Genomic DNA, 239,541 nt, shown 5'->3' on the forward strand with positions numbered 1-239,541 from the left:
AGTCTGATTTTTCATAATGTGATCCTTATGATAATTTTTAGTAATAATGATGTTTTGATTGATGTGACATTTTTATTTTTGTCATGTACCACAAAACTAACAAAATTAATGTGATATAAAAAAACAAAGTAAAATTATGAGGTTTTTTATTCCTCAATTATAATACTAAATTCAAAAAAGAAGATGAGCCTATATTGTGTAATAGAGAAACTTTAAAGGATTAATGTAAATTTTTTTAAACCTAAAGCACCAAACTCAAACCTAAATTGCAAACAAGAGACCAAGATTTTATTTAAACAAAAAATCAGATGTTGTCATAAGTTTTCATAATTTTTATTTTTATTTCTTATGTAAATTATTTAAATTTTAGTATTACTTGTTCAGTCTAAATCATTCACATATGTAAAAAAATTATAGAGATAGTAACATTTATTTCATCATCAGGAATAGACACATGTGCTTTTTTTAAAATATAAGTAAAAAAAACCAAATTTTTATATGGACTAGAATCAAATTTTGACCGAGGGATAAAAATTATATTTTATCTATTTCAAAAATAGTGTTTTTTTTACAATTCTATTAAAATATTTCTTGAATGTTGCAACAATAATATTCTGAAATGATTTTTTAATTAATGTCCTAACGATTTTTAAATAATTAAAAAATAAAAAGTTTTTTAAAAGTATAGTATTTAATGTATTAAAAAAATTAAGAGAATGTATTAATAAAAAACATTTTAAAAATTATAATACGTATACTAAGTATATTTGTTAGTATTATTTATTCTTAAATTTAATTATTTATCACATAAGAAAATATTTCTAAACTTTATTTTTAAAAATTATTTATTAGATTCCTATCTACCTTATGAAAATAATTTTATGATAAACATGAATAAAAAATATTCCTAAGAAACAATAATAAAAAATGAAATGCTCCTTTTTTAAGTTGTCTCTCATCAAATCACACATTATTATTATATATGATAATCCTAAAAATCACACCAAAGTTTATTTTTAATTAATTGATCATATAAAATCTTACACTGACCGTGTATATTCATCAAACTCAAACGATATTTCCTGTAAATGTTTTTTGCAATATATGTCAAACAATGAGAAATTAATATTTCTAACTTCGTATGCCTGGACAGCTTGTTGCACTTCCTAATTGCAACTATTTTTTCCTCTGTTACAACACTACTCGGAAAAGATAGACTTGAATGAAATGCTACTAGATTTCGGTTGAAAAGTCACAGAAAAAAAAATTTATTTTATATTGAAAATTGCAAAGTCATGGTGGTAGCACTATAATATTGCAGTACCAAATTGATCCCTGCAAATTAAATATCGGACAATACATGCTATATCAAATTACAAGGGTTCTCCCCTGGGGAACTACATTTACTTTCATCGAACATAACTATACACATGAACTCCACTGAACCTTTTTTTTTTACGTACAACCACGGAGCCAACGTGACAGGATTTAACTTGACGTGTTAAAGGCAGATATTATAGTACTAACGGTGACTAAGCCAGTGTGGAATATTAGCTGAGGGACTGTCTAGTGGCCAAAGCACTGCACTTGACAAAAACAAATAATTACGTAAAGGCATAACATACATACAAACATGGAAGAGAATTAAGTAATATCCTTTTTAACCCCAAAATGATTGAAATGGAGAATGATTCCTATTCCTATTCCGTCCTTTAAGTTTCATCCCTGGTCATCCTAGATTTTCCTTTTAGATCCACTCATTTAAGTATATCTGGTTTTTTATTATTAAGGAATTTGCATCTCTGCATTCCACATCTGAATTCGTGATTTTCCAGTCTGCATGCCACATTTTAGGACTATTCTGTCTGTCGTACATTTGCTTAACATTCCATGTCAATGCCATGAAGCAAAGTTCAGCAAATGCAATGAAATTTACCTTTCAACCTCCCAAGATATTCAAAAATTCAAATCACAAATTCCAAATGCACTCCTAATCATCAAACCTATGACGAAAATTGATAGAATAGGTCTAGAGAGGCCAAAATAGGTGACTTAAATATTAAATGATTTAAATATTATCTTTTTAATATTATTCGATTTTATTTTAAATTCTCTAAAATTAGATGAGGATACTTGTCCAGTTGTTACTGACAACCATTTTAGGTTATACATTGTATCCCTCATGTTGTGGAAGTGATGAAGAACAAACAAGAACAACAGCAGGAGATGCAACAGAATAGAAATGTCATACACACAGAATTGTGCAACAAGGTGAAAGAGAAGAAAAGAGAGAAAGAACATACAGATTTACGTGATTCACCTTTGATCAAGGCTACATCCACGGGAGGGAAAACAGAAAGCTTTTTATTACAGATGCAGTACACAAGTGGAAGCTTATATTCTGAAAAAATACAGGGCATCCTTACCTTATATAAACAAAGGACAAAACAGAAAAATAATAGAATAAACTTTCATATGGATTTTGGTCACAACCCAAAAATTCACCACCTTGAACCAACATCCATATAAAACACAAATTGCACCCTCCAAACACACATGATCTTAACCCCAACAATCAACATTGAGCAAGCTTAAGCAGTGATCAAACTTGCTCTTTAGAACTAGCTTTGTGAACATATCAGCAGGATTAATGTGCAGAGTGCTAATCTTATGAACTTTGATTCTTCTTTCTGACCGAATGAAGTGATATCTAACATCTATATGTTTGGTTCTATCATGATGAACCTGATCCTTGGCCAAGCATATAGCACTAAGGCTATCACAGTAGATGTTAGCATATTCTTGATTAATTCCGAGATCATTTATCAGACCTCTCAGCCAAATTCCTTCCTTTGCAACTTCAGTAAGAGTCATATATTCAGCCTCAGTAGTTGAGAGGGCAACAGAAGGTTGAAGTGTTGCCTTCCAACTCACCAAGTAGCCACCAAGGGTGTAAGCATACCCTGTTAGAGACCTTCTCTTGACCAGATCAACAGCAAAATCTGTATCAGAATAGCCAGTGAGGCAGCAATCTGAGTGAGATCCATAGATCAAACCTATATCTACAGTCCCTTTAAGATATCTGAAAATTCTCTTCACAGCCTTCCAATGTTCCTTCTGAGGTTGGTTTAAGAACCCACTAATCATGCTAACAGCATAAGCAAGGTCAGGTCTGGTGCAGACCATGACATACATGAGACTGTCAACAGTACTTGAGTATGGAACCTTTGACATATAGTCCTGATCAGCCTGAGCTTGAACCTTTATCACAGCAGACAACTTCTCTTTTTCTGAAAGGGGAGTGCTGATAGGTTTAGAATCAGCCATTCCAAACCTTACAAGTATCTTCTGAATGTAGTCCTTTTGAGACAAAAATAGCCTTTTCTGAGTTCTATCCCTATAGATCTCCATTCCTAAAATTTTCTTTGCAGCCCCTAGATCTTTCATATCAAATTCACCATTTAGGAGGATCTTCAGATTTTGTATATCACACATGCTTTTTGTTGCAATAAGCATGTCATCTACATAGAGTAGAAGATAGATCATTGATCCACCCTCCACCTTGTTGTGATAAACACAGCAATCATAGAGACTTCTCTTGAATCCTTGGCTGGTAATAAAGCTGTCAAACCTCATGTACCATTGCCTTGGAGATTGTTTTAATCCATACAGGGACCTTTACAGTTGACAAGCATACCTTTCTTTTCCTTGAACTTCAAACCCTTCAGGCTGTTTCATTAGAATATTTTCTTCTAATCTTCCATGGAGAAAAGCAGTCTTGACATCAAGTTGTTCAAGTTCTAGATCTTGGTTTGCCACAATAGCAAGCAAAACCCTGATGGATGTATGTCTAACCACAGGTGAAAATATTTCGTTGAAATCTACTCCTTTTTTCTGGCTGAATCCCTTGGCAACTAACCTAGCCTTGTATCTTATCCCTTCCTTTTCTGAAAGACCAGGTTTCCTCTTGAATATCCACTTGCAACCTACCACATGTCTTCCTTTAGGTAGTTCAACAAGTTTCCAGGTCTGATTCTTATACAAAGATTCCATTTTCTCTTTCATAGCTAACAACCAATTTTCAGCTTCAGGATGATTAATAGCTTCTTGGTAAGTGGCTAGTTCATTTGAATCTATTTCTTCAGCTGCATGTAATGCATAGGCAGCCATGTCTTCAAAACCATATCTTTCAGGAGGTTTAGTGACCCTTTTTGGTCTTTGATTGATTCTAGAATTGAGTTGTGGAGGATCAGGTTTAGCAGCCAAATAAGACTCATTTGCACTGGAATCTTCTGATTTCTCACCTTCTTGAAGAACCACAGGAGATGTTTCGGAATGACCCCCTTTTTCTGAGTCTTTGGTTATAGATTCTACATCCTTTTCTTGAGGAGAGTGTCAGCTCTGTGTTCCAGCAATTGGAACCTCAAGCTTGGGATGAAACATATGTAATTCATCAAAAATTACATCTCTGCTGAGAAGAACTTTCTTTTCTGAGGGTGACCAGATCCTATAGCCTTTCACCCCATCACCATAACCCATGAACAGACCCTTTCTTGATCGAGGTGCCAGTTTTCCTTCATTGACATGATAATAAGCATTGCAACCAAATACTCTTAGGTTTGAGTAGTTTGTTGTTTTGCCATTCTAGATTTCAATAGGAGTTTTAAGTCCTATAACAGTAGAGGTGTTCTATTGATAAGAAAACAAGTTGTATTGATAGCTTTTCCCCAAAAACTTCTGTTGAGACCAGCATTAGACAATAGACATCTTGTTCTTTCCAAGAGTGTTCTGTTTAATTGTTCAGCAACTCCATTTTGCTGAGGAGTGTTCCTAACAGTAAACTGTCTAGCAATCCCTTCATCTCTACAGAATTTGTTAAATTCTGTTGAGTAAAACTCCAAGCCATTATCAGTTCTGAGTCTTTTAACTTTCCTTTCAATTTGTTTTTCAATCAGTGCTTTCCATTCTTTGAAGCATTTGAAAGCTTGACTCTTCTGACTCATGATGTTGATCCATGTCATTCTTGAGTAGTCATCAATTATGGACAAAAAATACCTTCCACCACCTAGAGAAGGTACTCTTGCAGGCCCCCAACGGTCAGCATGAATGTAATCAAGAGTTCTTTTGGTGGTGTGAATTGCTTTAGAAAATTTAATCCTATGTTGCTTGCCGAAAACACAGTGCTCACAGAATTTTAGTTCATCTAGTTTCTGATTTCCCTACACCTGCTATTTTTGAAGTATCATCATACCTTTTTCACTCATATGACCTAGCCTCATGTGCCACAATTGAGTTAAGTTAGGTATGCTCTTATTGGATCTCGAAGCAACATCTACTAGACCATCCTCAACACATGTTGTACCTCGAACTATATAGATATTACCCCTCTTTATACCCTTCATCACCATTGTAGAGCCTTTCTGAATTTTCATAACCCCATTTTTAGTGCTGCATTTGAACCCCTTTCCATCCATAATACCTATAGAGATTAGGTTCTTCTTCAACTCTGGAACATGCCTAACTTCAGTGAGTGTTCGGATAATTCCATCATGCATCTTGATTTTTATTATGCCAATTCTAACTGTCTTGCATGAGACATCATTTCCCATGAAGACATTTCCACCCGATTTCTCTTCATAGGTGTCAAATCAGGTTTTGTTAGGACACATATGAAAGGAACAACCAGAGTCTAATATCCACTGATTTTCAGAATGTTGGTGATGATCAGCAACTGAGAGAACAAGCTCATTTTCAGATGTGGAACCTTCCTTGGCAACAGCAGCAGATGGTTTGCCCTTTTTCTTAGGACAATCTTTCTTCCAATGACCTGGCTCCTTGCAGTAGTTACAAATATCCTTTGGATTGACATGAGTCTTCTTCTTTCCTTTAAACACCTTTTTCTTGATGTTCTTGATGGAGTTAGAGACCACCAGACCAGATCCATTTGATTCTTCAGAATTTCCAGGTGCTTTAGATCAAAGTTCCCTTGAGTATAAGCTGGATTTCACCTCCTCCATGGTGACACATTCCTTTCCAACACTAAGAGAATTGACAAAGCTCTCATATGATGGTGGTAGAGAGGCTAACAGAATCATGGCAACATCTTCATCCTTTATCTTAACATCTATATCTCTTAATTCCATCAAAATAGAATTTAATTCATCAAGATGATCCTTAAGAGATGTACCTTCTTTCATGTGTAAACCAAATAGACGTCTCTTCAAGAAGAGCTTGTGCAGATTGACTTAGTGATATACAGCTTTTCCAGCTTGAGCCATAAGCCACTTGCAGTTTCTTCATTTGCAACTTCATATAAAACTTCATCAGACAAGGAAAGCAAGATTAGTGAGTGAGCCTTTTCTTCTTGTTCTGCAAGTTCTTCAGTCTTTGAAACAGAGGCCTTTTCTTTTGATTCAAAAGCCACTTCTTTCTTCACAGATGCAAAAGCAACAGGAGCCCAAACACGTTGTTCCTTCAACAAAGCATGCTTCTTGATGCGCCACAGATTGAAGCTGTTCTTTCCATTGAATTTCTCAATCCTGATTGTGTTTCACATGATTTCTTGAGTGTTATTGATCACAATGAAGCAGTGGAAGAACCAGAAACAAGACTCCCATAGCTTGATCTTTGTATTCAGACAAGAATCTTGAATTCCCTTGATCGCAACTTGAGCTCTTGATACCAGTTTGTTGTGGAAGTGATGAAGAACAAACAAGAACAGCAGCAGGAGATGCAACAGAATAGAAATGTCATACACACATAATTGTGCAGCAAGGTGAAAGAGAAGAAAAAAGAGAAAGAACACACAGATTTACATGGTTCACCTTTGATCAAGGCTACATCCACGGGAGGGAAAACATAAAGCTTTTAATTACAGATGCAATACACAAGTGGAAGCTTATATTCTGAAAAAATACAGGGCATCCTTACCTTATATAAGCAGAGGACAAAACAGAAAAATAATAGAATAAACTTTCATATGGATTTTGGTCACAACCCAACACCTCATTTGGCTGAGTATCAATGAAGAAATATTTGAGTCTTTATTTTATTAGCTCTGTAACTTTTCAATAGTTTTAGTGGTAGATTGATAGGAGTAGAGTAGTAGCTCTTTTAAGCCTATAAAAAATCTAGTTGAATCTTCCTGTCTTGTTGCAACTGACATCTTTGTAAGCATCTGACTATTCTACATATTCCATTGACACTTCATGTTTAAACAAAACCCTGATATAATAAGGTGTCTATGTCCATGCGTAGTAGCATATTATCTTTCCTATATTGTTTTAATTCAAAATAAGAAATAGATATGAATTAAAATGCACATTGTATATTTGAAAAAAGATTTGTGCTCCTGGAAGACAAAACAATTTATTAAAAAGGGATACAAATAAGTCATTGGAAAAAAGGAATAGAACCTGCATGTTAGACTGATACTCTCTGGGTCTATAATGCCAACTGGATAGGTTCTTTCATAGATATTCCTCACAACAGGAACATGATTGAATCTGCGCTTCTTCATTATCATTTGAGCATAATGAAGTTCCGTATCAGGTGTAGCTGTCCATGACACACTGCATATTTCTCCATTTAAAAGGAAAAATTCAGAAACTAAAAGCTCCTATAAGAGGAAGGAAGAACAAAATGATCAGATTTGTGAAGCCGCAACAAAGTAGTTTAGTTCAGCTGTTGTCACCAAATATCTACAAATGAAACACAATAAATAGAAAAGAGGGGGGAGGGGGGATATAATATCTTCAAGCAATTCATCTACAAGGCACTTTTTAAACTCAGACTTGCGCATCCCAGGTTACATTACAAATATAGAGAACCTACATTTGTGTAATAATTGCTGGTTTTCAAACAATGATTGGTTAAATGTGTTGTATTACCGAACATGTATTATGATAAGTGTCTACCAACTCCAATTGATGGTATAAAATTGCTAGCTCATAATTAAGATACAATTTCAATAGCATATCCATAATCTATTATCTTAGGATTTATAGATTCACATCCAATTAATACTAAACTTGGATTCTTGTACCTTATGTTTTGTGCTTCTTTGCTTTTGCAAATTTACCATACTCTTGAATGTCTCTAAGCGTCAAAAAACCGATTAAAGTATCATCAGTATCAACAATTACTACACAAGATTGTTTCTCTGCAAGCATGAGATCTATTACTTCTATAAGTGGTGTACACATTGAAACCACCACATATCTCATCTTCATGGCTTCCGAAACAAATGTTCTCCTTACAAAATATGTTGTCTCAATATTATCATCCTCTACACGAAGTGAACTTTCCACTTGACACAAATTACTCAAATATGACACATCTTCAGCAAAGGTATTACCAGCAGATGACTCAATTGAACTACGAGAAGATATTTCTGGAAGTAAAGCAAAATTTGAGTTTTCTAACTCAATTTTTTTTGCCCCTCTGTCATCTCTTTTTGTTTATACAGATGAAATCCATGACAACAAGCCTACTGCTCCAAGAAGTGGTAGAACAAACCGATATTCATGTATCAATTCAAACAGAAGCAAAACTGCAGTAATTCGTACTTGACAAACTCCTGTAAGAGTCGCTACCATTCCAACCTGCAAAAGGAACTTCAATATAGTTGCACTGTTCAGGACCAACAAAATAAAATACACGTGTCATCCTACATGACACTAAGAGATACATGTCCACCCTCCACGTCAATCCTGCTACAAAAGTGTAGGCACTTGGCCCTTAGCAACCAGACTCCTTAACAAATAAGTTATCTCCAACTTACTAATATTCAAATGTATTTGAATATCTTATCTACTAACATGTAATTAATTATCTATAAGCTCACACATTATCTACAAGGAACGATTATCTTCTACCTTTTATCTATAAGCAAATGTTTATATTTAACATTATTTGTAAGCTCTCGGCTATTATTTACAAGCCGAAAATTATCTGAAAAGGCTACAACAATCTCTACAAACAAGGACCATCAACCATGCTTAACTAACATAAATACAGGTTTCATTGAACCCCTCTACATGATCTCATCACACACTCAACACACGAGTAACAAGCCTATGCCCTTCTTTCTCTCTTGCTCACTCAAGCTTTACTTAAGCATATACTTGCTTTACTTTCCTCACTCAAATTCTTACTTTAGCGACAGAGTTCTTTGTTTTGCAGGTTCCCCTTCTTGTCAAAGAAACCCATCCATGCCGACGAGTGAAGTTTGGAACCCTACTCAATCACGTTCACCCTGACGTGTCATGGTTCTAGATTTTGGTAAGAATATTTGGCGCCTACCGTGGGGCTGCGGTAAAACATACCCCGACGCCTTTCTGACATAGGCCTATGTTGTGTCTTTCCTACATCCCTCAAAGGGGCAGTATTGACCTGGTACGGTAGACTTTTGCCTAGGTCCATAGACAGTTTTGACACCTTCGTCGAACGATTCAGTGCGAAGTATGCCACCAACATGTTTCACCGCATAACCTTGATCACCTTGGACATTCTGCCACAAGCAGACGACGAGTTCCTCAGAAAATTCATGGACAAATTTGGGCGCACGACCATCTAGATCGAAAATCTTAATCCCGAGCTAGTGTTGCATTCCATGCTCCTCGTCTTACACTCCAACAAGTTTGCAGAAAGTTTGTACAAAAATCCACTCGGTAGCATGGACGAGCTGCACGAGTGAGCCAAGGGTTACATATAGATGGAAGAAATGTCCAAATTCTGGAAAGAAGTCCGTCAAGCCGAACACAAGCACGAAAAGTGCAAAGCAAACTCCAAGGCCGACTTGCACAAGTCAAACAAGAGGCCCAATTCAGACAAGCGCTAACCTCTCCCCAAAGAGCCTAGGTACAAGCGTTATACACCCTTGACGACTAATCACACCATGATTCTAGAGGAAGCTTTCAACTTGAAGATACATGTTAACTCATTAACAAGTGCATCAAATTGTCTTAAATAGTAAAGTACTCGGAAGTTCGAGTATCAAATCCATAGGGACTTTGTTTATACTTAGATTAGTGCAAACTCAATTTACAAGTAAGAGATAAGAAATTTAAATGTAAAATTTAAAGAAATTAAGAGATAAGAAATTTAAAATAGAAGATTAGGAGATAAGATAAAAATTTAAAGAGATAAGATGTTAAAGTAAAAGATGAGAAATGTAGAAGATAAAGATAATGATACTTAAAGATAAATTCTGAATTTGAAATATGTTAAAGCCTAGCATGCCTAACTACCCTTGATGCAATATTAATATTTTTCCAATTTCCACTCACATCTACTAAGACACTTAACCCTGGTCCCTCATGATGAAGAGCCTAATTTATATATTTTCTCTCTCAAATCCATTTGCAAAGATAGAATAGTAAATTGCATGTGTTGGATCAAGTGGCCTCAGAATAATTAAGAAGGGGAAGTTGAATTAATTATTAATGAACCTTTACTAATTAAAAATCTATCCTTCTTAATGTTACTAAATTCAATTAGGCTTTTACTACAATGTTAAGAAAGTAAAGAACAAAAATATAAACTTAACCAAAAGTAAAAGCGATAATTAAAGTGCACAGCGGAAATTAAAGAGTGTAGGGAAGAAGAAAACAAACACAAGAATTTATACTAGTTCGGCAACAACCTGTGCCTACATCCAGTCCCCAAGCACCCTGCGGTCCTTGAGATTTCTTTTCAACCTTGTAAAATCCTTTACAAGCAAAGATCCACAAGGGATGTACCCTCCCTTGCTCTCTTTGTAACAACCAAGTGGATGTATCCTCCACTTGAACTGATCCACAAGAGATGTACCCTCTCTTGTTCTCAGTCACAACAACCCAAGTAGATGTACCCTCTACTAGTACCACAAAGGATGTACCCTCCAATGTGTTAAGACAAAATTCTCAGGCGGTTAGTCCTTTGAAACTTTGTGAAGGGGATATAAAAGATATCTTAGGCGGTTAGTCCTTTGAAATCTTTTGTATAAGGGAAAGGGAAGAATCAAAAGAATTCTCAGACTGTGTCATTTTGAATTCTTTGAAAAGGGAGAAGGGAGACACCAAAGAATTCAGGCGGTTAGTCCTTTGTTCTTTTGGAAAAGGGAGAAGAGAGACACAAAAAGAATTCAGGCGGTTAGTCCTTGGCGAATTCTTTTTGGCAAAGGGAGAAGAGAATGAAAAAGATGAATAACACACTTTTGTTTTCTGTGAAAGAACAAATTTTGGAAACCAGGAAACTCTGAAAGCTTTTGGTAAAGGAAGAAGAAGAAGAATATCAAAAGGTTATCAAAAAGTTGTATGTAAAGGTTGTCAAAAGTTATTGAAATGCAAATCAAGGTCTTGCTTTTATAGAATCTTCATGTCTGGTCAAGAAAATCATTGGAAGAGTTATGACCTCTAGAAAAACCTGAAAACCATTGGAAGAGTTACATCTCTTGATTTTTATTCAAAACTTATCACTGGTAATCGATTACCAAAACCATGTAATCGATTACACAAACCTTTTTATGAAAGGATGTGACTCTTCACAATTGAATTTGAATTTCAATGTTCAGATACACTGGTAATCGATTACCAATATATTGTAATCGATTACACCATTTTAAAATCAATTGGAACGTTGCAAATTTAGTTAAGAACTTTTGAAATCAAACTTTGCCATTGATAATCGATTACTAGAGAGTAAAAACTCTGGTAACTTAGAAAATTTTGAGAAAAACTCTTTTGAAAAACAAAATTGTGCTATGTTTGTTTTTTGAAAAATCTTTTCAATACTTCCCTTGTGAAGTCTTCTTGATTTCTTCTCTTGAATCTTGAAATCAAACTTCTCTTGATTCTTGAATCTTCTTGATTTCTTCTCATGAATCTTGAAATTAATCTTGATCTTTGAACTTGTTGACTCAATCTTGAAATCATTCTCTTGGGCTTTTTGTCATCATCTTTGTCATCATCAAAACTACTTGAATCAACTTGATTCATCATCATGAAGCTTGCTTCTACAACATGAAGTATGAAGATGTATGCAGAGGCAAAACAAAGTCATTTTATCCTTAGTAATGAATTGTTTAGATGTCCTTTCCCAATTCTTTAGAAATGACCATTTCCCGATGTATAACCCCTAAAACAAATGCATGAATGATTAGGCCATACAATAACAATAAAGCACATGAAAGAAACAATAAAATTTGGCATTGCATCATTAAATAGATAGTAAGGAAAGATTACATTATAAGGGAATTTGGCCGCTAGGCTCCCAACAATGGGGTTATAGCCTCTCATTGTCATAAGAAGCTTTACACTTTAGGGGTTGATGTGGATAGAAAAAGAGGGATGGATAGAGGAGGAGAAGGGGATATGGACATAGAAAGAGGGTTTTCCTTATTAGAGATATTCATGTATTCATTAGAGAGCTCTGAGTCTCAGTGTGTGTCAGTGTGTCAATGTGTATTTCTCCTTTGCTTCCTACTTCTTGTATAGCCCTAAGGTAGCTTAATTTTCACGCGACCTCGCGCTTAGTGTGAGCTTTCGTGCTAAGTGCACCTTGGGCTTCTTCGTAGGCCTTCTTCGTGCAAAGCGTAAGTTGGCCGCTAAGCGAGCAGATGTGTTGGGCCTGTTTTGCGCGCTAAGCGAGCTATCCCAATCTTCAACTTTTTCTTCAAATTTTTGCATCAATTTTCCTCCAAAGCACTTAAAATTTTCTTCTTTTGAATCCTGTTGGTAAAAAATTGTAATGATATTAATTTATTCATTATTTCATTAAAAAATGTTATAATAAAGAAATTGTAATCATTCTCAGTCAAAATTGACTATCAAATTAACTCAAATTTTGTAGTTACCAATACCCATCCGACTACCCCAGACGAAACCTCCCAACTCGGGGTCAGACACAACCAAATACTACAGATATCACCACGGTATTGGTCATAACACTAGAGACTCTTAATCCCTAAAGGACAAGATAAAAAAACTTATACAGGCTGGGTACTTAGCCTAGTTTGTTAAGAGACCAGACAATTACCAAGCAGAGCAAGATCCATATGACATCAAGAGGAGCAACATAGGAATCAGGAAGCAAACAGAAGAAGAACAAAACATCGAGGCAGACAAAGACGCCAACAACAACAACATGAGCGACCACCTCCAGAACAGGAACCCACATAGCAAATCAAAGGTATAATCAACACCATTGTGGGCGGATTTTCCTATGGGGAACGGTTCAATGTTAACTCATTGGCAAATACACCAATTTGTTTCAAGTAGTAAAGTACTCAAAAGTCTGAGTGTCGAATCCACAAGGACTTTGTTTGTACTTGAGTTGGTGTATACCAAATTTACAAGTAAGAGATAAGGAATTATAAATAGAAAGAAGGAATTGGAAAATATAAAGCAATACAAATAAACAAGATTAAATGTAAATGATAATTTCAGAATTTAAACATGTTAGGGCCTAACATGCCTAACTACCCTTGATGCAATATTAATGTGTTTCCCTATTTAATGCTATTTTAATTTCCATTCACATCTATTAAGATACTCAACTCTAATTCCTCACGATGAAGATCCTATTTTTCAAGATTGGTGCTAGTGCTCCTTGAGACACGTGGTGCCATTGTCAAATCACCGTCGTTGACGATGAAGGGGCAAACTAGTTGAAGAGAGACTCATAAACATGATATAATTAAAAAATGAAGTTAGCATTGACATTATTGAGGTTGCATGGTTTGTGAATTGCATGAATTTGAAGTTTGTAATCAAACAAGCTTTGAAGATGTTATTGTTGAGTTAACTTGTGGATTTTCTCCCCTAAGAAATCTAGTTAGACATTAATTTTTTTTTCTTTCTAAACAAAATAAGTTATTTTCTCCCCAAGCTCCTCAGTTGGAAACACATATGCAACGTCTTAATAATAATGTTAGTATTTTTTTGGTATAACAAATATAGAGGTGTTGGTGTTTTTTGAAAAGCACACTCCGCAAGCATGATTCTTGAAATGTATTCCAAATTACTTGTTCCAGAATACAACAAATATATTCTGGGTAACCAATCCAAAATATTGTTGGGCATTTTCTGGATTTAGGATTCCAAAATTATAGTTTCATAATTTTGAATTACTTAACTCTAAACATTGTTGGTCTGCTTCCGAATTTGGAATTCTGCAGTGGTGACAGCACAAGGCCTGGGTCGTAGTGGTGCAAGGCAGAAGAGGGTGAGCAAGGGGAGAATGGTAAATTGAAGATATTAAAAATTTTGGGGTTCAGGAAGTAAAAAATGCGGTGCAGGAAGCAATTGCAAAAAGTAAATATTTTTAAGTTGGTCCAACCCGTTTGACTTCTCAAAATTATTGACCTCTCTTGCACCCGGTTCAGCTGTCCATGGATACTTATGCTTAATAGACGAACAATCTTCTGCTTCGTAGTAAGCTTCTGAGAGGTAAATGAAAATGGATTTTCGCAAATTCAGCGTCAAACGTCAGTGTTTACCGTGGCAGCTCCAACTCGTCATCTCTATTCTTCTGGTAATATACTTTTTTGTTTATTACTAATCTGATGGCCTCTCACTATAAACTTTCTTTGAATTGATTCCATTAATCCCAGATTACAAGTTTCTGCGATCTTGTTGATATTCTCATTTTTTAATTCCTATACTTTATATTGAAAGTAATTTTGATGGGCTGCGAGGGGGAACTGGTGAGAATAGAATGCAACTCCCTAAGGTTTCCTCTAATACATTTGAGAATGGAGTGTCTTAAATTTTTATCTTACCTTTTGCTTCTAAGTAGTATGCAAGGAGTCAGATTCCATGGGTCTTTTATAAGGTCTAGAAACATGTGTTAGACATAATCCATCATCCTGGTAGATGCGCAAACTTTTTAGATCTTTTGAACTTGGAATGTGCTTATTCTCTCTCGGGTAAAGAAAAGTGGTAGTAAGAATGTTTTACTGTAATGTCCCCGAATTTGGTGTGATATCTTGACAAACTTCTGAGTGGTACTCTTCTACTTCCACTATCCGCAGAATTAAGCACCAACAAGTCAGATAATACTCTCCCATAGCCTCCATCCAGAACCGGAGCAACCTTTAGGTACTGCAATGGAAATCCTCCTTCTGATGCCGAAATATTATGATTCCAACAGATGCTTTTCCCATGTTATACCTCACTAATTAATCTATTGTGCGTTATTGTGTCAGTGTGTCATGCTGCAGCCTTGGGCTGCAAAAAATTTCTCTTGCGTCACATTTTCAGTTCATAGTAATGGGCCCCATGTGTAACAGGCTGAAAATCCCTTTGTTAAACTCTGTTGTTCTAGTGTGTGTATTTGGGGGGACCAAAATCACCAGCTTGCCCCCCTCTCTTTGAACAAAAAAGGTTCATAATTAAACCAAGTTTTCATACTTCAATCGCACTTAAGTTCTTTGGATGAAGTGCCCACTTTTTTCTGGCATCTTCCAGCAAAGCCATGATTTCTGCAGCCTTTTGTGTTCTGTGCTCTCTCCCTCTGACAGTTCTCTGTTCTGATCTATCTACATGTCCCTTTTGTTCTCTATTCCAATGACATTTCCAGTGTGGCACAGGGTTTTTGCCCAACTTTGTGATAGTGCTCTGTTCTCTGTTTTAGACACTCCTGGCCTTTTTTCTTTCTCTGATCTTGGTTTTCATTTTGATTATTTATAATTTTATTAAGAACAAGTCTTCAATTTTGGATATATATATATTTTTAGCATATATCTGGTCTAAATTGTAAAATTATTTAATTTGTATATCTGCTAGCCTACTACAGTGTTTTTGGGGCTAGCTGCAATGCACCACTATCCAGGATTGATACCTATGATGTCTCATTTGCATTGCACAAAAAAGTTTACCTTCTCCTTCAGAACACCTCAAGAAAGTTGCAGATTAATAATCCAAACCCTTTTCATCCTCAAAAAGTGGACATCAACCAAAAAGACATGCCTCCCTACCCAGAAAACAGAGTTGAGATAGATCCTCATCCTCTTTCTGCAACTTTTAAACCAAAACTGATAGCCTTAATCCTCATGCATAAAAGACAAAGCATTTAATTTAACTGCAATGCCAATCAACTTAATATTGCCCATGTTTGATTGGTCACAAGGAATCAAAATGGCCTCGAAGAGAGGATAATTGGGCAGGGACATTTTGTAAAGCATTGGAGGAAGAAAAAATGAGTGGGATGAGAGGATGAGGCTGGGTACTTTTACAACAAAGAAAAAGTTGAGAACAAAGGTACTGAGGCTGCGGGGGGGGGGGGGGGGGGGGTTCTTAGGGGAAGATGTGCAGCATTCTAGAGGAGCTGCTGGCAAAGTCCTCCTGTTCAAGAGCAGGTTACTGTGCCAACATTTGAGCCCAAAATAGAGGGAGAATACCGGTGCTGGGTTGTTGGTAGTTGGGTCTTTGGTGGCTTCTGCTTTGGAGGGTATGGTTGCTGGCTGGATGGTGGGCAGCAGGTGGCGATAGCAGCTTTTAGGGTCATTTGAGCCAATTTTTATGCACCAGAACATGAAACCCTACAGAAGGGGGGCTTATCTTTGGCTGAAAAAAAAATTAAGAATAAGAAATATCATATATGGGAAATAATTTATTCACAGAGGAGTATACAAACACACACATATATGTATGTACATACACTATTGAAATTCACTTGCTTATAGGCTGTTAAGCCCTACATATCCATGTTTTTTACTTTTTTATGGTCTATGGGTATGTGGCATTGTTATATCCTTTGTCAATAGGTCAAGGACAAGAGTGATATTGACACTGTTGAACAAGTGACTTCAATAACTTAAGGGGGGGAGGGGGGGAATGGGTGAATTAAGTCTTAAAATTTTTTCAACTAACAAGTTTTAATCCCCTTTTTAAATGATATGTGATAGATTTAGAATGTAGAAGAAAAAACATCAATCAATTCTACAATGTTTTTTAAACGTGCAAGACAAAACAAGTTGCAATAAAATAAACGAGATAAGGTAAGAGAGAATTGCAAACTCGATTTATACTGGTTCGGCCACTTCCTGTGCTTACATTCAGTCCTCAAGTAACCAACTTGATATTTTTCATTATCCTTGTAAATCTTTTACAGTCTTTGAACACACCTTGGGATCTCTCACCCTTATGTTCAAGTTTATCAAATTTATTAAGTTCTTATCTTAGATTTTCTTGGTCTTGTTCTTTGACTTGATTCAATCTGTGTTCATCAAGTAAACTATTGGCATCATCAAAACCTGCATGATATACATTCACAGGCACCAAAATTGGGAAATGAAGAAAATGTACTATATAAATAAAACCAATAAGGTTTACCATTATAAAATGATTTAACCTTTAAATTAACTACTTAATCAACTAGCATAAAGCTCATGTACTAAAATCGTAAAATAATCGTGATCATGTATGATATTGATGGCTGTACGTTATTTTTGCAGCCTTTTAATGGATGCTGATTGATGTCTAACAATTAAAATTAACATTTTTAATATTTGTAATAATGATACATTTCTGTTGGCTTTATTGTGATGGATTATTTAGATTGCTATTTACATTTGTTAGGCCCTTCTACATGTTGATTATTTCATTTTTCTTTCCTTTGTAATTGCTATTGCTTGTTGCCTCTTTCCATCCCTTTGATAATTTTGTTATTTGTGTTAATAAAGACATTCATTACATCAATGCTTATTGTGATTTTTATCAGTTCTTAGCAGTTAGTTCACTTGGATCACCTATTGAAACTCGCAAAAGTGGCAGATCATCTGTATTCTCACTTTTTAATCTCAAAGAAAAGAGTCGATTTTGGAGTGAGGATGTTATACACAATGGTATGTCTACATCTTGTTCAATGAATGAAAACATCATTTTTCACTCTCCTGTAAGGGTTTATTTTGATTCTCTAAATAGTTAATTTGTTGTTTTTTCAGATTTTGATGATTTAAAGTTTTCAAGCCATGGAAAACTAAGTGCATTTAATTATACCAATGCAGGTATACATGCATTCTTTGAAATTCTTCACAAATTAACTTTGTTTCTTTGAAGTATTTTAGAACATGAGGTTAAGCCTAACTCAGTCCCACAAAATCTGCTTGTAAGGTGATCTTAGAAGGGTTTGATTAGGACTAAACTCACATTCTAAGATTCTAAGATGGTATCAGAGCATATTCAAGATTAATCCAAAGGGCCACACACCAAGCCCAATAAGTGCTGGGCGTGAGGGGGTGTATTGAGAGAAACCCAAGTCCCACATCAGCTAAAAATAAAGTCAAGATAGAGTATATACGTGAGGTGCAACCCTTACCGTATAAGCTAGATTTTGGGGTTGAATTAGGCCTAAACTCACATTCTTAAGAATCTAAGAGGCGAGAATTTCCCCCACTTGTATACTCTAGTCAATGTGGTACTTGAGTTTTTTTCATAATACTCCTTGGAGTAATATTCTCTCCCACTTGTATACTCTAGTCAATGTGGTACTTGAATTTTTTTCATATACTCCTTGGAGCAATCTATGACGTATTTCTATTGAGATATGTAAATACCTTTCTTGGAGTGGGACACTTCAATTCCCAAAAAATATTTCAGTCTCCCAAGAGTTTGTATCTCAAAGTCCTTTGCTAGATGTTGACTCAAAATTTGTTCCAATCATCAACAATAATAGTAATACCACATACACTAACAAAATAATCGCTCTCTCAGGGTTGAGTGGTTGATGAATAATGAGTGAATAATATATAATAATAATAATAATAATAATAATAAATATTCAATAACAGAAAATATATAATATAGTACTATATACTAATTTAAAGCATGTTATTAATTAAATATTAAAAACTAAATATTGAATATTTTCCTTGTTTGAACAATAATTATAAATTTAAAAATCATGTAAGTTTTTATAACTTTAAAAATTACTTCAAACATAATTAAAAATAATAAATTTGTATAATTTAGTTAAATTAAATTTTTTTTGTAATTTGTAAAAACTAAATTAAAGAGTTGCTTTTTAGAAAATTATATGTAATTTTATTGAAACAATAATTGTCATTTGAACATAATTTATATCTTATCCTATAAATATTTGGTCCGTAGATCAACAACATAACATCGAGGGGAAGAGAGAGATGAGAGAGAAACACCCAGAGAGAGAGACACCCAGAGAGAGAGCGTCACCCAAAGAGAGACAAACACCCAGAGAGAGACCCAAACACTGTGAGAGAGAGATATGTAGTGAGAGAATCCAAAACTGGGAGAGAGTGGAATATAGGGAGAGAGCCAATCCCTGAGAGTGTGCACGAAGAGGTGAAGGAGTCTGAGTGGACGACCGTGAGTCATAGGAAGCCTCGGAACTTCCCACCACGTCGTCATGGCAGGAGTGGGAAACGCGAGGAAGACCACCCTCAACGAAGGAACTGGAGAGATAGAACAGACATTACTTCATTTTACTTCACTCGTTTTCATGATGAGGTAACTGAAACGGAGTTGTGGACCCATTTCCGTAAGTGGGGAGACGTAAAAGAGATTTTCATTCCTAAGAGGAGAAACAGAGAAGGGAGGAGGTACGGTTTTGTACGCTACAAAGGGATCTCTGATAAAAGAAGAATTGAAAAGGAACTGGACAGTAGCATTGTAAAGGGCCTTAAGCTCCATGTTAACGCTCCGAAATATGGAAGAGGACAGACGATGTTGGAACAGTACAAGATCGTTCCTGCGAAGAAGGGGAAGGGAGTGGATGTTTATGGCCAAAAAGAAGAAGCACCGCTCAGGACAACGGGGAACAAGGTACTTCGGAAGACATATGCAGAAGCAGTGGCCGTATCGTCTGACAGAAACACACCTGGGACAACTGCAGATGTTAAGCTGGTTAGCTATGGGGGACCACAACCTCAGATAACCTTGAAGATATCGGAGGGAGATATACGGCGATACGAAAATACGTGGGTGGGAAGAATGAAGCAGTTGGAAATCTTCGAGCGTTTAGAAGACGAGGTTTTATGGAAACTGGGACCAGGTGTGTCGCCCAAATACTTGGGTGATGACATGGTCCTTCTTCTCGGTCTCTCCGACACGTGAGCAGCGGAGATCATGGCGGAAGAAATCGAACAAGGTTCATCCTTGTTTTACTCGTTGACGAAATGGAAATCGCAGCTACATACCGGAAACAGGCTAATATGGCTCCGATGCTGGGGTATCCCATTAGTCGCGTGGTCGATAGATAACATCCGTAAGATGGTGGCGGTGGTAGGTGACCTGGTGGAGGTAGACGACGACGTCGAACACATGCAGAGACTCGACCGTGCCCGAGTCTTGGTTAGAACTCCTCGACCACCGCTAATACAACAGGTAGTAGAAGTTCATGCCGGAGGAGAAACTTACCGCGTTCACTTGGTGGAAGAAAACGGCGGCGACGGGCTGAGTAATAGGCGTCGCGAGAGGAGTACTTGGGAGTCTTCGGAGGAGATTTTATCGGACGCCGACGATATTGTCAGTGTCCGATCTTGGAGAGACACGGCGGCGCCGTCATCACCGGACGGTAACCGCGAAGGCGATAGGCGCGAACTGCACTCTACCCTTTTACCCACTGGTCTCGACATAGCTGTTGACCCAGTGGGTAAAGACCACCATGCAAGGGCCCTCTGTCCAGTTCAGATGTTGAAAAGAACACCGGACCTAAAGAGGAAAGGATTTGAATCCATCTCTAGTCAACACATACCATACCTGCCAGTTGACGAGGAAGAGGAAATTCCCAGTACAGAGATATGGGTCAACTTAGATGAGAAAAGAGAGCTTGAGGCCAGCTCAGCAGTAGGAGCTTCTGAAAATGTCCATTTTGAGCATGTGTTAAAGCTTGGTAGAAATGTTAATAACTTTAATAGCTCCAACGGTCTAATAGCCCCAGAGACCTCACCAGCTCACAACCCAAAATTTATTGGGCCTGAAACCAGCTTGGATTTTCCCTCATATACCTCCCCCGATGCCCAAAATAACACCTTTGCTAATTCTAAAGTGCAACAGCAGGAGCTAAGTAATACTTTGCAAGTGTACAGAAGAAAAAAATTGGGCAGAAAGAAAGAAGCCCAACTGGAGGTTATGGAAGACTTGGATAAAGAATTTGCAGACACGGAGAAACCTTTCAATTCTGAAAAACAGTGGGAACTTATAAACCAAATGGGGCTGACTTATGAGGGCAATATTCATCAGATCAAAGGGGTGTTGGCTGATATGGAGTACAGAGATAAAACAAAGGCAGCTGAGAAGGGAGTAAACTCTACTGATAATGATAATTCTGTCATATAATTGCAGAGGTTTGGGCAGGGGGATCAAATGGGCTGCTATTAAAAAGCTCAATCTAAAATACAGGGTGGACCTTGTGTGCATCCAGGAAACTAAGAAGGAATGCTTCAACAAGCTTACTTGCTAGAGCATATGGGGGGACTCTAATGTCTCATGGGATAGTGTTCCCTCAGTTCACACTTCTGGGGGATTACTTTGCTTATGGGATAATTCTGTTTTTGAAGTAGATAGCAGGGCGAAAGGCAGCAACTTCCTAATGCTTGCAGGTAGATGGATAAAAGATGATCAGAAGATATACATTGTTAATATATATGCCCCTTGTGACCTTCAGGGGAAGAGAACCTTGTGGGAAGAGTTGAGGCAACTAAGAATCTCTCATACTGATGGTCTTTGGTGTTTCCTTGGGGACTTCAACAGCATTAGAAGCCAGGAGGAAAGAATAGGCACATCTCAAAGCATGGGAAATAGCTCTGATATCTCTGAATTCAATAACAGGATTTCTGATATGGAATTGCAGGAGATTAAATCTTATGGTAGCAGATTTACTTGGTTCAGACCCAATGGATCTGTGAAGAGCAGATTAGATAGATGTTTGGTCTCAGAACAGTGGCTGTCCCATTGGCCGGATTCCTCTCAACATGTACTTCCAAGGGACTATTCAGACCACTGCCCAATAATTTTGAAAACAGATATGGTGGATTGGGGCCCTAAGCCCTTTAGGGTGCTGGATTGGTGGCTCAAAAATAAAGAATATCAAACTTTGGTGAAGGAATTATGGACCAGAGATCAGCAGGCTGGTTGGGGGGGATTTGTGCTTAAAAATAAGCTGAGGAACTTAAAATCCAGCTTAAAGCAGTGGAGCAGAGAGCATGGGGATGTCAAATTTAAGAAAATACAGCAGCTGAGACAGCAGTTAAATGATATTGATAATATCGCTTGTGATAGAAGCTTGACTGAGGCTGAACTTATGTCTAAGAAATCTATTCAATATGACCTGTGGATGGCTTCAAATGCATACGAATCCATCTTAAGGCAGAAATCCAGGGCTAAGTGGTTCAAGGAAGGAGACAGTAACACAGCCTTTTTCCACAAGACAGTCAATTTCAGAAGACATCATAATACCATCCATGGAATTTTCAGTGAAGGAGTTTGGGTCCAGCAACCTAAACTGGTCAAGGATGAAGCTGTCAAATTTTTTGTTAGAAGATTCTCTGAGGAAAATTTTTGCAGACCTACTTTGGATGGGGTTCACTTCAATAGAATCACTCACAGCCAAAGAGAGGAGCTGACTGCTTCTTTTTCAGATCAAGAACTTCAAGCTGCTGTTTGGAGCTGTGGAGGAGATAAATCTCCTGGACCGGATGGATTTAACTTTAATTTTATCAAGGAGTTTTGGGGGGTGATAAAACCAGAATTTAGGAGATTCGTGGATGAATTCCATGTGCACGGTAGCTTCCTTAAAGGCAGTAACGCCTCTTTTCTGGCCTTAATTCCAAAATCAAATCAACCTCAGACTTTCAACGACCACAGACCGATATCCCTTATAGGATGCATGTATAAAATAATAGCCAAACTATTGGCAAATAGAATGAGGTTGGTGGTGCCTAGCCTTATTGATGAAAGACAATCAGCTTTCATAAAGGATAGACATATCCTTCATGGAACCTTGATTCTTAATGAGGTTGTGGAGGAAGCTAAAAGATGTAAGAAGCCAGCTTTGATTTTTAAGGTAGACTTCGAGAAAGCGTATGATTCTGTTTCATGGTCTTTCCTGGATTATATGTTGGATAGGATGGGGTTCAATTCTACATGGAGAAAATGGATCAAGGCCTGTTTACAATCTGCCACTATATCAATCCTAATAAATGGCAGCCCCACAAAGGAGTTTGCTCCCACTAGAGGTTTGAGACAAGGGGATCCCCTAGCCCCCTTGCTCTTCAACATAGTGGCTGAAGGCTTAACTGGAATGATGAGGGTTGCAATAGAGAAGAATCTGTACACAAGTTTTTAGGTAGGGAAGCAAAATGAGCAGGTTAATATTCTGCAATATGCCGACGATACAGTTTTTGTGGGGCAGGCTTCATGGGATAATGTTATTGCTTTGAAGTCTATGCTGAGGGGTTTTGAATTGGCATCTGGATTGAAGATTAACTTTGCAAAAAGTCAAGTCGGGATCTTTGGAGCTGAGGTCAACTGGATTCATGAGGCAGCAGAATTTTTGAACTGTAGGCATATGGAGATTCCTTTCTATTATCTGGGCATTCCCATTGGGGCAAAGTCCACCAGCAGCTTGGTGTGGGAACCGCTGATCAGGAAATATGAAGATAAATTGTCTAAATGGAACCAGAAAATTTTATCCATGGCTGGAAAGGTTACTCTCATCAATTCTGTTCTCACTGCCCTCCCTATTTATACCTTATCTTTTTTCAAGCTTCCTCGAAGAATAGCTCTCAAGCTTGTCTCCTTGCAAAGGAACTTCCTATGGGGGGGTGTTCAAGGGCATAAAAATGGGAAGTAGTGTGTCTCTCTAAGGAGGATGGGGGTCTAGGAATCAAAGATATTTCTAAATTCAATACAGCTCTGATGGGTAGATGGATATGGGCTTTATCTTCTAATCATAATCAGCTGTGGGTTAGAATCTTATTGTCTAAATATGGTGGTTGGTCAGATCTTAGCAGTGGGAGGGATAAATCTTGGCAGTCTCATTGGTGGAGGGACCTCCGAAAGTTATATCAACAGCCTGAGTTCAGTATTATCCAGCAGCAGATGGTTTGGAGGGTGGGAAGAGGGGAAAAAATAAAATTCTGGAAAGATAATTGGTTGGGGGAAGATTATAATCTTGAACAGCAATTCAATCAGCTATTCCTGATTAATGAGCAGCAGAACAATACCATATCCAGCATGGGAATCTTTTCCCAAGGCAAGTGGTGTTGGGACTTGAAGTGGAGAAGAAATTTATTTGACTACGAGCAGCATACAGCTGTCACATTCATGGAAGCAATTACTGGTATTCAAATCCAGCCTCATATGCAGGATATTCGAGTTTGGAAAGCTGATCCCAGTGGCATTTATTCTACTAAGTCTGCTTACAGACTTTTGAAGACCAGCACCCCAATTATGGAGGCCAACATCTTGAAGATTGTATGGAATCTGAATGTACCCCCAAGGACTGCGATTTTCTCTTGGAGACTTATCCTAGATAGGCTGCCCACTAGAGGAAATCTCCTTCGTAGAAACGTGCAGATGCAGGACACTTCTTGCCCTCTGTGTGGGAATGCTCAAGAGGAGGTGGATCACTTGTTCTTCAATTGTGAAATGACCTTAGGGCTGTGGTGGGAATCTATGAGCTGGAATCAGATGGTTGGCCCCATTGCATCATCTCCAGCAGCACACTTTATTCAATTCTGTGAGGGCTTCGCTGTAGGGCAAAATCAATCTTGTCGATATGGATGGTGGGTAGCTCTGACTAACTCTATATGGAAGCATAGAAATCAGTTGGTTTTCGAGGGTAATCACTTTCTACCATCTAAAGTGATGGAGGATGCTTTATTCCTCAACTGGTCATGGTTAAAGACCAGAGAGAAACACTTCAGCATTTCTTTCAACCAATGGTCTTCTAATCTTGTGGCTTATTTTAGTTGATTTAAGATATGGGCTGGGTTATTATATATCTGTATTGGGATGGATATTTTATCCTTTGTAGTGGATTTTTGGGGGGCTTGTTTTGGTTGGGAGGCGACACTCTTAGTGTCTTGTCCTTATGTGTAATTCATCAGTACTTCTGGTACTGATCTGATATTATTAATTATTAATAATATATATCTATGTTTGCCTTCCAAAAAAAAAAATATTTGGTCCGTGTCAAACATAGGACAGAATAACACGACAATGTTATCTAGCGACTAGTGTTCACCAAACATTGGACATGATTAAAACTTACTATGCTCTCATCCTATCATGTTGTTATCCTGTTCACATATCCCTTTATAATTTGACCGCTAAATAGGCTCTAACTAAATTTTAGGGCAAGGATTGGCTAAAGCTTGTGCAGTTTATTTTGAAAATATAGCATCTATAGTTTTCTTAAAATAATTTTTTTATATTTCAGGTAACATTGCTAACTATCTAAAGCTTCAGGAAGTTGATTCCATCCACCTTCCAGTTCCTATGAATTTTATATTTATAGGATTTGAAGGGAAGGGCAGCCATGGTACATAGTTGAAAACTAACTTATCTTGTCTATGGTTATTTTGTTTTATTGGTATAGTGGATTCTATAGTGCTTTTCGTGTCTTTCAGAATTCAAGCTTCTTCCAGAAGAAATTGAGCGTTGGTTTACAAAAATTGATCATGTCTTTGAACACACTCGGATTCGACATGAAGAAGTTCTAATTCCATTTTACAAAACCAACATGGATAAAATGCGATGGCACCACCTTCCTGTCGTTAGTCACATAAATTACAAGTAACACTTTCTATCCTAACTCCCCCAAAAAACACCAGTAACTCTTTCATTTTCTTTTCTGAAATGGATATCAGTTTTAAGTTTCAACACAACCTTTGACAGATAAAGGTGTTTGTGGAGAAACACAGACTGATTTGGCATCAAATTTGAGTATTTTCATCATAAATCCTTGAGCCAAATGTAAGGATGGAAGTGAAAATTGGCTAAACTGAATTTTGAAACCCAAAGCTTACACTTGCTTCTTTCTCAGAAGAGAACTAGCATGGCCTTCAATGGCTTCATTCATAGTCTCGTGGCCATGATACATGAATTTAAAACTAAACCTTCTCATCTGATCAGTTTGATTGTGATTTTATCTTTCACTTAATTTAGCATTTTATTTTTATTAATAAAAGAATATATTTGGAGAATGAAGAGAAGTGTATAGAAGGAGCATGAGAAATTCTTCTGAATCAACTTAAACAAACATAATTTGAATATTGGCTCTGAAGTATTTTCCAACCCCTGTTAATAACACTTCTATATGTTTTTCTTTGAGCCCTCTTGATTGGAGGCATATGATGTGGTGACTCCAATGCAAATCTAATATAAACTTTTTCCTCGTTTATTCTTGGAATTTCTTTTCTGTGAGAAAAAGTTGCACTATCTTTGTTTCTCTGACAGTGGACATTCTTGTGCAGTTTTTCTGTTCATGCTATTGAAATGGGAGAGAAGGTTACTTCCATAATTGAGCATGCCATAAATGTGTTTGGCCGCAAGGATGATCCAGTTGGGAGCCGGTAAATTAAATTAAATTTTTTCTTCAATTAGATTACATATTATTTGAACCATTATGAGTTCTCTTTGAACATCTGTGTTCTTTCCTTTTCCTTATATGATAGGTAAAGTGCATAAATAGATGCACAAGTTAGAGTTCATGTGTGTAGGATATCTAAGAGGTAGACCACCTAACAGAAGAACTGATAATCAAAGAAAGAGTAAATAGAAACTAAAACAAGTGATTGCTCATTTCATTTGAATGCTGCAAAATTTAGACCAGTAGAGAAGGGGTTAAAATTTCTCGCTTGTTTATTGATTGCCTCCAGTGCTAAATTTCTTAGATTTCGCTTCCACCATATAGTTTACAGAACAATAGTTACCTAATTTGCTCACCAATCCTATGAACTATATTCAATGCCGTGTGTCCTAGATTTTGGTATTCTGGCATATTCCGGTTTGCTGCAATGCCCAAAATGGATAACCAAATGTGGCACACTAATGAGAGCAATGGAATAGATGAAAGGTAGCTCTGATACTGGAAAATTGTTGACTCCCTCTATTACTTGAAATGGAGATGAAGTGCATGTGCTACCTAGTGACGAAAGCATTGCCAAAAAACTAATTCTTTTTAATCAGCAAAAATAGTATTATATTATATATTAAACAGTACAAGTTGTACTGAAGGGGTTACACAGTGGCCAGTTTGAGTAGGACTATGGTGTCCTAATACATAGTTTACAACATGAATTAAAAAACCATAGTTCTGACATTATACTTATCTCACAGTTACCCCCACTTATATAATTATCCCACCCTAATCACATAAAGGCCTCCTTCATGTTGCTGCACCAGTGATGAAATGGCATGTCAAAACCTTTATCCAGATTTTTTAGCCAAGTAGATAAATATAGCATCCTCCAAAGTTGAAGAACTATGGAAGTTAAAAATCCCACCCAAAGTTGCTGTTTTCACATGGAGACTATTTAGAGATAGGTTGCCAACTAAGTCAAATTTGACAAGGAGAAACGTGACAATCAATAATACATCTTGCCCATTCTGCAGGAGGGTTGAGGAGGACGCAGCACATTTGTTTCTCCACCGTCATAAAATCCTGCCTTTGTAGTGGGAATCTATGGCGTGGGTGAACATTCTAGGGGTCAGTCCGCAGTACCCAAGGCAGCACTTCTCCCAACATGCTGCAGTTATGGCTAAAGGAATCCGACAAAATAGATGGAAGTGTTGGTGGCTGGCCCTTACATGGGCTGTGTGGCAGCAGAGGAATAAGATAATTTTCTCACAGGAAAATTTTGATGGCAACAAAATACTGGAGGATGCCATTCTACTCCTATGGACCTGGCTGAGAACTTTTGAGGAGAATTTTGTGATCCCTTTCAATCACTGGTCGTCAAACTTACCATCAGCTTTTATTCAGTAGAAGGGTAGTCCAGATAGATAGATTTATTAGTAGCAAGATTGAAGAATGATGAGAGAGAGAGAGAAACACGTTAGAGAGAGAGAGAAAGAGAGTCAGGGGGAGAGACAGGCACTCTGTAGAGGAAGAGCGCCTGAGAGAGGGAGAGCACGTCTTTTAGAGAGACAGAGGGGTTCCCTGAGAAATCGAGAGCCTGCAAGAGACCGTTCTTATGACAACAACAGTATACACAGACGCAGCAGGGAGAGGGGGAGAGATAGAGATAGGCGATACGTGGAATATCTCCCACGTTGTCGGAGCATCTCCAGAAAGACGCGACAAGACGAAACATACGGAAGCTCGAAGGGGGGGAACCAGGAACATAATAGACAGGATGCTGAACCTGATCAGGAAGTATGGACCAAGGTGACAAGAAGGAGGGAAGCAAAGGCAGCAAAGAAGAACTATACCCAGAACAGATCTTTACATAACCTATCGGCAAACCACCCCAGCTGGAGAGACAAGGAGGATATTACATCCTTTTACTTCACTAATTTCACAGACAACGTTAATGAAGTGAGGCTCTGGGGGAAGTTTAAGAGTTGGGGAGATGTGCGTGAAGTTTTCATTGCCAAACGTCGTAACAAGGAGGGAAGAAGGTTCGGCTTCGTGAGGTTCAAGGACGTTTCGGACGTAAAGCTTTTGGAGACGCACCTGGACAATATCTTCATTGATGACCATAAGCTGTTCGTTAACCTTCCCAGGTTCACAAGGCTAGCGTCGAATGCTCATACGCATACAAAAGTAGATAAAAAGGAAAAGCAAAGTAAAGAAGCTGTCAAGGATTCTCAGGCCACTAATAGACCTCGGGTGAGATCATATGTGGAAGTGGTGGTTCAGAAAGGAGGCTTAGGAGGAACAACGACAGCTGTAGATGGCATTCCAACAATTACCATCGTACCTAATAAAGGTCGGGAAGTCTGGTGTGAAGGGGCTTGGGTTGGTAGGTTGAAGAAACCGATGCAGGCGGAGAAGATGGAGGACTACATATCGTGGGAGCTGGGATATAGCATCAGCGCTAGATCCCTCGGAGACGACATAGTACTAATTACTGGTCTTTCAGCGGATAAGGCCCAACAGCTTATCAACTCAGAGACGAATGGTGGCAATACCCTCTTTTATTCCCTCGAGAGGTGGCGTCCGGGGTACAGGGTATCTAATCGGATCGTGTGGCTTCAAGTATGGGGTTTCCCGATTGAAGCATGGGAAGTGGACCATATGAAGCAGGTCGTCTCAACCATCGGAGACGTGATCGAGGTCGATGAAGACACTGAGGACAGGAGAAGACTGGATCGTGCACGACTGCTAGTACGAACTCCCCTGCCGCCGGCGATAATCAAGGAAACAATCGTTCGTTGTGGTGAAGAAGATCACAGAGTGTGGTTGGTGGAGGAGGTAGGTGACGGCGGGGACATGCGGAGAACCAGATCATCCATGTCCGGCGAGTGGACGGAGGAGGTCACGTCGGAGGAGGAGGGTGTTGCGGAGGAAGACGACGACGGTGACACCGCATTTTCCTTCTCGCCGGAGCTGGCAGTAACCAACAACAACTTCTTCTTGAACCACCAGTCAAAAGTTTTACCCAGCGGTCCGTGTGGCCAAACTCGGGATCGGTCTGAACCAGTGGGCAAGAGTCCAAATCCTGATAGTTGCAGACTTAACGCAGGCGGCGCAGCAAGGCACTCTCAGGGCCCTACTTTGACAAAGGTTGACCAGGGGTATGTGTGTGCAGAGGAGATGCAGGGAAATCTTTCCCCAGTGGTCATAACCTCGGAACCTGAGTTAGACGTGCTTCGAAAGTCTGAGGAAGACCAAAATGGAAAAGTTTCAAATTCTGAAGAACCTATAGGTCAGCAGTGTATTACCCATGGGGATTATAAGACATGTGCAACGGATAGGGGAGACTTTTATGACACAGGTCACATACAGGGTCAAAAAAATGTTGGGCCAAGTTCCACTTCGGGCCTAATAACGAATCTGGAGGAGTGCATAAAGAAAAAACATTTAACTATGACCCAGACTGCTAGCAGGAACATGGACGGATTTCCTAAAGTTTATGCTAGGCAGCGGAACGGCCCATTAAAGGGCTGCCTTCTTAAGCCTGTAGCTGAAGAAAATACACTGGACATGGAGGACAAGGCTGCTCCCGACCCAAAGGACTCTCTCACTAAAGGTCCTCTCGGCAGGAACAGGGGAGAGATGAAGGGGGAGGCGGAGGAGGTTAATAGTGTTGATGGGAATCCCTTGGAAGACCTTGAAGATGCCAATCAGCAGTGGACCCTTGCGAAATCCCTGGGTCTTCAGCATGCATCAGATCAGGAAGGCATTCACAGCTTCAAGAACATGGAGACTCGGGATAGGAAAGAGGCATTACAGCTGGGAAACAGGAGTATCCATAAATGAATATTATATCCTATAATATTAGAGGGCTAGGTAGAGGCCTCAAATGGTCTTCTATCAGGAGTTTGGTAGGGAAGTTTCATGTTGATCTCTTGTGCCTTCAAGAAACCAAGAAAGACTGTTTAGACAAAGCCTCGTGTCAATTTCTTTGGGGCCAAAGTGATCTGGAGTGGGAATGGCAGCCTGCCATTAATGCTGCTGGGGGTTTACTATGTATATGGGATAATAATAAATTTCAGGTTGATTTTCGATGCTCAGATAAAGATTATATTATGTTGGGTGGAGTTTGGCTGCCTCAAATGCAAAGAGTAGTAGTTGTTAACCTCTATGCCCCTTGTGATACTGCTGGGAAGAGGCAGCTATGGCAGACCCTTAGTAATAGAAAAGCTCAGTCTCTTGATTCCTGTTGGTGTTTGGTTGGAGACTTCAATTGCATCAGATACCCTTCAGAAAGACAAGGGATTAACAATAGTAATCCAGACTCTCAAATCATAGAAGAATTCAATGAATGGCTTGCGGATATGGAGGTGGAGGACATCCCCTGTATGGGTAAACCTTTTACTTGGGTTAGGCCTAATGGAACTTGCAAAAGTAAACTGGACAGGATTATGGTTTCGGATGGCTGGATGGATCTATGGCCTGATAGTTCTCAATTCAACCTTGAGAGAAATTTTTCTGACCACTGCCCTATTCTCCTTCAATCCAAAATTATTGATTGGGGCCCAAAGCCTTTTAAGGTCTTTGACGGTTGGCTAAAGATCAAGGAATTCCAGCAAGTAGTGAAAGATTGTTGGCTCGGTTATCAGCCCTTGGGGTGGGGGGGTTTTGTTTTAAAAACCAAGCTCAAGAACCTCAAACAGAGGTTGAAAAGATGGAGTAAGGAGAATTCAGCAGACATTAATATCCAAATTAAGAAGCTGCAACAGAGTTTGAATGAGATGGAGAACTCTATGCCCTCTCAGCCCTCGGAGAACCAAATCAAGCAGCTGAAGGACCTTCAATCACAGCTTTGGGAAAAGGCTAGCCTCCTGGAGTCTATCTTGAGACAGAAAGCTAGAAGTAGATGGGTTAAAGAGGGGGATTGCAATAGCTCTTATTTTCACAAATTAATAAATTTCAGTAGGAGGAGAAATGCGATTAGGGGACTATACATTGATGATGCTTGGGTTGAAGATCCTTCCCTGGTCAAGGCAGAGGTTTTGCAGCACTTCCGAAATAGATTTCATGAACTGCAGCAGCAAAGACCTAACCTTGATGGAGTTCACTTCAATGCTTTATCTGATCTTCAAAGGGATAGCATGGTTGAGCCTTTTAATGAAGAGGAGATCACTTGTGCTGTGTGGAGTTGTGGCAATGATAAAAGCCCTGGGCCTGATGGGCTTAACTTCAGATTTATTAAGCACTTTTGGAAGGAGCTTAAATCTGATTTCCTGAGATTTTTTGATGAATTCTTCGTTAATGCCACCTTCCCCAAAGGCAGCAACTCCTCCTTTATTGCACTTATCCCTAAAGTGAAAGACCCTCAACAAATCAATGATTTCAGACCTATATCCCTTATAGGCTGCTCTTATAAAATTGTTGCCAAAGTGTTGGCTAACAGGCTGAGAAAAGTTATGCCTCATCTTGTAGATGAAAGGCAGACAGCATTTATTCAGGGAAGACAATTACTTCATGGTGTCCTGGTGGCTAATGAAGTGATTGAGGAGGCTAGAAGATCCAAGCAGCCGTGTATGGTGTTTAAGGTGGACTTTGAGAAGGCCTATGATTCTGTATCTTGGCAATTTCTCATTTATATGCTGAAGAGATTGGGGTTTCATGAGAGATGGATTAGGTGGATAAGGGCCTGCATCAATTCGGCTTCCATTTCGATCCTTGTTAATGGCAGCCCAACTTCAGAATTTACCCCTCAAAGAGGATTGAGACAAGGTGACCCTTTGGCACCTTTCCTCTTTAATTTAGTGGCTGAGGGATTGACAGGGCTGATGAGAGAAGCTGTTTCTCAAAACTTGTTCAAAAGTTATCTGGTGGGGAAGAACAAAGTGCCTGTAAATGTTCTTCAATACGCTGATGACACTGTGTTCTTTGGAGAAGCTTCTATGGAAAATGTCAGAGTAGTGAAGACCATTCTTAGAAGCTTTGAGATGGTTTCTGGGTTAAGGATCAACTTCTCTAAGAGCCAGTTTGGGGCTGTTGGCCAATCTGCGGTTTGGTGCAACTCTGCTGCTACCTACCTCAATTGTGCTTTATTGCAGCTCCCCTTCTGCTATCTGGGAATTCCAGTGGGAGCTAATCCTAGAAGGAGGGCAGTTTGGGATCCTGTCATAAGGAAGTTCGAGGCTAAACTGAGCAAGTGGAATCAGAGACATATTTCTATGGCTGGAAGGATCACACTCATCAATGCTGTCCTAACAGCATTACCTCTTTTCTTCTTGTCTTTTTTCAGGGCCCCATCAGCTATAATTCATAGGATTTCTACCATCCAAAGACAATTCCTTTGGGGGGGAAAACCAGATGGAAGGAAGATTGCTTGGATGTCTTGGCGCCAGTGCTGCACTCCTAAGCATATGGGAGGATTGGGGATCAGAGATATCCAAAGTCTTAACAAGGCTTTGCTGTTCAAATGGAAGTGGATGATGTTCCACCAACCAGACCAGCTTTGGACTAGAATCCTGAACTCTAAGTATAATGGCTGGAGGGGATTAGAGCATGGTCCTAGAAAGCAGTATTTCTCTACTTGGTGGGCTGACTTAAGGGCCATCTTTCAACATCAGAATGTGATCAATGCTGATAATCAAATTAGGTGGAAGCTGGGGAGAGGCGACAAATTCCTGTTTTGGGAGGATCCTTGGGGAGATGAAGGAGTTCCTCTCAAGGATCAATTCCCTGAATTATTCTCTATTTCTTCTCAAAGGGATTTAACAGTGGCAGAGGTGGGATCTTGGACTGAGAATGGGTGGGTCTGGAATATGGTTTGGAGAAGACACTTGTTTGATAATGAGGTGCAGATAGCCTCTAAATTCATTGATCACATCCATCAAATCAGATTAATTAACAATCTCCAGGATACCTGGATTTGGAGAGCTGAATCCACTGGGGTCTTAACATCTAAATCTGGTTATCAAGTTATTAAAGCTGACAGGGATGATGAAGGTCAGTACCTGGGTTTCAAGACACTCTGGGAGATTAAACTTCCTCCTAAAGCCCTCTCCTTTGGTTGGAGGTTACTATGGGATAGACTTCCTACGAAGGACAATTTGATTAAGAGGCAGATTCAGGTGGATAATAATTTATGCCCATTCTGTCATAGTCAACCTGAAACTGCTTCCCACTTATTCTTCACTTGTGGCAAAATTATGCCTATATGGTGGGAATTCCTATCTTGGATAAAGGAAGAAAAGGTGTTTCACTGCAGACCTTTGGACAATTTTCTTCAGCACTTCTCCTCAGCAGTTTCAAAGGATGCTAACAGAAGAAGGACAATGTGGTGGATAGCAGTTACAACCTCAATTTGGAGGCTCAGAAATGATATAATTTTCCAGAATCAAACCTTTGATATCACTAGACTGACAGATAACACTCTGTTTCTCTTATGGACCTGGCTGAGGGGTTGGGAAAGGAAATTCCAGATTCCTTATTATAGCTGGTCTTCAAATATGTCTATAGCTTTTAGTTAAAGCTTCTGTTAGTAGGGGTCTCTTCTGTGTAGGGTGATGTATCTCCTGAATTATCAGGACCCTTTTATGTAATCTGTAGTACCTCTGGTACTTGGTTTCATATATAATATATTATCTTCGCCTTCCAAAAAAAAAAAATGTATTCTTATCCAGTCTCTGGTTCCTATAGAGACTGCATATAGTCTGATTTGGGAACCAGGAGACTGATGGCTTTTGCTTCTGTGTAACCCAGTACCTCTGGTACTTTTATTAATATATTTATCTTTGCTGATAAAAAAAAAAAAAAATAGCATGCTCCAACAGCTTACTATCATTAAAATTTTCCTCTTCAAAAACAATCTTATTCCAATGCTGGATGATGCACTTCTCCTACTATGGTCATGGCTGAAGGCCATGGAGAAAGATTTTACACTACACTACAATTAGTGGTCCTCTCTGCTGAGAGAAACCTTTGGGTAAATAGGAAAGGAGGGTAGTTGCTAGGATTCTCTGTAGTAGACGCACGTCTGGTGTAATCCTAGGATTGGGCCTAGCTGGTCCTAAATATGAACCTTACGAAAGTATTAGGGACCAGCTGTGTATACCTTCAACATATGTATTTTCAGTACCCCTGGTACTCTGCATATAATATAATTATCTACTTTTGCTGAGCTAAAAAAAATCTTATTCCGATGCTGCCAAATACTCCAAGTCAAGGAAATCCACCAGCATTTCCATTTTTGAAAGTTGTTACCATTTTCTTTCCCAACCACATGCTGGAGGAAGTGCATTCTCGGGTTCTGTGGAAGTGGTGCTGAGATGTTTGTCCACGATGATGATTCCCACCAAAGCGGGATGATTTTGTTGCAACTAAAGAAGAGATGTGCTGCATCCTCTTCTTTATTTTTGCAGAATGGGCATGTGGGATCATGTATATCCACATTCCTCCTGCGTAGGTTGATTTTAGTTGGTAATCTGTCCCTAATTAGTCTCCAAGTGAAGAAAGCGACTTTACTAGGAACCTTGACCTTTGACAGCTCTGTAAAAGCACCATCCTGATTTTCATTAGTTTGATCTGACATGAGCAACCTATACCCATTCCCGGTTGTGTATACACCCGATGCATCTTCCTTCCAAATCCACTTATCTTCTCAATCCGGGTGAATGCTGGTGCCTTCTAAATCTTCTAAGAACCTTAACCGTATCCATCTCGCCATCAAAGAGTTCGCGTCTCCATTTGAAGTCCCATTCCCATCCTTCATCTATGAAACTGCCCATTTGCTGAATTTTTTTTTTGATCAGCAAAGTTAATTGTATTGATATGAAATAGAGTAGCAGAGGTACTAATTACAAAGAGTATTGAGTATTATATGTAGTGCAGAAGTAGTCAAATAGGATCTACTTGTGTGGTGTACATCTATTGCTGTTCTGTGTGTACTACCCTCTGCAAAAGCAAAAAACCTTGTCTAATATTGCTTGACCACTGATTAAAGTGGATTGTGAAATCCTTCTCAAAATGTCTAAGCCCAGTCCAGACTATAAAAATAGCATCTTCAAAAAGCCGATTAGCATCAAATTTTGCATTTGCAAACAGAATTCTATTTCTGAGCTTCCAGATACTACAAGTTATAACTGAATACTGCTATTTCTGAGCTTCCAGATGTAGCATCAGTCCAATTTTGCATTTGCAAACAGAATCCTTAATCAGTTGACAGTTATAACTGAATCTCAGCGGTATAAATACTGCTCTTGTAAGAGATTTCAGTGGCTTTGTATTTTCTTCTTCCTTCAATACTACAAGTCCTGATTCTCTCTATATCTTCTCTACATCCATTCCTTTCAATCTACCATCTATTATCTTTAGTTCAATTTCAATAGTTAAAAATAATCTTATATCACAATTTAAATTATTTATCATAAATTCAAAATATTTATTTTTATTATGAATTTTAATTATAATAAAATTTATATATTAAAGATATTTATTTAATATAAATTTTAATCATATAAAGATTAACATTTACCCTGTGCAATGCACAGCTAAAATACTATACACACACTGCTTATTAAAGTGCATACCCATTAACTAATTTGCTCAAATTCTTTTTCCCCATTATAATTTGTTTATATTTACATCTTATCAATAAAATAATTATGCCCCTTTAATTCAAAATCAATTCTTAATTGAAAATTGCTTTGCCCTTTTTTTTGTCTTTTTATTTTATTATTAAATTTTTAAATGCTTTCTTTATATTTACTATTATATTAAGGAGGATCAGTTACTATTCGTGTAAGTCAAAACCTTTCTTAGACATTCAATGAAATTTTACTTAATAACTATTTTATAAAACCCACCCATTGTTGAATAGAAAGTCCCTATCATATAAATTATATGTATAAAATTTTACATCAATCTTTAACTATTTAGTATTTCATTGTGATGAACTCAAATGGTATCAAGGAAATGGAAACAGAACAGAATGAAGAATCAGGTCAAGAAAGTAATCCAAGAACTCTTATTCAGTAGAATGAGGTTAATGAGACCACATGAGTACAAGTGTATCCCTAGGGTGACTTCAAGAGCACCCTCCTCTCCTAACTAACTATTGATTGTGTCCAAACTCCTAACTGATTCCCCTGTTATTTCTATTTATAGGTAGTCTATTTACATTCTTCAATTAGTTTCCTCTATTCATTAACCGCCCCCCCCCCCCCCCCCCCCTTCTTCACATATACCCATTTTACTATCGTAAGCCTATCACATTGATGTGCATCAAAATTGATGTTATATCTATATTTGAAATATATAAACGTAAGGATTGTTTAGTTATATTCTTATTGTTAAACTTTTGCAAGATTTGACACTATAATTTAGGCAATGGATAGTTTTAATTTCACTGTTGAATCTATAAACTTATCCTCATTCACTATGAGTTAACAAATAATGCAGATTTTTTTTATTTTTTTATTTTATTTATTTATTTTTTTGCAGATTGACTGATTTGTGAGTACCTGTTAATTTGCTACACACATAATTTGATTAAATATAAGTTTTTGATAATTCAATTAGCAAATTAGAACATAAGAAAGAAGTCAACACTTAGGATATGCTATCCTTTTGAGTGAGATGCTTCATTCCTTTTCTCATATGGTCATACCACATATGTAAGCCTCCTGTGGTACTAGTAACTATGCATCAAACAACTTGGTACTCTGAAGGCAATCCAATAACTGAGCTAGTTGATCAAAACATGAAACTGGATAGTATTAGGGTATATATGTAAATAACCAGTTATTCAACTGGAATCAGTTAGTGAATCTGTTACATTGCTTAGTGTAGGTACTAACTGTTAACAGTTAGTTACAGCTGTACTGAGAGCCTATATAAACTCAATCTGTAACCCTTTCTCATTTGAGCAATGAATAAACATTAGACTCCATTCTTATCTCTCTAAATTCTCTCTCAATTTTTCTCACTCTCAGAAACTCTATTATGGTATTGTGAGCCCTAGGTTTCTTCATCCATGGCCAATTCCAATTCCCTCCCTTTCGCACCCCAATCCTTTCCAAACTTCATTGCTGAAAAGCTTGATGATTCGAACTACCTTCACTGGAAACAGCAAATCGAGCCAGTGATTAAGTCTCACAAGCTTCAATAATTTGTTGTGAACCCTTCGATTCCTCCTCGTTTTCTCTCCGGTGAAAGATCATGACGTCGGAAATGTAAATCTAGCTTATGAGGCGTGGGAAGTTCAAGATTAGATGCTACCTACCTGGCTTCAATCGATGCTTTTGAGTCGATCTTATCTCATGTCCTTGGATCGATCCACTCGTATCAGGTGTGGGATAAGATTCATAAACATTTCTTCACTCAAATGAAAGCTTGTGCTTGTCAACTTCAAACAGACTTGCACACCACTTCTCTAGAAGGCAAAACCATGTGCAAGTTCTTGAGCCAGATCAAGAACATCGCTGATGAGCTCGCCAGTGCTGGAAGTCCAATTCAGCATGAAGAATATGTTGATTCGATTTGGGAAGGACTGCCACAAGACTATGCTATTGTATTCTCTGTTATTGAAAGCAAGTTCGAGACTCCTCCAGTCACGGAGGTCAAAGTGTTGTTACTCGCACATGAGTCGTGATCCAATCGATTTAGCAAGAGATCGTTCTCTCCCTCAGTGAATTGCACTCAATCATGTGCGAACCCTAATTCTTCAAATTCGCATGATCATAGTGCTTACATGTGTGGAATTGCTGGTCATAGTAGCTACTCTGATCACGATGGCGGCCACCATGGTGGTGGTTCTAGTTGAGGTCATGGTGGCCGGTTTGCTAATTTTCAGTCATAGATCTGTCTCAAATATGGCCATACTTCTAATATCTGTTATTACAGATCTGACACCACCTATCAGCCTCATGAATCTCTGGTGTTGTATGATCCTGCTACACTGCAACCTGTGCAGTATAGTAGCTCACAGTCAGGCTAACTCGAAGCCTAATACTTGGGTTAATCCAGCAAACACCAAGAGTCAGAATCAACCTGCTTCTACTCAAGCTACTCCTAGTGCAATATGCTAGCTAACTCGTTTGCTCAGGACAATGCTAATTCAACCTGGATCCCAGACTCGGGAACTTCATTCCATGTGACTGGAGAACCACAAAATATTCATCAGCTTGGTCACTTTGATGGACCAGATAAGATTTATATTGGTAATAGTGATGGTTTAAAAATTCTTGGTTCTGGTCTTCTTCTTTAAGTCCCCTACTAATCCTAGTTTTCCTCTTTATCTTCATAACTTGTTACATGTTCCATCAATAACTAACTAATTGATTCCAGTTGAATAACTGGTTATTTACATATATACCCTAATAGTTTTTTAGTTATAGGTATACCTTGATCAAGTGGATAGTCTTTAAAGCTTGTAAAGGGGTTTTCATTCTAATTGTTCTGTTTTTCCACTCTACATGGTTAGGCAGGGGTTGGCCTAATTTACTTTGAGCTTCTTTTCTCTTTAAAAGGAGAAACTAGGATAAACATAATTTTAAGAAAAACAAAATTTAAAAATGCAGCTTTTTTTTAATTAAGAATTTGGACTATATGATGGAGCGAATGGGATTCTGCCTCAAATGGAGGAGATGGATTAAGGCTTGCAACCAATCAGCTACTATTTCCATTCTTATAAATGGCAGTCCCTCAAAAGAATTTGCTCCAACAAGGGGCTTGAGGCAAGGGGACCCTTTAGCCCCGTTACTCTTTAACATTGTGGCTGAGGGTTTGAATGGTATGATGAGGACAGCTCTGAACAAAGGCCTTTACAGCAGCTACCTGGTAGGGAAGCAGAAGGTCCCAATAAATATTCTGCAATATGCGGATGATACCATTTTTGTGGGAGAAGCTACTTGGGACAACGTAATTGCTATGAAGACAATGCTTAGAGGATTTGAATTGGCATCAGGGCTGAAGATTAACTTCTCCAAAAGCAGTGTTGGAATTTTCGGGGCTCACTCCAATTGGGTTCAAGAGGCAGCTCGGTTCCTTAATTGCAGAACCATGGAGACCCCTTTTCTGTACCTGGGGATTCCTTTAGGGGCTAAGCATTCTAGCTGGATGGTGTGGGAACCTCTCATCAAAAAATTTGAATCAAAGCTGTCCAAGTGGAATCAGAGATTTTTATCTATGGCTGGGAAGGTCTCTTTGATTAATTCTGTCCTCACTGCTCTTCCTATATATCTCTTGTCTTTTTTCAAAATTCCCCATAAGGTGGCCCGAAGAGTGATTTCCTTGCAAAGGAACTTTCTATGGGGGGGGGGGGGGGGGATTCTGAACATAAGAAAATAGCGTGGGTAAATTGGAACAATATATGCCTCCCCAAGGAGTTTGGAGGCCTTGGGATCAAGGATATTAATAGATTCAATGCAGCCTTGTTGGGAAGATGGATTTGGGATTTATCTTCTAACCAAGATCAGCTTTGGGTTCGAACTTTATCATCCAAATACGGGGGCTGGACAGATCTAATTAATGGCAGAGACAGGCCTTGGCATTCTCAATGGTGGAAGGACCTCAGAAAGCTAGTTAAGCAGCCTGAATTTAGCCCTATTATCCAGCACATGGAGTGGAAGGTAGGGGACGGGAGTTTAATTAATTTCTGGAAGGACAAATGGTTGGGGACTGGTTCTAACCTGGATCAGCAGTTTAATCAGATGTTCCTCATCAGCAGACAGCAGAATAGTAAGATTTGCGATATGGGTAGCTTATCCCATGGTACATGGCGCTGGGATTTAAAATGGAGAAGAAACCTCTTTGATCATGAACATGCAGAAGCTGTGACATTCATGGAGCTGATCAGTAATGTCCAGATCCAACCTCATGTGAAGGATTCCTTGCGTTGGTCAGCAGATCCTTCGGGCATCTACTCTTCTAAGTCAGCCTACAGACTGCTAATCTCTGTTAACAGAGATATTCCTCAACCAAATATCTACAACTTGTTTTGGAGACTTAACATCCCCCCAAGAGCTGCAGTTTTCGCTTGGAGAATTTTAAAAAACAGGTTACCCACTAGATACAATCTTTTAAAAAGAAATGTATCCGTTCCAGATCAAACATGCCCTTTATGTAGATCTCATCAAGAGGAGGCTGGTCACCTGTTTTTTCATTGTAAAGTCACTACTGTATTATGGTGGGAATATATGAGTTGGATTAAGATGGCTGGTCCCTTAGCAGCATCCCCAGCAGATCATTTCATTCAATTCTGTGATGGTTTTGGAACTGCCATTAACCAAACTCGCCGGCGTTGTTGGTGGATTGCTTTAACTTCCACAATATGGCAGCATAGGAATTCTTTGGTCTTCCAAGGCAAGAGTTTCGATCCTCCAAAAGTGATGGAAGATTCCCTATTCCTGTTGTGGTCTTGGCTAAAAACCAGAGACAGGCACTTTAGTGACTCCTTTAACTACTGGTCGTCCAATATAGTGCGATACTTTGGCTAACTGAATTTCTTCTGTTATGTATGGGAAAGGTGTATCTGAGTTTCTCAGTTTTGTTTTTTGGGCTTTTTATTTTCCTATGTTCTCAGATGTATCAACCACCAGCAGTACCTCTGGTGCTGCTATGTTTCTTTGAAATTATATATATATAATATTTTGTGGCCCTTCAAAAAAAAAAAGAACACTTTGAAAAAATATCCTTTTAAAAAGCTAGTTTCAAGAGCAAAACCCATCTATTCCTCCTTTTTCTTCTTTATTTCAAATCTCAAGATCTAAGAACACACTACCTAAGAAATTTTAACTTGAAAGTAACTTTCAAGCTTAAAGAAGAATATAATTACCAAATAACTTTAAAATTAAGGCTCTTACTTTTAACTTGAAGGGTTCAACGGTAAAGTTGCACCTTGGTGGTTGGTTGGTCATGAGTTTAAATCCAAAACAGCCTTTTTGCATACGAAAAGGTAAGACAGCGTACAATGATCCCATACCTTCGCATAGCGAGGAGCAAAGCACTGGGATACATTAGATTAGATAGACTTCTAACTTCAGCTTCAAAGTAGCTTCGAAGCTCCAAAGAAGTCGAACCTAATCCTACCTTAGGAACATAAAGTGGCTTCTTTTGCTTTCTGTTTTGAATTTCTTGCTTTCTCTTATTCTCCCAAATTCTTCTTTGCAGGGACAATAACAGTGGTGGTTGGCAAGTAGATGTGGACATGTTAGACGGTCTTTTGTCTAGCCTGGTTGAATACCTTCAACTTGAAAATGCATATAATATTTTTATATTAAATCCCAAGCGTGATGAGAAGAAACCTAAATATGGATATCGGTAAGTATTTGTAAAATGTTGTCATTTATTATAAAATCCAAGAATGTCACCTCTTATGGAATCATGGATATGTACACAGTTCAAACTGATGAGTTTGAGTAAATTCTTGTAGACCTAAATTCAAGTCCCAAAGTAGTTGTCTCTTTACTGTATGAGGGAGGGAAATCAGTTATGGAGAGAGAAAACAAATTTGATCTGATTAAAGGGAATGTTTCTCATAAAGGAATTCACATTTTTGGATTATAGTTTGCAGTTATTGCTTGGGGTATAGGATGCCATTGCTTAGATAGGGAGCTTTTGCTCTTATGTTTCCTATATTTTCTATACTCAATTTCATATAATGCAAACTATACATATTTTTGTTAAAATCAATTTTGTGCTTTTGTTCAAAGGCTTTGGGAGAATATGGTTAGTGCATGCAAACTAGAATGGCATTACAAATGTATGGTGCCATCAATGCTTGTGTAGGTGCTGTTGAGTCCTCTCTCAAAAATTAGGAAATATTGCTGCACATTCAGGATTAATTGGCAAGGCCACATAACTCAATGTTGAAGGAGCATATGGCTCAATTCATTGATCATTCAGCTAAGTTGAGTTCCTTGATGACTAACAAGTAGGGTCTTCACAGCATGTCCATTGCGGAAATGCACATCAAGATGGTAGAAAAAATGCAATGCCTACAATTTTCATTGAAATCACTATTCACTAGGTCAAGAACTAGGGGAAACACCATTCTTGTGATCAATGAATATGTATGATTCACTGGAATCTATGTAACATCTCACTGCAAAGAATGTTGAGTTGTCAACCTTCTACATTGATGATATCAGTATACACATTTCCTATCATAGAGCATTGCTAGTCTCACATCTGTCCGGTTACTTTTCATTGAAATAATTGAGTTTGATTGGGACTTTATTATAGCAAATTATGCCAAAACCATTTCTTCATTTCACACATTCATTCAAAACAACTTTTCTTATTTTGTCCCAAATGTCACGTGTAAACAAATGGTGTTTATGTATTTGAACCTGTGATGTTGGTTTGCTTGTTTTTCTTAATTCTTTGGATCTTTTATTTTTTGTTTGAAATGGAGGGTCTATTCACTATGTTCTTCATTCAGACCCAGTTTCTTTTGTTGGAGTCAGATACTCAGACTTACAGGGGTGTGTTTGAACCTGTGATCTTGGCTTACTTGATTTTTTATTTCTCATTCAATAAATTTTCTTCTTTTATCCATAGAAAGAATCTCCACTGTGTGAAGCAACATGTGTCTGTTTATACAATGCAAACAAATATAGGAAATAGTTTTATTTGTTGTTTTGTTCTCTTTTTATGAGGATTACTGATCCTCCAGCTTACTATTCTCTTGTTAAAATGAAAGCGAAAGTCCATTAATAATTATATAAAAATGTTTGGGATATCATAATAAGTATGAATATTTTATAATTTTAATTGTGCCAGAAATAGTTTTGCTTTTTCTTCCTTATCTGAGACAATTTTATACATACTTTGAATCATATTTGTTTTATATTATATATATATATTATTATAAATTATAAAATATATGATAGAAACCTGATATCTTATTAGAAAGAATAAGGGATTTCTGCAATGCTGCCCTAAATACAAGGCCTAACTTGCAGAACTTTTATTGTCTGCATCTCCCATTGCCCAAATGCCCCAAATCTCTTGCAAATGACAATCAAAATAATTTGCTATCTGTGGTCAAGTGCAAGAGGAAGTGGGTCACCTATTTTTTAATTGCCAAAGGACACTGCCCCTGTGGTGGGAATCCATGACATGGGTACAGGCTGTAGGACCTCTCCCAATTATCCCAGCAACTCATTTAGCACAATTTTGTGAAGGATTTGGAGCTAATATAAATCATAGCAGATGGTGTGGGTGGTGGGTGGCTCTAACTAGTACTATCTGGCAACATAGGAATACCCTCATCTTTCAAGGAAAACAATTTGATTCCTCAAAAGTCATGGAAGAGGCTATGTTTTTAGCTTGGTCTTGGCTAAAAGCTAGGGAAAAAGGCTTCAACACTAGCTTTAATCACTGGTCATCTAATATAAAGGATTACTTTGGTTAATCTATGTGGATATGGCTTTATTGATGGGTTAGTTTGGGTTTTATTTTTGGGAGGCAGCACCAGAGGTGCTTTGTATTATCTTATCATTCAGTACCACTTGTACTGTTATGTTTATCTCAATAATATATTATACATTATGCCTTCCAAAAAAAAAAAAAAATTGCTATCTTAACTGATGGGTATCTATCAAAATGATCTGTTTTGGCCATGCTTTTGTAACTGTGTCGTGCTTCTCTTATTTATTTGCAAAATATTTCAGGAGAGGTTTATCTGAGCCCGAAATAAACTTGCTAAAGGAGGTACAGAAAACTGTCATTTATCTTTAAAAAGTACACTATTATTGTGATTTGGTTGTTTCATTGGTAAAATGTATCATACTATGCTGGGCATTCTTCTGCTGAGTTTATGGAATAATTGCTTGCAAAAACTAATTGCTAAATATTTCTCTCTGCTCTATCAATGACTTCAGTGCCAAAACTAACAGCTGCCATATCATGCAGAATAAGAGTTTGCAAATGAAGCTTCTTCAGCCAGAAGGCATTCCTGAAAATATTCTCGGTATGGTAGAAATATACAAGTTCAACTATACAATATCTTGACAGTGTAGAAAACCAACTGATTTTCCATCATCTATCTTGAAAATTAACACCACAAATGCCTCTTCCATAACAGCAATGCTTTTTCAAATTTTTATTACTTCTGATCTACTTCCACAGTTGATGTTTGAAGTTCCTCTTCATTTCTTCTTTCTTTTACTCAGCACCCCTCATAAAGTACTTAATATTTTTCTACAGCTCTTACTAAGATTCAACGACCGTTGTATTTAAAGCATCCAATGATGAAATTTTCATGGACAAGAACCGAGGACACTGATATTGTAAGTATTTCATTTCCTTGTATGGTGAATGCTTAGATGTTCATTAATGTTTATTTTGTTTATGTGCTCTTGAAATCTCTAACATGATTAGATGAGCTTTTTTTTCCAGCAAAGATAAGATATATATATATATATATATGAAAGTACCAGAGGTACTAAAATACAAATTAGGAAATGTCCAGTCAATTGGTTCCAAATCAGACTTGAAACAGTCTAGATAAGAACCAAAAGCTAGTTACATATTAGTCTATAGGCTACTGAGATACTATATCTACTGCCCTCTCCTCATTACAAAGCCTTCACTAAGGTTACTCGTCCATTGATTAAAATGGATTACAAAATCTTTCTCCATATTTCTGAGCCATGTCCAAAGTAAGAATATTGCATCATCCATCAATTTGTACCAAATCCATTTGGTACACCTTTAGCATTAGTTTCTACTTCTACTTATTTTGCACTTCATTTACCTACAAAACTAGCTATTAATCCTCTTAAAGTCCTACTTTATTGATCTCTAGTGTATGCGAAATTGGCTATTAGTGTCCACCAATTTATATTTTAATATCACAGAACCATAGTCCCTTTGTTCTCTCTAATGATATATTTCTTTGGCAATTGTTAAATATACCTCCTTTAATTGATTTTCTTATTAAATTTAGTTAAATACTCCCATCTCATTTCCCCTCCCCTTTACCATCGCACCTTTCTCAGATCTCACTCTTAAATGGAACAAAAACTATTAAGATAGAAAATAGAAATAGGTTTCAAAAACATGAGAATGGATTCTTGATAAAAATTAATACTTTTTGATAAGGAAAATATTTTATTAAGATGATCTGAAATTCAGCTCAAATTATGCGGAGTTTTTTTTTTTTTTTGGTCAGCAAAGATAAATATATATATATATATATATATATATATATATATATATATATATATATATATATCCAAGTACCAGAGGTACAATGATTACATAGAGATCCAGTCAATTGGTTCCATAAATCAGACTAACAACAGTCTCGATGGGAACTAAAAGCTGGGTAGTAACAGTGTGATATAGCTACCAGTAACCTATGGCTTCTACTCTCGGCTAATAAACAAAAGCAGCTCTAAGATTAGATGACCAGTGATTATAATGAATTACAAAATCTTCCTCATTTGGACTTGGCTAAGGGGTTTTGAAAAAGATTTCACAATCCACTTTAACCAATGGTCAAGTAGTATTAGTCAAGGTTTTTTGTATCAGTAGAGGCTAGAACAGTTTGCAGTGCAACACATGTAAATTTCAATTAGATCCTTACTTTGGTTCTCCTTTAGACTAGGTTTGTCTGATTGTGGAACCAGCAGTAAGGTATACTTATATGTGTATATCAGTACCTCTGGTACTTCATTTTATATAAATACAATATTAACTTTGCCGATAAAAAAAAAAGAAAACAAAATCTTTCTCAAAATTTCTAAGCCATGTCCAAAGTAAGAATGTGGCATCCTCCATCAATTTATTGCCATTGAAAGTCTCATTAGAGAAAATGATCTTGTTCCACAGCTGCCATACAGACCATGTAAAGGCCAACCACCAACACCTCCATCTATTAACACGAATTCCCTCAGCCACAGCAGACACATGTTGTGAGAAATGTTGCCTTGGGTTCTGTGGAAAGGCACCAAGAATGTTCACCCAAGACATAGATTCCCACCATATAGGGAGAATTTTGCTGCAGTGAAGGAATAAGTGTGCTTCATCCTCCTCTATGCTCCTACAAAATGGGCATCTTGAGTCATTAATTTCCACCTATCGCCTTCGCAAGTTTGATTTAGTTGGCAGTCTATCTCTAAGTAATCTCCATGCAAAAACTGAAACTTTGGTTGGAATTCTTAGCTTCCATAGTTCTTCGAAAACTTCAGCATCATTCCCCTCTATTAAGTCTCCCCTCAACACATCATAGGCACTTTTTGCTGAATATTGGCCACTTGGGTCTGGTTTCCAAGCCCAATCATCCCTTCTATTAGGTTGAATTTGGCTGCCTTCCACATCATTTAGGAAGCTAGCAGCCATAGTAATCTCACTGTCAAACTAGTGCCTCCTCCATTTGAAGTCCCACTCCCATCCTGTATCTTTATGAGCTCCCATCTGCTGAATGAGCTAATTCTGTTGGCAGGAATTGAGGTATAGCCTAGGGTATTTTGCTAACAATGTTGCCTCACCATCAATCCACCTATCCTCCCATAACTTAATTCTATCACCACACCCCACCCTCCACACCATTTCATTATGAAAAGCATTTTCTTGTTGCGGATGGTGAAGAGCCATTTTTAGATCTCTCCACCATATGGAATCATTAGTATCTCATGATGCTTCATCTAGGCTCCTCCATCCACCATACTTTGACACCAATACCTAGCCCATAATTCTTGATGATGTTGGAATAGACTCCATTTTCATTTGCCAAGCAGTGCAAGGTTGAAGCTGTTGATGTCCTTGATTCCCAGACCCCCTTTTTCTTTTGGGAGACAGATTGTCTCCCATTTGATCCAAGCAATCTTGTTTTGGTCAGGTCCACCACCCCAAAGAAATCTGCGCTGTATGCACTCCAGCCTGTCCACCACCCTTCTAGGAATCTTGAAAAATGAGAAGAAATAAATGGAAATAGAAGTTAAGATTGACTGTATAAAAGTAACTCTCCCCCCAAAAGATATGTATCTCTGTTTTCATTTTGCTAATTTCCTCTCACACTTATGGATGATAGGATCCCACAACTGACACCGCCAAATTATGCGGAGTTAAGTTTCCGAAAGTTAGGACAGTGCAACAAGAGAGAATGTACAACCCTTTTCCTTTAGTTCCTTACAGGAATCCACCCCTGCTAAGATTGTCTAAAACAAGGTCAGATACATAATCCCACCCAGCACATGATGCCCCGCCCACCAATCATGAAACAAAGTCATGATTTTTCTACTTCTCATCTTTTAATGTCCGTTTCATTTTTTTTATGAAACAAGGTCAGGTAAATAATCCCACCCAGCACATGATGCCCCACCCACCAATCATTAAACAAAGTCTTGATTTTTCTACTTCTCAGCTTTTAATATCCATTTCACCTGCAATCTAAAAGCCTCCAAATTGCCATATATACTTGCATTGTATCCAATTTCCTTTCAAAAATACTTTATACTGTAAAAGTAATTTTAATAATAAAAAAATAAGAAAAGGAGGTATATTTAATAATTATGGGAGGCATGTTTAACAATTGTCTGTTTCTTTTTTTTTTTTCATTTTGTATAAGTCTTGCTAGAAGCCAAAGAGAAACTAGCTAGCAGCATTTCCATCGTAGTTGTCCTGCTCAGTGCTCATTTACATTTTGGGTCTGGTTTCTTTTCTGGATTTTATGGTGTAGGCAGTGTACATTTTTATGAAATGTTTGCTGTTTTGCTACAACTACAAAATGCAGATAGAGTGGTATAATATTTGGCTTGATGCACTAGATAATTTTGGGAGGTTGTATCAAGGGAGAGACACAGCTGAGATCATTGAGGTCAAAGCTTTACAGGTATATACTCATCAGATAAATCTCCGCTCTCCACATAAAAGAAAGTAGGTTTAATTACAAAAAAATTCCCTACATTTTTTCCTTAAACATGATAACTTCCCTGTTTATGTTTAGTTACTAAAAGGGAAGGATCAAGATCTGAAGCTCCATCTGGAAAAAGTATTAAAATCTGGAGACTACAGTGGTTTTCAAGCAGAATGTCTCACGGACACATGGATAGGAAAGGACAGGTTCAATTTCTCTTGCTTCACACAATGCTAAATTTTCAGGCATACACATCTCTTTCTGTTTACATTCGTTAGTCTTTTGTACCAGATGGGCATTTATTGATTTAAGTGCAGGCCCCTTTTCATGGGGACCTGCTGTTGGAGGAGAAGGTGTGCGTACAGAAGCAAGTTTACCAAGTGTGGAAAAAACAATTGGTTCAGCTTCAGGTAGTAACGATGTGTTAGATTGTGTGCATGTAATGTATCCAGCTGTAAATCATACTAGTCATACTCACAGTTAAAGCCCCAAGGATTGCAGCTAACTACTCATATATAAAAGAAAATGTATAAGAATATATATACAAATATTGCAGTCTCATATATGTATAATCCAAAAGATTCAGAAATAAAAGATGCAGCACTTGTTAAAAATAAAAACACAACATCACTCATTCAAAAATGAACACTGGCGATGACAATATTTCTCCTGGAATTATAAAATTACATATTTTATAAGGCTTCACTCTAAACAAGTTATAAACTGTTACTAAAATTGGAAGTTACTTGTCCAGTGCCCATCACTTTACCTCAAGCTGCTACAAGTACCATCTTAAGTATATGACTTACTGGATTCCAATTGATTAAAATTCCAGAAAGGACCTTTGGGGAAAACCCTTTCTGTGAATGTGAGTGATTTGGAGTGGCATTTTAAATCATCTCTCTTATCTGTAAAGGATAAAGGCTGTACTGCATCATACAATGTGCAGTACGAATATGCAGCTGTCAGAAACTTGTAGTTACTATTTACTACACAGGGTTACTTTTTTAACATACCCTCTCAAGCTGGTGCATGTAAATAATATGCACTAAGTTTCTTATGTTTTAGCTAAATAGATAGATTCTACACGAGGCACAAGTCTACTTTATCTTTTTTTGAAAGACTTATGTTTAATATAGGAGACTGGTAACAAGTGCCTTTTGGTTAAGGAATCAAAAGTGGAAAGTTTTTTGATAAGTGTTACCAACACACCCCACCATAATTTCCAATGTATTCCCACCACTATTTCCAATTAAAAAAATATATTTATTGATTCCTTAATCAGTACCCTTAAAACACTTGCCAACAAGACCCTTTAATATTATTTTTTTTATCAGCAAAATAAATGTATTATATATATATATATATATATATAAATGAAGCAGTACCAGAGGTACTAATACAAAAGGGATATACAATCCTTATATCTAGACGCCAGAAATGAATGGTATTCTAGATATGAGGAGAACATCTAGTTTCTTCTATTTGTATCACCCACTTCATAAACAAAACCCTGTCTAATATTGCTTGACCATTGATTTAGATGGGTTGTGAAGTCTTTCTCAAAATGTCTAAGCCAAGTCCAGGTCAAGAAAATAGCTTCTTCAAACAATCGATTAGCATCAAATTCTGCATTTGAGAACAGCATTCTATTTCTGAATATAATTGTGAAGAATAGCAAGATATGTTGGTCCAAGTAGAAAGGTTCAAATCCCTTGAGCAAGTGGTATAGGATTCAATCCCAAGATTCATGTGTATGTAAAAAAAAAACTGTTGAAAGTGGGTCTGGTTTAGCGCCTAACCATATTCTGAGATATTAGTCTTACCTTCTAGGTGGGGCGTATACTCTGGGAAGGTAAAAAAATATATTAGATAGATATATAGATGGTTTCACACTCATCCCTATAAAGCTTAATGTTTTTTCCCGATACACCCCCTCACACCTAACACTATTGGGCTTGATGTGTGGATAATATGGTAGGTTGTTTAATTAAGGCTGTAAAACCATCTTAAGATTAGATTTGGGGCCTAACTCAACCTTTTAAAACCAGCTTATAAGATGAGGGGTACCTAAGCTTTATAGCCTTGGGTTTTTTCCGAATAGTGATGAAGAAAAGGAAAAATGTAGGCAAGCTCTTTGATATAGTACATTGTCTTGTAAAGTTGAAACTTTAATCTTATTCAGTTCATTGTGCATAGCTTAACTATTGATGCCATGTTATATTTCTGGCTATTTTGATCCTTTTTCTTTGCTGATTGCAGAAATTTCAGAAGAAGAAGCTGAAGACCGATTGCAAGATGCTATTCAGGAGAAATTTGCTGTATTTGGTGATGTATGTGTCATATGTTGGCTCTAGCTATAGATTGCATATTCCATATTGCATTTGATTCTTCTAAGAAAAAGGTTTCAAAGTCTTGTAGCAAATTGTCAATGCATGTTATAATCCTACCTCCGACACTGTCAATACCGAAAACAAAAGAAAAAAAAGGTAAATTTTGTTTTTCAACTGAAATGATTGAGGATGACAAACAAGTTGTGATAGAATTAAGGAACATTTCTTTGCTAGTTTTATCTCAAGGTGACAGGATTTTTTATGTAGTGTTGTTAGACTTTGATATTATTGGAATGTTAATTAGGATGTTGAGAGGAATTTAGGCATCCAACATGTTTAAGAAATGCCCCTCCTTCCTCTCATTTTTCTATTGGAATCTCAAAGTGCATCAATTGTTACTTTCAATGTTGCAGAAAGAACATCAGGCCATTGATATTCTTTTAGCTGAGATTGATATATATGAGCTTTTTGCTTTTAAACATTGCAAAGGAAGGAAAGTCAAGCTTGCTCTTTGTGAAGGTAATCTCATTTTGTATCTTTTAGGCTTTATTTTTCCAAATTGAACTTTAAATTTGACTAATTCCCTTTTTCATTTCAGTAAAAAAATTGTTTCCTTAAATTTCTCATAAAATCTTGCTTTTTGGACGTATGGACTAGCAAATGACAAAATAGAACACAGGATATGAACTGACACTAGGATGCAACAAACTTTGAATGTTATAGGGCACAACACGGCTTGGAAATAATATGTGGTTAATATTCTTTAAACTAATATAAACACATAAATCTTAAAGGTATATTTAAGACATAAACAAAAAGTCAAAATAATAGTATAATAATGATTTCTACATAATGAGCTCGTGTTTAAATTATAAGCATTTCTAATTAGGGAAGCTAGTGTAGTTGTTCTTTATATCCTCAGCCTATGGCTTTCTTTTTGTATCTCTGTAGTACCTCTGGTACTATCCTTATTTAATATCTAATATATGATACTTTTGGCCGTTCAAAAAAAAATAAGCATTTCTAATAGTCATCGATGTTTTACGAGATTCATTAACCACTGTATACACTATCCTACTTATATTAGTATAATAATTCAACAATAGTTAAAATTATAGTATAGAGCTTAGGAGTATATCACAGATGTTCAAGAAATATCTAACATGATGTGTGACACCAGTATCGTAATCATTTGAAATATCTAAACTTTCCTGCTAGTGAGATGTTCTGGTGAAGCTTATATTTTCATACACAGTTCTCTTTTTTTCCCCTAACTATCAAACCTTGTAGGTTTCACTGCTCGGTATTTCAGTAGGTTAACTAGGCTTAAAATCGACATGATGTTATTGTAGTCTCTCATCCATCTTGTAACGTATGATAATTTCAGAACTCGATGAGAGGATGCGGGATTTGAGAAATGAGCTTCAGTCATTTGAAGGTGAAGAATATGATGAAAGCCATAAGAAAAAGGCCATAGAGGCTTTGAAACGGATGGAGAGCTGGAATCTATTCAGTGACACATATGAGGTCTGCCAGTTGATTTTTGTTAATTTAGTAGATTACTATAATGATATGTAGGCCCACTATTTCTTTTGTAGTTTTAAAATTCTGGTTAGACTTGGACCTCAGTATTGGCTTCATTCATGGATTTGCCCGTGCAGGAGTTCCAAAATTACACAGTTGCGCGTGATTCTTTTCTTGCACATCTAGGTGCAACACTGTGGGGATCTATGAGACATATTGTGTCACCTTCAGTTGCTGATGGTGCCTTTCATTATTATGAGAAGATATCCTTTCAGTTGTTTTTCATGACGCAGGAGGTAGGATGTGTGTTCGACCATTTGAAAAGGATTGTGACAGTGGAATACTGATGTTGCCCTTATAATAATTTTTGCAGAAAGTTAGGCACATTAAACAGCTTCCTGTGGATATGAAGGCTATAATGGATGGGTTTTCCTCATTGATGGTTCCTTCTCAGAAACCAATGTTCAGTCCTCACGTGTACGCAGTCATGAATTTTTAATTCTACTCTTTCCTTAGCCAACCTATAACTAGGCATTTGGTTGGTGATTAATTAGAATACAATGCTATGTGATTGATTTATCATGTTCCTTTAAAACTGTGCATTCTTCCTAGTTTTCTACTTACATAACTTATGGTTTTAGGTTGCCTTTGTCAGAGGATCCTGCCTTAGCAATGGCCTTTGCAGTTGCACGACGAGCAGCTGCTGTGCCTTTACTACTTATCAATGGAACCTACCGAAAGACAGTTCGTACATATCTTGATTCTTCTATTCTGCAGTATCAATTGCAAAGGCTGAATAAACATGGTTCTCTTAAAGGTCTTTCTTATATCCTTAAATCCTCATGTTTTAGAAGGCCAATTGTGTGTACATGGAAAAACAAGAATATGTTGGGGAATCCTTTTGAAATTGAAAAAAGAAAAGGTGGAAATGTATTTTGTCCATTGATTTGTGCATATGCTGCTCACTCTATTTTCATCCATCCCACATTTTTATTCCAAGCAAATTTGTTGGAATTTTATTTTGAAATCTTCATTCAATTAAATAAATACTTAAGTCAGAGAATTAGAGATGTGTTTAGAATGTCCTTTGCAAACAGTCTAGAAGATGCTTGATGCTGAAAAGCAAGTATGACATACCTTATTTGGGATGAATGTAGCATCAGTCCTAAACATGGTAGTTGAATCAGGATACAAATCATGTATCAGAAAACCTATTTTCTGAATCATGAATCAAATCAAATTATGTATCAGATAACCTATTTTACAGAACCGAGTCACCCATGACCCAACCCGGTTTGGAATCATGACCTGCTAGGCCAAAATCATTTGATTCATCATCAAATTGTGATTCCTGCGATTCAAGACCGATTCCTTGGATTCCTGCACAAAAACTGAGTCTTCAAGCAATTTGTATCGTCAACTTGCTGATCCGTATTATATAGTACAATACGTATTGTACCATGTATTTCATACAAAGCATGTACTGTGCGATACTTACTACATTGGTTCTAAATATTCCATTAGTTTGCTTGTGTCTTCAACTCTTGGAGATTCAAGTTCACTTGTGTTTGCTTCACCAAGTGAACAAAAGTCTGTGATGTGGACTATATTTATAATGAATTGGGGGTTGTGGGTTTGTGCAGCTACTATTGAATATTTATTGGCGTTTGGTTTATAGTATCTAGGGCGTAGTAACATGCATAACATATGTGTGAAATATTAGAGACTGTTGAATATTAGAATATTTTGATGAAATTGCTTGGATTACGAAGCACTCAACTGCTTACCTATATATAATAATTTATAGGGAGATTACATTTAGCAGCAATAAATAAATGTACAATATAACCTACTAGAATAATGATAAGCCACTAAGACCATTCATCTTTTCTATGTCTATTCAGCTTCCCTAGACTTTAATTTCCTAGAAATCATAGGAATGTTAACAGTTTCAAATACGGACTGGAATCGCCTCGCCAGAAATAGTGGATTGAAGCCACGACAGAAGGGGCTGATCCTGTTGCTCCCAAAGCAAAAACTCAAACGAAGTAACACTAGCATCACGATTGGCAATGGTGACGTATCAGGGTGGAATCTGCGGTTCAGTGAGAAGATGAAAAAGACGACGCCCTTTGAGAACAAGTTTAACCTGTTGACACCAAAGGAGATAATTGGAATTGTTAAGCTTCTGTGAGATGGAGTACAAAAACTCCTTGGCAGTGATAACCGTCGAAGAACCTAGCAGAGAGCCATCATTCCTTGGCAGAGGAGGGGGAGGAGGAGGAGCAGAAGTGGAAGCAGAAGCCATGAAGATTGAAACAGAGCTCTATGATACCATATAGAAATCTCTGAGAGAAAAAAAAAAATATCACTAACAAAATTGAAATGAAGTGAAATATTATTCAACCCAATGAGAAAAGGTTACACCTCAGTTTATATAGGCAGTTACACAGAGATAACTGTCAACTAACTCTAACTGTCAACTAACTCTAACTGTCAACTGACTCTAGTCAGTTAACTACAGCAATACAATAGACTGAAGTTAATTCTATACGTAGAAGCTTAAGAAGGGAAAAACAGTCTATCGAGTAAATATACTCCTATACAGGTTGACGATGCTGCCAACAGCAATCGTCCCTTATAATGGAGCCTTTCATGTTCCAGGGTGTATTGGGGTGGGAATTAGGATCCTTTTTCAATTCCTCCATGATTTTTGCTAATGCAGGATCAACCCTCCTTTCCTCTTCAATGACTCACATATCTTGCCAATAGTGCCTCAAAACTAACTGCAATGCCTTTTCCTTAATCTGCCTTGAGAGTGCGTCTGCCACTCTCTTTGAAGCTCCAACTTTATGCACATCTCAAAGTCACATCCAAGAAGCTTGGCCAACCAATGTTGTTGAGTTTTTGTAGTTACCCTTAGCTCCAATAGGGGTCTAAAAATCTTTTGGTCAGTGAATCTCTGCCCCAAGAGATAAGGCGTCCAATGTTGAATGGCTAAGACCTATGCCATCAACTCTTTCTTGTATATTGATTTAGTGAGGGACGTGTTGGCCAAGGCTTTACTTAAGAAAGCTATAGGCTGTTTGTCTTGTGTCAGCACTACCCCTATCCCCTTTCTCGAAACATCACACTCAATAGAGAAAGGTTTACCAAAATGAGGCGTGACCAAAACAAGGGTTGTTGTCACAGCTTTCTGCAGTAGCTTAAATGCCTCAATATTGTATTCGTTTCACAAAGTTATAAGATTGGTTTGATGGTTGAAGGGAGAATGGAGGAGGGAGAGGTCGTAGGATCGAATCCCTCTGACTAACAACTAACAATAGCCGATAAAAAAAAAAATTCATCATTCTATACAAAATTACCCTGTTTCAACAGATTAATGCGGGGGAGAAACATCTTCCCATAACTGCATATAAAGTGCCTATAATATTAATATCCCGTAAGGCTTCCTTGATAGACTTTGGGAGAGGCCACTGCAATATAGCTTCAATCTTTTGAGGGTCCATAGAAACTCTTGCTTTGGATACTATGTGCACCAAGTAGCTCATCTCTGTTTTTCCAAAACTGCATTTCTTTCTATTGGCAAAGAGGTGATGCTGTCTCATGGTGCCTAAGATTTGCCTCAAGTGTTGAATATGCATTTCTCAGGACTTGTTATAAACCTATATACTGTCAAAAAATATCAATACACGTCTTAAACAGGGCCTTAATGTGGTGTTCATGGCACATTGGAAGGTTGCCAGGGTGTTTGTCAATCCGAATGGAATGACCAAAAACTGTGTCATTGGTGGGTTCAGAAAGCTGTCTTGAGGATATCTAACTCATGTATCCTTATCTGATTGTATTTGTCAACCTTGGAGAAGTTGCAATCCCATTTAACTCGTCTAGGAGCTCCTCAATCACTAGAATAGGAAACTTATCTGGGATTGTAGCTTTGTTGAGAGTCCGATTGTCCACACGGAACCTCCAACTTCCATCCTTTTTCTTCACTAAAATTACTAGTCTTGAATATGGCTTGTTGCTAGGTCTAATAATTCATGTACATAACAGGCGAGTTTTTTAAACTCAATAAAATTAATTTAAAATAAGCGCTTTTTTAATAAGCATGTAGAATTTACTTCTTAAAATAAGTAGAAAACTAATTATTTTTAAGTTGTGTAGTCAATAGTAGTCATAGCAACCACTTTCGTACTGAAGCAAAGCAAAGCAGCCCCTAGCCGCGACAGAGACCTCTGTTGCGGGGTGGATTGAAGTAGCAATTGTCGTGTCCGCAATTGCTCCGGAGCAGGATGATGCTATTGCGGGCTCTGTAGCGGTTTCACAACCTCGACTTGGATTTCGAAAGAAAACTCAAAATACCCTTATGCTGCCATCGTGTCGAATAGTCGTTGACTTCCCTTGTGCCGTTGTCACTCCCTTATGCTGTCATCGACCTCCCTCTTCCATTTGAGTGTGGTGATTTTCAGTTTTTCTCTTTAACAATGATGGTTGAGCAAACAAAACATGGGTAAATGGATCGGGTCCTTAGGGTTTTAACCTTTTCGGGTGTCTTTTACCTCTTTTCTAATATATTGGGCCTTGGGCCTCAAGTCCACCATTTATTTGCTATTTATTTACCTCTTTCACCTGCTTCTCGATCTCATTTTTCTGCAAGTGGGGGTAGCGATGTGGCCTAATGTTTATTGATTCCACCCCCACCTTGATTGGAATCTTGTGGCCCACCTCCCTATATGGTGGTAGTCATGTAGGTTCAGCAAAAACCTGAGTAAATTCTTCTAACAGACTGTATAGCTCTTCATCCTGTTCGGTTAAGATTTCCACATGCCTTTGTTCCTTTTCCACTATCCATAATATAGACATTGCCTCCACTTTGTTTTCTACCAATCTCATCAAGGTTTTGGCCGAAATTGTAGACTTAACCAAGCTGGGATCCCCTTGTATTCTAATATTCTGACCTTGGTGCATAAAAGCCATGCTCAAAGACCTCCAATTTATTTTTACCTCCCCTAGAGTGGCCAACCAAGCTATTCCCAATATCACGTCAACTCCTCCTAAATCAAACAAAAAAAATTCTGTAGATAGCACACAGTCTCCAATTTGTACCTTTAACTCTTTGCAGTGCCCCCTTGTCAGCTTTTGATTACCACCACCCAATCTCACTTGATACGGTTGAGTGGGTTCCCGCGACAACTCCTAACTCGACTAAATTGCTGGAGATGAAGTAGAGGCTGGTTCCACTTTCAATGAGGATTGTTGGAAAAAATCCAAGTCCCACATTGGCTAGAGATAAGACCAAGGTAGAATATGTAAATAGAAGATAACCCTCACCTTACGAGCTAGCTTTTTGGGTTGAGGTAAACCCACATTCTAAGATAGTATCAAAGCCTATTCTAGATCCATTAAACAAGCCACCACCATATTATCCATGCACCAAACCCAAAAGTGTTGGCCATGAGGGGGTGTGGTCAATACTCGGCTAAAAGTGCTTATAATGTGCTGCGGGGGAGACATCAGAGGAGATCCAGGATGGAGCTTTTGAGGAACTGTGGAAACTCAAGGTTCCAACTAAAATCTCAGCATTTGCATGGAGGCTACTCAAAGATAGACTACCGACAAAAGCAAACTTGAGAAGGCGACAAATTGAGTTAGATGATAGCACCTGCCCTTTCTGCAGAAGCATGGAGGAGAGCGCAGGTCACTTGTTTTTCCACTGCAGCAAAATTCTTCCCGTATGATGGGAATCGTTGTCTTGGGTGAATATTGTAGGTGTTTTCCCGCATAACCCAAAACAACATTTCCTCCAACATATATTTGGAGTGACTGATGGAATAAGGGCTAACAGGTGGAAGTGGTGGTGGCTAGCATTGACATGGACCATTTGGAAGCAAAGAATTAACATTATCTTTTCCAATGATACCTTTAATGCCAACAAAATGTTGGATGATGCAGTTTTCTTACTTTGGACATGACTCAGAAATTTGGAGAAGGATTTGGTCACTCATTACAATCATTGGTCTAGCAATCTTAGCACAGGGTTTATTAAGTAGCTGAGGATAGGAAATTAGACTAACATTCCACATTAGTCTCATCTATGTATCCAGAAATTGGTTCCTAGCAAGACTACATTAAGTCTGACTTGGAACCAATTGTTTGGTTTTTAACTTGTATCTTTTGGTACCTCTGGTACTCAATTAATATACATGTTAATCTTTGCTGATAAAAAAAAAAATGAGGGGGTGTATTGGAAAAAATTCAAGTTTCATATTGGCTAGAGATAAGGCAAAGATAGAATTTAGAAATGAGGGACAACCCTCACCCCATGAGCTAGCTTTTGGGGTTGAGTTAGGTCCAAGTCCACATTCTAAGAATGATCAACACCTTTCTATCCTGAACCACTCTTTGGACATTGATGACCAAGACCAAAAGCTCCCCCCCCATCAGTAGCATCTACTTTCATCTCTTATTTTCAAATATTATAGATAAGGGAGTTTCCTTGTACCTTTGTTTCTTGGTCAAGGATTCATGCTCTCTATTGGTCTTGTTGTTGAGGACGTGGATTGGTTCCTGCCTACCCCTTGTGCAATTTGGCCTACTCCATTGGTAGCTTAGGCATTATTGGTCCTCCCACTGGGCCCACTTGGGACACAATTCTCATGCCTAACAGGCTGCCTATTGTTGTTGAACATAGTTGATGACATGAGTTCTTTTCTTTTCTTTTCACTTGCGTTTTGAAATAATTTAAAAAAAAATCCTTTTTATTGCTTGATATTCTGGGAATTGACAAATATAATAATATTTATGATCGGTGCAGGAAGGCATGTGCATTCCAGGTCTGTGCTAGAGGTTCCAGTCTTTTGGTTCATTTACAGTGAACCACTTTTACTCGATAAATATTTTCAGGCAAAAGCACTGTCTGACATGATTATTGTCGTTCAGTCAGAGCCCTCGTCCTGGGAAAGCCATCTACATTGTAATGGGCATTCACTTCTGCTGAACTTGAGGTGAGGTTCAGAAACCTACCTTCCAACTTTTTAAAATGGCTTATTCATTGATCTTGCAAAGCAGAGTTTTTTTTTAATTCTTTTGGGGAAATTTGTTGAGGAAGAGGTGAACTTCTATATGAATTTATGTTGTCTCAAGTCATATTGTGCTACAATATTATTTAAGAAAGGCTTAAATATGTTCTTGGTTCCTGCAATATAGTCATATTGTGCTTTTTGTCTCTAAAAAAATTTTGCTTGTCGTTTGGCCCCTGTAACATTCCTGTTTTTTTTTTTTTGGTTTTTGGTTTTATATAACAAGGACCAAAACCAAAAGGAATTTTATAGGGACCAAAAGTCAAGCAAAAATTTTTTAGGGACCAATAGCAAAATTTGACTATATTTCAAGAATCCATATTTACACCTTTAAGAAATAATTGTGCTGAAGTTGGTCATGAATAATTAAAATTTTATTTTATGTTGAACAATTGATAGTACCTTTATTTATTGTACAAAAATCCACTCATCAGTTCTTTCATGATTTCAATTTTTATCTGGACAATAAATAAAGGCAGCCTATAAAAGCTGCAGTCGCTGCTACTGCTGAGCATCTTGCTGGTTTGCTTCCCCTTCATCTTGTCTATGGACAGGCCCATGAGACTGCAATTGAGGTAAATTTTATGTCCAATAATTGGACTCCAATCTATTTCTATGATGTTTATAGTGTTTTAGGTCTAATTCAATCCCGATACCTTTCGTTTGTTGAGGTTCAGTTCTTGTGCATTGACTGTATGGGCATAGGTGACTGCTTTGGGTATACCTATGCCCTTAAAATGCAAAAATTCAGTTAATTTTTACCATACCCCACCCTGCAACTCTCCCCCATCCCCCAAAATAAAAATTAAAAAGTGGCGTATGTATGGCAAATGGATCTGCAGGAATCTAAACCACTTTTCCAATTTATTCTGGTCACAGATGCTTAATGCCTTTATCAACAATATACATATTCATTTAGAGATTAGCATGTTTGCACTTTGCATACTGTGTGTCCCAGGTTCCTAGAACAGTCAATTTCTATATGCTAAATGTAACTTCATTATGTTGAACCACCATGTCTTAAAATTTATCTCTGAACATGGCAGGACTGGTTATGGTCAGTAGGATGCAACCCTTTTTCCATTACATCACAAGGATGGCACCTTTCACAGTTCCAGTCTGATTCAATTGCTCGAAGTTATGTCATCACTACCCTTGAAGAATCAATACAACTGGTTAATTCTGCCATTCATCTTCTGCTAATGGAACGAACTAGTATCCTTGTTGTGCATCATTGCAGCCATTTAATTCAAAGGCATCAATGAATTCATTATCGAAATGTGCCTTATCCTCTATTTCTGTAATCTCTTATTTTTCCTCTCTAAAGAGTTATTCCTTTATCAACATATGAATAAAAAAATTAAGACAAAAATGAGATATTACATGAGAGAAAGTAAAGTGGGTACTATTTCCTAGGCAAAGAGTAAATGAGTTCTACTTCTCAAATACTAATCCTTATGAAAACTAAATGCATTTGACATGTGATGTATGAACTCTTCAATGTGTGATACTTGAACTGAACGTCATTCTAACTCTTGCCTTCAAGCTAAAACTTGCTGAGCTTCGAGCTTCTTACAAATAAATCCTAGTCTAGCTAATATGGGATCCACTAAACTCAGTTGAAAAGACATGGGGCTTGACAAGGCCAGAAAAGATCACTGAATACTAACGGTAGGTGGAGATTGGCAGCCGGAGATTCAGATGGGGATTTTATGCAGTTGGAGATAAAAAACAGTTTATTGTAAAGTAGCTGGAGGTGGCAGCAGGAAAAGGTCTCCAAAAGAGCTACTGGAAAGATCTCTGAAAAGTAGTTAGAAAGTTGGCTTGACACTATTACCGGTGAGGTGAGGTTAGAAAGATTGCTAGAAAGTTGGCTGAAACTGTCACTGGCAATGAGAAGGTCACCAGATAAAATCAACAGTAGAGGTGCCACACAGGTAAAAGGTGGAAGCAAGACTTTTTGCATAAAATCTAGTCACTAGAGATAAGAAATGAAAAAAGAACTACCAAAATTAGAGCGAGGAAAATAAAAGCTTCCAGAAAATCAACAGTTCTATGTTTTTAGGACGTATCAGTGGAACTGTGACAGGGTCAGGTCAGTTTATGGGTTCTACTTTTGATACCATGTTGAGTTTAGAGTTAGTTAAAGAGAGAAATAGAGAAAGGGAGATGGGACGAAATAGCTTGATTATGATTGATGTTGCTTTGGTACCTTGTTGAATTTAGAGTGAGATAAATTTACAATTAGTTTTGAACATTTGTCTAAAACCTTGAGCTAATAGGATGATTGGTGGTTAACTTTCAATCATTATATGAAAGCTTTCTGTGATCAAGTGGTTATGGGTTCAACCCTTGTTACTTTCTTTACTCTTCAATGTGGTTTTTGGAAAAGACAAAATGGTAGAAACCGCCCATTCACCCATAAGTCAATTAGTGTTAGATTTTAGAGAGAGAATTTTGGAAAACTGAATCTGTTGTGAAGTTGTGAAATGTCTTCAACCCACTGATCAGCAGTTGCAATAGCCTATTTATTCTAGCTCTCTGACACTGATTAGCTGTCAACTTACTATGGTTAGTTGAGCTTACAGCTGACACAAAACAGTAAGATATAACTACAGCTGTACAAAGAGAAAAAAACTCTTAACCGAGTAAGCCTACTCTAATAATAAGCATGCCAACTAATTCTGGTTGAATAGCATTTTCCTTCGTGTGATAGCTGAATCTTTTAGATTGATTGGTTTGTTAGCAAGTAATGTTTGTGGTTGCTCGCTGCTCAATATTATCACAATGTGTGACAAAATTGCAAATGGTGGCACTCTGACATGTGGACTGGTATTGGGAGAGCACTTGTCAATGCTTAATATGCAAAGTATGAGGAGGGGAAAATATTTTAAGTATATTGAAGAATTAAATGAGTATTTCATATATTCAATGTGCCATGTGCGTAGATTTCCTTATCCATTGCATTTACCTTGAGCAAGAAAAAATATTGAAGCTGATATTTTTGAATTAAACAATGTAAACCCAAACCTGACATTTGATTTTCAGGAGTGTTGTAGGGCCTTTGTTTTCCTTGAAACACAAGATGAGTTATCTGTTTATGAATTCTTAACAAAAAAAAAGCTGAAAAAACATTTAGGATCTTCCAGTCTCAGGAGCACGAGCTTGTTAACAAGTACAATTATGTTGTTAGCCTTTGGAAAAGGGTGGGTGCCAATTATTAGTAGCTTCTATTAGATTTACAATCTTTTCCTTTAACAATTTCATTAATGTGTTATGAATGTCATATTTTCAGGTATCAACTGTCACGGGAGAATTGCGCTACAGTGATGCATTGAGGCTACTAAACACCTTGGAGGATGCATCCAAAAGGTTGGGCACTATTCTGCAATAAGCATTTTTACTGAAAAAAACATAATTATAAAACAGTAATGAGAGAAGATGTGTGCATTCAAAAGAAAGCAAAATAAATAAATAATAAAACCATAACAACAAAGAAAAGAACATTATCTATGCAATGCTCTAACCAATCTTTCTGCTTGCCTAGCTGAGAAATCCCTCGAATAGAGATCTCTACATCACCTGACCAACCAAACATTCACTAATAATACAAAAGGGCCCTTGCCACAAATATCTAGAGCGTTTGGACTGTAGAATGTATAAATGTGAATAAAGTGAATTAGGAAGAAGCACACTTCAAATGTTAGGATACAAAAGGAGGTTTTTGGATGGCTAGCTTCCTGCAATAAGTCATAAGTCATCCTTATTAGTCCTATTTAGCAGGGGTTTAAATAGCATGTTTCATCACCAAATGCAACTGCTACAACTGCATCATGCCACAGTTGCAGACCACGTCATTCTACAACGACAATTCATAACCTTGCTATTAAGTACAACATTCCAAATTGAAGACTACAAAACAAACCTTAGAAGGGGCCTTGGAATATGAAGGTCTTGTCAAGTTGTTCCTCTTTGAGATACTATTGCGCAGAAGATTACGAAAAAGGCTAGATAGTTGAAAGGGAACTTTTTCCTCTTTTACATCATATTTTCCTCATAGTTGTACTTTATAAAGAAAGCTATTCAAACTAAAGGAATTAATCTATAACTCTCTAACCAATTTTTCTCTCTTAGCCTACGCTAGCTTAAGAGGATGTGTTGGACAGATGAAGATTAGCAGTCTTTATTACACTAATTTGTCTTCTCTTGCTCTTGTTCCTTGTTCCTTTTTTACTCATTTCTATATAATGGGAAAACGATTACCCTGATTCCTGAGGATGGAAATAGGCCAGAGGCTCAACTATTTCTAATTTTCTTTGTTGTTCATCATTGGTTAGAAGCTAATCTGTGTTTTCATGTAGGACTCTTCGGTCAAGAGACTGCTCTTATTTACTTTCCTTTCTCTTTTCTTCATTTTCGACTTCAAACACTATTTAAATTAATATTTTTCTGAAAATTTGGTTGGTTTTTTTTCTGACACAATCTTTCTTGCAGGTTTGTTGATCAAGTTAATGTGACTCATGCCCTTCTCCATCCAATTAACTGCACAAGAGAGAGAAAAATACATATGGTGTTTGATATGACGACAATTCCTGCTTTCTTGATTGTTCTAGGGTGCCTTTATATGGTATTGAGGCCAAGGCGACCAAAACCCAAGATTAATTGAGGCTTCAAGCTGCCTAGATGAATTTTAATTTAAGGATTATTCAAGGGTTTTCAATGTTGGAAAGTTCAAGTTTGGTGGTAAGGATTTACAATCATTTTTATGATAGACGTACATAATCTTGTAGGATTTTAAGGTTTTGTTGGTTATGGATAGTTCCCCAGCAAATTTAGTCTATACATATTTTTTTAATGCGTCAATTTTTTCCTATGTGCAAATTGTGCTTTAAAAAGCATGTAATTTGTTAATTTCTATCAGCACGTTATTCTCATATATGTGTGTTTTTGAAAAATTAGAAGGAATGTGAAAGCTGTTAGAAATAATCTAAAGAGAAGTCAATATAATTTTATTTTTTTTATAGAAAAGTCAATATTTTTTTTTTATAAGTTATACTAATTATCCCTGTGGTTTCATAAAATTACACAAAGTCTCCTACCCTTTCTATTATTACACTAACCTTAATTGTTTGAAAAAATATTACATGACTGCCTCTATTAAGGGAAGTTACTATAAATGTTTAAAAAGTATGAGGAGTTTACGTAATTTCAAGAAACCTTAGCGTGATTAGTGCAATTTAATCATGTTTTTATTTGTGATGAATTTTAATTATAATATAATTTATATATTTAAATTGTATATTGATTCTAAAGTTTAAGTAATTATATAAAAAAAATTACATTTTTATCTGAATGATAAGTTTGTTAATTTTTTTAATAATTATTTTAAAAGTCATATTGATTATTATTTTTTTATTGATGGTCAGTGTAACACATTTTACATTAACATATACATAGAAGTTAAGTTCTTATATAAAATACATAGATTAAATGAAAATATATATGTATATATATACAAGTTTTTTATCCTTTCAATTGAAGCTATTATGTAATTATTATAAAAATATGTAAACTTATTTTATATTTTTTATCAATATTTTATATAATAATTTATAATTGAATGAGTTGTATTGACATATATACTATTCATTGATTTATTCAAAATATCAGTTTTACATTTTAGACATTATAGACGAATACATTAAAAAAAATATTATACATGGTAAAACTTGTTTATTAACTAGCTAAAGCTGATAAGTTATAGTTGAAGTTTATAAGATAGCAAAAAAAAATGAAAGTTTATGAACTTGTCAATTTAATTAAAATTATAATTTTAAAACTCGGATCAGATCACCTAGTTCAATCAGAAATTAGATATATGTCTGGTTCATTTAACTTCATGGATTAGATATTCATCTAAACTGGTCAAAATCAGTAAAATAGACTTTAAATCGGTTAAATCCGGTTCATTTGATTGTTGTCTAACCGGTTTTTTATCCTTTGTCACTCACTTTTTCCCATCGATTCTACAACTTTTGGGTGGTCCCCATAGGCCCTATCCTTTACCATGGTCTAGTTATCTAGCCATTCAAGGGGTCCCTTGAGTTGATCCTATGAAGGTAGTGTGATTTTATCGAAGTTAGACAAATATGGGTAATGACTTATCTCTGTAAGGTTTGCATGGCCTTAGATCTATAGGATTCCACTCGCTCATCTAGTTTATATGTCCATTCTCGTTGGACACCACGAATACACCCAACACTAGGTTGAGAGCCCACCAAATGCTCTTAACTTACATGCCTATCCATATGCATATGACATGTATATGCAAACCAAACATGTTTTACGACTCCATTCCCATTCATAACATATACTTAGGAATCCATCTAGCAATTCCATAAGCTCAACAACACCATGATAATTGTACAAAATAAAATCATAGATCAAACCGCGCATTATGAATATACATCACTCTTCATTTCCTACTATACGTCTATGACCTTAATGACTTATAAACATGATAATTAGAGCTATACTAACACAATTAAGTTTATTCTTGTCTCATTTGAAATATAAGAAGATTATCTTCAACTTTACCCCAATACCTAGTTTTGAATTATATTGTGTCTAAAATTACAGTCTATATCAAGACTTTACTTATTACTGACAAGTTGACCTTTATTCACTAATTTGATCATTTCTAGAGTTATACGCAATATTTTTAAGTAAGATCGAAGTCATTAGTTAGCTAACATTCAGGTCTACAACTTTCATGAGGATCACTTTTCCTAACTCGGTCATCTAAGTCACCTACAGAATCTTTCAATTCGCTAAGCGAGTTCTGCTCACCCAGCGAGTAAAACTCTTTTTTCTCTCTCTTAGAATTATCTCGAGGCAGTGAGGTTTGTTCGCCCAACGAGACGGTAGAATTCTACGATTCACGATTTTGCCTCAAAATAGAACATCCCAACCCCCAAATCCGTACCAAACCAAATTTTGATCAATTCAACATATATATTCGTCATTCAACAACCAAAAGTCACAAAATAAACATCAAAACTCAGCACCCACAATAATTTTCACATTAAAAGTTTCTCTTACCTAAATAGGACCTTAGGTTTTCAACCTTTTGAAGAAGGATGAAGCAAAGAGGAACTTAGTGAATTTCTAAGTGAACTTCCTCCACTTGTGATCTCTAACAGGGTAGTAGACCTTAAGCCAACATCAAAACAACTTCAAGCTAGGTTTTACCACCAAATTCATTCAAGAGCTCATGCAAGAAAAATAGGAATTGAGCTTAAGAAAAATAAGAGAAGAAGGAATTATTGTTTACCAATGAAATCAAGAAATGAACTAAGGAACCAAGATGTCTTTGGATAGTTTCATCATGTAAGCTCTCAAGAAAAAGAGATTTTGAGCACAAACTGGGGAATGGAGAGAAAACGTGGAAGGGGTTGAAATTTTACAAGCTTAGAAATGGATTTGTGTATCCAACAAATTTCTAATTGATTACTTGATTTCTTCTATTTTCACTCTTCATCAACATATTTTTGTGATAAGATATTTGGACCCAACAATATCTAAGTCTATTAAAACTCATAGACCACTCAAGCAATCATATAAATATAAAGTCAACTACTACATCAATAACAAAATAACAGTCAAATTTTCATCTTACAAAATAAAATAAATTGAATGTTTGATAACATCAAAGAATAAAGTAAATAAGCATGATATTATAATATGCAACTTTCAAGCTAAATTTATTTTAAAACTAATCATATTTTAAAATTAATTTTAAATTTTTTTAAAGTTAAAACTAAAAACTAATTATTATTTTTAAAATTTTCGAAATTCAACCCTAAAAATTACCGAGACCTAAAATAGTTGACTTTGGACATTTTGAGTTTCCAATTCCTTCTTCTTCGATCTACGGGAAACTTCCGGAAGACCAATTATTAATTGCATCCCGCTGTCCATTGTTTTGTCAGTTGAAGGGCTTTTGTTTCTATTCCCCTGCGGTTGGCTGCTGACGAATCTCTTATCTGCGTCCTTAAATGTGAGTTCATTTTTGTTTTAATTTGATGGTGCAACTTAAAATTTTGTTTTCTTTGAAATTGAAAATCTGTTATTTGCTGGGAGAAGTAGTAAAATGGAGTCTGGAGCCCTAGTGTCGTCCGAGAAAGAAGGGCAGCAAGGAGCCTCGTATACGTACTGGGTTAGGAAAATAACGGAAGATGCAGCGCCTTTGCCTGTGCCTCGTAAGCTCAACCCAGAAGATGTTCCCCCTTGTCATTCTCAATCTCAATCTCGGTCTGCCACGCTTGGCTCAGCTTGGAATCGCGTAAGTATGACCTTACTTGTTGCTCCCTCTCTTTTGAAAAGAAAAATCAGTGATTTGGAATCGCGTATGTATTTTTTCTAATATACCCATTAATAACAATTTTGGTTATTTTATTCCTGGGAATCTAATTATATCCCTTGAAACAAACACCACCCAAAGGCTAAAGGGCTGTTGTTTTTTTCTTGTATCAACGAATCTGAATGGTGCAAAATTAATACAGGCTGGGACATGGGAGGAGAAAAGTCTAAACAATTGGGCAACTCCGAGAATTAAGGTTTGTATCTCATATCCATTTTGTCTTTTTTCTTCTTCCCTTTATGTTTGTCTTTGTGTATCTATGTCTATGTTGTGAATCTTGTATGTGATTGTGTTCAACTATTAGATTAGTAGAGTAGAATTACTCTTTTTTTATTATTATTTCGCACAGTTAGCAATTATAGTTAACTCAACTAATCTTGGGTTAGTTGACAGTTGTAATGGCAGCTGTGTACAGCTGTCCTGACTCTAGTATAAAACTAGAGTTATAACTGTTTTTCATTTGGGTTGAAGTTATCAACTTCTTCAATTTCTGTTCAGAGTTTTCTCTCTTTCGTTTATACAAAGCTTTTATCAACTATCTTAGAAAATGTCTGATTTCATCTCGCAATCTTACATAAAATGTCATTAACTTGTTGCAGCTAATCATATTTAATTTGTTTGTTTCTTGAAGCTGTGGTTAGTTATTCCTTGCATTTTTTTCAGGAGTTGCTTATCTCATTAGGCTCCATACAGTTCTCCTTTGGCAGAGCAGAAGTAGAAGATGTAACAAAATGTGTTGGCGATGTGAGTGTATTATATTTATATGATTTACTTTTAACTTTGTCTATTCCTGTATTACAGGACATTCACATATAAAGCTTTGGGTCAGTTTGGTGGCCCCTTTGAAAATAAGAGTGAAAAATTATGGGATGAATTGTATATGAAAACATTATCTTTGAAGCTTTTATCCCCAATTTTACTAGCATCCAAACAGACTACTAGAGCTTCCAATTTAAGTCTTGGATTGGATGATTTAATTTTTTTTAATAGAATTTTCTTATCCAATGATTGAATGTATGTTTATATTGCCATTCATCTATTTTTTAATGTTAATGATGCGCTTCAAATTGGTGGAGTCTAGAGAATCAAGTTTTCTTTCAGCTAAATTTTTTCAAGGTACTAGTTAGGTTCAGCTTTATAGGAAAATGTTGTAAGTCTCACATTGGTTGCATTTATAATTATTGTTACTCGTGTAGATTATGAGTTACCGAAGCTTTAGCTTTAGTTTGGACAAAATTATTTAGTTTTGTATATTTTAATGTTGTGCACAGTTTCTATCATTCAGAAATAGTATCAAAGCTCTTGATCTGGGAGACATTGCTTCTGCAAATCACTGTTGGACAGCTGCCTCCGTTGCTTTTTTTTTTTCCTTTTCCTTTTTGCACTTTCATATTGCTCAATTCTCTTTGTGGAAATCAAGGTCACCACTGCTTTTATGATTGGAGATATCATTAAGCAAACCACCATCCAATGTTAGGCCAAACCACTTGCAACCTATCTCTGGCAACCTGCTTATGCATTGGTGAACCCCTGCATGTATCAGTATACACCCCCCCCCCCCCCTCTTCTGACTGCCTGGGGCAGTGTGTCTGGCCACTATTCATCCCACTGCCAGTCCCAGTTGTCTCATCTCTGACTCCTCTACCAGTTTCTGTCCTCAGACTCACCTTGTACAATTGGTACCAACCTGCTAGCCATCCTTCTAAGCATAACCATTTTACTATCTGACTCGGTCTCTACCACCTTGTCTAATACAATCAACCATGACTCAACCACCACCGAATGTACCTTGCTGGAAATGAGACTTTTACTTATTGGGAATTGCTGTGTTAAAGTTTAGGATATATGAATGTTCAGATTTGTGCATAGTACGTATCTTGAGTACTTAGGGAATTGCATTTATAAATATATGGCTAATTTGATCTCTATTCAATTTAGTACCTTTATTTTTAAAAAGATCAATTTGGTCCCATAATTTTCAAAACTGATGCAATGTTATCCTTTGCGTTAGCTCTATGACGGAAGTGTCCTACACGACAACTACATGTCTTTTTTTATTGTGTCACGTACACAATAGTGTCGTTTCTCACAATTGGAAAGAAAAGGAAACATTGCATCAATTTTGAAAATTGTGGGATCAAATTGAACTAGTTAACAATAGAGGGACCAAATTGAACCAATTAAATAAATAAAAAGACCAAATTATTAATTTAGCCACTTTTAGTCATGATGAGGGATTAATAATGCTTTGTTATTGTTTAATGTAAGCACTAAAAACAAATAAAATTTAAATGGGGACCAAAACTTACAAATCATCAGATTTTAAAGACCAAAAATATATTTAAACTTTCATTTTTAATGTGCTCTTCCTTTTTACTTACCAAAGTTATATATATATATATATATATATATATATATATGAACTTCTTCAATAACAAATTTTAATAATTTGCGCTCTCCCCCTATTTGTGGTGAGTTACATACTTGATACATGTGATTCACTTGAGTTTATATTTCAAAGAAGAAACAAAAGGAAAGGAAAATTTTGAATATTGTTGCCCAAAATAGTTATATATATTTACGATGGACTAATATTTCTTGATTGTACATTTCTTAGGCATTCATGGTGATAGTTCGGAACAAGAAACGTGTTGGTTACACATATGAGTTGAGCTTAAAAGTCAAAGGTGAGGTACTATCAACCATTCTTTTTAACGATTTCAATCTAGCTGTTCTTTATTCTTTTTTATTTGTTTCAATCTAATTACTTTATAAGCCATGCTGATTTGCAAAGGGATGTAGGGGAATGGATCATACAAGGAGAGAAGAAGTTCGTTGGGGGTCATATAGATGTCCCAGAATTCTCATTTGGTGAACTAGATGAATTGCAGGTACCTCTTAATGTTGATTTTGATTTAAACACTTTTGAGCTACTAAAAAATTGAGAAGGGTCATAAGCTGTTTGGAAAAGTGCATGGTCAGAAGAGTTGACTTTAATTATCCACAATTGAGGAAGTAGAGACAATGCTATAAAAATGTGTAGGAATTTGATGGATGCGCCCTTACTCTCCTTCACAGTATTAGTAAAATAATGTGCATATGTACCATCTTCCACTAGTTTTTGTTAAATTTCATCTTAAAACTAATTGGCATTAAGTGAAGTTGTTCAAGAGATATATTCGCATCCCAAGAATTAAGGCAGGGGATGTGAGACCTTCCAGCACCCGTGTTCCACAGATGCCTGTCAGAACAGGCTAACTTATCAGAATAGGCAATTTACCAAGATGGATTATAGGCTTTGATACCATGTTAGCTTTCATCTTAAAACCAATTGGTGTTAAGTAAAATTGATCAACAAATACCCCAAGAATTGAGGCTAGCAATGTGGTACCTTCCAACAGTTTTGTGGGAAGCTCCACAATCGACCAATACCACAACCTTTCTGCCTGCTATGGATCTTCAAACCTTAAATGATTTCTTTGTATCCTCTTTGATTAATTGGCCTTTCCTACTCTCATTTCTTTCCCAACCTCCCCTAAAACCATTACTTAGTATTGTTTATTCTTACAAACATGACCTAGACCATACTTTTTCACTTTGTGTGCTGTTAGAAAATTTTGATATAGCCCAATCATGTTTGATCAATTTAGCTGACCTCACCTTGTACAATAAAGTGCGATTGTCATTTGTTTGTGTGATTATCTTGTTGCTGTATACAATACAGCAAGCCTAGGATCTTGACTTGGCTGGAATAGCTGATCAATACCTAAAGCTTGAGCTAAGAACCAGTTTTGCATATGAAGGGCATTTACTCATACGGGCAGCTGGAAGTGTTGGATTTGTGCTTCCTGTGATAAATTATATGATGCATATTTTGTTCTTTTTAGCTACTAGTCAGTTATTTCTAATTTTCTATTTTCTTCATACCTGACTGCTCTTAGACATCATTAGCAGTTTATACCGTCACAATCAAAGTGGTATTAATCTTGCAGTTTTCCTGAGAACCCATCCAACCATGTACTAATCCCACAACCATATCTCACCAATTGACCCTTTCAAACACATTATCTTAATTTTAAACCCCTTAAAATCCATAATCTGCCTAATACAAGACAACTTTAAGTCTTACTTCTGGAACACTTACCCTTTTGATGTCCTACGTCACTGTTCTTGATTTAAGATGTAATTTTTAAACCCACGTGCATAAGCATTTACCTTTTTTTCTTCGGAAGAGTCATTGCAATGCTGACTGCTCTCAGTAAATGTAGAATATCTGCTCTTGTTTAAGCATTGGGTTTGCGGGTGTTCCTTGATCCTGGGAATGGATTCTCTACTGGTTGCATTGCTCCTCACTAGAAAAGTGGTGAGCATCTATAAAAGGCACTTTGCCCTAGTTAGTGGATGTCCAAAGTGGAAGGAATACCCCATCTACTATCTAGTATGTGTATGTGGCTATGTGCTGCCTCTGCTTACGTGTGTCCTCTCTTTGTACGGCTACGTGGGTGAGAACACACTCATTTTCTTAGTACAATTGTTAATACCCATATAACTAGTTTTGGCATTATAGGCTTAGGCACGGTAATGCGTGTGCTTCTAGGAAGTATATGTTGTGGGACCCGCAGCGAGAGACCTATAACCTATTGGTTTGCATATATAAACCTCGCTGCTTCGATTAAATGACTAGCTATTTGCTTATATGGTTTGTTTGCTTCTTCCGGCAAAAAAATTTCAACAGGTTGAAGTGAGACTGAGTGAAGCAAGGGATATCTTGCATCAAGACAAGACACAGATTTGCAACGACTTGAAGCTATTTTTACAGCCTGTTCGGGAAAAGTTGCTTCAATTTGAACAGGAACTCAAAGATAGATAGATAGAAAGAGGTAGTTTTCGTATTTGTGACAAAAACCATGCAGTTTTTGTAATTTGAGTCGGTACTTGTATTTCTAGTACAATCTCTTCCCGAAATAAAGTTATGTTAATGTCTGGACCAAAACTACAAATATGGAAGTTCTCTTGGGTAAATTCGAACATGAGGCCTAAGCATTTCAATCATCATACATTAAATTAAATTAAATATAATATATGGCGTGGTTTTGCTCCTGAATCTCAATTCACTGAACTATTTTCTCTGTTTTCCGCGTCCCGCTGAGATCAATTTTGAATGATATAGAGTTGATACGACACGTATCACTTTTCCAGTTGAATGTTTTTTCTCATGATTAAATATTTGAAACGCTGTTAATCTTGATTTCACTTTGTTTTTCATGTGTTGTGCTTACTTGTAAATGTAATTGGAATTCTAGTCTGTAAATCTCACTTAAAAGCAATTTAGGTTCCTCAACAAAAATTAATCATTAGGAAAAAAATTGATAAGTATTTTACACCAATAAAATAATTACTAAATTATTTTAGGGTTTCTATTAGTGCTATTTCACTTAACACGTAATGTAGTGTCTCATAAAATTGTCCAATGAGAACAACTCTGTAGCCTCCATAGTAAAACTCCTCATTTAGGTACCAAATAAGTTAAACCTATCATAGGCTTAGTCACGTCATAAACCCAAATAACAAATTTCTAGTAACATAATTTTTTTCATAAAATAATAATAATAAAGAAAACGACTAAACATTACCTTTTTAAGTTTTTTCCATGACTAAAAGTTTATAAATTAAAAATGTTTTTATTAGTATTACTTATATTTATTATAAATTTTAAGGGAATCTAGTTCAATTGGTTGAATAAGAATAAGTGAGTTATTATAAATTCTTTGATATTGTATTTGAGTTTCACATATGAAAAAATATTCATTAATAACAATGAACTATATATTTTTAAGACTATTTAAAAATATTAAAAATAATTACTAAGAATATAAATAATTTTATAAATATATGTATGCATAATATATAAATGATTTTCCAAAATTTTGGGGGGCCCCTCAACTATAACTAAGTTTTTCCCCTGTTCATGAATTTATCCATTGATTGTTTCATTAACTAAAAAGTTTCCTTTGCAGAGATATATTTGAATAAATATTTTTAATAGATTTTTTTTTCTATAATTAGATTGGAATAATCCTTGATAAAAAAAAAAGATAACACAACATATTAATGTGTTTGAGAAGGTATTTCAAGTTAATTTTTAATTTTTTTACTAGCTAAAAAGCTTATTTGACTATTTGATAAATGAATTTTTGAGTAGTTTTTAACATTTTTTAAAATGTTAACTTTTAATTTTTTTATATTTATTTCCTTTTTTTTCCTTGAACATTTATCATATTTTCTTTTTAATATTTTCTATTTAAGATAAAATTTTATTATTTTTACTCCGTTTTTAACATATGATAGGATTTCTCATTTTTACCTTTTTATTATATAAGATATTGATAGTAGTATATAATAAGTTTATGTATTTTGTTGGATATTTTATAAATAAAAATTTACAAATGTTTAAAACTAATTTAATACAAATTACAAAATACTGCAAAACATATCTTTGTCAAGAAAATCAAATTAAAATTTGTATAAAAGCATTGCATAAATATGTTCGTTTATGCAATTTTATATTTTTAAGAACAAATATTTTTTTCTAATACTTATGATTTAATAAAATAACTTTTAAGTTTTCAGTTAACTTTTCAATTTTCAATTAGTTTTTTAACTAATTTTATTAAACTTGATGTAAGTATGATCTTCACGATCTTTGATTTAATTGTTAATTTTACCCCCAAAGCATAAATTTGGCAACCTTTCATACTTGTAATAAAATTTTATCTTCCTTTGATTTGTTTGTTATAGTGCCCCCCTTTTTTTTTTAATTTAATGCTTTCTTTACATCAATAATGATTCTCAAATCTCAACCAAATGAACTCATTAGTGTAAAGCTCATTTTAGGTAAACCTTTTGAAAAAGTTCCTTGTGTAGCATGACCAAAATATATATTCATGTTAAAGAAAGGCCTAAACCCTGACCGAGAAAGCACATTTTCTTAGGACAATTTCATACAATTGTTGTTCACATTAAATTTGTTTTAACACTACAAGGTCTTGTAAGAACTTCACATGATGATGTCATTAATCTCTTTCTTGTTTTTTAAAGTTGAATAAAAACGTGTTTTTGCCTAAATCTTTGACCTTTACTTCTTTCTTTATCCTCCATGCTTAACTGATTGTGTGTTTTAAAGTATTGGTATTAAATGGAGAATCTATCCATAATTTTCTTACCAAGTATAAAGTCGGTGGAAAATCACGAGAGATTGTAACATCACAAATGATGACAGTTTTTTCAACTTCACAGGTCATTAATGATATTTTTTTTCCTCAAATGCATGGTAGATTTCTTATGTACACGAAGTAAGGAGGGAGAGAAAGAATGGTGAACTAGAAGGCACTAGTTTACAAATAATTAGGAGATAACATCTCAAAGGTGGGGCAAGCAAAAACTAAATAAGTTGTATAGGAGGCATTTACTTCATAAATTATTTATGATAAATGCTAGCAACCTCACACATTTTTTTAACATTTATTTTTTTATTGGCTGAAATTTTTAAAAAATTATAAGTCTTAAATCTTATTTAATAATCATTTCTCATGAATTTATAATTTCAAATATATTTAAATTAATTATAGTTTATTTAGAGGAATGTGTTACTAGCCATCCTCATTATTTATTTATTTTAAAGAATATGAGATTGAAAAATTTTATATCCACATTTGTTATAAGGTAATAAAAATATTTATTTTGGATATATCAAACATTTTTCTAAACTATTGGGGAATATCATTCTCGTGTTATGTTTTTGAGGAAAATTATATCTAAAATTAAAGAAATAATCTATGAAACAAACGATCTTTCAAATTCCTAGAAGAACATTGGGAGGTTTTTAATTTTTCATATTTTTTCCTGTTTAATGCTCATGATATCACTAAATATAATTATGTAAGAACCACTAGGTCCACCTTGTGGTAGAAGGTTGAATAATTTCACAAAGTTTTAATCTTGTTGTCTCCATCGTTAAAAAAAATAATTATATAATATATTGAGAAAAGAAATATCAGAAAGTTTTTTATTTTTGACATATATCTGGTAGTTAAAAAATATAATCTCCGTTATTGTTTTCTGAATTGATCTTAACGATTCTTACCTTTATCTCTTCAAGATAAAGTTCATAAGTTCAACTCCCTAGATAACTCAGTTCATTTTTTCTCGTTTATATTTCATAGCTTTAAACAAGTAAAGAGAAAATTTCATTTCTTTTTTATTATTTTGTTACGTAGATAAAAAACATAAACCTAAAAAATATTTTCTATTTGTTTTTTAGTTTTATTAAAGACTAAAAAATATGATTTTATTTTCACTTTATTTTTAATTTAAAAATATAAAGAATATAGTAAAAATATTTGAGTTAAAATTTTATACAACAAATATTTTTTGGATTCATTTGACTCTTATTCATATATAATTGAAAAATTACGCGCTTTTTAATAGTTAATATCGTTTTGTTAATATTTATAAAAGCATTGAATAACTAAAAATAAATTGTTTTTTGTTTTTTCCTCCTACAAATTATTTGGTACTTAAAAATTATATTTTATACATAATATGATAAGTGAATAAGAATTGAAAAGAGAAGAGAGAGAGAGAGATGGGACCATTTATCATAGAACGTGGCGGAACAATAGCCATGCCCAAGAATGTGCTGGGGACGTATAAGAGAGGCAAAAAGGCGTGACATGAGGAATGGAATGGATAATATGAATTGAAGAGGCCGAACTGTGCAGAAGCAGAATGTGCATTCACTCGGGGAACTGAAAAATGTGGGTATATATTCATGATCTTGATGAGCTCTTCAATTGTTTTATGCGACAACTTAATCCTCTTTAATCAGAAGCTGCTTTTGAAGTCTTTCGTCTCGCGTGGTTCATCCAACTTTGTGATTCAGTTAAGCAGCAAAACGAGGCGTCTTAACGGGTTCATTTCAAAAGCGGAAAAGCATAGTGGCCATTCAAGGAAAAGCAGTTGGTGGCAGAAATTCTTTTTCGAAGATGATGGGAATTGGCTTGGTTTGAGAGACGATGATATGGTAGAGGCTGAGGCTGAGGCTGAGGGCGAGGGTGAGAGCACACAAGAGTTATCTGAGGGCGACAAGTTTGAGGCATGGAAGCAGAGAGCTGAAGCAATTGTGGAGCTAAGGGAAGCCCAAGAAGATGGGAGGAACCAAGCCTATAGGAAATGGGAAGACTGGCTTTTGGATGGGGATGGGACTAATGGGGAGGATAACACTTCTTCTTGGGAGCAGGAGATGAGGGACTATAGGGAGAATGTGCGAGCTGATTCCGGTGATGTTCCCGCGGAAAAGGGGATCGTAGAGTCCGCTAGGTATTTGATTTTCGGAAGGGAAGATGATGACATGCTTTATGAAGACCGTGTTTTCCAGTACGCCTCATCAAATTCGGTTAGTGCTTTTCATTAATGCTTGTCATTTATGTAATCGTTTTACTTCTCAAGCAAAACCCTCATTTAGCTCATAGCTTAGCCCTTTACTTAATATATTCTTTAATCGGTAACTCAATTCCATGTACCAAACAGGCTAAATTTTTGGCAGTGTTGATTATTGTACCTTGGGCAATGGACTTTCTGGTTCATGACTATATACTTATGCCATTTTTAGACAGGTATTTATTGGTTCATGACTCCTACCAAACAGGCTAAATCTTATGTTTTTCTTCTAAATATATGGAATTTTTTTCTATTGGCTAAATTTTATTCTGTTTTGCTAAATTGCTTCAAGATTTGTGCACAAACAGATTACAGATATGCCTGTGAGTTTGTGCTTCTCTCTGCATGCTGTTGGTAGGAGTGTGATGTGTTAGGAGGACAAGACGAATGGAATGGATATATGATTGGAATGTCTTGCCCATTATTTAGAACTATGGTGGGCTAGGCCAATATTTTAGTACATGGAATGAGGCAGAGTACTGAAGTGGTGAGATCAATCTGAGATGTGATAGGTTGCCCATGGCCATGCTATGGAAACGCAGCGTGCAAAGGACTATCATTTGTCACTGAATCAGCCACCAAGTAGGAACCTATAAATACAGTTTGAGAAAAGAAGAGGCCAAGATATTATATATAGTTAATCTTGTAATTCAGTGCCAAAAAATATAGCATCAACAGAAATTAGTGGTTTTCCAGAATATAATTATTTCTTTTTAAACATTGTGCGATTGAATGAAAAAGCATTTTGACTCGCAGAGTAGCACGTGATGTAGTATTGATCCTACCATTATTTGTTCTCAAATAGTCAAATGTATTTGTGTTAAAGATCAATTTTCCCAATAGCCCCAGTTATAAGGTGGATGCTCAATAATAGTTTTATATCTATAGCATGATCATTTTGGCCTTCACACTAGAGGCCTTTGGGCTTGAATCTCTGCACAAGCCCACTTTCCCTTGCACTGAAGTTTAATTTAATTATGAAGAAGGGGGTCAAGGATCACACTCATGACCACCTTGTCAGAGAGGCTTTGAAAGAAAGCTGTGATTTTCATCTTTTTCTTCTTTGCTTTCTTTGATATTGAGTAAAAGTTTTTCAGATTATTCATCTTTTACTTGTGTGTTAATTTTAACTTCTTGAATTGAAAATTATCTTGTAACCATTAAAACCTTTTGCTATTGATAGATATGTGAAGACTGTACCACTTGCAGCACAAATGCTTGATGTGAGAAGATATCAAAAACTTCAAATAATTGAGGAATTAAGAACTGAGAGGGGACGATTTGAGCTTGAGGTTGAGATTGGTAAATCTCCACCTCTTTCTGATGATGAGGTTTGGTGGGAATTAAGGCATAAAGCGTAAGATCAACCCTTCTTTCTTTTGCCTGATCGTCTTGAATGGTGCTCTTTCTTTTCTTTTTCTTGTGTTGGTTACTATAGCTGTATTCATAATATGAGCATTAAAAGAACATTGGATTCACAAGGAAAGTCCACAATCCCATCATGAGAAAGAGTGCACTGTAACTGCCTGTCATTTAATATGCCCCTCACTAATCTTATAAAATCTGCTCACCATTCTTTGCCTGAATTCTGCCTTTTAAAGTGCTTGTGAACTGATGGAAGCTTTGAGCAAAAGGAAAATTAATTTAGTCCTTGTTGATTTGTTGTTTTGCTGTTTAGCAAGAGTCATTTTTTTAAGATGTCCTTTTATTGTTGTATATTCATTTTCCTTTTTGCCATTTTACTTGTTGCAACAACAGATTAGAGTTGAGAGAAGAGTGGAGACTGGAAAATCGCAGAGCATTTGCCAACATATGGTCAGATACAGTTTACGGGATCTCTTTATTTATTATTTTATACTTCAATAAGAGTAAAGTAAGTTTACCATTTTCTTTCTGTTAGATGTTTTGATGCATTAACAGTTTTGTTGGACTTGTTATCTATCATAATGTAAAATTTTGTTGTTTGTATGTTCACTCATGAGTCCTATTTATAATCATTAGGGTATAACAGAATCAGTCATAAATAAGAATAAATCAAATCTCTAAAATTGTCGTAACCCCAACCCTAATTTCTAGTAATAGCTATTTACATGTTTAGCTTGTGTTCAGTATGCTATCTAACACCTTCTCAAGCTGGAAGCCTGGAACATATGAGTCAAGCTTCCTACAAATGAAGTCATGACTTCTGAGGGACTTGGTGGTTATGTCAGTCAACTGGTCACCAGAGTTGACAAAATCAGTTGTGGTTTCCCCTAAAAGCACCATATCTCTTACAAAGTGATAATCTATCTGTGTCTGGTTTGTTCATGGACGGATTTGATGCAATGTGGATTCAAGTACTTGGGGAGGACAATGACTTAGGTAGTTTGATGAGGATGGCTGAGAGGATGATCACAGGGAACCTCTTGTTCAATTTTAGATAATTTATCTTGATTTTGATCTTGAGGACATGCTGAAAGTTGAGGCAGGGAATGATGATGTGGACCACAAATTACCATATCACTTTATTTAAATCTTGAATTATTTCAGTTTTTTGTGTTTCTTAATATTTCCTTATTTTAACAAGATATGCATATCATAATCCCTGATTTCATATTGTTAGTATTAGTATTTTTTATTAGGATAATTCATAATTGTTATGATTATATTAATTAGGGATCTCTTTATTTTTCATTTTATTAATTAGGATAATTGTTAGATAGGGATCTTTTTTTTTTTTATTTCATCAATTAGGATAATTGTTAAATATGATCCTCTTAATTAAGGATATATCTGTAAGCCTTTTTAAAAGGAAACCCTGATTGGAACATTATCAATGAAAAATCATTTTTAGAAAAACTTGTGTTAGTTAGGAGAAGCTTTGCCAAGGACGAGTCTGCTTCTTGCTTTCAGTATAGGTTGCAAGAAGGAGTCTTATGTGTCTAGGCACATTACTCAATCCCATGCGAAGATTCATAACACAGGTTGACAAGTATTTGAGATATGAAAATCACAAGGACTAGAAGAAGAGTTACCTTTAGTGATTACTTTCTGGTCGGGCGACTGGAGTTGTGTCTGGACTAGATTGAGTTTTTTCTCCTTTGTCATACCAATGTTTAGTTCACTAGCCTTGGTTTTCACTGGTTTTGGTGCTGATATAGAAGGTACTGATTCTTGGGAACAAGGAGACAAAAAGAATCATGTGGAGTTTCTTAATGGTTCTCCCCCTGAAGCTAAGAGCAAGTGAAAGACTCATTTGCACAAACCTCCAATTTACTGTGATGTTGTTTATGAATGTCGACAAAGCCAACACATCCAAAGATTCGAGATTTAAGACTCTGCATAATAGGGTTAGAAGGAAAATATGAGGTCATGAGTTGAACAGGACTGACATTACCTGGAACATGAGATGGTAGTTGATTAATCAAATTAGTTGTCAGAACTGTTTCTCCATAGTATGAGTTTGGGACAGCCATATGGAACAATAGGGCTTGGTCTACTTCAAATAAGTTGTGATTTTTTCATTCAACAACCCTATTTTTTTGAGGATATCAATGTATGTAAACCCATGAAAGATATCATGGTCTTTAGTGAATTTTGAGAGATTTTGATTGGCATACTCTGTCCCATTGTTAGAATGCAAAATGTTTAACATATTTTCCAAATTGTGTTTATACAACAACAACAACAACAACGCCTTATCCCACTAGGTGAGGTCGGCTACATGGATCAACTTCCGCCATAATGTTCTATCAAGTACCATACTTCTATCCAAATCATTAAGTTCGAGATCCTTCTTGATAACCTCTCTTATAGTCTTTTTGGGTCTTCCTCTGCCTCGAATTGTTTGCCTTCTCTCCATCTGGTCTACTCTCCTCACTACAGAGTCTACCGGTCTTCTCTCTACATGCCCAAACCACCTAAGTCTATTTTCCACCATCTTCTCTACAATAGGCGCTACTCCAACCCTCTCTCTAATAGTTCCGTTTCTAATTTTATCCTGTCGAGTCTTACCACACATCCACCGCAACATCCTCATCTCCGCTACGCCTACTTTAGTCTCATGTTGGCTCTTGACCGCCCAACATTCTGTTCCGTACAAAATCGCCGGTCTTACCGCAGTCCGATAAAACTTTCCCTTTAGCTTGATCGGTACCTTTGCATCACATAACACCCCCGATGCTTTTCTCCATTTCATCCATCCTGCTTGAATGCGATGATTCACATCCCCTTCAATTTCTCCATCATTCTGTATTACAGTCCCAAGATATTTAAACCGTGTGACTTGAGGGATAATATGGTCTCCTATTTTCACCTCTGAGTTAGATACCCTCCTACTTTTGTTGAACTTACATTCCATATACTCCGATTTGCTTCTGCTTAGGCGAAAGCCATGTGTTTCTAGAGCTCGTCTCCAAGTTTCCAACCTCTCATTCAACTCCTCCCTCGACTCTCCAAGGAGGACTATGTCATCTGCAAAAAGCATGCATCTCGACGCTATCTCTTGGATTTGTTCCGTGAGGACATCTAGAATTAAGGTAAAAAGGTAGGGGCTAAGGGTTGACCCTTGATGCAAACCAATTGTGATGGGAAAATCGTCTGACTCTCCACCCTGTATCCAAATTGTGTTTATACCATCCGATAAAATTGCATGAACAATTGTGGTACCTCCAATTTATTTTTCATCAAGAACAACCAAGTTACTTGAGTACAATTATTGATAAATGAGACTAATCATCTTGTGCCAGAAACATTAGAAACAGGGACTAGGCCGCAAACAACGGAATGAATAAGGGAAAATGGCTCAACACTTTTATTGGAGCTAGGAGAAAAAGTTACTTAATGGTGTTTGTCTAACGCACAAATTTCACTATTAAAGGATTCAACAGACTCTTGCAAATAAAGAGATGGGAATATAGACTAGAGAATGGAGAATGCCAAAGACGCTTGTGTTGTAACCAGACTTGAGAGATAGGAGAGTTGGAACCAGACTGACGATGAGAAGGTAGCACCTTCTGATTAGGACCCTTTTTTAGTCTCTTCAGTTCTTTTATTGATAAGATAGTATAACCCTCCCTATTCCTTGGCAACTCTAATTGTCTTTCTTGTGGCAAGATCCTAAAAGACACAATGAGAAAGAAATGTCACAGCACAATTTTGGTCTTTAGTAAGCTTGTGAATAGAGATCAAGCTATTCATAAGTTTAGGGACATGAAGCACATTATTCAATTGTAAGGAAGAGAAAAGTTCGATAGTTCCACACCCCACGGATGGACAATGGGTCCACTGGTTATGCACACATTCAGGTTTCCTAATTAGGCTCTAAATACCATGTTGAGATAGAGCAATATAAGAAACCATAGGAAAGAATCCACCTGTCTAACTTATGCTGAATAGTATCATTTACAGAATGAGACATAAATACAGTCATAAATACAAGGATCCTAATTATCCTAATTTCTTTAATTACATAAGGATAAACCCTATCACGCTATTTTCATTCATTCTAACAGGCTCCTAGAATGAACTTTGGCCCAAAATTGAATGTGGCTAGAATATGCCCAAGAAGGATAGTCATTCATTTGCTTCTTGGTCATCATTTATTTAGCTAGCAACCATTAATTTGTCCGACATGAACTAACCTATTATGAATTCACAATTAAAAATGGGGGGCCATACATTTGTCACCTTGAACGACACTTTGTACAAAAAAGTATAACCAAATATCTAGGGGGTAAAGATAACTATTATAATTAGGTGTGCTGATCGAAGCAGGGAGAATTTGTTTCCATCTTGATAAACCCTTTTTGAAATTCAAATCTTCCTCTAAGGCCAAGTCTTTCTTTTGGAATGTGGCTCTTATTTCAATAAATGCTAATGACATAGAGTAGGTTTGTAGGCGATGTTATGCTTCTCTTAATATGTGATGATTGTTCAGAATTGGTTGCTGATTTATTCTTACATTACATTGCTTGTTTTTTTAATGGAATATATTGTTCAGTCTTCTTGGTGAATTTGGAAGTGCCATAGACCTAATTATAGTGGCTAGCTTTAAAGGTTTGGTAGAAAAGAGGATGCTAAATATTTATAGCAACGTGCATTTTGTGCTACTATTTGGTGCATCTGATTGAAGCATAACACTCATCTTTAAGGAGGGTTCTTTAGCATAGCAGTTGATTCAGGCTATGTTTAGGCAGTTGCAGTTTTAATACTTTCAATTCCTATTTTTTTAAAAATTTGATTGTTGATATTTGGCTATTTGCTAATATTTTATATTGTGCTTTAATCTGAAATATACATACATATTTAATATCTTTTGATTTGTTTCTTTGCTCCTGTTGTGCAGGTAGCTTTGCTCAAATTTACAGGTTATAAAATTATCAATAACATTTCAGATACTGGGAAGGCTTTTCTAATTATACTGATCACAGATATATTCTTAGGGTAATTTCCTTTTGCAACTCGTAATTGCCTTCCATTTTTTGAATCTTTGTTTCTAATGAATTATTGATTTTCTCATGGTATCACATGTACCATGTATTAATTAATGCATTCAAAAGAAGTATCATAGCATTAGAAAAAGTAGCTAAACTATCAACAAGAGAGAAAAACATTTCGTATGCATTAAGCCATTAAGAAATGGAATATTTTGTGTTAATAATGGGATGCTTTTCAGGTATCATTCTGAATCTGGTTGGCAAACTTTGCTAGAGATAATTGTTGAGCACTATGGACTTGAAGTTGATCAGTCTGCTATAACTATTTTTATCTGTCTGATCCCAGTTGTCATCGATGCATGCGTGAAACTTTGGGTATGTTATTTTCTTTAATGACTGCCAAATGCTACTGATTCCATGTCCATTTTCACTTCATGTACTTGTTTGTGTTAGAATTAGAAATACAAGGTCATCCGTTGGTCTCTACCTAATAACTTAAACTTTCATATGGAATTCACCATCATTGTCCTGCACTCAGACCTGCAACTGCCGCTTCTATGCAATAACCCTTATTGTTTATTTATTTAGTTGAACAATAACATTAATAGGAATCTGAATTTCTATTTCGTGGACAGCTATGGAAATTTGCCGTTTCAATTTGTAGTTATTAATGTGTCTTGTTTTTGTGATACAGCTGTTTAAATTCCTCCCACGTTTATCCCCAAGGGTGACAAATATATTTCGGGAAATGAAACGTCACTAGTTGGGTAAGTCAGTTTTCTTCAGCCATGCGAATTTTGTCAACTGAAATAATTTAGTTTTTCACCCTAGCCTTGTATTCTTGTATACATTTCTTTAAATTGCAATTCCAACATTTTGTGTAATAATGACTGTGCAATGAGTTCAGCTACTACTTCGAGGTTTCCTTACTTCTGTTAAAAATGTTGATAAGTACTCCCTCCGGTTTTTAATACTCCAATGCAAGATTACAGGTTTTTTTTCTTCTTATATTTGAAATGGGAGGGAGTATGTATTTTTTAAAAAATCATAATGCTAATTGACTTTTCTTTCAATTATATTATATGGCAGACAACTCAAGGAGCTTCAATGTGGCATAGCATTGGTTTTGGTCCCTGTATTTTAAAATCGATGAATTTAGTTTTCTAATTTTGTGGCAGTAAAAAATTGCTACTAAATGTGAAGTTTAAGCACGAGGGACTAAATTTATGTATTTTTAAAAGCTAAAAGACAGACTAAATTTACCAATTTTAAAGTACAAGGACCTAAATCAAGTTTAACTAAAAGTTTACAAACCAGAAACATATTTTTTTTTTATATTGTTAAACAACTAGAGAGATCGAGTATTATGCACAATAAAGTAGTTATGACTCGATATTAATGAAAGCCACGATAACATTCACAAAAATATTTAAGATAGAATATAAAGCAGTAGGAATAGAGAATTGTGCACCAATGATTTTTACATTGGTTCACACTTAATCACAGAGAGCTACGTCTAGTTTTTAGATGTTTTCTAACATTTTATGCTAATTCATGTGAGATCTTTTACATCAAAGACCAAGAAAACACATTTTCTTGAATCTTTCCGAGGACTCACCATGGATATCTCACCAATGACTTAAAAATTATGTAGGATATCTCACCTACAATATAACCTTCCAGATTATTCACTCAAACAATCTTTTAAAGAAAATGTAATGTAATCACCTACAAGTGATGGATGTATAAATTGAAACTTACGATTTTCTTTCTTGCATTTTCCTGGAACTTTGAAAGAGATAACCGAAGAGCCAATTCTAATTTAAACAATATCAATAATATGTAAAGGAATCTTTACCAGTTTGTCCAAAAAACTTGTGGCTTAAGCTTTGTGGGCTTTTCTTCTTCTTCTTTCTTTCTAGGTCAAGCTTAAACCACAAAGCTTCTGCCTTGTAAGTCCTTTTCTTCCAGGATCAAGCAAAAGCTGTAGAGCTTAAGCTTTGTTAGAGTTTTTTCTTCTTTTATCTTCCAAGGTTGAGCTTAAGCTACAAAGCTTAAGCCTTGTAAGTGCCTTTTCTTCATTTTTCTTTTGGGGTCAAGCTTAAGCCTTGTAATTCCACTCACTTTATTTTTCTAATGGGCTCAAGCTTAAGCAACACAGCTTAAGACTTATAAGTCCATTTTCTTCATTTTTCTTCCAGGGTTGAGCTTAATGCTCAAAGGAAAAACCTTGTAAGTGCCTCTTGTTCATTTTTCTTCTAGGATCGAGCCTAAGTCCCAAAGCTTAGGCAAAGTTTTTTCTTTATTTTTCTAACATGGTGAGCTTAAGCCAAAAATCTTGGGCCTTGCAATCCCATTTATTCCTTTTTCTTCTAAGCTCGAGCTTAGATACAAAGCTTAAGCCTTGTAAGCCCATGTTCTTCATTTTTCTTCAAGGATCAAGCTTAAGCTATAGATCTTAAGCCTTGTCAGAGTCCTTTCTTAATGTTTCTTCCAAGTTTGAGCTTAACTTGTAAAGCTTAAGCCTTGTAAATGCCTTTTCTTTATTCTTGCAGGGTCGAGCATAAGCCCCATAGCTTAGGCTTTGTCAGAGTCTTTTCTTTATTTTTCTCAAGGATCAAGCTTAAACCATAAAGCTTAAGCCTAGTAAGCCTATTTTCTTCATTTTTATTTCAAGATCGAGCTTAATGCTCAAAGCTTAACCTTTGTAAGTGACTTTTCTTCATTTTGTTCTGGGCTTGAGCTTAAACCTTGCTAGAGTCTTTCTTTATTTTTCTTCCAGGGTCAAGCTCAAGCTCCAAAGCTTAACCCTTGTAAGCTCATTATCTTTATTTTTCTTATAGGATCGACCTTAAGCAATAGAGCTTAATCCTCGTAATCCAATTTTCCATGTTTTTCTTCTAGGATCGAGCTTAAGCCTTGTAAGCCCATTTTCTTCTAGTATCAAGCTTAAGCTATAGAGCTTAAGCCTTGTTGGAGTCTTTTCTTTGATTTTTATTCATGAGTCAGGCTTTAGTAGCAAAGCTTAAGCCTTGTCAGTGTCTTTTCTTCATTTTTCTTATGGTCTTGAGCTTAAGCCTTGTTAGAGTCTTTTCTTCATTTTTCTTGCAAGTTGAGCTTAAGCCCCAAAGCTTAACCTCTTTCAGAGTCTTTTCTTCATTTTTCTCAAGGGTCAAGTTTAAGCCACAAAGCCTTGGAAGCCTATTTTCTTCATTTTTCTTCTAGGCTCGAGCTTAAGCCTTGTAAGCCCATTTTCTCCATTTATCTTCAAGGATCAAGATTAGACTATAGAGCTTAAGCCTTGTTAGAGTCTTTTCTTCCATGTTCGAGCTTAAGTTGAAAATCTTAAGCCTTGTAAGTGCATTTTCTTCATTCTTGGATGGTCGAGCTTAAGCCCCAAAGCTTAGGCTTTGTCAGAGTATATTCTTCATTTTTCTTTAAGAGTCAAGATTAAGCCACAGACCTTAATCCTTGTAAGCCTATTTTCTTCTAGGCTCGAGCTTAAGCCTTGTAAGCCCATTTTCTTCTTTTTTTTCTTCTAGGCTCAAGCATAGGCTATAGAACTTAAGTCTTGTCAAACTTTTCTCTTCATGTTTCTTCCATGTTCGAGCTTGAGTTGTAAAGCTTAAGCCTTGTGAGTGCTTTTTCTTCATTCTTGTGTGGTTGAGCATAAGCCCCAAAGCTTAGGCTTTGTCAGAGTCTTTTCTTCATTTTTCTTCAAGGGTCAAGCTTAAGCCTTGTAAGCCTATTTTACTCATTTTTCTTCAAGTCTCAAGCTTAAGTTGTTGTGCAAAAGCCTTGTAAGTGACTTTTCTTCATTTTCTTCTTGGCTCAAGCTTAAGCTCCAAGACTTAAGTCTTTTAAGTGTATTTTCTTCATTTTTCTTCCCATGTCTAGCTCAAGCCAAAACACTTTGGCCTTATAATCCCATTTTCTTCATTTTTTATCTAGGCTCAAGCATAGGCTATCGAACTTAAACCTTGTCAAAGTCTTCTCTTCATGTTTCTTGTAGGTTTAAGCTTAAGCCTTGTAAGTGTCTTTTCTTCATTCTTGCGGAGTCAAGTTTAAGCCCTAAAGCTTAGGCTTTGTTAGAGTCCTTTCTTCCTTTTTCTTTGTTTTTCTTCGAGCTTAAGCCTTGTAAGCCTATTTTCTTTGTTTTTCTTCGAGCCTCAATCTTAAACCTTGTAAGCCTTGTAAGCCTATTTTCTTTGTTTTTCTTCGAGCCTCAATCTTAAACCTTGTAAGTGACTTTTCTTCATTTTCTCCTGGGCTTGAGCTTAAGCTCCAAAGCTTAAGTTTTGCTAGAGTCTTTTTTTTCTTCTTAAGCTTAATCTACAAAGCTTAAGCCTTTTAAGCTCATTATCTTCATTTTCGTTCTAAGGTCAACCTTAAGCCTTGTAATCCTAATTTTCTCATTTTTCTTCTAGGGTTAAACCATAAAGCTTAAGCCTTGTAAGCTAATTTTGTTCATTTTTCATCTAGGCTCTAACTTAAGTTATTGAACTTAAGACTCATCACCCCATTTTCTTTATTTTTCTTCCAAGATCAAGCTGAAGCTATGGAACTTAACCCTTGTCAAAGCCTTTTCTACATTTTTCTTCTAGGATCAAGCTAGAGCTTAAGCCTTGTCAAGGTCTTCATTTTTTTTTGCGGGTCGAGATTAAGCCCTAAAGCTTAACCTCTTTCAGAGTATTTTCTTCATTTTTCTTCAAAGGTCAAGTTTAAGCCACAAAGCTTAAGCCTTGTAAGCCTATTTTCTTCATTTTTCTTCTAGGCCTAAGCTTAAACTATAGAGGTTAAGCCTTGTAAGCCTATTTTATTCATTTTTCTTCAAGGATCAAACTTAGGCTATAGAGCTTAAGCCTTGTTAAAGTCTTTTCTTCATGTTTCTTTCAAGTTCAAGCTTAAGTTGTAAAGCTTAAGCCTTGTAAGTTCATTTTCTTCATTCTTGTGTGGTCGAGTTTAATCTCCAAAGCTTAGGTTTTGTCGGAGTCTTTTCTTCATTTTTCTTCAAGGGTCAATCTTAAGCCTATTTTCTTAATTTTTCTTTGAGCCTCGAGTTAAGCCTTGTAAGTGATTTTTCTTCTTTTAATTATAGGCTCGAGCTTAAGCTCTAATGCTTAAGTTTTGCTAGAGTCTTTTCTTTATTTTTATTCAAAGGTTGAGCTCAAGCTATAGAGCTTAAGCCTTGTAAGCTCATTATCTTCATTTTTCTACCAGGGTCAAGCTTAAGCTATGGAACTTAACCCTTGTCAAAACCTTTTCTTCATTTTTCTTCAAGGATAGAGCTTAAGTTGCAAAGCTTAAACCTTGTAAATCATTTTTCTTCTGAACTCGAGCTTAAGCTCTAAAGCTTAAGCCTTGTGAGAGTCTTTTATTCATTTTTCTTCCAGGGTCAAGTTGAAGCCTTGTAAGCCCATTTTCATCAGTTTTCATCTAGGATCGACCTTAGGATCAGAGCTTAAGCTTAAGCCTCATGAGCCTTTTAAGCCTTTTTTTCTTCAATTTTCTTCCAAGGTCGAGCCTTGTAACTTCATTTTCTTCATATTTCTTCTAAGGTCAAGCTTAAGCCACAAAGCTTAAGTCTTGTAAGCATGTTTTCTTCATTTTTCTTCTAGGCTTGAGCTTAAGCTATAGAGCTTAGGCCTTGTAATCCTATTTTCTTCATTTTTCTTCCAAGGTGGAGCTTAAGGCTCAAAGCTTAAACCTTGTAAATGCCTTTTCTTCATTTTTCTTGCAGGGTCGAGCTTAGGTCCCAAAGTTTAAGCCCATTTTCTTCATTTTTCTTCCAGTATCAATATTAAGCTATAGAGCTTAAACCTTGTCAAAATCTTTTCTTTGTTTTTCTTCCTAGGTCGAGCTTAGGCCTCGTAAGTTCTTTTTCTTCATTTTTCTTTCGGGGTTGAACTTAAGCACTTATGCTTAAGCCTTGTTAGAGTCTTTTCTTCATTTTTCTTCCAAGGCCAACCTCAAGCCATAAACCTTAAGCTTTCTAAGCCCGTATTCTTCATTTTTCTTTTATGCTTGAGCTTAAGCTACAAAGCTTAAATCTTGTAAGCCAATTTTCTTCATTTTTCTTCCAAGATCAAGCTTAAGGCTCAAAGCTTAAGCGTTGTAGGTGCCTTTTCTTCATTTTTCTTCTAGGGTTGAGCTTAAGCCTTGTAAGTCCATTTTCTTCATTTTTCTTCTAGTATCAAGCTTAAACTATAGAGCTTAAGCCTTGTCAGAGTATTTTTTTTCATTTTTCTTCCACAACTTAAGCCTTATGAGTGTCTTTTCTTTATTTTTCTTTTGAGTTCAAGCTTAAGCCCAAAAGCTTAAGCCTCATTAGATTTTTTTCTTCATTTTTCTTCCAAGGTTGAGCATAAGCCACAAAGCTTAAGTCTTTTAAGCCTACTTTCTTTATCTTTCTTCCTAGGCTCAAGCTTAAGCTATAGAGCTTAAGCCTTGTAAGCCCATTTTCTTCAAGGATCAAGCTTAAGCCTTGTTAAAGTCTTTTCTTCAAATGTCAAGCTTAAGCTTGTTAGTGTCTTTTCTTTCTTTTTCTTCTGGAGTTGAGCTTAAGCCCTAAAGCCAAAACATTGTCAGAGTCTTTTCTTCATTTTTCTTTTAGGGTTGAGCTTAAGCCACAAAGCTTAAGCCTTGGATGCCCAATTTCTTCATTTTTCTTTTCTTGAGCTTAAGTTATAGATCTTAAGCCTTGTGAGCACATTTTCTTCATTTTTCTTCTAGGATTAAGCTTAAGTCTTGTCAAGGTATTTTCTTAATTTTTCTTCTTGGGTCAAGCTTAAGCCTTGTAAGCCTATTTTCTTCACTATTCTTCAAGGAGATAGCTTAGGCTATAGAGCTTAAGCCTTGTCAAAATCTTTTCTTCATTTTTGTTCTAGGGTCAAGCTTAAACGGCAAAGCTTAAGCCTTGTAAGTGTTGTTTCTTTATTTTTCTTTTAGGGTCATGCTTAAGCCCCTAAACCTAAGCTTTGTTATTGTCTTTTCTTCATTTTCTTTCAAGGTCGAGCTCAAGCCACAAAGCTTAAGCCTTGTAAGACCATTTTCTTCATTTTTCTTCTAGGCTTGGGCTTAAGCCTTGTAAACCCATTTTCTTCATTTTTCTTTCAGGGTCAAGCTCAAGGTTAAAAGCTTAAGCCTTGTTAGTGTCTTTTCTTCATTTTTCTTCAAGGTCGAACTTAAGCCCCAAAGCTTAATCCTTGTTAGAGTCTTTTCTTTATTTTTTTTCCAAGGTCGAGCTTAAGCTGCAAAGCTTAGGCCTTGTAAGTCCATTTTCTTCATTTTTCTTCTGCGATTGATATGTGATTAAAAAGTATAAGAGATTTAGTTTTTTTTTCTAGAAGTGTTATATTCATAAATTCATGTTGAATGAATTTTCAAATGAAGGAGTGCTAGGAACATACTTTTTAACACATTTTTAAACACACCCTTTCAAATAGCTATAACATCATGTAAGGAACCTTTTATAATAACGCAAAGTGTTTGTTTTTTTAACAAGATAAAAAAACGCAAACAACAACTCAAATTATAAAGAAATTTAAACTAAAATTTAGTATAATAAATTGTGTCAATTTTAATAAAATTATTTGTCTATTTTTATGCAAAATATATTTGTAATTCCAAATACTTGCATATAAGGATCCCTTATTTATTTTTTTTCCTATGGCCCATAAAATATCAAGACGATCCCTGTCGACAAGACCTTGTTTCAAGAATGAGCCTATGTACCACTTAGATGTGTTTGTGGTGCAATTTGGCTAGATTTTTTATTAAAAAATCATCTGAATCAAACATAAAAATTATTTACAGTTTGATTTTAATTTATTATCAAATAAGAACCAAACCAATCTTTTGTAGTTTGGTTTGGATTAATTTTTGTGGTTTTTACTAAAATATTATTGTATTAAATTTTCTTTTTGTCTTTTAAATCAAATTATATTAAAAAATTGCTCATAACAATCTACAAAACTTTGTTAATATGTTTAACATTCTACAATAAAAATTTGTCAAATTTTCATCCATTTTAAATTAAACAAATCCTGAAAAGTCATCTAAATAAGAAAGTAGTATACATTGTATAAATTTTGTATACATAACATTATAAACCATTGTGAAACTCAAGTGGTATACACATAAAAAATATAACTACAAAGTAGTATATAAGTGTTGCAATTTGGTTTGTTTTGATTTCGTTTTAGAAACATAAACCACAATTTGAACTAAACGGATCGGTTTGAGTACAAAATCATCCAAAACATCCAAAAATTATCGACGTGGTTCTGTTTCAAAATTTTTTTAGTGGTTTTAGTTTTTATTTTGGATCGGTTTGAATTTGAATACCTAATACCATTATTGTTTTTGTAGCAATTCATAGCCAGCATAGTCGATTATATGGCCAGTCTTAGGGCCTTCATCTCAGGTAAGGATTATGGTGGTTGCGATATTTTCATTTGGTAGGCATTGATTGTGTTATCGAGAGACTCTAAACATTTGTAACTATACATTGGTCATGTCTAAAATAAAACACATTCTAAGAGGAGTTAATATTTTTACAAATAATTTATGCATTTGTTCAATACATATTTCCTCCAAGATTAGTTCTCTTGAAGTTTTACTAGTATGAATGGTAGTTGAAATTTGCTATATATAGAGATATAAAATGTTTTAACTTTTAAGATATGCAATATAATTTTTTTTGTCATTATAAAATTACTTTTTAAATGATTCTTTGTAAAAAAAAATTAGTTTTACTTCTTATTATTTTGTTTTATCCCTTATAATAAATAATAAATATACCTTTTTTTATATGTTTTTGTCCTTGTAATACGTAAATAACAAATGCATTCAGGCATTTGATGAGTTCAAAATTAAATAGGTTGTGTCTAGTGATTTCGGTATTGATGAACAGTCATTTATGATTAAATAATGTAAAATTCTACCATGAGCATTAAAAAAATGAACATAATTATAGTACATGGTGATCAATATTGACATCCATTCTCAAAGATGCAATACTCTTTGAATGCACACAGGTGCCAATTCAGGAAGGAAAAAGAAAAACACTTCACAAGTCATGAATTCCAGAATTACTAGCAGATTATTCGCAAAACCTAACACTCACCCACCAACTAACGAACAAAATACATACAACAAGAACTGGCTTTGAGTTCAACGAGGAACAAAATCTGAATCCCAACAGAAAATGGCAACATACATTATTTTTTCGTCAGATACACCAATATTAACTTTCAGTGATCTTACCCCATATATGATGTAATTTCATTGCTAATTCAGCCACACGCCTTCTTTCTGCATGACTGAAAAAATGCAGGTTCATGGCCTCCTGGACTGCCGATAAAAGATGTTTCTTGGCTTCAATAGAGATAGCAATGCAATTTGGTCCATGGATAGTACTCATTTCAACAATCTAAAACAAGATTACCATAAAGGATAAGATTTCCCAAAGTTACTTGGTAGCACATTGTAGTAAACGACATATAAATTCGAAGACAAAAGAGCGACTAGAGGAAAGTAACAATTTCTTGTCAGTTGACAGTATCTAGTTTAATTTCTGTCCAGATTTGTTTCTACTTTCTACTATGCCAAAGGGTAGTTGTAAAAAAACCCAAAAACCAGCTGGGTTATCCAGTTATACCCGCTTCACCTGGTTTTACTTTAACCAGAGGCCTCAGTCATTCATTCTCTAGTTCGAGTTTTACAACTACGTTACACAGCAATTCACATTGGATGGTAAAATACTATCAAGAGAATAAACGCAATGCAGCAAGGATGAAAGTGTTGTATTGGATAATTAAATATATTAGAAAGATAGAATTAAAAATAAATGCATTTCAGAACAGCACGAAAAGGGTTTTGCCTTCTTTTCAAAACAGTAATCAATATTTGCTGTGCAATACTTAATAAGAGTAAGTGAACTTGCCTGCTGCAGCCACGGGATTATAGTATTAAATAATTTTCCTTCCAGAAGATATGATGCTAAAGTACTAAGAAGAACATTCATTGTCTTCACAGATAAACTTTCTATAACTGGACCAGTTGTATTCAAAAGCTCAACGAGAATAAATTCATCACTGAAACACAAAGCTTCCCTATATGCAGAGTTCAGATCCCCTTCACATACAAGACGTTTTACATGCTTCCAGTAGTTATTATTACTCTCAGAACAATCATTTCTGGCATTGGTTATTCTGGTAGCAGAGAAGATACCATCATTTTTTACAGAACCCATTTGTAAGGTATCCTTTGATGAGCTGTTCAAAACATCCTTCTCTGTAAATTTTCTGGTAGCCTTGACCTTGTTACTTTTCCACATATCCAAACTATCTCCAGAATGAATCCTTGGTTGGCTCCTTGAAAATGCCTTTTTCTCCCAACTTTCGGAATTTTTAACTGACATAGAGTCTGATTGCTTATTATTAATTTCCACAGATGGCCTTGGTGTTGGAGTGCATATGGAGAACCTGGGAGAGGCAACATTTTCACTCTGTCTCCCTAATTTGGAGTTTTCTGAATAAGAATGTCTTCCTCTTTGCAAAGATTCTTGACTTAATCTATCAAATACATTCTCTAAGCCTGTTATTCTTGATTGGATTGTAGAAAGGGCATCCATTATGCCAGTTGTAAACATCTGAGAAAAAAAAAATTGGCAGTATGCTAAATTAAAGGTGTCCCATATACTGTGTGATTCATAACAAAAAGTACTTAAGAAGTCTAGTATCACAATAGTATGCTTATTCGTGTGTGCCAAAAGTTACAGGACTCATAATTTACTTTACTTGAGATAAAGAATGTAGATGTTCAGTTCATTGCTTTCATTATTAGCATACAAGTGAGACAAACATACAAAACTATGGTGCTTGAGCTGTTTAAGAAAACAAGGAAACCTATGCTCAATAAACCATCACATAAAGGAAAATGAGTGGCAGCACCAGAGTGAAGAAAATAAGTACATGTGTATAATACCTGTAATTGGTGCATCATGTTAGCCTGTTTGATTTCAATATCTGAAAGTTGATTCTGAATACAGATCATTTCATTTGCCATTTGCATACAGCATTCATGTGCAGTTTGGTGAGTTGGCTCTGTGACGGTAGAATCAGAACTTGTAGGGTGTTGCATCTTTACCCGTTCATCAGAAGTTATTTCCTCACTAAATCGTTGGCTTCTTGCAATTGGCATCTTCTGTATAAAACAGTCATGAGAAGCAGATAAAAACTTGGTCTCAAAGTTATCAGTGGGAGGATTAGAGACAGAAGAACACTCCTGCTTGTCATCCATGGGCACATATTCATAACCAACATCCTGCATGCTGGTAACATCAGCACTCATTGTTTCTAATGGCTGCTTAGTGACAGAACAACTCTCTGATTCTTTGTTCTGGAATTCCACGAGAGAGTGGGGTCTGGGGACTGCAACTTGAACATCCCAATCATCTGGTTTCTGGTGATTGTTCCTCGCATAATTTTTAACAGAGAAAGGGATCCTTCCCATAGTTGATTTCATATTGACTTTTTGTATGTGTCTGGATTCAGTAGTAGTACTGCTAAGATCAGAGGAGTCACCTCTGCAGATGTTTTCTGTTGAAAGCATGAGCAGAACACAAATGAATAAACACAAATGGTTCATACATAACATAACATAAGACCAAGTGAGGTAAAGCACCTTTTAAGGAGGATCCAGTTTCAGAAGGGTCGGGTGTATCTGGGGGAGCGGGAAGAATAGTCCAATACTTGAGCGCTTGCATAACTGCATCCCTAACTGGTTTCACCTACAATAATAATAATGTAATAGATTGAGTGAGAAACAGAGAAAGTGTCTGTTTGGGTAAGCTTATTTAGAAGTGCTTTTAAGAGAAGAATAAAATGAGATGAGTTTCTTCATAAGCAAAAAAGGAGCTCTCAGTTAGATAATTTGTAGAAGCTCTTCTCATATCACTTCTCTAAAAGATGAGAGGGCATCTACAAATTAGCCCATGGAAAACTCATTTTAGCTTAAGCTTATGGAGAAGCTCATTTCATTTCCTTCAACTTATCTTATTCTCCTAGGAGAAGTTTACCAGAACAGACAGAAAGAACCAAAAGAAAAGTAGAAAAAAGACCTTGTCAAATCGACAAGACTCAAGGGACTGAAGACAGGAAGCCCTGAAAAATCCCAAGAAAGAAGCAGCGCTCAAAGCAATATCGGCGAGTGCAAGTGATGCGGCTTTGCGAGTGGACCAGTCAGAATGTTTAAGGGAATCCTGAATACTGGAAATAGCAGCGGAGAGAATATTATGAGTAGGAGCGCCGCCAGCGAGAATAATGCTCCGGGTGAAGTCAAGAAGGGCTGGCTTAGCAATAAAATGAGGGTTTTTAAGCAACTTGAGAGTCCTGGACAACATCTTGTGCAAAAGGGAAAGAGGAGGATGGGGAGTGTTGTCGATAATCCTAGCGAGGCAGAGAGCAGAGGAGGACTGGACGTGCTTATTCTGTTCTCCCAGAGCCTCGAAGATGGGCCTGACAAGAACAACAAACACCTTGTCCTCGCCGTCACGGCCCAATTTGGAGGCGAGAAGAGCAACCGTGTTGACGCAGACATCCCGGACGACAGAGTCGGGATCCCTGAGGCGCTTGACGATGCTTGCAACCATTTTGGGAAGATGCGGAAGGACCAGGCCATCGTAGTAGGTGGCCAACGTTCCCATCAGTCTTACGCACTCCTTTCTGATGGAGGCTTTCTGCTCCCAGTCGGAGTCTAGTATGCATGACAAGAAGGACCATATCCCTTCCGCTCTTAAGCCCTGCGCCATTCGATCTAGCTCCTCCATCCCTATTTGCTGCGTGTCCCGATCCCCAACCTTGTTCAGCGCACCTACTATTCTCTGCTTCATCTCCAAACCCCCATTTCCCTGTGCCCTCTTCATCTTCCACTCTACTCTAATTTCAAATTTGAGTTCTCCTCGGGAGACCAGTATTTGTCTCTATTCCTTTCTATTTTATTAGTACTTCAAATCTCGCGCCTATCCTTCAATTCGAATTTCAGCCCTTATCCTAGCTTCGGTCTGGGCTTTCGTCCCGACCCAACTCCTTTTATTGCCATTCTATTCTTGCTTTAAGTTTATTTAACTCATCTTTAAATACTGTTTTTTGTTTTACATTTAAAATCCATAATCATGATTTATTACGTTTAAGTTTAGAGGTTTTCAAACATGAAACTAATCACCTACACATTTAGTTAAGCATTGTATAATATAAATTAAAGTTATTTTCTAACCATTTCTAATTTATTCTTACTTTATTATTTTGAACTACTTCTGCTATGCCTACAGTACTCCATAAAAAATTACGTGAACTTGTCTGCTACTTCGCAATTCGCGTGTGTTTAGTCACTTGGACATATGCAGCTGGCATGCAACTGCTGTGGGATATACCGCCAAGAGTCGCATGTCAAGCACAACGTTACCGTGTACACCCTTTTGATGAGCTAGTGTGTATTTAGGGACCTCATCCATTATTGTAGGTATTCTTTTATTTATTGAGAAGACTTAATCTCACTTTTAATCTATTATATTTTTTAATCTATTATATTTGTCATGTGCTTTGTTTTGTTTTGATATATTAAATTTTAAAAGTTTTGTTCTAACACCTCTGACAATGAACTTTGATTTTGGTTTTAGGATTTTACTGTTACTTTTTTTTCTAATGATTGATGAATATTTATTGTTCTAGGATTGTGATGAATTCTTGTGTGGTATGATGTTTATCTTCATATAGTCCTCGGAGTAACATGACATTACTAAACATACGGTGGTTTGGTGTTGAAGTAGATGAACAAGGGAGGTTTTCTTCTTGTGGTTTATAATTTTTGAAATAAAATAACATAATGACCATTTTTAATCGTCATTATTTTAAATCACTTATATTAAACATTTCAAGTTAACAGAACTTGTTGTCAAAAAAAGAAATATACCAAATCAAAACAACTATAAATATAATTATAATAAATAAACAACTATAAATATAATAAATAAAAAGTGACATTAATCCTATTAAAAAACATAAAATTGTACAAGTTTCATTTGTTAATCAATCACACTTAAAGTTTTCAATAAATTTTAATTAATGATAAAAGTATATTCTTCTCATATGCTCTTTCAATTTTTTACTTCTTCACTACCATTTAATATTATTTATAAATAATTTTATTTACTATTTATCAGATTATCTAATGTGCATCAAACAAGATAAAAACTTATCAAACTTTTTATTTTTATTTTCCACTCTTATCATATTCATCTGTAATCTGTATCCTATCTCGAATCTTGATATTCAAGCCATTGACAAAATAGTACTGCACAAACACAGCCTTACATTAAAAATTAAAAACACATTTCTCTTTCCAACATTGATTTGTAAACAATTTGAATCGATTGCTAGAAAGAATTGCGTTCTTCGTCCCAAAAGAAGTGACATAAACATTTATATCTCTATTTATGTATATATTTAATTCCTCTGCTGCAGGGAAAGCAAGAGAGGCGTCTATGAGTAATAGAAAAAACTTACAGGCATTCTCCACGTGTTTGCTTTTTTTTTTAGCTGACTACTAAACTCATTAGTCACAAACATTTTAAGAGAGCCATGGAAATAAAAGAAAAATAGGTTATTATTATTATTTCTTTTACTGTCCACAGGTCGAAATAATTAGGATGACACCCTAACTAAGGCTCGATTAACGAGATTGCAATACTTGGGATTGGTATTCTCCCAACGCCCAAATGGGGAATATGTTTCTGTATGCGGCGTATGTGATCATGCAATTCTTGTTGAAGACTCCCATTATTTCCTGAAGTGATGATAAAGTAACACGATTAAAACGATTTAAACACTTGAAGAAGTCAACTATACATTCTGGATTTAATTTCCTTAAAGCGAATATATTAATAAAGTAAAAATAAAATTAAGGATGCATAAAAACAAAGTAAATTATATGGTCTGTGTCTTCGTACCTGCTGCGGAAAGTCACCGTCCTCCAATTGGGAATTTATCAAGTATGCAGCTGCCCGGTGCAGTGGTTGCGAATCTCTCTTAGCCTGTTTCATTATTACGAAAGGAATGAGAACATAATAAATACAATCTGGACATCATTTTTATTCTGCGCAGAATGCATTAACAAAGTATCTAATTATTTCGAAAAACGTCAAAAGTTCCATCATTCGACTAGGATCGAAACCCATTTCATCCACATCATCACTTGAATCTTATGATTTGCATCTCCCTCTATTTCTCCACCTTGTATGAACCCAAGACACCTAATTCGTGTTAAGTTGTGATTAAGTATGGGCTCCAATTTTAACTTGTAAGCTAGGATTGATGTGCTTCTTGCCAAAATTTAAATTTCATATACTCTTGCCAAATTTAACTTGAAACTTTCTTATACATTACTTTTAAGCTCCAACCAAGTTATTCTCGCACATCTCGGAAAGGAAATAAAGTTTGAAAAAACTAAATAACAAAATAACATGATATATACTAAATGACAATATTATACAATTAGTTACATTATAATATGAGTTTATTCAGCCATGGACATATCTATCTCTAAACTAAAAGGGTGGCCAGTACAAGAGGTTTCCACCTAATGGGGTCTGGGAAGAGTAGATACAGGCAGCCTTACCCTCGCAAGCAGAGAAGCTATTTCCAAGAATCAAACCTGTGATCTCCAGGTCACAAGGCAGCAACCTTACAGTTGTGCCCAGCATCATCCTTGTAGCTATCTCTAAACTACTTAACTAAAAAGCCTAATCGTCCTTTCTAAAACTAATGACTTAAGTATTCTATAATAAGGGTATTTTTGGATAAACTTCTCCATAAGCATAAGCATTTATAGGAGAAGAAAAAATGAAACAAGTTTCTCCTTAAGCTAAAATTAACTTATGCATACGTTAAAAATCATCTTTTAGAGAAGCTTATATGAGAGAGCTTCTAAAGTTAGCCTATGTATAAGCTAATTCTAGCTTATGGAGAAGCTCATTTCATTTTTCCTTCTTATTTTCTTCTTCTAGAAGTGTCTATGGTGAAGTTTATCCAAACAGACCCTAAATGAAAAATTGGTGCTGTGCAATAATAAAATAATCAACATAATACTGCATTACAAAAAAGTAAACTTTGTCATACCTGTCCAGCATCAATGAGAGCCAACATAGCCCACCCAGTGTTGACCACATGAGACCTGTTGCCTTCCAGATTTGAATACACCTGAACAAAAACAAATTGTTAGAAAAATAACTCAAGAAATCTCATCAATTAAATTGCCAGTATTCTCACTCAATGTTAATTTAAAATCTTGATGCAAAAGTACATTTCCTAGAACCACCTGTAAAAATTATGTTCATCAGTTCATCTTCTTGAATTGAGCTTTCCCTTTATATTTGTTTACAGGTATCTAACATACTAGATTCCAAATTTCCAGGGACAAATATATAAAATTTCTGTCTTATACAGAAAATTTGAGACAATACTGTTTTCCCCTTGGTATTGAAAACAAATTATAAAGTTCGGAATCCTCTAATGCTATTAATTTCATAGTATGGTTGACAGGCCAGGTGATAACCAACGGCACAGCCCTTCGTTTGACGTCAGTATGCCACTCATGCCAGCTAAGCTGACATGGACATCCAATGGTATTGGGGTTGGGAGCTAGGCTATAGGTGAAGATAGAATCTGTTGACACAACAACCTAGCAAGGTTGGGACTTGGAAAGTGTATGAGTTGGATATCCCACATTGATTAGTGATGAGGCCAAAATAGTGTATATAAGTGGGAGATAACCCTCACCTTTCAAACTGGTTTTATAGAGTTGAGTTAGACCCATAACTCACAATTCTGACATGGTATCAGAGTCTATTCTAGTGATTATTGTTGGGCTTATCGGACTGTTATCAGACCACCTGCAATGTTTAGTCCTGCAAACTTCACGCTCGAGATGTCCGGTCCTTGGCGTGACGAGAGAGTGTGTTGGAGAACCCACATCGATTAGTGATGAGACAAAAATAGTGTTATAAGTGGGGGGCAACCCTTACCTTACAAGTCGGTTTTGTACAGTTGAGTTATGTCTATAACTCACAATTCTAAGAGTATACATGTAGGAATAAAAAGTAGGCTGAGTTAATTGGGATTTGGGGAGTGAGTTAGTAAACTATGGGCTGTCAATTTGGCAGTTAAATACGAGACCCACTGTAATGGAATTCAACAATCAATAGCAGAACCGGAATTTGGTTTTAAGGGGAAACTCTTGTTGAGGGAGTTTCCCTATGTCTCTTGCTCTGTCTAACATTCTTTATCTTTTCTTCCTGTTTTTGCAATTCTCTCTCTTTATCTGCTTTTCATCTTGACCCTAACTTTATATCAACTTTCTATTCACCACTTATAGCTGACTACCAAAGGTAGTGCCCAAACCAGGCAAATTCAAAGGATGGACATTTCAAGGGATTTTTATTCTTGATATTATTGCTTGTACAAACATGTTGGTTTCTTGATTCAAATCCATTTTGCACACCCTTTTATAGCACTTTTGCACACATCTCAGGGAAACTAGCTGGTGTTTGTTATAGGTTGTGCAGAGTAAAAGAAAATTGATACCGACAATAAAAACAGCAAATTTGACCTTGTTTTGACAGGACAGATAACTCTCTCCCCAGCCACCAGAAGGAAGCTGCTTGGACAGCAGAAATTCACAAGCTTTACGGATGCTTGAGCAATTACTGAAACTCCTTCCAGCAGCAATCAGACCTTTTACCCCAAACCAAGCACCGTAAGTGAAGCAAACTCCCCAAGAACCATACCTGTTTAGCAGTTTAAGTGATTAGAGGTCTACTGAACAGAGAAAGTTCAATTTCATGCAGAAATAGAAGCTGGCAGAAAGAAAGAAAAATAACAAAGAGTAGAACATACTTGAGATTCATGAATACCCCCAAAAAAACACTTCAACGTTATAAACAATATCAATAGAAAAGGTTATGAAAAAAGACTCCCAAATGGGAGGAGCATACCATGATCCATCTGAAGCTTGTATTTTTTCAATGAAGGTAGTGGCTTTATCGATACAATGTTGTATTTCTTCTCGGCGATGCCCAGGATATAATTTCCTAAATGATGCCAAAGCTTGAATCGCTGCTGATGTACATTCCACATAACTATACACCATACATAAGGAAACATTAAAAAGTTAAAAAAAAAATTGAATGGTGGAGTAGGTGGAATGGAAGATGGATAAAACTTATATTTCACAAGCATTTGATTGCTTACGGATAATCAATAACGATGTCACCAAAAGTTTCAGCAGGATTGATTATCTGACAACAGAGAAAACATTATCAGCATCATGTGCTTATATCTTAAATTTAATCCAGAAAACAGCTTCCCGAATTCTCAGGAGCAACTATTGAACCATAGTTCTAAAACCTAAAGGTTAGTCCAATGAAACCTGAAAAAGTTTGTTCTTAAACTATGATTCAACTTGTAGTTGCTTTTATAGCATCAATCCAAAAACTTGAGCTTTACAACCTGACACATGCATTGGAAAAAGTAGTTGTGGTACTGAGTAATATGATTTTCAAGTAGACTAGCTGTTTATTTTCAATTTTTAATGATACTTCATTTGTATAGAAAATAGATTACAGCCAAACTTTTAGTGAACAAAGAAAATTTTTAATGATACTTCATTTGTATAGATAATAGATTACAGCCAAACTTTTAGTGAAAATAGAAATTTTTTAATGATACTTCATTTGTATAGATATTGATTACAGCCAAACTTTTAGTGAAAAAAAAAGGAAGATATATTATAGTTGAAGCATTTATGAGGTAACATACTTCATAACATATAAAAGGAGCTCAAGGAGCAATGCCTTTAAATTAAAAGCTTTAAAACAAGAAGTATGGATATTGTTATTCCTGTGGGAAGATAAAAATGTGTCGCATGCCATCACATGTTTCACATTTCAAAGAAGATATACTGAAAACTAATGACAATATGCTAAATGATGAGAGAAGGATACCTCCAACCAATTATAAGATCGTTTAAGCTCATATGTTGCAAAACCACCATCTTCATTCTGCAATGATGGAGAAAATATTTTGAATAATACAATTGATTCTCCAAACAGATTGAATCGATTTTGTAAATACCAAATACTATTGTGGATTACAGTCAAACATACAATGTGTGTGTGTGTGTGTGTGTGTGTGTGTGAGAGAGAGAGAGAGAGAGAGAGAGCATGTGGATAATAATTTTTAAAATACTGGAAATAAGCACAGTATATATATAATATTTTTTTATCTCTTCTACTACATTCTTCTTGTATATATGATAACTAAAGTAGTGCTAAAATTGCCCAAATCACTAAGCTAAAAGACTAGAGTCACTAAACTCAATACAAAAATACATGTTACAACTTACAAAGGCAAATATACACACAAAAGCTCCACCCAAATTATTAGTCAAAATGGTGAGCAGCTAAGTCACATGATAGCCAAAGCTCTCATCAAAGCATTGGAAATTAGTATAGTTCATTACCAAACTGAAGGCTTATTAACATCTCAACATATGTTTAGGGTTTCGGCTTGTGGAAATGAGAGAGAAATATGTACAACACTATTACTATAGTGGTTTTTTACTAGAAAAAAAATATTTCTGAAACTTAGGCATATACATTCCCAGTTATATTATTAGAATTAGTTTTACAAAACACTATAATCATAACCAATTAGCATTACCATATCTAGTCCTTTTGGTGTTTCCAGTTATGTTACAAATGAAGCTTCAGCTATTGTTTAATTTAAGAAAAAAAACTGTATCAGTGTGTCATTAAACATGCAAAGTGGATACATTTCATTTTCAAGAGTCAATATCAAATTTTCAGTGAAATGCTACATGGTGAGGGATTGGATTTTAAAAGATCAGTGAAAAACAGTCATCTTATTGATATTAGCATCATAAGTATTGAAGGAACCAATAATGACATTGACAAGTAATAGCATAAAATGATCTCCATGGTATATTTTCTCATAGTATTCAGATAATCTGGCTCCAATTGCGAGAAGTCTAGCTACCTGTAGTGAGAGAATGACATTTACAGAATCATATAATCGCTTCACGTCTATTGGCTCACCAACTATTTCTGGTGCAATTTTGGATAGTAATAGAACAGCCTGAGAAAAAAAAAAAAATCAGGAGAGAAGAATCACATAAGCAAGTCTAACTTGTTTTATCAATAATTACTTTCAGTCCTTCAGCTGTGCAGTCAGAAATTGGCCATCCATGATCTCCAGTTGAAAAAGGCCAAGCACCTTTTGAAATGTGACGGTACCATTTATTAAGATCACCTGGACAATCTTCTAAAACCTTTTAAACAAAAAAGAAAAAAAATTATCAACAAGGGCAAGTCAATGCAACTTAAAATGATAAATGCAAAAGAACACCTGTGAATTCTTAATATAGGTATGAGCTTTTCTTATAGTTGGACCAAATTCTTCAATGAGGTTAGATGCAATAATTGCTTGGACAGCAAAAGCAGTGTCCCATAGTTGACTTCCATTGTAGCCCTGCAACAAAATATTGGTTACAAGTTAAATTTGTAACTTTTTTTCATAGACTCTAGCATGTGACATTAACAAAAGCTCATTTGTGTGGTAACATTAGTTCCACATATTACATCATAGAGAGACAAAAGTCAACACAACAGTATAGTATGTCCATATCATTCCTAATCATCTGTGAATATGTCCAATTAAACTAAAAAAAAAACATCACTTAATCATTCTGTCAAGGTGAAAATTAGTTAATTTATATGTTGACCTGCATTTTCATGCCATCTTCTGCAATCCATAGATAATCATAAATCCTGGGAAGATGCAACTTGAAGGCCTCAGAATTTGGATCTTCCACCCAACAGCAAAGCATATTTAACACCTGAATAATAACCATTAGAATCATAACTAGGTAATCAGTATTCCTAAGCATTTACTGGTTTAGGTGGAATTAATCTATAAGGGGAACATGGAAGGGAAGCTCAGGCATCCATAAAAATATAATTAACACAATGAAAATAAATTGAGGTAAAGTAAATAAATGGTCAGCTCAGCAGATGAACTACCAATCATTTAACAGTATGTTAGTATTCTCACGCTCCTACTCAACAGCTGGAAAGTAAAAGAACAATGAACAATTTGAAAGGAGCCCCTTAGATGCCTGACCCCTTTCAACAATTACCTTATTTACAGGACCTATGCAAATATATCGAGTATTCTCATCTTCGTAATGTATATGCTCCAATGCAGAAATAATAGCCTTTTCCCTCAATCTTTTTCCAGGCCAATGCATCAGAATAGGCTCAAGGAACTTGTGTAGAGATGCCCAAAGAATATCCTGTACAAGTGGGTGAGGATAGTACAAATCTTCCTGCACAAGAGCAAAGATAGTCTACTTGTAATTCTTATCTCCAGCACAATTAAATAGGTAGTTGGATGTTAGAGGAATCAAATGCCAAATTTTATTTGTAGAGAAATAAAATCATTTGTGTACCTTCACCCATAACCGTGGTTAAGAGTTCAATTATTGTCAACCCATTTATCCCAAATACAAGTCAACTTAAGCACATGGTAGGGTTGGTCTGTGCATTGCCCAACTTTCAAGCCCAAATGGCTCATGTAAGGGATTGTGTCAAAGATATAAAATCATTAATGTGCTTTCAATTAACGGCTTAAGCTTGAGAGGTTTGGTCATTGACACTAGATATGATAGCCTACAGCAAGTGGTTACAGAGGGACTGAGGGAGTAATGTTTGTCCTATGTATATGGTTGGCATTGTGATGAAATAGAATTCCTAGCAAAAGAAGTAGAATGTAGTAACAGTAACTTCATGATTGTCAGGCAAGTTCCTGATCGATTGAACAGGAAACCTAATATATGGTTTCACCAGAAAAAGAAGCCAAAGAGAGGGGCAATGTTAAGATGCTATATTCAATGCAATCATTAGCATGAGTAGATCTAGGATATTCTTTTGCAGGACTCATTTCATAATATTTTCATAGAACCAATTTAGCAGTTTCACTAACCTTTGCACACAAATTGCGAGCCTGATCCCAATCTATATCATGGTATGGTACTGTATAAAGCTCTTTTCTCAAAGATAATACTGTTGGTGAGATTGGACCAACAAACCTCTTGCCATATAAGTAGGACATCGGCAAATAGACCATCCGGCAGTGACACCACATCCTTCCTGTAATGCATTAGCATAAAAATATGATTTATTTCCTGTTTACATAAAGAATGAATGGAACATCAAACAATGTTCACAATGACTAAAGACAACCAATTTAACAAAGAAACCATTTTATTTAAATTCATAAATATCAAGTTTTTCTCAGGAAAATCATATACCACATCAAGTCATGAACAGATGCCTTCTTTGAAAAATCTGGATACAATATGCCAAGAACCAACAATCCCAAAAGCTTTAAGCTTTAAGGTGAAGGTAGGCACATAAATAATTTTATGTTACATCTCTAACGCACCCCCTCATACAAGAGTCCTTTGGACTTGAAAGCACGAATAATGCACAAGTCCACCTACCTTGGGCTAAAATTCAACCTTTTATAGGAAGAATGAACACACCAAGGAGTGAAATTCAGACTACTTGGTTATAGAGGATGTAATACCATGCCATGAAACAACAATTCCAAAAACTTAAGATAAATGCACATGAATGATTTTATATTAAATTTCTCATGTACTATTTATGTTCATAATCATGAATATTCTTATCTGTGTGATAGCTTTCTTTTTTCCCCCACAACATAAATTCATACACCAGAACCAAATCACAAAAGATCTCTACAGACTGAACAACAAAATAAAAACTCCAGTATAAACTTTATATAATAAATCTTTTGTACAAATTTAAGTGACCTTGTTCAACCCAAACTAAATTTATTTCTCCACCAAGTTTCTTAATTAAGTTGGCAGGATTCCACCACCATCAGTATACTATAAAATAATGATTCCTCTCAACTTATCCACATTAAGGAGAAAAATGTTTAGAATAAAGATACACAAGTTGATCTTATTGATCAGAACACCTATACATTTGTTGAAATCTTAACAAGAAACAGTCAACTGTATAAGACTGAAGCTTTCCATTAAACATAATATATACATCTATATATATAGGATAAAATACAAAAAAAAGACTTAAATATGTTTTTAGTCCTTCAAATTTGGGCAATTGTTTTTTTAGTCCTTTAAACTTCCACAAATCATTTTTAAAGAAATTAAATTAAAAAATAAACATTTTTTACGGTGACAAATCGTCACAAATTGTGATGCCATTAACGCAAAGAATGAGAGGGACTAAAAGTAGCTTTTTGAAAATTTGACGGACTAATAAAACAAATTCTTTTTTGAAGGACTAAAAAAAACAATTACCCAAATTTGAAGGACTAAAAACATATTTAAGCCAAAAAAAAGGAATTATTGACAAAAGCATTTCTAATTTAAGAAACAACTGATATTAGCATTAACCAGTTAAGTGGCTGGCTGTTCCTACCCTGGAATTTTTTTTATCACATATCCTTTTTGTACATTTCCCTAATGTCTTCTCTGTGAACAAGTTAAAACATAAGAAATACAGAACAAAGAGCAAGAACCTGGATGAAATGGAAGCATGTATGGAAGGAGCCATATCTCAGGGGGCAGGGGATTATTTCCAGACCATTCATACACTCCAAGTACCTATCCCACAACAAAATTAGAAATAAATATACCACAATGCCATATCTATCATCAAAATAAGGTTGAGATCTTAACTGAAAGCCACATCTTCCCCCATGACGTTATATAAGTAGCACCACCATGCCCTAGAATCCAGTCACGTGCCTTCTCCATTTCCCCTTGTCCATCATTAGGCCCCTCACCTAGCAATCTCAGAGTAATATAACTCAAGACAGAGCCAAACATGGTGCTTGGACCTTCAATATGCAAACCCCACCCACCATCCTTGTTCTGCAGTTAAATTTAACTAATTAGGAGGACTACTAGGAGAAGCCCATAGATTAAGGAGCAAAATGGCATGAAGTTCTTACTTGATGATTATAGAGGTAACGGCATATTTCCTTTCTATGTTCTTCAGTTAAGACTGTATTCAACGCCCCAGTGATAGACAGAGTAATTACCTGTTAATTGCATACAGCAGATAGTTTAGGGGTTTCATGGTTATCAATGGGGATGGAAGACAAAAATCTAAAAACCAAACCAAATGAAGTGTTGAAAACATAACTTACCAAGCCAGGCATCAGAAACATGGGACCTCCATAATCTCCCGGCCAGTGTCCGTCATGGCACTGGAGAGTTGAATGGAAACTTACGGCCCTTCTTAATGTTTTTGTCACAATCTCTTGGGTCACATCCTCAATATCCTTAACTCCGACTTTGGGCAAGACTTCACGTGTTGGGTTCTCTCTTGCGAACTAGGTTGTTTTATATGAAAGATCATTGAACTTAATTGGTCAATTTTCTTAAAGAGAAAAGTAACTTTCACACCATAGTAAACCACTTATACGGAATACCATAACAAGGAATAGTAGAATAAATTAAATTGTGAAGAGATTCGTCCTCATTTGAATAGGCAACATGTAATGTAATGTAAGGGAGAAGAGAATCGAGACCTGCATCCGCATAAGTAGATCAGCGCTGTGTTTGTGGGTAAAGCGGTTATCGTGAAAATTCTGGCGAGCTTTCTCAATCTCGAGGAGATCTTGCGGCGATCCAAGCTTAGGATCGAACTCCCACACCTGTCTTCCAACGTGATTGTTCAATGTCCGAAGCCATGGATTCCCTCCTTCGGCGAACTTGAGCTTCCACATTCTGAAAACAGAAAAAGCATTACATTTGCAAGTGGAGGGGATGAGTGGCTCTAAGTAAAGTAACTAACCTGTTTTGCTGGCAAGAGGCCAATTCAATCAGATCAAATCAAAATGGGGAAGGTGTAATAGTCAAGTAGAAAAAGACAGCAAGTGCATTTCGGAACCATTCAATCACTTAATTCAATTTATAACAACTACGACTGACACCGAGGCGGAGCTTGCAAAGCCGACAATGACTGCTACGGGGGTGGCCCAAACAAGTTACGGTATGCGATGTGCGTGCGTGGGTTTCGTTTTTTTTTTTTTTAACCCGATCCGATTGAGTCTACCGTATCAAAGTGAAATAATTTTCATCATTTTATTTTTAAAATTAACGGTTTAGATATTTTTTAATTTTAATTTTTTTCTTTTTAACTTTTTGTATCTTCTTTCCAAAATTAACCCCTTTCTTTGATGTTATTTGTCCTCTACCTCTTATCAACCCTAACAATCAAACCCGTGCCGCCACCGCACCTCTGTCAAACCCGCGCCACAAGGCGGTGGTGCTGCCGCCACCATTGCGATGGTCTACCTTTATCGCTAATGGGAATACAAGATGAAGAGCAAGAGAGGGAAGGAGAACGATCTACGGCGGTGCGCTCGCATTTGGCGGCTTTGGTGGGTGCGATAGATTGCTCCTGTGAAACATTGCGCGATTGCTCTTCGTCTCAGGCATTGGAAGGGGAGGTGGTTTTCAGGTGTGGCTCACAGTGACGATGAAGATGAGGTTCCAGCGATGACTGTAGTTGTTTTGGACGCAGCGAGAGATGGAGGTTGCTCGATGGTTCGTCGTTATCTGGTGTTTTCCTTTGGCGAAGGATTTCACAGGGGCTCGCGTTTGGCTTGATTTAAAAAAAAAAAAAAGATTGATTTGGATTTGAATCTGGATTTGTTTCTTGAATCTGATGTTTTTTTTTTTTTATCAATTTCTCAGATCTAAAATAAATTTAACATTATCTTCATAGCTTTATCTGTATTGCAGTAAAAAATAAAAAAAATAAAAAGCTTTATCTGTATTGGATTTTTTGTTGTATAGGTCCTTAATTTGTTGTTTGTTGTTTTCTTGAAAGTCATGGTGAAGCAATGGTTCTGTAACAATTTCTCAGATCTAAAAAAATTGAAAGGGAGGAAAAAATCGGAGCGCGAAACCCCCTCTTCTTGGTAGCGATGGTGGTCTGCAATAGGGAAGAAGAAAGAAAGCGGAAGGGGAAAGAAACTTGGCTGCCATAAGGTGGTTTCAGAGGTATCATCGGTGTTATTTCGCAGTTTTCAATGGGAGAGAAGGGACATGGATAAGGTTAAATTGGAAAATACAAAAGATAACAAAAAAAATAAAAAAATAAAAATGAAAAATAATCCCATCCATTTTTTTAAAAAAACTAGTAGATCTGAGGACTTAAAAAATCTTGCGGACGGCGAGAAAGTTGTTTCACTTTTACACAGGAGACTGGGTCACCATGTTCACGCTTAACACTTCAATTCCTTTTTAATCTTGTTGTGTTTTTCACTTTAGTAAAAACTAAAAAGAATATAAATGCTCTAAAGTTGGAAAATGTATAAAATAAAAAAGATATGTTTTACTTAAATTATAAGTGGGTACCCATGTAATTTTTTTATGCTTTATTTTATTCCCTTGTTTATTTTTATAAATAGGAAGTGTAAGCTCTCTCTCACCGATCTATCTTTGGAGTAATGTAATATCTCTAATTGTCATCTTATGTCAAAGTTAAAGATTAAATCGTGTCTGGATTAAGAAACTTAATTATCGAACCACTTGTGTAAATAATTTTTTATATTTTATTTACTTGTTTGATGCAAATTCCAACAAAAAACTATCAAATAAAAATGTAAAAAGTCATGGAAATCCTCTCAAAAAAAAGTGATGAAAATATTATTTTCGTTAATGCATACAAGACTCCTTAGAAAAATTTTCTGGTTCCTTTTTATAAAATTATCTTTAAATTATTTCTTGCATTATTTTTTTTATACTAAAATATCTTTAGTTATTTTAAAAATTTTGTAGTCACTAAATAATAAATGTTATATGTTACTAATACCTCTATCACGAATATAAGAAAAAAATTGATTTATGCTAACAAAAAAATTTAATTTTATGATAAAACCACTAACATCATGTTGATAGACAGTAAAATTTGTGAAGGCATTTCTCCAGTCCAGTACCTTTCACCTAAAGAGAAGGTTAGCTTAAATTCTCAGCAACTACATTGCAAGTTCTCTTAACACAAGATAGGAAAGCAGATTTTGTTGGCAATCTTCCAGTATGCAAGCTAAATAAGTAGAATCTTCCATCCTTTTACTTCTTTTTTTTCCATGCATTGAAAAGCTCTAAGCAAGCTGCCTCAAGATTTACCTGTCAAAAAGCCAAATCTATTGCAGTTTGTGTACTTCAACTAAAGGCTAGTGATTCTGCAACTTTTATATCATAACAATGTGGAATACCAAGGGTAGTTGTTGGCATAGGTTGACTAGTTGAATATCTATATATAAATAACACCAATAACAGTTCCTTTACCTCTTAGCACAAATGCATCAAAATTTGCTTATATAATATTCTCATTCGGTGCCTTTCATACTGTTGGACAATTTTTTTTAAATCAGAGAAAAAAGATACTTAATATTAATAAAGAAGCTATTAGTATGCCATAACCGAGACCAATAAACCACCATGGTGGCCACCAAAAGTTCAGGCAATACAATATCATAAATGCACCTAGCTGAAACTTAGCTCCCCCATTAAATCCAACTTTTATCCTGCAATGAGTGGTGTATCATTTCTACTAATAAAGGAATTCCACAAGCTGGCATGAACTCCTTTCTACCTACCACACATCCAACCAATCTTGCAGTCAATCAGAACTATGAACCACCTATTGTTTTTATTTCCATAAGTGCAGCTCATTTATTATTGTTTTATGCTTCAGCAGAATATGTTGTTATTCGTGTAATAAATGCCGAATGCATATCACATAGATGAATGAATCCCGGAGCTGCACTTCCAAACTATCCCTGCTTCAGTGTATTCTCGTTTATCTAAGCTTTACCGTCATCAACCAACCCTGCCACCACCTCAAGCACTCATGAGGCAAGCACTGATATTACTACTCCACTGTACAAAAGATACAGTGAAGTTCGGTGACAAAGACCTGAGCCATGACCATGATATGAACTTGACATCTTGCACCAAGGCAGAACACACCATCCATATTAAAAATAACACTGTTCCTCTTCTTCCATATACCAAATATTACCGCACTCCAAATGATCTTCCACGTGTTTTGCTCACCTTTGGATCTACCAAAGTCAGTATGAATCCAGAAGTGAGTATGCATAGATCCCGGAAACACGAAGGCAAAGTCCTGAGATATCCACTTCTAGCATTCCCGCCACACTTTGGAAGTCACCTCACAGTCGATGAACAAATGCTCTAATGTCCGCTTATGAAGATTTGTGTTCGGAATAAATATGCATGCTCCAGATCCAATTTATCATTATTAATTTTAATAAATATTGTTTTTTATTTTATTATTATATTTATTATTTTATTAAATTGTTAATTTGACAAGTGTTTAATTAAAATTAAAAATTCTTATCATGATAAACATTATAATAATGAGAATCAAGTCTTTTATAATTTTAATCTAAATTATTCTTAATAGTATAATTATTGTGAATGAGACATCAATAATCCAGATAATTTATTAGAGTTTGACAATAACACTATACTTTAGGGTTAACCTTGAGCGAATGGAAAAAAATATTATATTATATTTTTATTTGTTCTTGAAGAAAAAAAAAATATTACTTCCGGACGTTAAGAAATGTTGTTAAACACCTACCTTGATTAGTAAATTAATTATGATTAATTTACTATTGATTTAGTATTGAACCTACGAGTTACATACAAAGAATATGACAATCTTTGCAAAAGAAAATGTACACAAACCTATTTTTTTCTATTTTATTATTATTGTATATTTTTTAATACAAAATAGATCATAATTTGTCACTGCAAGTGTTGGAAACACTTCAATGTAACTATCAGATTGCACAGTAGTCATGTCCGAATCTTCCTCTACAATTTCCTTCTTCCATAAATTTTCTTTTATAGGGAGTTTATCCTGCAATACCCTCCGCAACAAAAATGCCACTTTCTTTGGTATTTTAACTTCCACACCTTGGTGAAACGATCGTTCAAGGATTTTTTTTGTCGAAATTACTAAATAGGAGTAAATTTTAAATAAATACTCATAAATGAGTAAATCGTAGGGTATTCCATGACTTCTAAGGTCAAAGTCATAAATCATTTTAAGACTTTTGTTTTTTTTTTCTACTAAAATAGTAAAACAATTTACGACTTCTTAATTTTTTGTAAATACGACTTTAAAGTCATAAATTATTTACAACTTTAAAATCGTAAATAATTTTATTTAAATTAATAAAAGCTAAAGAAACGAAGAAAAAAAAAGAAGCTAAAATCGCAAAATGATTTACGACTTTGAACTTAGAACTCATGGCATATCCTACGGCTTACCCCTGTATCGGTATTTATTTAAAATTTACCCCCCATTAGGTGATTTAGAAAAAAAAATTACCCCTAAACAATGGTTTCGTCTCACACCTCCTCCAAAATGGTATTGAGAGCCAATGATTCTTCCTCTTGAATTCGGAAAAGATAGGCCGAGTTGGTAGAATATTCACCCGAAGAACTATCCCATCAAACCCAAACCCAGGCATCGGAATCAACCTTATGTACCTGCACATTTTGCAACAAACTTGTTAATTGAAAACACAACTCCCTCTCCCACTCAAAGGTCTCTTGTCTCCATTGAAATTCCTAACACCACCTATCATCTCTCCAACCCCATACTCGCCAACCCCTTCTTTTGCTCGAAATAAAGTAGAGTCTTGGAAATAAATTTGCCAAGCAATTTCTTTCCAACCAACCATCCTCCCAAAATCTAACTTTGTCACCAATTCCTATTTTTCGTCAGATTCCTTTATCAAACCACTTTTCTTGATTAGTGACCCCCACATACTAACTTTAAATCTCTCCATAGCACCATTTTCCTCCTTCCAAAGACTACACCACCCATCATATTTTGATATAAGTACATCCCTCCAAACACCCTTAATTTGATGTGTGGAAAAGATTCTACCTCCATTTTCCTAAAAGTGACTCATTAAAAACTTTAATATTTTCACCCCAAGACCTCCCAACTTCTTGCTCGTACATATATCCTCCTATTTCATACTGTTGGACAATGATTAGTTGGGCAAGTTAAGTGTTATTTAGCTATTTTGACATCCATGATTAGGCCAAAACTTGGACAAAATGGATTTCTTTGTTGTTAAATACCCAACAATTTCTTCTTTTCCATATTGCCCAAGCAATTGCAACGATGTGATCCAAAAGTTCATCCTCCCCCAATTGAAAATACTGATATGACCAATCTGCAAAACTTAGATGGTCAAGTAGCTCAATTCGGATTCCCAAATATGATGCAAACCAAATCAATTGAACAGTTAGACACTTCAATATGGCATGCGTGATTGGTTCTTTGTTAGGGATTAGGAACCAAGCTCTAAACGTGCCATTGAGAACATGCACCAACAACCCAAACGCAGGAGCAACCCACCCAAGCACCTGATGGATTACATCTAACCGAATCTGTTAGTATTAGAGATAAAATTAGTTTAGTTAGTTACTAGAAGTTATTTGAGTTGTTAGTTGGTTGTGGCAGTTAGTTAGTTACTAGAAGTTATTTGAGTAAGTTAGTTGGTTACTCAAGTTATAGTTACTAGAAGTTATTTGAGTAAGTTAGTTGGTTACTCAAGTTAGTTATTTTTCATCTTTGTATAAATACATCAACTTTATAATACTTTGATGAATAAAATTCTCAAACTGTTTTTCATCTATCTTTCATTTCTTTCATTCCTGATATGGTATTAGAGGTTTTTGCTTTCGTGCCTCTTGCTTTCTATTGAAGCTATTTCCAGTTCTGCCTGGTGGTGTGGATAGTTCCGCTAGCTCTTGCTTTGTGGTGACGAGCCCTGACTTGAGGGGGCGTGTTGCGAGTCCCACATCGGGTGGTTAACGAGCATGGTAAGTTCTTATATAGCTGGGTAGGCCACCCCCTTATGAATCGATTTTTAAAGGGACCTTTCGGATGCCTGGTTGGTTCTTTTTTTTCTCTCATGGTCATGGCTGTCGTTGATGATTCTAACCCCTTCATTCTTCATTCTTCCGACAATCCTGGCATTGCCTTAGTTTCTCATCCTTTCACTGTGTTCTCAGTGAAGGCTTAGTTGCTGATGTGGTGTTGTGGAAGAATTGACGTGGAGTAGTTGCGGTGCTCATTTCTGCCATCGCATTGTGGTACCTCTTCGAGCGTGCCGGTTACAATTCTTGTCCTTCGTCGCCAATGTCGTGTTGCTTCTCGTTGTTATTTTTTTTTTGGGCCAAAGCTGCTAACCTTCTCAATAGACCTCTTCCTCCTCTCCCCGGTCTGGAGATCTTGGAGGAAACTATTGCCAGGGTTGTTGATGCACTGCAAATTTGGTTGAATCTAGCCTTGTCTGTTGCACATGACATAGCAATTGAGAAGAATTTTCTGCTTTGCCTCCAGGTTGTTGGTGTATTGTGGGTAATATCTTACATCGATAGTTTGTTCAACTTTTTGACTTTGATCTATATCGGTGTTCTTCTTCGCTTGTCTCTCCTTGTGTTGTATGACAAGAATCAGAACAATTTCAATTTTCATGGCTAGAGTAAGTTTCTCCATGTATAACACTATCCAGTTTTTGCCAACAAGGTATTTGATTAAATGCTTTTGAAAATTTTGGCTTATTGTTTCAGCCTTTTAGGCTTGTTTTGATGATTTTAGCTTCTTCCATGTGTGGTGGTTAAGCATTGTTCATTTGTTAGCTTATGTCATGAGTGGTTAAGCCTTGGTTATTGTTGGTTCACAAAGTGTTTGTGAAAAGTTCTCATAGAAGACAAATTTTGTGATTCTTCTATTTTATTGATGTAAGCTTCTGTCTATGGTAATTAAGTATTGTTTAAGCTTTTGCCATGGATGGTTAAGCATTGAATTGTTGTTTTGCTTCTGCTCTTGATGGTTAAGCCCTCTTGCTTCTGCCAAGTGGTTAAACTTTGAGGTATAGTTTTTGCTTGGTGGTTAAGCTTTGATAGTTTCCTGGATTAATGATTTGAGCTTTTGTCAAATGGCCTTGTTGGTGATTTCGCTTAATGAAAGCTTTGATGCTTGCTTTGGACTCTTGGAAGAAGTCGAAGTTGGTCAAAGATTTCTAGAAGTTTCTGTTTTGACCGATGCATTTCCGGCATGTTTAGCTATATTCCAAGTTTTCAGATTTTTTTCCTTTAATGTTGATGTATTGTATTATCCAAGTTAGAAATGTTTTCAACACGTTCTAGCTTGCAGGGGTATTAGAGATAAAATTAGTTTAGTTAGTTACTAGAAGTTATTTGAGTAGTTAGTTGGTTATAGCAGTTAATTAGTTACTAGAAGTTATTTGAGTAAGTTAGTTGATTACTCAAGTTAGTTATTTTCCGTCTTTGTATAAATACACCAACTTTGTAATACTTTGATGAATAAATGTTAGAATTAATGTCTCATGTGAAAGACATGTGACTTATGTAGGGATTAATAAGTAATAATTAACGATTAAGGGCTAAATTGTAATTGGGCTTATTAGGAGAAATTTCTAGAGATAACTGTTACTTCATGGGAGTAGTGGTTATAAAAGGGGCTTAATACTCACTAACGTGAAATAAGGTCCCCTTCCTGACCAGAAAAGTGTTCTCTCTCACCCATAGTCATCACGAACGGAGAGAGGCAGAAAAGAAAGGCTTAAGGAAGTTAAATCTTATTTCTCTCCTCTTTCAAGGAAATCAAAGTGCACCGGAGAGAAGTTCCTATGGAGAAAAGTACAAGTCTTCCTATGGAGAAAGGTACATATCATTATCTATTGATTATTTGTGAGAATCATAGGTTTCAAGATCCTATTATTTTCTGTAATTGATAGTCTAGGAAACCCTTTAATATTTTACAATAAAATCCTCAAACTGCTTTTCATCTATCTTTCATTTCTTTCATTCCTGATAGTTAGAAGCGCTGAGTTGGCAGGTCCTTATTGGTGGAAGGAACGATGTTGTTTGCTACTTGTCTCCATCTTCTTTGTCGTGTCATGCATTCTCTTATTTCATGTCTATACTTTTTGTTATTCCATTTCATATATTTCTTATCTCAGCATTCTTGTACGATGCTTATAAATTCGAGGACTAGATCCCTTCCATGTACTACAAATTAGTCTTCTCCTTAATATCACCATTAGTATGATAAGAAATTTATGAGTATTCCTAGTCCTCGAATTCTAGGATAATCTTTGCTGTGTTCATAACATTCTTCATGTAATCCACACATTGGACATGTGGGATCTAAATCCATTCCTTTCCTTATTAAATACTGCGAACTGGCAGAATATTGTGCTTGTCTCCAAACTAGATTGGCACACTTTGGGACAACATCAATTTTCCAAATGTTGGACCAAAAATTCTCATGAATAGCACTAGAGATTGCTTGGAGTGTATGATTCATCGAGATTGCCAGTTGTATCCTGCATTGACTGTATAAGCGCCATCAGATGTCATCTTCCAAATCAATTTATCTGTACATGAATGATTCCCCAAAGGTATGGGCATTGTACTCTCTAATAGCACCTGGGGAAACAGAAATGACTTTGTTATGGTTCCACTTCCTTGCATCTTGATCAATCAAGTCAGCAACAAGCATATTTTTTTCATTCGTGGAATTTGGCGAATGTATTTTATTGTCCTCTGTGATATCTCTTGATTAAAGACGGGATGTTTATGATAATGTTTATTAAAATTGTTGGTATTAAAAATATCTTCAAGCATGATATTAAAAAAAAAAATAGAAGAATAATGTGAATACAGTAATGATTAAAATAATAAGGTTCATTTCTCTCACTCTCATGATAGAAGACATGGTTCTCTTCGCTTTAGAATTTAATTTTTTGGCTGTTGTTCAACTTGACACCATATTATACAGAGACTCGTTAGACAGCTTTGTTTTTTCCTTTGTTTTTAATGTTTCATACATGTGGCTGCTTATTATATATATTAACATTAGAATTATTGTCCTGTAAGATGAATATTCAAAGCGAGAAACTTATGGAAACTACATTTGAGATCTTAAAAAAAAGTTACAACATAAAGAGAAGACAAAAACACGGAAAAGAGGGTAGCAGGTGTAACAGCATGTTTGGAAGTGTGTATAAAACCAGGTCAGGGAGTGTTAGACGTGCAAACCACTGAAGATAGCTTTCAAGATGGAACCACTTTAAACTTGATCGAGTGGATGTGGAAGCAAACAACACACTAAGTAAAGGAAGAGGAGCAGTTGATCATTCAGGTATTGGTAAGCATCTCATCCCTGTTCACTTCATAGTACTCATGATTAATTATTGGTTGATCCATATGAGTTTGTGAATTATTTGCTTTGCCATATGTTTTTGTATCTGTCAACTTATCATAAAAGACATCATCAGACAAAATTAAGAACAAAGGAACCCAATAAACCGTACCGTATATATGCATCAATCTCACACCGTGAGCACCCCATCATCCTTTTCGATCGTTCTTCCCCCCCTCTCGATCCCTTGTGGTTTCCGCCTTCTCCCTCATTTCATTCTATCATTTTTTTCTTTGATAAGCAATAAGTTGTGGAATTATTTGATCTGTCATGCATATGAATATGATATTAATTGTTATTGTAGCTGCATGTGTTGTGTGTGTGAAGTTGCCATAAAAGAAAAACATCATCATTCATCGCTCATCACCACAAACACAACAAAACCTGTATTCACCGTGAACTCAGAACCCATTCTTTTTCCGTTTTCCTTCTTCTCTGAGTTCTGTCTGTTGCCCCCATAAGCCGCTGCTTGTAGTGTAGCAGCTTCGTTAGACACTCCTTTTATCATTTTTATTTTATTTCTTTTTATTTTACTTTGGTATAAAAGTATCCTGCTACCATTTTTCTTTTTATTTGACATTCTATTCATTTTGACCGCACTTTTCTCTCTCTTTGAATTTTACACTTTTTTTTTTATTGATAATGAAAAGCACCGGCAGAAACAGAAAATGAAAAGGGAGTAATCGTATACGTGCATATATATTCATAGGAGTAATCATACATGCATATTCATATATCACATATACCTATTTGATACTGAGAGTAAGAGAAAAGAAAAAAGTATAAGTATAATGAGTTATATAATTTGATAAGATCAAAGAAAAAATAGAAAGTATTAAATAGATTTTTTATATATAAATGTCCATATTTCATTACTGAAAAGAAAAACAAAGAATAAAAAGAAAGAAAAATAATAAATGGACACTTATATATTTTGTATAAAGTAAAAGAAAGAAGAGAGAGAAATGTGTGTGATAAAATAAGTAATGGTATGGAGAAAAACAGAAAAAAAGTATAACATTATAATAAAAAAAACTTATATGAATAACATAAATCAAACCTTTTTCATAAATTTTAATACTAAAGTTATTTCTAAAAATTCTTCGATCAATATTAGATATAATAAAATATTCTAAAATTATATCAGTTAATAAAATTAAAGAATTCAAATATCATTACGTACCCATTACCATTAGTTTCCTACTCGGTGTGCTTATAGAAGGTCCAACTCCAATGTGGTTCATTTAGAACACATTCTATATTTCAAATTTACATTTGTGTGTTAACAACCCCCGATTAAGTTGATTTCTCAATCGATAAGTGTAAGTATGTTTCTCAAATTTTATCATTCATCCCATTTACCTGTGTCTTATGATCCCCCTAAGTTGTCTTGAAGATATACTCTCAAACTATGATTTTTTAGCTATTTTCAAACTCAGTATCTTACATAATCTTTTTAATCAACTAAGCATGTGGGTAGACAAAATACTTCCATCATTTGGCTTGTATATGTGTGACTCTCAACTGTTAAGTATTGTTAAAAAATCAGATCGAGACAAGAAGAGTGAAGATGTGGAAGCTGAAGTTTTCAAAGAGCAATGAGGATGAGTGGATAATGCAAAGTGTGAATAATCATATTGGAAGACAGTTCTGGGAGTTCGATCCACATCTTGGAACCAAAGAAGAGCGAGCTCAAGTAGAACAAGTTCATAAAGAATTTAACAAGAACCGCTTCAAATATAAGCATAGTTCTGATCTCCTAATGAGACTCCAGGTTTTGTTCATTTATGTCTTTGTTTTAATGTTGTGCATGTATGTGGCTGCTTATTTATATAAACAAAATTACAAATAGTTTTTTGCTAAATATTTTTTTTTTGCTTAAACATAAAATTAGTGCATGTAAAGTCACGTTTTTTTCAATTTGTATTGGTGTAAGTTTTTGTTTTTTTTCCATGTAAGTTCAAGTGTTTCATTTTGATTCTTAGATGATATTATCATAATATCATTATATGTCATGTCAATAATATCAATTTATATCAATATTATTAGTGTCACATCATCAAAACAATATTATTAGTGTCATATCATCAAAACATTAAAAGTATTAAAAATAAAATAAATAATACATGAACTAATAAAGATAAAAAAAGTGATATTTTTCAGATACAAATAAATATTTAAATCTTAAATGTAATGTATAAATTTAATTTAAAATTTAAAAACTAAACTAAAATTAATATAAAATAAAAAATAATATGGGTTTAATTAAAATATTTTAAACCATAAGATTTAATTAAAAATGATAGAATTAAAAAAAATATTGTTTGAATTGAAATAAACAATAAGGAAAGTAGTGAAATTTTTTCTTGCTTATTTAAATGAGTGAAAATAAAAATTATAATTTTATAAAAATTATTTTATATTAATTAAGAAAAATAATTTAACTCCAACAATAGAGATTATGATAACATACAATACACACATATAACACAAATCATAAAATTATTAAGACTCATTTTGTTCCAATCAACATTATCATTCTAAACTTTTTACTCTAAAGTTTAATCTTTGTTACAATGGAGCCAATTTCTATATCTAAAATATACATAAAAAACATTAGTGTTTGCATATAAAAATGAAAAAAAAAATACAGGACCAAAAAAAAAAAACACAAACTTACATGAATCAAAATTTCATATTTAAACCTTATTTGTGTTCTATGTTTTTCGTGCACAGTTTGAAAGGGAAAAAGGCTTAAAGACGAAACTAAGTAAGATAGAAATTCAGAGCGAGCAAGATATAAATGAGGAAGTTGTGCGAAACACACTGAAAAGAGCCTTGAGATCTTATTCAGCCCTACAAGCCGATGATGGATTTTGGCCTGCTGACTATGGCGGCCCCTTGTTTCTTCTACCTGGTTTGGTACATTCCTTTTAATTTCATAACTTCAACATTCCCCATTCATAGCTTCTCCAGAGGATCCAATTCTCTTATTCTAGACTTTTATGCATCAAATTTTTATGTCTATTATTTATATATTTATCAAAAATCGTAAATATATTTATAAAAAAAATACTTTCTCCATAATATATTATCAATCAATTCTTATATTATAGATTTGAATCCTTATATCTAATTCTTACAGAACCAAATCATATTCTCCTTTTTTATAAAAAATGATAAAATCACGCGTTTGTTATTATGTTATGACCCATATATCATGTTGAATAGATCAAATTAATATTAATGTATATAATTATTCTCCATTATATACACGTTACAGAATCAAATTAACTTCACATGCTATCTTTCAATTAATACAAGTAAAAGCAAATCTATTATTAATTATATGTTAATCAAAGTAAGGAAGTATCACAAGTGCACTTTTTATTTAATTATGTGTAGGTGATTGGATTATCGGTGACTGGCGTCCTTAATGTAGTTTTGACGCCTGAGCATCAGAGTGAGATGCGACGCTATTTGTTCAATCACCAGGTATTTTTTAGTGAATAATCAACATACATACATGTTTTACGGAGTGACATTTTAATATTTTAAGACAGCATGTTATCAATAATTATATATACACATCCTTTTCAGTCAGCCAGTTGTGACTAAATTAACATGCAATAAATGTGTATAGAATATAGATTAATTATATATAAAGGACAAACCATTAATATGAAAAATTCAATCAAGCATACTATTATTCTAGCTAGCTAGCTCTTGTTATACGATGAATAACACGGCGCCAGTTGTTAACAGAACGAAGATGGAGGGTGGGGATTGCATATAGAAGGGTCGAGCACAATGTTTTGCACTGCTCTCAACTATGTGACCTTGAGATTGCTTGGAGAAGACATCGATGGTGGAGAAGGTGCCATACAGAAAGCAAGGACATGGATTCTTCATCATGGAGGAGTCACTTATATTCCTTCATGGGGAAAACTCTGGCTTTCAGTAAGTGTGCATATGCTCTTAATATATAAATGCATGATAACCCTATATATATATATATATATATATTCTATTATTGGAAAATAATTGATAAATAAAAATAGTTAAGCAAAAATCTAATGTAACATATAAATTTTATCTAATAATTCTTACCTTTATAAACCCTTAATTAATTTTGTGACCACTCTATTTGAATAATTTTTTCATGAAATAAAATCATAAATCTTACTAGAGAGATTTGTATTTAATATTTAATTGTACTTCAAATTAATAAAATTTCCTTGTGTTTGACAAGACTTTCATTTTATATGTAGTTTAATGTGATAATCTTTTTTAACATCAGTATACTCCGTAAGTATATAATTAAATTTGATTTTTGGAACATAGGTGCTTGGTGTATACGAATGGAGTGGTATGAAGCCAATCCCACCAGAGACATGGTTGTTTCCCTACTTTCTTCCTTTCCACCCAGGTTCTGCGAATTGAAACGTTTTCTCCAATCTCTTAACCTCCTAACCTGAACGATTATATTGTTATAACTTTCACCATGAATATAAATTTAAATAATAAAAAGTTATTATCCTCTCTTTAAATCAAACGTTTTACTAATATATAACTGAATTAAGATAAAAAGTTACTAGTCTCAGATTCATACCAAATCACACTTTTTATTAATATATATCTGAATTAAGCTTACATGATTTTATAAAAATTAATTAGTTTAATTTTTATGGTCAATATAAAAATATTTGCATTGTCAATTAATAAAAAAATTATATTCTAACTTTTGAAATAGTTATTAAAAATTTAATAAATTTATCATACATAATAATTTATAATTAGATGATAATATAAATAATTTTTTATCATGTCATTTCATTTAAATTAAATTATTTTATGATAAAGAGCTCTTTTATTAATATTACACGCACTCACATTCACAAAAATGACTACTCGAAATCTTTATGTATATTTTTTAATTTTGATTATTTATATAAGATCCAACAACCATTATTCTTATTTAATTTTTCACACTAACCAAATGGTGTTACACTAGTAACACCACGCACTGTAAAGATAGAGAATTTTTCACACTAACCAAATGGTGTTACACTAGTAACACCACGCACTGTAAAGATAGAGAAAAGGAAAAAGGTAAGTTATACCGATATAAGTGAAAAATACTTTTATTCCATTCAGTAATTTTTTATATGATAAATTTATTTCCGAAGTAATAGTTAGGATAAAAGTTTAAAGTAAATAAGGATTTAAGAAATGTTAGTATATTTTTTAATAATTTTCTTAACATACTATGTACTATTGAGTAAAAATTATTAGAAATTATAAAATTATGAGTCTCTAACTCTTTATTTAATAAACTTTATTCATAATTTTATAATTTTTAATAACTTTAGTTAATAAGAGAGAAGTGAGTTAGAGAATATGATACTAGTATTCCTCTTAAATATTTTATTTCTTGAATTTCTAAAGTATATTGTTCCAATAATCCTTAAATTTAAAGAAATAAAAAAGTCTTAGTAAATATATTTTATCAATTAGTACAAGACTAATAATTTATAGTATAATAATAAATAAATTATGTAGACTATGTACAAATTCCATACTATGAGAGAAATAATTTTCATCCAATAATACTTTTTAACATCAATTTTTATAAATATTTAGTTAAGAAAATATATCAAAAAGTATATAAAAATTTTAGTTTATTATTTAAAATTTGTAATAGTATAAAGAAAGCTATATATAAAAAACACATTATCTTATTTGCAGGAAGGATGTGGTGTCACTCTCGATTAGTGTATCTACCCATGTCATACTTATATGGTAGAAGATTTGTGGGTCCTATCAACACAATTATTTTATCTCTTAGAAAAGAGCTCTACACCATTCCCTATCATCTACTCAATTGGAATGAGGCTAAAAACTTATGTGCCAAGGTAGCTCTGTATTTGTGTGTGGGCATTTGTTTTTTCTCTCTCTTGATTTTATTATTAATAAAGATTAATATATATATATATTACATAAATAATTTTTTATGAAGAAAATCAACATGACTTATTAATATATTAAATATTTGCATAATGTACCATTTTGTTTATATAAATTTATAATATTTATATAAATGTTTTAACTTTATTAAAAAAATATGTAAGTTTTTATTAAATAAAGAATATACTAACAAATGCAATCATATATATATATATATATATATATATATATATAATCATTGGCAAATACACAAATTCATCCAAGTAATAATTTAAAACGGATAAGGTCGAGTATCGCTTTCACAAGAATTTTGTTTGTATTCAAGACGATGTATGCTCATTTTTTGTACAATCAATGAATAGATTTAAGAAGTGCAATTTGAGTCATGTTTGTAAATTAAACAAACTATAATATTCTATGCTATGATTAAGTAAGAAAAACAAACACTAGAGTGGCGAAGGATCATGAACGCGGGATTTGAATATTTTAGGGGCTTTTCTACCAAAATTACTCTTGATACGGTAAAATTAATTTTTTTCTATTTAATGTTATTATCACCTATACCTATTAATGTATTGTAATCGCGATTCCTCATATAAGAGAGTCTAATTTCCCTAATTTCTTTCTTATTCCCTTGAAAACCAAATTAGTTGAACATCATGACTAATGGAGATGCATAAACAAGCTAAACAATCTCACACTATCCCTAGCAATGAAGCATTTAGATGTTCTTTCTAGTTCTAAGGATTAAAAACATGTTCCAATGCCTAAATCCTAAACATGACATATATATGGGTGATCAAACCAAATACATGTGAATAAGTACAAAAAGATACAACGAAACTGGAAATAACATTAAATAGATAGTGAAACTCATTACATCAAGAGAGTTTGATGGAAAGCTCCCCCACAATGGGTGGTTTAGTCTCTCAATGAGAGGCTTAACTATACAAAGAGGATAAAAATGTATGGAGGAACGGAAAGAATATGGGTATGGAGGTAGTTAAGGCTCCTAATGGATATTTCCTTTCGTCTTCCTCGAGCTCTAGGATTTTTTGTTTTACACCAAATCTGTCATCCCTTTTTGTCCCCCTTATTTCTCACTTAAAAACCACTTTGGTAAGAGTTTTCACGATTTCGCGCTAAGTGCGGGCACTTGTTGAGCGCGAGTAAGTGATCGAGCGCTAAGCGCACAATACGCGCTAAGCGCATCTTCACGTTACATCTGGGTCTCTAGACACCTTCCTCGCGCTAAGTGGAACCTTCCCGCTAAGTGGCTTCAACACACAGAGTGGTCCTAGTGGCGCTAAGCGAGAATCATTAGGCCTCAACTTATACTCCAATTCCTCGGCTGTATTTCTACAAAACAAAAGACCACCATAACAATATAAATCTAACAGTTTAAGCATCTATTACACAAAAACTTAGAGGATGTCAAAAATTCAATGATTCACACAAAAAGAAATAATAAAGGGAGAGAAAATTGATAATTCCTATAAGTCTTAATTACAAAATATGCTTATGCACATAAGTTATCAATACACACATTAATATAAGTACTATAATTTTTTATAAATAAAGTGATACATTATGCAAATTTTTAATATATTAATAAATCATGTAAATTTTCTTCATCAATAAAATTATTTATTCATAAAATATTATATTGTTAATATATAATCTTTTTTAGGGTGTGATTATTCATACCATGACATGTTTATTTACACTCTTATTTCTATTATTTTATTCAACTATTCAATTTTATCTTAATTTATTTGTAGGTTATTGATATCCAAATATGTATTCATACTCCCTATTTTTATTTTCATTATATTTTTGTTGAAATATTGACAAACATACCAAATCGCACAATATTATATGATGTAATACTTAGCAAATTTCACAAACTTTCTCAAACAAGACTTAAAATGGGGTGGTAGAGAAACAAACTTGACATTTTACTTAAATGGAAGAAATAGGAAAAAAATATAAATTTACAGGTATTTTTGGGTTTTGAAGAAAATAACACAATTGCAAAGATAAAAGACTCAAATGACACTGATTGACAGTATTAGATTTCACCAAACATTACTCTTTTTCACAAAACACACAACATTCACTTTGATCTTTAACATTAATATAGTCATATAATGGTATTCTAAATCTTAATTCTTAAGGTAAAAAAAGTCTAAGTTTTTTCATTAATCATCAATCACTTGGAACGTCAATCAAGAATTAAAATCAGACATTTTATTAAAAAAACAAGGACCACAAAATGGCTAAAACTAAAAAGTATTCCAACTAGGTAAACAAAAAATATATTTAAAATTGTTATTTAATTGAATCTCTAGTGTTAAATGAGCGAAACATAGATAATTCTCAATTCAACTGTCAAATCATCACATTAGTATAAATAAAATTTGATTACAGATTAAAAGTTTAAATATGTTTTTATTTCTTACAATTTATTTATTTTTTCCTTATAATTATTTTTTTACTCTTTATAAATTATTTTTTTATTTTTTCGTTCTTAAAGTGATTTAGATAACACTTTAAATATTTAAAAAAATGCTAAGCTGCAAGAACTAAAAAGGTATTTGACCCTAAATTAAAATATTTTTGAATTAATGTTAGCAAAATTAATAGGTTTGACAACAATTTTGGATATGGATGTTGCACTATGTACTAATAAAAATTATGTTGTGTAATCTTGATAAGAAAGGGAGTCTTTTAAAGTAAACATAAAATATACATGCATGAAGCATAATCGACTTAAAATAAATTAAATTATTAGTCTTATTATAAAGGAAATATACGAGACCATTATAATGTGTTTGTCAACTAATTATTGTAGGAAGATTTGTACCACCCATGCCCAATGATCCAGAATATTTTATGGGGTTTTCTTCACAATATTGGGGAACCTCTTCTCATGCACTGGCCGTGCTCCAAGCTAAGGGAAAAAGCACTCCATTATATAATGCAACATATACACTATGAAGATGAAAACACAAACTATATTTGTATTGGTCCCGTTAATAAGGTAATGGTGTTAGCATTTGTATACTACTTTTATATCTTATTTATCATTGACTTTTAAAGCTCATATAAGTTAATACAAAAATAATAAAAAGTTCAAGTAATAAATACAACCGCAGGTTAGATGGTTTGTATATAGTTGAATCCAATCATTTTAAGTTTTAATACAATAACATAGGTGTATCACTAACTTGTTAAAAGTAATAAAGATGTTAGTAACAATCTTTCTTGATTTCCTCTTATCCCAAGACTTACTTTGTCTTACTTCTTTTAGTTACATAACAAATGTCATAACTGTAGCTTCACTGAAATGAATTGACCTTAATTAAATCAGAACTTTTTTAAAAAAAGCACTAGAATGCAAGATTATAAAGTAGATATTGGATTTCTCATCTTTGACAATTCTCTATTGGATACGATCAATTGGATATGCAATGTCTTTATCCACTATAGTGTTTCTAATGTAGTTTTAGCGCCCCACCCCTCTTTTTTGCAAAATAAAGTTAAAAAAAAAAAAAAAGAGCATAAGAACCATATTAGGAGATAGGATTCTATTCTATCACACCCAACTGAATATCCAGAAGATGCAATTAAACTTGATAACATTATGATTAATTTCTTAGAAATTTGAATAAAGAGAACCAAAATGACAAGTCCTACAAATCAGGTATTAAACATGGTTTGTTGTTGGTTGGAGAACCCCAATTCTCACGCCTTTAAGTATCACATTTCAAGAATCAAAGATTATCTCTGGCTCGCTGAGGATGGAATGAAAATGCAGGTATAACATTAATTGTATTCTTTCTTCCAATATTATGGTATTAAGTTTTGATAGGAAAAATAATTATTCGTCTACAAAAATTGACAAATGCATGTACATTAACTTACATTTAGACTTTTGATTAAATATTAACCTGTAAATTCTAATGAAGGTAGTTCAATGTCAGGGATATAATGGTTCTCAATTTTGGGATGTGACTTTTTCTATTCAAGCAATATTAGCTATCAATCTTGAGGATGAATATGGTTCGATTCTTAAGAAAGCAAATAATTTCATAAAATACTCACAGGTATTGTACATTGATTAAAAGTTGTTGTAGAATAACTTAAGAGAATGAAATTTTGATTATGATAAATACATCTGGCTTTCGTTTGAAGATCACAGCAAATAGCTCTGGTAATCTGAGTCATTGGTATCGCCACATTTCTAAAGGTGGTTGGCCTTTCTCAACTGCAGACAATGGTTGGCCTGTATCAGATTGCACTGCAGAAGGTTTGAAGGTGATGATGAATGGATTTGCCATAAACTTCAATATAATCTCAAATATGAATGTGTACACATATGTTCAATTAAGAAACAAAAATATCTTTTGCTTTCTTAAAAATACGTTCTTTGTTAGAATTATGCATTGGGAATGTCAATTCTTTGTGATATAAAAGAATCATATATTCCACTATTTTGATTAAAGTTTAAGATAACCTATAATTTTGGAAAGGATATAAAGAAATGAAGTTCTTAGACAGGTGAGAAGTTTCCGTTCGAAACTTAATGATAGTGATATATAAAATTAAAACTTAAAAATATGTTTTTTTGCCTCTAATAAATTTTTGAAATTTAATTTTGGATTCTAATATTTATTTCATTTTTACTTTTTGATGGCTAATAATTTTTTTATTTTATTTTGGTCCCTAAAGAGCTATCAAAATCACTTTATTTCACTTTCTAAGGCGTTGTCTAAACAAATTAGGGGACTGAAAACAAAGTAAAAAACTAATTAGGAGCCAAGTTTTAAAAAATTATTAAGGACAAAAAATCAAATTCAAAAATTTATTAAGGATAAAAACATATTTAAGTCTAAAATTAAATAGATAATGATAAAACTTTTAAATCATATTCAAAGCTAAGCTAATAGTTTCTTGAATCATGTTATATGAATACAATTTGTTTAACATGTTCATATTATTTTATTTTCAGGCAGCCATTTTGTTATCAAACTTGCCATTTGAGACAGTTGGGAAACCAATGGAAACAGAACAATTATGGGATGCGGTTAATTTGATTTTATCCCTGCAGGTTTCCAGTAATTATAATATATATATATATATATATATATATGTTATTACATTGCGGTGTGATAGAAAATCGTGGAAAATTTGGAAAGTAAAACTGCACCAAGCATTTGACCAATGGGAATCAAAGCACTTGTTTTTTCATTCTTTTTGTTTCCTGGCTTAAGGAAATTTAAAAAGGTCAGGAGAATTTTTGAATGATAATGAGTTGGTGACTAAGGAAAGACAAAATTTGCAAAGTGGGAACATGAGATTTGAGATTTCGAATGCGAGTTATGATAGATTACATCCAATGCAAATATAATTTAATTTAATACAACATTATGCGGTTACAATTATCATAATTACGATTGCAACAATTTAAAATCTTAAATTTAGAATTTCAATGTCATGTCTTAATCAATTTTATTTTTCGTAATATTACAGAATAGAAATGGTGGATTTGCATCCTATGAGCTCACAAGATCCTATGCATGGCTGGAGGTAAAGCTTAATTTCTCTTAAACAAGGAAGATGGTTTGAATTTTTAACACTCTTGGTTTCTATTACAGAAAATAAATCCAACTGAAACGTTTGAAGATATCATGATCGATTATCAGTATGTCTAACATTTTCTTGTAATTTATATGTTGAGTGAGAATACGGAATTATATCAACTAAATGAGTCCATAATTTTATTATAGGTGCGTAGAATGCACATCATCGGCAATTCAAGGTCTTGTCTTATTCACACAGCGATATCCAAGGCATAGATGGAAGGAAATAAAAACTTGTATTGCTAAGGCGGCAAATTATATTGAAAGCATACAGCTAGCTAATGGATCATGGTTTGCTCTATTTGTCCACAAACTCACATCTTTTAATACATGTCATCCATGCAAACTAGCTAATTCAATAATTTAGGCAATACAAATTTCCAAATAGAAAACATTAACTAAGAAAGGTTCATCGATTTAATTATGTGTTAGATAAATTCAAAGGATTAACATTTTTAATTGCTAAATGATGATAGAAAAGTGTTCAATAGACAAAAGCATTGGAAAAAGAAATCACATTTTCTTTCTTGCAAATTTCTCGAGACTATCGCTAGTGTTGGCATCGAGTTAATTTGTTTTTTGATAGTGTAAAGGCAAGATGTATTAGTATTTGTAATTAATTAACTAGGTATGGATCATGGGGAATTTGCTATATCTACGGAACATGGTTTGGAATAAAAGGGCTTATAGATGCTGGTAAGAGTTACCAAGATAGCCAAAGCATTAGAAGAGGTTGTGAATTTTTGCTTTCCAAACAACAACTTTGTGGTGGGTGGGGAGAAAGCTATATTGCATGCCAACAAAAGGTAACTTACATCCCCCTCTCAATCTCATTGTGGTTTATAATATAGTTTGTGTTTGGATACAACACAATCGATTTTGAGGCCAAAAACCATGGTGTGACCGTGAATTTTGAGAAGCAACTGTGTGTTGTTGTGGCTCCACCATGGGGTTGACCACTATTTTTTTAGCATGCCACCACCCCAAACACACACTACATACAACTATTTTTCCCTTTCAACATATCGTAGCTTTTCACTATCTAATTAATGGTAAAATAGGTTTATACAAATTTGGAAGGAAACAAGTCACATGTAGTAAACACTGCATGGGCTATGTTGGCACTTATTGAAGCAGGACAGGTATAACTATAACATAGTTCAATGTGTAGAACCCATTCATAATTCCTAGAAGAGAGCAAGAGTCGCTATAAAGTCATTGCTTATTTTATGGTATAGGGCCAAAGAGATCCAACCCCATTACATCGTGCAGCCAAGGTTTTGATCAATTCACAAATGGAAAACGGGGAGTTTCCCCAACAGGTAACAAATAACAACCACTACATAGCGTAAAACTATAAACAAAAAATTTCCATGAGGGTGTCTATTGTAAATTCAACCTTATGTAATGAGTTGAATATTAACTCTTAAATTATATTTGAAAATAACCATTATATATTATTAAGTAAATATTATTACTCCATTTACACAACTTACATTTACATGCACGCATTTAACAAATACCTAACATGACCTTCTGTAGGAAATCACGGGAGTCTTCAACAAGCATTGTACTATCAGTTACTCTGCATACAGAAATATCTTTCCAATATGGGCTCTTGGAGAATATCGAAGTCGCGTACTGCTTTGTCCTAGCAAAGGGTCAACAGCAATAGCATAATCATGTAAAAAAAGATCATAAGTTTTATTTTCTGCTTTTGCATATCATTTGCATCTATCTTCCATTTAGATGCTCGTCTACCCTGTGGACTACAAAACTGCCAGTAAAGGAGGCAAGAGACGTGCATAAAACTGAAAATTTTCTATTACATAAAGCACTGATGAAGAATGTAAATTGTAATTTGTCTGATACAAATATAAGTTACAAAAATTGCTTTAGCATGATGAGTATACCATACCATTTAATCTCGTTACAAGAATTCCTGTTACAATGACCCTAAAACTTGACAATGATAATACAAAACCTTATCCACCAGCTTTTAACAAATTTGCTACCCTACTTTTCTATCAATCCAATGAAAAGTCCAAAACAAATACATGACCTCACAAGTTGCCTTTGCTATCTCTCGAGGGTTGCAAGTTGAAGGTTTGTCACCTAAATTTGGGAATTACTAAGAAAGGCAATCACACACCTCGAACTTTGAAATAATTTATCTACTCTCTGCCATACCATGCATTGAATATCTAGAAGCTTCCTTGCCTTTTCTTGTAAGCATGACTGCTGCCGAATTGTCTCACCATGGATCTGTCAAAGAAGAAATATTGTAAACATACAATCAGCAAAAAAGATCGCATTCATTTGAACTCAATAAACAGTGAAACTGGCCAACAAAGAAGTCCCTAACCTTCAAAAATAGCCTCATAACAGCTTGTAGAAACTCAAAATTATTTCTGCTGGAAAGCTCATGAATAAAATAATCCAGAAGCCATCCAATGGATACCAACTCAGGTCTCTTCTCTGCTTCTTGCTGATCATCATCATCAATGATCTGAAACATTCGAAGCTCCATATCCAGACTTGACGGAGATAATCCTTTAATATAATCAGTAAATGCTGCATCTGCAATATGGAATGTTAAATACTAGAGATGTTCAGAGAAAATAAATTAGAATTAATTGACCACAATCAACATACAAGATTCACATAAAAATAAAATAGTTGGACTCTTACAATTGTCTGTCTCTTTTGAGCATTGGAGAAGATACAGAAAACGTGATTGTGGCATATCTAATCTTGTCTTCATTTGTTTTCCATCATCTGTTCCATCATTCTCCTTTATTGATAACTTACCAGACTCGAACAATATTTCCCCAGAGAGGGATGGAACTGAAGGCAAGAAGAATGGAGCTTTTTCAGGTTTTTTTGGAGGCTCAGTAGGTTTGTTGCGAACCTGGAATTTAGAATTTGTAATTCAACAAACAGAACAAACTACATGACATTTATGAGCATGACAGAGAATAGAAATGAAAATTAAGAAAATAAAGGGGATGTTTGGTTTGGAAAAAAATTGTTTTTACTTTTAATTACAAAAAAACTATCTTGTTTTCATTTTGTTTATATTTTTAAAGATTTGTACGAAAATAGTAAAAACATCTTTTTATTGTTTTCCATGATTCTTAAGTAAACTTCTGAAAGTAGGAAACAAAGTGAAAACAATGTGACATTTTTTTAATTAAAAGTAAAAACAGAACATTTTCTCAAACCAAATGGCCCCTAAGGATTCACACAAAAGTTTATATCAGAGAAGGAATACTGCCGAGAAGTGAAGACCTTTATAATGTCCAAGTTGATTAAGTTCTGCCACTGGCTCTTAGGCAGCAATGAAAGTGTAACTAATTCGGGTATTTGCTTATCTTGAGTTGGGAAATGCAGAGCATCTTTAGGTTGAGATGCATTCACTGGCTCATCATAATGCTCATCTCGAGAATGCTCTGCAGAAGAGATAGACGGCAATGTGACACTCACAACCTCTTTTCCACTTGCGCATGAATCAACATTTGAAGTACTAGAGAACATTGCCTGGTTTACCCTGATAAAATTTCTAACTATCAAAAATGGTTTCTTATTAACATTTTCAACTTTATTCTGCAATTAATAGAACCATTCCTCCATTCAATGTTATTAAATCACACAAGTAACAATTTTCCCATTTGGTATTTTTTTAACCTTTCAGAAATTTAATAAAACCAGTCTTTTGTTTGTTCCAAAGAAATATGATAGTGAAAAGGTTTTACATGGAGAATGTTACCTTGTCTTACAATTAATTTACAGACCCAAGCCCAAAAACGAATATATCTATTAGATGCAATAAACATTTAGAAAAGTAGAAAACGTTATCCACAAAATTATGTTCCATGAACCAAGAAAATAACTTTGGAAACTCACCACAGGTATATTCCATTTTGATCAACATGGGTAGTTGCTAATATATCCATGTTTGGGGACAGGGATAATGCTGTGATAGATGCATCAACTTGTATTGCATCTATCTGTCTTGCTAAGATTACATCCCAAATTCGAAGACTTCCATCCATACTAGATGACAGAAGCCACTTCCCATCCTCACTGAAGCACAAATCTGTTATACGATCTGTGTGACCTTCGAATTTACGAACAAGTCTAAGAGCCACAACATCAAATAATCGAATTGTTAAATCATCTGCTACTGTAGCCAGGAGACCTAAAAATCAATAAAACTCTACAATCACTTCATGACCCAAGAGTTTGAATTATACGGTAGGAATTTCTTTCTTCGTATATTATTTTTTAAAAAAAAACTAAGGAATTAGGATTTAGGAATACACAAACACATGGATAATGGAATATGAAAAGTAATAAAAATTCAATTTACCATTATAACGATGGTAAACAATCTTAACAACAGAACAACCAACATCCCATTTGGTTTTAAGATCACGTTCTTTGAAATCCCAAACCTGCAATTAAATATATTATATACGAGTATTTCAAGTATAATGTAGCTATGCTAACCAAAGTGATTTTCATTTCTCTTTATTAGCTTAACAAGTGGAAATTACAGTATCTTCGAAAAGCAAATATGAACCTTTATATCTCCTTCGTATCCCGCACTTATCATGAGAGTATTTGTCGAGTCACAAGCAACTCCAACTACTTCACCATCATGAGCACAACTTCTTGATTCTGAAATGTCAATGTAAGCACCCCTGCAAATTCCAGATTGAAGATTAAACCTTTCAATCCATCCACCTGCTGTCCCTAGAAAGACAAAATTTCCACAGGCACTGATGGCACAAGCCTGTTACCGTATGAAAGCAGTAGTCAGTTATAACGCATCCCTGTTTGTCAACATGCTTTTAAATATTGAAACCTTAAACAGAAATTTTGTATTGTTATTATGCCACACATCCAATGGGTTTTTCATTATAAAAGAAATTTGAAGCAACAAAACAGGTACTAAAATAAGCATAGCAATTTGCACATATCTTCTTTGAAAGCAATGATTGTCAGGAAACAGAAAATATTGAATGAAGTGGAATTCCTAACCTTTACAGGTGTTGGATTTTCAGGGCATGGATTCAATATATGCTCACCAAGAACAAAATTTTGAAGTCTCCAAAGATATGCCTGTGCAGTATCCATATGACAAGTGACCACATTGCACCAATCACGTTCTCTAATTTCAGCTGAAGTTTGCACAAAAAAAGATTATGTGAACTTCTGACAGCAGATTATATAATAAATTCATTGAGAAGAAATCTGGAAGTGCAAAAACAGATAAACTACATGTGTTTGCGTGTCTATTTAATCATCAGTTTTTATTTTAGTTTCTTTCACTCAACAGAAGATTAGAGACAATATTTGGTGATTGGCTTCTATTTGGTGTATAAAGCAAGCAATCTTTTAAGGGGGTTCCCCTAACTGCAGAGAGATTAGGCACTATGCAGCATTTTTCCATTGATGTTCTCTCTTTTTGTTAGTTATTTTTATTTTAAACCTGTTTTCTTATGGAGGATCCCTTATCCTCCAAATTCAGAGTAACTTTCTGCTCTCCAACTCAATGATTTTATTCTTTTAAAAAAAGGAAAGAAGAAAACAACAAGCAGTTTTAATTCCAAAATTGTGTAAAAATTACTAAATCTTAATTAAACTAGCCAGAAGGTAACACAAATATTATCATTCACCACTCACTTCATTGTAAGCCTACGGTTATATAATCATCAATCATTTATCAGTTCAGCTGCAGTTTTAATAAATCAAAAGAATCAATTCATATAAACATCAAGTCATTAGATGAAGTTCCATTTATAAGTTTGGTCTTCAGAACAATTACACCCAAATGAGAAAATGCCAAAGAAAGAACTTACCACAATCAAATGCAATCATAGGCTTCAATTTTATTTCTTCCTCCTGTGCAACACACATACACACAACAAAAGAGGATAAGTAGATAATTTGAATTTAAGTGTGTAAAACACTTGGCATTCACACAAGAAGCAATTATTTATTAATTACAACACAAATATAACTAAAGGCACCAAAATCATTAAATTGAATAAAGTCGGGTTACCAACTTCCAGATATTTTCAATAAAATATGAATTGTTCACAAACAAAAAAGAAAAAAGCAAAGAATCAGAGAGTACCATATACTTCTTAATCCCCTCCCTACCCATGTTAACGTTAAACTGAAGCCCAATTGAGGCATTATCACCTGGATACATTTACAAGGCTGATTGGGATAAAACCTATCAATGATCTAATAACCCGGTGTTATAGAATTAAAATAATTACAATCTCCCTTTTGCTGGTATTCAAGTTTGAACATCGCATACAAGAACCATGATGTAGTTTGAACATCGCATACAAGAACCAAGATGTCAACACATCATGTGCATTTGAATCTTAAGTCTGAAACACTTAAAAAGATCCATTTTTTACTCTTCTCTGACAAGTTTGCTGAAAAGTTAGGGATAGAGTTTGCAGGTTGAAGCATTATAAGTTGCTTCTAGCTTAAACATATTTTTACTAGAGACTCAACAGAAAACAAAGGAAAGCACCTACGCAACCAGAATTCCCCCTACATAACAAAAAACCCAGCAAAGTCCTTGGCAAAACAGTTCCAAAAGTCTTTATGCACAGTTAAGCAACAATATGTCAGAATGAGAACCGCAGTCATACCTTCAGTTTCAACTTCCTTGCACGTTTAGAAACATGCCATTGAGAAAGCTCCCTGCTTTGTTGATCCTATTAAAACTTCAATAAATACATCAATGTTGTAAATATGGGCAAAGTAATTGAGTAGATAGTATGCAGCAAACAGGAACAAAAGATTAAGCCAGGAAGTATAGCCAATATAATGGAGGGGAAAAATAAATATGCATGCCAACCAGCTTAGAAAGGGCAAAGGCCGGAGAACTAACATTTAAGTATATACTTAATAATATCTGAATGCACATAAACCATACAAGGAGAAACTAGAGAAAAGACTATTATCTTAATTTGAATTAGCAAGGAACTAGCTTTGGTTGCATCCTTGACTGTAGAGAGGCAACAACGGACTCTAGACAAGTGCTCTCATGGAGTAAATTTTCAGGATGATCTTAATAGTCAAAGAAAATTGTCTGCCCACATTGGCAACGTTGTCTATATTATTTTTCACAACAATATCAGTAATGAAACAATTTTCCCCCCAAATAAATAGGGACAACCAACCTGAACTACAGAGAAAAGGCGAAAGGCACGATCCTGACCTGCAGAAAGAATATGTCTTCCATTGGCATAAAACCTGCCATATAATTTGCAGGTGTGAGTAAGTAATGGCACATGCCAAATATAAAGTACAAAATCACAATCATTATGTATTATGTAGTAAGGTCACAATACCCAAAAGAATGCTGAATAGCTTAATTTCACCCATACAATTAACATCTTTCAGGATAATTTCCAAAAATAAAAAGAAAGCCAGCCACAGAAAAGTAATAAAGAAAAATCTCAAACAAAACTATTAACACAAAATAGCTCTATATTCCCTTAGCAAAATAGCTCTCCACAGAAGAACCAATATGCTGAACATCATAGAGAGGCCAAGAAAACAATATTGTTCGACAGCATAATTAATAATTAATAGAGATCTTCCTTCAAAAATTAAAAGTACGATCAGTACTTTCTAACCAAATGCACCACAGGAAAGAATTTATACAGACATTGACATGTATGTACACGACAATTGATCATAAAAAATTTCCTATATAAATTAACACCCGGAAAAAAATTATTACTTTAAGCAGAAGGGAGGAGCACTATGCCCACTTCGGAAGCGCAAAAGGCGAGGATCACCATCACTTGTATCAAAAATCCACATCTGTGGAAAAAAAGGCAGACATTTTCTTACAAAATCAGAAAGAACAGGTAAGTAAAAAAATTTGAAAGACAAATGGTCAAATGCACACCAATTAAAAGCAGACACCAAGATGAAAATTGAAAAACTATCTTCATCCTTCACTAGAATAAAGTACTTTGGAACAAAAAAAGTTGAACAGAAACACTTTGCTCTATTAAATGGAAAATAAACCAAAATGGACACCGATATGAGCACAAGCTTCAATCATGATAGTAATCGGTAAAGCACATATACTCCAGTATAAAGCCATCATAACCATAGTCACTCAGTAAAGAATACTAACATAGCTTAGATAATTCTAGTCACTATAAATTCATAGTTTTCTATGAAAAAAAACATTAAGGAAAATAATGTTAAATTGCTAGTAATTGGTATTATATTGCATTGTACCAAAAAAATATTGCAGATATCCAGTTATGTTTCAAATATCTTAAATGCACAAACAACTTCCTTCGATTTATTTTCTATAAAATTTGAACAAACAACCATCTAAAGTTACACTCAGAATATTCTCCTAACATATAAGGTTCATCAAAAAATTTAATCACATGTATGCATGTGTGCACCTTCAAAATAATTCTTACTTTAACAGAGTTGTCTGCTGATGAACTCATTAGCACTGGTTCATTAGCAAAAAAATGTAGTGAAGTGATCACACTATCATGAGCCTCTCTTACAACTGATTGGAGCCTTTTCTTTTCCAGATTCCATATGCTTATAACACCGGATGAACCTCCAGAGGCTAGAAGGGGCTGTCCATCTAAAACAGGTAAAATAAACAAACCAATAAAAATATGCATGAACCACTAAATAATACACAAAGACTTGAAGAGAGGCAGTTTTTCAATTTAATTAATTTATTTTTATTGGAAGAAGACAATATATTAGTTTCACTATCAGGGAAGAGTACCACAAGGACACTCATTAAAGAAATATATTGCATACGGCGAATAATTAAGTTGATTAATACGCCAACCCCTATTTAGGACCTCAAGCAGATATATTCAATTTAAGGCGGGTCAAAAGAATTCTTAGACTATGAATGATAAATTGTTAGCTCCTCAAAAATAACCACAGAAACATAGTTAATTTGACTTGGATGCTTCAAAACACATGTATTGACAGTTATAACTTAAGTAGGCTCCTCATTCAATTTTGAGGGAAGTTAACAAGTGCCAAGTAGTAACATAATATACTTAATGACTTCATTATGAGTCGATGGAAATCCGAAAAGTTATTAATCTTTTCCATTCCAAAAAGACAAAAAAAGGAAATGAAAAGACAAGACAATATGAAGTTATATGTTGCTTAAGACAGACAAAAACCAAAATATCTGCAAAGTAGTATAAAAACACTGCAGCAAGTGCAATGCATTAATGAATTTTAATATAAAGCTTCCTGCTCCTACCAGTGCTAAAAGATAAGGAAGTCACTGAACCACGTGTAGAATGTGTAAATGTAACTAACTCTTCATCATAACGAATGTTGTGAACATGAATCCTTCCGTCTGTACAGCCAATTGCAACAACATCTAAGGCAGGGGATGAAACACAACAGGAGATAGGTGAATTCCATCCCTTGAACTCAAAAATCTTTTTCTTTGTGCTAATGTTCCAAAGTTGCATAGGACCTTGCTCACTCCCAATAAGAACCTGCTTACATGCTTTTCAATCATAAAGGGAACAATACAATTTCTATGAATCTTCTGAAGGGAGAAGGATGCTTACCTTATTTAGGTATGTATCCGGATGCATTATACAGCTGGGGCTAAATTTCTCATCTAGCATGATGTGCCCAAACGGAACATGGTTCTCATCAATTCCCTTAAATGGCCACAAGAACATGTTTCCGCGAGCATCAACACTGACAATATGATCTCCAAACAACAGAAGCAACTTAACCTTAGCATTATGGCTGCTCCAAGTTGCAAACTGAAAAAAGTAGCCAATGTTAAATTCCACAAATGCTGCAAGAGAACAAAGCAGGGGCAGCAGAACATTATGTAGAGAACCTGGTGTGCACGCTTGAAAACAGCAATGTTGTTTCCATATGCAGCAAAAGTGTATTCGCGATAAGAAGCAAGAGCACTAATCTTCTTCGGCAGTTGAGGACCTTCATGGAAAATTGCAAGTTTTAATATAACCCAAAATTATTAAAAAGAAGGAGGGGGGGAAGAACAAGGAAAAACAAGAGTTTTACCAACGAGAACCAAATTGAGCTTTGCACACTGCGGAGAGAAAATTGCACGTCAAGGGTGAAGTTCATTGGAAGTTCAATCAACAAAATAGTAATACTATATCCTGAAAAAAAAAAAAAAAAAAAAAAGCGTGTGCGTGTGGTTGAGAAATTACTTACGTTAAAAATCTGAAAAGCCTTTCCAACGCTGACAGTAAGGAAAGTTTCAGTTCCGAGCCTTTGAACAGAGAAGGGGACGCTGCTTGTGATGCATCCGATTGCTCTATAAGGTTCAAATATACCCATTCCTCTTCCTTTTCCTCTGTTTCGTTGTTTGTATCGAATTCGAATGAATTGATGAACTCTCTTTTACTTTCACCACACCGCCTACACTATTCTGCTTCTTCTCTTCTCTTCTCCGTATTCAGTCAGGGTTTTGGCGTTAGGGTTTTAATTCAAACACGCAGCGTTTCGCTCCCTCTCTGTTCAGTATCATATTATATTGTTAAATAAAAAATATGTATTTTTATAGATTTAAAATGTTATATTATAGAGTTGAAATGTGGATAATGATTTAGCTAGAGAAGTTCTGTGAGTTTTTATTTTTTTTATTTTTTTCACTTCTTTCCCGTTATTTTTTCTTTTTGTCGTTTTTGCCCTCTTCTTTCTTCTTCTAAAATCCCATCCATCTGATTTTGATGAGCGCCGGCTGAGGCGGAGACCATGGACTCAGACGCTGCTGCTGCGATTGCGATATGGAAAGAAATTGAGGCTTCAGAGAGGTACTCAACGGAATTTCACACACACGAAGCCAGATATTATATTAATACATGATGTTGTGTTGCGTTGCAGCTACCTTGTTTGTTCTATGTACGAAGAAGCGGCAGAATTAGCTTCCTCTGTTTTGGAACGCTTGCGTCATGGCCATCATGATATCGATAGAGATATGTTGGAATCAAGTGCTATGGTGCTTCTTCAGGCATTCAACCAACTTCCCACCAAGACACCAGACATTCTTAATCAACTCAAACTACACTTTGTTTCACTCAAAGCTATTCCTACTCTTGTTCTTCTTACTGGGTCGGTATGCTTCCTTGCTTTTCTTCCCTTCTTCAACAACTAGATGCTCAGTCACTCTTTTTCATTATTATATTTCTCTTTTGCTTCAGAGCTTGTTTTCAAATAGCACAAGGTTCTGAATCTGCACTTGCCTCCGTTCAACAATTTCTCCACGACTTCCTTAATGGATGGTCTCTTGAACATTCACAATATTCTTCTGTCATTACCGAGGCTGCAAGTAGAGACCAAAGCCCCCGCTTCATTCTTCCAGTTGATGAATATTTGCAAGTTGTTGAGCTCTATGCCCTCACCCTTCTTGCAACAGTTCAAAAAGATGTTGATCTTGCAATCTCCTGGGTTGAGAATGCTTCATTGCCTGAGGAAAATCGACAGGTATGGATGTTCTCCGCAGATGAAGTTTTCATGTAATTAGGCATTTGAACTAGAAATGGGAAACAAAGTCACGGTGTGGTTTTGATTGATTGGAATGAACAATCTACCAGTTGACATGACTGTGTCAACAGTGGATCAATTGAATTTCTCTGCATGTGTCTGGGTGATGTGATTCAATGGTCAGAGCTTTAACTTATCATTGTGTACATCCTCAAAATTGACCGCGACATATGTGTTGTGTTTGTGCATGTGTTCATGAATTGATTTAACGCTGACAAAGAGATTTTGGGGGGCTTGTAAAGTCTAAATTTTGAAGCATTCTACTCTGGGTATGATTACTGATTCTGACCCTGTAGTTCATTTTTTTTTCTTTCTGTATGATCTTTTACTTAGATTTTGTTAACTTGTGTTGGAAATGATTTCTTATCTACCTTATTACCTCCCAAAGCTCGTTATTGAGAGTTCTGCAAGTTCATCTTCTGTGAGCAATGTCTCTTGCATACTTGTGCTGTTGTGCATGTTTACCTTTCTCTTAACTGTTGTTTTCATTGAAATAAAGCAGTTGACTGCATTCTCTGTAGTCTATATTGGTGGAAAATGGAATCAGATGTTAGCGTTTATCCATATGTTAAATTTTTTAGTTTAAGCTGGCATTTGGAGTTAGCAGTCTTTCTTACGATTCTACTTGTTTTATGATAAATTCCATTCTATTTGTGTCAAATGTAATTTTCATAATGATAAGTATTTTGGTTTTCATTAACATTAATAAGCAGCAAAGGAGGAATTTATTTATAGATTATAAAAGCTAAGGAATATTTAGTGGAAAATTTACAAAGTGGACCTTTTTAAAACAAAATTGTACTGTTATATTTTTTGTTGTTGTCTATTTAGTGGTTATTTCATTGGTAAAACTTGGTCTCTAGGTGACCTTGTTGTTATTTCATTGGTAAAACAAAGATGTTAGCGTTTAAGGAATATTTTTTTGTTGTTGTCTATATAGTGGACCTTGTTGTCTAACCACTCTAAATATGTTTACCATTCAATAGCACACTCACTAGTCTGTACAACATAGTTACCACTCTATCTGGTCCTTAGGCAGTCTGTACAACATATTTTTTAGTCTTTTTGTAAGTATTGGGTTGTTTGTCCTTAGGCAGTGTGATTTCCACATTCATTTGCTAATTATTTGTATGCCATTGTATTTGTAGGGACTTCTGAGAAGTTTACACTCCATGCATTCTTCTAAAAGTACCATTTTGTCTCAAAGTTCCTTTCAGCAGTCACCCACAAATAGCAATGAAGCTTATCCTTTGAAAGAACAAAGTGTGTCTGAAGGATTACCAAAAGCCTTGAAAAGCAATGAAAAGTATAGGTCCAAAGAAGCTGTTACAAAACTGTCTGAACGAATAGAAGCATGTTTCTGGTGCTTCCGTGGTATCAATTTGAAGATTGGCACTACTAAGTTTGTCATAACTAGTGGGAAGATCATGCTTGGTTGTTTAATATTGTTCATCTATTATGTTTTCAGAAAGAAGCAAGCTACTTTAAACAGGTACTCAAGTTCATAGCTCCATAGTAGAATGTATCTCAAGTATTTGTTTTCTGTATCCTCTCAACTTTGAGGATACAATCACCATTGCATATCAAAATCATCTTTAGTTTAAATTAATCATTTTTGTTTTTTCCTTTCTGGTTGTTGTTCTTGTTGGAAACTATCTCTTATTTAGGGAAATTGAACCTCTAATTTGGGCAAAATATCACCTATATATTTAGGATCTGTATTATGCTGATTTGTATAGCTGTATTTCTTTATTTCCACCAGCAATTTAATAGATTCCTGATCTGAAAGAGCCGTTTTATTCAAATAAAAGGGATTTACTGGCAGAGTGATCTGCTATCCTCCTTTATGAGACCATAGCTCCAAACAACAAATCAAATTTGCTCCAGCCAATGTTGTTTGCAGCTAAAATTGGGCAAGATCTCAACCATTGATCAGTCATTGCACAGTAACTGATAAAGAGAGAGGATATGATGAATGTTGCAGATTTTGGTTGTGCTGCAGAGACAGGAAAGGATCCTGATACCTCCAAAGAATTTCCTCATAAAACCCAAAAAATGATCCCTAACAGACTCCCCATACCTTTTAAGTATTCCCCCGAACAACTTCCTAAAATTTAGGATAACACAGTAACAAACATCCAAGATAATCAGACACTTAGAATTACAAAGTAAAGATAACAACTTCCTTAATAGATGAAATATTCCTAAATCTGTTGCTTCTTATTCCTATTTCCTCCTAGAGTAGACATTCCAAACCTTGGGCCTCCTACTTTGCCTTGCTAGTTGGGCTCTATCACAATTCATCAATCTTTTGTCTCCCTTGAGAGTTGTTTTCTAAGTTGAGATTAACGGGCTTTGTGAAAACCTATGGAAATATTTAATTTTAATTGCTGTGGAGGGTTATTGGACCATCTTATATTGATATTATCCTTATTTAATTTATGCTAATAACTTATGTGTAGTTTGTATGTACAATAGGAATAGGGGAATATAATAAGGTTAAAACTTGAAATGGAGTGTTTTAGCCTCTATACCTAGGACTGATGGACTGCCAGATTCTGAACAGGCAGCTGGAAAATTGTTGTTATGCTGTTTGATTTCAAACACTTATGATTCCTGGTGTTATTATTAGTTACAGAATTTGTAGGATATTTTGTAACCTTTCCTGAAAAACCATGCTATTCCAAATGGATTGACCTATTTGGCACTGGCTTGAAGGTAAAATATTGTCATTTCATCATGTTCAAGGCCCCTTATTTCAATTCAAGGATGGCCCTTCATGTGAATTTTTTTAGTATATATTCAACTTTAGTTTTAATTCTTATTTTAATGTCCATTATAATTTCCTGTTTTACCCACTTAAGGCTGAGATTTTCCAATAAATTGCAGTAGTATTTAAGTTCATTAGGAGTCTGTTATCATGAGCAAAACCTGTTTCACTTTATGCTGCTGTGTCTCATGGTTAAGAGACCAGATTTTATTTATTCAATGTTAACTGTGACTAAACCCTGTTCCCGTTCTTCAGAGGGATTACATGGTTCTGAATGACTGACTATTCGTTCATGGTTTAGGATTGTAAGAAGACAGGCAATGGCCGTAAAGAGGGCTTTGGTAGATTTGTGGCAGCTTGCGTTTTCCTACCAAGTAAATCCTCTGGCAGCTGTTCAACCACTGTCTGCTGCAACACGTCAAGGTCAGTGATGCCATGGTGAAATTGTTGACCAAGGATCCTGTCATAGCTGATCCTCAGTGTGTCTTTCTGTTGACTAGCCTTGTAGTTTCAGATAGGCAATATTGTTTAACATGCACTTCGTTATGCTGATCAATAACACCTTGTGATGAGCATTACCTTCACCTCCACAAATGTGAAGTAATTTCTCATGCTAGCTATTCCATGAAGTGTGAGAGGATAATGTTATATCAGAAAAAGATGAAGTATTGTGTATAATTGTATTAAATGTCAGGAAGTGTTAGCATAATTTGTCCAAAATATTTGTATACTTTTTAAGTCACGTGGAAGGTGCACAACACATCGATCCATGTATGCTTTTCCTATACTAGGATTAGGAATGCTTGAGATTAAGATGTTGTCATAGAAAACAGAGATGACATATCCACTGCAGAATGCGATTACTGTGGTGGCTAACTAGTTATTACTACAACAACAGAATATTTTTTCCAAACAGAGAAAAGCCATCAATTTGACAAGTTTTCCTTGCCCAGGAAGGCTCCATTCGGATGCAAAAAAAGAGAGCGGAAAATAAAAGAAGTAAACAGTAAAATGACTCAAGGCCTGTCTATTTTGAGGGAGCTTGTTTATTTTTATTTTTTTATAAATAATTATAAAATTATTTTTCACTTTGATTTTAGGATTTGTAAACTAATTTATAACTTTTTTTATTCTAAAGGCAAGAGACATGGCATTGGTAATTATTTTAAAAGAAAAATTAAATAAATTCATATTAATGAAAGGCAAATTATTTTATTGTAACAGAAATGAGTATGCAACTTTAAACAATTCAAGGTGGAAAAAAAATATTTAGCATCTATGGTACAAAATAATTTTTTAATTCTTGAAAAAAGATTATGATATAAATTAACTTTATACTTATTGATAAATGCATGCTAATTTAATGTTTGAACTAAATTCTTTTATTTTAATATCTTGACCTATAAATCCTCTATAAAAAAAATATCTTGACTTATATAATTTTAACCCCCTATGGTCAAGTTTTAGATCCGTTCTTCATCGTTTCTGTAAAGAGGCGATACAAGATCAAGAGGAGAAATAACGTTGCTGCTGTGAATGTACGTTGTGTTTGGGAATGCGATAGAATCATGTTGAATGGAAAAAATATACTTTCCGCAGACACAAACACACTAGTAAAATAGCCAAGAGGATTATGTTGTTTTTGTTTTGCGGGCGTGAGGCATGTGAGAATGCATTTTATTTAGTTGTTTTGATTCTTTCCTTGGTTATAATTTTCTTATTTTGGTTTAAATTTGGAGTTAAACCAAACTAAAACTCAGACGTAATTTGGATAAGAAATGGAAAATGATAAATAATTAACTAACGGTCAATTAACGTTTATAATTAACTGGTAAGTGCAGTTTTGTAATTTGATTATTAATGTCATTCATCATATATTTTTTTCTTATCTAAAATTGGAATGACATGAAACTGTACGAAATTAACGTTATTGTTATATGATATGATGATATATGATTAAAACTAGATTTCAGCTGCAATATCCTTTGGTGGGTTAGTTAAGTTATTGAGGCTAACTTTGAGAGTTTGAAACAGACAAAGGTTTAATTGTTAGTGTGAACAAAAAAAAGGCGTTGTTTAGAGTAAAATTTAAAGAAAGAAAAGGCTTAATTAATGATTAACGAGGTAGAGTGGAGTGGGGTCTAAAAAGAAGGAGAAGACACACACAGAGGTAAATTCTCATGCAACAAATAAATATAGGACTTGGTCAACCTTTTACGACACTTATTATTTTCGTAAAAGTTAAACGAAACAAAACAACCAAGAACCAATCTCTCTCTCTCTCTCTCTGTGTGTTGCTGCGTTTCTCCTTTCAATGCCATATTCCAAGATTTCTCCAACCCTTAATTGCCTTCCTTCACACCCATCATCATTCCAAACCAGCAGGCACTTCTGGAAGGCGCGCATGCACGTCGCACCATTCCTTCTGCGTGTACTATGGCACTCCTCACTTCTTTTATAACTTCATTCACATTATTATTATTATTTGTGATTATGATAACCAGTGCTTCAGACACAGGATCTCTCCTCAAATTCAGAGACTCCCTTGAAAACAACAATGCATTGTTGTCCTCATGGAATGCATCCATCCCTCCATGTTCGGGTTCATCCCACTGGCCTCGCGTTCAGTGTTACAAGGGACACGTGTCGGGGTTGAAGCTCGAGAACATGAGGCTCAAAGGTGTCATTGACGTCCAATCCCTCCTGGAGTTACCATATCTCAGAACCATAAGCCTCATGAACAACGACTTCGACACTGAATGGCCTGATATCAACAAGATTGTGGGTTTGAAGACCCTTTTCCTTTCAAATAACAATTTCTCCGGGGAGATTCCGGCTCAGGCTTTTCAGGGCATGCAGTGGTTGAAGAAGATTCATCTCTCAAACAACCAGTTCACAGGTCCTATTCCAACTTCCCTCGCATCCATGCCTAGGCTTATGGAGTTGAGGTTGGAGGGAAACCAATTCACTGGCCCCATTCCCAATTTTCAACATGCATTCAAATCATTTAGCGTAGCCAATAATCAATTGGAGGGAGAAATACCAGCCAGCCTCCATAACATGCCACCTTCTTCTTTCTCTGGTAGATAATTTCCATTTGCATTAATTACAATTAAACACACCTACCTATCCTTATATTAATTAAGGACAAAATATGCATGCTTTTGGTATTGTTTGTTACAAGCAACCGGCACATAAAAGGTTCGTTTAAAAAGATAAATAAACCATCAATTTAGATATTTTGTTATATGTTACTCATATTTCATTTAATTAGAATATATTTGTTTGTGTAACTATGCAGTGTTCCCATGTCCTATATTTTAGACATTAGTCCATGTGAGAGTCTATGCTTGATAGATTGTTTGTTTGTTTGGAATGCAGGCAATGAAGGGGTATGTGGAGCACCGCTAAGTGCATGCTCCTCCCCAAAAAAGAAATCAACTGCGAGTATTGTTGCGGCAGCGGTTCTTGTTATTGTAGCACTGATAGTGATTGGAGCAGTAATATTGTTAGTCCTGCATCAAAGAAGAAAACAAGCTGGGCCAGAAGTGTCTGCGGAGAATCCATCATCAATAATGTTCCAATCCCAACAGAAAGAAGCCTCGTCTTCAGATGAAGGAAGTCGGGGGTCGCCTACTAGCTCGAGCCACAGAAGCAGAAGCTTGAGGCTATTGTTTGTGAGGGATGACAGAGAGAAGTTTGATTATAATGAACTGTTTAGAGCCTCAGCAAAGATGTTGGGCAGTGGTTGTTTCAGCTCTTCCTACAAGGTTGCTCTGTTGGACGGACCAGAGATGGTGGTGAAGAGATTCAAGCAGATGAACAATGTAGGGAGGGAGGAGTTTGATGAGCACATGCGACGGATTGGAAGGTTGAATCATCCTAATCTGCTTCCTCTGGTCGCCTACTACTACAGAAAGGTGGAGAAACTCTTGGTTACTGACTTTGTTCACAATGGAAGCTTGGCCGTTCGCCTTCACGGTACCTATGCTTAAAGATTGTTTGGGTAAACTTCTCTAGAAGCATTTTTAAGAGAAGAAAATAAAATAAGTTTCTCTATTAACTAATTTGTAGACATATGGGAGAACTTCACAAATTAGCTAATGAAGAACTCCTTTTAACTTAATGAAAAAATTCATCTCGTTATTTTCTTCTCTTAAACTTGCTTCTTAAGAAGCTTACCCAAATACACCTTACACTACTACTTTCTCTATATACTAATCTCTCTTTTCAATTCAATTTCCCTCTCTTAGGGATGCATGTGTATGGTTTCTTTCAGGATACCAAGCTCTAGGACAAGAAAGCCTGGATTGGGCAAGCCGGTTGAAGATAGTGAAAGGCATAGCAAAAGGACTTGAACATCTGTACAAGGAGATGCCAAGCCTAATTGCGGCACATGGACATCTAAAGTCCTCCAACGTTCTTCTGAGTGAATCTTTGGAGCCCATCCTGACAGATTATGGGTTGGGGCCAGTGATAAACCAGGACCTTGCACCTGAAATCATGGTCATCTACAAGTCCCCAGAGTATGTGCAGCATGGGCGCATCACAAAGAAGACTGATGTGTGGAGTCTTGGGATACTCATTCTGGAGATTCTCACTGGCAAGTTCCCTGCTAACCTTCTACAAGGCAAAGGGAGTGAGTTGAGTTTGGCAAATTGGGTGCATTCGGTTGTCCCCCAAGAGTGGACTAGAGAGGTGTTTGATAAGGACATGGAGGGAACCAATAACAGTGAGGGGGAGATGGTCAAGCTTTTGAAGATTGCATTGGCTTGTTGTGAAGGAGATGTGGACAAGAGATGGGACTTAAAAGAAGCAGTAGAAAGAATTCATGAGGTCAACGAGGAGGAGGTGAAGTCATCACTTTCTCCATGGATGGTTAATTGAATGAGGCTTGCCAAGAATCATTCTTACTTGGATTTCGTTTCTCTCTCCCCTCAAAGAAATATGCTACGGCATGAATGAATGGAAATGCATGGTTCGTCCACGTTACATTATTGGGTTTCTATGTTTTAACCTGAAATTTCCCAGTACTGTAAGGTGCCACCAATGGAAATTTTGAGGGCAACAACAACCTAAGGCCAATCATGTCATGAGATGGATTTTGAGGTTGAATCAACTCCTTTTTTTAGCTGATTAATATATCTTGGCATTTTTGCATTGCCAATGCCATCCATATCTCTGTCTCGCTTAGTACTTAATAGCTATATCCTGATTTTCACTAATTCCAACTTATACCAAGATCATGAGTTTTGAAGCTGGGTTCAATATTAACTTTGGAATTTTTTATCGAAAAGAACATGTGCATTAATTTAGGAAGGAAAATAGAATAGGCTTAATTGATCAATTTTAGCGAGCCTTTTTTTTTTTTTTTTGCATAAGGAGTGCATTGTCATTATCATATATAATATATACAAAAAAAAAATAGATTTGACGAAAATAGGCAAACACTCCTTCCGTTTTTAATTCCTACCAAAATTCCCCTAAATTACACTAACCTAGCCTCCCCTCATTAAACGAAGGAGGTATGTGTAATTTTGTAAAACACTAAAACCTCCGGAGGAGTTCATGTAATTTATTCAATTATATATGCTAAATGGATTATTCCTAATATATATATATATATATATATATATATATATATATATATATATATATATATATATATATATATATATATATATATATATATATCAAATAACGATAATTGAATCACATCTAAGAACAATAAAACTGAACATTTGTACTCATCATTTAGAGTAAATTTAGAAAAAAAAAGGAAGAAAAAAAAAACTAACAGCGTGTTAATTTGGAGAAAATGCTAAAAATGAAAAATTAATCAACATAACAAAAATTATTATATGTAATGTTTATATTAATTTGCAAATTTCTTTGATATTTTATATATTATCTTTTTTATTTTGATAAATAATTGAAAAAATAATTAATATTATTTGAAATATTTAAATAACAGATAAATAAATATAAATATTTTCATAAAAAATCCAAATGAAATGAAAGAAAGTAATTCAGAATTAATAAATAATTAATATAACAACTTGGATATTACAGCCTTGAATATGATAATAAATAAGTGCTCATTTACATTATATTAGTCCAGTATTGGTAAATACTTTTTTTAGCCGAATTAAGTTAAACTTAATACAAAATAGTGAAACATGATTAATAAATAGTTTTATTTCTTAGTATATGATCAGAAATTCGATCTTTAGTTTGTACGTATAAAAAAACATCTATTAACAAATATCAATTTTTTTTAATGGATCTCAGTAAGATTAATTTTTTACTATCAGACGAATGAAGAATACTCGGATTAAAAAAAGAAGTTCAAATTAATATTAAGATTTGAAACTTTAGTGTCAAAAACTCATACTTTGTAGTATAGTAACTTGCATCCTGTACAAGTTTTTTAAGTTTGTAAAAGGGGTGGGCTCAGGCCTGATATTCGACCCACACTCGCACAAATTGAATGAGAAAAAAGGCTATTGGAGATGGGTTTGGACAGATTTTTTTGTTAAATGAGTGTAAAAAACAGTTACAGATGATGATTAATTATTACATACCAACATAGTGTGGTTGGTAGTGATTCTATTAGTTCAAATAAAAAATAGTTATTTTTTATCTTCTTTAAATAAATAAAAATGAAATTTAAACCCTACAAAATATTGAACCATGCAGATACTTATTCAGCCTTTAATAAAGGTACCTTAGTTTCAAAACAAAAGGTTTATGAATGAGTTTTCTATCGCTATCAATTTCTCTCTCCTTACCGTAGTTCTATTGAAAATTTAAAGAGAACAAAAAAAAATTAAATTACTCAAAAACTTCAATTAGATAATATAATTTTCTATTTTTGAACATATATGCCAACACTATTTTATATATATATATATATAGGCAAACGACATCATCTTCCATCAGGAAAATGATCCAATTCCTTAATTCTCACATAAACCAAACATCTTTCACTTTCGCTCAAATTAGAGAATTTTTCCCCTAAAACAAAATGATAAACATATAAATAAATACCACTATATATATATAGACAAGAGTGTAAGGTGGACTATTTATACATGTGGTCTACCGTGGTCCATTTCCTTTTAGGAGTTTTTTTTTTCTTTTTTCTTGTAACTTGATGAATTTAACATGTAATTCTTCATTTATAACCATTAACCTCTCACATAGCTTCCCCAAGAGAAAGTAATAGTAACTTGTAAATTTATTCCTAACTTTATTTATCTATATATAACTTTTACTTGATATCACTCAATGTGAGTAATTTTAATCATTATCTATAACAAGAAATAACTATTTACAAACTTCATCATATAGAGTAATTTGTTTGTTTGGTGAAATTTACCATAAGTATATATCCTTTAACAACTATAACATAACGACCTAAAGTGATTTGGCTTTGGGATCAGGTGGGAGAAGATACCCAGCCCTTCCCAAAATGAAGGGTTTCTGCGATAATTCTCCCAGACACATAACTAATTTTGGAACCTAACAACAAAGTGCAAACTAATCTGCAACAGAATTTCCCACTCACATTGGGGTTATATTATGTGATGAAGGGCTAATAATTAAGAATATATCCTAGTTAATTTCTAATCCCCAAAACATATCATGGTATAAAATTTGTATCAGGATTCAATCAAGCTAAGCCACACGGCCGCCACAGCATAGCATCCAGGGCAGAAATTAAAAATGTCGAGGGTGAATTCAGAGAAGAAGCTGGGTGCAGGACGTGTGGTGGCTGTGGCAATTGAGAATAACAAGACAAGCCAACATGCTGCCAAATGGGCAGTGGACAATCTTCTTCCCAAAGACCAATGTCTCTTACTAATCCATGTTAGACAAAGACCATCTTCGGTTCCATCGTGTAAGTAATTAATCATCTATCTATTGCTTCAACCATGAAAATAATTATTTTCAAAGGCTTGAGTAATAATGTTTACCAATATAATGCCTATAATAATGTTACAAAATTCTAGTTTATATACCAAGTTTGATCGATGTTTGTAAAATTTAGCATATTCTTGCCTTGAATATCCTTTTGACACACACAAATACCATATAACTAACCCACAATATTTCTGACTTATATGGGTGCAGCGGATCATTTGAGCGAAGCTGTGGGCGACAACGAATCCAAGGAACTTTTTGAATCATTTCGAGTCTTCTGCAATAGAAAAAGTGTTAGTACTAATGCATTTTCATCATTCAACAATTAATATAAATATATATATATATAGAGAGAGAGAGAGAGAGAGAAGTGCACTCATGAACAAAATCCTAATTAATTGAAATTGTTTGTTTATTTGAAACAGATACAATGCAAAGAAGTGCTGCTGGAGGACACGGATATATCTAAGGCATTAATAGACACCATTTCCACGAATACCATAGAGCTTCTTGTACTTGGGGCGCCGTCAAGGGGTGGCCTTGTTAGGTAATTAAAAGAATCAACTTTTTTCTTCAATTTTCTCTTTCTTAATCATGATGAAATTAAAAAAAAAAATACTACCCCACAGAACAGAATAAGAAAAGAATGAAATATTCCGTACGTGTTGATGATATAATATAATTCCATGTTGATGCAATATTTATGACAGAAGATTTAGGACAACTGATGTCCCAAGCACTGTGTCCAAAGGGGCGCCACAATTCTGCACAGTTTATATAATTTCTAAAGGAAAAATCTCAAGTGTGAGATCTGCTACTGCTCCATTGGCTCCTAACAAAGCTGCCATTGCCGCTGCCGCCGCCGCTGCCACCACACCCCGTAATCAATTGCAGCCACAACAACAACCACACCCGCAGATAATGCGAAGTCCTGAAAGATTTTCAGATTCTCAGCCACCCCGCAACTACCCACCACGACGTATGTTATGCATGTCAACTACTTAATTTATAATCTGTTTGATTTCAATTATTATATATGCCATTTATTCTGATACATATACATATGTACAGCTACATCAGAGAGGCCAACAGCATTCGGGAGTCATGGGGCACACCACCCCATGATGGATGAAGATGATATCATGTAAGTTACAAAATTAATTAAGAGTAATGATACACAATAATTTCATTATTTTAAACACCCACCAATATCTTTCATTTTCTCTATATCATGGATATTCATTGTAACATTTCTCATTAATTAAATACTTTCATGCATATGATTATAAATTTAGTAATAATACACAAACATCTTATCATTTTAAACACTCTTCCAACACCTTTCATTTCTTTTTCTTTTTTTATATCATATCATAAATCTTATTATACTCATCTTTTCCTTCCTCTAGGTGTTAAATAATACAATAGGTGTTTATGTAACATTTTTCTTATATTAGTTGATAACTAAACTAAGTATTGGTGACGCATGCAGATCACCGTTCACAAGGGCTGGGAAAACATACGAGCCTTCAAAATTTCAGGATTCTGATATATCATTCGTGAGCAGCGGAAGGCCAAGTGTTGAACGAATGTTCCCAACATTGTACGAGGATCAGGACAGTGCGAGTGGAATTGCCCTGGGTAGGTTCTCAGATTACGATGGTAGGAACAGCTTCGCTTCTTCCTACTCTTCACAATCGCAGGGCATCGATGACCACTCCTTCTCCTCGCAATCGAGGTTATCCGATTGCACCGACGACGTGGAATTCGAGATGAGGAGGCTGAAGCTGGAACTGAAGCAGACAATGGAAATGTACAGCTCTGTCTGCAAGGAAGCCATGACCGCAAAGCAGAAGGCAATGGAGCTTCAACGTTGGAAAGTGGAAGAACAGAAGAAATTGGAAGACTCATCAATGTCGTCGTCCCCGGGTGAAGCTGTAACATCATCATCATCCATGGCACTGATGGAGATGGAGCAGGAAAAGATAAGAGAAGAAGCACTTCAAAAGATTGCAGCATTGGAAGCACAGAAGAGAATGAGTCTGCAGATGGAGAGGAAGAAGCCTGAGGAGAAGACCTTGAGTAGTTTTGGACACACTGCGAGGTACAGAAGATACACCATTGAGGAAATAGAAGAGGCAACAAACATGTTCTCGGAGTCTCTCAAGATCGGGGAAGGAGGGTATGGGCCAGTATACAGGTATGTGAACTATTGTTGTCAGATACTCTTATTTAATCATGTTGTCAGAATTGTCATTAAACATAAATATTTGGATATTAAGTAGACATTTTTATTGATGAGTGGGTAACTATTGTTGTCTATCTTGGATAACAAAAAATATCGAATGTACTAATACTTGTAAACAAAGATATAGTTAGAAAAGTTGTGAATTTAGTCTTGGATTTATAAAACATGTATGTTTTGGAATTGAGAGAGTAATTGTTAGTTTTTATTGGCAAAGTTCAAACGTGTGAGGCCACGATCTCTCCCCTCTCCTTCCTTTCGACCATTATGACTAGATCAACCTTATAATATCTCATGTGCAGGTGCGAACTAGATTGCACCCAGGTTGCAATAAAGGTGTTAAAGCCAGATGCAGCACAAGGGAGAGAGCAGTTCCAGCAGGAGGTGGAAGTGCTGAGTTGCATAAGGCATCCAAACATGGTTCTTCTGCTGGGTGCGTGTCCAGAGTATGGGTGTCTGGTGTACGAGTACATGGCCAATGGAAGCTTGGACGACTGTCTGTTCCCAAGAGGAAAATCACGGCCACCTCTCCCATGGCAGCTGAGGTTCCAAATCGCTGCAGAGATAGCCACAGGTCTCCTTTTCCTTCATCAGACTAAACCGGAGCCACTGGTCCACCGCGACTTGAAACCCGGGAACATCCTCCTTGACCGCAACTACGTGAGCAAGATCAGTGACGTGGGCTTGGCCAGGCTTGTCCCTCCTTCGGTTGCAGACACTGTGACTCAGTATCGCATGACTTCCACAGCTGGAACATTCTGCTACATCGACCCGGAGTACCAGCAAACGGGCATGCTCGGAATCAAATCAGACATATACTCTCTCGGGATCATGCTTCTTCAATTGGTGACCGCCAAGCCTCCGATGGGTTTGACTCATCATGTTGGAAGGTCCATTGAGAAGGGCACTTTTGCAGAGATGCTTGACCCGGCCATTCCTGACTGGCCACTCGAACAGACCTTGCATTTCGCCAAGCTTTCCCTCGGATGCGCCGAGATGAGAAGAAAAGATCGACCTGATCTAGGAAAAGTTGTGTTGCCGGAGCTCAATAAGCTTAGGGCATTTGCTGAACAATGCATGTCACCTATGATGATGTTTGCACTTAGAAGTACTGGTGGTGCTGGTGGTGGTGCTGGTGGTGGTGCAGGATATGTTCCCAGAAATAGTAACTCTTCCGGACTTTCTTCTTCAACTCAAGTGAGTCATGCATGCATGCATGCATACACACATTCATTAATTTCTTTTTCTTTTTCTTTTGAACTTGGATAATCATCAAATGAATGAATGATCAATGCTGTGTTGTAGGACATGAGTGAAGTGTCTGGCTTCTCTGGATATGAAAGCCGCTCAAGCACATCATCGCTGGGGAGAATATGATGGAAGTGTAGAGTTATTGTTTTACCTTTCCTTTCGAGTAATTTCTTTGGGAGGCAGAAGGGGTATCAATTAAACTTTGGTTGGTTTGGATATCATCCACAACACTCGATCGCCCACATGCATCTTTGATGAATAATTGTAATCCTTTAATGTATTTCACAACTTCAATAGGAATCTATGATGAGTTTTGTCATTAAATCCAACACAATTTGATGTGCAGAACAATCACAATCTTCCACACTTATAGCCTTGTCTTTGTCAATATATATATTTAAGCGGATAGTCATATACTATATGTTTCGCACTTAATTCTAAACCTCATCCCTTTCCTCTTCATTGTCTTATTCTATATTCTCTAATTAACGACGACCCTTTTGGACGACCATTCTACTACCAAACTAGCGATAGAGTGTGCCAGAGGGAGACAGCAACAAGAACTTTTTCCCATTAGTTTCGTCACAAATAATTGTATTTTTTTATACACAAATATATTTTTTTTGTCTACTTATAGAAAGATAGACAATGGCATAGAAAACACAAATGTTCAAGAAATATCGTCTGTCTTAATCGATTCATTCGTCAACATGCTTCACCTAGCTAGTCGGTAGGTTTGATATTTTTTGAAATATGTAGAGCTGCGAAAAGGGCACGTACCATCATCATATATTCAATTTTGTAAAATGCTGCCCATACATCAGTTTTATACAATACTTAAAAGAAAAATAGGAAACATATAAATTTATTATAATTGATAGGTACGTATTATGACTGTTTTAGTCTATAAAACAATTCCTAAATTGTGGCAATGGTGTGCATGTCAGTTAGTTAGATTTTTATCAAGATATTCCCTCTCACTGCTTATGGAACTCTTTCATCAATTCCAAATGCTCCCTCCCCACATAATTCTTTCTTTTTGAGAGACTAGACAAGAAATTAAAAGAAAAGACAGTCAGAATTAATGGAGAATTCAAATTCTAATTCCAGAAAACCACCAAAGAATTGGAATAGGATGATTTTGGAGAGAGGGGTAGTTGGGTTGGGCATAGTAGCAGCCATGAACTCCACTGATGTTGTTGTCTCCTCTGCTAAAGCTGCTGCTAACTTTCGTGGAACCACAACCTATGACTATGGCATTTTCTATGCTTCCCCTCTCAACAATATTGGAACCCGCTTCCCTCATTTTCTCAATTCCTGCAATCTTTGCGACAAACATCTTCATGGGGTTGACATCTTCATTTACAGGTTCTAACTTCTAACGCATGACAATTGACATACATATATATTTGGTGCTTTACTGCTTTTCTTAATATTTCCGAATCTATACTTTTTTTCTCGTTAACTTGTGTCATGTCTCACTTATTTATTTGAATGGAACCTAGAATTTTTATTCAGTGGGAGTTAGTGTAAAAGCAAGAATTAGTGGCGGTGTGTGTAGAATCAGAATCAGTGGGAGTTATTTGAATTTGCCTTTACATGTTGCAAGCTAAAGGACTATTAATATATAACCAATTTGTCTAGATCTCCCTAACTTCCTGTTGCTATATTTCTTCCCGTTTGGGTATGCATCTGATCTTCAAAAGCTAATCATGTACTTATGATATTTATTCCAAGTTTTTCATCCATTGTCACTAGTTCTTTTTCCCCTGTTCACATTTGCAATTACCTGTAGAGAAGCACACTTCTATTCTATGATTTCAAGAACCCTTTTCTTCTGTTAGACTTTCTATTCTAATTTTAGATGCAGCAGTTTTCAATTATGTTTTCAAAATTGGACCAATTAACCTACATTACAAAGTCTTTCATTTCTTCTTTGATGGTCTGTTTATGGTTAAATTGTGTTTTAATCATTAATGATTAAATACATCCACTCGTATTTTATAACATAATAAATAATAAAATAACGTATTAATGATTAAATGACTTAATTATGTTGATATATTCCTCTAGTTTGGAATATATGTGATATTGGTTTTCTAAAATTAATAGATTCATTTTACAATAAGTTTGAGTAGAAAATGAGAATTTAAGGTATTTCAAGTAAAAAAAAATTGAAATCAAGAAGGAGACCAAATTTAATTAATTTTAAAATAGAAGGATTTAATAATTAGAAGAAGAAAAAATGGGGAACCAAAACCACACCAGTCAGACTAAATGGGTAAAAAATTAATTACGCTAAATAAAAACTATGAAAACCACAAAAACTAAAATGCGGATATTTTATTTGTAATTCAGAAATTGATAAATTAATAGTTATTTTTAACTATTTTTTACAATTACTAAATATAAAATACTCATAATGATAAGAAAAACATTTTAAGAATTTTATATGGGTTGAATAAAATTATAAGTACTCATGATGAATTTTAATTAATAAGTATCTTAATTCTCACCCAACAAACTTAGAAAAATTAAAAATGGGAGAGGAAATTGGTTATTTATCTTGGATGAAACGTGAATGCACTGCTGTAGCTGGGCCATAAATTTCTCCAAACTTGATGTTACAGTAGGCTTGCGTGTGATCCAAGGTTACTGAGATATATAGTATGGTCCCCTCCCCTCCCTTACATGTAACATGTGGTTCTCACAATTTGACAATGGAATAATACCAACTGGCTGGTGTCTGGTGGTGAACTCATCTGCATCTGCATCTGCCCTTTTGGAACACTCTGTCGCATATATATTCATATTCATATTCCCTTAATTAATCAATACTACCTCCCATCATATATATAAAAATCAAAAAATAATCTTTCCTTGATCCTGATTATAAAAAACATACGATTAATTTATTGTTAAATTTTCTTTTTATCCCTAATGATTACATTCATTTTCTCATAAAAGTGATGTCTTTATTGAGTTATCAAAAACCAGGTAAGCTCATTGATTGAAAATTTATCTTTTGAAAAGTAATCATTGGTAGTCATGAAATCTAACTAATTCTATTAGTATTCATAAAACCCCAGATAGTATTGACTTATGAATTATGTATACAGAGGCGAGAAAGCGTTTTGTAGTGCAGAATGCCGTGAGACACACATTAGCATTAGCAACGATGATCACCAAGACGTAGTCAAGTGCAGATCTCGTGTTGTAGAGCACAATCCTGTCACACTCACATCTTCTATTCTTGCTGCAGCATGAACCTACACAATCCTGTCATTTTATTATTAAAGGATGAAAGAATTAGCTAGCGCCATCAATCTCAATAAAGATGTTTATCCCCATGACTTAATTTGGTACTACCTAGCTCGCCACAGGGGAGAGTTGCGACGAAAATCGAAGCAAGTGTAGTGAAGTAGATTGTTTGATCTCTAATGAATGGAACTATAAAACATACATAGATTTCCTTTCTTCACGCAATATATATAAATTGCAACCAAGTTCATATTCTCGTGCAGATTTTTAGATTTCTTCTGTTGTACGTTATCTTCTATGCTGTCCACAAGATAACAAAGAAATTCCATATGCAAATTTAAGTACAAACTTACATTATAAATGTTTAATAAGTCAAGCGTAATTAGCAACTCCATATAAAACCATAAGCATAGAATTAACGGTAAAGCCACGAATAACTTAAATTAGAAAGAAAAAAAAAAAGTCAATTACTTGAATTACGACAAACTCCTTGCCATAGTCCAACCCTCGTTTCTTTAAGCTCTTCTTTTGAATGTCTCTTGGTCTCTTATTTTGCTAATGAGGATTATGATACCCTAACGACTCACCTTAAAGTCTTAAACTCTATTATCTAGTAACTCAAACTAGAAGGGAACACCGAGCATGGGTCAAGTCAAGCTTGAACTTTTGGGGGAGATAGACAGATAGTTTCTTGACAAAGCATCAGAGCATCCATCCTTGACAGAGTAATTAAGAATTACGTTCTTGTTGTCCTCATTTTTCTAAATAGAAATTAAATTTAAGGAAACAGATTATATGGTTGCTGTATTTAGTTTTATCAGTCCCTAAAATTAAGGAATTTAATAGTGTATATTTACCTAAACCAGAAGCCTGTGTCAACTTTAAACCTGGAACTCATTGTGCCTTGGGTTCTGAATATACTTTTCCAAATAAACTCTATCATTGCCATATGCATCAGCTGCCTCACACTTAGCTAGCCCAAAGTAAATGAAATAGAAAAAGCTTAACAAAAAAATGTACACTATACTATTGTAATAACTAATAAAACATAAAAACAAGCAGTATAGAGTCGTACAGACAACGTAAAAAGAACTTGCAATTCAACAAAAATGGCTGTAGCAACTTTACTAACTCATCAGGTTCTCTTGCAAGACGTGTGCCATACCTAATGTTGCCTGAGAAACACATGTGTGTCAATTCACATAATCTGGCAGATTACTCTTAACTTAATCACCATAGTATTGTTGCAGTATGACCAAAATAATAAGAACTAGGCAAAGGATAGAGTCCAGTGAATCAGAAAGAATAGTATCATACACTAATAAATCAAAAACTGAAAAACATAATCAAGGCAGTAAAAGTTGAGTACTTTGTCAAAGTAGAATTCTAACTGTTGGACTCAAGAAATGAGCTCACAGAAATTATATAAATTGTACTGAAATAATATAATTTTTAGGTCAGATTTGCAGTACAAGACATAGACTACTTACACTGAGTTTCCCCCAAACAAGGAATCTCCTCCAACAACACACAACACTATAATGGTCTCAATCTGCTTACCATTCCTTCTCACATAAAAGGCCTATAAAAAAAAATTCAATTTCACATCATAGACGCATCTTTAGGGTTATACTGATACACCACTTATAAGAGCCTATCCATGTCTAAACATGTTATATAAATTTTACAGCGGCACTTTGACACTCTATTTTAGATCCTTGTGAATAAATTTCCGAGAGTTTAGTTACGAGGGACTTATATCTTACATAAAGTAATAAAGGAACAGGTAAAGCAAGTTGCTTCGGAACTTATATTTTACCAGGCAGACTATTCATGATAGCTTACTTATTTATACAAGCAAATGTGGAATCTGGCATCCTGAAAAGCTGAAATAGAGAAGGATAAGGGAAACCAATCTATCTCACTAGACAGCCTCACCTCACAATACAAGTCTTCCCTCCTCTGATACAATAATTGATGCCATTGTCATTGCCATGCGACGCAATCCTTATAGAATATGTCAGCCAAATGCACCCTTGTTGATGGTTCACCCAATTGAATTCACGAGTGAGCCAAATTTTGTCACCTCCACAGGTTGCACTCAGAGCCCCACCGGCATGTCTATGTTTGTGCTGCATTGTGATCTGCCAATGGGAAATTCCCCTGCTCCCCACAAACAAACTCAAAATCCGCTTTTCAAACATCCCCCCCCCCCCCCCCCCCACCCCCCATTTGGTTACAGTTCCAGTTTTGCACCTCCCACACTCTACGTTCACTAATTTTGTTTTCTTCATATGCACGCAACAAAATAAAAAGTGCCCACTCCGAATTAATGTTTCCTATAAATTTATAAACTACAACCTCTAACTGAAATTCAAATTGCACTTTGTTCTCACTATAGCACTGTTGTAGTGTTATGTCTAATACCATTGTTCTTCGTAACAATTACTGAATTAGAATAAGAGTCGATGATGAACATTAGATTCATGTGTCAAATACTAGTAATCGATCTCCTGTACAGTCAATTAATTCTCCACCATTTTTAGTACTTATGCTTCAAGCAAACAATGCAACAGTGTCTACATGACCTTACAACATTTGAAGTTTCTCTACTTCACAGTCCTCTAGGCTAAAAATTACTAAGGTGCCTCCAAGGATGGAAGATCGTGAAAGCTTCCGCAAAATCTAGCTGCCTATGACTTTATACATTCAAAATCACCGCTCAATATTAAACCTTTCTTTCTACAATACATAGAATTAAATATTTCTGACCATGCCAAGAACAATTCTTTTCAACATTACAACAACAACAAATCTATGGCTTGAAACACGTCTAGTTTTGTCCGGGTGCTCCAAACATTCGATTCAGTACCAGTTTATAGTAACTTAATTGAATTTGTAGCACTAGGAGCAGCTCGCTTCTCCACCTTCATTTGGCTCTTAAAATTAGCACGTCCAGAACAGAGACAAAAATTCTCCTTTCAAACTGCAAAAGATCGCTTTCAAGTCCCCAGTGGCATAATAACCGCCTTTCGGAACTAGGACAATAATGCATCTCCCAGAAATAATCTGAGTTAACAATACGGAAGAATAGTTAGTGTATTACTGAACTCCATTTTAAGTATCCCCACCGTCAGAGCTGCTACAGGCTTGATTTGGAAGGCCACCATTGCCAAAATCTCCGTCCAAGCTCATCTGTTGCACTTCTTGAGGAGAAAGTATTTTAATACAGCGAACACAGTTCACAAACTCCCTGAAATACCCATCACAAACAATTCAAATATCAAAACAATTAATCAGAAAAATTCAATGTTTTACGAATTTGTCTAAGTTTAAACATAAATCCCAACCATTATATATTTGTTCCTATATATTTATTGGCATTCAGGAATCACTCCTAATACAAGATGCATATTCCAATGCTTTTGGGGTTTGATATTTTCCACCATAATAAATGCTATGATTATATGCCTTTCCTCTTAATGTCCAAGATAATAATGCCTTAAAAAATACATGAATAAGTAGTAAAGGCAAATAGCTAGACATTCATATCCCTATGACCTGTCATGACACTCATGGTGAAATTGGTAGCACAAGTTGATAGGTAGGTGAGTTGTGGGACGCTTCAAGCCTACCAACTTGAACAATGGGACATTATTTGTTATCTTATCCTAAGGAGGAGAATGCATCAACTCTGGAAAAAAAAAAAAAAAAAACTCTGGTTGGTAGGCTACAAGGGTCAACAAAAAGACTATTGAACTATGGAACATCCTATTTCTTGCCAGCTAAAAATATGCGCATGCAAAAGGAAAAAGCCAATGAGAAAAGGGAATGGTCAGACTTACTCCCAAGGGTCATCTCCCAATAGTAGAACATCACTCTCATGATCCACATAGACAAGTTTCCAACCTATCCTTTGCCGATCCTCCAGCTGTCCCTCTATGCCAAACCTACGAGCTAGATCCTGTTTAAGCTCCTCATAACCTGAATACCGTGTTATGTCTATGGATCTTCCCACAGCTCCACGTTTATATACCTAAAGGGCCAAAAGAAAAAAGCTAATTTAGAATAAAAGAAAAGCACACACACCCATGAAACAGCTTACATCTACCATCAAGACAGATTTATTATTGAAATAACAATAACATCAATAAACCTTGGTATATGTCCTCATCCGCTGAAACTGTGCTGGTGGCAGAGGTGGCAGAGGTGGCAGTGGTGGTGCTGGTGGTGGAGCCCATGGACCACTATTCAAGAAGTTACTATCATCTATTGTGGAATCAATTGAATTGAAGGCCATATCAGGTACACCAAATGTCTGTGAAACCATTGAAGACGAAGGTTCCTGCTGGGCATCTCTGTTAATTTCATAATTACCAAGCATGCCTTCTGAAGAGAAATTATTAGACAAATCCTTCCCCAACCTCAATGTGCCTTTGGTTGAGAGTGAATCTGGATTCAGTGGCATTCCCATTTGGCTATCAATGTTATTGGCATAAGGAATATTGCTCCTAGCATCTGCCTGAACTTCCCCATCTTGATTATTGTCTCTAAACAACAAAGACTGTGGATTGTAAGATAATGGATTGTTATTCTGATGCATATGAGCGTCACTCTGAGAAAGGCAAACTGAAGTTGTAGAAGATGATGTGTCCAAACAATCTGTATGGGCAGCATTACCATTCAAGTATGTCTGAGGAGCAAAATGCCCTTGATTCTGAATTTTGGAAATATTCAGAGATGGCTTAACTTCAGACTTTGGCTGTAAATCTTTCAACATGTTTGCATTTGATGACGTGGTTTCTAAGGCACTTGAACTCAAGATTGTGGCAGCAGACTGGGCCATGTCATCGCCTACCAGTGTGCTTCTCTGGAATCGTGAATTTATCAATTGTGGAAGTGCATTGGTACAGTTATTTGCAGAAGGTGAGGTGGAGCAAGATAGAACTTCATCAGTAATTACAGACTGCCCTGCACCACCTGCACCACCTGCTCCAGTCAGTATACTACTGCCAGCAGCAGAAAGTTGGTTGGTTGTAGTGGTAGGGTGAAGTGCCGTATGGCCAGGCATTTCAGAAAGCAAGCCAGGTTGCTGCTGTTGAAGCTTGGGCTGCTGATAGAATTGAATATTGCTCTGGCAATTGGCCTTTGTAATCGGATTTGAGATAGAATTAGCCTTGGGGAGTGAATTCTGAAAAATAGGAGGAATTTCCCGTACTTGACCAGGTGTTAGTGCTCTAGACAAGTTATGCGTTTTGTCTAAAAGCTGTCTTTGCCGATCCTGGATTTGAGTAAGTTGAGTAGAATGCTGCAATGCAGTTTGTTGGGCCAAGAGTGTTTGTTTTTGTTGTTGAAGCTTCTGTAACAACTGCAGCTGAATCTGATCGTCAGACATCTGTAATTGTTGAACATGATCAGGCATAGGAGACTGTATCAAATTTTGGTGTTGATTCTGACCAATAATTGTCTGCTGCTGCTGCTGTGATGGGTTCTGAGAGAGGCTTCTATGTAGTTGATGGTTTTGACTGGATGGTTGCTGCTGTTGAAGAATATTGTTGGTTTGGACAATGTTCTGGGGATGCACGAGTTGGGCCTGAACTTGACCCTGAGGGATTGTTTGATTTGCCAAGTTCTGCCTCGATTGTTGAGTGATATCACCCAACTGTTGCTGCGGCGGCAGGACTGTTCCCAATGTGCTAGAAGTAGATGGTAGCTTCTGAAGGTGATCCAGTTGTGGAGCGGTCTGAAGAAGCCTCTGAGTATTTAAGGCTACATTGTTTGACTGAGAAATTTGTGGAGCAGAAAATCCCAGCTGGTGAGAAATATCAGGTCCAGGAATATTTTGCAAAATAGAACCCGATAAGGAAGGTGCATAATTTGGCTGCAATGAGCTAGCCAGTGCAGGATTTTGCTGCATGTTCATCCATTGAGCTAAGTTCAAGCCAGGGAGACCTTGGGGATCCTTCACGCACATATCATCACCAGGCCAAGGCATTGTCTGCTTGAAAATGTTATCAAAATCAGACAATTCATCATCTGCCAAAGTAAAGAAAAAATGAGCCAAAATAAACTACATATTTCCAATCACTAAACTAAATTTAAATTTTCCTCCATTAAGAAATTTAATAAAGTGAAAGCACCACCAGGAAACAAGTGAGAAGCTCAAGAATGAAGAATCTAGAAGAGGTGGTTTTGAAAAAACAAATATATTTCCTCTTTGCATCTAAAATGTATATAGTAGAATTGTTTACCAGGCATTCCAGGTTGTCTTGGTCTCTTGGATCTAAAGAATGGAGGTGGACAGATGAAAAATGGAGCAGTCACTGGTTCAATTTCCCAGATTGAGACCCTGCTACGCTTTTCCCCAGCGGTTGACTCATCCCAACCAACCTGACCAATGATATGTAAAACTTAACAACCATTGCTTGTCCATATTAAATAAACAGACATATTTGAAAATATAAATCTCCTGGATTCAATTACTGATAGACAGGGGGTGGGGAATTACATACATGAAATGCTAAAGGATGTGAGTAATGGTACCTGCAAATTACGCCATTGAGAGTTTTTCCATTGCACAGGATCCAGATCACTGATACCTGTAACAGTACCCATATGCCTGCAGCAGGATTGAAATGATTAAATATAATTTTCATTGTCAACCAGTATATATAATATCTATTTCCAGCCAAGCATCCCCTATTCCAGGAATGCTACATAAAATGCCAATTTTAATGAAACTGGATTGAGAAATGAATACTTATACAAGCACCAACTAAATTACAAGACAAACTAACTACATCTTCCAAATATGACACTCAACCACCCAAGTTTACTTCATGAAGGCATTAATTTCAACCCCCTCATCCATACTTTTACAACGCATACATCATATACATGGACTTAAAAGTGAGGCACCTTCTTGTTCCTGAGTCTTCAGTTTCAAACATCATTCGGAAACGCATGCCAAGTGATGGCTGGTGGCTGTACACTGACTTGTAGTACTTGGCTAAAGGAATAACAAATTCTGAGGGACTAGCCCTGCGAACAAAAGAAAGGCATAGATTGAGAACATGAAAGACACATTTGACAAAACAGCTGATCTATGCGTTTGCAATCTTATTGGAAGCAATAGTGAACCTAGGATTGTAAAAGACGGTGAAGGGGCTATTATTTGCAGCTGCATGAGCCGCTGCAGCAAGAATTCCAATGTGCATACTATCACTTGATAACACTGATGACGATATGTTGGTGGGTTGCCTGTTAGCTCGTCTGATACCCAAAAGAAGCTGCTGCTTTTCATCTCTGGCAGACACAGACAGAAACATTAAAAATTAAAAATGAGGAGGAAGGTGATATTTGAAAAGTTGTAGAAAGCGTAAAAGCATGAATGAATGAATATACCTAATGAACAAAACAGAGTCTCCGGCAAAAAGCCTCTTTCCACTAACAAACAGACTCCATCCAGTGGTAAGCAAATGCCGTTTTGGTTGTCCTAGAGAGAGAGAGAGAGAAGGAGCATCATGAGATTTTATTCAAAAAAAGTTATTGATTTGTTTGGAGTCTGAAACGTTTTTATTTTGGATGGACAAATATTAGTTGTTAGTATTGTTTGTTAGGGAAGGATTCAAAACCGCGACATCTTCCCCCTTTCCTTCACCCTTCACTACTAGATCAACCTTACATTTCCTTTGGAGTCTGAAACGTACCACGGTATATGTGGCGGAATTTCCAAACGGTGTCGTGCAAATCCCTGGCGACGAGTTCTTGAGCAGGAGGTTGCATAGAATAATCCTACAGAAGCGGGGATTAAAAGAATTAGATGAAAGAGTGAAGAATGAGTGAAGTGGTTAGAAAAGGGAAACGGGGGGAATGGAGATACAAGAGGAGGGAAAATCTTCTCGGCGGCACGGCGAGGGACGGAGAAACCACCGTGAGTGCTAGTATCACTGGCGGTGAGTTGTTTGCAGAAGAAGTCAGGTGGTGGCTTGGTGGATTCGAGAGCGAGATCAGATCTCAAGAGAGCATCCTTGTCAAACTGAAATGAATGTGATAAACAACAGAGAGAATGGGAAAGTGGAAGAGAAGGAATGGATGGTTAGAAAGCGTACAGAAGGGAGGGGTTGAAGAGTAATCTGAGCGTAGACTTGATCAGTTTGGGGATCAGCATGCAAAGTGAGAGTGTGGAGGAGACAGAGTAGCTTGGAGGGGAGATTGGGATAGTTGGGGATTTGAGAGTGGACATCTCTGTTGAGAGAAGCAGAGACTTGTTCGCTGTGACCTTGAGGGAAGTAGATGACGTGCGTGCCGGAGGGAGGAAGCTTAACCAAAGGCCCCGCACAAGCGTGCCACAGCTCCGCCTTTATGCTGCTCTTCTTCTTCATACTGCAATCAGTTTACCTCCCCAGTTATGGACCAGACGCCACGCTCTCACCGTTTACACCATCATTCTCACCTCCTTTCTTTTATTCTTCCACCAGTCTTATTTAAACATAAAAAGTTATCAAATTAAAAATCATTTACTCTTAAAAAGTTTTTTTGTTTAATATTTTCTATATATTAAACTAAAACTATTATTTAATAAAAAATTAGAAACAGGCCCGTTTAATTTAGTGATGAAATAAAAGTGGGTAAAATTGATTTTTGGAAATTAACAAAAGACTACACTAACTAATATTTTTAATGACTAAATCTAATAAAATTACTAAAATACTTGTCGTAAAATAAATCATTTTTATACAATGCAACAGGATTGAAGTTAGGAGTATATTATACAATGATATCTTAATAAACAAACTTGTCATGATAATTTTTTGTTTTTCTACATTATTATTAGATTGTAAACAGTCATAATATCGATTAACTTAATTGTTCTTTTATAAAGAAATCATAATTGCCATTGCTACACGCACTCATAAAATAAAATAAAAATGAATTGGTCATTGCGCAAGGAAGGGAAGGAAATCTCATGTGATCGCAAATGCGCTTGCCCGCACATGGCCGCTGCACAGCCGGTTCATTTACTTCTTGATTTATTTATTGATTACCATATTATTTCAGCAATGTGTTGTTTTTGAGACAATTATTTTCTATCTAATCTTCAAAGAAGCCCAGCCTTAGGCCTATCCGAGCTGATAAACCACATCATAATCATACTAAATGTATAATCTCTTAAAATAATAAAGCTTAAATATAATTTTATTCTTTTTTTTTTACTGTTAGTATTTTATTTTAAAATAAAAATATTATAGTTTTCTATTTCTAAAAAATTACAGTTATATTTTATTTCTTTTACTCTGGTCCAATTAAACTTTAGTCTGAACATATTCATTTAAAATACTATTGAGAAATAACTAATTAATTAATCAAAATGTGATTGTTCTTCATCATCATAATAAATTAAAGAATAAATAGTTATTTTTATCCCTAAATGTGTAGAGCGCTAATAAATTCATCCATAAAAGATGAAAATTCAAATTTTAGTCCTAAAAAGTGAAAAAGTACGACAAATACATTCATACGTTAATTTTGTACATGACTGAAAGAATCTATGTGACACGGAGGAACAAAAATGGACCAAAATGTTAATAAATTTCTATCTGACCAAAATGTTGGTAAGTTTCTATTGGATTAATCTATCAAACCCCAAATTTTGTTCATTTAAGGGTTAAATATAATTTAATCTTCATCTTTCCCCTCCCCCTCTTTTTTTTTCTATCAGTGTAAGCATAACATTACAATAGACACTTAAAAAATAGGAAAGGTTCAATGGAAACTTATTGACATTTTTGTTCAATGAAAACTTACTAACATTTTGATCAAATGAAAACTGACTGACATTTTGGTTCAATCTATTCAGGAAGTTATGTTGGTAATCATTTTTGTGACTTTTTCATTCTTCTGTGTCATGAAAGCTTTTTCATTAATGGTAATGGACGAAAATTAACGGATGAATGAATTTGTCATACTTTTTTCATTTTCGGAGACTAAAATTAAAATTTTTATCTTTCGAGGATGAATTTGTCAGCACTCTACATATTTAAAACGAAAATGACTATTTAACCTAAATTAAAACTTACTTCATTCGTCCCAAAATAAGCTTTGCATTAAAAAAAACATTATTCCAAAATAAGCGTTGCATTTGGCTTTTTAATGTATTATTAATAACTTGTTCTACTAATACAGCTAATAAGTGTCATTTTTGTTTTTCAATTCAATATTAATTAGTTTTATAAAATCACTACTTTCTTATGTCTATTTATTAGATTTTAATGATTTGTGTAAAACAATTTAAGATAACACTTATTTTGGGACAAAAGAAATATAATAATTTATAACAATATTTATTGCATTCAAAAGATAATATTTACTTACATAAGAATTTAAAATTTGAATAATATTATTTAAATAAATTATATAAAAATTATTTTTAAGACCATCTTGAGTAGGATATTTCAACTAGCTTCTAATTTTTCTTACTTGCTGAAAAATTTATTTAATTATTTGATAAATAAGTATTTTTTTCAATAACTTCTCATGTTATGTTTGTCAAGATATTCCAGTTAATTTTTATTTTTTTATTAGTTAAAAAACTTGTTTGATTAGTTGATAAATTAATTTTTTTCAAGTTTATATCTGAACGATGTCAAAATCAATTGGACAAGAAAGACAAGATTAAAATATTTTTTGAAATTAAAGAACCTGATTGGAGTTTTAAACTAAAAGGACTTAATTAATTATGCTAAAATAATTAAGAAACAAATTTAATAATTAAGCTTGTTGTATTTGCTAAGTTCTATGTCACAACATTTTTAATGTTCCTTGCTTAATAAGCTTCTTATTTTTAGACTTTGTTGTTTTTTTTTTATTATTAGAAGTAATCTATGTGTCATATTAGATGGTTTAGAACTAAGTTTCAGTTGTTTATATAAATAATGATTGTTTATGAGTAAAAAATATTTTCTTATTATTCAAAGAGATAATTTAAGAGTTATTTAAAATTATATCATTAAAATAAAATATATGAGTTGTTTAATTATAATGTGATATTGTAGTAACCAATTAATATACGATAAAAAAACTCAAAATAAATTACTTAAATTATACCCAATGGAAATGCTATTGGTGGTATTGCAATGATCTTTTTAATCAAAATAGAGTAATTATACAAATTATTTATTCAAAATATGTATAAAATTTATTTACTAGATTGCGATAATTTTTATTACATAATGTTGTCATTATTATTTTTTATCTTGCGTGTTGCACCTCTATACCTAGCCCGAAAGAAGTGAAATACACGTAATAAGAGAGAAAAATAATGAAGTTAGGTGACAAAAATATTCTAAACTATATTATAACCTTTTATTATGCATGTTTTAATAATTTGTAAAATTACTCTATTAGTTGTTAATAGACCATTCACAATCCTACATAACACTTTGATTATAAAGTAACATTTCCCCACACTTGTATGCATTCTCCCACCTATATATAGTTTTAGGAACACTTAAATTACTATAGTGCATAATTATTTAATTCTTACTATTTATGATTGTTATTAGCTTTCCTTTCAAACTTGTTTTTAAGGAGTTTGTCTGTAATGTGATTTTTTCAACTTGATTTTTACATAATATTATTTTGACAACTTTCTAATCTGATTAGTTATAGAATCTTTTTGTTTTACCACTACTCGTAATTAGTTGTAGTAAATTGAGTGGTGTTATCTAAAGTAGTACTCCTGATAAGAAGATTTAATAAGAAAAAAAAATGATTGAATTAGATTTGACGTTAGTTGTTGACGGAAAGAAGAGGGGGTCCCAATTCCAAAGGGCATGTTCCCTGGACAGGTGAGTTGTAGGTCCCAATGATTTGACCATCGACTTTCAAATGTCTGCGTGTCCCAATTCCAAGTATTTATTTATTTCCTACATCGGTTCCACAGGAATAATTTTCTTCATGCATGTCAATGTCAATCCTCTCATGTACGTGGGTCTCATAGCTCACATGATCCATTTCACACAAATTATTCAATCCACATTCACCTTTCCCAAAGATGGTAAAAGATTATCATTTTAATAAACAACAATTTAATTTGAATGGTGATATTTGTCCATCTACTTTGGAGTAAATTTGAGTGGAAATTAAATAAGAGAAAAAATTAGAAAAATTGACAGAAATAATACGTGTTGTGGAAAAATAAGAGAAAAATTAAAAAATAGAATTAATTATATAAGTAATTATTGACCATGAATTTATTAATATAAAAATATTCATTAAAAAAATTAATTAAGTTGATTAAAATTAAGGTGATATAAATTAAATTATTTATATGAATATCTTGGAATATGTTCTTATAAATTTATTTTGATACAAGTTCAGTCCAGAAGATTTAAATCTTTGCATGAGATTAACTTGTTGTACTTAAAAAAGATCACTCAGACATGTTCATAATTTGGATCAACTTGTTGTAAAAAAGATCACTCAAACATGTTCATAATTTGGATTAATTTAAGAGTGAATTTGATTTAAAGAAATAAAAATGTATAAAAATGAATTGAGATGAAAAGAGTTAAAATATTTAAATTAAAATAAAATATAAAAATGTGAAACCCATGTTAATTTTTAAAATTTTCACCTTAAATATAATCAAATATAAATCAACCAAACATTGGGCAAGTATTCTGATTGAGTAACTTGTTTGTTTAAATATGCAAAATAATAATGGAAACATTATTTGATTTAAACGTGTATAGGTTTGTGTGCATGAGTTTTGGACATTCCCATGTTATTTACTGACGTGGCATGATACAATAAATAAATAAATCTTACATTAACAACAACTTCAAAAATCCAAATTGGAGTATTTGCATGATTTAAATTAGTTTAATTTAAAGAAAGTAAGCAAAAAGGATGGGAGGAATAGAAGGTGGGGGCCGGTGAGTGTGCACCGTAAAGCAGCCGAAATTTAAGGCTCGTTTAACGGATTAAACTTATTTTAATTTCTGTAATAAATATAGCTTTTCAACTTCACGAGAATATCTTCAACTTTGTAAAATCGCTATTAGGGGTTAAGCTTAAACATGAAAAAGAATTATACTCACATATTTTTAAAAAGTTACAGAACTACATAATCCAAAAGATGTTCGATCCAAAAAGGTAAAAACACTGTCAAATTTACATGAAAAGCGAATTCAATTACCAACTAAAAAATTAAAAAATATATTTTCTCTATTTACTCGTTAAACTTATTTCTTACACAATTTTCACCATGCTTACCATTTTTTATTAGAATATCAATTTGTTTTCATAAAAATTTTGTAAATTAATCTAACGAGATAAGTTTCATATCTCAAATAAAAAAAAAAGATTTAAATCATGTTTCAAAATAAAATAATAAATTATCATTTGTTGGTAACCAAATTTAATTATAAATTCTATAACTTAACTACAATAAATAGATAAGGAGACCTTTCTTGAGAAAATGATAGGTATTGAATGCCGATTTGAGGAAAAGCTTTGGGACTTTGGATTGAGGGATGCCCAATTGATTAAAGATAAGAATTGACGAGGTCAAAGCTGAATTTGCTAAAGACAAGTTTAGAGAAAGGAAGAGTAGTGGGAGAAACGTTTTCAATGATAAGAATTTCGATTTACATGAATCAGTTTGTTAGTCTATACATATAACTTTGTTATATATGTTAGTCATAAGAATCCTCATAAAATATTATTTATGATATGAGTATGACAATGGGCATTTAATAGAGTGCACATGGTATGTATGAGTATGACAATGGCATCTCCTTCAAGCTTCCAATAATCGATGCGAAAGTGACCCCAAAATAAGCTTTACTAACTTCTAGTAATGTGTGTTCCTCATCCGTGGCCAGTAATCTATCTAAACGAACTACTCTACTCAACATACACAACCATATATTTTGGGCCTAATCAAATTTGTTGTCAGAGAATTTTACTTCAAGCTTCCAACAAATCTCTTAAGCAAGGTGATGAAGCATTTCAGATCTTGGACCAGCTTTGATTTTACAAATTACAAATGTTACCAACCTCTAGACATTCGGCTTTACCAGTGCACCAACCACGATAATAGTCCATTTCTCCTATGTATGTAGTAATTTTTTATCCATCACTTCCAAGGTTGGGTCAACATGCTTAGAAGGGAGCACCATGCAAGCATTTCGCCTGTGAGGATGCTATTTTAGAAGGGAGGTCCCGAGACATTTAATCAAAGCCACTTACTATTGACTGTTTTATCTAATTCTGGTACAAGAGTCTGAATGTAGCTTTCAAGGGAAGACAGGACATTAGAGTAGCATATGAGAAAGGTCATTGGTAGATTATCCCAAACCCCATACAACATACATTTGACAAATTCATGCGATAAATGTAAATCCATCCATGCTGAACTTGTAAAATGATAAATGATATGGCTCAAGATTAACACCCTCGTCAGTTCATCGACCCCAACGTTAAGAGCCTCGCATCAACCACAGATAAAATGCACTATTTATACGAGGAAAAATCAGCAATATTTATATTTGTATAGTACTTAATAGTTAACCGGTTTTACAGGTTAAAATAACTTCATCCTAACCATTCACTTTTATGGTCAAATCAGAACCATTCATTTAAATCCAACAGTTTATATTAATTGAGACCACCATGGACCACAAATTAAGGGAGTTGGATTGGGCTTCACGCAATACCCTTTCTATGGCAGTAAAGGACTGGCACACTAAAGTCACGTTCGCCTCATTATTACATGCCCATGTTGTTATCATCATTATTATTGCTATCCTTTTTTCACGACACCTAGTGCAACACCCTTTTATTATAATTATAATCGTTATAAAAGAAAACTATTTTCCTTGTGTAAGATCTAAACCAAACAATAGGTGAAAAAGAAAAGGTCAAAAGAAGCTAAGTTAAGAGCAAATTACCCTCTTGCTGAATCACCATATTTCAGATCAGAATATTACTTGAGTCTAACATGTTCTCTTGGGGCAGGCACCCTTTTGTACAAAAGATTCTCCCAGAAAATTCCACAGATGCAAAATACTACATTTTTACCAGGAATACCAAGGTATTGATCTCCTCGATAAATAATTCTAGGACAAGTGGACCGTCTCTACACAGTTTTCCGCAAGCTCATTACACCTAAAATGCCCTATTCTATTAAAAAGGATAAACTATTTCTCTATTTGTAAGTAAGTAAGATGCAATCCTTTTGTACAAAAGATTCTCCCAGAAAATTCCACAGATGCAAAATAGTACATTTTTACCAGGAATACCAAGGTATTGATCTCCTCAATAACTAATTATAGGACAAGTGGACTGTCTCTACACAGTTTTCCGCAAGCTCATTACATCTAAAATGCCCTATTCTATTAAAAAAGATAAACCATTTCTCTATTTGTAAGTAAGTAAGATGCAATCGACTGCACATAACACAAAAGGATGTTGAATTTAGAGATTTGATGAGGGTCCATCTTACTACAGGGAACCTTTATGAGTTGCTTGCCTCTTTGCAGGACGGCTGATACTCATATTGATAGTAGTGTCAAGATCATGGGATCCCATGAATGGGGGGGGAGGAAGCCCCAGTCTTCCACCACACCCTTCTGGATCTACCCATGCTAGAGGACTCACTGCATCATCATTATAACAATGCACTCAAATCTTTAGTGTTCATATCTACAAAAATATTTTATCCATATAAAATATATGTACCTTGCTGATGTTCAACAGGCTCGCTGACTTCATATGAAGAGGTAAGTCTAGCGGAGCGCTTCCTCACATAGTTTTCTTGTAATGGCCTTGGAATTTGAAATGAGAACTGTGAAAGAGTTACCCCATCTCTTGTATACTCAGGATGCTCCATCAAGAACCTTAAAACAGGCACCATGAGAAAATTATATGAAGAATGGAGGCCAATGATAAATAGTAATAATTCAGAAAACACTGCAAAGGTAGTAAAGCAAAAGCAGTAGGAACATATACTTCTGGACCTCTACCATTGAGCGCAATCTCTTGCCTGATGGTGCTATATAGTATCTGAAATGTTAAAATATTACAATAACAGCAAGTTAATGATTGACAAATTAAAATTTCCATTGAAGTATTATTTCCTAACCCAAAGAATTAATTAATAGATGGAAAGCATAAGTATTGTATCATTGCACAAGGGTGTTTCTATTCCAATAACAGATATAAATAATGGATGCATACATATCTGCAAATTTGGAGCTTCCTTCAGCTCTGATCCTTAGCAGTCGCTCCCATCCAGCTGGAGGCTGTGCAATGTTTGGCTTATCAATGGCCCAAACCCTGCTGCCATCCTGAGAAATATCCTCTGGATCATCACAAGATACATCAGGTCGCCACTCACGAGCTTTTTGACAAACAAAAGGTTGTTCAATGATATGTTCACGTATTTCTTCATATTTTTCCTTTGTTGGAATCAACCTCCATTTCAAGCAGGATGCACATTGAACAGTGAAAACACCAACTGAAGGCAAAGCTCTAGGAACTGAATGTGAAGGTTTGCTTCTTGGAAGCAATGGAGGTTCACACTGGAGAGGATCAGGTGCAAGTTCAATTGCATTGTTTCCATTCGCCACAGGATCATAAAGGACTAATTGATTAGACACATCATCATTAGGAAGGTCATTTTCATCATCTGAAGATGAAGAAACATCTATGGGATCCAGCTGACTGCTATGTTTGTAACTGGGAAAACTTGAACCTGTCAAGTCCTTGACTTCATTCTTGGGTGTAAGGGAAAATTTACCGTGATACATCTGATTTTCCTAGAAGTCTAGCACCTGACATATTTAAATAACTATTCAAGGAAATAATAATAAAAAACAATCTTAATGTTGTTACAGAACAAGCTTTATGAAATTCTTAATCAGGCAAAAAACCATTTTTGAATAAATTCAATACAGGAAGGGACCTCTCATTGTCCTATTTCTTGAGACTATTACATCAATCCCCCTTAATAGCTATGCATTTCATATTGCGTACCTTCATTACATAAGCACAACATCCAAGGCCCTTTTAGAAGGAGGATGAATAGTTTAAGACAGAGATTAGGAAGCCCAATATGACCATGGGAAGCAGGGCGTCAAATTTAAAACAATCTAAAGGCTAGCCTAATGTTAGACAAAATTCCATGTAATAAAACACCCAAAGCAATGCTAATAATACATTCTTTGACACACTTTTTTCAACATTCTTTCCTAATAGCATAGTTATCAATCCCGGCTGACTCCAAAAAATGCTATAGGACACAGCGTGGGATGACCACTATTTTGAAACTTTTTATATAGTTTATATAATTCATTCTAAATACACACGAATGCTCATTTTTTTTAAACATACTAAAAAATCTTGACATGTTCATAATCAACAATAAAAAGTTGTAGGTCTTAGCCCTTAAGTAAACATACAAGTAAATTGTAATAACAGATACCATGTTGATCCAAAGAGATATAGGACAAAAGGAGTGAATGATAACAAAAACAAGAGAACATAGACTGATGGAACAAAGAGAAGAAGAGAGAATAGAAAAGAAAAAAAATCACAATAGAGAAACACAAACAAAGAAAACAGCGATTGATGAGAATAGGAGAACAATGAGAACGAGAATACAAGAAAAGAACCTGAGAATGAGAACAGGAGAGAAGTAAAAAATGCTGCTAGACAGGTTGCCGGAGAGTTACACAATGGTCGCTGGAGGGTTGCGTACAAGGGTTGTGTAGTAGCCGCAAGGTAGGAGAGCACAAGTGAGGCATGATAGTTATGAATTTTGAAAGGGTTTTATACAAGCCGAAACCCTATATTACGAAAAATCCCAATATTATCTCCATAAAATGCCCCTCTAATGTTAATATTGTAGGTCATTCTCAGGAATTTGGACACCATCAGCATAGCAATGCTATAGCGCTGCTATTGCAGCCACTATGAATGCTACAGTGAAGTGTGGTGCTATGGCAGTGCATATAGCAGCCAAGGGCTGCTTTACCGCTATAAGGCCCTATCGACAACCCTAGTTATTAGGTGAATTTTATGTAGGTCCCACTAAAAAATGAACCCACTCTCTTTTACTGGGACTCATGAATTTCACCCACCAATATAGAGTGTGTTGCTAACATTCGTCAATTAGTCAAGATTCAAGTGCTGTTTTGGAATGCATATTGTAATCCTTTCAGTGTGCTGATTTAAGTTGACAAGAGAGGCAGAAATCCTTACAATCTCAGAAACAATAATTGACAGCAAAGGATGGGCTTCAACATTTTTGTTTAATAATTGGATTGATAGATGGCTCAAAGTGCAAGCATGTAACTAAACTAAAAGTGAACATGATGAAGCCCATAATAGATAAGGTATAACATGGATAAAGGACATTCAGAAAACAAGTTGTAGTTTGGTTCAAGTTTAACCCTTTAAATCCAATACTGATTTCAAAACAAGTAACTTGAGGTCATTGACACATCCCCTTTAACCCACAACAACAATAAAAAAAGGGACTGGTTGAAGCAAACAGAGCAACTAAATACAAAAAAAGGAAGCTTCGCAAGCAATTTGTGGAACACAACAGCTGAAGAGGTTGTCGGTCTACTATTTCGAATTAAATGACAGAGGCATATGCATCGAAATAATAAAAAAATGATGCCTTTAAAACAAATAAAAAAAAAAGGAGCTAGGGGGTATTTTGAAATGGTGGAAATGTAAATGTAGAAGCCGAACCTGACGGGAGGGGGAGGAACACACAAAAATGCTTGTTTCGGACTCAGAAACGTAAGAAGATGTTGTTGTTGAAGCTCTGCGAAGAAAATAAAAAAGAAGTCAAATTGAAAAGATGCGTTAAGTTAAAGGGTGAGGAAATAAAATCCAGCATGATCAAATCTATGATCCAAAACGCAAAAACAGGATCCAGACAGATTTCTAACGTTTTTTTAAAAAAGAAGAAGAAAAAAACATAGATGATTATTGGTTAGGAAGAGTGCCTGGGAAGGGAAGAGAAATTTGGTAGTGCTTGGTTTGATTTGATGTCTGGAAAAGAAACAACGAAATGATGAAAATGAACAACTAACCTCCTCTCCTTTCCATTGCTTCCTTAAAATGATATATACACTTCATCCCTTCTCTTTTATTTTGCTGGATAAGGGCCCGTATATTACATTTTTAAATAAAAAAATAAGTCAAAATAAAAGTTACTAATAGTATATTTCTACCAGAATATTCTTAGGATCAGTTTGGCTGAGTGAAATTATACAAGACTAACAAGAGACAAGAGAATTAAAAAAAAATATTTAAATTAAAGTAATGTAATAAAGTGTAGGATCTACATACAAAATTTGAAAATAACCAACCCAAAAATTAATCTTATATGATAATGAGCTAATTGTTGTTATTTAAAAAGTAACTTTTTATGCTCAAAATAGGAAATTTTTGTAAGCTTCATCATGTATTTATAATTTGATTTATTATTAATTTTGTTTTCATCAAATTAATTAGTTAATGGGTCATAATTCAAACTTAACTTCTTTTTATTTTCAGATTTATAATAATTCACATATCTTGTTCATTTCCTTGACATAATCCAGACTTAATTGAGTGAATAGTTATTATTGTTCTTATTTTATAGAAAATGAAAGACTTCAGCCAATTTGTTTTTTAAAAAAGTATTTTTTTTAATTTCTCTTATAAAAGTGATTTTCTAATAAACAAATATGATTTGGTTCTTAAAAAATAAAAAAAAAACCTTTTTAGTCCAAAAACAGTTTGGACAAATACATAAAAAAAGAATAAAAATACTTACTATATTAAAAAAAATTCATTTAAACAAAATTAAACAAATGAAGCCTTAAATATGTTTTTGTTTTCTTAAATTTGGATTATTTTTGTTTTTAGTTCCCCAAATTTAAATTTACTTTTTTAGTCATTCAATTTCAAAAAATATTCTTTTTGGTCTCTCTCCATGAAAAAACAATTAAACATCCTTCTCACCCCAAAATCTTTTTTTTTAAAAAAATAAGTCAATTAATTCTAACAATAACATTATCCTAATCTTATGTGAACGTTTATTATTAATTTTTTTTGTTTAGATCTTAAATATCTTTCATTAGAGATAATTATGTTCAAATTAGATATCATCACTATGGGTAACAAAGTTCTCTTCAAGTATTGAATTCATTATTTTGCAAAGTCTAAGAAAGAAAAAATATATGACTGTGATAACAAAAATAAATAAATAAAATTATCATAAAATAACGTAAAAATTCATCATATATGAAGCTCATAGAGAAGAAGAAACAGAATAAAAGTACATCATATAATATATTAACACAATATCTCATCCCTAAAGAAGTTAGAACTTGTAATCATGCTCATTCTTTTCTTTATATGAAACAATATTTTATAAGTGTTTATTGTTGTGCTGTAAAAAAGTGCTTTTTTATTTATAAAAAAGATCAATTTAGTTTTTTGTGTTTTTAAAATGAGTAAAAAAGCATTGATCATTTCTAATTTTAGGACACAATTTTGAATTGTTTTTAATTAATTCAAAACATAGAATTTATTCTAGTAGATTTACTTATATGAAAATTATGGAATAAAATTTGAAAAAAAGTCATAAACATTGTAAAAATTAATTGCATAAAAATGAGTGTCAAGTAACAAAAAGAAATTCTGTATTTCAATTTCCTGATTACTCGTTGGATTTTTTTATTTTTGTATGTGACACTATGTTTATGCTTGAAAGTTCATTTATGGTGACATACTGTGTTTGAATGATCCACAATAGGTAATGTTTAACAAAACATTAATAAAAATATGGGATTGAATGAAAGTATACAACAATTTGTAATTAAATTTTATTATAGAAAATCTTTATACCTGAAATACTATTTACTACAGGAAAATGCTAGAAATACATTATTGGTTAAGTAAAATTTGGTGGGTATTATATTGTACATAATGCTGTGGTTAATGAGAAGTAAAATGGAAAGAATGTATTGAAAAACTAAGGGTTGGGCCGTGGGAGAGGAGGGAGTGGGCCTAGGCCCATATAAAGAAAGAGGCAGAGACGAAGAAGAGAAGAGAAGATGGGGGGAGGAATGGAAGCGAAGAAGAACAAGTTCATAGAGGAAATTCGTAAGTCTTTTTATTTTCAACCCCTAATTAGGGCTTTTCTTTGCACTTCACCATATAATTTACAACTGCCATGATTACAGCATATGCAAGATGAAGATAATGCTCGGCCATACAGGAAATTCATGTGAGAGACTATGGAGGGTGTTTTTGTAATAATTCGTCAAGTTAGACCTTGATATGAAGCTACAAACATGTGTTTTTTTTTCTCCTTAACTCCCAAAGGCTTGTTTGCTTTAAGTACTGTAGACCTATCAAACCTCTCCATGTTTGGATGGATGTCTTCATTCAAATTTCTGTTATGCTACCGTGGTTCAAAAATTAATAATATTTGTGCAAAACTTCAGAAAGTATATATTATGAAAAATTCTCAAATTAACCTTGAAATGAGCGGTGCATCAAATAACCTGATAAGTACTAGTTGATGTGAAATAAATTGACTGGAATGTGCTAAAAAGGGTTCATGTGACAATGGTATAATTCAAGTTCTGCCTACTTGATCAACCAAAACCTTTACGTATATTCTTTAGCCCAACTTCTCCAGTTAAAAAAATAAGAAACTCCAAGTAAGTTTGACCAAAAATCACTAGGTGAGAGTGTAAAAACACATAAATTTAGTGAAGACTATTAGTTATTTGCTGGATGTCAAAGTAGAGATTGGGGGAGATGCAGTCTAATGTTGTATTCTAACGCATTTTTTTAGACTACTCTAATGCTTCTTTTGTATTTGGGTACAAATGCAGTCTAATGTTAGAGACTCTAATCTAATGCTTTTTTGTAATTTGCTACAAAAAGTTGGGCTTAGTCCCAAACAAAAGAGAATAAATCTTATCAAACGCAAACTGGTTTAATTAAGTTGGAAATAACATTTCTGGTTTATGAAACAAAGATACTAAGAGGAAAGGGATTTTGAATAAAGGTTACCTTCTTGGTGGTACTCGAAGTTTGGCCTTTTGATGGTGCCTTTCTCTTTCGAGAAGACTTGAACCTCACAACCCCCTCTTCTTCTTCATCACTCAGTTTTCTTTTTTTCTTCTGGAACTTTTTTTTTTTTTTTGGAAATTTGCAATAAAAGTTGAATTAAATGAAATATAGGAAAAGCAAAGGAAGGGAGAGTTGTTTGGAAATTCTTACCACCAGGAACTTTTGTCAATAACTTGACCTCGTCTATCTCTGAATACAACCAATTTGGAGGCTCTGGAAAATCATGTAGATAAAATTGGTGGCATTAACTTTTTTTGTTTGTTTGTTTGGGTAATTCATCATTCACAAGTTTTCTCGTGTGATAAATTCAACCACGAACCCTTGTTGGTTCTCTAAGATCTCTGCCAAGTCATAAAAGAGCAATAGGAAATGGATGAAGATTTATTTTGGACTATTTTTTTTTTTTAAAAAAAAATGGTAGTCCCTCCAGGATTGATAAAACTTTCCATAATCTTGAGGATTAACTAAGATAGATATTAACTTCAATTTAACTTGAAGTATTCGAACCCTTGTCTTGAATTTTCCACTTTCTTGGCACAGTAAATTTTGACTACTTCATATTTGGGTTCCTTGTCTCAGTTATGTCTTTGAACTGATTCTTCAAAGTCTTGAACATTTCTTCGATATAATTAGAATCAATTTAAATCTTTGAAAGATAATATTTATATTTCTGTTTTTAGAAATCAAAGTATAGAGAATCTAGAAATGATATTTTTAACAATTAGATTTTTTTTAAGTAGACACTAACAATAACATAAAAATCATGCCACCAAGTTGAATTGGATTAATTTATTTTAATTTATTTTTTTCCAACTTGAGACTTAACCCGAAATATTTAGGTTGGCCAAAATTGAATCCAACTTGCCCCATCAACCTAATCCATCATAATTTTTATTGTTTGGTTTAATTCAGATTAATGAGGATAACTCAACTCGTGTTCAACTCTACTATGAAGTTATGATCTTTTTATATGACTTTATTATTTATTCTGATATACTAATACAAGATTTGTTTTCTAACACTTTTTAATGCGAGTTTCACGCTGATAACTTTTTTAATAACATGCAAATTAGTTGATATCTGAAACTATATACCTATGATTATAAAGAGGACAATATTAGTTGATACCCAAAGTTAAATTTTTGTACTTACACCATTTCATAACTTTTGTTGAATATTAAATGAGGAAAAATGATTACGCACTACCAATAACTAATAATACCAATAACTAATAATAATTATGATATGTATAATAAATTTATTAATTTTTATAATAATTATCTTAAAAATTGTATTAATTATGATTTAGTTTTTCACGACCATTACCCTCATATTAAATATATCAATACAATTATTAAATATATATAAATTCTTATAAAGTATACAGGATTTATAAAATTTTATGCAAATATAATTTTTTTAATATTTTATCATACTAAGATATAAATATCTTTTATACGCTCATTCAATCATTATTTGTCATGCATATAAATTTGTTAAATTTTATAACAATTACCTTAGTCGTCATATAAATAATAATTTTTTTATTTATTGACGATGCAAAAACTTTTTCAATTGATAATGTATCCTTATTAAACTCGTATAGACAAATGTATATTGTTGGATGATATATAAACAAATGTGGAATTTATGTGAAATGATATGATTAGAAAGATAATATCAAATGACTGATTATCAATGGAAAGTTTGGATTTTGAATCAATGTCCCAAGCTTGAAATCATCAACTCGAGAGCTCCTCAGTTTATCCACCACGCCCTTACAATCCATCTTGAACTTGAACTCATTAAACCCTTAAGATGCAGCAAACTTCAAAGCCCAAGTTTCTCTCTCTTGAATATTACACAGTGACCTCTAGTCGGTACACCCAGTATGATCGTGAACACAACACTCTGCAGCTGTGATATTGTCATGATTGCAAAAAGTAACCTCGCATCGACATTGTATTTCAGTTTTCCTGTTTCTGGTGAACACTAGCGCTGGACTGGATGTTGATCAGTTTGAAGTTGGCCAGAATTAGATTTCATCTTAGCATTAACCCAAGCTTGGAGAAAATCATCCCCTCGCTGAACAACACTAGAGTCTGAAACAACCATGTTTTCCCACAGCTTATCATTCCTCCTCCTCCACAAGCTGCACAACAGCATTTGGGCTATGCGCACTTGGAATGTGAGCTCGTCAATGAGTTGCTTCAACATAACTCATTCCTAGCATCCATAATTCGTTGGGCACGTGAAAAACATGTGGACATAAATGGACAATCAACTCCCACAGCTCTGAGATTCATCTTCGTGGGATGACAATTTCTGCACATCCTCTAGAGAAAAACCTTCACTCTAATTGGAGGTACTTCCAACTCCCATATTAGTCTCCAATCCCCATGCACTCTCAGACTTTCGTAATTAGTGAGCTTATATATGCACAATAATCAACTTATATGCACTTTTGACAATATAAACGCCTGTAGATGTTAGGGGCCTAGATTCGTTTATCACACCTTGAGGCATTTAGAATAAGTACTTGTAAAATAGCTTGGACATCGTAAGGCTCAAACAGGCCAGGGTGCTAATGAATACAACATTCCATTCACCCAAAGAGTGAACCTTGAGGTCCTTCATTTTCAGAATTTCCATTCCTGGGTACATGGAACCAAGGTTGCTGCCACACATCAATACTTGCACCATCCCAACTTCCACCGAACGCCTTCCTTCAACACCACCTTAGAAGAGACAATGCTTCACTAAGTAAATGATGGATTATGTCCTAAAGATGCTTCCAAGAAATCCCCATTTGGACAATATTTAGCTTTGAGAACCCAAGATGACAAATCCTTAGGATCAAAAAAGATTCTCCATCCTTCTTTTCCTAACATGATAAGATTAAAAGCAAACACGTTCCTAAATCCCATACCACCATCCTCCTTCATAGCACACAACTTGTCCCAAGACATATAGTTTGCCCCCCCCTTTTTTTTTTATCTCTCCAATCATTAACGCACCACTACGAGTTCATCATTTTCTGTTATCCATCCCTAAGGGACTTAGAGATTTGAAAAATACTCATGCAATAAGTAGGAATATCTTGAATTACAGATTTGATGAGAACCTCCTACCTGCCATATACACATAGTCTTACGTCCTTATGAACTAATCTTCTTACAAACCCTATTTTTTGTGAAAACCCTATTTTTTTTTAAATTGAATATAGTTTTCTTATTCCTCCTAAAAACTCATGGGAATCCCAAATACTAGTCTCTACCTAGTCCCTCCTAGACATCGAGGATAGATGAGGCTACGAGCTTCACATTATCATCAACATTTATGATAAAAGTTACTTTTGACTTTTGGAGATTAATCAACATATTCATCTAGGATTGTTTTCATGACCAGCGCCTCAATCTCTTAAGCTCTAAAAATAGAAAACTATCATCAACAAACAATAAGTGAGACATAATAGGGGCACTTCTACAAACCTCCACACCAGGCCCCCCTACAGTCACTCTTTGCATGTCTAGTTTATGAAAGAACTGAAACAGAAACCTTCCTCCTTCAATATCCTAAATTACCACCCCCTTCGCTGGCCTCCATATCCCTGCCATGCGTTCCTTCTTGATATGCAATCTAATAGTCCTGTCATGATATGCCATGATATCAGTTATTTGTTCTTCAATGTTTTTGAAGACAAAACCAACCTCTTCCTCCTCTACAACCGATAGCCCTAGCTTCCATACTCCGCTCCAAATCGTCCTCCATCTCCCTTACTCACAGATCAGTGCAGCAACCACACTCAGTCTCTCGACTCTCAGCCGATAGAAACTCTCAACAAGGGAGAGAAAACATAGCTCTCAACAAGGGAGAGAAAACCTATTTCTAACCACACTTTTTTCTTATCATACAAATAAATTATCTTTTACGAAATTTAATTGTGAAAATAAAGCCTACATATTAAAATCGTGATTGATGTTTTGTCAGGTAGGGAAAAAAATTTCAGTTTGTCCATTCTAAAACTATTAATGTTTAAGATTAATGTATATAAACTAAATATTTACTAAGTGTAAAATATTGTTATATTTGGTTTAAAATATACTTATTTAAAATAAGATGTAAATTTAGTTTTTTTTTGGTTAAAAGTGATTTTTTTTTAAAATGGGCTACAGCCTACAAGCTTAGTGCTCCTCATAAAAATCAAATTTAGTTATTTGAAATTACTTCTATTTTAATAACAATATTGTTAAATATATAGGGTAATATGTGATCAAATATTTGGCGAGACATGAAATTTATAATACATCAATAATTTTGAAATAAAAAAGGATTAAAACATTAATAATTTCGAAAAGGAATGAGTACTTAGATTAGAAAAAGGGACATTATTTAAGTTTAAAAATAATTCTTATATTTTGTCAAAAATAAAGTTCTATTACGTATACATGAATGGAGACATTTTAATTTGTAAATGACTAATTATTGCCCCGATTCTTTCGCTTGGATTTCATCATCCTTTGGTCTAATTAACTTATAAAATTAAGCAGTTGCAATCATATCCTATAATTACGCCAGCTGTATGATCATACCATTATTTTTTCTTAGGTACTAGGTACCAAAAAAAATATATTGACATTTTGAGTTCTACTCAAATATAATACTACTAATAATACCAATATATAAATATATACTAGCATTGTAATAATGAACGATTATTAAAATGCTAGCTCTAACATGAAGCTATATATTGGTTTTAGTAACCTTGTAATTTGAACTCAAATACTATGTTTTTTTCTTTTTTATTTATCTTTAAAGATTTTTATACAGAAATTAAAAAATTCAATAAATTTTCTAAATTCTAAAAAAATGGTTGTAGAATTTCTTATTATTTTATTTTTATTTTTACTCCCGAACAAAAACATATGCGTACATTAAATAAAGACTAAGTGGAAAGTAAGAACATAATTGAACAAAATAATTAATTTTATCTTGAACTTTGAAAAGATAGATAAGTAGAAATAAACTTACAAATATTAGATAATTAAACAGGAATGAATAAAATATTCCCTTTGTTCCAAAATAATTGATGTTTTATCCAATAAAAGAAAAAAATAATTGGTGCTTAGAATTTTTCACATAGATTAAAATGACAAGTATTCCAAGACCCTACTGTTTATTAGGAAACAATTTTATTATAATATTCTTATTTTCTTTCTTAATTTCAATAAATATATTATTTTTTAAAAGACAGTTAAAAGTATTTATTAGATAATAAAATTTAAATAGATATTTTAATATGTGATTGAAAACGGAAAACATCATTCCATTGGAGATGAAATTGAGATGGAAGTAGTAGTGATTAGATTAATTAAGTAAACAATAATGCAATTGTTCTCTTATTGGACGGGTGGTTGAGATGTTAAATAAGAAAATAATTCATTTTGAATTCAAGGGTTTGGTAGGACTTTGAAGTTAGATATTAATTAAAGCATCTTATTATCCCTAGTATTTCATGTCGTGCATGCATTGTTTAGGGTAAATATTTATTTTTTACATAATTAAAATTTATAATAAAAAATATTTACAATATATTATAAATTATGGCATAATTAAATTTATAATAAATAAATATCTTTAAATATATATAAATATGTAGTTTATGGGAATATGTTAAATTATTCTGTAGGTTCTTGAATTATTAGATAATTTTAATTAACTCTTTAAATTATAATTATTTTTTTAATTGATTGTTAAACTTGTATTTATTTTTTAATTAGATTGTTGCTGGGACCTAATTAAACAACAAATATAATTTCATGATCCTATTAAATAAATAAATAATTTAGGAACATATTTAAAAAATGTCATAGTTTAGAGACTTAATTAATTAAAAATTATCAAATCTGTGTTCAACATTTATACTTCTGCATTTTCATATCTCTTTCTCTCTCTCTCTCTCTCTCTCTCTCTATATATATATATATATATATATGCCAGAAAAAAAGGTTAACTTGTATTCTCACTTTAGATCCTTACAAAAAAAATACAAAAATCAAAATATTAGTTGTTTTACTCATTTTTTTGTGGTTGCTGATTTGATATTATTTCTTATAAAACAACATTAAGTGTCCTTGAAACAAATGAATGCAACATTATTAAAGAGGAGACTTATTATTATTAAAGTTGTATTATTTTTATGAAAAAATATTATGCGATAATATAAAATAATTTTACATCATTACTCATTTATAATTTATAATTTATCATGTACCATAAGTTTGTTGATTTATTATAATAACTTTAAAAATTATATCAATAATAATTTATAATTGAATGACAATGTAAAATTATTCTACACTTAGGTGAATAATTGTTAAACTTTATTTATTTTTTGTTTTTTTATAGTACTATTATATAATCGTTTTTTATTTTCTTTTTCTGGTCTCATCTTATTTTACATTTTCCTCTTTGTTATGTATATCCTTATTTTACATTTTACAGTTGAAAAATCATTTGAATCAAATACTTTACCTTTCAGAATATGTTGTTTGAACATGTTGCAAAGCGAAATCACTTCAATCTTATTAAAAAAAACTTAACGTGGAAGCCATAACAACTAATATTTATTTTAAATGTGACAAATCGCATCCCAAATGTTAACATGTTATGAAGGTATTCAATAATAGCTAAAGAGTAGCTAAAGGCAAATTTATGGATTCTGGTAAACTAAATAGTCTTCTGAGCCAGTAATTAAATGAATTTGGATGCCCCCACCACGCGAAGGTAGACTTATACTAGGTGGAGTATTCTATAATGTGAGAACATGACTGGTTGGAAGAAGTCGAGAAATATTGATGAAATAATAACTACCTAGTATTCTATAATGTGAGAACATGACTGGTTGGTAGAAGTCGAGCAATATTGATGAAATAATAACTACTAAGTATTCTATAATGTGAGAACATGACTGGTTGGAAGAACTTAAAAAATATTAATGAAACAATAACTACCATAATCATTTATATAAGATCAATCAGTGTTGCTTTTTTAATTTATTTATTTTATTTAAGTTCCGCCACCCCCTTTTCTATAACCCTTCGGTGGTTTTTAGAAAAAACTTTTTTTGCACGAATATGATTTAAGATTTGCTGAATATTTATAAAGATATTTACATATTACAAACTAATAAAGTATTTACATTGGCAACGGATTTTAAATTTACATTCTTGTGGGATACAAGTTTATCCTTCCAACTGAATCAATTTTATTTACTAAAAATATTATTTTTAGTATATGATCAAATGGGTTTAGTTTTTCTCCTCCTTTTGCATAATCTAGGCCACATGCAGCGAATTATTGTGCTATATAAATGGCTCCCATTTGACGGATTATCCACACACACCATGGGAGTACTTCTATTTGTACTTGAATTAAATACAATGATGAAGAGTACACTCTCGTACTTTTCACGCAGCCTTCGATTCTTGGCTGGTTTGATAGCCTTCCATTTCCACTCCTTTTTTATTCAACTTTGTTATTTGATGATCCTTTCTCTGGTTGGTTACTTGGGTCTTAAGGTTTCAAAGCCAAGGAACCCTGTTAGGCTCAATGACTTGGACCTCTTTTACACCTCCGTTTCTGCTTCCACAGCTTCTAGCATGGTAGCCGTTGAAATGGAGGTTTTCTCCAATTCTCAACTCATTCTCTTCACCCTTCTCATGTTTCTTGGCGGGGAAGTTTTCACTTCCATGCTCGACCTTCTATTTGCTGGTTATAAATTACAAAACAAAGTTAGCATCAATCCTTTTCCACCCACAAATCATGCAAATCAAATAGAGCTTGGTTTAGTACTTTCTATTCCTCACTCGGATTCAGAAAACAACAATCCATGTGACAGTAATATTATTAACGTTGCATCATGCGATAGACTCAAGTATAACTGTCTTAGTTATTTGACATATGCAGTTTTAGGTTACCTTGTGATGGTTCAATTTGTTGGCTTTAGTTTTGTGTCTTTGTATATGACTTTGGTACCGAGTGCAAGACAAGTACTGAAAAACAAAGGCATCAAGATTGTAACATTTTCTTTGTTTACCGTAGTTTCCACTTTTGCTAGTTGTGGTTTTGTCCCCACCAATGAGAACATGTTAGTTTTCAAGAAGAATTCGGGGCTTCTCCTCCTAATCCTCCCACACGTCTTTCTAGGTAACGCCCTGTATCCACCATGCTTGAGGCTTTTGATAATGGTTTTGAAAAAAGTTACAAAGAAAGAGGAATTCTCGTACTTGCTGAAGAATTCCATAGATGTGGGCTATGAACATTTGCTCTCTGATCTTCGTTGTTGCTTCCTGGTTGCTACTGTCTTGGGATTCAATCTTATACAATTTGTGATGCTTTGCTCTTTGGAGTGGAAAACCAAAATCATGGAGGGTTTGAATGTGTATGAGAAAGTGGTGGCGTCATTATTTCAAGTAACAAACGCGAGACACGCTGGTGAATCTGTTTTTGATCTCTCCTCCATCTCTTCAGCCATATTAGTACTCTTCGTTGTCATGATGTAAGTCACTGCTCTCTCTCAGGATCATGAGATCATGCATCCATCCAAGGTAGCCAAGCTTACTACTTAAGTAAAGAATTCATATCACTCCTCTAATGAAAAAATCTTCATTTCAATTAGAACAAAGCTATTTTCACTTCATACTTTTGCAATGATTTTTACATGAAGAGGAGAAATTAATAAAAAGAGGAAAAAATGTGACGTAATACAAGTGATAGATTGAAAAAGTGATTCTGATATAAAGTGATAGAGTGATTATTTTTAATACAGGAAATATACATATATTCGTTGTTAGTCCCTTTTTAAAAAAAGTGTCTTTCTCTCATGAAAGCGTGTTTGGTTCTTGTCTTTTACAAAAAATTATCTCTCCTTGGTCCATCAATTTTGGAAATAGAGACTAATGAGAGATTAAAAACAGACCATTATTTTTTTACAGGACTAAAAGTAATCATTACTTTATAAGCAAGGAATATTAAAACATATTTAACCTAATATATATATATATATATATATATATATATATATATATATATATATATATATATATATAATGAGATGAAAATAAATAAAAAATTATAAAAATATATGAAAATGTGAAGTGAAAACAATATTTTTCTTTCAAATAACTTATGTTTTTACATTCTCTTGTATGAAAAGTTATTGATGGCCAATTTGATATAGATTGAAAAAGTGATTCTGATATATATAAAGTAATAGAGTGACCATTTTTTAATGATTTAAAAAATAAGTTTGCTTACAATAATAAAAACTATATTTTTAAAAAATAATTGATTTTATGAAAAATTATGCAAATTAATTTTAACTTTAATAATATTTTAAAGAATTTTCAGTTTCTGATTATTTTGGAAAGCTTAATCAATCGCAATGAAAACTTTTGAAAGTAATTATTTTAAAAAATGATTCTTTTATGAAAAGTTGTAACAAATGGGTCTTGAATTGGCTTTTATTTTTTAATATAAAAATTATTAATATTCACATTTTCAAACCTTTAAATTTTTTCACTACTTTCACATTTCACATTTTTATTCTTTTTCTTTGTCTTTTTTAACATAAAAGGAAGAGAGTAAAAGCAATGTAACAAATTAAGAAGAGAAAATAGTATATACATCCAAATGTAAAATATTTTTATATTATCTTCCAATCATAATTATTATATATAATAAATTTGTTGTCTTTTAATTAAAAAAATTACCTTATGAATTAATTAAATACTTATTAATATAAATTTTGATTGGTTGACAATGAAAAAACTTTTATTTCGATATAGTGCATAAATATTAAATTTAATAAAAATATAAAAAGATTTAATAATATTTTTAGCCACTGAAATTTGGATCGGGGTGAATATTTGGTTGTATTCCCAAAATTTTGAGGAATCATTCTAATCTCTCTAATAAAAAAAATATTTTTAGTACCTACGGTACTAAAATATTTTTCAAAACTGTTTTTAGTTTAGAACTAAATTTGTGGAATAAAAACTGTATATTTTCAAATGTGAAGGATAAAATGATTTTTTTTTTTACATTTTAGGAATATATAGCCGCATGCATGTTTCTATTTTTTGTTCAGTTGTTTTTCTAATATTTTGTTTATATATACAACCCTTGTTCCTTGATTGATCGACTTCTGAGACTGTGGCATCTCCCGGTCATGTAACTCTTTCCCATCTTTGTGGCTGTGGCATGTTACTGTTATATGTTAACTATTTTTTAATTGGACAATTATATTTATTTTAAACACTTTATTAATATTTTTTTTCATCTTATTATATCTTAATAGGTGTTGAATAGAATTTTGGATGTTCAAATTTATCCTTTCCATCTAGTCCTTTCCCAAAGTCACGATATGGATAAATAAATAGGAAATAATGCTTCTTTTTTTAATCTTAAACTGTCTAATGATTGTATTATATATAATGCATCTCGTCTCCGTCTCTTATTGTCAAACGAACATTCGATACTTCTTTGACTAAGTTTCACTAATTAATTATACTGAACAAGCTAGCTTGTATATGTCACATCCTTTACTGCCCTGTGTAATTTTATATATAAATCTGTGTTAATAGTATCGTTCAAATCTTGTTAGCAAATATACATATTTTATTTTTAGTTGGAGCAGAATATTTAGGATCAGATATCAATTATATATATATATATATATATATATATATTCTTTTTTTTTTCTTGCTTTGAAACATAAATTGCAATAAGTGAATCCACTTACAAATGGAACAAAACACATATTCTAAAATGGTTATTGGAAATCGTCGTTGTTTTGCTGTCCTAAAATATAATTTTTTTAATTAGTAGTGATGTATTGAGATGATTACTCATAAAAGGATTTATGAGATGTGATTGACCTCGCACACATATATAACAGCTAGGATTAAAATTGTGAGTGAAGTAATATATAGGAATTTCATAAATTATCTTGAATTTCTTAATTCTGTGGTGGAAAAAAATGTTGACATTATTATCAGGAATGAAATCAACTATATTTCTAGAGATATATGAACAAGGCACCTGTCAAACATCTGCTCACCTAATAATTCGATCGGTGGAGACACATTATTTGATATCATTAATTTGATTAATTTCTCGATCCAATTAACAGGTACCTCCCACCATACACTACCTTCTTGCCAGTAAGAGAGCACGAAAAGGATGTCAACAAGAGAAACGAAAAAAGCGTAGTGGATTGTCTTGTATTGTCTCAGCTCTCTTACTTGGTCATTTTCATTATTCTGATTTGCATCACTGAGAGTAAAAGCTTAAAAGAGGATCCTCTCAACTTTAATGTGTTGTACATCACCTTAGAAGTCATCAGGCAAGGAACTGACCTCTTTTCTCGAGTAACTAATCAATGAAAACTATATATATTGAGTGAAAAAAATGTGTATGCATATGCAGTGCTTATGGGAACGTAGGGTTCTCAACGGGATACAGCTGCGCTAGGCAATTGAAAACTGATGCAACGTGCAAAGATTCATGGGTTGGATTCTCGGGTAGGTGGAGTAGCAAAGGCAAGTTCATCCTTATCTTGGTCATGTTCTTTGGGAGGCTCAAGAAATTCAACATGAAAGGTGGCAAAGCATGGAAGCTCTCCTGGCCAGTATAAGATTAACAACATAAACTTCATTCACATAGTAAGCAAATAAAAAAAAAAAAATAAGAGCATATTTAAGCTGCACGCAGCAGTAGTATAGTGACCACTTACCAAAAATTTATTCAGCCACCAAAGCAAATTAAACTATATATGTATATATCATACGCTAACGCAGATGTTTACTCCATGGAGCTGATGTGAGCATGAGTAATATAATAGACATTAATTTGGCACTTCCTGTGGCTGTATGTATCAATGACAAATGTCAGTTTACAATCTATAGATGTGAGCATATGAGTAATATGTCATTAAGGCAAAGTGACAAATAATGAAAAAAAGTTACCTTGTTGATTCCTTAGTCCCCAGTCCCCACCCTGTAATAGTATTTGTTGAAGAAATCATTGTTTGATCTGATCACTTAGACCTGGGAGATTGCTTGATCGGAACCAATTAATTAAGCAATCCTATCTGGGTCACACCCATGGTTTGACAATCAAAATAGAGGGACTGTTTATATATATATATATATATAACTGAATCAGAAGCAACAAAAACGATCAAATAAATGAAAATCATAATAAAAACATAGGAAAGAGAAATCTCTTGATATATTTTGAAAAAATATAGTACACATAAAGTCCAAGAGTGGTTAGGCAAAGAATTATACTGGAACGGTGACATATGTGACTAGCCATTTTATCGAGCATCAGATTATACCCTGCCCCATGGCCCAGCCCATGTTTTGTCCATCATTACCCCATTTGCCTTGATGATTTCAGATGATAGATGATAAATAAGATACAACCTTTGCCAAAAACTAAGTATATATAAAAGGTTATGGGTGGAAATTAATAAAAAGGTATTGTGCTTGTCAAGTCCCCATATATACCAAAAGCATCTCCCCCAAGATTTTTACTTGCAGAATATACTTCAACTGCTCCAGTTCTTTGATCTTCTATGAGCCCCGAAGTGTGAACCTAATAAAATGCAAAAGTATTAACTATTACAAACCAAATGAATCACTTAAAAAAACTGAAAGAAATTAGTTTTGCTGTTGAAAATAAATTTCCTTCAATTACCTTTAATTCACATAAGGAATGGCAGAATCGCTTCAAAATTTAGTATCTGGATAAGAAATGTGAATATAACCATTTTTTTTTAAAGGAAGTACTCTTCGCTCAAATGAGACAGTCTGCCCTAAGGCATATGAAAACTTATCCTTTGAAAATAGTGAAGGATGCACCAAATTTTATTTAGCTGATCTAAACTGTGATAATTATCTAGAGTCCAGAAGAATCTTATATTTCAAGGAAAACAAATGACATGAAATATAACATAAAGTGTTGAATAATGACTAGACCTATATCAATTCTATTTCTCTCACTACTGTTCACACAAAATATATGAAGTGCTGCAGCATAATATGCAACTTACTATCCCTTACCGTGACTAAATTTTCGCCCAATAAATCGCCAGCCGTGATAGATGCGTCATTACATATTTACAAAAACATTCATAGATAAAAAAAAAGCTATTGTTGGAAGCAAGTGCTATTTCTGAATGAGTCCTGGTTTTTTGTCTATGCATCTTTATTCTTTCTGAATTGATCATTGGCTTTTCCTGACTTTATTTATGTGTGTCTACTGTCTATAATGCACGATGCACATCAAACATGAGAAGTTATTATATATTATCCTTACTACAGAGGCGTTTTGTTTTATATAAACGAACAAATTTAAACAAAGATTTTGAGATCATAATATAGCTCGAAATTCCCATAAGCTGTCACATGCATGTCATCACTTTCTTTCTTCAAAGTAGTAATGTGTTCCTACGTGTGAGCAGTACCGGTCATCAAGTTAATCAAAATACTAAATTGATGGATAACTAATCAAATCAGTGGAAATTGAATCGTATGAATGGGTGTACATAAAATAAAATATAAATAAATACATGTGTCATAAGTTCACTAATTAATCATTGGTGGTATAATAAAAAATTAATCTATTAAATAATTTTTAGGTCTTGAATTTAATTTTTGGGTGTGTCATTTTTATTGTATTTTTATTAAAACTTGTATCTTAAAAAAATATTGGTTAATTGATTCAACCGATCAATCACATGCATGAATCAAACTAGTTTAATGACATGTTTGATCTAAATAGTTGCTCAAATTGATTATACCACCCGTTCATGATTGAATGGGTTAGTCCAATTATTTTTTAAAACTATGGGTGTTGGAGTGAAATTGGGTCAAGTAACATTAATAGGCATTGTTTAAATTTAGAATTTTTGAGTGTTGAAAAAAATTATTTCTTGTTTTTTTAGGAGAGAAAAGTGGTGTTTTATTCCATAATAACAGAATAAATTACATCAGATTCAACTAATGGATCCAACTGACAGGGGATCTCATCAATCCAAAATTTCTCTCCTAAACTAAAAGCAAGATTTGCTAATTCGTGTGCTACTATATTACATGATCTTTTGGTAAAAAGAACTGGACTTGATGCAGACTTACATGCAGTCATCTACTAATCCTCCAAAATAACTCCTAGCAGACTCAGCTCTTTTCCACATCTCATTTACTAGCTGTAGACAATCTGATTCAAATTCCACGTTTGCAAAGCAGAAATCTGAGGATAATTGTATTGCCCATCTGAGACAAAGAGGTTCTGCAATTCTTGGCTCGAAAACACTCTCCTCAAAACAAGTTGCAGCACCAAGCACATTACCTTCATGGTCTGGAGCTACCATTCCCATGCCAGTACGTAAAAATTTGTCGCTTGACTGAGGCATCAATGTTGATTTTAATCCTGCACCCATCGGGTCTTCTCCACCTGGTGGGATGATTGGGAGCAACAGCAATTTCCCTTTCCAGCTTTTGATAATATGCCTTTAATTTGCAATGACTTGCTCAAAAGTCATGAGTTTATTTTTATGCAGGAGGTTGTTTCGGCTAAACATATTGTTAGTTATTTTTTATTTTTTAACTTTAATTTTTTCTATTTATTTGAAATATGTAAAGAGGCACAGAGTATTTTCTATCCCTAGTATATATAAATTATATATATTCTTCCCATATTTCCTGACCAAATTAATTAAGCTCGATCCCTACCATTCACATGTTGGACACATGCATGGATTTCGATATATTTAGGCAACCACCAACAATATAATTAACAAACAAGCTCCGTTAATTGATATCATGATGGACAGTGGATTCAAACTTCAAAAGCTTTAAATCTTATTCTATTTATAAGTTTATATATGTATCCATCATATCCAATTAGATATTTTTAGGTAACTTGTCTCTTGCATGCATGTTTGGAAATTTTCTAGGACATACAATAAAAGATGAGAATTCCCGAATAATTGGTAGAGTGTCCACATCGGATATGGTAGAAAGAATTACTTACAGGTTTCTTCTTATAGTCCCATCAGATATGGTAGAAAGAATTACTTACAGGTTTCTTATAGTCCTACAAAATAATAGCAGACACTATCTATATATTAAAGTAATTTATTTTTGGCAAAAGTAGTCTTAACAAAAATGGTTATCGCCTCATTAAGTGCACGTCTTGATTTCCTTGATTTTTAATAATTAATTTTTTTAAAGTTTTCTAATGAAATATTGACAATAAGTTATTTTTATAAATAACATAAATTTGAAGCGCGCACTAAATTATAGTATACAATATTTATCTTGTGATATAACCCTTTTTTTAAATAAAAAAACAAAAACAAAAACACTAAATACACATTGTAGATTTAGAAAGAGGAAAATTAGAAAAGGCATAAACTGAAATTATGAATACCAGCCTATAATTTTTTAATGAAAAATTAAAGACATTATCCCTCATTGCTACTTATATATACATCACTCTTTAGCATGTGTTTGTTTATTCGTTCAAGACATTTACCTATAAGGAACAATTCTTTTCTCACGTTTTCTCTCATTAGAATGTAAAACTACTGATGATAAATGGTTGATTCAAATTATGGCTGCTGTTCACATTTAGCGTTTAATTTTGTCTCAATCAAACATGATTGTATCCTAAAGAAGATATTTTTAAAGAAATAAAAAAAATTGTTTGTTTATCTCATATAAAACTTGGTTTCTAATATGAGAATTGATGTAAATTCCACGTGATACTTAGATTAGAGATTTTCATAAAATCAAGTAGAATTTTATTTTCTTGAATTAATTAAAATAGAATTAAAAAAATGTTCATACTAGAGGAGTAAGAGAAAGAGAACGCAACACCCAAAAGCTCAATGATTCTTTTAACAATTCTCAAACTTTGTCTAATCATGAATTGAGATGGGTCATTCAATTCAACTCTACTTATACAAGACATCCTTTGACAATCTTTACACACCTCTTCTTAGCATTGGTTCCCGTTGGCTATTCGTCTATGTGTGTATAATCTTGTTGGCTCTATATCATGTATTAAGGTGTTGTTGTACGTCTTTAACATATGAGAAACACAACACGGTATGTAACTTGATCTTGACACCAGATTGTAGTGGTTTCAAGGGATACATATTTGATAATACTATATTTGTCTCAAACCTCTTAAATGTCATGTATTGACATTGTGAATTTTTTACATAAATAATACAAAAAAAAATATTATTTATTCAAATGATACAAGTCAATTATTATTTATATTCATGATACATATTATTGTTCATAAATGAGAAATCGGTTTCTTCCAAACTGATTTTTCATCTTTTTTTTTCTTTTCAATTTTATATTATGGAATTGATTTCGTGGAACCAATTTCACGACGTGTTATTTATTATTTAGCGTTAGTCAAGCTCACATTAAATACATATTTATTTGGAGGATGTTTGATATCAAAGTAGTATCATGCATAAAAGAGTTTAGAGCTAGATAAATCAACGTAAAATACTTATATTAGATTATAAAAAAATACTTATTTTATTAAAAAATGCTTTTAAAAACATAAGTACTTTTTTCATTCATATGTATTTTGTTATTAAAAAATATTTTTTTAAAAAAAACTAGGTTAGAATGTTTTTTTGTTTATTTATTTATTTGAGTTCTTTTATTTTTTAAAATAGTTTTCTAAATTTTTGTTACCCTTTGTTTTTAAAAAAATTATGTGTTTGTTTTTGTTTTTCTTAAATTGTTTTTTATTTTTTTGTTACAACTTCTTTTAAAAAATCGAGTGTTTTTTGTTTTAATTTTTTAGTTTACTAATTTATATATATGAATTTAAAAGAATATAACTTATGTACACTTATGTAAAAACTTAAATATAAAATACATGTTTAAATTGATTAATTGACCAAGTTAAACTTTTAAATAGATTAAATCAGAAAATAAATTTTATAACCGAATATATACCAAACTCAATCGTTATATTTTTTTTACCTACTTATTAACATATTTTGTTTTTTACATATTTATTTTTTTATCATATCATAAATCTTATAAAAAGTTATATTTTTTATAAAAAAATTTTCACACTCTAGATGTTTGATAATAACATTGTGAATGTTCATCAAATATTTATACATATCAAATATTGTGAATCTCTCGGGAGAGAGTAACATTGAATAAAATTTTAAAAGTCAATTTTTAAATAAAAAATTTAAGTTAATGACAAAATTAATTTTATTTTATTTTCAAAATTTAGTTTAATAAAAATATTTAGCTTATTAAAAATAAGTGGAAAAATACAAATGATAATAAAAAAGTGCAAGTAACAAACAATCAAAAAAGATTAAAAATATAGAAACAAATTCAATTGAAGTAAAATATTTAAATTTAAATTAATATAACAAAATTTTACAAATACAAATAATATAACATACGTTTGTTGTTGGCTTGAGCCTGCAGGTAAAAGCAAGTTTTCTTTGTATAACTTGCAATGTGGATAAGTAGAGATAGGACGACCCACACAATACCTTAAGTTTCTATTCTTCACAACTTGTCGATACTAAATAAAAAATAACACGTGAGAAATGAGTTTGGGGAAATTGATTTATGACCTATGAACGATCATTTGTATCATAAATATAAATAATGGTTTGTTTGTGTGATTTGGGTAAATAATATTTTTTTAAAATTATTTATGTGAAAAAATTCTTGACATTTTTACTGCCTTTACTTTTCTTTACAATATTATAATATAATGAAACATTTTTTAAAACAATATAAGACTTCAACAACGTATTGATCTTGAAAATTTGTATAATTGGCTTGCAATGCATTAAAGTTTGTAATAACAAGTGCTAGGAAAGCATAGATTAAAATAATGACAACAATACAGTCACGAGACACTAGAAAACAAACCACCAACCCTCCACTCTTTCTCTCTGAGCTGTGTCTGTCATGTGTTGAAAACTTTGTTCTGAATCCAACACCACTCACTCACTCACTCCTTGTCTCATCCTATAAATCAGAGCCTGTAAGCAAAACCAAGTTTCACAAACTTAAGATTCATCTCCTTGTCCTACAAAACATGGTTCCAACCCCCCAACTCAAGTATGTTCTTCTCCTCTTTTATTGTACTTTTGCCTTTAACTTGTTATCCACTCCTGCCTGTGCCCTCAACATAGGAGCTGAAACCACTGGAGTCGCTGTCTCTGTGGTAACTTCTTGCTTAATTAAATTATCCAATTCCAAACACATGAAAACTTTTAAGTAACATATATATAGAATTAGTACTTTTCATATTTCTGCAGAGCAAAGAGTGCAGTAGACAATGCGAGTCAAGTTTCTGCTCAGGTACATGTCTAATTCTACTATTATTTTTGAAGATTTAGCTGACTGGATTAAGGTTTAATTTGTTTACCATGGCATGGGGGCTAATGACAGTTCCTCCATTATTGAGATATGGCAAGTACTGTGGACTTTTGTATAGTGGATGCCCTGGGGAAAGACCTTGTGATGGCCTTGACGCTTGTTGTATGAAGCATGATCAATGTGTGTCAGCCAAAAACAGTGAGTTCTATATATCTTATCTTACAATATAAAAAAAAAATTTGGATGAGAAATTGATTAGTGGGTGGCGTGGATCGGAATTGAATTCTTTTGGTAACAGGTCCCAGATCTTCAATTCGTTTCTTTTTTTTGTACTGTGTTTGTCTTTATTTTGATAGGATGATTGTCATTTATTTTGTATAAGTCTTCCTATAAAACACACAACTCAAGTTTTCACTAATTTAGATTTAATGGTAATAGACCATTGAAACAAATACTGGATCAGTCAGTGCACTTTGCTGTTGCAAGCACGTGGCTTAGAAAATCGTTAGGTTGGAGTGGTTGAAAATTGAGAAACACAGGGATTTAGGTAGTAAGGTAGTGTTTAGTCTAGTTTCTTTTTTAGCTTCTCTTTTTCTAAAAGGAGAGAGTGGGTTAAACACAATTTTAAATGTCCACACCATTTTTGGGTGGATTGAGTAGCAAAGAAGAGACAGATAAGAAGAAAGAAAACAAGTAAAGGGAGTAATAGAAAAGGTATATATAGAGAGAGAGAGAGGGGGGGGGGGGAATGTGGTGAAAATGAATGTATGTTAAGTATTTTCCATTTTAAAATAGCTTTTTCCAATCAAGTAAAATCCCAAAAAGTAGAGTTTTTATAGAAATTAATTAGAAACGCTTCACTCATAAGAAAAAAACTCAAACGCTACATTAGAAGAAAAGGAAAATATGCAAAACTTTTTACAAACCAATGTTCTAAAGCAGTTTAGTGCATGGAATCCTTTTTAAAGTCTTAAACTAAAACGAAATAAAGAGGGTAGTTGGCTGCTAGGGATTCCTTCACTAAATTACTTGACCAGTATGCTAATGTGTCCAGTATATGCCATGAAGTTTATGTTAGAAATAGTAATAATTAGAAAATAAAGGGTTGTGAGTTATTGTTAGAAGATGAAGTGTTGAGTTAATATGCACTAATGAACATTATTCTTGTGTAACTACGAAGGGTGATTGATATGATGTCCATTTAGTGTAATAATTGAAAAGTCATGTACTCCCACGTTGATTGTGTGCCAAATGCAATAGAATCTCGACCCTTCATCTAATTACTTCATTTTTGGATGAGTAATTCTGACCTTGGTAAGTTTGTAACGGAGATTCCTTAGCCAACTTAATTGCATCCCTTCTCCTTCACTCAAAGAATATGCATTTAAGAGGACATGTTTGTGATAATAACTACTTTGTACTCACAAAAAAGTTTATTGAAGTACTATTTTGGCGAATACTTAAATATGGTAGACTTCTTAAGTTATTGAACAATAAAATCGAATTTTGCGTTTTGAATAAGGTTATAGAATTATATGGGTGGATCTAAACAGAGCTTAATAGAATCAAGTGCCTGCGCACAATTGGGTAATATGTTGAAGTTAAGGTTGAATCGTTTGAATACTACCTGAGTTCGATCGGAAATAATTTTTGGTCAGACTTTATTTACATCTCGATCAAACTCCAAATTAAACAGAATCTCTTTTCCCTGATGAATCGGAGGGTTAAGAAACAAAAAAGAGCTGGATAGGGGTACTTATGGTAACCATGTTAACTATTGATTAATGGTGGTGTTATGCAGATGACTACCTAAGCCAAGAGTGCAGTCAAACATTCATAAACTGTATGAATAACTTTAAGAACTCGAGGGCTCCTACATTCAAAGGAAACACGTGCGATGCGGATGATGTTATTGAAGTTATACATGTTGTGATGGAAGCTGCTTTACTGGCTGGAAGAGTTCTCCACAAGCCATAGAGAGTAATGTTGTCTGCCACTCAAGTCTCAAGAAAGAAAATGATTCTTCTTCCTATTGTTTTGAGTAATTCTCTTACCAAATTAATCAAACTCCAATGCTTTATTTATTCACATCAATGCACTCTTTTACCACACTCTTATTATTACATCATGTCTCACGCTTGATTATTAAAAAAGAAGACTAATCTAAAACAAGCATAAGGCATAAACCATTTATAAAGAGTCTTCAAAACAATATTGAAAAGAGTGTTTTGGTACCATTCCTCTCTATTCATTGATTTCTATTCAAAGTAAATTCTGTCATTCTTTTGATCTCCTACCTGCTACTTACACATTTTCTCTGTTTCTTCCGTTTTCCACGTGATGGAATTAGTTTGGCTTTTATAAGATTCCCTTTTCAGTTCTGAATGGTAATTATTTTTATCTGTATAAACTTTCAACAAATAAAAGCAAGCATGGATAAGCCAACTCCATATTAAAAAGTAAATTTGAATATGAATATGAACATTCAAAATTCTGTTCTTCTAATCAATACAGATATAACTTCTTTTTCTAACAATTTGTTTGGTGCTTTTTGAAATATAAATATATTTTAACCAGACTCAGCCAACTCAAATTTCATGTTGGTTCAATTCGGATTTCCCTAAAAATTAAAATTAAAATTCACCCAAATCATATTGTTCTAATTTAAATGATCATGTACAAATAACAAAATTTATTTTCCACATTTATTTTTGGAGACAACTATATTCAAGACACAAATAAAGAGAAAAAAAAATCACATTTTAAAAAACTAGTCCTTTTTACTAGAACTCAATCCCAGTTCAGAAAAAGTATCTCTGAGTAACATTTTTATACTTTTATCAAATATCAAGAACTCCATCTTTTGATTTGTCTTGTGTCAAGATTACTTTAAAACTCAAGGGAGCATTTGTTTCACAGATTATTAATTTATTCTTAGAAATATGGAATTGAAAAAATTTATTCTTATGGGGTTATAAAATATAAATATAGTCGGATGAGAAAAAATATTTCAAAGATTAAAGAAATAATCCATGAAACAAACTGTCCAAAACATAAAATAAGTATTTTTTTGACGAAATAAGTATACCTAGTCATACATTTTCTAACAAATCAAATGCACTCAAAAGACATTGATTTGGGAGACATAATTACTACTGCGGTACAGCGCGTCTCGAACAATCGAATGACAGAATTTATTAACATGCAACAAATTTCCCACATTTCTTATGAGCATCACCAAAGACAAGATGACGATGAAGAGGCAAGGAAGCCATAAATTTTGAAACATGAAATCCACAATAAAGTTTTCATGCTCCTCATTAGCAAATGGCACGTACAAATCAATATTTAGGGTGCTTCCCGCGTTCCTAGTACCACCACATATACTTATACGACTTTTTTGAATTAACAATCGTTCAACAAGCTTTGCCATTTTCTAACAGAGCCAAGACTTGCACGTTGCACATATGGCTCACAGAGAAAATAAAAGTGCTCGTGAAAAAAAAACCATATTCCAAAATGCACTTTCATATTAGGAACATGAAATCCACCATCAATTGAGCAAAAATACTTTCCCTCATATGCGGAATAAGGATGTACAGGAGTAACAGAAATTCTGGTCTGATGATAAATGCATTTTCACATCTGAAGCAGCTACCTAGCTAATATATCTATATCTGCCTTGGTAAAGATTGCAAGTCAAATGCTAAGTAGCCGATTGGTTGAGATACCAAGTTTTATAAAAATATCACAAAAACAGAACTTGCGAAATGAACTACTAACTCAATACAGAAAATCTAATAAAGTAATATTAAACTTGTAAAGATTTAAGAACACAAGGACAGAACAGAAAATGGGATTACCTTATTTAATCTATTATCCCACCAGTTATCTGGATTTTGCACCAAATCATTCCAGGACTCACCTCCACCTAAACAAGTTGAGACATGTGTACTTTAAAACAAAATATGATGCAGAAATGGAAGTAGGAGCATAAGGAATCTCATGTTGCAGAGGCAAAACAAACATGACAAATTGAGTAAACATAAAAATGGGAGAGCATCTCCCCAAATATGAATTTTTGAATTAGATATGAACCCAATCTGACTGAGAATCTGTTTGCACCAACTCTATCATGCATCTCAAATAAGACCATCTATGATGCACATGAAGGTCTTTTTATGATCTAAGAAAAGTTATTTATACTGACAGACCTTTTTTGGATATAGAATCTGGAACATCAAATTGAAGTCCTTTCAGTTTAGGTAAAACCCGTTCATTATCCTTGCTAAGCCAGAGAGAATGTCCATCCTTGCGTTTGAAATCAGGGTGCCTTGGTTTTACCTAAATTAGTCAAAAAAGAGAAAGATAGGCAAAAAAGTGATAAGTCATCATGAGTCACTACCAATCCATTGCGTTTGCTTTCACGGAAATCACGCCAATGCATGGGATTATCTACAAGGTCTCTCCAGGGACTCGATGAAGAAGAATCCCGGTTTCTCTTTGCACTGGCTAGGAAAAATAAAAAACACAAATTGCTTGCAATTTTTGGAATGTTGAAACAGCCCAAATACTTCAAGAGTCAAGAGACATATTGAAATTAATATAATTAACGAGTGTACTTACGTATTGAGTGTTTTGGTTCTGGTTCAGGTTCAGGTTTCAAATTAATTGATATGCTGTTGTTGGGTTGGGGATATCCTTGAACAAAGTTGAGGGTTTGTACCATAACCTATTAATGAATTAATATTTTCTTAGTCCGCAAAAGTTAAACAGTATGTTAAGAATATAGGTTAAGAAACTTAAAAGTAAAAATATTTTTATTAAGAGGTGAAAAATTTTGTACAATAACTTGACTTGGAAAATTCTGCAGTTCCTGTTCTTCCAAATGTAATCTATGGACTATGGCAACAACAAAACTCAGAGACGCTACGTCCATTACACTTCAACTTGGACAGTAAGTTAGACATCAACCAGGGGCCAAATTCTTGATGAAAAAAGCCTGCACGAACAGCATCTGGGATTAAAACATTCCAGACCTCCTTAGCCGCATAACATTTGGATGGATCATATAATTATATGGATAGATAACTATATGGATCATAATTAATTCAGCATAATTTTTTTTAATACTCTCTAAGCGCCTCTCTCATTATTTTGTAATCCTTCGTAGTAACAGTCAAATGAGGATCAGATAATCCAAATAATTGTAGCACTCACAAATTAAAATGCTAATAATGCATCCAAAGGATCAAAGAGGTACGCTAATGTATCGTTTTTATCCAAAGGACACCAACGAAATCTCAAATCGACTTGATCAAGCTATGTTGTGACAAAACAATAAAAAAATAATAAACCTCTTAATGTATATGTTGAATGTTGAATATTTACGGGTTTGTGAATATAAATAGATATATAGATAGATATTAATTTTTAAAATAATTAAATATTTAAATTTAATTTAATTATATTTTTTAATATATATTAAGTATATAAACATTAAACTTTATTTTATATAATAAAAATTTATGATTGGATGATACTCCCGGTGAACATTAAATTCTTAAATGTATTTACTTTTTTGAACAAGTAAGAAGGCAGAAGATGGAGGTTAGGAAGAAGATATAATTGAATGTTCAGAGCAAGCTGTTCCCCCACTGGGTGGTGTATTATTGAATGTGTGAATGAACTAGTAACATGATGGCAAAAGAATCATCATCAACATCAACATCAACATCAACATCAACCCCTCTCCTCTCCAGCACTAACCCTTCTTCCACCACTTTCACTTCCCGCATTCTCCTCTTGGTCGCCTCCATGTTCCTCCTCGCAGCCTTCGTTCTCGCCCTCTACTTCTCCTCCCCAACGTCGTCGTCGCCGTCGCTGCCTCCGCCACGCGCCAAGCTCCCCCACCCGGTGGTGATCCTCATTTCCTCCGACGGCTTCCGATTCGGGTACCAGTTCAAGACCCCCGCTCCCAACATCCAGCGTCTGATAAAAAACGGCACCGAGGCCGAGACCGGACTCATCCCTGTCTTTCCCACCCTCACCTTCCCCAACCACTACTCCATCGTCACCGGGCTCTACCCTCCCCACCACGGCATCGTCAACAACGTCTTCTTCGACCCCCTCACCGGCGAGAAGTTCACCATGCAATCCCACCAACCCAAGTGGTGGCTCGCCCAGCCCCTCTGGGAGACCGTCCTCCTCCACAACCTCTCCGCCGCCACCTACTTCTGGCCCGGCTCCGAGGTACCCAAAGGCCCCTGGACTTGCCCTAAAGCCTTTTGCCAGCCCTACAACGAATCCGTCCCCTTTCAGGACAGAGTAGACACTGTTCTCAGCTATTTCGATTTACCCTCTCATCAAGTTCCTTCCTTTATTACGCTCTATTTTGAAGACCCTGATCATCAGGGTCACCAGGTTGGCCCTGATGATTCTCAAATCACTCAAGCCGTTGCGGAAATTGATGCCATTGTGGGGAGACTCATTCAGGGTTTGGAACAAAGAGGTGTTTTTCAGGATGTTCACCTTATCATGGTCGGTGACCATGGCATGGTTGGTACCTGCGATAAAAAGCTTGTCTTTTTGGATGATTTGGCTCCTTGGATCCAGATTCCACGAGATTGGGTCCAGTATTTGACTCCAATACTCTCGATTCGTCCTCCTCCTTCAGTTGATCCGGCACACGTTGTTGCTAAGATGAATGAAGGGTTGAATTCGGGGAAAGTTGAGAATGGGGCCAAATTGAGGGTTTATTTAAAGGAAGATTTGCCGAGGAGGCTTCACTATTCGGCAAGTGATCGGATTCCGCCCATAATTGGTTTGGCTGATGAGGGTTTTAAGGTTGAGCAGAACCGAACGGGGGAGAAGGAGTGTGGCGGTGCACATGGTTATGACAACGCGTTTTTCTCCATGAGGACTATATTTATTGGACATGGTCCTAGGTTTGCTAGAGGGAAGAAGATACCCTCCTTTGAGAATGTTGAGATTTATAATTTGGTTACTTCCATTCTTGACATTAAGGGTGCGCCTAATAATGGCTCTACCTCATTTCCGGATTCTGTTCTCCTGCCTGTTGCATGAATAAAAGGGACAAAATTTAGTTGTCTAGGGATTTTTGGTGTATTTTTTTTTCATATAATTAGAATGGGAGTTTTATTTTAGTAATCCATGATTACCTTTTTAATGCAAAAAACTTTTATTACACGGATTATTGAGATGAAACTCCATTTCTGATTGAAAAATAGCACCAAAAGTACCTATGCAACTTTGTCCCAATTCCTAAATAAAACTGTTAGATGGCCAAGCAAGCTGCATGAGACGGTTGTAGAAGGAATAGGTGTATAATGTATTCGTATTGTTTCCTTGGCTTAAAATAATTTTAGTTTGAATTGCCGTAGTTTTTCATATCCTTACTGCATAATTTCACTGACACATTGCTTCTGTTTTGCATATGCACTTTAATATTCAATTTCAGTAAGATCCTTTTAGTTCGCATATGTTTCATGTTTTCGACTTCTGTTATTGGGCATGCCTCGTAGGAATAGCATTAAAGCACGCAAACAGCACAAGTATATTATTATTACTACTATATTAGGTTCTACGAATGAGTATTGACTGGGATCCACGTGCTATATTATGTTGAGTTCTAGTACAAGATTAACACCATCCTCTCCTACTCTCTAACTACTCTTTTGCTGGCAGAGTTTGCCACATGGTTCTGCCGTTCTGTTATTTTTTAGCAATGATGACTTGTGTGTTTCAAATGGCTACTCGTTGTTGTCTACTTGTCTCTCAAATACCAAAAGCAAGGCTACTCGGGCATTCTTGTTGGGTACTGCCATGTAGATGGAGCGTCTCTCACAATATGTGATTCTTCCATATATAGATTCCCTTGTTAGCTTTGGCATTTCACTGAGTTGTCCCTCTTCTGGCATACCACTAATATACTCCTAGTTCAGTTTTAATAATAACATGTCATTACGTCTTGGATGTTAGTACTTCTCATTATGTCACTTATAGACTCTTTTAGTTTAGATTGAAAATACCTCTAGTTCTACTTCTGGCGTATCACTTATATACTCACTCTATAACTGGAGGGTGTTTGGTTCAATAGTAGTACCTAAGGTTTTAAAAAATAAATAGTCCACAATACCTTTTAATCTCCACAATGCCTAATGGAAAAGTTGGGTTTCCATGTTAAGTACTTTTACGTAAATACCATTTCCTGAAATAATATTTGCCCAGTATTGCAGTATTCTTTCAATATCTTTTATCTATAAATAGCATTCTTTCACTTCTCTTACGATGACAATAGGGAATCCTCAATCCTTCATTTCCATAGTACAATTGGTAAGTCATTTCGCTCCATCCTAGATATGGGATTCCAACATTTATCATTTGGTTCATTTGTAATACCTAAAAGGAACTTCAGAGTTTAAGTAGAGTACTCGGAAGAGTGTCATACATTAGTGAAAATCTACTTCATATAAAAATAATAATAAAATATTTATAAATAATATATTAATGAAATATTTTAACAATATAATAAAATAAAATAATAAATTATAAATTTCACAATACTTAAACAATTAAGTCTAGTAATGTATCACTATTAGATAATAACGTGTAAATATTATAATAGTGATAAATTATTCTCTTCGAGAGTTTGATATTATTAGAGAATACATGTTTGATGTTATTAGAGGTGATAATTTTTTGATTTGGAAACAACACACTAAATAAAGACACGTTGAACACTAAACAGATGGAAAATAACTTAAAATGACTTATGCTTTGATTTAATTTTTTTAATTTGGTGACTCGTTAACTCGATGATAAATTTGAGAATCTATCAGTTTACTTAGAGTTGATCAAGTCTATTAAAAATAGAGTTTACATACGAGTCAACTCACAAATGATAAGTAAACTTATAAACTTATAAGAATTAACGAATTAATTCAAGAGTTTGATAACACGTCCAATACTACTCTAGCAATTGCTAACTCATTGCTGCTACTACCTGAAGCTATTGCTAGAAACAATTGGTATAAACCCAAATGTTATCCTTGTTTTCGGGAATATCATTATTGTAAAATAGTACACCCTATATTAATATTGATGTACACAATCAATTTTACACAACATAAATACACATTTTATTATAAAATTTGTAATTCAAATTAACTTGAAAATAAATTTGAATCGCAATTATAGATTAAAATTAATTTATTAAAATCGTGTTTAAAAAGGTCACTTTCTGATATGTTTAGATAAGTAGTGAAATTTGGTAAAAAAAGAGAGAGAGAGAGATAAGTAGTGAAATAAGAAGTAAAGAAACATGAGGAAAATAAATAGAAAAGAAGAAAAATAAAAGGTGGAGAATGTTTTCTACTTATTTAGATGAATAAAAAAGAGAGTGGAGAGAAATAAAAATTAAGTAAAAATATTTATATTAATTAAAAATTAAATTTAATCTAAGTATATTATTTTTCTTAATATAAAATTATATTTTATTATTTATGTTGTGTTAATATATATATATATATATATATATATATATATATATATGAAATTAAAAATATTAAAAGTTAGGAGAGCGGATGGAACTTTTCTTTCCTTTCCTTTAAACATACAGATAAATAAAATTCTGAAAATAGTATATTTCATGCAAATTTGCACTTCTAAAACTAAAGGGTGATCATGGAATTAGAATTTGGATTTGCCACCTGTCCTCTTTTCTTATTCAAATCCTATTGTTTATGATCACATCTCTGAAAGAAAAACTCCAATAAGGACTTTCCAAGTGTAAACATGAAAACAGAGTATCAAAACATCAGATTAAAGGTTAACAATATACTTTTTAATATTTTTTTACAAGTTCTTAATTATTAATTCAAATTGATTATTAAATTTTGTTAAATTAAAAAGTAAGGCAGTAGTAATTTTATTTGAATAAATAAAAAATCTTAAAAAGCTATACAGTCTTTAATATATTTTTTGAATATTGTTTATTAATTAAAATTTATTAAAACTTTAAAATCATGAGTGAGATTCATAAAATAAGAGGAAATACTTATCAAGTTTTGTGTTTTTTTTATAGTAAATTTCAATTTCAATTAATAAAAGAGAAAATACGTTAATTTCAATTTAGTCACTGTATTATGGAAAAGATCAAATTAATTCTACAGTGATCTAGGTTTCTGCAGAGAAGAAAAAATATGTTAAAAAAAGTTTTTGATAAAGTGTATTAGGAGATGTTTTGAATACGAAATGATTAATGGGTATAGAAAAAATAAGAAAAAGAGGAGCGATTGGATTGGGGGTGGGTAAGGGGAGTGGGAACACCATTCCATATCATTTATCTATCTGTATCTGCTTCTCTTTGCTTAACATTTCTCACTCACAACACAAAATCATCTAATCTATCTATCTATCTCATTCATGTGTCTAATTCTACCTTACTTGTGTTTGTAACGCTATTACTCATTACTGTGTAAATGGCATATGTTGATGTTATTCGATTACAATTTCAGTCCTTTTTCTTCTCCCCCTCACCACTTTCTGCTAAGAGGCTATTCTATCCTCTCGCCTATTCTTCTGCCCCAGCGCCACCTGCTACTCTTGCTTTCGCGCCCAGAAAGCAATTGCTTTCTTTTAAGGTCACTTCTTTAACCCTTCTCTTTCCTTATTCTATGCATTCGCAATTAACTAACATCTCTTGTTTACGCTTCCATTCCATCTTTCTCTTGCTTGGATGCCAGGAAAATAAGGAAACATTTGATATTTTAATTGGAAAGAAAATGGAAACAAGGAAAAATTTTAACTTTTGTTTCTACAAGTCAATTTTTTTTTTCGTTTTTTCTCTAATCAAACAAAAAAAAAAGTCGTAATTCGTATTTTTTTACAAATGACTACACTTTGTTTTTACCATATTTTTTTATTAATAGTCAATTCTATGGGTTACTAAAGTATAATGTGTTTTTCTCACAGCTTTTGTTTGATTTTACTCACTTCACTTTAGGTATGTGCAACTGTTGCTGAAACTGGTCAGCCAAAATGGTGGGAAAAGAATGCACCAAATATGATTGACATTCACTCCACGCAAGAATTTCTGAGTGCTTTGAGTCAAGCTGGAGATAGACTAGTTATTGTTGAATTTTATGGAACTTGGTGTGCTTCTTGCCGAGCATTATTCCCCAAGGTCCTCTTGCTTCTTGAATTTCACCCTTTCACCCTTATGCTTTTCAGAGGATTTTTTATTTGTCACAAAAATATATGGTCTCAATTGTACTTTGTTGATTACATGTTCAAAATTAAATAAGTCGTAAAATTATCATTGATCTATTATTCTTGGTCATCTAAAAACTATACTTTGGTCTCCATTGTTATGAATGTACTGATCTGGATGCTTGGCATTCCGTCCATTCTATTCCATGCTAGTCCTGGTACTCTTAAATGAATTAGAATAGGATCTGAAGGTCACACTGATTTGAAAGAGGCTGTGTTTGAGATACTGTCTGCACCCATACCTTGAAAACATATTTCTCAATTTGAATCAATATTGCTTGTGGCCACATTTTTAGAGAAATTTCCCTTTAAAAAAAAAACTCCAAAAATAAGATTAAGTTTGAATTGCATTGGATACTTACTGAATAAATGCTTTCATGGCCATTGATTGTGTAGTTTTAGAAGTCTCTGGCCTGTCCCACTTTCATTTCCCAACTGTTAGTCTTGATTTGAGGCTACTACTATATGAGGATCTTGGCTGTCTGATTCTTGTTGAAGATTCCGTGATCTGCTTTGGTGCTTACTGCAGACAACGATAAAGGGGGAGAGGGAGAACTTAATTATACCTGAATAAAGAAAGTTCTTTTTTAATAGGGACCAAAGTGAGGAAATGGGCCCATTGTTAGATCAAATGAGTCATGGGACTCAGATTTGGAGAGTATATTCTATGAAGAAAAATGGGACACATGGTGTAGGAAGAGGAGGGTAGTTAGTTACTGATTTAGAAGAGAGAGACAAAGAGTAGAGCTGGAGAGAAATTAGTTATAGAGAGGGGGAAGGGGGGGGACTTTTCATATAAATTTTGGCCCTGTGGCTTGGGTTTAGTTCTGGGAAATGAGAGATACTTTTCTCCCATAAACTTCAGTTCTACTGCTTGTATTTTCCTCTAAAAATCTAAAAGGAATTGACTGTTAGTTGGGAGCTTACCTCCATATCCATAAATAAAGAAAGAGCTCCAGTAGTGTGTGTGTGTGTGCGTCTGTTCTGTTTTATCATCTTTACAGCTTGAATGAATTTAAGTTAGGCCATATTTGTAAAATTATTTTACAATTTTGTTTGCGTGCTGCTGAAATTATATCACAGATATTCTGAGTCTTGATGTGGATTTGGCAGCTATGCAGAACAGCTGAAGAACACCCTGAAATTCTTTTCCTCAAAGTAAATTTTGATGAGAATAAGCCAATGTGTAAAAGGTTGAATGTTAAAGTACTTCCTTACTTCCACTTTTATCGTGGGGCTGAGGGGCAGCTTGAATCATTTTCATGTTCACTTGCCAAGGTAATTCTTTCTATTTAGTTCTGGTTATGTTAGCATTTCTGGCTTCATTGTAAGAGAATATGCAGCAGTTGTTGATTGGCACCGTCCAAGAATGTCTATCCTGAAACTTAGGGCCTGTTGGCTGTTTGGTTTTAAAATCATTTTGTTGCTATTTCGTGTTTTGGTAAATAAATAATTACAAAATTGCTCTCTTATATTTACTTCATTTGCTTTTTTCAAAGATTTATACAGGAAACAATGAAAATAGAATCCTTATTATTTTCACTAGCTATTTCTTGTGTAAATATTTGAAAACAAGAAACAAAGTAAAAACAAGATTTCCTTTCTGTAATTATTTATGAAATGGAAATAGAAAATATTTAAAACCTTAAAACACTCTTATCTTCTCGCCTTGCCAAGCATTATTATATACTATATAAAACTTATAGGAAAGAAATACAATAGTGCATAAAACTGATGAATAATGCTTTTTAATATTGATGATGCCTGGGCATTTTCTATTTTAGCATCCTTGATCATTTGCATAAAGACCCTTGGACTAAATTGAATTTGGAATAGGGGATAATCAAGTACATAGAAACACATGTTCACTTATCTATGCTTCTCATTAAGGACAAGACTTGCCTGCAAACTTGCTGGGCAAGTGAAATGCCTAATAGCGAAGCAAATATGTGATGGATGGATGTATAAGCGTACAAGAGTGGATAGAACTTAATTATATAGAATGCTGGGAGCCAAATCTTGTAATTTCATAATCAGCTAATGGTTCATTTGAAAATTTCAGTTTCAAAAAATAAAAGATGCCATGGAGATACATAACACAGCTCGATGCAGCATTGGTCCACCTGTGAGCATTGGCGATCTGCTTGCTGAACCTTCCTCTGTTGCCAAGGATAGACCAGCAGAATCTGTGTAACCATAGTACTTCTGTTCACGCTTTTGTATTATAAGCTGTCTCATAAAGGGAAACCTCAAAGAAGGCTGTACTCTAGAGAAACTTATGATGTGAAGGATATATGTACTCTGTATATTTACTGTTTTTTTTCGTATTAGAAGAATACCGAGCAGAATTGTTTGTTCTTTTTCATTCTTGACCATTCATTTGCTGATTGTAATCAAGTACTTGAAAACTTCGGTGAAATGAAATGTTTCTAATTATGGCTTAATTCTTTTGCTAAATCTGTCATAGCCGAAGAATATTCAAACTAACTAATTAAATTCTTAATGTGTGTTTTTTAAAAATATTTGAGTCACGGAAAAGATTTACTTGTTACAAGAGAGTAAGTTTTGTTTGACTTATTCTTCTCAATATTTTTTTTTTAATATTGAGTTTCATGAATCCAAAAAAAAAAGAATCCAAATACACACAACACATTTTATATTGAATTTGATTAAACTTGATATTTTTAACCACTTTTTCCTTTTAATTTACTCTTTCATTTTCATTGTTCATTGTAAATTCTAAATATAATTTATATATGAAAAATAATCTTATATCACAATTTAAATTGTTCATTGCTAATTATTCAATATATGACAAATCTTTCCTGAAATTTCTTATTGAATTTAGTTTAGTTTGAGTTTTTGTTTAATGAATTTCCATTCACAAAAAAAGAAAACTTTAGTGTTGAGTGTATCATGTTTTGTGAGAGCTTGTCATAGAAAGGCGAAGAGATCCACAACATGTGGGTTTGTTATGTTGCAGTCTGATTCATTTAGTTGAAACAGCAATCATTTCCTAGCTATGTCCTTTCCTAAGATCCGCCAGATTGCCTTCACTCTCATTCCTTCTCCGCCTTTCTCTCAATAAACAGAAAAAAAATGACCACATATGGAACGATCTCAGAAGAGGCAGAGCCTTCATCAAATTCAAACTCAGTTTTCGTTTCACAGGCCAAAGAGCACATTCAAGGTGGTCTAGGCACAAGAAGACCATGGAGGGAAATGCTCCAAACTTCTCATTTCAAATTTCCATCTTCCTTCTTCGGTGCAATCCAAAGAATCAACACAAATGCCAAACATTTTCGTGCAAACTACGTTATTATCATACTGCTTGTGCTTTTCCTTAGCTTACTAGGACACCCCATTTCTTTGATCATATTAATTGTTATGATGATTGCATGGCTGTACTTATATTTCTTACGAGATACCCCTTTGGTGATCTTGAGGTTTGAGATCGATGAGCGATTGGTGGTTATCTCTTTGTTGCTGATCACCATTGGTTTGCTTGTACTCACAAATGTAACCTACAATGTGATAGTAGGTATATGTGTTGCCTTAGTGATTGTGTTGGTCCATGCTATGATTAGGGAAACGGAGGATCTGTTTACCATGGATGAAGATGTAGGGGTTATGAAAGGTCTTAGAGATATTGTCAAAGTCCCTCTTAGACAACCTGGTTCCTCTTCTTTTACTTTGTCTTAGAAGCAAATTGTCCCTGCTGGAGATGCTATTGCTACAATTTAATTAGAATCAAGAGGTTTATATTTCTTGTCATTTTCCTACTTAACTATTGGTTCGTAATTATCCAATATATTGTTCATCCAAATTGCATTGTCTTTGTTGTCATTTCTCTGAAGCCATCTTAATCCTATAACCTGTGACATGTATTGAGAGTGGTCAATTGAGAATATTATTTGCCTTTATTGCGGGTAAAACAAACATTCATTTTATTGCCTTGACGATGAACCAAGTCATCTTGTATTTTTCTGAAGTCAATAATTGGCTGCATATAGCTCAAAAGTAACAGTTGCGTCCTAATTGAAAAATTTCCTTGCAATTTGCGCACATTCACTCGTGGAAAGGTGTCAAACTGGGAGTTTAGATGGTTAAAGAAATGCAAGCTTGCACATAGTCAAGACTCGAGCAAGTTTGCTATCATACTCTGCCGATATATAGCAACTAGCACAAATGGTTTCAAATGACAATTCAACTACCCCACCATTCAATTTTTTTTTATCGGTAGGAGTAGAAGACGATACCAAGAGATTTATAACATTCAGTAATCTTGTTTAACCAACTGAATTATACCCTTTGGTACCCCACCATTCAATTTACATGCAAAGCACATAGTCTAGTTGAATAAGCCAGCAACAGCAAGGCTTGTAATGTGAGTTGCTTGGACGAGTAGGATAAGAAAAAATGCTGCTTTGATTGACAACCTCATATCTAGATCAAAATTTGTTAATTTCGTTTCTTCTTTTTTAACTTTTCCTTTTTTGCACTTGGGGTCGATGACTCAATGTACTTGGCAGATAAGATAAGGGAAAAAAGTTTGGTGGGCACCCAATTCTATTCAATAGTGAAGAGGGAAAGAGAAATAAGAGACAAAAAGTATATTTATGATAAGTGATAGGAAAAGAAATAAAGATAATAATTGATATTGTTAAAGTGTTTGATATATAGAAGTGTTTATATGTCATCACTAAGATTTGAAAAAACAGTTTCCGATTGTGATTAATATCATGTTTTTTGGGGTCATCATAGGGGACTGGATCCTCTCCAGTACCTTTTCCTCTCCAGTTATCTCCAACAACATTTGTGACCTTTGGATCAGTTTATAGGTTTAGATTAAAACTCCAAAAAGTCAAAAGGTCATTCCTTTTTTTTTTTTTCTGTACTTTTTCCTTGAATGAAATTCTATTTGTGCCCTCCTACCTGCCATTGCTGGACTCTGATCCACATGCAATTTCCAATTCTCCATACCCATATTCCCATAAGTTATCTCTTTTTATTGTAAATTTTTTGTGTACAAATGCAAATTTTCTTGTTCAAATGAGCTCTTAGGTAGGAATTTGGGCTATAGAATAGTACCGTTCCCGTTTTTTCATAGGAGAAAGCTTTTTTTATCTTTTATTACATCCACATTTACAAGTATAATATATGAAATTACTATTTTTTTTTCTTTTTGCTGATTTGAAATTACTACTAATATCTTGAACTACAAAAGAAACCCATCGCTTGACAAATTTATGCATATACAATTTTTTCATACATTTACGTTTTTAGTAAAAGAAAAATGTCAGTGTTAATTTAAAATAAAATGAAATTTGCATGAACTTTCTCTTCTCTTGTATTATAATTTGTATGGTGTGAATTATGATGCGAGACATCAATGAAGTTGTATAGTCCAAAATGATATATTTATTTATTTGAAAGTAAAATATTGGTAGTGGGCTAGCAGGCAGCCACGTAAGGTGGCTATGTATCACTTGTTAATGCTGTTTGAGGATAATCCAGCCAGCGGTGAAGTGAAGTAGTTCCATTTGGTTGAGTGAAGTGAAGTGTGAAAGGATGACCAATTTTGTTGGACTAAGGTTGCATACGAGGTTGTCATTGCCATTGCCATTGCCAGTGTTGGGTGGTGCTTCTCACTCTTGTTCTGCCACTGCCACTACTCTGTCAAGAGCAGTAATAAGGAAGTGGAATTGGGGAATTAAGGGTCCTCGTCGTATGGTATTGGGCCTTGGACTTGGAGTTTCCTTCTTGTCTATGGCCGGTACCAAATCCTTCTTGCCTCGGCTAAGATAAAGGGTGGTCCCTCTGTGGATGAGGTCATATTTTTTTTCTTTCCTTCATGTTTCATCATCTGAACACTACGTATATCTAGTTAATAATTCTAAGTTTGATCTATGGATGCATTTAGCTGAATAATGAATATGTCATGGTATGATACAGAAATGAATTTTGCCTCATGGACCAGAAAAATTGTATTGTATTGTATTCATGTGCACAATAATTCAACCAATTTAAAAGAGTTATTTTATCTAGTGCTGCACAACTTTTGATCCGTTGCCCTGTGCATTTCAAGTCTTGTGTTTGAAATTGGGGTGCAAATCTAATTGTATTGCTTTCTCTAATTCTTTGTGCCACATAACCATTTTACAGATACTGAAGAATGTCGAATGGCCCGAGCAGTTCCCCTTCAAGGAGGAGGAATTCCAGCGCTTTGATGAGTAAATTTCTCCCCTATTTGCTTTCTGCACTGTGTTCCATTACCATATTTGTTTGTGTAAAGAATAAAGATCTTCAGTTAGTTGTACGAATCCCATATCATATAAACGAGCCTTACCCTATTGTCTTTACCTAATAGAATGAATTCCTTGCACCTCAGGGATTATTTAGCTTAGCAATCATGGATTTTGCTATACAATTCCTTGTTGGCATGTGGGTTATCTTTAAAACTTCTTTTGTCAAAGGAACTTATTAAACCTACCATCCACCATAATGGATTTAACATCTCTGTTAAATTTATATTTTATAGTAGTTTACAAAGCAAGGCTAAAACGTGTGTAAATATTTATTCTTTTCAATGACTTGTGTATGAAATTTTTGTTGAGTCTTTTTTGACTTGTACCTTTTATTTCAAATGATTCCTACCCTCTCTTTTCTATTTGTTAGTCTTTGTGTATAATGTCAAGAAAATTTTCTCCTTAGGACACCAGATTCCTTGTTCTATGAAGCACCTCGATTTGTGACGCACATTGATGATCCTGCAATTGCTGCTCTGACTAAGTATTACTCCAAAGTTTTCCCACCCAGCAACACTCCTGGAGTAAGCATCTTGGATATGTGTAGCAGTTGGGTAAGAGTTTTAGTACTATAACTCGGTCTCTATGGTGTTGCATTGCATATACATGTTGTCATTATCCTCCACTTTGCATTAGGTCAGCCATTTTCCATCAGGATACAAGCAAGAACGAGTGGTGGGATTAGGTATGAATGAAGAAGAGCTGAAGAGGAACCCAGTAAGACAATACTCTTTGTGTGTTATGTGATGATCATTGACCTTTAATTTTGGGACTGAAACTGAATTCGGTATTCCTAAGGTGCCTCTTTTAGATTTCTTATTTTCATATTCATTTGCGATCCTATAGCCTGTATTCAATAATTTAGCCAGTACTGAATTCAATTCAACTAAAAAATAGTGACATAGCTATATCTCAATATTCTCAACAGTTTAATTTCGATAGAGAAACGTGAACCTACTAATAGAAATTGTTGATGTTGTAGGTTCTTACAGAGTATGCTGTGCAAGACTTAAACGTGAACCCCAAACTCCCATTTGAGGATAACTCTTTCGACCTCATCACTAATGTGGTAAAAATACTTTTCCATATATCTTAACTTTGATGCTTGAAATTATTTCAAGTGGTGCATGTTATTTGCTCATACTCATACATGTATGATGCATACTTTTGCAGTAGTTACTCCGGATCCTTCCCTCCCCCTCATTTAAAATCTTTTGGGGCTAAAACTGTGTCTGAATTCTTGATTAGTGTATATGTCAGCCATTTAAAGCTTAAAAATTGAATATGCCCTGCAGGTCAGTGTTGATTACCTTACAAAGCCTCTTGATGTTTTCAAGGAGATGTGCAGGATACTTAAGCCTGGTGGACTGGCCATAATGAGGTGATAATCTTGTCAACCATTTTGGAATTAATTCATATTAACAGTTTTGTGAAATCTGATAATGAAAAGAAGATTTGCCACAAATCACTTTCGTATAAAATCACCAATTTCTTGGATATTTAATCATCCGAAATTGTTAGAGTACAAGTGTGAGGTAAAGTCTCACATCATGTAGGAATGAGAAGGTTGAACACCATATAAGTGAAGGCAAGACCCATAAACCTAAGTCTTAAAGTTTTGGGTTAAGGTGTGGTGTTAGGTTCACTTATATGGTTGTTCATGATTCATTGGTGTCAATCTCTCCATCTGAACCCTTTTAACCATCTGGTATATAGAATCAATATTCCAGATTAAGAATTATGTTCAGAAATTTCCTAATGCATCTAGAAAAGGGGGAAAGAAGATGCAAAAGAAGGCTACACAAGCTAACCAAAGTGCCAGACATATGGATATAATGATACATTTTATACTAGCCTAAATGTTTAAAACCAATGAACTTAGCATTAAAATTTAAAAGCAATCTGCAAGAAATTGCATACTAAGAAAGATGCAACTTCAATTGTGCTTGACAATTTTACACCATTAATTTTCATAAAAGTGACACTTTTAATTATTTTTTAGATGCCAGTTTATACAGTCAATCAACTTTTTAACAGTTCAGATTAATTGTCAGAGTGTAAACAAATGTTCCTTTATTTCATATTGCATATAAACAAGCATTTAATCTTTACAGCAATGTCTGTTCTCTGTTGGATGATGTTTCATCTTTTATTGATCCTGTACTGGTATGTTCTATGCAACTCATGATGACTTCATTGATGATTTTAGCTTTTCGAACCGATGCTTCTGGACAAAAGCCATTTCTATATGGACATCAACTGGTGATGCTGATCATGTTATGATTGTTGGGTCATATTTCCATTATGCTGGAGGATTTGAACCTCCTCAGGTAATTCCATAATTGATATTTTCTTTCCATGCTTACGTTAAAGACACTCAGCTATCTGCATGGCCATAATTAAATTTTCTATTTAGTAGTAGGCTGACACATTTTATGGGGACAAGATTCAAGTAGCACGAATCTATAAACTCCTTTCTGAAATCTTTCTCAGATCAGTTTATTAACATACCATAGTATGTTTCATCTAATGCCGAAGGGTACTTTCTTTCTCTGCTGCTTGTCTCTCTATATAAATCAGAATTTTTAAATCCTACTAGGGTCATAAAATAATTATGATAACTCTCTACAATGTTTCATATAATTAATATGGAAGTGTCATTGCTGAGGTCAATCCAAGGCTTAATGCCGTTTGCATTTTTCTGTAGGCTGTGGATATATCTCCTAATCCTGGACGCTCAGATCCTATGTACATTGTGTACTCTAGGAAGCTCTCTACTGCTTGAGAGAAATATGAAATGAGAGTTCGTAGCAATATATTTACTTGTCACTTATCAGTAGTGAATCTGATGTGAGAAATCAGTTCATATTGCCTCTTAATCTTGTTTATAGCAATGTTTCTTGTGAGCAAGGCCCTTCATGAAAATGTACACAAAATCTCCAATTAAATTATTTTATTGCCTCGTAGTATATCAGTATATGCAGTAGATAACTAATCTATTGTTGTTAGTGATTCGACACACAAACTGAATTCCTAGCTCTTTGTTTCTTGTGTAATATTCAATCATGCATAAAAAATTGCAACTTTGGGAAGATCTACCTTTTGGTTCACTGGAGATCTGCGAAACATTAAAATTCAAAAGCACTTATGTATCTTTATGGTCGGTAGTGTCAGTTGCCTTTTCCTTTTGCTTGATCAGGGCCATTTAAAATTTTGTTTTGGCAGAGATTACGAGTATACATTTCATTGGAGCAATTAAGGAAAATTATTATGGATGATAAAACTCTTTTTAAAGTATTCAAGACAGTTGTATATTGAAGATTTAAACTCAAGACTACTGATGTCAAGATTGTGGATACCAGCATGGCAGCATCTAAGTACCAAGATTGTGGTACCATGAACAATTTAGCATATAAGAATTATTATATACTGATGAAAACTAGAATCAGGATTCTATTCTGACTAGTTTGATGTTGGAAGAGATTTCTTCCTTTATCACTTCCGATAACTTTTCATGTCTCAAAGAGAAAACCAGTAAGCAATATACACATTAGTGAAAAATGTTCTTACAGGAATAAGAAAATATGAAAGATCAATTTTAAAAAAGAAAAAAAAAACCTTGAATTGAGTAAGGAAAATTATGCTGTCCATGATATTTTTTTACCCTCTCGTATAATTCATACAATAAATATTTTTTCTTTTAAATTCTTTAATCAATAACCTTAGCACACCGGTGAGTAACACCCAATAAAAATTATGCGTTAAGGCACTCAGCAAAAGTGTAAAACCATGTTGAGGGTCTATAGTCCTATAATTCTATTAAACACAATTAACTCTACTATGAATGCGCTGTCAACAAGTGGGTCAGGTTAGTTAGGGTAGTTATTGAGTTTTGGGCTTTCAAGATGGCCACTTTGGGAGAATTTCTAGGGACACCCAGCATTTTGCTGGTACACCCAACAGAAGATGGGAAATTCTAATTTTACCCTTTCGTAAGCTTGAAATCCGTATTGGGCCTATGGATTTTTTTTCTTTCAAAAATATATTTTACAATTTAATTTAAAATTAATGGTCTAAGCAATAATCGAACTTGTGTCTCTATATAGATACACTATGTTATAAATAAATAGTGTCGCTATACATAACACTAAAATTTTTAATTTATATTTAATGTACATGTAAATTTACATAATAAATTTTGTGATGATTATTTTTTATCTAATAATTAATTTGTTTACATATATAAATTATAAATAAAAATCATAGGTTTAATAAGTATTTACATATGTAAAAAAATATCAAATTTATTATTATCAATTGCTATAAAAACATCTAAATACATCATTCAATTAAATATCAAATTTGTTTAATTATCAAATTTTGTAAATAAATTAAATGAATAATTTTTTTAAAAAAAATAATTTTTAAAAATTTAAAACATACGGATTGACAATTTATATGACTCATATGTATCAATAATCCGTATGAGTTAAAAAAACTCATATGAATCAACAATCCGTATGAGTTTTTTTTAATTTTTTTTAAAATAAAAAAAAAACTCATATGAATCAATAATCCTTGTGAGCTTTTTTAATTTTTTTTTAAAAATAATTAAAAGAAACTCATATGAATTGTTAATCCGTATGAGTCATATGGATTGTTGACAATTCATATGACTCATATAGATCAACAATCCGTAAGAGTTAAAAAAAAGTCATACGGATCACCAATCCGTATGAGTCATATAAATTGTCAATCCGTATAAATCATACACATTGTCGATCCATAAAAAAGATGAAGAATATTTTAATTCTTTTACTGTGTTGTTGGGTATCCTAATAAAAATGTTGGATGTCCCTAGAAATTCTCCCACTTTGGGGAAGGAGTATAATGTGGGCTCTCTCTTAGGCCTTGGTTTCTCAACCTCAAAATGTCCTGCTTTTGGGTTATCAGGCCATGATTTCTCAAGCTTGTTTCTGCTTGGATTCTAGGCTGTTGCTTTCAACATTAAAAAAATAGAATTAATTATACAAACCAAGAAAGATAATAAAATTTCTTGATTCTAATAAAGTAGTCATGTAATTTCCTTTTTTTTTATCTCATTTTCTTCTCATTTCACAATAAATGCATGTATAAAATAGTTAAATATTAAAAAACAAATAAGAACATAATTGATAAAATAATAATTAATGTGATCTTAAACTTTGTAAATGACAAATAAATAGAAAAAAATTCAAAAATCCAACACTTAAAAAAACGGATGAAGTGTAATTAAAAGTTTAATTGGATCTATTAATTATTAAAAAGTTCAATCAAATCATTTAATTGGTTAAAAGACTAGAGTTATATTTTTTTCATTCAATTAGATTGATTATTAATTTGAAATTAAAAATTATAATTAAAATTAAAATTTAAAAAATCATCCTCGACAACCAACGTCCGAGGGAGACGGTGACAAAGTTGTAGAGGTCGTACACGTGGGGTTGCACGACATGGGAGGGAGGGGGCACCATGCTAGCACATTTGGGTCGAAGAGAAAGGGTGAAGCGATTCAAGGATCTTGCTGGAAGATGTAGAGAAGGTGGTGGCGATTGTTCAATGAGGTTAAGAACGATTTCGAGGAAAGAAGCAGTTCCATGGTGAAAGTGAAGCGATTTGCATGTGCGTTTTGAGATTTGAGATTGACACCTTCAAGAGGATCAATGATGCAACGTTGTTTGGGAGACTTGAGATTTCCCACGTTGTTCGGAATTCATGTTGATATTTGCTGACGTAAGGGGGTAAATGAAGTTGTAATAAGCAGCACCTTGGCGTGGAAAAACAATTATTTAATTTAATATACAAGTTTAATGGATATCCAAACATTAATTATGATTGCAAATATTAATACGTCATGAATGACATAATAATAAATTAAGGAGGAATTAACTAAGTAGAAGTAGTGTTTACATTAACACCACATTCAAAATGACAATGACAGAAAGGACCGACAGCATTTATTTTTCCACCAGATCATGTGGTGGCCATTATGTGATTTGCTCTCCTAAATTTTCACTGTATTTGTGTCTATGCTAAAGTTGGTAATTTGGTTTATACCAGAAGAAGTGCTATATATATATATATATGCTTGTTCTCGGCTTAGTCTATTCATCATCAGAGAAATTAATGGTTTCTTTCAAGCTTCACCTAAAACTACAAAACTCTCAATAAATAAAAAATGCTATCTACAAGGAAAGTTATAACATTTTTTTTTTTATAGTAATCACAATGCTTAAATCGGTGTGGAAACTAGTTCATCGTCCATTAATTAATTAATAATAACTTGTCCCAACCAGAACAATTTCAATTTAGCCCCCATAAGATAATCTCTCTCTTCCGGTAGCTGGTTCTTAGTAAAAATTAATGTCTGTATTTTCACGTAAATAACAGTACTATTGATAGCTATACTGTCCAAAGGGAATAGGCCCACAGAGGGAACAAAAGATACGGCATATCCCCTGTCCCATGGCACAATCATAATTATAACAAATTAGTATGTTGTTACTATTATGTTATTTGCAATTCTATTATTATTATTATTATTTTCTGTGTCAAACCTTATCTGTTATATATGATAATTATAAATATACAAGGAAATAAGAATCAAAGAAGAATTATCAAATATAAGTTAGTGTATTGTTCCTATAGTAAATGGGACCAATTGATGAGAATATATAAGAGAACGAGATGTCACAAATTATGGACAAATTTCGCTAGTCTTCACTTTCCAGTTTCATATATTTATGGTTACTTTTGAGGGATATATAGCTAAATTAACTAACTGGTGGGTTTATATTTTAAAGAACTTCTCGAATTTAAATCTAGTGAGCAGTAAAAAAAACGTAGTGGAAAGGTGAAAATTAAATCAAATTTTAATAAAGATTAAAAGAAATCCTGCGTTACTATATTCAACAAAAAAAAAAATCCAAATTTGTGGACGTTAATTTCATTAACTACTGGACAAAATTAAAATGCAGACAAAAAATGATTGGTCCAATTTCATATTTATGCGTTTTACTTACTTTGGAGGGATCGCAGAAATAACTGATGACAAATTTGATGGACAAAATTAAATGATGAATACGACAAAAAAAAGTATTGGTTCAGTTGAATATTTATGCGTTTTACTTACCAATTTTCAGAGATTGCATAATTAGTTATAGAAAAAAAATACAAAAAAAAAAGAGAGTGCATAATTAGCTGATGCTAATTTAATGGCAAAATTAAATGATGAACGAGACTAAAAAATAATTTGTCAGGCTAGTTTTTTTTAATATAAAAAAGAAAATTTGGATGCAAGTAATACCCAACAATATACATATGCCCCTCTCCTTTTGAAGCGTGCTCCCTTCTTTTCCAACTGAATTGAAAAAGATTTTTTGACGATCGATAGTTGGTATCTTGAGAAAGAAACAGAGAAAATAAATATATATATATATATATATATATATATATATATATATATATATATATATATATATATATATATATATATAATAAGTGATATTATTTAATAAGAAGAGAGAAACCGAGAGAAAATAAGATTGTCAAAAAAAAATTATGAGTGTAAAAAAAAATCAGCACTCGTTACAAATATCCTACAATGGTTATCCTACATTGGTCCAGCTAGTTGAACATGACGCACATTTTTCTAGAAAAGGGAGGTTAAATCCCATATTTTTCATGCCAAAGAATTATATGATCCATCGGTACCTGTTTGGTAACAGATTAAAGTTAAAGCAATCAAACGTAAGGAAATTAAGCATGACCTACTCATAATGATCTAAATGTAACCAAATATAATGATGGAAGAGGACCCATCCAAATTAGAAGTAACATATTGGTGTGAATTAGCTTTTAGAATTTATAATGATGTTGAGAGGGTTGGTGATTCAAGCAATAAGACGCGTAATTTGTATATGTATTTAACGTCTAATTTGTGCCATATATTAGATTTCATATAAATTGTACGTGAGTGATCTGTATTATCCAAATAAGCTACACATAGTTATATATATATACTGGATGTGAAGAAGACAAAATTGTACCATCCACAATTTTCATGTGAACGATATAATAATATATATATAAAGCTGCTAGAGTGAAAAGTCCAAATAATTGGACACCTCACAGTCACAGATGGTTTACAGGTAGTAAAGAAGACACGGATTGTTGGTTGAGAGGTCACTATATCTAAAAAGTACTCATAAATATGACACATCTTATTCAGTCATGCAGACAAAAATTTCAGCAAGAAAATGGTTGGGCGATTACACAGCTGTTTTTTCTTAAAATCTCCAGTAATGCATATATCAATATTAATTCCCTCACACGTGTCATACCTGTTTTTCCAAGGATCGAGAGAATTACCTTTCTTTTAGGTATACACATTCATGTTTATTTATGCTTGCAAAGGACATACAAAAGTTCTATATACATATATAAAAACCTTTAGAAAGAACAATAAGAATATATATATATATATATATATATATATATATATATATATATATATATATGCCTTTTTTTTTTCTTTTTTAAAACGACAGATAAAAACATCTTAAAGTTCTATATATTTCTCTTTCGACTGAAAATTAATGTCGAGCTATGACAACTCAACAAATAATACAATTGTGTAGCGTCTGAATCATGTGACTTTTCATTATTCTTTTGAATTGATTGCTAAAGACATCAATTATCAATTATTTATATTAAAATTAAATTGTGAACTTGCTGCTTATATATGTCATGGTATACCATGACAAAATTTGGATTTAATATATTCTCATGCTTCTTCTTGCGAAACAATAGTACTTCCAAGGTCCACAAATGATCGATCGATATATATTATTTTAGCCAAAAATTGGCTTAAAATTCAATATATATTAGCTACAAAGTAATTAAATGGACTCTAACTACATCAAGCAGCCCCTGAATGGATTTTAATTAACTTAACACAGAAGGCAAGAGTGATAGGTATTCTGACAGAAGGTCCCTACTGGGTTTGATTGGCATATTCTTGATCGGTCTTCAGAATCTAAAATTAAATAAAAAATATTTTTAAAAAATAATATTCAATATTAATTAAATTTACTTATATTAAAATAGATATATTTTTTACATACGCACGAGACTACGAGACTAGAGGGAATAACTTGCAAGTATATTGGCGGAATCTGAATCTCCATGACAGAATATATATCAAAGGGCAAGTAGGGGTCTAGCTAGCTAGCTAGCTTGGTGTACTTACAGTTCATTAGTCTTTGCTGCCGTTGAATTAGAAGAAAAGATATGACATAAATATTATTTTTGATAGATTTTTGTTTCTTATTTAATAATTTTATCTCCTTGTTTACATTAAATAAGAAATAGAATCTTCTAAAAATGATAAATTTTAACTAATTATTAAAAGAGTCTATCAGAAAAACTGTCTGATAACTAACGTGAGAAAGTATCAATCTCTCAACCGCCAACATTAAAAATGAAAGATCACCGCGATTAAGTTTTTTATTATTTTTATACATACTTCGAGAATTTCTATGTTGTTGTGTAGTATACATTAATAAAGTATTACTTCACTCATGTGAAGTGCATGCAAATATCTATAGCAACGGTTAATTTTATTTTTCACACATGTAAAAACAAATAAAATATAATCTACAAAAATTTTGAACCACCGGATTATGACGGCAGGACATTGGGCAGTAGGCATCCGGGTCATCCAGCTTGAAAGAGCAGATAGATCCAAAATCTATTTAATTGGGAGATATGTATTAATTATGAAACTACTCAGAAGCCATGACAAATGAAATGTACGCGTGTCCACTTTGTGGGGGCATATGCTTTCATATGAAGGTTTCAATATTTTTCGGGATATATATAGAATCTGAAGAATGAAGGGAAAGGAGACAATTCGATCTAGATAGGACGAGAATGAGTATTGTCTTTTTAATTTTCGATTCCAACTTTTCAACATGTCTTCATATCGTATTTGATATTTAATGGATTAAAATTTATTATCTCATCTCCATACCCATCAGATATGTATCCTGATTTGTCCTCTACTCAATTTAAATTAGAAAAATATTTTTTTTGTAAAAAAAACATTAAAAATTTGATTTTAAAAAAAAATAAATTGATTGTTAAACATTTATTTTTAAGTATTTATATGTTAATAAATTTATTATAGCGCATGTGCTTACAAAAATCGTTAAAAAAAGAATATTAAATTATGTAAATTTTTTAAAATAAAATTAACAAATAATAAAAATTCTAGACTTTTTGATTAAATTATGCAAAAATTCTAAAAATTTTAAGTGGCAGGACGAATACGGATTCGGAATCAGGACAGATGTAATAATCTCGTACTCGTACTCGACTTTTGATTATCAAAGAAAACCATACTCGATCAATTTAGATATTATCAGTCAAAGTCGAAACGAACTTGAACAAATACTCACATGTATGAGTTTTTTTTTTCATGTCTAGTTCGATCGATAAATGATCTATTCTTAAACAGGATCGATAAATGATCTATTCTTAATAATCTATTCTTAAACAGGTTGTTTTTCTGTTTAGCGTGTGTTTCTCGTTTGCTCTCCCTCAAACCAAAGGTTGTTGTCCCGCAGTCTCTCATTATAACCTTCTCGATCCACCGAATTTAATATTGGAAGAAAATCACCGACCCAAGAATACCACACCAAATTTGTTGAAGTTTCTGTGTGCATAGATGTCAAATTCCAACACATTGAAATATACATTATTATTATTATATTTGAAAATGATAAAGTTAGGGAACCAAAATGTTACAGTTAAACATAAATATTAAAAGTGAATAATTTTATATAAAAATTAAAAAAGTATACAAATAACAACAAAATTTTATCTTACTAGGTGACATGAGGTTGATCAATTACATTAATCACGCTGTCATTCAACTTGATTAAAATTAAAATTTTAGAAATAGTATTTACTTTAAATTTCTCTTGACAACTTTCTTCAAAATATATATATATATATATATATATATATATATATATATATATATATATATATAACTATCATTTATGCATTAGTATGTTCATGAATTTATTGATTTTTAAGTTATTATTTAGTTAATGAATATATTAAATATTTTGAGATAAGTTTATTGAAAATATTGTCAAACACAACGAGCGTTGAAGTTTGAACACATAAATTGGCCGATGGAATTGTCTTAATTTCAACAGTAATTTCAAGTCATTAAGATTAATGCAGGTGTACGCTAAAAACTCAAAAGAGAAATCTATTACTCATACTAAGGATCTTCTCCAATTTAACCTAGAAATCAGATGTCCAATATGATGCCTGCACGCTACTTGTAGACCAAAAAACACATTATCATATATATTAGAGCCTAACTATTTTCTACAAATTTCCTTCAAAGTGGAAACACAAGAGCCTGCTAATCCTTTGAAAATAATTATTATATTCTCTTAATTTTGAGGTTTTTCAACTCACCAAATGTTGGACATTTTAGTGTAATTGATCTTTTTATTATGTTAAAATAAGAGTGCACGCTTGTTTTAATGTAATAACGAGATGTTCGATTTAGGCAAAGGTTGGAAGTTACATGGAAGTTACTAAAACTTCCATCAACGGTTGGAAGTTACATGGAAGTTACTAAAATTTCCATCAACGGCAATTTTTAAAAATAAATAACTTCCATCAACCGCCAAAAACCACTTGTTCTTTGATTATAACTAATCATCCTGGTTCAGAAAGCATAATATGTGAAAAACATACAAGACCAAAACAAAACTATTGAATTATAATCTTCTGATTTTATCCGATTGAACAATTTTGGTTGAACCCCGAAATTTGATTCAATCTGAAAGTGTTTATACACGACTTCAGATTTATCCAGGATTATCTCGATTTTCAAAATTAACCAACAAAAGATTGAATCAAATCTTTCGTGATGACGAACGATAGTTCGAAGATGACAAGCAAGTTTGCGAAGTTGGACAAGTTTGAAGGGCAGGATTTTAGAATATGGCAGAAGAAGATGCACTTTCTCTTGACAACATTGAATGTGGTGTATGTGCTGAGTACACCGATGCCGATGTATATGGAAGACGAAATTCTGGATCAAACAAGGAAGCGTTCGAAATGGGAGAACGACGATTACATTTGTCGTGGACACATTCTGAACGGTATGTCTGACTCTCTCTTTGATATTTATCAAAATGTTGAGTCTGCTAAGGAATTATGGGACTCTCTTGAATCCAAGTATATGGCAAAAGATGCCTCAAGTAACAAATTCTTAGTTAGTAATTTCTTTAATTACAAAATGATTGATTCGAGGCCTGTTATGGAGCAATATAATGAACTGCTGCGGATTTTGGGTCAGTTTACTCAACATGATTTGAAAATGGATGAATCCATTGCAGTTTCATCTATAATTGATAAACTTCCTTCTTCTTGGAAAGACTTCAAGCATACCTTGAAACATATGAAGGAAGAGTTGACTCTGGTTCAACTCGGTAGTCATTTCATGATTGAGGAGTCGCTGAGGGCTCAGGAAATTGACAAAGTCAATGATAAAACCGTAGCAGGTTCCTCTTCCGTTAATATGGTAGAGGAAAGTGGAACAGTTAAGCAAAATTACAATGCTAAAGGTAACAAACGAAAATTTTAAGGAAATAAGAACAAAGGTCCAAACAAACAGACAAAATTGTCATGTTGGAAGTGTGGGAAACCTAGTCATTTAAAGAGGGATTGCCGGGTGTTCAAAGGAAAGAACAAGGCTGGTCCAAGTGGGTCTAATGATCCTGAAAAGCAACAAGGTCAGATTGTAGTGAATAATTTTAATTCGAATACGAATTCAAATTATGTATCACTAATATTTGATACATTCTATGTGCAGGATGATGACGTTGCTTGGTGGTTTGATTCGGGAGCAACAAGCCATGTGTGCAAAGATCATCATTGGTTCAAGGAATTTAGACCAATCGATGATGACTCTATTGTGAAGATGGGCAATGTTGCAACTGAACCAATCGTAGGATTAGGTTGTGTGAATTTAGTTTTTACTTCCGGAAAAAGTTTGTATTTGGATAATGTCTTATTTGTACCAGGTATTCGTAAGAACTTATTGTCTGGTATGGTTTTAAATAATTGTGGTTTCAAGCAAGTACTTGAAAGTGACAAGTACATCTTGTCAAGACATGGCTCGTTTGTTGGATTTGGTTATCGTTGTAATGGAATGTTTAAATTAAACATTGATGTTCCTTTTGTTCATGAATCTGTTTGTATGGCCTCGTGTAGTTCTATAACTAATATGACAAAATCAGAAATTTGGCATGCTAGATTAGGACATGTTCATTACAAAAGATTAAAAGATATGTCAAAAACAAGTATGATTCCTCCTTTTGATATGAACATTGAAAAATGCAAAACTTGCATGTTGACCAAGATCACTAGGAAACCTTTTAAGGATGTTAAAAGTGAGACTAAAGTCTTAGACCTTATTCATAGTGATTTGTGTGATTTGCATGCTACTCCATCATTAGGTCATAAAAAATATCTTGTTACTTTTATTGATGATGCATCAAGGTATTGTTATGTATATTTATTAAATACAAAAGATGAAACTCTTGATAAATTTAAAATTTATAAGAAAGAGGTAGAACTTCATCAAAATTGGCTAATCAAAACTCTTCGTACGGATAGGGGAGGTGAGTATTATGATCCGGTTTATTTTCAATCTACTGGAATAATACACCAAATCACAGCTCCCTATACACCACAACAGAATGGTGTAACCGAAAGGAAGAATAGAACCTTGAAAGAAATGGTGAATTCCATGTTATTCTATTCGGGTTTAAGTGAAGGATTTTGGGGTGAGGCTATGTTGACAGCCTGTTACTTGTTGAACCGAATTCCTAACAAAAGGAATAAGGTTACCCCATATGAACTTTGGCTAAGGCATATAGTCAAGTGTATAATGGGAAGTCTAGACACTTGGGTGTTAAACACAACATGGTTCGGGAGTTAATCATGCATTGTGTGATATCAATGGAGTTTGTGAGAACTCAGCATAATTTGGCCGATCATTTAACCAAAGGGTTAAGTAGAGATCTCGTGAAAAGGTCGGCTGTGGGATTAGGATTAAAGTCCATATGAAATCTCTTATGTTAAGATACCCAATTCCCATCTAATATGACATTAGGTGCTGAATTCAATGTGGAAAGTTTAACATGTAGAGATTGGAACACATCATCGAAAGTATCCCAAAAGGTATGTGTTCGGTTCTGCAAGTTAAGGAGGTTGAAGTATAACTTCTCAATGGTTCTTTTGAAAAATTGCATTTGCAGGTGCAAGAAAGAAAAGAACTACCTATATAAGCATGAAGTTTAGCCGCTTCAAGAAGCTGGGACTTGGCTTTGATATGCTTATGAAGGATAGGGACACAGGCTAGTAAAACTAGTGTCGAGCAAGAGTAATGTTATAAACTATTGTGCAGATTATCTTCATGTATTCATTATGAATAGAAAGGGTTCAATCCTTAGTGACACCCTGATATTCGAATATTTGAAACGTGTAATTTGCTAAGATGAAATTCAATCGTCACAATATTTCATCTATGCAGTAGTTTGTGGTATGTTATGACTTTGGTGATTTGATCGGTAATTACACTAAAATGGGGGAGGTTTGTTGGACATTTTAGTGTAATTGATCTCTTTATTATGTTAAAATAAGAGTGCACGCTTGTTTTAATGTAATAACGAGATGTTCGGTTTAGGCAAAGGTTGGAAGTTACATGGAAGTTACTAAAACTTCCATCAACGGTTGGAAGTTACATGGAAGTTACTAAAACTTCCATAAACGGCAATTTTTAAAAATAAATAACTTCCATCAACCGCCAAAAACCACCTGTTCTTTGATTATAAATAATCATCCTGGTTCAGAAAGCATAATATGTGAAAAACATACAAGACCAAAACAAAACTCTTGAATTATAATTTTCTGATTTTATCCGATTGAACAATTTTGGTTGAACCCCGAAATTTGATTCAATCTGAAAGTGTTTATACACGACTTCAAATTTATCCAGGATTATCTCGATTTTCAAAATTAACCAACACCAAAGATAATTTTATCAATGAATGACTTTGCTGCGAGAAATTTCTTGACTCGAAGATGTAATGGAATAATACTACAAAAAATATCATTTATTAACAATTTGGCAGGGAATATTAACCTTAGTTAGCATATATAGCTTTTGTGTAACAAAAAATAAACTATGTATTACACTATAACATAGATATTTCATGTTTACATTATATACGTACTTTAATCTAACAAACAATTTTATTGATTTAAAAATTGATATACCTAATCAGTCCATCAGATGTTAGTATGCATGGAAATGAATTTTAGATCGGATCAACTTGTTTTAAGGATTCTTGATGCAAGTTTTGATGATAACATATGGTTTTTATTAGTTTGTTAGAAAATTAAACGGCACGAATCGATTGCCAAGCAACCTACTGAGACGAATTTATGTCAGCGTCCGAGGCATGTAACCCGTCCTTATTGAAGAAAATTCTTGAGACAAAACAATAATAAATAAAATGAAAAGAAATTCTAGAATTTATAAGAGTAACAATGTAGTGGTTGCATATTTAATATAAAGGCTAGACGGCCACCTTTCCAACCCTAGTGGCAGTGGATGTGGATGGAGTCCAAAATCTTCTCAACGCATCCATTTGTTTTAAATTAAACCGAAAAATGAAAAGCTTTTTGGTGCCAAAAGTCAGGAAATGAAACTTGTTCCAATCATGTCGTTGTTTGCCATCATCAGCTATCTCTAATTAATTAATATGTTTAGTTATTGACATAGCTAAGCACTAAAAGGAGCCATATGTTAATTACACATTAATTGAAAACAAGCTTTTGGTACACTAGGTATATATTAAACATAACTTAGAAAGAAAAGAAAAAAGGTATATATGAAACATAATATTCGGTAGGAAGGTATGGATGACTTGCCAATTGCGAACAAAAAAGTATCTAAAATTTCATAGTTGGTTAATAATTCCGTTGAACAGATTGAACTAATTAATTTGCAGTGATGCAAAGAGAGATTTTGATTGATGTATATAAAGTAATCAACTACTCTATGTAACGTACGGTATATATCATGAAGGGATGTAATTGCATAGATTAGTGGTTGGTTAATGACTACCAACAAGAAAAATGTGTTTAATTTCTTTTTTGAACAGAAGATCTTGTACTTGACAACAAATAAAGAGGGGCCGAGGGGTGCAACTGCATTAACCCTAGAGAATTCATAGCTCAAGTCACGCTAATTGGTCCAAGAAGGAAGGAATCTGGGGATGATTTTGTTTGTGTTTGTTCCAGGCCTAGCAGGGTCTTAGCCTTGCCCTTGGAGACTGCAAGAGTGAGCTCCAGATCAGGAACTACTGCTGCAACATTATTATTTGAAGATTTCATCTGAAGATGAAGCCACAAAGGCACAGCTTCATGTTCAGCACCTGCTGGTCCAGCTTCACAATATTTATCACTATCTTTCTGCTCATCTAATTTAGTATCTTGTAATTGAACAAGTGACAAGGTCACATCATCCTCAATTTCACATTTGGAAGACTTGCAGTTAGAGCTGCTAATTGGATTTGTGATGCCGTTACCAACCTGCCATAATTGATATCCAATCACATGGTATCGAGAAAATTAAATTATTTATTGCCTCCCTTCCTATGATGTTTGTTTTTTTCTTTTCTAATACTGGAACTATAATATTTTTTAAATTAATTATTTTTAAACTACAAATATTTTTCAAAGAAAAAAAATAATATATTAGTAAATAATTAAGAGAAAAGTATTAATAATAAGGATAATTTTAAAAAATTATAAATTTAAGATAAATTTATTGTTATCAATTAAATTAATTATCAATTAAGTAATTAGAATATAGTAAAAGTATAAAATGTATTATAAAAAAAACTAATTTAAGTGCATATATATGGATATGTGATTGATATAAGATGAGATAATTAGGAAGTTGATCATGATGGATCTATGTATATATATACCATGTCAAAAAGACTTGAACGTCTCTTTTTCTTATTCATGGTTGCAAGGCGAATAAAGTACTTCTGAGCATGGCTAGCGACTTGGGTTGGGGTTCTTGAAGTCACATAGTTTCTAGAGATACCCCTCCAATCACCTTTTCCCAGCTTCTCAAGTCCAACAAGGAACGTTCGGTGCTCTTCTTCTGTCCATGGTACTCCTATCATGTATGTAAGCACAAGAATCAGAGACTTTTCCCGGCAAAAATTAACGAAATTAAATATATAGTACTTCCATGGGATAACAAATCCACAACAACCAACAAAATTTAATGAGTGATGAAATGTATTCAAACAAAATAGATAAAAACAATTAAACCTAGCTAATAATTGAGGAATATATATATATATATATATATATATGACAAGACAAATTAAAACTAGTTATAAATAATTTTTGTTAGCTGCAACCTTTTCCTACTTTCCTAATTAATATCGACTATCATTGTTATCCTTTTGACAAAGAGAGATCTACAAATGTGAGCATATATACCTTTCTTCCTAATCTCTTGTGCTCCAACAATGAGGCCATCTGAATCTGATAGATAGCCAATAGAGGTTCTTGAGGAAGAAAAGGAGGAAGATGGAGAGGATGAAGAGGGAAAGGAATCCATGCTAAAGCTTTTCTTCATGGAAAGAGAATTAGAAGAGGTTGATGATATGTCAGCTAGTTGAACCCCAAAAAGACGAACTCCTACAAAATTAGTTGCTCTGAAAGATGCACAGGTCCTGGAATTATGACCTATGTTTCCACAATGTGAGCACTTTCTCCCCATTCTCCCCTTCAACGGCTGTGAGAGGGAGCTTAATTTATTGAAAGAAAGAGAGCAGAAATAACAGATATATGTTTGGTGCTATATATGATGATGAGTGAGATGTGGGGTTTGTGAAAATTGGAAGCACACCTAGCTAGCTAGCTAGAGAAATTAATTGGATGGACAGAGTTTATTGTTAGAATTCTTTTATATTTATTTATTCTTTTCCTCTTTTTATACACAAAAGGAAATCATGATGATATATATACCTTATTTTATTTTTGAGTATTTGTGGTTTCTGGGATTACACACGACATACATGATGATGGGGTGATGCGTATATAGTATATACTCATCTGTACAGGTATGTACTTTTCTAGTGCTTTTCGTTCATCGGACCAACAATATATATAGGCCTGCCAATTAATTAATTAATTCTTTCATCATTAAACACGAAAGTATTTACCTAGTGTACTTTGAAAATGATTTGGTTTATCCCGAACTCGTGTGATGGTGGATCGGACCAATTATATAATTAAAAATTTATTAATTTTTATAGTAATTAGTTTAAAAGTAATCATATGTAAAAATTAAACATATATATGTATATGTGTATTTTTATTTCCATATATATGACAGTATACATAAATAAACTCTTGCTCAACACAAGTTAATGCGCAAAATCACACTTAAGAAAAAAAAACTTAAATATGTTTAAATTTTTTAATAAATAATCGAATTTTATTTTGAGTTTTTGAGAAAAAAAATTATTATTTTGAGTCTTCAGTATATTAAACTTTTGTTCTGAGTTTGAATAAAAATTATTAGCGATTCAAAATAAAATTTAATCATTTATTAAATACCTTAATCATATTTAAGGAAAAAAAGAGTGTAAAATCCAAGGAACGTGAAGGGGACGCGAGAATTATATTTCATGATTTCATCCAACTTATATTTGAATGTTTAAAGTGCGGATCGGTTCTAACCAAATCCAAGGAAAGCATTCCTTTAGTGATGAGTCAATAGATATTCCTCAATATGCTGTTCAAAGTCAGAAACAAATGTAACCTTGCTTTCTGGAAAGCTCCAAACCCTCTTTTGGACTCTCTTTATTCAAACGTTATTTGATAAAGCACCGGACCTACTTTTTTAGAGAAAAATGAATGTTTCATGCTCCCTTTTTTTCATATACACCATTTTTATAATCAGAGATTAACATATTTTGTTTTGAAAAAGACAAATAGATAAATAATATATCAATGGTTACAGTCTTACAGAGTAAGCTTAAAAATTGAGAAATTATATTACAAAATCCAAGATTATCATGGTCTCAACTAATCTATTCATGACACATAATTAAATGATGTTAAGTTTTAGTTGTAAATTGGAAATACTCAGCATGTAACATAGAAATTAATTAGGATTATGAAAACGTGATATATCAAGTAACATTTCTCATAAAAAAGAGGCAAGAGAAAGAAAAACATAGCGTTAAATTTAAAATGTCATTTTTTTTTATATAAGACAAGATGGAAATATTTCATGATCAACTAAGACAAGGTTATTCTAAGAGATTTCATTGGATTAGCATGCAATTGATTAACCTGTTAATTGGTCCTCGCCTCGCCATGGTTAGAACCTGGATTTGGTAAAGACTTGTCATTTTGGTTAATTAGTCCTTGAAGAGAAGGAAAAGGGGGTGAAGAAATTATAGAAAAGGGGGTTAGAACCAATATTAGACATATCACACCATGTTTTAAAAGAGCCATGCAGATGGTTTTGCAACATAATTAAAATCTGAAATTCATTAGTAAAAGAGGGCTAAGAAATATTCCTCATCAAATCTTTGATTGAATTGGGATGAATCTTTAGTTAAACAGAGTAACATGACTCTTTTTAAAAAATAAAAAATTATGAACTTTTTTTAAAGTTATTTTTTGTAAATTTATGATTATTTTTAAGATATTAAATGTTTATTTGTATTTGAAACTTATTTATAAACTTGTATTAAAATAAATGTTGGTTGTTATTTGGCATATTAGGTAATTCATAATAATCATAATTTTAAATTTAAAATATTAAGTGATTAAATTATATTAGTTATTTAATTATATTATTTTTTATATTTTTTAATATATATCAAGTCAAATCCATTGGCTATTGATTCAATCCATTTGATGATGGATCCAAATTTTAAAACATTGGGTTTATGTATTATGTTATTATTAAATCTGGGCCAACTTAATTATTAAGAATTTCAATAGAGATTGCCTGCGTTTAATAATAATTATAGAATTCGAAGCCAAGTTGAGGATTGTTTACTTCACTCTTCTAATTTCGGCAGCAGTGTCCATTCGGACATCTATGATCTAACTACTGAGACTCATTTGGCATTATCATGGGAAGGAATCTTCTCGTAAGGTAAGATACTGTTATTGACGGGATACTATTTGTTATCTATTCCTACCATTTCTCAAACAAAAATAATAACAATTAGTCTTCTAGTCGCCAATCGCCATAGTTATAACTATCTCTTCAACTTTTTTAAGATTTCGTATTAATAATAATTATAGTATTCAGAGAAATTTGATACTATAAATTATTATAATGAAATGCCCACAACACGTTGCTTAAATGTTAATTTATGGTTTCGGCAACATGAGACCTCTCAATATAAGGAGGTAATTTGAACACTAACTGGTCCATCCGACGGTCATCCACTCCTGTTAGACAACATTTCAACAGGGGGTTTGTTTTATTTATGTGTAGAAAAAACTTAACTATTGTGCCCACTTGCCATAACAAATCATACTTTTTTTCAACAATACCAATTGCTACGTACTATATATACTGTTTTTTTCTATTTGAAAAGGTTGAAGCAAATTTTATTCGTACAAAGGAGTACAAATTTTGTTCCACCTAAAAACGAGGGGTGAAATAGAAACCCAGTAGAAAAACTTATTTAGGGGGTTCATACACAAATCAGAAAGCAAGATTTCAAAAAATTAACGAGATCATGATTTGGGCCGCAACATCGAGGTTTTAACTGTCTGTGACAGTAATATCAGTTGCATTTGTCTGGGATATTAAAACCTTGTCAGAACCACTAACTAGAAGTGAAAGACGTGAACAAGAAGAGAATGAGAAGCATAATAGGATTCAGGTGGATGGTGGATGGTGGATGGAAGAAACCGGACTTAATTTTGATCATCTCAACCGAATCATTTGCCAAGGATTCAATCAAGAAGAAATATACAATCACACATTTCTTCACAAACTTCCTAGATAATTGTTGACTGACAGTAGTTTGGGAGATTGGCAGAAATTTTCATCCTTTCGAAACTAGACAAAAATAGGAAGAGATTTATTTGGTTTGCTAGATTCAAACAAGTTGAGAACAAGTTTTTCTATAACTTTTACAATCCACTTGCTGAGTGCTCAAGTGTATAAATTTTTAGTGAAAGTACAGTACTAGTTAGCTTTTTTGTACGTATAATATCATCTTACCAAACCAATACACTTGATCATAAGCCACAACAAACACTCATAATTAGTCGATGGTATCATGCATGGATAAAGAAGCACCACACTTTCAAAACATAGGATGTAGAAAAGAAAGAAAAAAAAAGTTAAAGGACGGGTTTTCAAAACATAGGATGTAGAAAAAAAAAAGAAAAAAAGTTAAAGGACGGGTTAGGTTGGTTCATAGGTCGCAATCAATCATCAATCAAAGATATAATACAATGACACATCTTTAATAATAAATCTTCCACATCATTTTTTATGATCATCAATCATATTATATCAGAGAAAGTTATAGGGGCATTGTGCCCACTTAAGCTGAAAAGGTTGATTACATCACTAAAATGCAGTAGCTGAATAATTTTTTTACCGAATGTCCAATGTATCAGCACTTAGTTTCTACACGCCACTAAATTTGTAACAGCTAGCTACATTATATATATTAAGAGCACTGGTAACCTTACATCTTTTTTCAATATCCAAAGGCACACCACTTGGAGGAAGTGAAGGATCATGATAACATGTGTGTTTATTAAATGGGAATAATCATGCAACTTTTTAATGCTTGATTCCTCATTAACGCAGTGTGGCCTTCTAATCTTGCTAAGAAGTAGCATCTTCTCAAGTACATCGCTATGCTCAAGTCAAAAGCAACACAAATTAGGCAATAATCTTTATACAGATGAGAAAACTGGGAGTTGTATTCGACAGTCCATTCGTATGTGCATGTCAGACACTAATATGAAATAATTTACTTGTTCCAATCATCTTGGTAGTTTTCATCTGATATTACCAATGACTAGCTAGCTAGCAGCTAGTGAGCCATTATTATATATATATATATATATATATATATATATATATATATATATATATATATATGATTTTGGTCAATTTCTACCTAACATTTACTCATATTTCTTAATTTACGAGAAAGAAAAGGATTATAACCCATTTAATAATTTCTCAATATATGATAAGTTTTTTTATTTTATAATAATCTTATAAACAAAAAAAAAAATAGATATTTCAAATACAATTGTT

General features: G+C 34.1%; 19 protein-coding genes, 1 long non-coding RNA gene and 1 pseudogene across 41 annotated transcripts; 14 read left to right on the plus strand and 7 right to left on the minus strand.

Annotated features, from left to right (window-relative positions):
- Nucleotides 1–14,357: 14,357 nt before the first annotated feature.
- LOC100779643 (uncharacterized) lies at nt 14,358–64,267 on the plus strand. Its single transcript, XM_003516340.4, has 25 exons — nt 14,358–14,514; nt 17,704–17,827; nt 17,927–17,989; nt 25,402–25,503; nt 25,592–25,757; nt 26,438–26,536; nt 41,701–41,850; nt 44,208–44,247; nt 44,449–44,506; nt 44,743–44,825; nt 48,275–48,373; nt 48,488–48,603; nt 48,689–48,807; nt 50,660–50,730; nt 51,144–51,249; nt 52,118–52,257; nt 52,392–52,550; nt 52,628–52,731; nt 52,896–53,071; nt 59,069–59,258; nt 59,809–59,908; nt 60,380–60,548; nt 62,457–62,539; nt 62,629–62,705; nt 63,828–64,267. The coding sequence occupies exons 1-25, from the start codon at nt 14,434–14,436 to the stop codon at nt 63,997–63,999; spliced, it is 2,847 nt and encodes a 948-aa protein (XP_003516388.1). The 5' UTR covers nt 14,358–14,433; the 3' UTR covers nt 64,000–64,267.
- Nucleotides 64,268–67,222: 2,955 nt separating this feature from the next.
- On the plus strand, nt 67,223–72,859 carry LOC100499919 (ATPase activator domain-containing protein). 2 transcript variants are annotated; one of them, NM_001251044.2, is made up of 7 exons: nt 67,223–67,392; nt 67,479–67,677; nt 67,898–67,951; nt 68,419–68,499; nt 70,373–70,442; nt 70,558–70,646; nt 72,491–72,859. In NM_001251044.2, exons 2-7 carry the CDS (start codon nt 67,486–67,488, stop codon nt 72,623–72,625), a joined length of 621 nt encoding a protein of 206 aa, NP_001237973.2. In that variant the 5' UTR covers nt 67,223–67,392; nt 67,479–67,485; the 3' UTR covers nt 72,626–72,859. The 2 variants fall into 2 exon arrangements, with proteins under 2 accessions (NP_001237973.2, NP_001339602.1); NM_001352673.1 differs by having other exon boundaries at nt 67,482–67,677.
- Nucleotides 72,860–76,401: 3,542 nt separating this feature from the next.
- LOC100792431 (chloroplast envelope membrane protein) lies at nt 76,402–97,563 on the plus strand. 9 transcript variants are annotated; one of them, XR_005892546.1, is made up of 10 exons: nt 76,443–77,209; nt 77,344–77,429; nt 78,437–78,610; nt 79,012–79,126; nt 83,579–83,676; nt 83,909–84,044; nt 84,364–84,436; nt 92,040–92,094; nt 93,708–93,931; nt 94,125–94,499. XR_005892546.1 is itself a non-coding variant. In XM_041018134.1 (8 exons), the coding sequence occupies exons 1-7, from the start codon at nt 76,586–76,588 to the stop codon at nt 84,430–84,432; spliced, it is 1,302 nt and encodes a 433-aa protein (XP_040874068.1). In that variant the 5' UTR covers nt 76,443–76,585; the 3' UTR covers nt 84,433–84,436; nt 97,003–97,563. The 9 variants fall into 9 exon arrangements, 5 of the variants coding, with proteins under 5 accessions (XP_003516797.1, XP_040874068.1, XP_040874054.1 ...); XR_005892547.1 differs by lacking the exons at nt 93,708–93,931; nt 94,125–94,499 and adding an exon at nt 97,003–97,563; XR_005892548.1 differs by lacking the exon at nt 92,040–92,094.
- Nucleotides 92,619–96,896, minus strand: LOC100783065 (TORTIFOLIA1-like protein 2). The gene is made up of 5 exons (XM_003517564.5): nt 95,794–96,896; nt 95,358–95,463; nt 94,659–95,272; nt 93,616–94,323; nt 92,619–93,102 (listed from the first exon to the last, which is right to left on the minus strand). The coding sequence occupies exons 1-5, from the start codon at nt 96,595–96,597 to the stop codon at nt 92,917–92,919; spliced, it is 2,418 nt and encodes an 805-aa protein (XP_003517612.1). The 5' UTR covers nt 96,598–96,896; the 3' UTR covers nt 92,619–92,916.
- A 577-nt stretch (nt 97,564–98,140) lies between the features above and the next one.
- LOC548054 (cycloartenol synthase) lies at nt 98,141–109,982 on the minus strand. Its single transcript, XM_003516801.5, has 19 exons — nt 108,664–109,982; nt 108,398–108,596; nt 108,014–108,199; nt 107,816–107,905; nt 107,541–107,735; nt 107,381–107,465; nt 105,788–105,954; nt 104,943–105,131; nt 104,529–104,642; nt 104,153–104,275; nt 103,953–104,075; nt 103,784–103,882; nt 102,730–102,786; nt 101,978–102,024; nt 101,722–101,865; nt 101,337–101,514; nt 99,848–99,928; nt 98,680–98,763; nt 98,141–98,516 (listed from the first exon to the last, which is right to left on the minus strand). Exons 2-19 carry the CDS (start codon nt 108,593–108,595, stop codon nt 98,403–98,405), a joined length of 2,274 nt encoding a protein of 757 aa, XP_003516849.1. The 5' UTR covers nt 108,596; nt 108,664–109,982; the 3' UTR covers nt 98,141–98,402.
- A 7,906-nt stretch (nt 109,983–117,888) lies between these two features.
- LOC100784662 (cycloartenol synthase) lies at nt 117,889–131,680 on the plus strand. 5 transcript variants are annotated; one of them, XM_003517567.5, is made up of 19 exons: nt 117,890–118,116; nt 119,720–119,944; nt 120,907–121,092; nt 121,576–121,665; nt 121,936–122,130; nt 122,515–122,599; nt 123,919–124,085; nt 126,992–127,180; nt 127,844–127,957; nt 128,124–128,246; nt 128,335–128,457; nt 129,152–129,250; nt 129,673–129,729; nt 129,798–129,844; nt 129,930–130,073; nt 130,411–130,588; nt 130,844–130,924; nt 131,021–131,104; nt 131,325–131,680. In XM_003517567.5, the coding sequence occupies exons 2-19, from the start codon at nt 119,741–119,743 to the stop codon at nt 131,460–131,462; spliced, it is 2,304 nt and encodes a 767-aa protein (XP_003517615.1). In that variant the 5' UTR covers nt 117,890–118,116; nt 119,720–119,740; the 3' UTR covers nt 131,463–131,680. The 5 variants fall into 5 exon arrangements, with proteins under 5 accessions (XP_040874081.1, XP_003517615.1, XP_040874076.1 ...); XM_041018142.1 differs by having other exon boundaries at nt 117,893–118,110; XM_041018146.1 differs by lacking the exon at nt 129,152–129,250 and having other exon boundaries at nt 117,894–118,116.
- On the minus strand, nt 131,677–140,175 carry LOC100795420 (WD repeat-containing protein 36). Its single transcript, XM_003516921.5, has 18 exons — nt 140,040–140,175; nt 139,884–139,911; nt 139,696–139,796; nt 139,412–139,615; nt 139,093–139,336; nt 138,269–138,444; nt 137,563–137,645; nt 136,997–137,069; nt 136,463–136,528; nt 135,650–135,692; nt 134,829–134,968; nt 134,368–134,580; nt 134,155–134,239; nt 133,689–133,983; nt 133,074–133,332; nt 132,474–132,693; nt 132,148–132,362; nt 131,677–132,047 (listed from the first exon to the last, which is right to left on the minus strand). The coding sequence occupies exons 1-18, from the start codon at nt 140,163–140,165 to the stop codon at nt 131,898–131,900; spliced, it is 2,721 nt and encodes a 906-aa protein (XP_003516969.1). The 5' UTR covers nt 140,166–140,175; the 3' UTR covers nt 131,677–131,897.
- A 261-nt stretch (nt 140,176–140,436) lies between these two features.
- Nucleotides 140,437–144,847, plus strand: LOC100810680 (protein APEM9). 3 transcript variants are annotated; one of them, XM_041018153.1, is made up of 6 exons: nt 140,437–140,641; nt 140,712–140,939; nt 141,029–141,311; nt 142,520–142,745; nt 142,840–142,863; nt 144,443–144,580. In XM_041018153.1, exons 1-5 carry the CDS (start codon nt 140,583–140,585, stop codon nt 142,857–142,859), a joined length of 816 nt encoding a protein of 271 aa, XP_040874087.1. In that variant the 5' UTR covers nt 140,437–140,582; the 3' UTR covers nt 142,860–142,863; nt 144,443–144,580. The 3 variants fall into 3 exon arrangements, with proteins under 3 accessions (XP_040874087.1, XP_014619000.1, XP_003516996.1); XM_014763514.2 differs by having other exon boundaries at nt 140,487–140,641; nt 140,712–140,943; nt 142,520–142,863; nt 144,443–144,847; XM_003516948.4 differs by having other exon boundaries at nt 140,501–140,641; nt 142,520–142,863; nt 144,443–144,847.
- A 1,543-nt stretch (nt 144,848–146,390) lies between these two features.
- LOC100785189 (pollen receptor-like kinase 2) lies at nt 146,391–149,395 on the plus strand. Of its 2 annotated transcripts, none has more exons than XM_014763532.3 (3): nt 146,391–147,223; nt 147,523–148,122; nt 148,421–149,395. In XM_014763532.3, the coding sequence occupies exons 1-3, from the start codon at nt 146,578–146,580 to the stop codon at nt 149,026–149,028; spliced, it is 1,854 nt and encodes a 617-aa protein (XP_014619018.1). In that variant the 5' UTR covers nt 146,391–146,577; the 3' UTR covers nt 149,029–149,395. The 2 variants fall into 2 exon arrangements, with proteins under 2 accessions (XP_014619018.1, XP_014619033.1); XM_014763547.3 differs by having other exon boundaries at nt 146,391–147,040.
- Nucleotides 149,396–151,574: 2,179 nt separating this feature from the next.
- LOC100785729 (U-box domain-containing protein 52) lies at nt 151,575–155,986 on the plus strand. The gene is made up of 8 exons (XM_006572854.3): nt 151,575–152,044; nt 152,278–152,360; nt 152,493–152,614; nt 152,778–153,046; nt 153,139–153,211; nt 153,560–154,267; nt 154,615–155,509; nt 155,618–155,986. The coding sequence occupies exons 1-8, from the start codon at nt 151,870–151,872 to the stop codon at nt 155,687–155,689; spliced, it is 2,397 nt and encodes a 798-aa protein (XP_006572917.1). The 5' UTR covers nt 151,575–151,869; the 3' UTR covers nt 155,690–155,986.
- A 618-nt stretch (nt 155,987–156,604) lies between these two features.
- LOC100788024 (uncharacterized) lies at nt 156,605–159,056 on the plus strand. The gene is given in 2 exon segments (NM_001253009.1): nt 156,605–156,931; nt 158,683–159,056. Coding segments are annotated over 2 exon segments (432 nt in total). The 5' UTR covers nt 156,605–156,647; the 3' UTR covers nt 158,831–159,056.
- A 2,284-nt stretch (nt 159,057–161,340) lies between these two features.
- On the minus strand, nt 161,341–167,296 carry LOC100817780 (auxin response factor 19). Of its 2 annotated transcripts, XR_005892553.1 has the most exons (12): nt 166,936–167,296; nt 166,707–166,862; nt 166,534–166,618; nt 166,229–166,319; nt 165,965–166,129; nt 165,743–165,865; nt 165,368–165,443; nt 165,076–165,214; nt 162,981–164,860; nt 162,670–162,860; nt 162,386–162,518; nt 161,936–162,077 (listed from the first exon to the last, which is right to left on the minus strand). XR_005892553.1 is itself a non-coding variant. In XM_003517126.4 (11 exons), exons 1-11 carry the CDS (start codon nt 167,206–167,208, stop codon nt 161,942–161,944), a joined length of 3,315 nt encoding a protein of 1,104 aa, XP_003517174.1. In that variant the 5' UTR covers nt 167,209–167,296; the 3' UTR covers nt 161,341–161,941. The 2 variants fall into 2 exon arrangements, 1 of the variants encoding a protein (XP_003517174.1); XM_003517126.4 differs by lacking the exon at nt 162,386–162,518 and having other exon boundaries at nt 161,341–162,077.
- A 6,820-nt stretch (nt 167,297–174,116) lies between these two features.
- LOC100810153 (methyl-CpG-binding domain-containing protein 2) lies at nt 174,117–178,004 on the minus strand. Of its 5 annotated transcripts, none has more exons than XM_014763698.3 (7): nt 177,940–177,959; nt 177,593–177,668; nt 176,506–176,575; nt 175,070–175,665; nt 174,842–174,895; nt 174,572–174,729; nt 174,117–174,489 (listed from the first exon to the last, which is right to left on the minus strand). In XM_014763698.3, exons 4-7 carry the CDS (start codon nt 175,639–175,641, stop codon nt 174,335–174,337), a joined length of 939 nt encoding a protein of 312 aa, XP_014619184.1. In that variant the 5' UTR covers nt 175,642–175,665; nt 176,506–176,575; nt 177,593–177,668; nt 177,940–177,959; the 3' UTR covers nt 174,117–174,334. The 5 variants fall into 5 exon arrangements, with proteins under 5 accessions (XP_014619184.1, XP_014619169.1, XP_040874090.1 ...); XM_014763683.3 differs by having other exon boundaries at nt 176,506–176,679; XM_041018156.1 differs by having other exon boundaries at nt 177,853–177,945.
- A 10,384-nt stretch (nt 178,005–188,388) lies between these two features.
- On the plus strand, nt 188,389–193,026 carry LOC100786243 (sodium transporter HKT1). Its single transcript, XM_003517570.5, has 3 exons — nt 188,389–189,542; nt 192,177–192,389; nt 192,473–193,026. The coding sequence occupies exons 1-3, from the start codon at nt 188,389–188,391 to the stop codon at nt 192,678–192,680; spliced, it is 1,575 nt and encodes a 524-aa protein (XP_003517618.3). The 3' UTR covers nt 192,681–193,026.
- Nucleotides 193,027–198,973: 5,947 nt separating this feature from the next.
- Nucleotides 198,974–201,726, plus strand: LOC100797904 (phospholipase A2 homolog 3-like). The gene is made up of 4 exons (NM_001254447.3): nt 198,974–199,291; nt 199,386–199,428; nt 199,519–199,644; nt 201,248–201,726. Exons 1-4 carry the CDS (start codon nt 199,163–199,165, stop codon nt 201,421–201,423), a joined length of 474 nt encoding a protein of 157 aa, NP_001241376.1. The 5' UTR covers nt 198,974–199,162; the 3' UTR covers nt 201,424–201,726.
- Nucleotides 201,727–202,500: 774 nt separating this feature from the next.
- LOC121175298 (uncharacterized) lies at nt 202,501–204,598 on the minus strand. The gene is made up of 4 exons (XR_005892559.1): nt 204,293–204,598; nt 204,073–204,178; nt 203,661–203,790; nt 202,501–203,377 (listed from the first exon to the last, which is right to left on the minus strand). It is a non-coding gene; the product is annotated as an uncharacterized lncRNA (long non-coding RNA).
- A 402-nt stretch (nt 204,599–205,000) lies between these two features.
- Nucleotides 205,001–206,848, plus strand: LOC100789438 (ectonucleotide pyrophosphatase/phosphodiesterase family member 3). The gene has a single exon (XM_003517326.5). It carries the CDS (start codon nt 205,144–205,146, stop codon nt 206,530–206,532), a length of 1,389 nt encoding a protein of 462 aa, XP_003517374.1. The 5' UTR covers nt 205,001–205,143; the 3' UTR covers nt 206,533–206,848.
- A 2,875-nt stretch (nt 206,849–209,723) lies between these two features.
- Nucleotides 209,724–213,182, plus strand: LOC100817252 (thioredoxin-like 2, chloroplastic). Its single transcript, XM_003517375.5, has 4 exons — nt 209,724–210,110; nt 210,473–210,652; nt 211,852–212,016; nt 212,801–213,182. Exons 1-4 carry the CDS (start codon nt 209,949–209,951, stop codon nt 212,930–212,932), a joined length of 639 nt encoding a protein of 212 aa, XP_003517423.1. The 5' UTR covers nt 209,724–209,948; the 3' UTR covers nt 212,933–213,182.
- Nucleotides 213,183–213,641: 459 nt separating this feature from the next.
- Nucleotides 213,642–214,445, plus strand: LOC100787322 (PRA1 family protein F2). Its single transcript, XM_003517572.4, has one exon. It carries the CDS (start codon nt 213,838–213,840, stop codon nt 214,438–214,440), a length of 603 nt encoding a protein of 200 aa, XP_003517620.1. The 5' UTR covers nt 213,642–213,837; the 3' UTR covers nt 214,441–214,445.
- Nucleotides 214,446–215,483: 1,038 nt separating this feature from the next.
- On the plus strand, nt 215,484–220,138 carry LOC100787849 (uncharacterized; annotated as a pseudogene).
- Nucleotides 220,139–233,286: 13,148 nt separating this feature from the next.
- On the minus strand, nt 233,287–235,094 carry MYB128 (MYB transcription factor MYB128). The gene is made up of 3 exons (NM_001249026.3): nt 234,714–235,094; nt 234,185–234,381; nt 233,287–233,783 (listed from the first exon to the last, which is right to left on the minus strand). Exons 1-3 carry the CDS (start codon nt 234,994–234,996, stop codon nt 233,427–233,429), a joined length of 837 nt encoding a protein of 278 aa, NP_001235955.2. The 5' UTR covers nt 234,997–235,094; the 3' UTR covers nt 233,287–233,426.
- Between the last annotated feature and the right edge of the window lie 4,447 nt (nt 235,095–239,541).

This window comes from Glycine max, chromosome 1 (assembly GCF_000004515.6).
Source record: "Glycine max cultivar Williams 82 chromosome 1, Glycine_max_v4.0, whole genome shotgun sequence".
Lineage (NCBI taxonomy): Eukaryota > Viridiplantae > Streptophyta > Magnoliopsida > Fabales > Fabaceae > Glycine > Glycine max.

What these genes read in the sequence shown, in the direction of transcription:
- LOC100785729 (XM_006572854.3), top strand. Translation starts at nt 151,870, where the DNA reads ATGTCGAGGGTGAATTCAGAGAAGAAGCTGGGTGCAGGACGTGTGGTG. An exon ending in TCTTCTGCAATAGAAAAAGT is followed by an intron (nt 152,361 to 152,492) that starts GTTAGTACTAAT and finishes TATTTGAAACAG; the next exon opens with ATACAATGCAAAGAAGTGCT. An exon ending in ATGGATGAAGATGATATCAT is followed by an intron (nt 153,212 to 153,559) that starts GTAAGTTACAAA and finishes TGACGCATGCAG; the next exon opens with ATCACCGTTCACAAGGGCTG.
- LOC100786243 (XM_003517570.5), top strand. Translation starts at nt 188,389, where the DNA reads ATGGGAGTACTTCTATTTGTACTTGAATTAAATACAATGATGAAGAGT. An exon ending in GTACTCTTCGTTGTCATGAT is followed by an intron (nt 189,543 to 192,176) that starts GTAAGTCACTGC and finishes TCCAATTAACAG; the next exon opens with GTACCTCCCACCATACACTA. An exon ending in ATCACCTTAGAAGTCATCAG is followed by an intron (nt 192,390 to 192,472) that starts GCAAGGAACTGA and finishes ATGCATATGCAG; the next exon opens with TGCTTATGGGAACGTAGGGT.
- MYB128 (NM_001249026.3), bottom strand. Translation starts at nt 234,996, where the DNA reads ATGGGGAGAAAGTGCTCACATTGTGGAAACATAGGTCATAATTCCAGG. An exon ending in ACAAGAGATTAGGAAGAAAG is followed by an intron (nt 234,382 to 234,713) that starts GTATATATGCTC and finishes CATACATGATAG; the next exon opens with GAGTACCATGGACAGAAGAA. An exon ending in GTTCAAGTCTTTTTGACATG is followed by an intron (nt 233,784 to 234,184) that starts GTATATATATAC and finishes CAATTATGGCAG; the next exon opens with GTTGGTAACGGCATCACAAA.
- LOC100810680 (XM_003516948.4), top strand. Translation starts at nt 140,583, where the DNA reads ATGGACTCAGACGCTGCTGCTGCGATTGCGATATGGAAAGAAATTGAG. An exon ending in ACTCTTGTTCTTCTTACTGG is followed by an intron (nt 140,940 to 141,028) that starts GTCGGTATGCTT and finishes CTTTTGCTTCAG; the next exon opens with AGCTTGTTTTCAAATAGCAC. An exon ending in AAGCAAGCTACTTTAAACAG is followed by an intron (nt 142,864 to 144,442) that starts GTACTCAAGTTC and finishes TTCATGGTTTAG; the next exon opens with GATTGTAAGAAGACAGGCAA.
- LOC100795420 (XM_003516921.5), bottom strand. Translation starts at nt 140,165, where the DNA reads ATGGGTATATTTGAACCTTATAGAGCAATCGGATGCATCACAAGCAGC. An exon ending in GCTCCTCCCTTCTGCTTAAA is followed by an intron (nt 137,070 to 137,562) that starts GTAATAATTTTT and finishes ATTATATGGCAG; the next exon opens with GTTTTATGCCAATGGAAGAC. An exon ending in TCAACTTGGACATTATAAAG is followed by an intron (nt 132,694 to 133,073) that starts GTCTTCACTTCT and finishes TCTAAATTCCAG; the next exon opens with GTTCGCAACAAACCTACTGA.
- LOC100779643 (XM_003516340.4), top strand. Translation starts at nt 14,434, where the DNA reads ATGAAAATGGATTTTCGCAAATTCAGCGTCAAACGTCAGTGTTTACCG. An exon ending in CCAATGTTCAGTCCTCACGT is followed by an intron (nt 52,732 to 52,895) that starts GTACGCAGTCAT and finishes TTATGGTTTTAG; the next exon opens with GTTGCCTTTGTCAGAGGATC. An exon ending in TAAACATGGTTCTCTTAAAG is followed by an intron (nt 53,072 to 59,068) that starts GTCTTTCTTATA and finishes TGATCGGTGCAG; the next exon opens with GAAGGCATGTGCATTCCAGG.
- LOC100787322 (XM_003517572.4), top strand. Translation starts at nt 213,838, where the DNA reads ATGACCACATATGGAACGATCTCAGAAGAGGCAGAGCCTTCATCAAAT.
- LOC100792431 (XM_003516749.5), top strand. Translation starts at nt 76,586, where the DNA reads ATGATCTTGATGAGCTCTTCAATTGTTTTATGCGACAACTTAATCCTC. An exon ending in AGTACGCCTCATCAAATTCG is followed by an intron (nt 77,210 to 77,343) that starts GTTAGTGCTTTT and finishes TGTACCAAACAG; the next exon opens with GCTAAATTTTTGGCAGTGTT. An exon ending in TATACTTCAATAAGAGTAAA is followed by an intron (nt 79,127 to 83,578) that starts GTAAGTTTACCA and finishes CCTGTTGTGCAG; the next exon opens with GTAGCTTTGCTCAAATTTAC.
- LOC100783065 (XM_003517564.5), bottom strand. Translation starts at nt 96,597, where the DNA reads ATGAAGAGGGCACAGGGAAATGGGGGTTTGGAGATGAAGCAGAGAATA. An exon ending in AGTCTTGTCGATTTGACAAG is followed by an intron (nt 95,464 to 95,793) that starts GTCTTTTTTCTA and finishes TTATTATTGTAG; the next exon opens with GTGAAACCAGTTAGGGATGC. An exon ending in ACATGATGCACCAATTACAG is followed by an intron (nt 94,324 to 94,658) that starts GTATTATACACA and finishes TTTTTTTCTCAG; the next exon opens with ATGTTTACAACTGGCATAAT.
- LOC100817780 (XM_003517126.4), bottom strand. Translation starts at nt 167,208, where the DNA reads ATGAAGAAGAAGAGCAGCATAAAGGCGGAGCTGTGGCACGCTTGTGCG. An exon ending in CTCTTCAACCCCTCCCTTCT is followed by an intron (nt 166,863 to 166,935) that starts GTACGCTTTCTA and finishes CATTCATTTCAG; the next exon opens with TTTGACAAGGATGCTCTCTT. An exon ending in GACTCTGTTTTGTTCATTAG is followed by an intron (nt 166,130 to 166,228) that starts GTATATTCATTC and finishes TGTGTCTGCCAG; the next exon opens with AGATGAAAAGCAGCAGCTTC.
- LOC100789438 (XM_003517326.5), top strand. Translation starts at nt 205,144, where the DNA reads ATGATGGCAAAAGAATCATCATCAACATCAACATCAACATCAACATCA.
- LOC548054 (XM_003516801.5), bottom strand. Translation starts at nt 108,595, where the DNA reads ATGTGGAAGCTCAAGTTCGCCGAAGGAGGGAATCCATGGCTTCGGACA. An exon ending in GCATAGGTCCTGTAAATAAG is followed by an intron (nt 104,643 to 104,942) that starts GTAATTGTTGAA and finishes GTTATTATTCAG; the next exon opens with GTGTTAAATATGCTTTGCTG. An exon ending in GACATCGTTATTGATTATCC is followed by an intron (nt 101,866 to 101,977) that starts GTAAGCAATCAA and finishes TATGGTGTATAG; the next exon opens with TTATGTGGAATGTACATCAG.
- LOC100499919 (NM_001251044.2), top strand. Translation starts at nt 67,486, where the DNA reads ATGGAGTCTGGAGCCCTAGTGTCGTCCGAGAAAGAAGGGCAGCAAGGA. An exon ending in GTTGAGCTTAAAAGTCAAAG is followed by an intron (nt 70,443 to 70,557) that starts GTGAGGTACTAT and finishes AAAGGGATGTAG; the next exon opens with GGGAATGGATCATACAAGGA. An exon ending in GTGAACTAGATGAATTGCAG is followed by an intron (nt 70,647 to 72,490) that starts GTACCTCTTAAT and finishes AAATTTCAACAG; the next exon opens with GTTGAAGTGAGACTGAGTGA.
- LOC100797904 (NM_001254447.3), top strand. Translation starts at nt 199,163, where the DNA reads ATGGTTCCAACCCCCCAACTCAAGTATGTTCTTCTCCTCTTTTATTGT. An exon ending in CTGGAGTCGCTGTCTCTGTG is followed by an intron (nt 199,292 to 199,385) that starts GTAACTTCTTGC and finishes ATATTTCTGCAG; the next exon opens with AGCAAAGAGTGCAGTAGACA. An exon ending in ATGTGTGTCAGCCAAAAACA is followed by an intron (nt 199,645 to 201,247) that starts GTGAGTTCTATA and finishes GGTGTTATGCAG; the next exon opens with ATGACTACCTAAGCCAAGAG.
- LOC100784662 (XM_003517567.5), top strand. Translation starts at nt 119,741, where the DNA reads ATGTGGAAGCTGAAGTTTTCAAAGAGCAATGAGGATGAGTGGATAATG. An exon ending in GCACTGCAGAAGGTTTGAAG is followed by an intron (nt 128,458 to 129,151) that starts GTGATGATGAAT and finishes TTTTATTTTCAG; the next exon opens with GCAGCCATTTTGTTATCAAA. An exon ending in ATTTGATTTTATCCCTGCAG is followed by an intron (nt 129,251 to 129,672) that starts GTTTCCAGTAAT and finishes GTAATATTACAG; the next exon opens with AATAGAAATGGTGGATTTGC.
- LOC100810153 (XM_006572856.4), bottom strand. Translation starts at nt 175,641, where the DNA reads ATGTATCACGGTAAATTTTCCCTTACACCCAAGAATGAAGTCAAGGAC. An exon ending in AGCTCCAAATTTGCAGATAT is followed by an intron (nt 174,896 to 175,069) that starts GTATGCATCCAT and finishes TTAACATTTCAG; the next exon opens with ATACTATATAGCACCATCAG. An exon ending in TCAATGGTAGAGGTCCAGAA is followed by an intron (nt 174,730 to 174,841) that starts GTATATGTTCCT and finishes GCCTGTTTTAAG; the next exon opens with GTTCTTGATGGAGCATCCTG.
- LOC100817252 (XM_003517375.5), top strand. Translation starts at nt 209,949, where the DNA reads ATGGCATATGTTGATGTTATTCGATTACAATTTCAGTCCTTTTTCTTC. An exon ending in GCCGAGCATTATTCCCCAAG is followed by an intron (nt 210,653 to 211,851) that starts GTCCTCTTGCTT and finishes TGGATTTGGCAG; the next exon opens with CTATGCAGAACAGCTGAAGA. An exon ending in TTTCATGTTCACTTGCCAAG is followed by an intron (nt 212,017 to 212,800) that starts GTAATTCTTTCT and finishes TGAAAATTTCAG; the next exon opens with TTTCAAAAAATAAAAGATGC.
- LOC100785189 (XM_014763532.3), top strand. Translation starts at nt 146,578, where the DNA reads ATGGCACTCCTCACTTCTTTTATAACTTCATTCACATTATTATTATTA. An exon ending in GCCACCTTCTTCTTTCTCTG is followed by an intron (nt 147,224 to 147,522) that starts GTAGATAATTTC and finishes TTTGGAATGCAG; the next exon opens with GCAATGAAGGGGTATGTGGA. An exon ending in CTTGGCCGTTCGCCTTCACG is followed by an intron (nt 148,123 to 148,420) that starts GTACCTATGCTT and finishes GGTTTCTTTCAG; the next exon opens with GATACCAAGCTCTAGGACAA.